General features: G+C 38.1%; 1 protein-coding gene across 1 annotated transcript; it reads right to left on the bottom strand.

Moving 5' to 3' along the window:
- Positions 1-140,482: 140,482 nt before the first annotated feature.
- On the bottom strand, positions 140,483-285,477 carry prkcq (protein kinase C, theta). The gene is given in 20 exon segments (XM_028814114.2): positions 140,483-143,866; positions 154,315-154,443; positions 154,906-155,094; positions 157,172-157,204; positions 157,206-157,311; positions 157,534-157,596; positions 162,612-162,703; positions 164,815-164,988; positions 178,502-178,650; positions 185,284-185,401; positions 188,653-188,762; positions 192,804-192,933; positions 196,278-196,363; positions 196,459-196,490; positions 199,384-199,546; positions 206,223-206,283; positions 209,219-209,418; positions 216,231-216,366; positions 216,472-216,648; positions 285,325-285,477. Coding segments are annotated over 18 exon segments (2,112 nt in total). The 5' UTR covers positions 216,349-216,366; positions 216,472-216,648; positions 285,325-285,477; the 3' UTR covers positions 140,483-143,707.
- Positions 285,478-288,358: the final 2,881 nt, after the last annotated feature.

Below are 288,358 nucleotides of genomic sequence, written 5' to 3'. Positions count from 1 at the left end.
TAAGAAAGCTAATTGGAGGCTTTTTTCTGATACAGATAGCAAAGTTTTCAGTGTCAAAGTAAGCAATGACCATTGGCTAGAGGTGCATTATTGAAAGTGTGGTGATTTTTTTTATCAACCTTTAGTTTGTGAATATTTCTGTCAAGAACAGGAAGCAGCCAGAGAAAGTGGTATTCACTGTTTCTCAAAACATGCTACTTCCCCAATATAGATTAACTCTGCTTTTTCCATGCTAAAACATGAAGCATCAAGAGCTTTATCGGCCCTCCACATCCAGCTTTCTCTCTATACACTCTCCTTCTATCTTGCAAATGTCAATCAAGACCAGGAATATCAAATTTTTTTAAAATCACTTACAAGCTTTGAGACAGCTGACCTTAAGATTATTTGTGATCTTTCCGGGGAATTACAGTTACCATTGTCTTTATGTTGATTTTGCCAATGGTTTGTTTGTTTGTGCTCTACCAAGACAAATTTCACAAAACGGACAATGAACTAGGCTTTTTTGCAGAAGGTTTAAATGGTAGGAGAAAAAGAGACCAGTGGTATGGTAAGACAGGTATGAGAGGTATGAGAAAGAAACACTTTTGTGCTGCTGTGCTGAGAGGCGGATAAGCCACTTCTCAAGATAGAAAGCAGAATATCTTGTGAAGGTAGAGGCATGGAAAGATCTTTTAAGGAGAGGTTTTTTCCATTGTTAAGTAAATATTTGACCTTGTTGAATTTTGTTAGTAGAAGACATTGGTTTCAGAAATACATTGGTGCATCCTTTTATTAAAAATGTACCATACAGCACAGACACACATCATGTGCATGTAACTGGTTTTCAGTAAAACAACATAACATTCTTCAACCTGCTTAATCCAAGAGTCAGTTTTTACAAATGTGTTAGAGAAAACTCTAAGATTAAGTAAAAATAAAAATATTATTAATACAAAAATTAGGCTAAAACATTTTTTAATTTTCTCTTAAAGAGCATACTACCTTATAAACTGTATGGCAAAACACAGCACGAGACTTTCACTGCCATTTTCAGACCTGTGCCTACTTCGAGTGCACACTTAATATCAAACCCCCACCTCAGCCAAAGTAAAATTCTTTAGGAAATTAAAGAATGACTTTTAGTTTGGAACTGCTGGAGCGGGTCTTTCCTACGGAATGCACCATCTGGATCTCACCATCTGTTAAGGTAGAATCAATCAATATGGCTCTCATGCTGGCACACCCAAGGCACTGATCTATGCCTCCATTATTACATTTTTATTTGAAAATAGCATTTTTAAACAAAAACAATCTATGTCCACACTAATGTTTTCACATTATTTACCAAAGTATCTCCATCCATACTAAAACAACTGAAAACGCATATGGTATAGATGTTTGACTACACTGGGCATGCGTGCATCAGCAGACAAATCTATATTACTAAACCACAGTTGTATAATTATATGCACGGACGCAGGACGCACCGAGGCGCATGCGCACACCGCCTCAGCGCCCCAGAGTCAAACCCAGCGGCTTCCCAGAGTCAGTAGGTGGCGCCCAAACTACACAACCTGTAAACTAAACTTGCTCTAATCCAGTGTGCCAGCAGTCAGTGTGGCGTATTTGAATCACATAACGGTAATTCAGTATTAAAAGTAAGTTGAATTATGATTCCTAACAGTAAACGACTTCTACCTAACGACACAGCCACAGAAAAACAAAAACGAGACCGCAGGGATATGAACAATAAACGAAGGCTCCTACAACGCGCTTCAGAGACACCAGAAGCAAAGAAGTCACGGCTCCAAAAAGAAAGAGCTCAACTAACGGAAATACAAAAATGAGCCCGTATGGATAAAAACAATGAACGAAGGCTCCCACAACGCGCTTCTGAGACAGCAGAGGCAAAGGAGTCACAGCTCCAAAAAGAAAGAGCTCAATGATTAGAAATACAAAAACGAGCCCGTATGGATACGACCTGTAAACTAAACCTGAGGTAAAGCGTGCACGCCAGGTGGTACAGTATACAGTATATGCACAGATGCCAGAGGCAACAGGCAAGCCGTACACACTACCACCACTGCCCGAACGCGACCGCCCACACCACCACATATACCACCTTCGTTTAGTACTGTGCCCTTCCAAGCCTGGGTCCGCCGCCATTGTCACTTCAGCACGCAAATCCGCCGCCGTCAGCAAACGACTTCTAGCTGACAACACAGCCATAGAAAAACAAGAACGAGACTGCATGGATAAAAACAATAAATGCAGGTGCCTACAACGCGCTTCTGAAACACCAGAACCAGATGAGTCACAGCTCCAGAAAGAAACCGCTTCAGTACAAATATGTTTATTTAATTGAATGAAAAATTTCCCAGGACGCACCCACCCTCCATGATTTTTCATCCCTCCAAATATCGGAGGGAATAGAAAGTGACTGCCATTCTTGGATTTGCGATTCTTTCGAGAATTGCGGGTTTACTGGTTCTTGAAGAAGTAGTAGAGCCACCAGCTAGGGAATTTATAGCAAAAGTGTAGTGACAGTAAATTATTTTCATTCTGCACGTGTATGCAGCAGTCTATAAAACCTAATATAGATGCAAATACTTACTCAGCGAGAAAGAGTCATGGAAAGCAACTCTTTTATGTCTACTATATTGGAATATGGTTTTGTTCTGTGAAGAGTGACAAATCAAGAAATGAGATGTCATAATAAGTAGGATCCAATAGGGAAGGGCTATGTAATAAGCACAAACAAATCACAGCACAATTACAGTCTGCTTTTATAAATGTCTACGTTTTCGTCTGTCCATTGTAAAGCTTTGTTTTTAGGGGGTTAAAGTGTGGACAAAAGCCCCAAAAAAAAAGACAATGCCAGTGTTTAAACAAAGTGGTGTGGACGTAGCATGAAATGTCTAGCCCTGTTTTATTTGTCAGCAAAGATACTGACCATAGCTCAATTTTTCTAACCTTGATGGGCAAATCTGTGCACCAACTATAAGGCAAACGGTTGGACTTACAGTGCCTTGCAAAAGCCCCTTTTGCTCTAAAACTTTATTTTAAAATGAAGCAATGTCACATTAAACCATTAATTTTGAGTGTCGGTGCTTTGAAATAAATATATCACCAAAAACATTTCAGTGTAGGATATTTTATTCATTAAAACTGGAGAATGGTCTCAAGGAATGGACTGAGCTTTTGCTCTCTCTAACAGGCACTCTTTTGCCTATGTAGTAGAGTACCCTTCTATCCCAAGGGGAATCCTAATGGTAGACCTTGAAAGATGAAGACAGTCTGTAACAGAGTTAGACTTGGATGACACACTGAGTCCAACCTCACTAAAGGACAATCAAGCGAACAGGCATTCAAGACTGTATGTAAAAGCAATGCATTTGTCTTGTTAAACATTAGGACAATTGTTACAAGAACAGGCTATTCAGCCCAACACCTGGTCTAGTTCTAGACCATCGAGCTTTGTTAATTTCAAATCATTATTTAGAATTTTTGTACTTTTTATCATTGTGATTGATAACATTAAATTAACACCATTTTGTTTTCTAGATGCCACCATTATGTGGTCATTTTTATGTCAGTGTTCATATTGTTTACTGTTGTTATGCCCATTGTCAGTCACCTGACACACAAGTCACATGACATATTATGTCCTCTCACTCCACCTATATAAGATGGCATATTCAGGCATCCCTGCTGTAGACAAAATTCTTGCTTTGTTGCTATCTTTGCCAATAAAGGAAGGTAAAAGGTGCTTCCAAGAAGATTTTAATTGTAAGCTTTTGATTTGTTTCTCTGACTTTGCACTTTGCATTTTGGGGTTTGGTAACAGAGTCCTTCTTGCTCCTTGGCATTTTCATCTGCCAGTCTTTTTCCAGTCTACAGGACACTCTTCCTAGCACCATGCTCTTTATATTATGATTGCAACAGCTGTAGGTGGCATGTATAGCAGTGGGTCATACAATTTCAATGAGTTTAACAGAAGACTTACAGTTTAAGCAATGATTTGAGCACAAAGTCAGTGTTTTTAACTAGGAAGAATTTGCTGAAAGATGGAAATAGATCTTTGGATGTGAGAATAATTCAGGAGAAATGACAACACAGGCAAGAAGTGGATGTGGGACAACAGGGGGTGTGCTGTTATTTTGTTGTTTTTGTGGAGAGAGACTATCAGCAAAGTGAGGGTGACAGTAACAGCAGCAGTAGTCACAGATTATAGCACAGGGCTTCATTGGATTAAGGTGTTTTTGGTATTAAGTGAGCCCGTTTGCTTGAACAAGTTTGCATTTGCCCTCTTTTCCCTTCTTTAAAAAATCAGGCTTCATTTCTGTTCTTGTGTTAACACTTGAACAGTTAAAAGTTAATATGACAAGTAAGGCACTTGTTAATAAGTAAAACAAGGAAATAAAGCAAATTAGACTGTTTTCAACCTGAAAAATACAGCTACAGGTAAAAATAAAAATCAAAACTCTGCAACCTTTGTGACTTATCTGAGGCTGCAGATTTGGCTCATACATATCTTTTAGTTGTTGCTTTTAATTTTTATTTTATTATTTTTTGTTGTAGGCTGCTAGTGAGGTTGCTTGATTTTATGTACATTATATCCATTATAGTATCTATCATTGAAAATGTCTGAATGCTTTTGCTGCTCTTACAAATGGTGTGCTTTGCAACAGCACAGTCTATGTGAGCTGTCCTCCTTAGTTCCAGTAATCTGCTGTTGTCTCTGGACTGGAACTTATATTTACACACTGCATTTTAAACACAACTTCCCTCTTCCTTTAAGCTTTGTCCATGCATCACAAACATTCATTGTTTGTTTCCATAAAAAGTGATACTGTAAGTAGGCGTGTAGCAAGGGCAATTTTCGTCAATAATAATTCTGCAATGGGTGACTAATTCTTTAGGTCTCATAATTATGGCTTTCCAGGCAAGTTGTGACCCATGCCCACCTACCTTGTAAATTTTACATTGTGCCTCTGAGGCTTGCACATATAAAAAGGCTAAGGTGATGTAATTTTCCAAAATGTTTACATGCATTCTAAATGTAATAGGATTTATCAAATGGAAGCATTTATACTAATGAATGTCTAACAAAACAGTGAGAAGGCATATGAAATAGGAGAGAATGCATAAAAATACCACAGGATTTCTCAAAGGGAAGTAACAGATCAATTAAATAAAAGCACTGTACTGATGAAATATTAAAAAGTGAGGTAAAAAGATCAAAAGACTACAAATACAGTAGGTGTTAAACACCAAATGATAGAAAGTATTGTGAACTTAAAAGAGTTGTTTGAGATCCCCAATGCTTAACAATTAGATTTGTTTCAAAGTGGTAACATCAAAAATGCAGCCCTTGGCAGTTTTATAAAACTGCCAACAGCAAACCCTGAATATAAGATATTGGAAATAACAGTTAAAGACATAAAAAAAAGACACAAAAATCTATCATACTTGATTTGTTTGAATGTAGCATCTGAATTTCTAGACAATGCAATTAATTTCTTTCATTATACAAGAGTAAGCATCAATGACCTGTCACATGTTTTTTGCAGTAGAACAATGCTGAGGACACATTCACACTATGTCACATTTTTGAGGATGATGTCATGGAGAGTATATACTGTAGATTATATTCTCATTTTTGGCTTACATCTATTTCTGTCTAAACATGAATTTAAAAGGAAGCAGTTGATGGATATTTATCTCATCTATTGATTTCTTTACTGAAGTCATCCATCCATCCATTTTCCAACCCGCTGAATCCGGACACAGGGTCACGGGGGTCTGCTGGAGCCAATCCCAGCCAACACAGGGCACAAGGCAGGAACCACTCCCGGGCAGGGTGCCAACCCACCGCAGGACACACACAAACACACCCACACACCAAGCACACACTTGGGCCAATTTAGAATCACCAATCCGCCTAACCTGCATGTCTTTGGACTGTGGGAGGAAACCAGAGCGCCCGGAGGAAACCCACGCAGACATGGGGAGAACATGCAAACTCCACGCAGGGAGGACCCGGGAAGCGAACCCAGGTGCCCAGGTCTCCCAACTGCGAGGCAGCAGCGCTACCCACTGCGCCACCGTGCCGCCCTTTACTGAAGTCACATTTAACCAAATATTATGGTGGTAGACAATGAGAGCCTAGTCCAGCACCAACCTTGCATACAGGTTGGGGAACAAATCTATCTCACTACTTATAATATAATATTCTCAACTAAAGTTTAGGGTTGTGTTGGGGCAGAGCAAATTCCAGCAGCATCAGACACGAGATAGGAAGCAACCAAGGAAACAGTGCAAGTCCAATGATAGGCCCATTCATACACTCTTACTAGATCACTTTAAGGTTGGTGATAAACATAATTTACATGTCTTTGGAAATGTGAGAGGAAAACCAGACCATGGCGGAATAAAAGAATTCACAAAAATATAATGAGGAATAGCAATGAGCCTACATTGAAAATACTAAAGGAAATCAAATGGCTTCAATTTAGTATGTTAATGTTTGAACTTAAAATGTGAAATTAAACACAACCTAGTCAGATGAAATTAATATGATCACATTGTAAGTGTTCAAATGGAATGAAAAAATAAATGGAAGGTGGCGTCTGAAGCAACATTGATAACACTGATTGGCACCAAAATCATTCCATGCAAAAAAAGGGCGTATTTTATAGATTTGGGTGTACTGAATCAATTTCTTAAATTATGTTTTTCTACTACAAACTGTTTCTGCACAACTCAGTAAAAAACTCAGCTTGAAAAAATATTTTTAAAAATAAGTTACATTTGTTTTATGGCACACATACTTTCATGTTCAGAATATTATTACAGTATTTTGAGCTGAAAAATGGCAATATTCCTCATTCTTAACATTAGTTGACAGGGAAACAACCTACAATCAAATATTTTGAAATTGAATGGAATTATTAGTTCAAAGGTTAGAAACATTCCCTTATATTGCCCAGAAGAGAGAAATTTTTTGTTTAAATTTTTTTAATGAAATATGCAAGGTCAGATTGATCAATCTATTGTCTTGACCAGGTAACAGGTAAGGAAACAGTAAAATAATCAAGTCAAGTTGGGAGGCATGCGCTGGTGCAGTGCGTTGCCGCACCCACTACACGACGAAACAACTCGGGATCCCGGTTTACAACCCCCCAGGCAGACACGTGTTCCAGTCCCACCCTCCGGAAATGACCCTCTATCTGCCGCAGCCAGGTGTTACGTGGGAAACCCCTTGGCCTGGTCCAGCCACTCGGGTCCCCAACAATGAGGATCTTACGAGCTGGATCACCTTCGGGGAAATGCGCCACATGGACGTAGTGCTGTAACTGACACTCCCTCACAATGCAGGTAATGTGCCTCATTCGGGACTCCATGAGCAACCGCTCATTCAACACAAGGTCAAACCAATGGTACCCAAGGATTTTCCAGAGAGACACAGTACTAAAGTAGTCCAGTCTTCGTCTCAGGTCACTGGATAGTGTCCATGCCTCGCAACCTTATAGTAAGACAGGATATGTAGTAAAATAATACACACATTTAATTTATTGGGATAACAAAAGTTGCTATTTTCCTGGAGATACAAAGGCGGAAACTACAATGAGCTAGCTGAGGAGCTTCTCTCTTCCTACTTAGCACTTATGTGCAACATGTTTTTAAAGATCCATTTCTTGCACTTGCATTTGGATTTTTTTTTAGAAGATGTGAGTGGTCTCTGATGAACATGGGGGGAGGTTCCATGAGTGCAATTTATGTTGACGTAAAGTCATCTGTATATGTTAAATCAACACTATTTGATTTAATGGAAATGTGTGACATAATTGATATAAGTGCATTCAATGATTTATTTTTTTGCAGGTAGAAGGAACACTAAGTGCTCGGACAAAGTGTTTTGGTGTAGGCCGTGTCGCCCCCTTTAATCTTTTGCCAAATAAATATAAACATGCGCTTGATGGTGCAATAATAAACATAAATCAACTCAATTGCTGATGTATTCAGTATTCCTCTTGAGAGTGGATGATAATCACGGAGCTCTGTCTTGAAAACTTAAATTTGCTTGAAAAAAATTACATTAAATTAGCTTAATATGTACAGTATGTGTTGAAACAATGTAGAAGTATAGGGTACAGTAAAAGCAAACAGTTCATGTGAAATCAATGTCCGTAATTCAACTGAGTAAATACAATTTCTTAGTGTATAGTAAATGGAGTAATGATAATAATAATAATACATTTTATTTATATAGCACCTTTCCCATGCTCAAGGTGCTTCACAGAGTCTCATGAACACACAGCAGGTATATGTGACATTGGAAAAAGATGTTTCCTAAATAAAAAATTAAAACCATATAGATACAGGATATACAAAGGCAGTTTAAACAATTAACAGAATAAAAGACAATAAACCAGAATAAAATACTACATACTAAAAGAAAGCCTAGCAAATAACATCATTTGTGATATAACACACACACACATAAATTATCTTGAGCATCTGGACAGTGAGGAAGACCGAAAGAGGAGGCAGAATGTTAAGTTAAGTTAAAAGCCTTCCTGAATAGATGAGTTTTAAGTTGTCTTTTAAAAAAATGAATGGAGTCAACTGATCTAATTAATTTTGGGAGGTCATTCCAAAGTTTGGGCACTATACAGCTAAAGGCCCTGCCCCATAGAGTGCAGGTTAGTGTGGGGCACAACAAGATTGCCAGAATCAGAAGACCTTAGAAGGTGAACAGGAGCACATTGATGGAGACGGTCACTGATGTAGTCTGGTGCAAGGCCATTTAAAACATTGTAGGTTAATAAAAGAATTTTATATTCAATTCTGTAAGACACAGGGAGCCAGTGAAGGTGAAGCAGGAAGGGGGTAATGTGCTTGCTATTGCTTAGATGTGTAAAGACACTTGCAGCAAAGTTATGAATCAGCTGGTGCTGTGATATAAGATTAGAAGTGCCACCTGCCAGTAGGGAGTTATCATAATCGATGTAAGATGTGATAAAAGCATGGACAAGTTTCTCAGCATTAGACAAGGAGAGGAATAAGCAAACACTGGATGTATTATGGAGGTGAAAGTAGGAAAGTTTCTTAATGTGGTTTATGTGGGCGGAATAAGAAAGGGAGGCATCAAAAATGACACCAAGATTCTTTGCATTAGAAGAAGGTCTGATGAGATCACCATCAAGAGTGACTGAGGAGGAGCTCATTTTCTTAAGTTGCGCTTTAGTGCCAATTTGCAGGAGTTCAATTTTGTGGCAATTTAATTTCACTGAGGCAAATTGTGAGCTGAGAAAGCCCTGATGAAATTTCACTTTTAACATTGAAATAGAATTGAGTATCATCTGCATAAAAATGATATCCCAGTCCATAGCTATAAATGATATGGCCAAGGGGAAGCATATATATATATATATACAGAAGAGCAAAGGGCCAAGAACAAAGCCCTGAGGATCTCCTTGTGTGACCAGCACTGAGCTGGACCTGCTGTTGCCAAGACTAACAAACTCTTGCCGATGAGTCGGATGGGACTTAAGCCACTGGATGACAGTGCCAGAGATACCCAGCATGTTCTTCATTCTGGACAGTAGAATGTCATGTCTGACAGTGTCAAATGCTGCATTAAGATCTAACAGAAGTAATTTGCTGGTTTGTCCACAGTCTGTTTTAATAAGCAAGTCATTAGTTACCTGAAGCAGAGCAGTTTCACAGCTGTGCTGTGCTGTGCCCTGAAACCAGACTGAAAGGTTTTCATCAAATTATTAGAGGTTAAGTAATTGGTGAGTTGGGAAGCAACAACACGCTCAAGAACATCTGACAAAAAAGATAACTGAGAAATGGGCCGAAAATTGTTAAGATTGTCAGCATCAAGACCAGACTTTTTTAACATTGGGGTTGCAGACGCAATTTTAAAAGTGGCTGGCACAAAGCCGGTGTCAAGGGATGTATTTATTATTGTCGTAATGAAGGCAGGATTTAAGAAGTGTGGTGGGGATGGGGTCCAACACACAAGTAGTCAGTCTCATATTACAAAGCATGTCATTAACAAATGCAGATGTGACTGGTGAAAATTTTGGAAAGGAGCTGGATGGAGTGGGAAGAGAGGAAAAGACATAAATGGATGATAGATTTATGTTAGTTGTATTATTTACATCTTTAATTTTGTTGTGGAAAAAGGGGAGGAATTTTTCACAGACTTCAGTAGGGGAGACAATTGGGACAGATGCAGGTTGAAGTAGTTTATTAACTACAGAGAACAAAACCCTTGGGTTATCATAGTAGCCACTTTCTATTATTCTGAAACCAGACTTCTTGATATGTAAAGCAGCAGTGCTCACCACTGTGCCATTATTCATATAAAAGCACTCTTGTTTAAGAGTTGTCCGTTATATCACAGGGATAAACCTTTGACAAATTATGTTTATTTCTACCAAAAAACTAATACTGTATCTCAGGACACAATACATGCAGTAGAAGAAACAAGATCAACAAGCCATTTCCGTACATATTATGATGGTGATATAGCACAGAAAAAAAAATCTGTTTTGTGGTGGATCTTTGACAACATGTAACAGGCATTGACCTGCATTGTTTGTATGAAATTGTGCTGTATAAATAAATGTTACTGTTTTTGCTGAATGAGACAACAATCAGTAAAATGAAGCTGCTGTTGTAAACTTAGTGTAGTGGTCTGTTTTCTATAATTAGTAGGTTTTCCTTTTTGCATAGGAGCCTCATGAACTTATCATGCAAAATCGAAAATGTACACAAGTCTTCTAGACAACATCTGAGAACATTTAGTGGTAGATGAATCACCATATTAAAACCATTTTAAAACCTTAGAAGTTGTGTCTAGTGTGGCTACTGAAGTGTCACAACCCTCACTAAACAAAAATGTAGCAAAGACATGTTGACTGTTAAAGTCTAAGTAGTTATATACAAGGGCCTGTTCATGGCTGTTGGCGAGGCCCTTCAGATTAACAAGGCAAGTCTCAAAAAGTTACTTTTTATCTATGCCATGAGAAAGGACATCACCTAAGAAATCAATGAGGTATGCCTGATGTGACAGTAAGAAGGTGATAATTCTAATTGGTAAACTGTGGTCCAAAACAAAGCCCCATCTGTGCTTTCATAACACCCACAACAAAACGACAAGCTCCTTTGATGCCATAGTGAATTTACTGCTAAGCTAAAGGAAAATGGGGCTGTTGATGAATCATTTTAATTCAATTTATCCATGTACAATGCTCTTTGTTGAGTACAAGATTAGAATGCTAACGTAAATTATAATGCAATAACAGTAAAGTATAAACCCTTACAACATTTACAAGCATAGAAACATATATCTAAAGAAAAAGTAAAAACAGAAGCCAATCGTAAATGTAAACAAAGTCAAGATAATGCAAATTTCTGTTATCTTAAGAATAGTAATAAGACCAGTTGACTACAAACAGAGGAAAACAGAAACTTCAGTTAAAAGCATTCCCAGAGAAAAATCATTCTTTGGGATCTCCACAGTTATTTGTCACAGTTAAAACCACAGTTTTGTTTACCTTAGATAAATTAGAACATTAGAACAATCTAGACAAGAACAATCCATTCATCCCAAAAATGCTTGCCAGTCCCACCCACTTAATTCTTCCAAAATGACTTCACATTTTTGAAAGTCTCTAAAGCTCTACTGTCTACCACACTACTGGTAGCTTATTCCATGTGTCTATGGTTCTCTGTGTAAAGAAAAACTTCATATTGTTTCTGTGAATTTTATAATTAACAAGTAAAAAATAACACAAGATATTTTTCCTGAGCTTTATACATTTTAATACATACATAAATAAATAAATCCACAAATGTATAAGATGAATTAAAATAAGAAACTCTGGTGTTACAGATGTAACTTGTCATTCTCAACCTTTCCAATCACTCTGATGTCACCTTTTAGGGACAATAATAGCTTGGCAAGTTAGGAGTGGCATCATGTGCAACAGCAGGATTCTGAGATAAGAAGCAAATAAGGGGAAGGTTAGTAAGAACATACTACATGCACTTCTGAATTTTATTTTATTTTTGATAATATTAGGAAATTGTTGATAATTGTTAAGCCATACTTTAAGCTGAATTCCTAATTATTTAATTGAATGTGTTGGACAGCCACAAGCTGAGGATGACAATGTTCTTATGCAGTTTACTTTTACATCAGCTGCTCTCCTCTTTAGTAGATATTAGATTAGATGCGCCACAGCTTGCTACAGTTACTGCTATCAAAGTATTACACTATGCTTTCTTTGAGATCAATTTTCTTTATTAGAAGAAAAGGTAAAGTAAAATAAAACCTATCAAAGAAGATATAATTAGTTTTAAACAGTACAAAAACAGTACTTTCTTCACAAGGCAGTAGATAGGAAAAACTGTCCTAATTATCATTGCCAAGCATCACTTATAAGTCTTACCTTAATTTGTAGCAACAATTAATTACTAACAAAAAATTCTAGTTAAATGTAAATGACGTAAAACCCAACCACAAGTCAAGTTTCACTTTAGCCATGTGACTTTGTGATGAAATAGCAGGCAGTACTACACAGATACTGTAAATGTTTACCTTTCAACTGATTACATTTGGAGAGAAGGTCAATGGGACATTACTTATTGAAAGTACTTGTAAATTACTAGAGAAGTCTGGTTTCAGGAAATGATGGCTCAGGAAGTGTACTGTTTATTTTTCCAATGTAAAGATAGGATTGGTTGCATTTGGCGACATAGAATGACTCATGACACTTAGATAAAGAACACACAGCAAGACAAAGGTTCTGAGAATATTATTTCCCTTGTATGTAAAAAGAGGATCATAAATGGGTTGTAATAGCAATGTGGTCATATGCTTGTTGAACTCTGATTCATTCTTGGGACAACCTGTGTCTAGAAAGATGCCAGGTTCCTTCACCCTCTAAATGCAAGCTAAATAGGTACATCTCCTTCAATTTTTCAATTTCTGATTCTGCATTATTGTCACCTATGTGTTTACATGCAGTTTGACTCTCTAGTTTGTCTGATATTACTTCTGTCTGGTTTTCACAGTGACAGTAAAATCTACTGAACAGACCTGTGAACCAGAAGTCTTGGAGGCCCATGCACAGATGTCACATTTCCCTTTCTGTGTTGATTAGTTGGGTGCTCATTCTAAAATGACAAAAGTAAAGTTTGGTAAACTTCTTTGATTTCCTTGAATTATACAGTGTCATGCATGCATACCAGAGGGTTTCCTTCCAGGCTCACCTAATGTATGTAGTGCCACCCTGTGATGAGAGGGGGTTCTGTCACTAACAGTCTTGTCTCCTTTTCCCCTCACAACACAAAGAAACTGCCCCTCGAGGGCAATAGAGTCAGAGAAGCCCGGCCTCTTCCAGTTTGGCCAATTTAAAAGGGAGAAGATCCTGGAAGGTGTAGTCTCATTTGAACCTGACGGTTCAACTCTCAGGAATGACTCTAGACCTGTAATTCTCTGGAAACACCTCTAAAGGGCAATAAGAGGCCATTGCCTGTGCTGTTTGCTTGTGCCATTGTGTGTCTATTAAGTTCTTTTGATTTGTTTTGTTTGAAATTAAAATGGGTTTGCCTTCTTAGCACCTCAACTGTTTTGAGACTCTCTGTGTCTTCTCACAACAGTAATATTGTAAACTAATTGCAAGGAACTTCTCAAAAGAGCCCTCTAGGAAATGTGAAATATACAGTAACATACTATGTTAAACCTTAACGCAATTCAGAGTGCCACAACCTATCCTGGAAGTGCTGGATGCAAGGCAGGAAACAGCCCTTGACATGGGAATCAGTTCTTAGTGGGGCCAACTCACATACACAGACACAAACACGCACTTACATAGATCCAACTTGGAAATGACAATTTAAACTTAATGAAAGTTTTGGGGAGAGGTTACCTAAGCAGACATAGGATTCAGAATTTTAAAGCAGGATCGATAAAGAGGCAGAACTACTTACGGTATATTGCCACTGTAGATTTTTTTTATATTGATATCCTTTATTAATCCCTGAGGAAAAATTGTCTTTTTGTATAACCTTTGGAGGTCAGAGCGCGGGGTCAGCTACTGTATAGCACCCCTAGAGCTGTGAAACATAAAAATAAAAACTGATTGATTAAAATAAAAGTACAATAAAACAGGAAGATTTCTTATTCTATGCGATTTAGAATGAAAATATTTGAAATAGTGTAAACTATAGTAGGGCAGCACAGTGAAACAGTAGTGGTGCTGCTGCCTTGCAGTAAGAAGACCATGGTTTGCATCCTGAATCTTCTCTGTGTGGAGTTTGCATGTTGTCCTCATGTCTGTGTGGGTTTTCTCCAAGTGCTCCATTTTCCTTCCACAGACATGCCGGTTAAGTGAATTTGTGTTTCTAAATTGGCCCTAGTGTTGGCTTGAATTGTGTGTTTAGTGTGTGTGTTCACCCTACCATGGACTGGCACCCTGTCCAGAATGTGTTCCCTTCCTTGTGCACTATGCTAGCTGGGATTGGCTCATGCAGACCCCTGTGACTCTGTTCAGGACAAAGCAGGGTAGTTACACTACTGATTAACTGACTGCTCTGACGTAGTCACAGAATACTGAAATTGAATGAAGCACTAGCACAATTTTAAATTTATCTCACTGAACCTAGCTTGCTGGCATCACTATGGGGCATGGTAACACAACAGCAAATGTCAGAAAATTATTCCCTCCTGTTTTGACATCTTTTTAAAAAGTCCTGACTTACTATCAAATCTAATGATCTGTCTCAAATATTGCTATAATAAAGTCTGCGTTAAGTCACAGAATACCTGCGTCCTCTGCCCAGTCTCTGCTCATTGTCACCAGTCACGGAGATAGTAGTGCAATATAATTTCTTATCAGAAGGTTCAAAAACACACTTTTTTACTGTCAGTGTAATAAGCAGTATGTTCTTGTTCTTTTATTTCATCTTATACAATTTCTTGTATTAGAAATTTGTTAGTTTTCACATACCCCTTGGGGTCAGAGCGCAGGGTCAGCCATTGTACAGCGCCCCTGGAGCAATTACAGGTTAAGGGTCTTGCTCAAGGGCCCAGCAGAGTAGGATCTCTTTTGGCAGTGACGGGGATTTGAACCGGCAACCTTCAGGATACCAGCGCAGATCCTTAGCCTCAGAGCCACCACTCCACCCCATGTGTCATGAACAAAGAGGGCTCACTGCTTTCCATTAGTGCCTGGGCTCTCAGTCACTAATGTACTGAATGACATACACCCATTTTAGTTGTCACGATCCTTTCACTTAAAAATCTCAAAAAGGAATGCAGCCTTAATAATCCACAAGCCAAACAAGCACTTCACTCAAGTCTGGCTCCACATAATAGGCCTCATCTCAAATGGCAGGCTTCTGGACCAAACAGGCCAAGAAAGGGGGGAAAAGCTTTTAATCAGCAAATCTCTAAATCTCAGGAACTGGAAGAAAGGAGAATATTAAAAACCTCTCATCAGGAAAAAAACAGTTTATTTAGAATTAAGAATTTATTCAAAAATATAGAACATGAAAAGCAAGTAAATAGAAAAAGAAAAAAGATGGTTTTGCTTAAGAGACAAAATACCTAAAAGAAAACAAATCCCAGAAATCACAAAGCAGAAACTATACATCATAGATAAATCAGGGCCCAAAAGATGGGAAACCTCAAAAATCTCAAGAATCACTAACCAAATACAAGAGTCAAAAAGAATCCAATACCGAAGCTGTAAGGAGAACTGCATTTTCTCCTTAAATCTTTGCTGGGGCCAGTTCTCCAGCTGCAGGGTTAGGTTGCCTCCTACTCCACATGTAGGAAATGGGGGGAAAATGAAAACAATTACAAATATTTTTAACATAATACATAATACCAACATAATTATGACAAAGTACAAGACAGACAGAACAAAGCCAAAAAACATAATAATTAGTACTTTGCAGTATGTTGTATTGTTTTTTTCCTATATGCCGAATGTTACATTGTGTGATTGTACTCTGACTTCATATTTGCTTCCTTCCATTAATTTATCGCTTTTTATCATTATTGAAAGTAAAAATTTTGGTAAAACTTTCAATGTCATGGATACTCCTAGCACAAAAAACATTGTTTTGAGCTAATTGGGGGTATTTATCATTAGCTGTAATAAAGTCTGCGATCAATCATTAGAAAACACCATGTTAATTTTAACTCATACACAGATGACACCCAGTTATACCTTTCTTTTAGACCAAATGAAGTTTCTCCGATGTTGTCTTTAATTAGTTGTGTTAGTGAATTAAAGGAGTGGATGGATGAGAACTACTTGTCTTTAAACACAGATAAAACAGAGATGTTAATTATTTGAGGGAATGATGCTAATCACAACAATATTTTGTCATTATTTAACTCAGTTGGAATCACCATTAATTTTACTAAATTAGCCCGCAACCTAGGAGTTATCTTTGACTCTAGCATGTCATTTGAAGCGCACATTACAAATCATGTTTCTTCCATCTTAAAAATGTTAGGAAATTAAGGTGTTTCTAAATAAACAGGATTCTGAGAAATTAATTCATTCATTTATTTCTAGTTGGATTGACTACTGCAATTTGGTATTTACTGGATGTTCAAACTCTTCTTTATACAGCCTCCAGTTTATCCAAAATGTTGCTGCAAGAATTATTACAAGAACATTGGCTCTCAGTTAGGTTTAGGGCAGATTTCAAAATTCTCCTTTTAACATATAAAGCCTTAAATGGCCGAGGTCTGGCTTACTTGTCTGAACTTATGTCTTACAAACGAGAACGTACATTAAGATCTCAGGATGCCTGTCTGCTAATTCTTTCAAGGATTAATAAAATAATATTGGGAGATTGAGATTTTAGTTACAGGGCCCCTAAACTGTGGAATGGTCTGCCTGCTACTATAAGAGATGCCCCTTTGGTCTCATCTTTCAAATCCCAGCTGAAGACTCACTACTTCTGTTTAGCATATCCTGACTAGAGCTGCTGATTAACACTGCATCTCGGTTGTTAGTCATTAGCACTAAAACATAAGTAACATCCATCCATCCATTTTCTAACCCGCTGAATCCGAACACAGGGTCACGGGGGTCTGCTGGAGCCAATCCCAGCCAACACAGGGCACAAGGCAGGAAACAATCCCGGGCAGGGTGCCAGTCCACAGCAGGACACACACAAACACACCCACACACCAAGCACACACTAGGGCCAATTTAGAATCGCCAATTCACCTAACCTGCATGTCTTTGGACTGTGGGAGGAAACCCACGCAGACACGGGGAGAACATGCAAACTCCACGCAGGGAGGACCCGGGAAGCGAACCCGGGTCTCCTAACTACGAGGCAGCAGCGCTACCACTGCGCCACCGTGCCGCCCACATAAGTAACATGATAGTTAGAATTTGTTACTAACCCTTAACTATTCTGATTCTCTCCTCGGTACTCAAATGTGGCACTTGGTGCCACTGCTATCCTGCCAAGTTGTTTTGCCTGCCTAAGATAAAGTCATCTCTGATGGAGAATCACAGGAATCATCAGATGGAGGGGTCCTTTCATTGAATTGGCTGGCCCAGCACGGATTCAGCTGTAGAATTGCCAATAGGGGGAGGCAGCTTGATGGCCAAGGTCTCCAGGACTCTGAACAAATCCAAATCATATTATGGGATATAATCTACTGTTGAATTCTGCCCCGTACTTGTAATATTTTTATTTTTACACTGTATTGAGGATTACTTGTGTTCTGTTCTGTGTATTGTATTGTATTTACACCCTTTTTTGACACCCACTGCATGCCCAATCTACCTGAAAAGGGGTCTTTCTTTGAACTGCCTTTCCCAAGGCTTCTTCCAATTTTTTTCCCTATAAGGGATTTTTTGGGAGTTTTTCCTTGTCTTCTTAGAGAGTCAAGGCTGGGGGGCTGTCAAAAGGCAGGGCCTGTTTAAGCCCATTGTGGCACTCCTTGTGTGATTTTGGGCTATATAAAAAAAAGGAATTGTATTGTATTGTATAATAGATCCCTGGATAATACCCAAAAAGAGTAGGATGTTTCCCAATGTCTGGGCTAAATTGTCCATCACATTCTGGTCATTGTGGACTCTCACCCCTTTATAAATACAATGTCTTCTTCTTCTAAGTACTGTCCATAGGCCACAGAGAAACGTATTAGTCACTGCACAATTGCAGACTGATATAGCTTGTGACAAAGCCCACATTTCCCGCACTTGCTTTGTAATGTGTACAAAACTAACCTGATGCTACAGTACATATACAACCAACTACAGTGGTGTTTCTAGGAGACCAAATCCTGCTTTTCTTTTTATCATTCTGTTCATTAAATTCTGTATATTGATATGATAAAAGGAATAATATGTGTGGATGGAAGACTCCCTGAGCAGAACAGATTTGTATTTATTCACAGTAAGCCTGCATACGCTGGCTAAAAAGAGGAACATGTGACCCCACAGGAAGTCCCAGATTAAGGTCAGGTATCTATGAGACACATACCTCTTCTCCAAAATATTCATACAACAAATTATAGTTGGGTGTTGCAGTGGTAAACACTGCTACTTCATGGCCCTCATGGCACTTAGGGTGGAGTGTGCACGTTTATCCATGTGTGTGAACATTTTTCTCCAGATGCTCTTGTGTGTGTTAGGTTAAACAATTCTATATTAATCCAACGTGGTTGTGTGCATGAAAATGTTAAATTTGCACATTACAGTATCAATCATGTTATGCTTTGACTTTTGGAATAATTGAGGACATTTGTGATGTCAAAATGACTTAAACTTCTATTTTTGTCACTACTACACCTGCACCATCACACCATTTAGCCTTAATTCAAAATTCAAAAACACATAATCCCTAATAAAACAGCCACTGACCCACAAAGTGTCTCCAGACTTATGCCAATCTCTCTTTATTTTCTTCTGGAGAATGTCAATATGATTTCAGTAAGGTTATTATTATCATCAACTGTCTCATTTAAACCTGCTATGTCATTTTTGTAAGCATCTATTATTTTAATTGCATATAATTTTAAAAAATAATGCTGTCATTTAGTGCTATGTAGTATGTCACTGCTGATTCATATTGAAAGTGTTCCAGGCAATGGGGAAGGTGACAAATCAGGTGTTTCGCTTCCTACTGCAGCCCTTTTATTTGACCTCCTTTGATCAGTAAAGGAATGTGCATGGGTGCGCAAAGCCCCCTATTGCAAGCAAGATTAATTTCAGATTAATAAACCTATTGTTCCAGCTCTGGGGACAGGTTGGTTGAATGTCCATTACGTGCCTGCCTCCTCTGAATGAGACAGGGGGATTTAGTAGATATCCACTGTTTACAGATCTCATTTCACAGTAGATTAACTCTGTGTGTAAAGTAGGACATTGTGGCATGAATAAGCTAGTCAAGTTCCATCATGTGCAATTAAAGAGAGGCATTACTCGACTGTTTTTTGATCTTTAGCTATTTAGAGATTTCATACACGTGAGTGAGCTAACGTTTTAATATCACTCACACATGGCTACAATAGGGCTTTGTAATGAACTGTACATTTATTTGGAATGGCCTTTTTTTAAAAAAAAAAACTTAAAACAATGTATAGAGAAAAGATGGATGTTAATGGTCACTGAGATATTAAAAATGTTGCATTTTGTGCAGGTATTTTTACCATTGAGGAAGGTAGCACATTTGCTAGCGATGTTACCTTAGTATCCTGGATTTGAACCCTAGCATGGCCACTGTGTATATGAAATTTACACATACTGCCAGTGACCGTCTGAAGTTTTAATGAGCTTTTCAGTTTTCAGAAAGTTTGAAAGACATGCATGTTAGGTTAAACAGCAAATGTATGCATCAGTACGCCTTAAGGGAACTGCATTGATTCCAGGCTATGTAATCCTGAATGATGGATATCTTCTCTTTTATGAATGAATTTAAGACATCAATACATCAGACAGGTTACAATTTCATTAACTTTAGTAAGACATATATGCCTGCTGATTCTGGGCTTTTTATTCCTGATTCTACCAGTCAATGTCAGTGAATTTATTAAGAGCATGACATCTTCACTCACTGCTCCTGTCCCTCACCCAAGTTACGTATTTAACTGATTGAGCACTTTTAAAATCCAAGTTAAGCACCCACTGCTCTTTGTGTGTGTGTGTCATTTTTTTAGTATAAGCTAGTGAAGCTGCATATTGTTTCTACTGCAGTTTTACGGAGTCTGAAAAGAGGTGTAGATTGGAATTCTGGGCTGGCCTGCAACAAACTGATAATTGGAATGGCAGACACAGGAACATAGTTGAGTACAGTTAAATTACTAATAGACATGAAAACATTTAGAAAAAATACAGAATGAACACATGGGGAAACCTGGTCAAAGCAAGAAAAGGGTCAATGACTTGAGTGTTTAATAAACAAGTTCAGAGAAACGGTAGACGGAAAAAGATCTATCTCAAAAAGATCACAAAAGCAAAACTATGTGAAGCACGTGATAGCGTAAGATTGATCCACACTATAAAATAAACTATAAAACAAGATAGAGCCGAGGATCATGCACAAAATATTATATTTAACCAAGAACTAGACACAATATTGAAGTTACAAAGAAAAGCAAAGCATGGAGTAGAGGAAAGAGGGTATCATTTATTGCGCTATTTTTTGTAAATAATAATACAAAAAAATGAAAAAGACTGAAGCAAAACACAATTTGCTGCTTGCTGTCTGTCTACCACAATGGTTTAACATTTTAGTTAAACATTGTTGAAATTTGTTGAGCTGCTCAGCCATTGCATCTTTTTCCAAGCCAAGACACAGATAAACAGCCAAACTGAGCAGACAGAAATCTCACCCAAGATCATGTTTTGTCAGAGACTCTTGATCTCAAGATGTGCTCCCATCCTATACTTTGACAGTAGTATTTCTTAAGAAGTTATGTCAGGCTTAAAAGTCAAGCCATGTGTTATTTCTCCTATAATGTTGGAGTGTTTTGTTCTTTGCAATCTACTTTGAGGTTTATGTTTGTGGGTTTGTAATCGGGTATGAAAAGTGGAACACGCAAACCCACATCAACATGGTGAATGCCTTCATCAGAGAAGACCAATGGATTATGTTGTCCGCTGTTGCTGCACATTTGGATATCAGCTGTGGATCTGCAAATGCCAAAGTGAATGATGCTTTGAGGTACTGTGATGTTTGTGCAAGATGAGTACCGAAACAGTTTACTGATTTGCAGAAACCAACATCCTTCAGTGAATTTCAGCAGGTTTCACTCCCCCTGCCTAAAGAAATCTCACTGCAGTACGTTGTTCAACAATGGTGCTGTTTCGCAGTGTAGCTTCCATGTTTATTTGACCTTGGCTTCAACTAGACTAACACCAGAGCACTGTGCTGTGCATGTTCAAACTACCCATAAGCCATTGTAAATGAGTTGTATTGTCTCGGCTTCTATCTGCTGCGGTTACAGCATAATTTAGTGTAGCTAGTGCCTATCCCACTGGATGCTGAAGCAGAAAGCAATTGGCTTAGCGTTACTCCATTATAATTCACATTCATTCCATTCTGCTGTTGCTCATTAACTGGACAAAAATGTTTTTGAGATGTGTCAGGAAAAAGGAATACCCAGTGAAATCTCCATGCCGAAACACAGAGAATATGTAGACTTCTCATAGACAGTCAATTTGCTTTCTTCTAGTGGCTTCCTTACTGTTATTTATTAATTTAATTGTTTTTCGTTAATCCCTTTTGTTTAACTGTTCTTGCCTTGATTTCTATTAACAATTATTAATGTGTCAAAATGTTTTTGATAGTGGTGGGGCCTGGCCCTTCCCTAGACAACAAGCCCCAGTTGCTGTGAATAGCGCTCTTTCAATGAGCATTTGGAGTCTAAATATCGGTTTAGGCCTCAGGTAGGTCTTTGTGAAGACATTGAATTCTTTTTCATGTTCATTAGCACCCCAAGTTCAATTTTATATTTTTATACCATTGTCTTTTTATCATTTTGTTTTTTTTTTGTTTTGTTTCATATTCCTTATGACTGTACCTTGCATTATTTTATGTGATGCTCATTCATAATTATTTGTAATGGTACTGTGTTTGTTTTATTTCTTTCCACCATTGCTGGAAAATCACAAGCTAACCTCATGTGCTTCCTTTGAAGTTTTGTTTAGCTGCCTTACTCACTTATGCAAGAAAATGAATACCACAAAGCTAAAACAAAACATACAATAAAATTTCAAATAAAATAGTTTTTGGTTTTCCATTTGCTTTTTCAATATTTAATACATTATTCAATTGTAATTTTATTCACAACCAGTACCAAAATGTGTTACATTATGGCACCTTGTCTGCCTATACTTTGCAGGTATTGTGATATTAAAACAGGTTGTTGCTTTGAGAAAGTCTCACTGGGTTCACACAAGTAATTCATAGTCTTGTCATTTGGGCTTCCTCTCTTGTCATTTGGCATAGCTTTCAAGGCAAAACCATAGGAACTGATTAAGATCGACTTCCATGTTGTTATGTGTGTAGTAGGGCTATTCGGGTGGTAAAGAAATCAGATTGATTGTATTAGAAGCTGCAATTGAATTATGGCAGAAAAGATCCATGAATTGCTCTAAGAAGGGTATGAGGATAAAGGGGGTGGGCCAATTGTGGATGGTGGGGAATCGTAAAGTGGTGCATTCTGGATTTCAGTCATTATTTCATAGTATGGAATTGAAATGTTATAAGTTTATTGGCAAATGGACAGAAACTTTAAAGCATATGTTTTAGAACTGAACATTACTTAAGTTGTAGTTTGCAAACAAGACAATATAATGTAGTCGTTTATTTTTTGACATGAGTATGAGGTGATAAGATCCTCTAGAACATTGTGGAATTAGGGGTGGATAAACTACTGTTATGAAGGTAAATGTGGTGGTTCAAAATTCAGTGGAAATTTGGTCTCTGCATTTTTCCATTTAAGGAAATTTAGCCCTCATATAACAATGCAGGATGCTGAGAAATTAAGTCATGCTTTTGTTTGTAGTCAGCTAGATTACTGTAATGCACTCCTAACTAGTGGACTTGAGAGAGACATAAATCAGTTGCAGTTAGTTCATAATGTAGCAGCAAGAATCTTAACCCGAAAAGAAAATCTGAGCACATCTCATCAATTTTAGCATTGTTGGTTACCCACATCATTTAGAACTGACTTTAAAATACTGCTAATGATATATAAAGCCTTAAATAAACTTGCTATATCCAATTTTTTAGAATGTCTGTCCACCTACATTCCAAGTCAAAACCTTAGATCTTCTAATAGAGGTCTGCTTAAAAGCATAAAAGAAGTAGTAAGGCAACCTTTTTACTTGTTATGCACCAAAAATCTGGAATACTTTACCAACAGAGATGCAGATCATTAAAAAAAAAAAAACTCACTTTTTCTAAATTGTCCTTTTCATAAATATGATTTAGTTTTACCCTTAATAAAGCTGATATGCATAGAATCATCATACTCTTCAATATTTATTAATATTCAGTTTTCCTCTATACTACCACCACCTGATCAAAGTCCTGTGTAATCATCTGTGATGTTTGAACGAAAACAGTTACCCCAACCTGCCTGATGAAGGGGCCTTAGCTGCCTCAAAAGCTTGCATTTGTAATCTATTTAGTTAGCCAATAAAAGGTGTAATTTCACCCTACTGTCTCCTGTAGCTCACTGGGACAGAGATGGATGTGAATGGAGTTTTAAGAATGTTGCAAAGAATGAAGGGCGTTAATAGTTTGAAAAGAATTTTGATTTTAATAGAAAATGGGACAGTTATGCTACATACATGCTTAGCTTGGACAGTATAGGAAATGAGTATATTAAAAAGCAGCAGCAAATGACTAGTGAGTTTAGGAACATCAGTTGTAGAAAGGCGCTCATCTGACAGTGAGATAGATGGACATTTCACTTCATATAAACTCAAAATGGCTATTAATAGTACTAAGAATGAGACTCCTGGAGAGGATATAATGTTTAGCAAATGGTGAAAGGTCTACTAGGTGCAGCTTTAGTTCTTTCTTTAGAAATTGTATAATAAAATCTGGAAGCAGGAGGTTCTTCCTGGAGACTGTAAAGTGGCAGTGATACTTCTATTAATGAAACCTGGGAAAGGACCATCTTCAGCAATATATATACAGTGCATCCGGAAAGTAATCATAGCGCATCACTTTTTCAACATTTTGTTATGTTACAGCCTTATTCCAAAATGGATTAAATTCATTTCTTTCCTCAGAATTCTACACACAACACCCCATAATGACAACGTGAAAAAAGTTTACTTGAGGTTTTTGCAAATTTATTAAAATAAAAAAATTGAGAAAGCACATGTACATAAGTATTCACAGCCTTTGCCATGAAGCTCAAAATTGAGCTCAGGTGCATCCTGTTTCCCCTGATCATCCTTGAGATGTTTCTGCAGCTTAATTGGAGTCCACCTGTGGCAAATTCAGTTGATTGGACATGATTTGGAAAGGCACACACCTGTCTATATAAGGTCCCACAGTTGACAGTTCATGTCAGAGCACAAACCAAGCGTGAAGTCAAAGGAATTGTCTGTAGACCTCCGAGACAGGATTGTCTCGAGGCACAAATCTGGGGAAGGTTACAGAAAAACTTCTGCTGCTTTGAAGGTCGCAATGAGCACAGTGGCCTCCATCATCCGTAAGTGGAAGAAGTTCGAAACCACCAGGACTCTTCCTAGAGCTGGCCAGCCATCTAAACTGAGTGATCGGGGGGAGAAGGGCCTTAGTCAAGGAGGTGACCAAGAACCCGATGGTCACTCTGTCAGAGCTCCAGAGGTCCTCTGTGGAGAGAGGAGCACCTTCCAGAAGGACAACCATCTCTGCAGCAATCCACCAATCAGGCCTGTATGGTAGAGTGGCCAGATGGAAGCCACTCCTTAGTAAAAGGCACATGGCAGCCCGCCTGGAGTTTGCCAAAAGGCACCTGAAGGACTCTCAGACCATGAGAAAGAAAATTCTCTGGTCTGATGAGACAAAGATTGAACTCTTTGGTGTGAATGCCAGGCGACACGTTTGGAGGAAACCAGGCACCACTCATCACCAGGCCAATACCATCCCTACAGTGAAGCATCATAATAATTATTTATTTGCATTTATATAGCGCTTTTCTCACTACTCAAAGCGCTCAGCAATTGCAGGTTAAGGGCCTTGCTTAAGGGTCCAACAGAGCAGAGTCCCTGTTTACGGGATTCGAACCGGCAACCTTCCGATTGCCAGTGCAGATCCCTAGCCTCAGAGCCACCACTCCGCCACTCATGGTGGCAGCATCACGCTGTGGGGATGTTTTTCAGTAGCAGGGACTGGGAGACTAGTCAGGATAAAGGGAAAGATGACTGCAGCAATGTACAGAGACATCCTGGATAAAAACCTGCTCCAGAGCGCTCTTGACCTCAGACTGGGGCAACGGTTCATCTTTCAGCAGGACAACGACCCTAAGCACACAGCCAAGATATCAAAGGACTGGCTTCAGGGCAACTCTGTGAATGTCCTTGAGTGGCCCAGCCAGAGCCCAGACTTGAATCCGATTGAACATCTCTGGAGAAATCTTAAAATGGCTGTGCACCGACGCTTCCCATCCAACCTGATGGAGCTTGAAAGGTGGTGCAAAGTGGAATGGGCGAAACTGGCCAAGGATAGGTGTGCCAAGCTTGTGGCATCATATTCAAAAAGAATTGAGGCTGTAATTGCTGCCAAAGGTGCATCAACAAAGTATTGAGCAAAGGCTGTAAATACTTATGTACATGTGATTTCTCAGTTTTTTTATTTTTAATAAATTTGCAAAAGTCTCAAGTAAACTTTTTTCACGTTGTCATTATGGGGTGTTCCACAAAATGTGGAAAAAGTGATATGCTGTGAATACTTTCCGGATGCACTGTATTGTCACAGTTGGCTGGGGGGGCGACCCGGCTGGGACGCCTCAGAGAACGTCTTACACCTCCCCCAGACCACGTGGGGGCGGCCGCCCTGGTGGCTATGGGGACCATGGGTACAGAGCTTTGAAGCTCAACCCTGTAGGGGCCCGTGGTCACCGCCAGGGGGTGCACCAATGCCTTTGGAGCCCTGGACCTCAGCACTTCCACCACACCCAGAAGTGCTGGGGGGGAAGAGAATTGGGGACACCCAAAGTGCTTCAGGGTGCACAGCCAGCACTTCTGCCACACTGGGGAGTGCCGGCGGAAGATTGTCGGGAGGCACCTGGAGTACATAGAGGTGATTATAAAGGGGGCCGCCTCCCTCCGTTCGTGGGCTGGAGTCGGGAGTGAAGGAAGGAACAGGTCTTGGAGGAGAGGCAAGGAGGCGGCCTGAAGAAAGTGGTATTTGATAGTTGGCCTGGACTTTGGGGACTTTTGGGTTTGTGTGTTGCACTTCATATATAGTAGAATATAAAGAATAAACGTGTTGTGGGTGACTTAAACGTGTCCGCCTGTCTGTGTCCGGGCCAAGCTCCACAGTATATATATATATATATATTATATATATATATATTAGTGCTGGGCGGTATACCGGTTCATACCGAAAACCGTTTTTTATTTTTTTTATGATATGGATTTTTCTTATACCGCAACACCGGTTTAAATTGCCTAAACGACGTTCGGAACGTGGCGCAGCGGGAAACTGTTCAAGTGGGGAAATTTTACACTGCTACACCGCTAAACACAGATTTGTTGCACTAGGGCTCTTTTTCACTGCTACACCACCAAATAGTGGGCGGTATGCCGCGCGGTGAAAATGGACAGAGAGCCGAAAAAAAGCAGTCACGTCTTGTCGCCTGGAGATGCTTTAGTTTTAAAAGGTCAGATGTGTAAATACTGTTTCTGTACTACTGGATAATACTGCAAGCCAAGTTGTACTTGTTTTATTTTTCAATACAGTGTAATGTACCTGGGTACTGCGTAATATTGTGATGACATGTTGACTTTATTCTCGTACTTTGTCATTAAAGTAGAACATCGTAAACTGAATATTTAATTTACTAGATTTTCTCAAACCCCGTCATAAGTTATATAGCACATTAAATGCTTTGTGTTAAGTGTTCCCCGAGCTTCTTAAACTGACTTCCTCTGCACTAAGAGGAGGCAACGGCAGCGATCGCCGCACAGAATCCATTCACATGATATTCATTCTCTCTGAACATTTAGAATGCCAAGATAAATACTTGATGTAAATTCTAAATTTTCAGAGAGCAGGAATATCATACAGTGAATGGATTCTGTATGGTGATCGCTGTCTATTAGTGCGGAGGAAGTCAGTTTAAGGAGCGTAGTGATTAATAACTGGGTCGGGGAACACAACACAAAGCATTTAATGTGCTACATTAACTTATGACGGGATTTGAGAAAATCTAGTAAATTAAACAATGATTTTAGGATGAAGTTTAGTTTACGACATTCTACTTTAATTATAAAGTAAACTATGAGAATAGATTGGAAATGTCGACTTTATTCTCGACGTATAGTTTTTTTTTTCCTTCCCTGTGTCCGTATTTTTTTTTTCTTCACAGTGGCCCTAATACGATTCCGTAGGGCTATACCACAAATACAATCATAAATGCAAGTTGCAGTTGTATTATTTATGTATATAGCTTAGCTTGAAGCAAGGTCCATATAAATGCAGTTTGCCTAAATGATGGTACAGTTGGTAAGATGTCATCACCAAGATTGCACTTGTTTTATTTTATTTTAATTTGGTGAATACTGTGTAATGCACCTGGGCTTTTGAAGCCTTGAAGTAATAGTGCAACTATCAGTAATAATACAATTATTTATTTTATTGTTATTATTTATTAGTATAAATATTATGCAGTTTAATGATGGTAAAGTTGTTTAAAAAGTCACTTTAACGTGTCAGTGGACAGAGATTGTTAACATTAACAGAAAGTGTAGTTGTTTTACAAAAAAAAAATATTTATTCCTTTTCTAAGACATGTTCAGTGCAATACAACTTTTGACAAGCACGTCTGGATATTTTCCTAAGTCTAAATACCTCTTTGGATGGTTGAAAATATGTTGTCAAAATTATAATTTAAGTTTTTGCAAAATCTGTTAAATAAAAAGGTTCTATATTTTGACTGCATCTGTCATGCAATGTGATCTCCTTCTCTTCATTAGTGCCACCCCCTTGAAAAGTATCACTTTATGGGGCAATGCAAACCTGTATTAATACTTGTGTGCACATTAAAATGTTTTTTTTGTACAATGTACAATGCTCTTGACAGTGGAATAGGTTATTCTTAGCTAGTAATTGCAGTGGAAAATGTGTTTAACATCCACTCATGCATGGGAAAAAATTACCGTCAAATACCATGAAACCGGGATAATTTAGAAAAATACCGTGATATAGAATTTTGGTCATACTGCCCACCCCTAATAAATATATATATATATATATATATATATATATATATATATAAAGGTTTGAAAGATTATTAAGGGAGGGCTTTGTTGAACATATTGGATCCATTGGGTATAGGTAGCACAAATAACATCCTATTAGATTCTTGTTTGGTTGTTCATTTAACATAAGGGTTGCCAGCTAGATTTGCAGTAGCACAAGAGCCTCCTCAGGGCAGTACCATTAGCCCTATATCTTCTTATATAATATGTTACCGTGGCTGTTCGTTTGTCCATCCAGAATTTTAAATTACCTGTAGCTCACAAACCGTTTGAACTATTGACCTGAAATTTGGTACACATATACTACGTGGCATCTACTAACCGCTTTCGGGGTGATGATTGACCTCCAAGATTATTCCTCTTTTTATTTTTACTTTATTTTATTGTAGAATCATCTCCCGGTAGAGGCCAGCAGGGTGGCCATGCGGCGCATGCCTTCGGGCGCTGTTCTCATCCCTACCACCTTCGCTGTCACATCCCCTACCTCTTCATATCTTAAGTATTCAATCTGCCTCAAGAATGATTTAAGTGCCAGCTTCAGTGAAAAATGAAAGAAAACATATTAAGTAATTGCAACACAAACACTGACTTAATCAGTTTTAACGTGAAAAGATGCCGTCGAAAGAAGATAAGAAGCGGGCCGCTAGGATGGAAAAAAGAAGAGCTGCTCAGGAAGCAGCATTCACATCAACCTCTGAGCAAACGAATGCTAAACGCACAGAGAAAGAGGATGAAAACTATGAGTCAAGTGTATTCACTGCACGTTATCGTGCAGTCCGCCGTTACTGGTTGTTTAATAATATGATTAATGATATTTTGAACCATACAGTCCTAAATTAGTTGTGGCATTATATGCTGAAGGTGTGACCATGTCGAAGTGCTTTTGTAATATTATGTATGGTACCAGGTTGTGCAGTGAGGAGTACTCCTGGTGGAAAAATTGCCATTAGATTGGGCTTTAAAGGAATACTCCACACAAAAGTGATCACTTTTATATATTATACTTACCTCATGCATTTAGTAAAGATGATTAAGAAAACATTTTATGTGTGTTATGATATAATACAAGCCAATTTTGACCAGTGCTGTACATTGACAAATATGTCATTCAAGTTAGTTATACAGTCATTTGCTAACAACATGCATTTTTGCTAAAATATTGTTAAGTAGATACTTCTGGAAAAGTCAAAGCAGTGCATAAACAGTAAACACATTCACAAGAGATTGACTTTTTGAATTGAAGTTCTGCCTCTTCCTCCATTCACTGGCCAAGAGTCCTATCTTCTTGACAATGCAAGATATGGAAACTAAATAGACTAAATTTAATATAAGCTGCTGTTCTAAGAATCTGTTTTGGAGCAATTTGCACTACTCCTATTAAATGCTTTGCAGGTCAAGAAGCTAAGGTGTGAAAAATGTACTTAACATACTGAATTAATCTGCAAGATTTTGAATTAGGAGATTTGGCTTAATCAGATATTAAATGAGCTGCTGGGAGTATTGCTGTCCTCTTGAAAATTGCTTTGGCTGGGTAATAAATAAATAAATAAGGAATACAATATTGGGGATGTGAGTTATATCCTGACACTTTCTTGGTTTCACACTTCTGCCGTGGAAGCTCAAAAAAGCTATTGAAATCAGCTTTCATTTATTGAGAAATAGTGTGGACTATAAGAGTAGTGACTAAATAAAGAAGTAAATAAAAAATTATAGTAGAGATAGAGATGTTCCAGTAAGTGGGGATGTTAGTTAGGGGTTGTTTTCCATATTTTTGCAAAAGTTTAGCCTAAGACTGAATAATGATCTATTGGTGTATACAGCAGTGAAGACAGCACAGATAGTTATTAGTGTGCAATGAGTGGGACATGTTAAACCTGAAAAAGTCATACTTTTTGTAATATTCTGGCTTAAAGTCCCCTCAAACCTATTGGAGTGATTTGCCACTGGATGTTAATTCCGTGTTGCAGGGTGGTCCTGATTTTTTGGATGCCAGCTCATGCTGGGGTTTGGTGTAATACAAAGGCGGATAATGTCACTGAAAAAGCAATTAAAAGACTTGCACAAGAGAGAAGGAGGCGAGTCCAGCTTCCCAAAAAAATCAGCTTTATTTTTGTGAAGACAGGAACAATCGAAAGCATTTTCAAACTGGAGCTGTCACTTCAGCCCAGACAAATACAGCAAGCAAGTGCTGACGCTGATGTTATTCTGCATTAGCTCCCTTCCTCAGATTAAAAGAACAGGTAGCCCTCCTCAGAGAGAAGACTGAAAGAAGAGTGCAAGGCAAGGTCAGTGGTCAGTTTTAATTGTTCCCCACGTCACCCACAGGGCGACAGACATGTAACACGGGGAGCATGCCAACTTGCAGTTGCACCAGTGGCGGAGAAACCGATCCCTGCATGCATTAACTGAATCTTGGTGCACAGCACAGTTGGGATGTTATTGGGGTCACAAAAATCTCACAGTATGAAATAGGAGGAAGTAAAGTCTGTTTTGAGGGTGGTTGGGGTCAAGAGCTGCAGAAATTATGGGATGAAAATATGATGAATATATGGCATTATAGAAATTGTGAGTTAGAGCAAGAGAAGCATGTGGCTAGCAGAAACAGATATACGGAATTGTGGTTGGCAATGTTAAGGCTTTGGGTAAACTTTGGCTCATATAGAGAGACATCATATTTTATAAACTGCCAGAATGGTGGAACATACAGCTAAATAGTAGCTCCTCCTAAATACAGTATGGAACATGTAAAAATGTTATGGATATAATGAGAAACACAGAGATATTTAGAATAAAAGAAAAAGATCTTAATGAATTAAAATGGGTTTTGAGTGGTAGAATCTGGATTTGCCTTATCTATCTTACCCTCCAATGCAGTAGGTGATGGTAATGCATCTTCCTCTGGATGTGAACTACCATAAACACAAAGAAGAAGATGAGGAACTGTTCCTTTCACTTTCTGGCCCCCTTCTCTTCTTATACTTATTTAGTGAAGTTCCTTTTTATGTTTGAATTTAAGGTTACATATTTTTGGTTTGTTCTCTGGTTTTGATTCTGATTTCAAATGTTGTTAAGAGTTTTACATTTTTGATAATTCAATTAGTCTCAGTATCCTGTACTTTGTTTATTTTGATTATCAGTTTAGATTTAGTTTTTGGGCTTGTTAATTATTCTACATTCCTTTAGGTTTAGATTTCCTTTTTCACTTTATTTTTTTTGTTTTCTTGTTATACCTTTTCCTATTGTCTTCTTCCCTATTAAGGTTTCTGCTTCCTTTTTTCCGTGTTTTGGTTTCTTTGATTTGCTTGACCTTGTTAAATGTTAATTAGTTTCTTGTTTACTCCTATCAATGTTAAATAAACCTTCTTTTGTGCTTGTGTGTATTCTGAGAATGCTTTTATGAGCTTTTGGTCCTTCATTTTATAGCAGCTCACAACAGAAACACTTGATAAATTCCAGTGCTCTGAAACTGATTTTCTAAGCCTATTGTTTAAAGCTGCTATGAATCAAGTCTTTACCCAATTGAAAGTTTACAAATCCTGATCATTCCATGTGTGTATACTTATGTTATGTTTGTACTTTCAGAAATGAAGTACTGTATTTATTTCTTCATATTTATTCTTTTGTTCTCACAGATGCAAATTAAAATGCATTTGAATTTTGGCTTTGTGACTATTTTCAGAATGGGTGTCAATCATCAGATTTTTAAGAAAGTACGAGATACAGTGACCAATGGTTTCCCATCCACAGTTTGCACCCGGTGCTGCCAGAATAAATATCAGCTCTTCTTAGTCCTGACTTTGATAAGTAGATTAGTAATTTTACTTATGAACTGGGGTCAAAGTCATTTAGGCATTAATAAAAATCTAGAAGTAATTAAAGAGTAATTTTTTGTGGTTAGCTGCTTTATAGAAGGGAATACTACACAATATTCAAAAGCTGTGAGACATGTAATTAGTTTGACACTGTTAATTGCTGTTCACCTGGTATTTTGTGCCCTCTAACTATTCAATGTTTTGAATATAGATCTCCACCGTTAAATTGTAATCATGATTGTATTTAAATAATTTGACAAGCTACTAATAAAAAATGATCTCCTTTACTTTATCATGAAAGTATCCACAAAGCATACTTTAGCTTTCTAAGGTTCTTTTTTATTGATGGACAAGTTAATCCTGTAAATGCCTAAATAATGTTCCTGAGCTTACTAACGTTGTTTTATATATACACACACCAACACTAACCTCTGGAATCCTTAACAAGAGCAGGCTACATGCTTTATTCTTCATTTTCCCCTCTGCACGGGCTGAACAGTTTCTAAAAGGCACTGGCTATCCTGAAAAACTTGCCGTAAATACTCTAACAAAGGCCAGGAGTCTGCTCCTACCAGAATCACAGACCACCGTATGGTCCCAGTTCGCTACATCTGAAAGGAGCACAGCTTGTCAAGTTACTGAACCTTTTAACACTTATGACCTGGGTTAGGATCCTACAAAACCTGGATAAGTATCTCAGTGCCTCATCCTCTAGAATCTCTGACCCTCCACTTGTTGCTAGCAACATGACAGTTTCACTGGAGATAATACCCCAAATGTTATTTCAACTTAAATTTATTTGCAGGGAAACTATATGTCATAATAGTAGAAAACACATGACCTAAAAGATTCAAACCAATGTTCAATCGTAAAACCAATAGAGGGTGCACTGTAAATGTTACTGATTAATACAATGAGGTCTATGTTGATTACTTAGATTTCAATGTCTTAGATGGGAAGCACGTCTAGAAATAAACGTATTTTGAGAGAAAATATATTTGTTACAAGAAGAAGAAGAAACTACAGCATTAGGAAGACTTCTTTAAAAACCACAACAGTCATTTCATAGTCCCTGGACTTATGGACTAATTCCTGGCTGCCGTACCTTCTGTGTAAAGTTTGCAGGTTCACTCAATGTTGAAATTCAGCATTTATGTTCAAATTTATTGACACTTGTTTTTGTGGGATCTCTAGGCAACACTAAATTGATTTCTTGTGAACAATGAAGGCCTCTATATGTGTACCCTACAATAGACGGTCATCCTGACTGGCAGGGTTGATTGCTGCCCAGATAAGCTCTGGCTCCCTATGACTCTGAAAATGGATTAATAAATTACCAAGTATGCTACATTAATAGGGTATTCAATGCATGTCTCCGTTTTTATCTTTATATGCAGCAAGTGCAAACTGGATTGCTGCTGAACTGATACATTGATTTATTAATTAAGATTTGCCTTTGGGTTTTATTAATGTGGTTTTATAGGATTCAGAGGTTATATTGAGCATTAAACATAGTTTGCGTGTTCATATATTTAGAAGGTTTGGCACTTTCTTGTTACTTCATTAAACGTAAATTTGTGAAAATGCTCTGATCCTGTAATCATTAAAGAACACTATTGAAAAAATGATTTGACTGTATGAAAACTCCCAGATGGACAGCAGAGCGTCAAGAGGCATTTTAACAGTGGGATTTTCATTTTATAGCAGGGGAGAAAAAACTGAAAACTGGCATTGGCTCAATTACCTCCTCAATATTGATAGCCTGCTGGTTAAGAAAAAACAAATAATTATGGATTCTGATCTTTAACATCCATTTACAATAAAATCAAAAGATGTCTGTTCAATTTGCAGGCCTCCAGGATCTGAGATTGGCACGACTTCTGCAGTGATACCTCTGGGCATTGACTAGGATAAGGAATCTGAAAAGAACACCAAAATCTGATTTAAGGAGTTGCTTAAATCCATATTGGGGAGGGGGGGTGTGCTGCATTGTATTTTTTTCATATTAATACATAAATGGTGAATTTTCTTCTCAAGAACATCTGCACATACAACAGATTTTTGATTTTAATTACTGTCTTCTTTTACATTCTCAATGCAACATTAGAGAAATTATTAACTAGAGGTTAAGTTTCCTCCTTGAGTGCCAGTTCTCTTCCAAATTCATAGACGTCACATCTGGTATGGACTCTATTCCAAGTAAGGAATAATTGTGTTAATTTCTGATACACCTTTCATAATAAAACACTGCAGATTATAATGGACTTTGACAGTGTATATGACAATATAGATCCCTAATCTCTCTCTCTTATCTCTCTTTCTAAAAACTGTGCGTAGTCTTGATCTCCAAATCATAGGGAGGAGTTAACACTACTGAAGAAGTCCTGGAGATAGGAGAATTATTGTAAAATAGCAGTGTAAACGCTGAATCTTTTCCATTTTAGCATGTAAAGATTAAAAGGTGACATCACAAAGTGTTTCCAAATATGAATGCAGTAAACAGGGTGGATTCCAACAGTTACTTTAAAATTAATTACTTCAGAAGAATTCATGGGTGCTGCTTATGAAGGTTAATTAGAGGCTAATTTCACACAAATATTTGGATGGATTTTCTTAACTCAGAAAAATGTGGATAGGTGGAAAAAGATATCAGGGAGTGCAACTGAAAGTTGGGTCCTAGAGATGGCAAAATTGAAATTTCAGGATATTTTAGAAACAGGGATCAACAGGTTGTTTAGGGATAGATGGCCCGTTTTGTCAAAACTGTTTCTTGCCAATTGCTGGAAATTTCAGTTCTCTGAGCTGAATGTTAGATAAAGACGTGGATGGCCTGCAGTGACAGCCCTTACTGGTGTGCTGCATGGTGTCGTGTCTGACATTGGGTCCACACTTGGTGTGATCAGTTAGCTCATAAAGACAGAACATTACAGTCGGTGAAGTTTATTAACTCACCACTGATTCTGAAGGCATCACTTCACACAATCAAACAACAGACACAAGCACTTGAGCTTAACTTTACAGTATTCACTGACCTTGGTAATGGCTATCCTGTGAGGAAGACAGAATACTGATTTGAGAAACTTTCACTTCTGTCATTGTTAAGCTAATTTTTCATGGCCTGTGTGCTTTAACCAAAGAAGAATTATAACAGCAAAATAAAACTGAGACGGAAGTAAGTTAATTACAGTTATTTGGTGTGAAGGTTTAGCACTAGTACCAGAATTTATTGAGTTATCGCCAGTAGTTTAGAAAGGAGTGAAAGGCAATCCCTTCATTCAGACTTTGTTATTTCCTGCAGGGTGCCACCAATATCCTTCTACCCTTTTTAAGTACTTTACTGCCTCAGTAAAATAACCAAATGAATAATAAAAAAAAAGATTTATATCCTGAAGTTACTCTCTGGGCATTTTTTTTTTCATATAATTTATAAAGTTTTGTTGCACAATAATGTTTAAAGGCAAAATACTTATTTGTCAATGTGAATAGTACAAATGCCAAAAAGGAAACTTAATTATTCCATGGAATAAAGATATCCAAGAGTTCTTGCACTGGCACTTAATGTCATGCTGGCACACAGGGTAGTGCTTCATTTAGTCTGTGCTCTCCTTCACGTTTCTCTCAAAAAATGCTGACAGGAAAAGTTGCTGGCAGTGCCTCTGCATAAACTGACAGCTTCTATTCAGCATGCCACTCCAAAAAGGGCTGGCGTTTATTTTGTGCCCTAAATTACAGATAGCACCACTCTCAAATGGGCTGATTTAATACATTTACTTTTACTGACCAATGAATTTTGAACAGGTTACTGTAAACCATTTGAAACGATGATGAGAGCCTCCCATTACAGCAATACATTTTTAATTGGTATTTTAATATTTATTTTTACTGTACCCTCATACCACATTATTTCTGTTTACCCTCATGCAAAGTGACTTACAAATCTGCACTCTGACCTCCTCAGACAATTTCCCTCAGGGATTAATAAAGAATATCAAAATCATAAAAAAATGAATTTAACAAAAATCACAGTTGTATAATTGTGCATCTATTTCTACAGCTATTAACAAATGCATGTCAATTAATTTGCTGCAGGGTCACACAAACAGTTAATGACAGAGACTGAAATGGCAGCTTTGTGCTGTATAGGCCAAAATCTAAGCTCAAGCTTATAAGTTCATCACTGACTGACTGATTTCACTGTCCAGGTATGGCGTGTCTATTCGAGTAAATTTTATTATTATTTTACTAATAATTACATCATGATCATGATAATTTTCAATTAATTGGAAAACAATATGCTTGCACAAAATGCTTTAAAGAATTTCCTTAACATGTCTGTCATTGGAATTGTACTGGTGGTTGTGCAGAAGAAGCAGCAAGGTAATGATGCCTAGTCCAGCAGTGACAAATCCATCTGCCTGGGCTTCCGGATATTATGGCTCCTCTGAAAATCATAGCAGATGGACATGCAACTGTGGAAGCCCTCTTTGACTTGCCACATTCCATAGTCAAATATATTTAAAAATGACAACCCTGAAATCTTAATATGTGGACACTTCAACCATGTGAGTTTGGAAGGAGAAATGACAAACTTCCATTGGTGTATGTTATGTTCCACTCATGAACACAACAAGCCGGACCTGTCTTATTTAAATGTTAAAGATGCCTTTAACTGTAAACCTGTTGCACCATTGGATCCCTGATTCTCCCACATACAAGCCTTAATTAGATGGCAACGGCTCTCTTACCATTAGCCCAGCCAGAGGTTTGTTCGCTGTAACAGTTTGTATTTTTCATGAGCCTTTGTAAAGTTTTCATTTCTCCTATGGAACAAATAAAGTACTATTTACTGACGTAGAAAAGATTAACAAGGACAGAAGGTCTAAGAGGGTGTTGCATGACTAAGTCTTCATAATATCAGGGTCTGCTTAGTCATAGAAGTAGTTTATTTAGAACTGACTTTGGAACAATTTATTAATAGGCTTCCGAATATCACTGACCCCTCACTCAGTCAGCCTTTTGTATACAGGTAGTGTTCTTTATTGTGCACAATGCTTCACCAATTAATTAGTCTTTATATTCTATATAACCCTTCACTCAACACCATATCATAAGAAACATACAATGAATCTTTATTTTGTATAGTGCCTTCACAAAGTGGTGGCTGTGAGGCTAGGGATATGTACCGGCAAAGCCCTTAACCTGCAAATGCTTTGTCCTGGGTATGATGTTAATTTGCATCCAGCCCTCCAAGCAAGTCCTCTAACATGCAGGGAAAGCTTGGAGGTTGGTGGGAGGATTGGCACTCCAGCCACCATAAAAAACTTCACAATGTTTCAGTGTGGCGCTGAGCTGTCACCTGCTGCACTCAGGTCCCAATCCAGGTGGTTCATCATGTGGTGGGTGCAGCAACGCACTATCAGCACACGCTCCCAACATCTTCACAAAAGTACACCATCACAACTATCAGTACAGGTAAAGGACTGATGGCAGCCCTCTGTAAAAGGTTAAAGCTCCCGATCGCTCCCTCACTTAGGGGCTTATTAAATTGACCTTTGAATCACAAAGATCAATGGAAATATTTCAGTCTTATTAGGTCTTAAATTACTGATGCCCTTAATGGTCGCATTCTACACAAAAGGGTGGCTTTCCTAAGTCGTTGATTATTTTAAGTGGTAATTCTTTGCAAATAAACAGGCACGCAATATTAGTCAAGCACCGGAAAAAATGCGACATTCTTCTATGCGTTTACAATTAAGTCACACCTACAGTATGTGCTCGTCAGTTAAATCAAATATCTTCTTAAATCTTGAATTCACAAGCAAGGAAAAAGTGAACCTTAAGCCCACTTCAGTCCATCAGACTTCAGAAGGCAACTTTGGATGTCGGAATCTAATTCAGTAAATGTGGGCTTAAGGCAAACTGACGCCACCCCCCCCGAGTTCACACAGTTAAACTAACCTGTGCGTGTTTGGAATGCAGGACGAAACTGGAGGAGCTGGAGTTGGTGAATGAATGAAGAACGTGCAGACACCCACCACACCCTGGCCGCCGTACCCGTTTTGAAATCTTAAGTGCACTTCAAAAGGCTAAGGACATCAGTGATCATTTACTGATGAAATGTAATTTGTTCTGCCGACCAGAGAGCCGTGCGAGTTTCTCATGTTGTTTTATCTTCCTACCGATTAAATGTGAAACGTAATAATTAATTATTTGTACTTCTGGGTTTTATGGCGGTTGACAAACCAAAATAATTTCTTTTCTTTTTTAAAATAATCATACCAGTTGTGGCGTTAGAATTCCACGGTGTGCGTTTGGAGCGCACGTGCAGCTCGTTCCGGCTTCTGTCATTCATCGGAGTGGGCGGAGATTTTCCAGGTGTACGTGACCCTCCTCACACCGCCGCGCAGCCGCACCCACTGGCGTGGCTTCATCTGCAACCGCAGCGCAAAAATTGGCGCGTCCTCAGCTGCCCTCAGGCCTGTGGTAATCCAAAAGTATCTGACAAAGGGAAGTGGGAGTCTAGACATGTCCAGGTATGGAAACGCGAGTGGTACATTAATATCGAACGATAGGCTCACATTACTCGGGCACGAATCCGGGCTGAGTACTTCCTGCCAGCAGGGCAGTAGGCAGTGAGAAACGAATGCACGTAATTAGCCTCACTCCACGCTTCAATTGTATTTACTGAAAATTCGCTGTAATAAAACCATAATTCTGTCATTTAATATCACTTTAACTTTTAGATCTAAATTAGTGACTCTCAAACCCAGCCCTGGGGGCCCATCAGTTTCACATCACTCACTCATTTTACTTCAAGCGAAAGTCACAGCAAAAATACAGATATTTGTAAATGTTGTACTGTATGTTAATATGAAACTCGCACTAACTTGTTTTTTTCTGAATACAAAAGGGATTAAGGTAATTAATAGAGCTGAATTAGAGGTCAGATGTCTTGATGATTGTTAAAACTGTTTACATTAGAACAAAAAAACTGCTCTTACAACAGCACTGGGGGAAGAAAATGTAGGAGCCAACCCTGAATGGAGCATCAGTCAGGACTCACTCGCCATGGGTCAGTTTAAGTATGACAGTCAAATTAATATATGTGTGTTTGAGATGTATGAGGGAATTCAAACTGAACTGCATTGAAGCCAGACTACCTGGAGTGGGGTGTGGTAAAGGCACACATACACCCAGGGGCTACAACGTGAACCCAAGACTCTATCGCTGGGCCGTGCCCAACCTTTTACTACACTTTCTTCATGTGCTATACTAATTACCAAATTAAATATGTACTGGCATGCTGGTGCAGTGGTAGTGCTGCTGCCTCTTAGTAAGGAGACTAGAGTTTGCATCCTGGGCCCTCTCTGTCTGGAGTTTGCATGTTTTCCCCATGTCTGTATGTATTTTTTTCTGGGTGCTCCCACAGTCCAAAGACATGCAGGTTAGGTAAATTGGTGATCCTAAATTGGCCCTAGTATGTGTGTGTTTGCCCTGTGATGAACTGGTGCCTTGTCCAGGGTTTATTCCTACCTTGTGACCAAAGCTAGCCGGGATAGGCTCCAGCAGACCCCTGTGACCATGTTCAAGGGCTAAGGGGGTTAGAAAATGACTGAATACATACTCCCAGCCACTATTTTTTTTTTTTTTTTTTTTGACCCATCAAAGAAAACAGCATAGCATATGAGGCCACCTACGAACAGGCTGAATTTCACAGGGCATAGACTCAGCAAGGTGTTAACATTTTACAACTGTGATGTGCCATTTCATTAATCCTTTCTTGAACAGTGTTATCTGATCATCATGTCAGATTTAGCAGCTTGTAAGCCTTCTCTCATAACACACACCATTCGTCTCTTTTGCAATCAAATTCTCTTCAACTGTACGAAGCTTTCCAGCCTTCACTAGGATGCTTCAGCCACATTAGCCTCCTGCACTAGCTGATTTAATAATTTTTCTCTTGCTGTTGTATTCCCTGAGGTTGTTTGTAAAAAAAAAAAAAAAAAAAAAAAATCATCAATAGGTTTGGACACACACTCTCTTTGCTTGTCTCTAGGTGTCAACCTATTTTGTTAGACTTTAATGCTTCATTTGATAACACTTGCAAACACAAAGCCCATAATGCCAGTGGTGCATTCTCTGGTTCAAAAACATGTGTGCTCACTGCTGTTATTTGACTTTTTTTAATTTGGATTTTGGGTTATCGATATGAGACGCTGAAGTACCCTCTTTCCTTGGAGGTGGACCTGCTTCTGTGTCTAATTTTGTGAGAAAACCGAATGCTAGCCATTTACAGTATACCTGCCAAATCACCCTGCATACCACGGATATTGTTGCATATCAAGCAAATGGCACAAATTGACACTGCCTGCTAATCCAATTCCTGAATTTTGAATTCCGAGTTATTTTGAATTAAACATGCAATCTTAACATATTCAATGTTTATATAATGTTGTTTTTATTGTAATTTCTATTACTAGAATTTTTACAACCATTTTACAATCACTTCATGCTGTTCCCCCACACCCCACCCCCCCTCTCCTCACTACAATTCCTCAAAAGTAAATCTTCACCCCCTGACAATATCCTAAGCAGAGGTCAGAATTTCCTTATCCTTGCTGTTGTCCAGACTTCTTCAGTCATTGAAAGGTTTGACAAAACATCTTGAAGATTGAGATTCAGTAGCCATGGCTCTGCAGCTGCCTCAAACTTCTTCAAAGAATCTAAATACTTTTGATTCATGGTGCTAAAGTTGAGATTTATTCTGCTCTTTTTCATCTTTTTTTTTTTTTGGAGAACTAACTTTATGTAAATCCAGGGCCATTTTTAGCATTGCTATTAAGTTGCTGATCACAAGCTTTGAGTGTTGTGCCCCCCTTTTTACACCTATGGTAGCTCTCGGTATAGCACCATCACAGTGTACTCAACAACTCATTATACCATGCGGTTATTATTAAGTGTATATAGTATACAGTTTCTAATTTAATACATTTAATTGGCAAATAGAAAAGGTCAAATACTATGAGATATTTAAAGAGCAAATAGAAAGTTAAAATGTTTTAGACAATTTACTAGTGACCATTAAGTCCATCCAGCCATCCATTATCCAACCCACTATATCCTAACTACAGGGTCACAGGGGTCTGCTGGAGCCAATCCCAGCCAACACAGGGCGCAAGGCAGGAAACAAACCTCGGTCAGGGCACCAGCCCACCACAGTGACCATTAAGTGTTTAGTAGAATTACAAAGGCAACCAATGATCAAGCATTAGCTTCTTCTTTTGCATTTAGGAGTGTGTCTATTAAAGTAATTGCTGTAAAAGATAGTATACAACATAATGGTTGATGCTTGACTGATTGATCTAGTGGTTGAATTAACATTTCCGCAGTCTTAATGACACATGCATTTGTGTGTTATGGACTGGTATCATTGCTGAGGGGGATTATAGGGCTCCTAGTTTGTGTGTTATGTTCGTCATGGATACTGTTGCTCATAAAATCCCCCGTTTTACACTTCTTCAGCACTTTTATAATGTAATGTAAACTGAATACAGTTTATTGTATCAGTTTATTATGGACTGTTTATTATCAGAAAGATATTGCTTCTGTACACTTTCATGAACACTTATGGTGCATTGTTTCATTCCATTGTGTAAAGTGTTTGGTTTTGTTTTATTATTCATGGTATGAATTGCAAAATGGCATGGTCCTTCGGTTCAGCTTCTTAATTCCTGGTACCAGGGATTGATTTCTATGTAATTTTTTAACATTCTTCACATGGTCAGTTGTTTTTTCTCTGAATTTTCTGGTTTCCATAAGCCTCCCAAAGACTCATTTTATTGAATTTTTTTCACCCCTAATATAATAAGTTTAATAGTGTACAATTCATCAGTAATAGGTAGGTTGAAGGCTTAAAATACAAATTAATTCCAATCAAAAATGTCACTTGCATTTGGCTTAAGTGTTTTTCAGAAGTTTGGTGACACATCATCTTGAGTTCCATTTACACAAAGATGCTATTGTTCGTCCAGGCTGAATCACGCCTTTGTAGGGCAAAGTTGATGCACCTTATTTTCTTCATAGTAGGAAAAAATACATATCCTTGGAGCCACCTGCAGAATAATGATCATTGCTGCTTTCTGGAAGGTTACCACTTCAAATCCCATTACTGCCAGAAGGAATTCTGCTCCATTAGGTCCTTGAGCAAGACCCTTAACCTTAAAAGTGCTCCAGGGGTGCTGTACAATGGCTGAACCTGCACTCTGACCCAAAATGTCATGTGAAAAGACAGTTTCTCACTCGGGTGTTAATAAAGTATATCAAAATTAAAATAGGAAATAAACACTTTTTTTTTCCCCAAAGGCCATGCATAAGTACTGTGCTGAAAGTTTAACAGGTTAGGAATCTATTTTTATAATACTACTATTTAGATGGTACAAGATAACTCTAAGTGCATCTTATAAGAGAAAGAGGACCCTTTCTAATCTAAAGGTAGATCAGCAGATATCTTGAGTGTGTGTATATACGATAACACTGGTTGTCAGGTTTCTTGTATCTTTGTAACAGGGTGTCATGTTTTGCACTTTCCTGCTGCAAACACATTTTCCTTGGAATTATAAAGTCTACCTATCCTGTCTTGCAGGGTAACTAGATGGGCAAAACAGTGACTGATAACTTGTCTTTGATAGATAGATAGATACTTTATTAATCCCCAAGGTGAAATTCACATTTTTCACAAATTTGCAAATGTTACACTCATTTGGGCTGACTCCTCATGGCCATTTTGTTATTTAATAGGTAACAGTCAACTCCCTCTCAGTAAGTACATGCAAGTCAGTAATACAAAAGAAAAACAAAAGGGCCTTCTCTAAAGCAAATCCAGAAATTACACAGTGAAGGAGAAACAAAACTTGGGTGGTACCTGCCTGTCTGTTAGTGTGGAATGGGAATGTCATCTGCACATGAAATGGAAGACAAACAGATGAGATGGGTGTTACTTCTTCAGATGCAAAAGAAACAGCTTAACTGTACTTGGAAGGATGAAGAAACATATCAAAACACCTGTCTTCCCCAAATTATTGATATGCTAATGCCTGGTCTTCAGTAGGCAAATGTTAAGCTATTAAGATATCTTGATTTATTAAGATTTAACTGGTGAGACAATGAAAGTAACCCCACAGAACTAGACAATCCATTACTGTTGAACACAGGGTCTGAGCTAACAGCTTTTATATAGCACATTTTCATACAAAGAGGAGCTCAAAGTGCTATACAAATAAAAAAAAAAATATATAACAAATATGATTATAAAAACAAAAGGTGGAATGGCATAATCTTTAATGGAGGTAAACATAAATTAATTTACAGTGGAATTTGGGTGTTTTGCAAGTCTCTAATGGTAATAATGACAAAGGTCAATGTCTGTCTTGAAAAACATATACTGTGATCAGATGGCCCGTGAGGATCACAAAATCTAGCCAGCTTATATAGTGGAGAAAATACCCCTCTACGAGTTCCAAGGTTGGACGACCATCCATTCTAACCTGGACATTAATTGTGACATATGTAGATAATAATGAAACCTATGAAAAGTCCTAGAAATTTCTGTGCTGTTGGTATCATACCATTGCTAGAATCTTTCATCCTTTTCAGGATCAAAAGCGGCTATGGGGTAATTTAGCCAACTGGTAGTGGCTCAGAGCTCCTCCATACAAGGAGAAAACCAAGACAAAAGCAATGATTAGTAAGTGTAGAAATTATGTATAAATAATTAGGACCATCTAATAATTTCACTCTCTTACAGCAGCTCTAATTGCCGTTGTAAAGAGATGTAAAACTTAAAATATGTGACTATGCAGCATTAATTTTAATCTTTTGTAATGATATACAACAAATAGCTCATGAAAAGGCCAAGTTAGTATGTTTTAACAGGTTTTTTTAATGTTAAACATTACTAACCTGAAGTATCTCTGTTGGTTCATAAATGGTGTTGAGTAAACACTGACATAAATCAGTAAATGCTGTTTCTAGTTTAAAGCATTAACCACAAAGAACAGCAGCAATACCTGTACTTTGGGTTGCCTTTTAGTTAAGGCAGTTTTATTCACAGAACACAGTTGACCAAAGTGCTGTACAGTTTTTTCATAAATACACCAATACATATATGGGTAAATATACCAAAACATATAAGTAAATTAAATTGTACTCTCATGCAAGGTTTAAAAGCTAAGGAAAAGATTTTCAGTTTGGATTTTAGTGACCAAAGTGGGTGCTGACCAAATATAAAAGGATAGACCATTCCAAAGATTAGGGGCAGCTACTGTAATTCACAGCCCCCTCTAAGCTCAAGATAGATCTCGTCATGACCAGTAACTTCTGGTCAGAGGACCCAAGTGATTGCAAGGAAGAGTAAAGGTGTGAGATAAGAGGGGGCTGAACTAATCAGAGAAATAAACAAATAATAACATTTTAATCTCAATCTAGTAGCGAGCAGGAATCCAGTGAAGAGAATATAAAATTGGTGTGATGTGTTTCTGTTTTCGTGTGCTTGTTAGATGCCTGGCTGCAGTGTTCTTGACTAGCTGAAGAAAAGCAAGGGATGACTGATTAACTCTAGTGTATAGTGAGTTGCAATAGTCAAGCCGAGGAGAGACAAAAGCATGAATAAGTTTTTGAAAATCATTTGCAGAAGAAAAAGCTTGACTTTCACTAATACCCTGAGTTGATAGAAACAGGCTTTAACAATGGAGTTAATTTGTTTGTTGAATTTGAGGGCATTATCAAAAATCACACTAAGAGTTTTAGCGAAAGGTTTATACAGTAGTTTATCAGAGGGCCAAGGTTCCTTGAAGAAGAACAGGTAAGGTCAGAAGGTCTAAAACACACAATCTCTGTTTTTGTCATTTAGACTCAGAAAATTTAGTGACATCCATATTTTAATGTTGTTGAGACATTCCAGTAAGGATTTAAGAGAATTTGTTTTGTTTTCAGTGGATGATTTATCTGTTTATCATGAAATGTAATGCCTTTTTTTTTTAATGGGCAGCGTACAGTGAAAAAAGAATAGGCTCAAGGATAGATCTTTGAAGGACCCCACAGGTTAGAGGGGCTAAGCAAAAGGAGAACTTGCCCAGGCTTAGTGAAAAGAATCTGCCTGTGAGGTATGACCTGAACCATTCCAAGGCAATACCTAGGATAGCCTCATACTGTTCAAGACAAGCAATAAAGATGTCATGATCAACTGTATCAAGTGCTGCAGTTAGATCTAAACGCAACAAGACTGTAGTATCCCCAGTGTCCCTTCTTTATAAAAGATTGTGTAGAACCCTTAAATGTGCTGAGTCTGTGCTGAGTCTGTGCTGTGGTGTGCCTTAAAACCAGACTGAAATGCTAAAATGCCAGTTTCATTCAAACATGTCAGCTTTTAGAAAAAGACAACCTTCTCCAAAATTTTAGAAAGAAAAGGCAACTTGGAGGTGATGGGTCTGAAGTCTGGAAAATCTGTAAAATCCAGATTTTTTTTATTAAAGGCTGTACCCCAGCATGTTTAAAATAGGATGGGAGTGAAACAATCTGAAGACAATTATTTATAACATCCAAAATGCCATGCCCAACCACTTCAGAAACATCTTTAAGAAGACATGTGGGAACAATATAGCTGGTGAGCAAACTGTGGGATTAAGGTGACTAAATATTTATGCCAAAAATGGGAGTGATACAGGCTCAAACTGATTAAAAAAAAACAGCTGAGCATGTAGGAGGAACAGAACAGTAAGCCTGACTACAAATAATGACTGTCAGTATAAGGAAGTCTCAGTTATATAACAGGCTTATGATCAGAAAAGTAAGCATCACCAATTTCACCACTACAGACAAATAAACCATACAATAAAACAAGATCCAATATATGTCCATGCTTGTGTTGGGCCTCTCACAAACTGAACAAGATTAAAAGAATCAATGAGGTTTAAAAAGTCTTTAACCAGAGGTTTACTTGGGCAACACAGATGGAAATTAAAATCTTCCACAATTAAAAGTCTTAATATAAGCTATTTTTTTCCAAACTCACTGAATAGTTTAAAGGACTATCACTAATAGGCCTAATACCTACTAAGGGTCACCTATTCTGCCATTAACGTTATGTAGACTCGTAGCTCGTGGTTCCCAAAGAGAGTAAGAAGAAAAAGAAAACAGAATTTCTTAAGTCTACTAAAATGCAATGTTTGAAGAAAAAAAAGCTGGTGAACACAGACTAGCATTTTAGCTCCATTTACCAGCTTAAGAAAACAGAACATGCATTAGTAAAGTTATTAGTGGCTAAGTCTTAATCTGGCATTTTCTCAGATTTCTTTTATCAGTCTTTGCAGTTTCAGGTTTTGCTTTGTTTTATGATACACTATGTACCATTTCTGTGATCCTCACTGTTGTAGATAAACTACATTTCCTTGTTTCTCATTGTCTGCAATTCCACAATCCAAAGAAGAAGTCAAGCATCCACAGATACTCCCACTTGTTAACTGGCACCAGTAAATTATCCTGGTATGGCCATAATTTGTGGTGTGGGAGGTGAAATTCACTGTGCTCTCTAACACAGTGGAGTCCATTAAAAAATGTTCCTCCTTTGCAGACATTGATATGAGAATACTATCTGGTCACTATAAAACCTCATTATAAGTTAAAGAAGAACATTTGAGAGATTCAAGTAAAAACATATCCATCTATATCCATACCTGATAACTGAATATACTTTGTTGGAAAAAAAACACTAATGTGTGTAAAGTAGAGAACAGTCCTTCATGGCACATCTGTCTATTAAAGAGCTCTCATAAATACTGTATAGTCATCTTGCCTCAGCTGGGACAGTTTGAATGCATGTTTTAGAATTATGGGAGGGAACTAACATATGAACTGTGCTGCTATTGAATTAATGTATGTGAGAATGAGTGATGACAGGCAATGGAGGGAGATTCACATTGTAACTTCACATAAAATGAGCATAAGTTTCTTACCACTATAAAAATATTAATCTGTACAATATATCAGATATACAGTATAAAGTAGATTGTAAAGAATCTGCAGTGGAGATAATGCAGAAACAATCTGCCAGCAGCCATGTTTTCTATCTAGGCTAGTCTGCCTCCATATCTTGCAGGGTCAGACTAAATGAGACCTTTTAATGATACATTGGTGGGCTGAGTCAGGTCTGGCAATTAGTCCACTTCCTTTTCTGGGATCAGGAGACTGTTTCTAAGGAAAGGGCGCACAGACACTTTACTTTGTTGGCTACCTGTACCTTCTTTAAAATAATTTTCTGTAAATGTGGCCTGTTGGCCTCATTCCTAAATACATATTATGCCTATGTACATATTACAATATGAAGTAAGATATATTAATTTGAACTGTATATTCAATAAACTGCTTTGTGTTGTGGGTGGTATGAGCAGCTTGCTGATTTTAATTTAATTCTGAGTGCTTCTTGCATTGTTTCTTTATAATCTAGACAGAATACAGATTTTGTTTCGCTTCATATTTTATGATTTTGGGGCAATTCTTATGTGCTTGTTATACAAAACTGGTCAATGAGTTCTTTGTAAACCTTTGTGCGGTAAAACCTTTTGGTACAAAGCAGGATTCTGGAACAAACTGTTACAACCACATACCTTCCATCTTGCATTTTTTGGTTAAAGCTTGTAGTAGTAGGGTGTTGTACTGTGTTAGCAATTATGAATGTAGTGAAAAGTCAAGCAAAATGACACCAATTATTACCTAACTAAAAAGATTACAATATGCAAGCTTTCGAGGTAACTCAGGCCCCTTCTTCAGGCAAGATGTAATTAATTCATTCATTCATTCATTCATTCATTACATTTATATAGCGCTTTTCTCAGTACTCAAAGCGCTATCCACACAGGGAGGAACCGGGAAGTGAACCCACAATCTTCCACAGTCTCCTTACTGCAAAGCGGTAATGTTGGTTAAAGCTTGAGGATTAGACACACCCACAGGTAGCAGAAATCAGTGCAATACTAATGAAGAAAAATATCGCCTACCAGTAAAGTTTTGATGAAAATACAGCTCAGCTTACTACACTGTGGGAGGGTGAACTCTTGTACCAGCCCTCAGAACTTGTCAGAATACACAACAAGAGCTGGCTGAGGAGGCCATGGAGCTCAACCCATGTGAGGGATCAAACTGAGGTGCTTGTATACAGCAGTCACCGCTTTACAAGTAAGGGTTTGGTGCAAAGGTCTCTGCAAACACACCCATCCATCGTCCCAGTCTGCTTATTCCAATTTCAGAATCATTGGACAGCATTGGGTACAAGGAAGAAACAAACCTAGGACAGGTGACCATTATGAAGCACACTTCTTCTTCTTTCGGCTGTTCCCGTTAGGGGTTGCCACAGTGGATCATCTTTTTCCATATCTTTTTGTCCTCTGCATCTTGTTCTGTTACACCCATCACCTGCTTGTCCTCTCTCACCACATCCATAAACCTTCGCTTAGGCCTTCCTCTTTTCCTCTTCCCTGGCAGCTCTATTTTTAGCATCCTTCTTCCAATATACTCAACATCTCTCCTCTGAACATGTCCAAACCAACACAATCTCGCCTCTCTGACTTTGTCTCCCAACCGTCCAACGTGAGCTGACCCTCTAATGTACTTATTTCTAATCCTATCCATCCTCGTCACACCCAGTGCAAATCTTAGCATCTTTAACTCTGCTACCTCCAGCTCTGTCTCCTGCTTTCTGGTCAGTGCCACTGTCTCCAACCCATATAACATAGCTGGTCTCACTACCGTCCTGTAGACCTTCCCTTTCACTCTCGCTGATACTCGTCTGTCACAAATTACTCCTGACACTCTTCTCCACCCATTCCACCCTGCCTGCACTCTCTTTTTCACCTCTTTTCCACAATCCCCATTACTCTGTACTGTTGATCCCAAGTATTTAAACTCATCCACCTTCGCCAACTCTACTCCCTGCATCCTCACCATTCCACTGACCTCCCTCTCATTTACACACGTATATTCTGTCTTGTTCCTACTGACCTTCATTCCTCTCTAGAGCATATCTCTACCTCTCCCGGGTGTCCTCAACCTGCTCCCTACTATCGCTACAGATCACAATGTCATCAGCAAACATCATAGTCAACGGGACTCCTGTCTAATCTTGTCTGTCAACCTGTCCATCACCATTGCAGATAAGAAAGGGCTCAGAGCTGATCCCTGATATAATCCCACCTCCAACCTGAATGCATCCGTCGCTCCTACCGCAGACCTCACCACTGTCACACTTCCCTCGTACATATCCTGTACAACTCTTGCGTACTTCTCTGCCACTCCCGACTACCTCATACAATACCAAAGCTCCTCTCGAGGCACCCTGTCATATGCTTTCTCCAGGTCCACAAAGACGCAATGCAACTCCTTCTGGCCTTCTCTAAACTTCTCCATCAACATCCTGAGAGCAAACATTGCATCTGTGGTGCTCTTTCTTGGCATGAAACCATACTGCTGCTCACTAATTATCACCTCACTTCTTAACCTAGCTTACACTACTCTTTCCCATAACTTCATGCTGTGGCTCATCAATTTTATCCCCCTGTAGTTACTGCAGTCCTGCACATCCCCCTTATTCTTAAATTTTGGCACCAGTACACTTCTTCTCCACTCCTCAGGCATCCTCTCACTTTCCAAGATTCCATTAAACAATCTGGTTAAAAACTCCACTGCCATCTCTCCTAAACACCTCCATGCTTCCATAGGTATGTCATCTGGATCAACGGACTTTCCATTTTTCATCCTCTTCATTGCTGTCCATATTTCCTCCTTTCTAATCCGTTGTACTTCCTGATTCACTATCTCCACATCATCCAACTTCTTCTGTCTCTTGTTCTCTTCATTCATCAGCCTCTCAAAGTACTCTTTCCATCTGTTCAACACACTCTTGCTTGTGAGTATGTTTCCATCTTTATCAGCCTAATCTGCTGTACATCTTTCACAGCTCAGTCCCTCTGTCTAGCCAATCGGTACAGGTCCTTTTCTCCCTCCTTAGTGTCCAACCTCTCATACAACTCATCATACGCCTTTTCTTTAGCCTTCGCCACCTCTCTCTTCACCTTGCGCCTTATCTCCTTGTACTCTTGTCTACATTCTGCATCTCTCTGACTATCCCACTTCTTCTTTGCCATCCTCTTCCTCTGTATACTCTTCTCTATTGCCTCATTCTACCACCAGGTTTCCTTTTCCTCTTTCCAGATGTCATTCCAAGCACCCTTCTTGCTGTCACCCTTACTACATCTGCATTAGTTTCCCAGCTGTCTGGTAACTCTTCACTGCCACCCAGTGCCTATCTTACCTCCTCCCTAAACTCAACCTTGCAGTCTTCCTTTTTCAACTTCCATCATTTGATCCTTGGCTCTGCCCTCACTCTCTTCCTCTTCTTGATCTCCAACGTCATCCTACAGATCAAAAATTTGACAGAAGTTGTGAAGATATGGTTTTGTTCCATGTTCTGCTTAATTTTCAATAGACAATTGATTACAAAAAAACTAATAAAAATAACTCTAAGTTTGATGCTACTTTCGTGCAGTTGATGTTGTGGCCACATGTCTATAAGGATCTGGACTATTTTTCTTGGCCCAATCGCAGTCTCTGTGTATCTTACGCATTCCATCCATGTCTCTGGATTTTCTTTTAGTGCCTTACTTTCCTTTCATTTAACAGCACCTGGCCTTGCTTTAACAAAAAAGAGGTAGTGTGGCAGTGGAGTGAGCTACTGGCACTAACTCACAGCTCCAGAGTCCTGGGTATAGATTGGGTGCTGTTAGTGAGGGGATTGCACATTCTCCCCAAGTCTGCTATGGCCTTTCTCTAGGTATCCTGGTTTTCAATGCATGTTAAGTGAATATACAATGTGAGAGTGATGGTGCCCTGTGATGGACTGGTGACTTTTCCAAATTTGGTTCTAGCCTTGCTCTCAGTGTTACATTGATAGGCTTTGGTTTTTTGCTGCTCTTTGACTGAAATGGCAGTTTGGAAAATGAGTGGGTGGATGAAGATAATAACAACAACATTTATTTATATAGCATGTTTTTGTAGAAATTATGTAACCCAAAGTGCCTTACGAGATGAAGAAAGAAAAATATAAATATAAAATTATGCAATACTAAGTAAAAAGAATAAAGTAAGGTCAATTGGCCAGAAGGAAAGAAAAAAAAAACTCCAGAGGGTTAAAGAAAAAAAAAAAAAAACCTGCAGGGGTTCTGAGGCCACAAGACCGCCTAGCCCCCACTGGGTATTCTACCAAACATAAATTATCTGAATCAGTCCTCATGATTTACAAGCTTCACGTGGAAGAATTAGATGATGATGGTCATGTGGACATCTGGCCTTCAATCCATCAATGTAGGGACTGCATGTGCCTTGATTAGGTAAGAAAAAATTAATAAAAGAGAGAAGTACAGAAACCTGTCAATGTCTTCTTGCTGTTGATGGACCTTCCAGTATAAGTGCCTAGTATCCTTTTTTTAAAAATGTTGACAGCTTACCTGTTTGCCCTCAGCACACAATGCTATTTTCATCTTTACTGTATATGTCTCTTAGTTGGACTCTTATCATTCCAACTCAGAATTTTTTGTTTTTGACCTCCCATGTCAGGTCAATTTTACCCTTGCCACTGGTTTACTTCCAGGTTGTTCTTAATGTGACTTCTGTTTTAGGGATTGCACAATAAAAGGCAGATTGAAGTCTTAAGATATGAAGAGATAGGGGAAGTGACGGCGAAGGTGGTAGGGATGAGAATGGCGTCCGTACGCATGCGCCACATGGCCACACTGCTGGCTACTGCCTAGAGTTGATTCTACAATAACATAAAAATAAAAAGAGGAATAACCGTGGAGGTCAATCATCACCCCAAAAGTAAATAATAGACTTCACATAGTATATGTGTACCAAATTTCAGGTCAATAGGTCAAACGGTTTGTGATCTACAAAAATATTTTAAAATCCTGGACAGACAAATGAATAGCCACAGTAGTGATTTATGTAAGAAGATAATGGTTAAGCAGCATAGAAAATGGATAAATGTAGGGATACCCTCTGTATATTGTAAAAGCTTTGTACATTCAAATCTTATAGTGCAACAGCAGCACCTTCCATGTGACAGCAATGATTGCCACCAAAGCTTGCTACAGAAATGAGTCCAGTTCACAGTGACACGGCAAAAGCAAAACATTCAAAGATAGGCCTGGTAAGGTAAAAGGCAAAATGGATCTTGATTACTACATAAAGAGTGTAGTAGCCAGCATAACTTCTTGGCATGGCTCAGCAAATCTGTCATCCTAAAGCAGTTTAGGACGCAAGTACTCTTCATATCTGGTAAATAATATTTTCATTTCAATTTTGTTTATGGAATACTAATGTGAACAGGCATTCTGTTTACAGCTGTTAGTAAGTCTGTATTTCACCAGTCATCATTACTGCTTGGAACAGTTAAATATCTTAATTGGCCCTCAGTTTGCTACCACTTTGTGCCTTACCTTTAAAAGCCTGTGGTGTGCAAAAGTATTCAGCCCTCTTGAAAGTCATCCTATTTATCTGCATGACAAGAGATTTGTACACCTACTGTATTTATCCATTCAGTAATTTTAATGTGAACTCTTGTGCTGTACGAATACATTTCCAATGTCAAAATAAATGATTTTCTGTAGATATTTAACTGAAGGAGAAAAACTCGAATGTTAATGTTTGCATACCTGTAAGTATTCAAGCCTTGCACATTAATACTTTGTTGAGAACCCTTTTGCTAACAAACAGTCTTAATTCTTTTGGGGCAAGTATGTAGCAGTTTTGTATATTGTTCAGGAGTGATTCTTCACGATTCTTCTTGGCAGAATTTGTAGAGATCCTCTAGATTGGTGGGATGGCACCTCTGGACAGACGTTTTCAAATAGTGCCATAGATTCTCGATAGGGTTAAGATCACGGCTTTGACTTGGCTATTCTAAAACATTCAGCTTTCTGTTTCTAAGCCATTCCAGTGTTGCTTTGGGTCTTTTTCATTTTGAAAGATGATTCTTCTCCCGAGCCATAGGTTCATAGCAGATAGGTACAAGTTCTCCTTCAATATTGTGCAGCATTTGTGTTTATCCATTGTCCCTTCAACTCTGACAAGATTCCAAGTCCCAGCACATGAGAAGCATCCCCATATCATGATGCTGCCACCAGCATATTTCACTGTAGGTATGGTGTTTCTTGAGGCATGGTAGGTGTTAGTTTTATGCCACACATATCTCTTTGCAGTCTGATTAAAAAGTTCTATTTTAGTCTCATCTGGCCATAAAACTTGCTCCCACATCTTAACTGTGTTTTTCTCATGCTTTGTAGCAAATGCCATTCATGCTTTTATGTGGGCCTTCTTAAGGAACGGCTTCTTTCTTGCTACCCTCCCATAGAGGCCTGTTTTATGGAGAGCTCATGAAATTGTGGACTCCTGCACCTTCACTCCAGTTTCGGGCAAAGAGCATTGCAGACTTCTGAGAGTGATGGTTGGATATTTAGTAGCCTCTCTCACCAGTTGATATCTTGCTCTGATGTTTAGTTTTGAGGGACAGCCTGCTCTAGTAAGAGTTTGGGTGCTATGATGAACCTTCCACTTTCTGATGATGGATCCAACAGTGCTTAACAGAATATTCAAACTCTTTGATATTTTTTTGTTGCCATTTTCTGCCTTGTTCATTTCAGTGACTTTGTTTCTCACATCAGCAGAATGCTCCTTTGGCTTCATTTTTGCAGTTATTGTCCAGCAAAGACTATGGTCCTTACAAACTCACAAGTAGTACATAATTATGTTCAATTATGGTCAAAAGACTGTCACCTTTCTGTCATTTTGTGGTTAATTTGTCATTTATGTAAACCGGGAACTTCCAAAGCAGAAAATTTTAAATACTTATCCAAACACTAACTTTTGTGTTTTTCTCCCTCAGTTAAATGTGTACAGAAAATGTTTTATTTTGACTTTGGAAAAGTATTGTTGCAGCTTACAAGTTCACATTAAAATACTGAATGGATAAATATGTGTAGAAATCTTTTGTCATGCAGTAAAGTATGATTAATTTCAAGGAGATTAAATGCTATTCCACACCCCTGTATATTGCTATGACAGAAATGTTCTGAGATCTTCAGATGGTTTTGAGGTAAGGTTGTTGCACTTACTGATCATGGTGCCAGGGAGTGATAACTTCTTTGGCTTGCACATGATTGGCACATGCAAGTAAGAATTTCACTGTACTGTCTACACTTGACACACTGTTAACCGATAAACCTATACATTACAAAATGGCCACATCAAAACATCAAATTCCATTAACCTGACAGTCACATCTTTGAAATGTCAGAGAAAAGGCCAATGGGACACTTTACAAACTTCACACAGACAGTGCAGCCATGTATGTGGACCTGTGAGTCAGAAGTGCTGACCATTATGCCATTGTGCTACCCAAAGCCAACAATCTGTTAATTGTGGCTCAAACCAGGTATGTCTGGCAATTTTGGGGCTTTAGAGAGATGAATATATACATTTTTTCTCTGTTATTAACAGTTGGATACACTGCATAAAGTAAAGCAGAGATTATCTAGGATATTAACTAATACCTTAACTGAATGCATTTATAGGAGAAAAGGAAAGTGAAAACATTTGCAGGTCACAGTATATTTCAATCATTTTATAATTTTACACTCCAAGATGAAGTTTACGAAAAGCAGCACTTCTTATGTTTCTCTGGTTTCACAATAACTATTCCTTATTTCACTTGCACATTATCACCCAGAAAATGAGAAGGAAATGAGACAGAGAAGAAACTACTAGAACAGAGTAACATATTTTTCCATCATACACAAGTTTCAAAACAGTTGTGTTCAGTTACTTATCAACCCCAACATCATCTCTTCCTATAGCAGTCAACAGATTTATGTGCCCATTTGATGCCAGTCACTTGCAGATAAAACAGATAAAGAAGGTATCATGTTTCACTTGAAAATATTTGCAGATGCAGTGGACAGTCCAGATTTCCCTGCTTATAAGAACTCCATTATGATCTGGCAACCAAAAACCTGCTATTTTTTTACTAGTATACTTGAGTAATTTAATAATTGCAAAGTTCAACAAAAAATGTCCAGGCGTTAAAGGAAAAAATGTACTAAAATCTGACAATATCTCAAAAAAAAATCTTAAGAGTGTCTGCATTCAGTAGCCACCAGGTTAGTCAATGTAATGCACCTTCACACATGTTCCTAAGCAAGAATACATAGAACATTTTACTTAGTCAAACAAATAACATTCTTGTCCATTCAATTGCAGATGATGCACGAGGTACAGTCTTTCAGGATCTTTTAATCTAATAGTGATATTTATAGGTTCCAGGAATAACATACCATCTACCTTTCCATCTTCGATAAGTGGGACTTTGAGAGCGAATCATCCTTAGTAAGATATTCTCAGAGTGATGATGACACTTACTGACACAGCATGCTGCCCACTGCTAATACATTGTAATCCCTAGTAGCAGGAGCAAGACACAGTTAAAATCCTTGGGAGATTTGTGTATACACTTGTCCACCTCTGACCACCATCTGTGGCCTGTAGCTGAACACACAAGCTGTTTCCTAGAATTAAAAATTGTGGCTCTCCTAAACTTGCACTGTCTTTTGGGGCAACCATTTGGCAGCCTCAAATCCCCATTCCAATAACTGATAACTAGACGAGCAAGCAGAGAATAAGCTATTGAACAGTTGAAGTAATCCAATCATTCATTATTTCATACATTATTTTCGAAAGCCACAGCTTTGTGTATACACAGCGCGGAGTAACGAGCATAATTGTAGAGATAATTAGAAAAGCAAAATAACATTACATTGTATGTCACTAAATGTACAGTTGTTAAGAATCCTCAGGCACTCTCCATCTCCTTACAAGAGAGAAATGACCAGGTGATGAAAAGTTGAAAAGAAATTATAATCAAAAGCAATAACAAAATACCAGGATCAAAATGAGATTACCAGGAACAAAGAAGCAAAACAAAGTTGTAAGTCAAACTGGAAGTGGCCAAAGCCAAAGAAACAAAGCACTAGGGTGTACTTATAATTGAAACTATCACTAATAAGACTGAGACAGTTTTGTATCCACTGAGGAATAACTAAGAACATGAGTGGCAACATACAGTATTTATAAGGAACCTCCCGTCATATCACAGGTAGGACAATTGTGGTCCCATTGTCGTTGATAACAGTGTTGCATCAGTATGGAAAATTAAGATGGTGATAAATATTAACTTTTTTTTCACCAAAAAACACAAAACAAACATCATAATTCAATTCTACTATTGTTATGACTGATAATCCCTGAGAAATCCTGGCTAGACACTGTGGAATATGGCCCGGACACAGACAGGTAGACATTGTTTAAATGCACCACACATGTTTATTTATACAATACTATTTACAGTGAAGCACGGCACACAACCCAATACTCCCCCAAAATCCAGGCCTTTCTCAATGCCTCTTATCAGGTTCTTCTATGACATTGAACTGAGGAACCACTCTGGCACCTTTATTTTTAAGAGTGTGATTGAAGGTAAATGTCCTGGAATAACGTAAACCCATGGAAATCAGACCCACCACCCTGACACATTCAGAGGTATTCTGCTGCCTTTCCCACTAATTCTCCCACATTCTACTTTTGTCATTATGGACACTCCATTTTCAACTATCCCTGGACAGGATGCAAATTCATTACAAGCACATTTAAGGACTTTCAGAGGAACTGAGAGATGCCCCTTATCCTAAAAGTGTCTTTGGAAATAGCATCCTGCAAAAGGCCCAGGCCCTCTTTTTTTTCTGGTCAGAAGATACTTCAAACCAGATTTATATTTGGGATTAATTTGTTATAAAGTAGCAAGTGCACTTTGTTGAGCAACCAAGACAGCACCTGTATGCAGCAAGCAACTTTAAAATAGTAAAGTATAATGTATCCTTGGGCTATCCTGCTTGAAATATATGTCTAGCTTCTATATAATTAAGTCTTAACAAGCTCAGAAAGTGACTAAAATGTGGTCAGAGTCAAGTCATATTTTAATTCTTTTTGGCAACCTTGTTATTGGTGTGCAAAGTGTGGTGCTTTGTAAGTACTGTGTCTGCCTCACTGTTTGAGGGCAGGCTGCCAGGGAAGCAGGCTCTGTTGTGATATTTTTAGGTGGTAGTGGTATGTGAAGTGAATATAGTATTAAAACTATTCAAAACAAGAGAAATTTAAAAGACATATGGAAGTGTTGTAAAGTAATAGAAAGAGATGAGTGGAAGCTTGTTAATTGTGACAGCAACATGACATTAGGCTGTGAGGTTCCACACATAGTCTGCCCAAGAGATACTTGTTCAGGACTATCTTCACCCAGACTCGCATTGCCTATGACACCTGTGAGTCATCTCATATGGAGCAGGATTGCTACTGTTACAACACATCATCAGAAGGGTAAAACTAACCCGCCTTAAGACAGTCTGAACCCAGCTTATGTTCTGCATTAGTGGGTGAGCCAATGCTTGGTGCTTGGTGAATTCTCCTTCACAATGATCAGAAGAGCCAATGTAAAGGATCAAAAAGTGATGTTGCTATAAACACTTGGCCACCACAAGCCAGATATAGCTTTATTAGCTTTCCTGACACCTCCTGCTTAAAACCTAAAAAGCCAGATGTATTGTGAGGCCTGTGTTTCTGTGATCTGTATTTATACTGAAAATCAAGATCAAGAGAGCTTTTACCTGTTTTCTACATGGAAGGTGTGGAAACAAAAAAAGATGTAATTGAACAAAATGTATGTGTGTATAGAAAATAGGACAGAGTGATGAAACTTGTTTGTGTTTGGCGTGCGTGACAAAAAGCATGTATACTTTCTGGAAGTTTCTTTTGATGATGTGTGTGACAAGAAAATATACCTTTAGGGTAATGACTTTACAAAAACTGGAAAAGTACAATGAGTCAGGATGCTATTTTTTGCTTACATGGTCAACGATCAGGAGATTAGAAAGGTATAAAAGAACAAGGACATCTGCGCTCGAGGCAGATGAAGCGCGGTGTCCTAGGACTGTGTTTCTCTGACATTTTACCCTTGCCTGGTATGTATTAATAAAAGGTTTTGACTAATTTTAATTTTCTTCTCTGTCTTCAGTCACAAAAAGTGTCCACAGTTTTGGCGCCCAAACGTGGGGCAAGAGACGGCCGGTCGACTCCTCCAGCGAGACCATTTCAGTGATCCGTCTTACCAGCGGACTGCCGTTAACTTGAGATATCCGGCAGCAGAGCATGCAGCTCCGGCAAAAGTTAGGACTGCCCTGTCCTGAAACAGTTCTTGCGTGAGGAGCCCCTGGTCTCCTCTTTGCTACATCCACGGTGACTGAACGGATTTCCAGACAGAGCTTGCACATTTCCAGGCTGGGGTAAGCACCGGGGGATTTCCGAATATTTTTTATTTTCTAAATAACGGGAGGGCGAGTTTCCTGTTGACCGTCTAGTCATACTCATATCTCAACGGGTTGCTTAAGGTGATGGAGACTTGACCCAAGCAGTTTGACGCATACGAAAGGTCTGACGAAAGGATACTGGCCTCACCCATATCCTAGACTCGGCTGGACGTATTGATGTAGTATTCTGCTGAACCGAATCGGACACGAAGTCACCTGAGCTGGAACCCGGGGATGTGAGCGGACAGGCTAACGGGACGAGTAACGGGGTGGTATGGAAATATAAACCGAAAAGAGCACAGATTACAGGATTGCTGTTAGGACGGAATAAATAAATCTACATACAGAATAAGCAACAAAACCGTGTTCTCCTGGGAACTGGGACAGGACCGATAGTTAGGTGTCTCCCCTTGGGACTAAGAAGGGAACAGTTTAGGTTTAGTGAGTGGCACACTTAATGCCTTGCTGATTCATACGTACAAGGGATTAGACAAATCAGTATATAGTTGGAAAATTAAATACAGAACCCGGGAGAGCAAGGGGACATAATGGGAATTTATAACAGTAAGCCTGTTAATCGCCGCACAGGGGGATCAAAATCATTAGTGCTGGAAGGATTATTTTCGGAGGATCAACAGACGCCCCGTAAAAATGGGTCTCCTAGAAAATTTATAGAAAAGAAAACAGGTTTAGATTTATCCTATTATTTTTTTCCCCTCCTCAGAACCGACCTCAGACACCTCTATTATCCCCTCCTCTATTCCCCATTCCGACTGTCCCCCCCTGCACTACAACTAGCAGAAGTTTCCCCTGATGATTCCCCAGGCACAGACTCACCCTGTACTAGACAAACCCCCGTCTCCAAATGCACTCGAAGTCAAACCTCCACTCACAAACCAGCTCCAACTTTTTTCTCTTCTGATCTTTCACCTTCACTTACTTGCCCTTTAATAGAAGTTCCCAATCCCCATTATAACCCTGCCCATCCAGCTGGACCCCAAAATCCCACAACAGTTACATCCAAGAACTAAAAGATGTCGTGAATACACTTCCAGATCCAAAGGAAGTAGGAGGACTAAAATTTGTTGAACAACTTGATCAGTTAGATAGCGTGTATAAGCCTAATGCTGCTGAATGGACCCAGGTACTTCGTCGAAAGTTTGGGACCACATGGGCCACTGTTAGCAGGGGTGTCCGCAATGACATTCCATGGGTATGGAACCCAGCTTTAACTCAAGGACAGGGGATAGGTGGAGAAGGCGAATTTAACCCACAATGGGAGGCGTTGAGACAAAATATTGCAGAAAAATATAAAAAAAGGAACGGACTGGTCCCTTATTTCTGCTGCAAAACAAAAGAGAGACGAAACAGTTGATGAATGGGCACATAGGATTCAAGACCTTATGGCTAATCACTCGGGCTTGGGAAATGCTGATGACCGCACCCGAGCTGCAGTTCCACCTTTTGTTTCCGGCTTGCGCCTTGATATACAAAACAAAGTCCGCACTTCCTGTATTGAGTGGGAAAGTGCCACGTTTGATGAAGTCAAACGACATGCTGAACAGGCCGAATCGGACTCTCATGCCAAATTATTGGTAGCACAGATGAACTATTATACCAGGAATGCTCCTGACCAAGGTCGAGGATATGGCTTTAGAGGAAGGGGACGAGGACGAGGAAGAGGACGAGGTGGTTTTAGAGCTCCTCCTGTTGACCACACTAAGAATCCTTTTATTCCCTCTCCCTTTAATCCCAATGTTAATTCCTACTCTTGTTACGCCTGTGGTGAAACTGGACATTTTCGTCGGGAGTGCCCTCACAGACAGCAACAGCCCCCACCTCCCCTTATTCCACCTGTTTCCTCTGACACCCCTGACTAACAATACTGGCCATAGGAAAACACTGGGACCTCCAGCCACTCTTTTCAACTACCTTTGCTCACCCATAATTCAGAGACTGATCCTTTACTGACATTGTTCGTTGATGGCACTAAGACTGTTTTCTTAATCGATACTGGTGCCACTCGCTTGCTGGCAAAGGTCCCTACCTCGAACAAAACTGTTACTGTGCTTACTGCTTCTGGACAACCTCATCTTCTTCAAGTATCAAAACCTCTTCAAGTCCAGTCACGTCCTGGCGGACATACCTTACTGCATCGTTTTCTTTTGAATCAGCTTTGTTTTTTCTGTTCAACCCCCAAGTTGTTGTGTCAAATTACCCCTTATCCCAAACCCTCTTTTGCAGCATGGACTTTAGATATTTCCCCACACACCATTCTCCTCAAAGCCCTACATTCTTTTTCCCCTTGTCTTTTTCCCAATTTACAGGCCCCTGACATTTTGCCCAATACTTCCCTATAGAAGTAGACACCACCTGGCTAGAATTTTTCCTTACTTCTGGTATTTGCCCCGAAACCCTTCACATCTACTGTGTTTTTATTTCATCCACAAAGGCAGCTGCTTCTGTTCATCTTACATGCTCACAGCACATATATTATCTTGGCGGCATAGTGCCTCATTTTTCCTTAGCTAAATCACACACTGTTAATGGGAGAAAATAGGGCCATGGGTGGAAAAATGCCTTGAAAGAACAGACTGGTTACAAGTTACTCCAGGTATTTTTGATACTCCTGACCATTTAATAACTAAAGTAGTGTTTCAAAGGATAGCCCACTGTGAGCCTCTGGTGATCCACCCGAAGTCCTCCTTCCGCCCGCACCGTGCCCAATATCCTTTGTCTCCCGAAGCAGAGGCTGGCATCTCCGCCGTACATCCCGATCTCGTCAAACGCGGTACCGCCGATGGACATGGACCGTCATGCCTCAGGGATACAGAGAAGCCCTTTTGTGTTTATGGTTAAGCTCTTGCCCAAAAAAAATTTAGAAGGCTTTTGGCCGGACGGGATTCAGTATGTAGATAGAAGGCTTTTGGCCGGACGGGATACAGTAGCGCTACGAAAGAAAATTGTACAATAGATACCCAGAAATTGTTGCTGTTTTTGGGGGACAATAGATACCCAGAATGTTTTTGGGGGACAATGGCCATAAAGTTTCTAAAAATTAAGCTGCAGCTAATCAAAACAACTGTAAAATCGCATTACAGCCACTGCAGACAGTGGGTTCTAAATTTTACTGAAAGAGCACAGCCGTTGCAACAATTGGCTGAGAAGGCTCTGTAACCTCAAAATTTACTCTTCTATCTGCGCCCGCGCTAGGTTTGCCTGATCATTCTCGTCCATTCACTTTGTTCGTGGACGAAAAGCAGGGATTTATGAATTCAGTACTGATGCAACAACATGGAGATAAACAAAGACCGGTGACTTATTTTTTCTAAAACAAAACTGGATCCAGTGGCCGCAGCATTTCCTCCGTGTCTTCGTGCTGTGGCTGCAACAACAGAAGCTGTATTAGCAAGCACGGATGTAGTTCTCATGAAATTTCTTCTGTCCTTTTCTTTTTTCTTGTGAGTTAATATTCTCTGTGACTGTAGCCTTTTTTCTGGGAATGCGGTTTTGCTGTGGTATCGTACCGTGTGGTTTCTCGATAGTTGGATTTGTCCTTGTTGTCGTAATTGGATCGCCACGGAAGTTTTTCTTCCTTGATTGTCGCTGACTCAGTTCGCCAACGAAGTCTCCTTGATCTGGAAACCGGCGCCGTTTAGCTGAGCAGGATTGTGTTAACACCAGCTAACATCATGAGAGGCTGTTTTATGTTTGTTTGTCCTGAAGAGTTGAACTTGCTTTTCTTCAGAGTCCATTCGTTTCTGTTTCCTTTGCTGCATTGTTTCCAAATATAGTGTAAATATAGAATAATACTGGGGTGAAGTGTGTTGAAAATGCTTTGGGTGATTTTGTATGTTATAGAGTGTATTAAAAGGGATCCCTATGAGTATCAGAATGTACTCTGTACTTTGTCAAATGCTACAATTGAAAAATGGAGCGCCCTCAACCAGTTACGCAGTGGTCCAAGGGGACCGCCTGCTGGAAGCAAATCAAATTTCATAAAGCTAAGTGCACAAAACAGCTGAACTCGTAGCACTCACTTAAGCATGTCAGCTGTCCGAAGGGAAGATCGTAACAATTTATACAGATTCCAGGTATGCTTTTGGAGTCTGCCATGATCATGGAACACTATGGAAACTAAGGGAATTTAAGACCAGTCCTGGAGAGCTCTAACTAAAAAACTGAAAAAGATAATTATCGATTTGTGTAATTGGTTTAGCGCAAATGAATTGTCTCCACTTTTGTTTAAGGCTTGTAAATATACAAAAGTATTTTTCCTTTTAAACCCTGATCAAGTTTGAAGGGAAAATGCTCTTTTAATAATATTACATGAGAAGGGAGACAAGTTTTTTGGCGATAAGCGGAATGTGTCTAATTGTGATATGAATGTGTGTGTCTAATTGTGATGTGAATGGAAGTTATGTATTTTAGGTACTGTAAAGGAAGAGCATGGTGACGCAGTGGTCAGCACACTTGATACGAATAAAGGTTCAAGCACGTATGTTTTCCTTGTTAATAATAAGCATGAAGGAAAAAAACGCGTTTAAGTATGTTGCATAGATAACCTTTAAGCACAACTTAAGACCAGTACTGGCAAACCCATCCAACATCAGAAATTGATCGAATCCCTTTTAGAAGTTATAACCAAACCATCGGAGCTAGCGATTGTTAAATGTCAAGCTCACACAGGAAAACAGGATCCTGCTAGCAAAGGGAATGATTTAGCTGACCACTTTGCTAAAGAGGCTGCATATAATAACACACCAATTTCTTTATTCCAACAGAGAAATGACCAGGACCCTGATAATCAAATTATTTCTTTACAGAATGAAGCCACGGATATCGAAAGGAGAAAATGGTCCAAAGAAGGGTCCCTCTCTGATGGAGTCTGGACTCATAAACACACTAACAAACCTTTTCTCCCAATGATTTTCTCTCTAGTCTTGCAGGTTTGCGAACCTCGTTGAAGGAAATCCACCAGCAGGTTAATCAAACCTGGAGGACCAGCCCCCTTTCCAAGGATTTACCAATTCGTTTGGGCACCTGGATCCTGGTTCGAGATACTCGGAGGAAACACTGGCATCAGCCTAGGTGGAGAGGACCATTCCAAATTCTTCTATCCACACCACACGCCGTGAAAGTTGAGGGACTGCCTGCCTGGATTCACGCCTCACATTGCAAGAGATGGCACCCTTGATTGCTGTGCTACTATGTTTTTCTTTTCCCTTGTCTACTGCCCTGGTCACCTTGACTTTCCCGTTGGGAATCACCACATCAGTGCAGTTTGATTTCTGCTCTATTATCAACTGTGGGACTGGTCGACAAGCCCAGTGGACCGGATCTGACAAATACGTGTGTATGAGGGGAAGTGACTGCGACAACTGGCAATGGGTTTTTGCTAACACTGGAACTGAGGACTGGGGTTATCAACCTTTTGAGGCCCAAAAATACGGTTTGAAAAATCGGTTTTCTATCATAAAAGGACATGCCTCTCATTGTATGTGCTGACAACCATTGTAACTCAGGTATTTATGTATTAGGGGTATATGTATCTGGAACAGACCCTTTAGGGAGATTTCTAATTAAGATTGACAATCCTGTTACTAACACCCCTCATTCTCTGGCACACACACCCATCTCCCCAACTTTTGGTTCAGATTTTTCTCCTGTTAGGATTATGAATATTTCTACCCTTTCATCCACTTTTTCATTTGTCACCTTTCCCCCTAATTGGTCTGGTACCTGTGCTCCAATCCAATTAGTTATGCCTTTTAGACTTCTATGCCTTTTAGACTTCTATCCTTACCTCCCTCTCACTCCCCATATTATTCCACACCTCCTTTTTTATTTCCGACATACCCGCTCCCTTTTCCATACGCCTACTGATATCTCCTTACATGGCCCTGGAGTATACATAGATGCTATTGGAGTCCCTAGGGGTGTCCCAGACAGATTTAAAGCTAGGGATCAAGTCGCAGCTGGTTTTGAATCTATCATACCCCAAATTACTATTAATAAGAATGTAGACTGGATTAATTATAACCAACAACGTTTCCTTAACTTCACCAAAGACGCTATTGAAGGTATACATGAACAGCTTGATCGTACTTCTCTGATGACTTGGCAAAATCGTCTAGCCTTGGACATGTTACTTGCCGAAAAGGGAGGTGTTTGTGCTATGTTTGGTGATGCTTGTTGTACATATATTCCAAATAATACCGCGCCAGATGGATCAATAACTCGTGCATTGGCAGGCCTCACTGCTCTCTCTAAAGAACTTTCCACTAATTCTGGCATTACAAATCCCTGGGATCAGTGGTTTGCATCCTCCTTCGGATCCTGGGGACAATGGATAAGATCTGTTTTCATTTCTTTGGTTGTGACATTTTGTCTCCTCCTCCTGGTTGGTTGTTGTATTATCCCTTTGTTTCGCAATATAATATCTAAGTACTTTACTGCCTCTATAGAAAGGGCATATGTGCTACATGATGAGCGCATGTCTCGTATAGCTTCTTCCATTTTCTCTCCCCTTTCCCTTTCATCAACCATTTCAAAATAGAATTTATAGGCCCACATCATTTTTGTTCAAAAAGGGAGGAGTGTGGAAACAAAAAAAGATGTAATTGAACAAAATGTATGTGTGTATAGAAAATAGGACAGAGTGATGAAACTTGTTTGTGTTTGGCGTGCGTGACAAAAAGCATGTATACTTTCTGGAAGTTTCTTTTGATGATGTGTGTGACAAGAAAATATACCTTTAGGGTAATGACTTTACAAAAACTGGAAAAGTACAATGAGTCAGGATGCTATTTTTTGCTTACATGGTCAACGATCAGGAGATTAGAAAGGTATAAAAGAACAAGGACATCTGCGCTCGAGGCAGATGAAGCGCGGTGTCCTAGGACTGTGTTTCTCTGACATTTTACCCTTGCCTGGTATGTATTAATAAAAGGTTTTGACTAATTTTAATTTTCTTCTCTGTCTTCAGTCACAAAAAGTGTCCACAAAGGTTTCTGAGCTTCATGAGCTGACCTTAGGTCACCTGCATTATAGTGTGATAGATTTTTTTTTTAAGTTTATGCAGATTTATAGGCTCATTATAGCCACTTAGAATATAATGAAATGCATACTTGGATGTGCTAATGTACCACCATAGTCCAACTCCCCACCTGCCACTGTCCCCAGAGAAGATCCTGCCTAGACAAACACTTGACCTTAGAAGTGACAGTCTCAAGGGTTTTCTTCCCTTGCATCACCAGAGGTTATATCTATAAAACTTGTGTATGCACAGAAAGAGGAAAGAGGAAATGTGCAAACTTTTGAAAATATGAAGAAAATATGATGAGTGAAGATATATTTATGGCAGCTTGATCCATGCATATGCAACATTTCTGAAGAACTGGGAATTGATTACACCCTTTATCAAGCAGGGGAATGCAGCCAAACCAATGAAATGATGACTCATTTAATCTCATATAATAATTCATATCAGTGAGATATTATTATATTGTGTGTTGACGTGACAAACTTATTCAATCTCAAAGTGATGAATATGATGTATGGACTGTATTTTAGTTACCTTTAAAGAGGGCCAATGTTGCGTATTTGCACTGAAGAACTTTTTTGGTTTTTCTTCAGTTTATATCAGATACCTGTTGTCACTTTTCTTTCATTGAGTATATGCCCGTGTTTTAAAGACAGCATTATGTAAAAATATAAAGTGCCATCAATTCGGTTCAGTGTATGATTATTCCTAGCAGCCTGTCTCTGTTTCAATACAGAATTTGCTGTGATAAAGCTCTAGCCCCCCCCCCCCCACTCTTGTATGTGAGTTCAGGAAGTTCTTCCAAAGTACATTGTGTCTGTTAGAGCCACACCTCCCCAGCCTGATTTGCGTAATTAACCCACCCACCATGTGATCTCCTTCAGACTGATGAGGCTGAATGAGCTGTAAAGAGCATTGACTGATTTTATTTCAGTCATCAAGCTCCTTAATAATGGAAAAACAACCTGGTCCAAGAAACTTGTGATTTGTGTTGATTCATATTTGTGACTATGATGTGGTTGAAATGCTTTGCCCTTTCAGTCTGACCTGATGACTATTTTCTGGTCAGTTTCTTGATAACCTGTCTGTAAAATACATTCATCCTTTAACCTGTCCAGTCGAGTTCAGGATCATGATGGGAGCAGGAACCAGTCCTGGACAGAGCATCAGTCCATCGAGGGGCCACTTGCACAGGGCCAACTAGGAATTAACTTAACCCACACATGTTTGGGGACGAGCATATATACTTGGGAGAATGTGCAGACTCCATGCAGACAGTGAACAAGTATGGAATTTAAGCTCATGAGAATGGCTCCATGAGGCAGCAGTGCTAACCAGTTGTAATGTGCAAAAAAAAATTCTGTAAAATTATCGAATAACCAATAATGTATGTCTCTGAGGCTAAGGATCTGTGCTGGTATCTGGAAGACTGCCTGTTCAAATCCTGTTACTGCCAGAAGGGATCCTACTCTGTTGGGCCCTTAAGCAAGACCATTAACCTGAAAATTGCACCAAAGTTCCTTGCTCCTTCAAAGTTCATGCAAAAAAGACAAATTCCCCTCAGGGATTAATAAAGTATATCAAATCAATGCCACATGAGAAATAATTGTTTTCCATTTTGGCCTTCATATCATAAGAAGGACATAATAACACATTATATTTTTATTGCAGGACAATGAGCTATGAAGAAACACTGAAAAAGTTAAATCCTTTCTGTTTGAGGCAATTTAGATTAAGAGGTGACATAATACAGTAATAATGTTTAAAGTTATGAAGGGATAAATTATAGTAGTTGACCTGTGTGTATGTGAGTGGGTCCATTCATGGACTGATGCCCTGTCCAAAGTTGTTTCCTGCCTTGCTCCCAGTGCTGCCATGAGAACTTCCACCCCTTTGGATTGGCGAGTTTATGAATGTTACATCAAAACGTTCTTCAACAAGAAAATAGGGCACAGATTGGCACTGGTTGATTTTTAGATTACCAGTATTCCAAGAAATTTATTAAAACCAGCAAGGACCCCAAGAACTGAACTTAATATAATTTTAGGTACAGTAACTGTGGAATTGTCAAGCTGTGTTGGGTATTTTTAAAACGAATTCTGCTAAGTTAAGAAAAGGATTACAAGTGCAGCCTAGTTCCTCTTAAGGTCCATTGGATGGACTTCCTCGACATATCCTGGCAGTTAATTTTATTAACTGTATGTGTAGAAACATTCAAAAATTTCCCTAGAATAAAAAACAAAACAGTGACTCCACATCATATGGTATTTACACCCTTCTACCTGCAATATGTGACCCTTGATTAGAATTCAAATTGTTTTTATCTACTAAAGCACAGACTCAGGTATGATTACAACACCTCAAATCATTAGCTCAGAGAGTTATTTATTGTGTTCATAATTGGGCATGTAATAGAGAATGACACGGAGGCAGAAATTTTATTGCATAACTTTTACTACGCAAAACTGCAAAGGCATTAATCAAGTCAAAGCAAGCTGTAAAATAGTGACACAGCATTGAGACATTTGTCTATCAGCAGCACCCTCTTGTGGTCACTGCACATCATTGCTGGTCTTTGAGGAGTATTTTTAAGTCTTAACAGAATAACAGTAGTGACATTGCTAAAGCTTGGCATCCATTCAGAGGCTGTGGGCAGATGTGGAGGGCAGTCATCACATTAATTAATTTTTCTTGAACATGAGGAAACAGAATAAAGATTACGACAAATTTTTCAAGAACATATTGGCTAAAATCTGCTATGGTAAAGATATTTTACTGCATTTTTTAGGTCACCTGGGAATTCATTAGAAAAAGGGGTAGATACTGGAAATAATGTTGTTTATTATTTATAAAGTATTTATAAAGTAGTGAATTAATTTTGTAATTATTCTACTTTTTAAATATGCATTACCATATTGAAGGAGTGTTGTATAAAATGTGTTAATTGACAGAGGAAATCTGTATAATGTTCCCTTTTGTGACTTATTTTCATTGCTTTCTAGTTGCTTATCATTTGGCAGTATCAGGTTTGTGTGTGAGTGTGATTTAACCCTAAAGTGTAACTCCAGTTTAAATCAGATTTAATTTGTTGCATACAAGTTATACATAAACTACAATATGTAGTGAAATACTTAATTTCACAACTCCAACTCCAGTGCCTTTAAGAAGAATATAAAGGACAAGAACGATATTGCTTGACTTTATAAATATCAGAAATCGTTAATCGAATTTAAAATATGTGAAAGTAATAAATGGTTAAATAAATAACTTGTATCACTTTATGTGAGAGAGTTAACAATAGGGCATCATGTATTTCTAAACACTTTGTTTATTCGAGATGTGGATGGACTGTGGGGAAAAAAGGTCTTCCTCGCTCTTTCTGAAGTGGACTTGAGGCAGCGATAACATTTACCTGACCACAGTACAGAAAAGAGGCCATTGTTGAGATGTCTGGTGTCATGGATTGTCACTGTGTTTCTCTGTCATTGGCACAGATCCTCACAGACAGAGGACCGCTGTGAACGTGAGGACACTGAATCAGTAAGCAGTGTGACAGGTAGTGTGACATAATAGTTAAGGCTTTGGACTTCAAACTCTGAGGTTGTGGGTTCAAATCCTGCTATTGACATTGTGTGACCATAAGCAAGTCACTTGACCTGCCTGTGCTACTTTTGGAAAACGAAAAGAAACATAAGCAATTGTATCATAAATGTTGTAAGATGTCTTGTTTAAAGGTGTCAGCCAAATAGGTAAATGTTAACAGTTGCCTATCCAGTTCTGCTAAGGTGAGCTCTCCTTTCAGGGCTTCTAGCTGAGAAGGTCTCTTATACAACAGGTACCTCTCTCTCTGTCTTAGCCTTCTTCACTTAGCCCTTCTGCTACCTTCCCTGAGATAACAGTGGCATGATGAAAGAATTAGGTGGTGTCATGAACTTAACAGCCCAAAGAAAAATCTGCTGAGAAATGGAGCTGATCAAAAAGGGGTAAACAAACGAATAGCCTTTTAAACAAGAAAAAGGTCAAAACTAAAAAGAGCAAAAATCTGGTGTCAGTTTAAAAATCAAGTTTCAAAAATCTTAGTCCAAACCGAATGCAAAAAAAATCCTGGTGACTTCAGAATCTTGTGCTAAAAAAGTCACTAACCTTCAGATGGTATTTGTTTAGAAAATATTCATGGATATCAGACTTAAATGCCATCTTAAAGGAGTGCTTCACACAAAAATGGTAATTTTTTGGTTAATTACTCTTTATTGTTTGTAGTGGTGTCTGAGAAAAATGGTTAATCTTATTATTGACCTCACAATTCTGTGAGCAGGTATTAATCAGTCTGCGAGCATTATGTGCCTAGGAGACATTCTAAGATCATCTTTGCAATTGAAGGAGAAGCAGCTGAGAATTTTCTGTTCTGTAGCGTGAGAGTTAATTAAAAATACATTTTACTCCTAAAAACTTTGTGTTTTGGTTGCTGTTAAAGGGCTATGTGGGTATTTTTTAAAGCTGTTTTTCCCTTTGGAAGGGTTTTTTTTGCTTTTTTTTCACCTGCACAGGAGCAAAAGCAGCTGGAAGTTTGGGGTGCATTCGGAAAAGTTACTTATGCTTGTTCTTATTACTTGTACTCAAACTAGTGGCAGCAAAGCAGAGCAGTAAGCAGCAGTAGCTGACACAGTCATCTCTGTAAATAAATAACTGGCATCATAGTAAGTAACAGAAGCAACGATTCCTTAGTGGGGGAAAAAAAAAAGAAAAGCAGAGACTGACTTCAAAGTGGTAAAGAGAAGGGCTCGGCAGTATGTAGGCAGGTGGCTAGTGTTAAGTCAATGATCAGGCACAAGTGGCTGTAGGAGCAGACAGGACAATAAGAAATTACCTAGTAAGAAAGTCGCTCTTAGTAAAAATAAAGTGTGAAAAAAGAAATTTACTAGATTGAACAGTTCTTAGCGGTCAGGAAAGTAAAGCAGTTAAGAGGGAGACGGCATAAGGGTTCATCAGTACAAAGGAGTACAAACTGTGTGAGAGCTTTTAAGTAAGGAATAAGAGGAGTGCAAAGTTAGATGAGCAGACAGAGAAAAGTACAGTAGAGTTAACTTCATAGGAAGAAAAAACAGCAGGCAGTCGAGGGGAGAATATTACAGGAGTGTAAAAGGCTAGAAAGTATAAAATAGATGTAGCAGTTCTTTAATTTTTTTTCATAAATGTTTTTCAGTTTTACCAGTTAAGTTAAATCATTTAATTTTAATTTAAAAAAAGTTCAGCAGTTTTAGTAATCCAAAGTAATCAAATTAGTAATCAAATTTGATTAGTATTCACATTTTAATACTGAGGCCAGTGCAATGCAAGTCCTGTTGGATGTTGGACCTTTTAGATAATGCCTTGGAGGAGCCAGTCTTCTATGAGGGCTACATCTGCAGGAGATGCCAGCTGATTCAACACCTCAAGCTCAGGGTTGCTGAACAGGAGAAGGAGTTAGCTGGTCTATGTTGCAGTAGAGAACTGGCAGACCTAGTATGAACCCTAAGGTGGCGCTGGAGTAGACTCCAGACCAGACAGGTAAAGATAGGTGGGTCATGGTCACAAGGCACAAGTTAAAAGATGCACACTGTCTGGGGGCATCGACCCTAGAATTGGAAGTGTTAAACCATTTTCAGGTCCTTGTGGAGCTGGACCGTGTCTCTGAATATTCTGAGGTGGTAAGCAGGCATGAGGAGCCCCAACGGGCCACCTCAAAACCAGTTCCCAGAAAGAGAGTAGTGATAGTTGGGAACTCAATCATTAGGGGGATTGAGGCACAAATGTGCTCCGGAGATAGAGAGTCTCACACAGTGTAATGCCTTCCAGGGGCACAGATGGGAAACGTCCCTGGAAAAGTTGATAGGTGGATCCAGTGGTCATTGACCATGTTGGAACAAATGACATACATAAGGGTAGTCTGTCAGTTCTGCAATCCAAATATAAAGAGTTTAGTGCCAGGCTGAGGAGCAAAACTGACAAGGAAGTCTTCCCTGAATTTCTGTCTGTGCTACATGCCAGTCCAGGTAAGACTGATGACATTAAAAGGCTCAATTTTTGGTGTAGGGTAGAAAGGTATAGGTTTATGGGACATTGGGAGACCTTTTGGAACAGATGGGACCTATTCTGCTGTGACAGGTTACATCTGAACCATAGGGGCACCAATGTGTTGGGATGGCATATGAGTAGGTTAGTCAAGGAAGTGTTTAAACTAAGGTATGGTGGGGGCAGTGAGTTTAGAACAGGACAGGTTTAGAACTGTATATAAAGGAACAAACAATAGTGTAAAAATAAAATGCATAGTAATGTAAATTCTAACCCAACGTTTAAATGCAAAAATAAAATGAGTAACACATTAAAAATAGCTTGCCTTCATTCTAGAAGTATCAAAAATAAAACAAGTGAGTTGGAAATATAGCAATAACAGAAACCTGGCTAAATAACAAAGTTGGGGATGAGTATAACATATAGGGATACACATTGTTTGGTAAGGATAGACAGAACAGAAAAGGAGGTGGGGTTGCTATTTATGTCAAACAGACTTTTAATGCAAATCTTCTTCAGCTGGACAATGAGCCCCATCTTAGTGAGGACATGTGGCTGGAAAGCATTAGGGAAAGAGGCTTTATTTTAGGAGTGTGTTATAGACTTTCCAATGCAGACAGTAATTTCAATGCATGTCTAACTACCCGAATATTAACTGGGATAACCTTACAAATAGCGTAGCACAAAAACATGAGTTTTAGATGTAATCAGTGACTGTTTTTAACACAATATGTTAAAGCACCAATGCAGGGTGAAGCCTGTCTACTATAGATTTACTATTTTTTAATAATCGGGTGTAAGTAAATGAACACTAGGTGGCTGTTGCCCACCTTTTTCCCAACAGACAGTATGCAGGACATGGGGTAAAATCACCAAGAAGTATTTTTAAATTTATTTTACCTCCTTGTAATGTGCGTTCAAAAAACACCACAACCACAATAAACACAATTAAATCAAAACAAAAACACAATTCTTCTCTCCACTACACCTCTCAGCAAGCTCCGTCACACTACTCCCAACTCTGGCTCGCCAACTGGGTCTCCACCAGTCCTTTATATAGTTCTTGATCCGGACGTGCTCCTACTCTTCCTCCCACGTGACTTGCCAGCACTTCCAGGTCAGATGGAGAATCCCAAGTCTTCAGTCAGCCCGGAAGTACTATGGGACTTCCATCCTCATGATTTCCAAGCACTTCCGGGCTGCAAGGGAAGCATGACTCCCCAGGTCCTTTCATAGCTCCCCCTGGCAGTACCCAACAGGGCAGAGAAACCAGACTCCAAGTCCCAGGATGCCCTGTGGGAATCTGGGGCACCGCTGCATTCCAGGGGGGCTGCCATCTAGTGTTTTGGGGGAGGCAGTGTCCTGAAAAAGCTGCCTTCCCCCATCCTTCCACTTCAGGATGTCCCGGCCGGGTTGAGTTGGCGGCCGTCCATTACATTGTCCCACCCTCAGCTGAGCACCGTAGGGCGAAGTGGCCTGCCTCGCGAGGGCTGTCCTTCTCCAGGAGGGACTATCTGCAATGGCTGAACGATGGCTTTGTCCTGAAAAACAAGAACAGGAGAACAACAAGGAGATATTGCACCATTGTTTCTTTATAACAACCTCCCCGGTTCTCCCTGGACACTCTCTCCAGAAGTGGCCCGGCCGATGGCATTCATAACAGAGCTGCCTCCCTAATGGTAGTATCCTGCGGGTTTGGAAGCAGGCTGGAAATGTCTGCCTTGCCACTTGACCAGCTGAGGGTGGACTATCTCCCCGCCCATGCAGAGCATCCTCCAGACGCACGTGAACTCTCCGCTCCATGCTCTGCCTTGTTAGGAGATCCCTGCTTTTTCCCGGGGTTCTCCTTTTCTCTCTGGGGTTTGATCACAGTTTGGGTCTCTCTATGAATAAGAGAGAGATCCTTTACTGTCTGCACCCCTTTAGATTTAGGCAAGACCAGCACCGATGTCTTAAGGGTTGGGACAACCTGGAAGTCAGCACTACCCCGCTGCTCTGACTCCCCCGCTCCTTCCACCGTACACTCGGTCATCACCCCTTTTTCACTTGTGGGACACGAGGTTACTTCACAACCGATACTGAATAATTGTGCTGCCCCTTCACTCTGCGTCCCGGTTTCATGTACAGTACCGGTAGAACCCACCTGTACCACCAAATCAGTCATCTGAGGAAGCTCCCGTCCGAACCGGCGTAAATACTCCTCCACCCGATGCAAGGGTGCCTCGGCCGTCGCTTCCAACTCCTCGATGATCTTTTTCATAGAGGATATGACCTGTAAAAAGCTTTGTACAGGCTTGATTATCCTTTCCAGTTCCTGAACATCAAAGTTATTTGATCGATTGGCTGGTGACAGGCCCAGACTTTCAGAAGTCTCGTCCTCCAGCCGTGAGCAGGCAAGCATACCCTGCGCATGCGGTGTTGGGATTCGTACTGCCTCTTGGGAGTTGGAGTTTCAGAAAATGGCTTCATGCCGACTGTGATCCGCCTGTTTCATTTTATCGGTGGACCGATCAATCACTCCCCGAACCTCCTTACCTTTTATAATGGTGTGCGATGCTTCATTATCCTCCTCCTTCCCCTTCGGGGAGTCCACGTCCGTCGGGATATCTTTAAAGCAGCAGATGGGCCAATGTTGAACTCCTCTATCCCACCATTCCTTGGGGCAGGTCACGTGTTCCTTACCGGCAAACTGCAGGCGGAAGTCTTCAGCGCTTGAACGATCCTCGGAAAGCGCACTACCATCTTCGGGAATATTTTCTGCCTCTTGCAAAATCTCCAGATGATGATCTTCTACGTGGTATAATGTAGGACAAAGTGTACTACTTTGAAAAAGTTTTCAATCCCTTCCTCTGCACATACCTCATCTTGGACGCCATCACCCGGAATTTTTTTTCTCCCGATATGCGTAGCCACTCTGTATCTCGTCCTGGATGCAGGTGACGTTGAGCACTTGTCTTCTCCCTGTATTGTTGGTCTGCTTTGCTTTTTTCTTCCCCATGATGGACCGGCGAATGGGTTTGGCAGGTTTCCACATGTCGCAACTCTGTCTTGTTGGGTTATGTCCACAAAATAATGCAGGTTTCTGCCAAACAGATGGCCAGAAAATCCTGCTGACTATGCCAGTGTAAGTAAATGGACACTAGGTGGCACTGTTGTCCACCTTTTTCCCAACAGACATGGGATAAAATCACCAAGAAGTATTTAAAATTTATTTTACCTCCTTGTAATGTGCCTTCAAAGCACCACAGCCACAATAAACACAATTAAATCAAAACAAAAACACAATCCTTCTCTCCACTACACCTCCCAGCAAGCTCCGTCACACTGCTCCCAACTTCGGCTCGCCTGCTGGGTCTCCACCATTCCTTTATATAGTTCTTGACCCGGAAGTGCTCCTACTCTTCCTCCCACGTGACTTGCCAGCACTTCCAGGTCAGATGGAGGATCCCAAGTCTTTAATCAGCCCGGAAGTACTATGGGGCTTCCGTCCTCATGACTTCCAAGCACTTCCAGGCTGCAAGGGAAGCATGACTCCCCAGGTCCTTTCATAGCTCCCCCGGCAGCACACACGGTACCCAACAGGGCTGAAAAACCGGACTCCAAGTCCCAGGATGCCCTGCGGGAATCCGGGACACCACTGCACTACAGGGGAGCTGCCATCTAGCGTTTTGGGGGAGGCAGTGTCCTGAAAAAGCTGCCTTCCCCCATCCTTCCATTTCAGGGGCGTCCCGGCCGGGTTGAGCTGCCGGTCATCCATCACACAGGATAGGATTGAGGATATAGAGGTAATTGAACCACTAGAGTCAAGTGACCATAATACAGTACAGTTCTCAATGTTTTGTAAGAGTGTGGATGCAAAGACTAAAACTCTTATCTTTAACTTTGGTAGGGTAAATTTTGAGCAGACGCGGCAAAGTCTAAGGAGGATATACTGGGATAAGCTTTAACGTGTGCAGAAAGTCAAGGAGTAATTGAACAGATTTAGACATGTTTTACGTGTAATGCAGGAGAGGTACATACTTAAATTTGGAATCAGCAGGACATTTAAAAAAACTCAACAGTGGGTTAATAAAGAGTTGAAAAAGAAGCTGCAAAGGGAAAAACAGCTTTTAAGACTAATAACTCCAGTGTGGATCTTAGGGCATATAATATCCTTTAAGAAGGATTTTTGGGAGGCTAAAAGACAGTTAGAAAACAATATAGCAGATAAGGTGAAAGATGGCCCAAAGAGATTCTTTCTGTATTTTATTGGTAAAAGAACAGTCATGGAGAAGGTGAAGTGCATCAGGAATAATGAATGAGAATTAAAAATACTGACAGAGAAATAGCAGATGCTCTAAATGTACATTTTTCTGAGGTCTTCACAAGTGAGGAAGTGGATAACATCCCAGCAGAAAAGGGGACTACTAAGGAGGTACCGAGTGATCAGGAAATTATAGAGGAAGAAGTACTGCTCAGATTAAATAGGCTAAAATCAAACAAATCACCAGGACCAGATGATATTTATCTGCGAGTTCTTAAAGAGGTTATAGTGTACACATGTAAATCCTTGACACATTTTTAGGATGTTACTGCACACTGGGGAAATTCCAAAGGACTTGAAAATGGCAATATTATCCCATTATATAAAAAGGATGACCGGGCAGATGCAAGCAACTATTGACCAGTAAGCTTAATAAGCGTTACAGGTAAATTAATGGAAGGAATTGTTAAGGATAAGACTGAGCAACATATGACAAGAATAGGGGTTTTACTGAACAGTAAGCAGGGGTCCAGAAGAGGGAGGTCATGTTTTAGCAACATGCTGGAATTCTATGAGGAAGCAGCAAAAGGCTATGATCAAAGTGAAGCTTATGATATTATTTATCTTGACTTTCAGGAAGCATTTGAGAAGGTGCTACATGAGAGGTTGGGCATCAAACTAAAAAGTTGGATTCAAGGTGATGTTTGTAGATGGGTGTAAATTGGCTGATGTTAAGATTGGTGCTCCACAGGGGTCAATGCTAGAGCTGCTACTCTTTTTAATATATACAGATATTTAGATATGAATATAAGTAACAAGCTGGTTAAGTCTGCAGATGATACCAAGCTAGGTGGATTGGCAGTTAATATCAAATACAGCATACAGGCTTGTGCAGAATTGTGTCAGAAGAAAGTTAATGTGAGTAAATGTAAAGTATTACATGAAGGAAGTAAAAATGTTAGATTTGAATACACAGTGGGAAGTTTGAAAATCGAAAGTACACCTTATGGAAAAGATTTAGGAGTTATAGTGGACTTGTCACTATCAGCTTCCAGACAGTGTTCAGAAACCATTTGGTCTCCAGGTTACAGAAAGGACATAGCAGCACTAGAAAAAGTCCAAAGAAGAGTGACTAAGCTAATTCCAGGGCTACAGGTGATGAATTATGAAGAAAGATTTAAAGAGCTGAGCCTGTTTCAGTTTAAGCAAAAAAAGATTAAGAGGAGACATGATTGAAGTTTAAAGTTATAAAGGGAATTAGTACAGTGGATCGAGACTGTTATTTTAAAATGAGTTCAACAAGAACACACGGACACAGTTGGAAACTTATTAAGGGTAAATTTCGCACAAACGTTAGGAAGTTTTTCTTTACACAGAGAACCATAGATAATATGGAACAAATCTATATTTGACATTTGCTTCAGGCAGTCATGGAAAAGTGGTGAGAAGGTGTGCTGCATAACACTTCCTCTGTTCACACTGCTTGGGTATAGGCCACTCAATTCTGGATTTAATTAGAGTATAAACCCACTCTATCCTCCAGTTTTCGTCCTTAGTGACCATCACATTTCCCATTCTGACAGGTTTATGTCAATGATGAAAAGATTCAGTCACCTACAGAAGAAGTGTGGCTGCTTATAGAAGACAACATGCTTTATTTTCACTAATCTAGAAAGTCTGTCATTTTCCTAGCAAGAGTATTCATGTGGATTATGTTAAAATATAAACCTTGTTTTGCTTTTACTGGTGTTTCTTTTAATAGGTCAGGCTCAGAACTTTTTGATCATCCCTAATATATGTAAAGGCAATCATTGAGGGTATATTTATTTATCAGAATAAATTAGTGTTATGCCAGAGTAGACCTGATAGTGAGAATGGGCACATATTTTCCTCAGACATAACTAACGTTTCGACTTTTCTAGGGCTCACACACAGACTGACCAGTCTTCTTAATTTGGAGAGCGTCTGGGGGTCTAGAGGGTCTAGATAATTTTTGTATGCTTTGGGCATGGCCATTTCTCCCCAGATTGTGAGCCATCTTGTGTGTATACTGAGAGTCTGCATGTATCCTTTGTGAGGAAAGAGGAGTATGAACCCCAAGGCATTGAACAGTCTTACATTCTTCCCCACAGATTGTCCCCTGTGCTCCTTGAAAGTCATATAGCAAAAATAAGGTAATGTGTGAAGCAACTATATTTAACATAAAATGATCTTTTCCACTCCAACCCCTGTTTGCAAAGAAGAGCCTCATACCTCCCAAACCCCATCAAAACATCTGCAAACTCACTTCAAAACTTTACAACTACAAAAAATTATTTTGTGCCACCCGAACTGCACAATTTATGCTGATAATGGTAGGACAAAAAATAGGGTAAAGAATTTCCAAAATGATAATGAAAGACTGTACAGACAAAGCTTTAACTGTCTTTCTACATCATCATTTTCTCCTGTGTTCATAAGCTCAAGGTATTGCCAGAGAGAATAAGGTTTACAAGTACAAGTACCCAAAATTAAAGTCCTGCGTGGGATTGCATATTCTCAATGACAGGGCAATATGGGCGATGCAACACTAAAGATGTGCACTACACAATGCATTACAATGGCCAGAATACCTGGAGTTACTTAACCTTTTCAAAGTATGCTAGAGCTCAAGATTGGAGAGACACAGGAAAGCTGGGGAAGTTCCAGGAGCACAGCCCTAGTTGCACCTGAGACATATCTGATCCGAGAATTGACTGGAAAATTTACCTCCAAAGTCAGTCCTCAAAGCCCCCCCTCATGTCATGAGCCTATTGACCTGAGGGTTGTGTGTTGAGTAAGACAAGAAATTGACTGGCAAGAGAAAGAGGGACTGCAGCGAGAGTATGAGAGGGTACAGAGAATTAAATAATGGGGTTTATTGAATTTAAAAGTTGGGCAAATGTGTTATATATCCTACCAGAGCTCACCTTATGTTTAGTAGTGCCTGGAAGGGTCTTGTGTAATCTGTTTCTTGTATTTCCCATCTTGTGTTTGTTCCCTTCCATGCTGTTATTTTTAATAATAAACCATCTTTTTTGTAGTCATTTTTTCTCATTCTGGGTCCAGGGACTGCTCTGGAGTGTCTGTGACTGGCCACAGTATAAACAAACACACACACAGCCTGCATTGGGAGACCTGCAGACATGGTGAACAACAAATAGCCCTATTCATTAACTTTATGCATTTAATCAATGGTGTCTCTGTGGGGTACTTAATGTATCCAACCACACACACACCACTACTGAAAAAGATCAAAGGCAGGACTATCTAACATGCCGATTCATTTAGGGTAAAAGAAAAATACCTGCTCTTCCATGCATGTTATTCTCATAAGTCAAGAATAAACAATGATTATATTAATATTATGGTCCGCTAGATCTAAATTTCATGTTCTTCTGCCTTTGACTGAAATCCATTTCTTTCTATGACTGAGATTATTAGCACCATATCCTGTAATCAGGATGTAATGCAGAACTATTACTTGAAGCTCTGGATATTTTGGATTGATGTAGTATTCTAAGGAGTGATTGTAGTTATAATACCCTGGTCAATTTATTTGATTGGAAAGGCCCATTTTTCTTAGCAAAGTAGGTATAACCAGCAATGCCAAGCTCTGAGTTGCAGTTGTTGGCTTTAAAACTGAGCAGGGACTGGGTGTAAAACACTGGACAAAACAGTTAGGCAACTGGAATTAATGCACAATGCCTCAAGCACACAAACTGTGCTGATTCTAAAGTTCATATACTAAAGGCGCATCACCTAATTCCAAAGAATTTTGAATGCCAGAGGATGTGGATTCAAAGTGGTGAAGGTGTCATTTTGGAAAAACTATTGCTTCTTCCAGAATTCATTGTTGGTGGTGTGATTACTATTAACTATTGACTGTCTGTTATGAACTTTGCTCTGTGCTAGCAGTAGCCAAGTTCACTTAATGTAAATGAATTTTTCCACGCTGGTGCTCTCTTCTGGGCACACACATGTGCTCGTACAAAGCTCACTGTACATGAATGCATATGTTGAGGCATGATACAAGATGCAGCATAAATTGTGCAGTAGTAAGCTGGCACATACCACATATGTAATATCTGATTGATATGGAGGTAACTAGACATACGTAGTTACCAACCCAGTAAAACTCTCATGTGAAGGAACAGATGTTAATAAACATCAAAATTAGTCAAGAAGTCAAACCATGACAAATCACAGGCAAAAACTTAGTGTCACCTTGTGAATGCCTCTTACATTGTCGTTCTGTAATTATTATTGTATTCTGCTGTCTGGCTTCTGAGAAATGAATTTATTTATTTTTTCTTTTGTTTATGCATGGCACCTTGATCGTTGCCTTTAATGACATCAGCCTGTCTAGCTTTGTCCTGTTTATTATTAAAGTGTATGGCTGCTGTAGTCAGTCACAGTTAATGCGTGTGTGTGGTGTTAGGCAGCGGTATCCTATTTTTTTTTGTGATCATTTTCTTATTGATAACATGAAATGGAATACAATCAAAGAAAACCAACAGAAATAACTGATTTTGAGCTATATATGAAATAACACCAAAAACACACTCCCATAGTTTACAGCCCATTTGAGACGGCTTTAAAAAAATGGAAAAAAGAGTTGACTGTAAACTGGTATGCACACCACACAGGAGTGCAAGATGAAGTAAACAAAAAGAGAGAGAAAAAAAACATAAAAATGAGGAAAGGTGAACAGGAAAAACTGTATCATGGCGCAACCCCCAATGAGCTCTTTACTAATTGAACAGTGTGAAGCCAGTTGTAGATAGTAGAGCCAGAAGACTGTTTGATCCGAGATGCAGAAAGTTCAAGGAAGACAAGATTATACAATGAAGACTTCCAGATAGCAGGGGAGACCAGGGTAGGAGATTTCCAGCAAAAAGCAATTTGGCTGCAATGGTTGCAGTCATTCAAAGGCTCTGCTGGGAGAGAGAAAGAGACGGTGTGAAGAAAGAGAGGAAAGATCTAGGAGTAGATGAATTTGAGAGGACCAAGAAATGGGGAAAGAAAGAATCGTAGAAAGGGATTCCACTATGTAGCGCCAGAGAGCCGCAGCTGGAAGGAACTCCCAGAACATGTGGAGAAAAGGTGGTAGGGCCTAGTCTATGAACAAATTTAGAATGTGTATGCTGGAATTAGTAAGATGTATAGAAGAGGGGCAAGAATAAAGGCTGTGAACCATGTTTATTAAGTCTGGGCCAAAGCCCTTTCTACATAGGACCTTCCATAAATGATAATGAAGGACTCTACAGACAAAGATTTAACTTTCTTTCTATATCATTATTTTCTCCCCTGGTCGTAAGATCAAGGTATTGCCTGAGAGAATGAGATTTACAACTACAAATGCCCAAAATAAGCTGAATCATTGCTTGAATCAATCAGTAGTGATGATGATGTGAATTGCTCTTCAGACGTTGATATGAACAGGGAACGTGACACCTGCTCAGTAGATTCCGAGCTGCCAAGTTTCAGTGATGTTTGCATTTAGTGTCGGCCTAATGCTACTGCTGACAATACTGCACCTCCTTGTTGCCCATTTACGGGTAACCCCAGTCTGAAGATGCCTGTTGATCGCGGTTATCTGGACTATTTATAATTTGTCGATGATAGTCTCATGGAGAAAATAGTTGTTGAAATGAACTACTACGCTGAGCAAATAAGGAAAAGTCATAGTAGACCATCTGCTTGCCACAGTTGCTGGCAGGCTGTTGCTGCAGATGACATGTTGTTGTTTTTCAGTCTCCTGATAATGCAGAGCATAGTGGGTAAACCAGTTCAAAAAATGGTACTGGTTCATAAACCGGTTGTTGCAGACACCCTTTTTCAGTGAATGTTTAAGTGAGTTTTATTTCTCACTCATTACGAAATACCTGCATTCACTAATAATGATGACTATGACACTGAAACTGTACAAACTGTAGGATGAGTATCAGGCAATCATCAAAAATATGCAGAATGTGTATATCCCCATCGACGAAAGTCTAATGGGTTACAAAGGAATGCTGTCATGGATACATTATATCTCATTGATAGGGACATAATTCGCTATCAAGTTCATGCTGTGCAAAGCAAACTCTGGGTACATCTGGAACTCGACACTTTATACTGGTAGAGGGGCAAAATGGTGCAAGTCAGGCTCTGACATTGGACCCTATCATGTGCAAGCAACAGAAAATAAAAATTACAAAATAAAAATCTTCTGACATCTGCTTGAACAGTGTCTGTGTGCATTGGTGCCTGATTCTAAACCTATCACACAAAGCACATCTAATAAACCTGCATCAGTGCAGCACTGGGCACCAGACATACCTTTCCTACTTTATTTACGTTAATATTTTTCTATTTACATGTTTCTGTTGTGCATAATAACATTTTTTGTTGTTGAAAAAGTATTCAACACTTTTGGCTCTTTTCTCCAGGGGTGAACATAACACTAAGGAGGGTACGTATCTTCCTGGTTTTTGATTCTTGCCTACCCCTTTCCCTGACCTTGGTTAGCGTCTTCTTGGTAAAAGAACAAAGCATTTCTTGTAATTGTTGATGGATACATGAATAAATGTTTTCACACATAACATTAAGCCTCTGATTCTTAGAATGGCTGCTCAATGTAAGCTCCCAAGCTTTAACTCTGCCAACTCCAAGATGGAGTATTCAATTAAGAAACAAAAGAATCAAGAAGTAGACTGCCAAAAAACATGAGGACAAGGAGTGTGTTTTTAAGGGATAAATGCCAGTAGTCATCTGGGAACACCTCGTTCTGTGCCCTTTTTTAAGAGGGTTGGCTAATGGTGACAAACTATTTGGAGCTAGCAGACCGGCTGATGTAGATTTTGCAAGCCAATAAGACAGATGTGAATAGTGGTATTCCTGCCAGAGTAGTCCTAAAAGGAATGAGATAAATAAGAATCACAAATTGGTAAAAAAAAAAGAAAAAAAAAAAGAATCATAGAGTCATGAGGGTAACCTGAGCTTATAGTTTGTGTTGTTGAAGAGCACTGTTGTAGTGTTAAGCTTATGTAAAATATAATAAATAGGTGGATGGCATGTTAGCACTGCTTCACAAATCCACTGAGCTCAAATACTGCATCTGATTATTGTCCCTGTGGAGTTTGCACTTCCTCTGCATGATTGTATGCCTATCCTCCTGGTACTCCCCTTTTTCTCCCACAATCTCAGATATGTGCAGGTCAGGATAACTGCAAACCTCAGATTAGTTTTTTATTTGACTCTTCAAGATATTGGCACCTTTCCTGCCTTGCTCCAAAGGTAGGCTCTGAACCCCCTACCCCTCTATATTTGAAAAGCACGTTTGAAAATGACAATAAGAAAGTGCTTAAAAATATACAACTTCTATGTCTATTACTTTACAATTTTTATTAAATCTAATATAATTTAACCAAAATGTGGAAAACTTTATACTGCAATACATGGATAAGGCCTACATGCATTTTAACTTGGTCACGCTTTTATCAGCATAACATATTTTTTGTCAAATGATAAAATATTTGAACATTTTTATTCATTCCTACAAAACTATTAGTATGTAATTTTATGTTGGGTGGCATTGATGGCTCACAGCTTTACGGGACAATGTTCCATTCCAGGCCAAATTCACTCCCTTTGTAAAATCTCACGTCCCTGTGATATTACAGCTTCCTTGTGTGTTCTGAGGACGTGTGGATTAGATTAACAGGTGACTCAAAACTGGCCTACTGTGTGATCATATGTGAGTTTACCCTGCAATGAACTAGCATCAGTCCAGGGTTGGTTTATACTTTACACATGATGCTGCACACAGGGCCGGAAGGGGAAGCTTATTCAGGCTGGGAATCCCAAGTCTAACCCAGGCCACACAAAATACATCAGTTTTCTTGTACAGGCACAGACTCAAAAAACCAGCAAACACCATTTTGTCTTGGAATTTTTTATGAATAAGGAGAGAGTAGATTCAGCTTTTACACATTCATTTCTCTCTTAAATATTAGTCTCAAGACAACCCCTGATAAAGTGTGGAACAACACTTTATAAATGTAAACACTTCATAAATAAATAAACCATGTAGTTCTATAATATTTATATCAAAACAAATGTGGAAAAAGCACTGAACCACCAAAAGTAGTTGTCAGTGGAATCCACAGTGTATAAATTATGTTTGCAGTTTCAACTGTGAGTCTGGAATCTTCACAGCCAAGCCGCTGTCAGTGTCTGGATGGTAATGCTGAATACTCTTCCACAACGTTTGAAGTGTTGGTAAAAAAAGACCACTCTGAATTTCTTCAATAGACAACAGATTCAAAAAATGTCTCGGTGCCACAGAATTCTGTCATTTTTTTAAAGAATGCACTTAGTAAACAAAAAAAACTGTGAAACATTTTGTGTAGCCTATTCAGTCACTCTCTCATCATAGCGCTAATATTTAACTGTCAGAGCACAAGAGACGCACTTTTAAAAATATCAAAATAAAGTGAAAACAAGACAGTTATCATGAACAACAGGTATACTGTATTTAAAAACACAAATCATTCCACTCACATACGTATTTTATTAATAAAGAAATAAAACATTTCATATAGCCTATTCAGTCACTCTGAGGGAAGAAAGAAAAAAAAAACATTTAAAATGAGACCATACTCTACACTTCATAAAATTTGAAACAAAAATAAAACCAAATGAATACACAATAACAAATACCAAAACCCATACAACATCCAAATATAATTCAAAATATATTATACATTTTTAAGCACCAGACGTATGCACCTCTTATCACAGTGCTCCTGTTTAACTGTCAGAGCGCGAGACGCATGCAAAGTCAAAACTTGACTTGAACAAAAACAAGAAACCATCCAACCAGAAACCAGAAGGATTTGTGCCCACTGCAGAGCAATAACACCTAATTTCATCATTAGTTTATTTCACTAGTTGCTCTGAATGCCAGGCAAGGCAGCAGGCCACCAAGAACACTCCCGCTGATTATAAACGTCAGTCCGGCTCTGGGTGCACAGATAGGATTAATAAATGAATAATGTCTAGATACTGTCTAATTATGTAATTGCAAATATTTTTTTTAGTAATGTAAAGGTCATGATGACAACAAACAGAATGGAATAGATTATGCTGATTTTTGTTTTTTTTTTTTTTTTTTTTTTTTTTATTATCGCTTCCCATGTCCAGGGGCATCCACAGGTTGTCTCCCAGAGATTACGTGTGATATAACACCTGCAAAAGATGCCTGGGGTCATCTTCACTTCATGCCCAAACCACCTTCTGCTTCTTTCTTGTGCTCACAAGCTCTGTGTGGTGACTGAAGGAATGAGATCTTGAGAACGATGAGTTGCCGTAATCCTTCTCCATGACAGGGTGAGGAGATGAGCACTATGGTGGGACCTTGAATTAAAAGTAGTTTAGATGTATGTGTTAGTGGGCTAATGGTTAAGAAGCTGCTGAGTACCAAAATTTTCAAATCAAAAATTTTTCAGGTCTTAAAAATTCAAAAATACTCACTATAAGAAAATTAATTCCCCTGAACGTTAGAATAGAGAAAAACAGAGAACTGAAGCTTTTTTGAACTTGATTGTTATCTGGTCTTTTTTAAATTGTACGAAGTTTTCTTTCTACAGCAGGGTGTTTTACAAATGTCTTCCTCTTTTGTTTAAATTGTAAGAAAAACACCAGTGAGATAAACCACTAATTAAACAATTATTACCTTCTTCAGCAAATCATGTTTAATTGTAACAGTATTAAACCACTAAATATCATTTATCTTTTCTGTGTATATTTTTAATTTGACTTCTTTATATTAAGTAGCACACTTCAGATAGATCAGAGTGTAGTATTCAATTACAAATAACTGATTCTGGCATCATCAGAGCTCAATGCTTTTGTGATGAATGGTGACATTGATAATGGAAGTTCAGAATTTCAGGAGGGGTTGGGTGGCCACTTGGCCAAGTGCACAGAGAAGTTAGACTTTTCTTTTTGATACAATAATCTGTCTCTTATGTTGTCTTCAAACCAGATTTGGAGTGGTAGCAATCATCAATCAACCTACCCTGCACCTCACTGGGGATGTGGGACCAAAAGAGAACATTTAAAGTTCCCATCGATAATGTCCATGCATGGCATTCAAACCCAAAGCCCTTGATTAATGAAACAGCAGCATGTACCACTTTGCCGCTCTTCATAAGCTGCAGTTTGCTTGTAGAATCCCCTTATTCTGCTAGATGTTTGTGTTGGTTCAAAGCCTATCCCAGCAGCATTAGGTGCAAGTTAGTAACCAAACCTCAGATAGGGTGCTAGAATTGCCGCTGAACTGAACATGCATGTGTTGGGGATGTTTGGCTGATAAGCAACAGTACCTGGGAGAAATCCCAATGCCTGCAAAACATTGTGAATGAATCTTGAGATATAAGGCACCAGTGCTAACCACGAAGCCACTCTACTACATATTTTGCCAGGTTATAAATAATAATAAACATGATCTACTTGAGATACAGCACATCAGATGAGGTTTGATGTACGCAAAAGGGAAGACCTGACTTCCTAATTAAAAAGTATGGTTATCAATCCCAGATGAATAGGGCCTGAGAATGGAGGTGAATTTGTGGCGTTTTGTATGTAGACACTGTTGGGGGTAGGGCCAGCTCTGGGCAATCGCCTAGATTGTGCCATGCTCCATGGGGTGCCAAAACCCCTTTTTGATCTCCATGCTGATCTAAAACACTAGATAGACAGAGACAGATGCAATTAGGTCAATTTCATAAACGATCGCCAGCATGACAATCTCCAAGGAGAAACCTCCTTCCTGCTTTGTTGATTTCAGTTATGCATCTAGCAGATCTTAAAGGGGAACTCTCTTTTGGATATCTTGTTTTGGGAGCTTGCAGTCAATAATGCCTAGGGTGCAATATACCCTTGAGTCTGAAAATGATAAATATGCTGTGATGCTGACTTGTATATCGATCTATTTAGGGACAATTGATTTTCAAAACAATTAAAATGGATTAGTACAATATACAGGATGGACACCAAAATGTTAAAAAAAAGCAGCTCTCCTTTTGATTAAAACTGGATTTTTGCAACATGGAAAATAAAATAAAAATCCTGTAACAAGTGTTTAAATGTTTCAAGGGTTTCAATTCACTTTTGCTCATTTGTATATAGACCAGCTCTGACCACTTCACATGGCTGTCCAATCCATAAAGATGCTCACATTAAATGATAAAAGAAGCAATCGGGTAACAAACATATGTATGCATGTACACTGTCAAACCTGCAAAATCTCATTTAGATTTACAAGGCATAAGGCACAAGGCAGGAGCAAAACCTACACAGAGGGATAACTAAACAAACACTAAAAAAACTATGGGCTGACCCTGAAAAAAAATTAAACTGAAGAAAAATAGAGTTAGAGAGGCACTTCAGTAGAACAGATTCTTTGCAGCCTTCTAAGAAAGGACTGAGGACATGACCTGTACTATGTGTGTCACGTACCCAGCTGTTTTCACTTCTGCTTTCATGATGCAAATTTGTTACTCAGCTGCATCCCCCTGATAATTGCTGCACAATCACCAAGTTAATGCTTAGCCTAGAGGATGGTCTCCAAGTCCATTGTTCCATTTTTATATCCAACTAATCATTAGCATCATGAAGTTTTGCTAACAACAAACTTAAGTCACTCTCCGGCAACGAGGACAGTCCACATTAAGGCATACAATAACACACTGGAGCATCCACACCAGAGCAGTTCATCAAGTGTGTAGAGCTGTAGAGGAGAAATTACACAATTATGTAAAACTTTATGGTTGGAACAATTTAAATGCTCTCAAGGAAATGTGAAGAAAGAAAAACTTACAATAAATTAACTGGCCTGCTCTACTGCAGGAAGAAATAATTTAATGAAGATAAATGGAAATATTTTAAAATAATCTTTTAATTTATAACATATTTTTTTAAGAACCTGGTAATTTGTACTGCAAATGTCAGTGTCAGCCCACCATCAATAGGAGGCAGCAGAGCACAAGCCATGATCAATTCTTCAAATCTAAGTAGCTAAACTGATATAAAGCAAGGGGCACAAAAGAGTTTTAAACACAGCTGGATAGGTGATTTTCCTGGTGACCGGGGGAGGGGGGTGTCTACATGCCCAATGAAGACTTGCAGATTTTATTCAATGACATAAGGCCTTGCACAAGTGGAGTAGATGACCACGTTTCCTTATTTGGAAATTTTGATTACTTAGAAATGTTCACCAAAAGACAAAAGAGTTTTCAAAAAATTCCGCTGTTAGAATATCTGTTGTGAAAAAAGATGTTTTATTGAAAATAAAGAAATCATCTTTATATGCTGCATGCATTGTTGTTATCATGTTGTATTCTATATATAATGATTTTTAAATCCCATAAAAGAAATAGAGTAGTGTTCTTACACTACATTCCATATATTACTTGCTAGATAACATAAATACATATTTATCATCATAAATGAGTGTTTGAAGATAGACAAAGAGAGTGGCACAACCTTTATTCAGCCACATAATCAAAAAATACCAAACATCTGTTTATTTAATTAACATATAATCAATAAATGTAATAAAGAAAAACATATATACAGTATATTCCTCTTTTACAACCATACCTCTTCCCCCCAGTAAATGCCTCCTATTCCATATATACATTCACACTTTCAAATATTTGCTTAAAATACCACAAACAACTGTAATAATCTTACTCCAACACTACATTACAAAGAATTTTTCTCTGACAATCACCAATTAATGACCTATTCTCCCCCCTCGACAGAACTCAGCACCCCCAAATACCCATATATGTCTCTAATTACTGTAGATATAACATACAAATTCCAGTTTTAGTCTACACTTTACTAGCCCCTCAGATAACAGCGGCATGTCAGCAGTCACTGAGTTATTTTCCCTATGCCTTCTTGTCTTAAGAACAGTCAACCAAGAAGAAAATTTCCCAGCACACATTTGTTTTCATGTTTAAGATTATATTTGATTCCAAAAAATAAAAAAAACATTTGAAAATGATCCCCTCTAGAAAGAACACTCAGAATTGTAGATATCATTCCCAATCACAAACGATAGATGGATAGTGTGGCGGGCGGCTGGGGGCTGTGCCCAGCCTGGAAGCCTAGCCGGACCATGAGAGGGCAGCCGCCTTGGTTTGTATGGGGGCCACGGGAACAGAGCATGGAAGCTCAACACTATAGGGGCTGGTGGCCACCGCCAGGGGGTGCCCGGACGCCTGTGAAGCCCTGGACGTCAGCACTTCTGCCAGAATACCAGGGACACCCAGAGTGCTTCCAGGTACTCATGCGGCACTTCCGCCACACCAGGAAGTGCCGCAGGAAGCTTGTCAGGAGGCACCTGGAGCACATCCAGGTGGACATAAAAGGGTCCGCCTCCCTCCATTCGTCAGCTGGAGTCAGGTGGAAGAGGACGAAGCTCGGAGGAGAGGAGTGGAGGCGGTGAAGGAAGGCTGGACATTGAAGAGGCCCAGACTGAGGGTGTGTGGTGCAGGGAACTGGGTTGTGTGCAGGCATGTAAATAGTGTAAATATGGTGAATAAACATGTTGTGGTGTTTAACCCATTGGTGTCTACCTGTCTGTGTCGAAGCTGGTCTCCACAATAGATAGATAGATAGATAGATCGATCAGTGAGCAGATTTGCAGGCAGAGAGAGGGACGGACACATTAATTGTTGTAAGCTTCAATGGTTAGGTTCAGAATGGAATTGCACTGAGTTTGGCTCTCTGTGATTTGCTTCATCAACTGGATGGACTGACAGATGGATGAAAGTATCTATTACTCATACTAGACATAATACTAGTAGAATGATTAAAAAATAATTAATATTGCTTGCAGTACATGGACTTTCAACACCTTCCAGTGGTGTCCTCATGTATCAGAAACTCTCCTCACCTGTGCTCACTCCTCTCGAGCGCATTCCCTTAAAGCCTGCTTCCCTGACTTTGTCATTTCGAGACTCCTTTCTCACCTCCTGTCCTTTTTTACTTCCCATCTTTGAAAGTGACTCTCAGCATGCCTCCTATGCCTTTACTCCACCTCAGGTGTCTCACAATTGCACTTCCTCTTTTGATCAAGTCACCAAAGCCAAACTGACCAATGAGATTGCTCTAAGGGTCCAGATACACACACAGTCTTTAGCGTTTTAGATCGGTGTAGTTAGGTCCATAAATATTTAGACAGTAATACAGTTTTCACAATGGATTTGACATTAAACAATTAAGATGTGATTGAAATGTAGACTTGAAGTTTTAATTTAAGGCGTTTAACAAAAGCATTGTTTGTACCATTTAGAAAAGACTGCCATTTTTATACATGGACCCCCCATGACGGGCTTACGCTGCGCACTGTTTGGAGGCCCCTTCCCTTTCCGGGGTCTCCTCATATTCTGGGGCGCAACGACGGTCTGGGTCCCCCTATTGGTAGAAGGGTGATCCCGTGCTGTCTGCGCCCTTCTAGGTGCCCGTGAGACTGACGCCGGCATGTGGGATGTGATCATTTGGCAGCCGTCACTTCTCAGCCGGCTACTGACACGCATTTTGGTCAGTCCCGCTCCAGCTGTGCGATCCGTCATCATTGTGGCATCACGTGTCGGAACCAATAAATACTACTGCCCTTTTGCTCACCCCTCCCTTATACTGTACGGTACAGGCGTCACTCTCCTGTACCGCTGCGTCAGTACGCCGGAGAATCCAGCGTTGCACCTCCTCAGCCATTGTGTTACAGCCCTAGGGGCGCGCCGACCTTCCTATCCAGCCACACGAGCATCTCATGGAGCAGTCCCAGAGCCTGAGATAAAGACTGCACCGGTTGGAGAAGCTCCTCCAGCTCCAATACAGCCAAACACAGGTTAGTTTCGTTGGCCGGTGGTGGACTTGGACTTGCCTCGTTCCACCTTGCCGACTGAGAGTCCTGCAGCTCCTACTACTTCTCAAGCAGCGCCCTCGAGGTTTCATTGGGTTTGGGGTGGAGGTTCATCACTCCCGCTTGTACTCCTTTACCTATGGGAAGACGACACCCATTCTCCATCCCCCTACCTGCCACGAGGAAGCTGCTTCGCTCCTCCACCGCCCCTTCACCTCAGGGAAAGCCACGTTGGGGAGAACATCCGGGCACTCGTTCTTACCAGGCACCAGTAAGCCACCCTACAGCAATGCCACTCCTCTTGTTTGTTAGGAGAACAGAAGGCACAAGCAGGTCATTTTGAGACTAAAGAAATGTGAATACCATTGGTATAACCATATTAGCAATCACCGTCATTCTCTGCTATCCATTGACACAGTTTGCAGCATAACCAAGACTAAAGCAAACACTAGGAGCTGCGTGGATATCCTCTTTGTAATTTGTCCTCCTAAAGTCTCGATTCAAACTTGTCAAAAGACGCACTTTCCTTTCCTGCCAGAAGAGCTACAGTACTTCTACTCATGTACCTAGGCCCTGTCCTGCCCAGTTACCTTCTCATCCTGCCCATGAAAAGCTGACTACATTTATTTTCTCACAAACCCAGTAATGGGCACTGACTGATCTTTAACACCATAACCGCCTCATAACTTTGATGTTTAGGCTTTCAGGGTTATTTTGGTAGTAATATTAAAATGATTGATTCTCTGGGAAATCTCAATTAAAGTGATAAAGTCAGTGGGAAAAAGAAATTTAGGGAGAAGGGAGCAACAATTCAGTGAGTGAATCTGAGAGGCTTTAGATGTCAAGTAGCCTTCAACACAGGATTACTTAATCCTAATTGAGAGGCCAGGAATTATCATATTTTTAAAGTGAAATGGGCTAAAATATTGCTCATGTAGTGTATCTTTATATATTTGGGTATTTAGTTTCAGTAATTTTCAACTAATTCACTGGTGGATCAGGAGCACTTAGTAAAACCAAAACAGATCAGGAGCAAAACTGACAGGGTGCGCACCAAACAGACTTTAGTTTATTTTTCCACCTGAAATGCCATAGCATAACACACATTATTATGTATATTAACATATCAAACAGGGAATACATGTATTTTATTTGCATAGTGATTGAAACATTTAAAAAAATAAAATGGAGCCAACTGTTCTTTCAACCTCATGTTTCCAAAAGCCTACACTGACAGTTAACCTTGTTAAAAGTGTTTGAATTTTTCAATGTGATTGGAAATTTAATCGATCGTGTGTTGAGGGGAAAGTACAGTTTTATTTTAACTATTTTTCTTTCACAATTTGGGTTAGAATAAATTATTTTTTTCTTTAGTTTAAGCTTCATTTTAAGAAATTAATGCAAAATCTTACAGTGTTTTAGATTGATGGAACATTGTGTGGGATGCTCAGTAAGGAGGTAAGTGATAATAATATTCGCTTTTTTATACAGCTTGGTTTAGTTCTAGGGCAGCATATTGGCACAGTGCCTGATGCTTCTCTCTCATAGCTCAATAGACCTGGGTTTATTTCAGTTTTCTACCGGCATAAGTTTCCTCCCACTTCCTATGTCATGCAATTTAGTCTTGGGATTGTACAAGTGAGGGTGAATGGCCATGAGTTTATGTCTCTGAAAAGACTTGCATGCCACCCAAAGTTAGTTCTGGCCTCATACTTATTACAGTGGACATAGGCCCTAATTCCCAGTGATGTCCTAAGTTTAAATATCTCATTCAGGTATTGGCATAGTAGAGAGATATTCTACTTCTGTTGTTATTTACTAGACTGATGGCTTAGTGGTTAGAAGAACCTCTTTGGTGTAAATCCCAGCAGCACCACTATCTGGAGCTTACAGGTCCTCTTTATGGGTTTCATCTTGAAGCTTTGATTTCTTCCAACATTGTAGTAGCATTCAGGTTTGTTAGTTGATGACTCTCAATTACCATGTAGCTTGGCCTGAAATGGACAGATGATCCATCCAAGGCAGGCCTCTACCTTGATTCTTCTGATTTGTGAACAAAAACGAATAGATGTTTATTAGTATATTGGATAGATGTTTGTCTCAGGAGTAATATTACATGAAATAAGGTCATTTCAAAATCACCAAAAAATTCTCTCTCTTTCTTTCTTTCTTTCAGCCCTCTTGTTCTGTCTACTTTCTTAGATGAGAAGTTCACTCTCTCATTTCAGTCACTTCTCTTGGCTTGGTAAACCGAGATCACTCCCTGTATGTTGGATTTTGTTTTCCATACATCCATCAAACCGTTTTGTTGAGCAGCCAATCCAGATTAGGAATTCAGCCAGATGTACCTGCTTCCTGCGATGCCAATCCATGAGCCTATACCATATGCACATGCCAGTACTTGGACGAGAGACCATCTGGGAAACTTGGGGGTTGCTGCTGGAAAAGTTGTTGGCGAGGCCAATGGGGAGAGTTTACCCTGTGGTCTTAATGTGGATACTACTGCCCCAGTACAGCGGCGGGGACACTGTGCTCTAAAAATGGTGTAAAACTGAGATTCTGGCTCTCTGAGGGCATTAAGCATCCCTGGATATCCTTCATAAAGAGTAGGGTGTATCTTAATGTCCTGGTTACATTGCCCACCATTGCCTGGTCACCTATTCATCCCCTGTCTCTAAATGACTCTCTCTCTCACCACTTCACCATCTAATAGCTTGTGTGTGGTGAGTGTACTGGCACAAAAAAAAGAAAAAATTGCAGCCATTGCATCATTCGGGTGAATGCTACACATTAGTGGTGGCTGAAGTGGCTCCCACTCACTGCTAAAACTGCTTTGAGTAGGAAGAAAAGCACTATATAAATGTAAAGAATTATTATTATTAAACTCTTTCATTTCTTTTTCTTTATATTCAATTAATTTCAAAATACTGTCATTAGGCGGCACGGTGGCGCAGTGGGTAGTGCTGCTGCCTCGCAGTTGGGAGACCTGGGGACCCGGGTTCGCTTCCCGGATCCTCCCTGCGTGGAGTTTGCATGTTCTCCCCGTGTCTGCGTGGGTTTCCTCCGGGCGCTCTGGTTTCCTCCCACAGTCCACACAGGCCCTAGTGTGTGCTTGGTGTGTGGGTGTGTTTGTGTGTGTCCTGCGGTGGGTTGGCACCCTGCCCGGGATTGGTTCCTGCCTTGTGCCCTGTGTTGGCTGGGATTGGCTCCAGCAGACCCCCGTGACCCTGTGTTCGGATTCAGCGGGTTGGAAAATGGATGGCTGGATGGATACTGTCATTATCCTTAGCACAACAATTAAAAGTCTTTGTTTCTGGTTCCACTGGTGCAGAAACATTAAGTTGTTGTGGATTTCACATATTATTAACACATGAATGATAATTAAAAACAATAAATATCAATTAATACTCATCCATTTCAAATAAGTAAATACATGGGTTGAAGTGGTCCAGTACGCATGGCTTGGAGTACCGTCAGTGTTCAGTTTTTCAGTAAGTGGTGTGCAAATTGGCATCTCGTGTTCTGATGCTGTCTGCCATCCCCCTCTTTCTGATGTAATACACACAAATCATTCTGATCATCAAAGCTCTACTGCGGGGACCCCCACTCCCGTTTGATAAAGAAATTGGGGAAAATTTAACCAAGCAGCAGGAAGAGAACCATGAAGCTGACAGAAAGCTGAGAGTATTGACACTTCAGCACTGACTAAATTAGAAATGATCAGATCTAAAAATGCAATATGTATCTGACTGAACAAGAAAACAACTGGAGAATATGAGTAACTGAGCTAATGCTGGGATAGTGGTTGTGGATGTAGATGGTCTTAAGTCTCGTCCTTTGCCCTTTTGTACAGTGTCCTGTATGAAGTTCATATTCCTCTGGAGAAGGAGCGACTATTAATAAAGAACTATCTTGTTTCATTTTGTTTTATAGGTAATAGTTACTACAGTGCCATAAACTTACTAAAAGATATCACAAGAGGAACCTGGCATCACCATTAGCAGAAGAGCTTCTTAATCTGGTTATTTTGTACTTCCTCTGATGGCTCATGTATATCTGAAAAAAATAGGATTTATGTTATTGAAACCTTTTGAACTTAGCATATATAATCATCAGAGAATTATACATATTAAAACAGAACTGAGCAGAGAAGTCTTTCCTTTTATGTAAGATAAGGGACTTACCACAGGAAAAGTGCTTCACGCTTGTGACATCACAACCGACGTACCACAAGAAGCACGTGTCAATAAGGTATCCTGAAAGAGGCAGGTTAACAAAAGTAAATAATCACACATTTAGACACCTTGGCTGTCCATTGTTTTAGTATGTGGATTAGAATACATAAGAACAATGCAGCATTTACACATTTAGATTTTCATTTACGCACACAAATTAGAATTGGACATGGCTGCATGTCAGGTTTATAGATGTTTCTCTCAATGATTGTGCTAACAGAAAAGCTGTCATTTAGTTATTCATGTTTAGGGAATACATGCTATGGGCTCTACTCAAAATAAAAAAACATTTGTTATCATAATCTATACTAATTAATAAAAGGCAAAGCCCTCACTGACTGACTGACTCATCACTAATTCTCCAACTTCCCGTGTAGGTGGAAGGCTGAAATTTGGCAGGCTCATTCCTTACAGCTTACTTACAAAAGTTAGGCAGGTTTCATTTTGAAATTCTACGCATAATTGTCATAACTGGAACCTGTTTTTTGTCCATATACTCTAATGGAGGAGGCGGAGTTACGTATCGCGTCATCACGTATTACACCTCCTACGTAATCACATGAAGTGAAAACAAGGAAGAGATTTACAGCATGAGTCAAACGCGGGAACGAAGGTAAATGACGTTAATTGTTGAGTGTCTTTTAATACTGTGTAATTGTTGAGTGTCTTTTAATACTGTGTAAGCATACATATTAACAGATGTGCAATTAAACGTGTGTATTTACGGGGTGATTTCTCAGGCTTAAAGCTCGAAGTGATCACTCGAGTGAAGGCAGCTTCACAAAAAAACAGATCCTTAACAAACTGTTATTGGTATATTTTACCTCAATTTTAAAAGGTTTTCTTTACTTCTTAATAAAAATTTAAAAGCAGAACTTCGCCGGTGCGAACCACGGGGATTTGAGCGACTGACGCATACAGACATATTCATGAGTGCAGGTACTTCGGAAACAAAGCACCGTGTAGACCTAAAGTTTAAATTAAGTTCATAGACCTACAAAAGGTTGCCATTGATTTCAGGCAAGATTGCTTTTCTCCTGTACAACTATACGTTGCATTCTCAAGAGTGTGCTTGCACAGCTTGGTCATATTACAACAGGAGTGCTGAACTGACAAACTGGTATACAAACAGAACAATCGTAAAAACAGGATTAAATAAAAAGGCTGCTTCCGTTGGCGAAGCAACGAAAAAGGAAGACCTTATATGACGTTCGTTTATAAAACAGCGGAGAGGCTGTGTGAAGTCAGCTACACAAAAAAACAGATCCTTAACAAATTGTTAGTGGTATATTTTACCTCAATTTAAAAAGGTTTTCTTTTCTTCTTAATAAAAATTTAAAAGCAGTACTTTGCCGGTGCCAAGCGCGGGGATTTCAGCGACTAACACATACAGATATATTCATGAGTGCAGGTACTGTGGAAACAGAGCACCGTGTAAACCTAAAGTTTAAATTAAGTTCATAGACCTACAAAAGGTTGCCATTGATTTGAGGCAAGATTGCTTTTCTCCTGTACAACTATACGTTGCATTCTTAACAGTAAACTTGCACGGCTTGGTCATATTCCAACCGGAGTGCTGAACTGACAATAGATATATATATATATATATATATATATATATATATAGATAGAGATATATATGTATATAGATATATGTGTATGTATGTAGATATGTACATATGTGTGTATATATGTGTGAGATATAGATAGATAGATAGATATATATATATATATATATATATATATATATATATATATATATATAGATATATGTGTATGTATGTAGATATGTATATATGTGTGTATATATGTGTGAGATATAGATAGATAGATAGATAGATAGATATATAGATATATGTGTATGTATATAGATATGTATATATGTGTGAGATATAGATAGACTGCGGTGGGTTGGCACCCTGCCCAGGATTGTTTCCTGCCTTGTGCCCTGTGTTGGCTGGGATTGGCTCCAGCAGACCCCCGTGACCCTGTGTTCGGATTCAGCGGGTTGGGAGATGGATGGATGGATATAGATAGATAGATAGATACAGATATAGATAGATAGATAGATAGATAGATATATGTGTATCTATGTAGATATGTATATATGTGTATGTATGTAGATATGTATATATGTGTATATATATGTAGATATGTAAATATGTATATGTATATATATATGTGTCTGTATGTGTATATATATATATATATATATATATATATATATATATATATATAATATGTGTGTGTGTGTGTGTATGTATGTATGTGTGTATATGTATGTGTATATATATGTTGATATATGTATATATATGTGGATGTGTATATATATATATATATATATATATATATATATATATATATATATATATATATGTATATGTGTAGATATGTGTATATGTAGATATGTATATATAAGTATATATGTTTATGTATATATATGTTTACATAACCTCTTTAACACACTACTTCTTCGCTGCGAAGCGCGGGTATTTTTCTAGTAGTACATAAAATGCAAGATATGTCTGGCTCCATTCAAATGAAACAGCCTTGTTATAAAAAGTGGCAACAAGCCTGGATCCACAAATAAATAATGAACTTTTACGGAGAAGGAACTCAGTAACATGAAATCAAATTCTCAAACCCACCTAGTTCACTTAGTGGTCATCTATCCTAGCATCAGCAAGCATGCAAGGCAGGACCAATACCTGGACCTGACATCCCACTCACATCCACATCCACACTCACATTCAGAATCACCAGTTAACACAAACTATATCATAAAAACAAGAGTCAGCAAAGCGTTGCACAAGTAGCAAATCAAGTTTCTGGCAAGGATCTTCTTAGCCTCCTTTATACTTTTGGGTGTTTAATTTAACAACAAACCACAAAGCCTTTATTGGTCTAATTTTATTGCTCAATGCTCTTTTTTTTCAACTATGAATGTTTTCTTTCTCTCAGGCATGGTTACTTGTACTGCTGCAATAGAGATGCCAGAGAAAGTGTGAAGTTGTGCCACGCTTCTAAGGCAGCGCTGACAGACTTGTCAATTTACAGCAAGAACAAAGTGCTTGCAAAACCCGCATGAAAAGCCTGTCGACTCAGCAGAGTCTGTCAAATGCTCTCAGACAGTTTCCTTCTATTATTTCTTCTCTACTGTGAGGTCTACTCACAACTGTTTTTTTTGTTTCAGAAGATTTGTTTTGTTCTGAAATAAGCCTCAGAACAGCTGGGGCTGAGGGCATAGAAAGTGCATAGTTGTATTGTTTGGTGAGAATAAACCCTCAGTGTTATGAACCATAGCCCAAAAAAACTATAATAATAACCTAATTGCTTGTGAAACCCACTTCATCTAACAGCTGTATTTTAGAGCCAGTGAGCTCCACTGCACACACCAGCTTTTGCTTTACATTCTGTTCAGCTGCTTAAACCCGATGGCACATTACACAGCTTCAAGTCAGAAGCAATGTCCAAACTTAATGACTGCTTTGCAGATCTTGTCACGTGAAGATGTCAGATTACATGACAGGCCATTACAATTTACGCAACTCCATGATGAATTTCCAGTACAGTCTCACATTTTCAAAAAGCATTGCAAACTCACCTTTTTTTTCTGACAACCAACAACATATTGCCTGATGGGTCCAGTGATGTATGAATGCTTTCAGGTACAGCAAGTTCATCTGCATTCTTGCTTATTTTTTCTGTTTCCATTCTGTCATGGAAAGTAAAACACAAGACATCAGGCAGACGAGCCTGTCTTCTGTTTGCAAAAGTAAAATGATATGTATTATAAAAACAATAATAATGTATATAATTCAAAAATCTTTGTTATTTAAAATATGATGACTATGAAAATGTGTCTTTTACTCTTTATCAATGTTTATTTACATAAAGAAAGGTGCAGTTCAAGTGACCTAGATGTTGAAAGGTCAAAGGACTGGATATTTAAAATAATGCAGGAATTGCACAATGAGGAGATACAGAGAAGCATTGAGACTGATGGCCAGGAGAAGCTACGATGTATACATTAATGTGTATGGCTTTATGTTTTGTGGAAGATATAATTATTTCTCTTGTCATATTGAATAAAATAAGACACTTGTTGTTAATCTGTGGCCAGTCTGCATCTTTAGCAAGACACAACAGTGGCAATGAGGAAAGGACGGATAAACGAGTTCAGTTGAAATGTACAGCAGTGAGACATGACTACCATATAACGAGCTTGTAGAGAATGTTGAAAAGTATGAAGAACAATTTCAACAGTTTTTGCTGGCAAATAATATTGAAGAGGATTACAAAAGGGCAGTCTTTCTGTTGGTTGTAGGTCCAAAGATGTTTGCTGTATTAGAAGATTTGGTGGTTCTAATGAAGCCTGGCAAAGTTACATTGAATGTGTTGAAAATGTACTGGCAGAGAGATACATTCTTAGAAACAGGGATTTGGTCTCGTCCGGTGCTGGAGATGGACATCTAAGGGGGAGCTCCGTTACCAGCTATGTTATTTTAACCTTTTTTTTTAATACATCATTTCAAGATATCTGATATTTTTTCATTCTGAGGGGGTGTAATACTACCACATTCAAGTACAAATAAGCATAAGTTACAAACAAAGGGCTCAGAAGGAAAAGCATAAGGCAGCATAAACCCCATCAAAGTCTAAACTGGCCTCAAGTTCACAGTGCAGCCTCCCAGAGACTGACCTGGAACAGACGGGTAAAGGTACAGACCTGCCAGGACCTGACATGGCAGCATCAGCTCTAGCCGAGAGCATGTTAGTGAGAGCGAAACTGAGAGTGAGTGGGCAAGGAGTTTTGGTCGACACCTGGAGGATCATTGGAGCTGAGCATGACCTTTTTATCCCCACTGTGAACTTCAGCTAATTCCCCCCGCGAGTCTCTGACATCATCTCCTACTGAACTCGCAGCTCCGCCTACGGAGATCTGGAAAAATCAAAACACACTCTCTGAGCTGAAGGTGATGATCGCCGCGCTCAGTGGGAACATAAATGATATAAGGTGGGATGCAAAGAAGAACAATAGAGAAATAAAGAATGAAATAAGGGTCCTAAATGAGAAAAATGAGAAACTTCATCAAGATATAATAGACCTGGAGCTACATTTAAGTACAGTAATCCCTCCTCCATCGCGGGGGTTGGTTCCAGAGCCACCCGCGAAATAAGAAAATCCGCGAAGTAGAAACCATATGTTTATATGGTTATTTTTATATTGTCATGCTTGGGTCACAGATTTGCGCAGAAACACAGGAGGTTGTAGAGAGACAGGAACGTTATTCAAACACTGCAAACAAACATTTGTCTCTTTTTCAAAAGTTTAAACTGTGCTCCATGACAAGACAGAGATGACAGTTCTGTCTCACAATTAAAAGAATGCAAACATATCTTCCTCTTCAAAGGAGTGCGCGTCAGGAGCAGAGTCTGTCAGAAAGACAGAGGAAAGCAAACAAATCAATAGGGCTGTTTGGCTTTTAAGTATGCGAAGCACCACGGCACAAAGCTGTTGAAGGCGGCAGCTCACACCCCCTCCGTCAGGAGCAGAGAGAGAGAGAGAGAGAGACAGAGAAAAACAAAACAGTGAAAAATCAATACGTGCCCTTTGAGCTTTTAAGTATGTGAAGCACCGTGCAGCATGTCGCTTCACGAAGCAGCTGCACACAGAAGGTAGCAACGTGAAGATAATCTTTCAGCATTTTTAGACGAGCGTCCGTATCGTCTAGGTGTGTGAACAGCCCCCCTGCTCGCACCCCCTACGTCAGGATCAGAGAAAGTCAGCGCAAGAGAGACAGAGAAAAGTAAGTTGGGTAGCTTCTCAGCCATCTGCCAATAGCGTCCCTTGTATGAAATCAACTGGGCAAACCAACTGAGGAAGCATGTACCAGAAATTAAAAGACCCATTGTCCTCAGAAATCCGGGAACCAGCAAAAAATCCGCGATATATATTTAAATATGCTTACATATAAAATCCGCGATAGAGTGAAGCCGTGAAAGGCGAAGCGCGATATAGCGAGGGATCACTGTACTAAGTTTACAACATCCTTTACAGAAATACTTCAAAAAATTGATGAAAAAATACTGGAAAATACAAGTAAGTTAGAGAGTACAATTAAACTACTTGCTGCTCAGCGTGAAGATGTTACTCAAACATTTACAACCTGAATTAAAATAGTTGAACAATCAGCTTCCGCCGTGGAAGAAAAAGTAACAGCTGCAACATCAGAATGCAAAGTGCTCTTGGACAAACTGGCAGCACTGGAAGACAGATACAGAAGGAACACATCAGAATTCAAGGTCTTCCTGAAAAAAGGGAAAGTCCAAACCCAGTGAAATGCATAGATGAACTCTCTAAAATTGGAGAGGAATTTAAATTGGACATCAACATCTCTGCAGACTACAGTATATGTGGATCAAATGCCGCCCAACCAAAAAATTGTCAGTTTCAAGAAACTAAACCCAAACAAATTCTCTTGTCCCTTTCTCAGATTGAAAGACAAGATTATTTTTGAAAATAGCTGCATTCATATTTTCCCAGATTTGTCACCTGCAACACCTGCTAAACACGTCACATTCTACAACGTTAAAGAGTGCCTATGTAGAGCTGAAATCAAATACAGCCTCTTGTTCCCTGCCAAACTGAAAGTGGTTATTGAAAATCAGTTTTATATTTTTAGTTCTCCGGATGAACCATATAAAGAGTTGAGAAGACTGATCCTGACTTTCTTTTCATACACAGGATTATGAGTCACACTGTGTTCTGGCAAGGCAAAGAAGATTCTTCTTGAAGCTTGCATTTTGGACCATGTGTAAAGCGAAATTTGCCGTAACTATATATATATTTTACTGTATCTTATATATTACTTTTTTGCCATCCCTTTCCCCCTTTTTAAATTAAGCTGCAATTATTATACTGATATTTCTTTAATTAATTATATGTACTTTTGGCCACATCTTGGCTAATGGTATTGTCTTTTTGATAAACTTTATTTAAGTAACCAGCCTTTTACATTGTTTTTTAACTGTTTTTTTTCTTTAACATCATACACTTTGTCTATTATATTTAGACTGTTTAAGATTATAGCATTAGTTTATTGTATGTGGACTGTATTTTCAAAAGATATCTCAGTTTTAACTTTCTTCATATTCCTGCTGCTGATGGGGGGGGGGGCGGGGGGGGGGTAATTTTGCTCTAGACCTGCACCTTCTCTTGGCATGTCAGAGAACTGGGACTTTGCGAAGTATGGCTTGCCTCACTTGCAAAGGCACAATGGGGGTGGACAGTGGGGTGGGGAGAAAGAGAGCAATGCTATTTCTATTTTATCCCTTATACCCCAATAGCAATTAGTGACAACATACGCTCCATAACTGTAATTTATGTCAAAGCTATCATGTCTACAATGTACTACCTTAACCTAAGACTATAAAATGTCAATGAAAGTTCAGAAGAAATATTTCCATGACCAGATAGTGAACTTTTTGAGCTGGAATGTCAAGGGTCTCAATCATGAATTAAAGAGAAAGAAAGTACTCTTGCACGTAACAAGTCTAAATACCAAGATAGTATTTTTAAAGGAGTCTCAATTATTAAGCAAGGATCGGTTTTGGTTGCAAGGTCTGGTCTGGCCAAATTTTTCACTCTAGCTATACAAAGAAAACCAGGTGTGTGGGAATCTTAATACGCAGAATTATCCCATTTGTAGTGTCAAATGCAATATGTGATTCAGAAGGGTAATATGTCATGGTGACAGGCAATTTTTCTAATACTAAAATGATTTTGAATAATATCCATGCACCTACTGTGGATGACAGAACTTTCTTCCAAAATGTAGTTGCATCTATCCCTAATGTGAACACTCACAAAATTATAATGGCCGGAGACTTTAATCGTGTTTTAAATCCAGACTTGGATAGATCCTCAGATACAATGGCGATAACATCTAATACTGCAAAGATACTGTAATTACACAGTTTGTAACAGATCATAATTTATGTAACCCATTGAGGTTCTTAAATCTTAACCTAAGAGCATACCCCTTATTCTCACCCATACATCATATGCCAGGTCTCCAAATGAGGCACTCTATAGAAAAAGACAGGTTTTGCAATCATAATTTAACCTCTTCTCTAATAAACAAAAACGGAACAGCTTATCTTTAAATCGTGACATCGTTATTTTGAACACAGAAAAAAGGCCAATAAGATCTTAGTCCTACAAATCCACAAGCGGGAAGTCCGTAATGCAATAACAGCAATTAACAACACAGAGGAGATAAAATTATTGACCATAAAAATATAACTTATACATTTAGAGTGTACTATAAGTCCTTATATTCTACTCAGTCTAAAGAAGACAAAATCTGACGAGTTTCTTGATTAATTAGAGATATCACTGCTAGATACTCTTGGTGCTGCGAAACTGGATAAACTGCTGAAACTTTTCAGAATTACTAGATGCTATAAACTGTGGAAAAGCAACCAGTGCTAATGGCTACCCAGTCGAATTTTATAAAAAAAAATTCTCAAATAAGTTGGCACCACTATTATTAACAACATTTACAGAAGACAAAAAAAATTCTACCTCCAACATTTTTCCAAGCATTAATTACCATCTTTCTTAAGAAGAACAAGAATCTACTATATAATGTGTATCATACAGACCAATCCCTCTTCTGAATAACAATGTTAAGATACTCTCTAAAGTTCTAGCCAGAAGGACTGAGAAAGTGCTTCCTTCTGTAATATTACAAGACCAAACAGGATTTATTAAAGGCACTTAACTTCTAACCTTCAATGTTTGTTTAATGTAATATATTCACCCATTACATCTAACACCCCAGAGATCCTATTATCTTTAAATGCAAAAAAAGTATTTGATATGGTTGAATGGGACTATCTATTCACCACATTGCACAAATGGGTTTGGCCCAAACATATGTGCATGGATCAAACTAATTTATACTAGTCCAGAAGCCTCAGTTCAATTTAAAAACACGAATTCAGATAACTTCAAACTAGAACGTAGCAATCATAAATGCATTAGCAGATTTTCACAGGATATCTGGACTTAAAATCAATATAAATTAAGGTGTGTTTTTTCCATTGTAATTCTTTAGCATGTATTATCGGACTGGACACCTTCCCATTTACTGTATCTTAGCAGATCAGTTTAAATATCAGGTGTAAATATTACAAGTAAATACAAAGCTCTTTTTTAACAACATTAAACAAGATATGACTGGATTGTCTTCCCTCCACCTTACATTAACAGTGAGAATCAACATTGTTAAAATGACCATCCTTCCCAAGCTGCTCTTCCTATTTCAAAGCATCCCCATATACATTAACAAATATTAAGAAATTATACTCAATCATAACTTCATTTATTTGGAATTCAAAATATCCATGTATCCAAAGGATGATTCTACAATGAACTAAAGCAGAAGGGGGCATGGCACTACCCAACTTTCAATTTTATTTCTGGGCTGCAAATATACAAGCTATAAAGACCTGGACATCGATGTAAATTGATGAATATCCATAATCCTGGTCTGCAATAGAAATAAATTCTTGCAGTACTTCTTTATATTCCCTGCTCTGTGCCCTGGTTAATAGAAACTACCATCATTACACTAAAAATTCAATTACCCTTCATTCTCTCAGAATGTGGAACCAATGTAGGAAGCAATTTAAGACAGAAAAGCTTTTATCTGTTTTACCTCTACATAATAACCACCTTTTTCCACCCACTCAAACATATACATTGTTCAATTTCTGGAAAATATTTGGGATTAAAACATTTAGAGTCTTGTACATAGATAATGTCTTTACATCCTAAGAATAATTATGCTTCAAATACAACTTCTCATCAACACAATTCCTCCACTTCTTTCAAGCTAGAAACTTTGCTAAATAGAACCTGCCCAATTTTCCTCACCTTCCACCTTGTTCTATTCCAGAAGAATTATTGATCAGGCTTGAAGACTCTAATAGCATATCTAAAATTTATAAACATATTTTAAAGTCTCTACCTTTCAAAGACCCCAGAGTACTTTGGGGAAAGGAGCTGTCACTTAATATTTCAGAAAAGGAGTGGAAGGCAGCCATGCACAGAATACACTCGAGCTCCATGTGTGCAAAGTGTTCAGTCATTCAACTTAGAATGTTTTATCAAGCGCATTTATCTCATTTAAAATAGTCCAAAATGTTTCCAGGGGAAGATTAATCTTGTGAACATTGCAATCTAGCTCCAGCCTCACTGGGTCACATGTTTTAGGAGTGCACCAAATTAACATTTTGGACAAAAATCTTTTCCTGCCTATCGGACAGCCTTGGTGTCACAGTCATTCCTAACCCATTAACACCTGTGTTTGGCGCACTTCCAGATGGGCTTAAAGTGGAGAAGGACAAACAAACTGTAATTTCCTTTATTACACTATTGGCATGTAGGTATCCGTCAATAAGGGCGCGCACATAAAAGCGACCTTCAAAAGGGCGACCTCAATTGGGCGCGGCAAATAAAACCGCACATAAATAAAAGCGATCTTCAAAGGGCGACCTCAATTGAGCGCCGAATAAAGGCGCGCGTAAATAAAGGCGAGCTTCAAAAGGACGACCTCAATTGAGCGCCGAATAAATGCGCGCATAAATAAAGGAGTGCTTCAAAAGGGTGACGTCAATTGGGCGCAGCGAATAAAGGCAAATGCAACAAAATTACAGAAAATTTATTAGATAAAGGCACTGATTGAACGTATAAAAAGGTGAAAGCAAGAATATTAAAACATCCAATTAATTAATGCATGAACTTCTAACGAACTATATCTAACGAACTATTTCTAAAGCTCTCTATATTTCCTTGTTTTCAAAATTACAGAAAATTAGATTAAGGCAATGACTGAATGTATAAAAAGGTGAAAGCAAGTTACACTTGAAGCTGTAGATTATGTGCAATGCCACGTAGATATTCGAGATGCGGTCTATTAGCATAATCAAGGACAATTAATTTAATTCGCTCCGAAGGTCATCCTTTTGAAGCGCTCCTTTATTTGCGCGCGCATTTATTCGGCGCTCAATTGAAGTCGTCCTTTTGAAGCTCGCCTTTATTTACGCGCGCCTTTATTCGGCGCTCAATTGAGGTCGCCCCTTTGAAGATCACTTTTATTTATGTGCGCTTTTATTCTCCGCGCCCAATTGAGTTCGCCCTTTTGAAGGTCGCCTTTTTGTGCGCGCCCTTATTGAATAGAACCAGCATGTAGACTTATCTTGCTCAACTGGAAAAATCCAACCCCACCACTCTTAAGTCAGTGGGTAACCAATATTCTATACTACTTGAAATTAGAAAAAATCTAATTCTCACTTAGAGGGTCTGTTCAAAACATTTTTAAAATATGGCGGGATCTAATCAGTAACATTTTATAATACGCTTCTATTTCTGGGGAAAATGATACCCTTCTTTTCTTTCTCCATTTATAGAGTATCTTTGGTTGCTGGCTTCTCTCTTTCTCTTGGGTGGGGTTTGAATTTTGCTTGATTTTTGTTAACATTCCACACAGTCAAGTCAAATTTATCTGTTTCTAATTAAAATCAATAAAAATATTAAAAAAAAAGAAAAGAAACAGTAAACACTACAGCAAAGAATCTGTTGCTAAGTATATGGCAGTAGTAAAAGGACTTGCTGCTAATTGAGAATTCAGTGATGTGCTAGAAGAGCAGTTCATATGTGTTAATAAAGAATTGTATATGAAAATATTGAACAACTTTGAGGATGAAATGCTGACATGGGCAAAAATGACTGTGGTCACAATTAATTTTGAAAGCACAGTGACCAGTATTTGGAGACTACAGCAGCTGTCTCTACTTCGGACAAAACTGCTCTATGGAGTAATTCCAAAAGGAAGATTATTGAGGGGAAACTACCAGCTGAAAACACAGACTTAAATGGCAAGTGTGATCTGCAAGTCTTGGAGTGTCAGTGGTGCAACAGAAGAGGAAACAGAGTTGCAGAGTGTGTCCCTCTTTAAGGACTTCTAGTGTCATTTTTGCAAGAAAAAAAAGGGATATCTAGAGAGAGCCTGTAGAAACAAGAGTACTGGTACCTCTATGTTAAAAGAATATAAGGGACCCACTCGAGGCAGAGAGAGAGAGGGAGCTCAGTGATGTGAGCAGGAGTTAAATGTGGTGGATTTTGAAGCCTCTATTCAGAGGGGTCCTGCACAAGGAAGACTGCAAGGTTGAGTTCAGGGAGGAGGTGAGACAGGCACTGGGTGACAGTGAACAGTTGCCAGACAGCTGGGCATCTACAGCAGAAGTAGTAAGAGTGACAGTAAGAAGGGTGCTTGGTGTGACATCTGGACAGAGGAAGAAGGAAAAGGAAACCTGGTGGTGGAATGGGGAAGTACAGGAGAGTATACAGAGGAAGAGGATGGCAAAGAAGAAGTGGGATAGTCAGAGAGATGCAGAAAGTAGACAAGAGTACGAGGAGATAAGGTGCAAGGTGAAGAGAGAGGTGGCGAAGGCTAAGGAAAAGGTGTATGATGAGTTGTATGAGAGGTTGGACACTAAGGAGGGAGATAAGGACCTGTACCAATTGGCTAGACAGAGGGACCGAGCTGGGAAAGATGTGCAGCAGGTTAGAGTGATAAAGATGGAAATGTACTCACAAGTGAGGAGGGTGTGTTGTGCAGATGGAAACAGTACTTTGAGAGGCTGATGAATGAACTGAATGAGAGAGAAGGTTAGATGATGTGGAGATTGTTAATCCGTTGCACTTCCTGATTCACTAAGAGGAAGTAAGGACAGCTATGAAAAGGATGAAGAATCACACCTTTGGAAGCATGGAGGTGTTTAGGAGAGATGGCAGTAGAGTTTTTAACCAGATTGTTTAATGTAATCTTGGAAAATGAGAGGATGCCTGCGGAATGGAGCAGAAGTGTACTGGTACCAATTTTTAAGAATAAGGGGGATATGCAGAGCTGTAGTAACTACAGGGGGATAAAATTGATGAGCCACGTCATGAAGTTATGGGAAAGAGTAGTGGAAGCTAGGTTAAGAAGTGAGGTGATGATTAGTGAGCAGCAGTGTGGTTTCATGCCAAGAAAGAGCACCACAGATTCAACGTTTGCTCTGAGGGTGTTGATGGAGAAGTTTAGAGAAGGCCAGAAGGAGTTGTATTGCGTCTTTGTGGACCTGAAGAAAGCATATGACAGGGTGCATCAAGAGGAGTTTTGGTATTGTATGAGGAAGTTGGGAGTGGCAGAGAAGTACGTAAGAGTTGTATAGGATATGTATGAGGGAAGTGTGACAGTGGTGGGAACTGCAGTAGGAGTGATGGATGCATTCAACGTGGAGATGGGATTGCATCAGGGATCAGCTCTGAGCCCTTTCTTATTTGCAATGGTGATGGACAGGTTGACAGACGAGATTAGCCAGGAGTCCCCGTGGACTATGATGTTTGCTGATGACACTGTAATCTAGCGAGAGTAGAGAGCAGGTGGAGAAGACATTGGAGAGGTGGAGGTTTGCACTAGAGAGGAGAGAAATGAAGGTCAGTAAGAACATGACAGAATACATGTCTGTGAATGAGAGGGACGTCAGTAGAATGGTGAGGATGCAAGGAGTAGAGCTGGTGAAGGTGGATGAGTTTAAATACTTGGGATCAACAATTCAGAGTAACAGAGATCAGCAAGAGCGAAAGGAAAGGTTTACAGGACAGTAGTGAGACCAGCTATATTATATGGGTTGGAGATGGTGGCACTGACCAGAAAGCAGGAGACAGAGCTGGAGGTAGCAGAGTTAAAGATGCTAAGATTCACACTGGGTGTGATGAGGATGGATAGGATTAGAAATGAGTACATTAGAGGGTCAGCTCAGGTTGGACGGTTGAGAGACAAAGTCAGAGAGGCGAGATTGCGTTGGTTTGGACATGTATAACACATAACACTCTCTTATTTGTTGAAGATATGAATGGCACGTAAAACCGACATGTTACCAATTCTGTGGGCTGTCTGGAAGGAAACCCATTTGATATCGAGGAACATCAAGCCTGTCCATCTTGGGGTTTACAAATGAGAAGTTATTGAACATTGTTTGATCCACACTGTTGATAAGGGTTCTGTCAGCACAAGACAGTCAGGGTTTTTCATTTAGGAATTCCTTGTCAAAATTGCTACAGTCACTTGGAGATTTCTGAAAGAAAAAAAAAACAATAAAAAAACAACAATGAAACATAATTTAATAAGACATCATTGTTCTCATTTGAATTCAGCTTGACTTATCATATATTGGCCAACAGAGCAATCAAATAAAAATGCCTGCTTATACATTATCTAGTTATCATTTAGTGCATTATGTTTGAAATAAAACTCAAAAAAATTATATGAAAGGTAAAAAAAAAAAAAAGTAAATTTGTCATGCAAGTGATCCTGACTCCATTGTGAAGTGACTAACAAAACTTCAAACCAGTCAACGTGCTTTTTTTATCAGCAAGAGTGAAAGGGAAGGTCTACAGGACGGTAGTGAGACCAGCTATGTTATATGGGTTGGAGATGGTGGCACTGACCAGAAAGCAGGAGACAGAGCTGGAGGTAGCAGAGTTAAAGATGCTAAGATTCACACTGGGTGTGATGAGGATGGATAGGATTAGAAATGAGTACATTAGAGGGTCAGCTCAAGTTGGACGGTTGGGAGACAAAGTCAGAGAGGCGAGATTACGTTGGTTTTGAATTGCAGAGGAGAGATGCTGGGTATATTGGGAGAAGGATGCTAAGGATAGAGCTGCTAGGTAAGAGGAAAAGAGGAAGGCCTAAGAGAAGGTTTATGGATGTGGTGAGAGAGGACATGCAGGTGATGGGTGTAAGATGCAGAAGACAGGACGATATGGAAGAAGATGTTCCACTGTGGCAACCCCTAACAGGAGCAGCCGAAAGAAGAAGAACACAACCTTGTGGTACTGCTTTAAAAATGTTTACAAATCAGCCATTAGAGGTGTTGGGAAAAATCGAGGTTGAAGTGAAATCAGATGAGCAGAAAATCAACTCCCACTTCCTATTGCTTGGGCTAGTGGACAAACACTTACGGGTCAAAATTGGATAACATTTAAATTTAGATGGGTCAGTGGTAGATAGCATAGTACATCTGTTGCAAAAATTGTGCCGGGAGTACAGCAAAGTGTTAATTTCTGAGCTGGAAAATGTAGCTGGAGTTGAGGTAAAGTTGTACGTACCTCCTAATGCAGCACCTAAGTGTTGTAAAGTTAGACCAGTGCCATAAGCATTTTTACAGGCTGTTGAGAAGCATGTGAGGCTTCAGTGGCAAGGAGTCCTTTCACTATGGGCATCGCCTATAGTTTACACAGCAAAGAAAGAAGGGTTAGTTTGGATCTGGGGTGTTTGTAAAGTGACTATAAATCCATGGTTAGATGTGGACTAGCACCCCCTGTCCAAAACTTAAGATTTGTTTTTAATGCTAGCTGGAGGGAGGCATCTGTAGCAAGAAGCAACATTGGTGATGAGGAACGGCTGAGATGAATGAGCTCGCTTGAAATGTCCCCATACAGCAGCGAGACAGGACTGGTGTTCGACAAGTCTGGAGAGAGCTTTGAAACATATGAAGAATGATTTCAACGGTTTTCCCTGGCAAATGATATTGAAGAGGATCTCTAAAGGGCAGTTTTCTTTTGTTTTGTGAAAGATATAGTTATTGTTCTTGTTATATAGAATAGAGCAAGACAGCTGTTGTTAATCGGTGCTCAGTCTGCATCTGTTGCAAGACAACACAAAACACTTGCCTTCCTTATTCCTTGTTGCTTCTGAATTGTACTTCCAGATGAGCATTCATTGGTTGTCAGCTGTTGTACACACAGGGTCTGTCCCCACGACTAAACACAAAATCAAACTGGTTTGATTTCAATGGGATGACTTGCTGAGAATGTCAAACCACATGACTGGAGATCATGGGCTGGAACTGCCTGTGAGTTGCTAAGATTCTGTAAATGAAGTCTTTGAGTGAAAATCTGTGGAAAAGTTGTATAATGTGACAGGGCCTTAAAGCACCCAGCGTCCAGTTGGACAGGAACAAATAACCCATTTTGGTCACTGGCCAGGCACCTCTGGTTAACAGTTGTAAGGCCCAAGTAATCCTCCCCTGAAGCTAACTCTGCAATGCATTCACACCTCTTGTTTCATTCAGTTTTTTGATGATGATGATGATTAATATTATTAGTTGTATTGCCACTTGTACAGAGTATAGGTAATGTATAACTATGTAAAATTAAACTAACCATTATACCATGTAAATATATTTTATCCACTCATCACTTTTCAAATCTATTTATTCCAAGTCAAGATGGCTAACAATTTAATTTCAAATGTTAAAAAAGTTTTCCTTCAAAAAATATATTTCTGCCAATTTTATAAAACATTGTTTATGTGACAGGTTCATTAGCTACCTTCTTGATTCATTATTTACACATTTCAAAATCCCAAGAAAACAAGCCTCCTCAGCCATCCATGAAGTTGAGGCCTGTTTCAGCAGCACTGGGTGCAAGGCAGGGCAGGAATGAGGGCAGAAGTCCATCTTGAAAATGGTTTTCTGTAATATTTCTGGTCTCTGAGCTATGGGCCTTGAACAAAATGGTTAATCATGAGCTTGCTTCTTAAGACGCCTGAGTCAAGCAGCTGAGAACATCTTTCACAAATGCAGCCTGCCTAGGAATTGACTGATACATTCCAGTACACGTATCAACAAAGCCAGGCAATTTTACACTTCAACAGATGGATTAATTCCCAGGAATTACTTGGGTTAGATTATGTATGAACAAAGACAGAAATCTGTAGTAACATTTGCCTCTGTTCTCACACTGTTTGGTATTTCACTTTCTTTTCACTTTCAGTCAATGCCGCTGTCAGCATGTTGATTATAATCCAACTACATAACATTTTTTATTTTTTTTATTTATAATTGTATTGATTTTATTGTAATCATTCCATACAAACAGATCAATTTTTACAAAAAATAGGATAGAAAACAAATCAACCACCACCCCTGAGAAAGAGAGCATGGCCAACGGAGTAAAACTTAAAGCTTGTAAAAATACATAAATTGATGAGTTTAATAGGCGGATAAAGATAAATGGAGAAGAAAAAGAAATGGGAAGAGAATCTACTTCCTCAGTGCTTTAAGAGCTTATTCTAAAATATTATTGATTAGATCCTGCCAGGTTTTGAAAAAGTTCTGCACAGATTCTCTGACTGAGAATTTGATTTTTTCCAATTTCAAATAGTATAAACATCAGTTACCCACTGACTTAAAAGAAGAGAGTTAGGATTCTTCAAGTTTAGCAAAATAAGTCTGTGTGCCAATAGTGTAGTGAAGGCAATCACAGTTTGTTTGTCCTTCTCCATTTTAAGCCCATCTAGAAGAACACCAAACACAGCTGTTAGTGGATTAGGAGGGATTGTGACACGAAGGCTGTCTGAGAGGCACTTAAAAATTTTTGTCCAGAATGATGTTAATTTGGTGCAGGCCCAAAACATGTGACCCAGTGAGGCTGGGACTTGATTGCAGCGTTCGCAGGTTGGATCTTGCCCTGGAAACATTTTGGACAGTTTTAAGCAAGACAGATGTGCTCGATATATAATTTTGAAATGAATAATTGCATGCTTTGCGCATATGGAGCTCAAGTGAATTCTCTGCATTACTACTTTCCACTCCTTTTCTGATATGTTGAGTGAGAGATCCTTTTCCCACTGTCCTCTTGGATCTTTGAAAGGGAGGGACTGTAAAATAATTTTATATATTGCAGAAATGCTGTCTGAGTCCTCGAAACTGAGCAGTATTTTTTCCAGCATAGAGGAAGGTGCGAGAAGAGGAAAATCGGGCAGGTTCTGTTTAACAAAGTTCCTAATTTGGAGATAGTAAAAGAAATGTGTTGCTGGAAAGTTAAATTTGGAATGTAATTGTTCATAGGATGCAAAGATGTTGTCTATATAAAGATCTCTAAGCAATTTAATCCCAAATGTTTTCCAGATATTAAAAACTGCATATGTTTGTGAGGGTTGAAAAAGGTGGTTCTCATGCAGGGGTGCCACAGATAAAAGACTCTACATCTTAAAATTCTTTCTACATTGGTTCCATATTCTGAGTGAGTGAAGCACTATTGGATTGTTATTATATTGGCGATAACTTGCATTAATTGGGGCACAAAGCAGGGAATATAGAGAAGTACTGCAGGATTTTATTTCTATTGCGCACCAAGCCTGTTTATGTTCATCTATTTGTGTCCAGGTTTTTATAGCTTGTATGTTTGCTGACCAGTATTAAAACTGAAAGTTAGGTAGAGCCATGCCACCTTCTGCGTTAGGTCTTTGTAGGGTTGCTCTTTGGATATGTGGATGTTTTGAGTTCCAAATAAATGAGGTTATGGTTGAATCTAATTGCTTAAAGAATGATTTACTGATTTACTGTATATTGGAATATTTTGAAATAAAAATAGAAGCTTAGGAAGGATATTCATCTTAACGTTAATTCTTCCAGCTAGAGTGAGATGAAGGGTTGGCCATCTATGCAAGTCTTGCTTAATTTTTTCCATACAGATGGCGAAATTTTGTTGATAAAGACCTTTATGTTTACTTGTGATATTTACCCCTAGGTATTTAAACTGATCTGCAATAATAAAAGGGAAGGTGTCCAATTTAATATTGTGTGCTTGAGAATTCACTGGAAAGAGCAAACTTTTATTTAAATTAATTCTGAGACCAGAGATCTTTTGCAATTCTGTAAGTGCTGTTAGGACTGCAGGCACAGTATTTTGTGGATCTGATATATACAGTACCATATCATCTGCATATAAAGAAATTTTCTGTTCAAGTCCTTCTCTGATAATCCCCTTTATCTGGTAAGCATTTTGACAGTGAACTGCCAGTGGCTTAATGGCGATTGCAAATAGCAGTGGTGACAAGGGGCATCCTTGTCTGGTACCATGTTCTAGTCTAAAGTAGTCTGAACAAATGTTGTTAATACAAACTGAAGATTCTGGATTGGTATACAGTAGTTTGATCCATGCACAAATATTCGGGCCAAACCCAAATTTCTCTAATGTAGTGAAAAGTTAGTTCCATTCAATCATGTCAAATGCTTTTCTGCATCCAACGATGATAATATCTCTGGGGTGTTTGACTTTGCTGGTGAATATACTGTATTACATTAAACAGGCGCCAAAGATTGGAAGCTAAATGTCGGCCTTTAATAAATCCAGTTTGATCTTGTGATATTACCAAAAGCAGTACTTTCTCCATCCTTCTAGCTAGGATTTTTGAGAGTATCTTAACATCATTATTCAGAAGTGAAATTGGCCTGTATGATGCACACTGTAATAAGTCCTTATTTTGTTTAGGGAAGATGGTGATTAATGCTTGGCGAAAAGTTTGAGGTAGAATTTGATTGTCTCTAGCTTCTGTAAATATTGCTAATAAGAGGGGAGCTAGCTGAGTGGAGAATTTCTTATAGAATTCTACAGGGTAGCCATCAGGGCCTGCTGCTTTCCCGCTCTGAAGTGACCTTATAGCATCTAGTAATTCTGATAATGCCAGAGGTTTATCCAGTTACTCTGCACGAAAAGTATCTATTTGTGGCATCTGTATTGTACCCAGAAATGCATTAGATTGTGTGTTGTCTTCTTTAAACTCAGTAGAATATAAGGATTTATAGTAGTCTCTAAATGTGTGCATTATATTTTTATGGTCAATGATTTTTTCTCCGTTCATGTTGGTGATTGCTGGGATTGCATTGCCCCCTTTCTTGTTACTCATGTTTATATACTGTTTATATACTGTAGTAGAAACTCCTCGGGTTGGGTAAATACAGGATACCTCGGGATAATAAGAAATAAGAGAGAAAATAAAGCCACTGCTAATGGAGCTCCGCTTCAGATGTCCATCTCCCGTAACGGATGAGACCAACTACATAACATTTTAAAATCCTGATCAAATTTTCAAATCCTGATCAGAGGAGAGAGGTTAGCAGCACGCGCTCATACAACGCATTGCCGCACCCACCACATGACAAAACAATTCAGGAACCCAGATTAGGACTCGAGTGCAGCCATGCAACTGGTGACACCTTAGCACCACACTAGTTCAGATGGAGTGGAACAGTGTGAGGTTTTTTATGGTGGCTGGAGTGCCAATTCTGCCAGCAACCCAGAGGCTTTTCCCTGCAGGTTCGAGGGCCTACATGCCAGGCTGGATGCAGATTAACGTTATACCCAGGACTTTCACTTTCAGTTAATGGCATTGTCACCATGATGTTGATTATGGTCCAAGTACATAAAATTTTCAAATCCTGATCAAATTTTCAAATCCTGATCAGGCTACAGTAAAACTGTTACTTGTGTGTCCAACCAACACGCAACAGGTTGGTGCTCTGTTATTTATAGACTACTGACATTTTTTTCACATTAAGGTGAGAATAAATATTTTTCTAAGAAGATTCAAGAATTTTAACTTTATGTTAAACCCATTTTAAAAAAAGTTAATGGTAATGAAAGGAATTTTAAATTAAAGCCCCCTCACCACCTTATTTTTCCATAGCTACCCTAACATTTATGTCATTCATTAGAGGCCAAAACACCTTGCCTGTTACAACACACTCACTCATATCAAACCTAAAGTTGTCCAACTTTTTGGGACTTCTAAAATCCATACGCACACCACACCTCGATTTTAGGTCTTAGGAGAATCCTTGTGTACCACTGGTTTGGCTTTGTGTCGGATGAGCAGGTGCTTATGGAGTCCCGAATGAGGAACATTACCTGCATTGTGAGGGAGCGTCAGTTACGACACTATGGACCATGTGGAGCAATTACCCGAGGGTGATCCAGCTTGCAAGATCCTCATTGTTGAGGACCCGAGCTGCTGGACCAGGCTAAGGGGACGCCTACGTAACACCTGGCTGCAGCAGAGAGAGGGTCATTTCCGGATGGTGGGACTGGACCGCATGTCTGCCTGGGGGGTTGCCATCCAGGATCCCAAGCTGTTTCATTTTGTGGTGGATGCGACAACATACTGTACGAGTGCATGCTCCCTGACCTAACCTGACCTGGTAGTTTTAATGATACCCACTATTATATAATGTTCCACACTAATTTAAAAAACTCTAAAAATAATCAAATTTGAAAGTTGAATGACCACCAACAAATATTCAAAAAAACAGAAAGGGAGGAAAACAAAACAGGAGACAAATACGGTTACTGCAGCTACATGTTTCCAAATGAGCTGCTGATGCAGTCTTCTTGGATGATTGCAATACCAAACATAGCACAATTTACAATTAAGGTGCCTTATTCTTAAAAATAAAATAATGTAATTCTGATTAAGGAACGAAGGAAAAATGAAAAATAAAATGAAATCAAAACATAACAAATAAATCAGCAGAAAATTACCAAATCAATTACAAATGAACACAAGGCCAAACTGTGTAGTGCAATGTAAAGAAAAACGTTAACTGCCTGAAGACAAAATAAATAGAAGTAGTTCTGTTGGACCACAGCATAGGCAAACCCAACCTGCTTTTTTAATTCCAGACTTCCCTGCTGCAAAACGATGAAATGAAACTGTAACCAAAAGAAATGGCAAGATCAAACAAGAAAAGTGTGTGTATCCTTTTAACAAAGTCCAAAATGAAAGCAGAATTAAAGTAAAAAAATTACAAGTGAGAAACCCACCAGTCTTTAAACACTAAATTGATACAACTTTAGGGTGGATCCACAAACCTGGATATGTCTCCCATTGTGGCACCAATTTAAATACTGTTGCACTGACGGTGACATACGATGCAACTTCTGGGACATGCCTCCTGACATCTGGTAATTGCATGGCGATGAGACTATAAAGATCGTAGTTGGACATGAAAAAACAAAATGGTGTTATGATATTGTAAGTCCAAATTGGCACAATCAAGTCTCTAGTTTAATTTTTTTTTCCAATGGTTACTTTGGCCTTTAAAAATTATTTAAATACAACTTCTGGGATTTTGAAGGTTTAGTAATCTATTAGTAATGTTTGTTTTTGTTCCCATATGTTTTTTCCAGTGTTAAATGTAATTCACATTCTCCCACAGCACTATTATGTTTTCCTTGTTTTGTTGACAGTTGCTATGCCATTGTAGGCTTGATGATTGGAAGTGTGCGACACATGGATTCACAAACAAAAAAACTTTAGCATCTTTCTTGTTGTTAGTTTCTGAGTTACTGGTTACGACTTTTTGTGCCCTCTGATTATGAATAACGCCTTGGAATTTTTTTGCCTTTGGTTATATTTGTCTTATTTTAGCTTACAATTTACCACTCTGCTCTTTAACCACTACACATCCTTACCTTTGTTTATTTAAATATTAGTCTTCATGATTATGACCAGCTTTAATTCTGAGCTGTCCATGCCATATTGTGAGTCCATTCTCTCTTTCTAACTGTGCACAAAAATAAAACAGTAAAATTCAAGGACAATTCTAAATGACTATAATACATGGAAAAGGATAGTAAAAATACATTCTTCATAATTTAAAACAATTATAAAAATTAATACAGACTAAAGAAAAATGTATAACATTATACATTTTTGCAAATTTAACGCATCAATTCTAAAGACTTAAGTCCTAACATTTCATCGAAAAAATAACTGCAGCAAAGTAAACTCCCTGTGATTTTTACTTGTTCCCGAAAATCAAAAGTGACCTGAAGGGAACACATTTTTCTTCAGTGGATGAAGTAAAGACAGAAAAGGCAGGCCTGTTGAACAGCCTCAAGGAAGAAGACTTCCAGCACTGTTTCAATCAATGGAAGATACATATGGAGCGGTGCAGAGATCGGGAGGGGGAGTATAAAGAAGGTGACAATGTTTAGAATGCTGTAATTCATCAATAAATATATATTTTTTTACCAATCTAGTTATTTTTGTGTCTCACCTCGTATGTAGTGACATCCCCACTCAATTGCTTTGTGATGTCACACTGGCCTCTCAAAGCATCATGGGGCGGAGGGAAAAAACAGTTTGCCTAAGCCAGCTACATGGCAAATTTTCAGACACATTTTGGCAAACATAAATAAAGTCACCCATGAACTCAGCAGATTTGCTGTAAAAAATGCTTTGGTGAATCAAAAATCAACACTAGTGCTCACACTGTGGCCTATTTAAGATTTCAGTCTGAGATCTTTTGACTACCTGACACTCAGTGCTGCCAGGATAAACATTGGTTACTTACAAAGTTAAAAGTGAATTTCATGAATTTAGCAATTGATTGAGACACATTTTTATAAAAGGGAATACTGTTTTAGTCTGAATAAAAGATAATTAAAATCCTAGAGATGCTTTTTGATGATGTTGTTTTTGGACCACCAGGGTCTGTCTAATTAGTGCAGTAAAATGAACCAGTATACTCAGTAATGTCCTGTTTAAAACTAATACTTTTTAATATATGTCTATGTTTGTAATAACTGCTACTTTTCAAAATGCAATTTTTTTCATAGACAGTTTAAATGCATGTTTGGTTTATCACTGCCGTAACATATCTGGCATGAAGAAAAGTATTCAGGGCCACAAAAGGACTGCAAAGGCACCTGACTTATTATAGCAATGGGGAAATTGTAAAAAGGACACCAACACAACAACAACAGCCTGAGAAAACTGAGCTCAAAAGAACTCACTTCACTCCCCTGGGCATCCCCAACCCCCAATGGGTGCAAACCTCCATAGTGCTGAAAGGAAACAAATGAAAGAAATCAGGCACAGAATAAACATGGCCACAGACAGCAAGACCAATGTGCAAAACCACACTCAAAAACAGCTAACCAGTAGTGAAAGTATGTCAAAAAATTGGACTCTGACATTTACAAAATATTTAGAAGAAATGACAGACTTGTCATTCCTCTAGTCTTCTTTCTAAAGGGGAGGTGACTGCCATGACATTGTATGCTGACTTAGGTGGCCATGGCCATCACATCACATAACTGTGCCCCTGCCATGTCTTGACATTGCAAATCACAGATTTCAATGGAGGATAGCCGGGAAGACAAAACAATATGCAAAATAAAGAAAACAACTGTCATCAATTCTGCTTTGCCACCCTCTGAATTATTAAAAACAAAATTATTTCATCATGTTATTGAATTTATTAAAATCAAACAACATTCCATATAAGCAAGTCAAATTTTACAAGACAAGGTTCATGTCAAGTCAACCCCCCACCCATAATAAAGAGAGCTAGGCCAACATAGTGAAACTTTAGTAATAGGAAAAATAAGTAAGTAAATAAATAGAATAAAAAGGGAAAGAGAATCCACTTCCTCAATTTAAATGCTTATTCTAAAATGTTATTAATTAGATTCTGCCAGGTTTTAAAAAAGTTTTGCACAGATCCTCTAAGTGAGTATTTAATTTTTTTCCAATTTCAAGTAGTATATAACATCAGTTACCCACTGACTTAAAATAGGTGAGTTAGGATTCTTCCAGTTGAGCAAGATAAGTCTACGTGCCAATAGTGTAGTAAAGGCAATGACAGTTTGTTTGTCTTTCTCCACTTTAAGCCCATCTGGAAGTACACCAAACACAGCTGTTAATGGGTCAGGAGGGATTGTGACACCAAGGCTGTCTGAAAGGCATTTAAAGATTTTCGTCCAAAATGTTAGTTTGGTGCAGGCCCAAAACATGTGGCTCAATGGGGCTGGCACTTGATTGCAACATTCGCAGGTTGGATCTTGGACAATTTTAAACGAGGCTTATGTGCTCCATAGATGATTTTAAGTTGAATGATTGTATGCTTTGCGCATATGGAGCTCGAGTGAATTCTATGTATTGTTGCCTTCCATTCCTGTTCCAAAATGTTGAGTGAGAGATCCTTTTCCCACTGTAATCTGGAATCTTTGAAAGGGAGGGACTTTAAAATGTTTTTAAATATTACAGAAATGCTGTCTGAGTCATCAAGTCTGATCAATATTTTTTCTGGAGTAGAAGTAGCTGGGAGGTGAGGAAAGTTAGGCAGGTTTTGTTTAACAAAGTTTCTAATTTGAAGATAGTGAAATAAATGTGTTGCTGGAAGGTTAAATTTGGAGTGTAATTGTTCGTAGGATGTGAAGACGTTGATTATGTACAGATCTCTAAGTGATTTAATCCCGAATGTTATCCAGCCATTAAAAGCTGCGTATGTTTGAGAGGGAGGAAAAGGTGGTTATCGTGCAGTGGTGCCACAGATAAAAGCTTCTCTATCTTGAAGTACTTCCTACATTGCTTCCATATTTTGAGTGAGTGAAGCACAATTGGGTTGTTAGTATATTGACGATAACTTATATTTACTGGGGTACAAAGCAAGGAATATAAAAAAGTGCAGCAGAATTTTATTTCTATTGCAGACCAAGCCTGTTTATGTTCATCTATTTGTGTCAATGTCCAGGTTTTTATAGATTGAATATTTGCTACCCAGTGACAAAACTGAAAGTTAGGTAAAGGCATGCCATCTTCTTCTTTAGGTCTTTGTAGGGTCGCCCTTTGGATGCGTGGATGTTTTGAATTCCAAATAAATGAGGTTATGATTGAATCTAACTTCTTAAAAAATTATTTGTTTATGTATATTGGAATGCTTTGAAATAGAAAAAGAAGCTTAGGAAGGATATTCATCTGGACAATGTTAATTCTTCCATCTAAAGTGAGATGAAGGGTTGACCATCTATGCAAGTCTTTCTTGAGTTTTTCCAAGCAGACAGCAAAGTTTTGTTGATAAAGAGCTTTATGTTTACTTGTGATGTTTACCCCTAGGTGATTAAACTGATCTGCAATGATAAAGTTGTTCAATCTAACATTGTGTGCTGGAGAGTTCACTGTAAAGAGCACACTTTTATTCAAATTAATTCACAGGACAGGAAATCTTTTGAAATTCTGTTAGTGCTGTTAGGACTGTAGGAACAGTATTTTGTGGGTCCGATATACTGTATACAGTACCATATCATTTGCATATTGAGAAATGTTCTGTTCAAGTCCTTCTCTGTTACTTCCGTTTATCTCATAAGCATTTTGACAGTGAATTGCCAGTGGCTCAATGGTGATTGCAAAAAAGCAGTAGTGACAAGGGGCATCCTTGTCTAGTACCACGTTCTAGTTTGAAGTAGTCTGTAATAATGTTGTTAATACAAACTGAAGCTTCTGGACTGGTATCCAGCAGTTTGATCCATGCACAAATGTTCAGGCCAAACCCAAATTTCTCCAATGTGGTGAAAAGGTAGTTCCATTCAACCATATCAAATGCTTTTTCTGCATCCAACAATAATAATATCTCTGGGATGTTAGACTTTATGGATAAATATATTACATTAAACAGGCATTGAAGTGCCTACCTTTAATAAATCCAATTTGTTCTTGTGATATTATTGAAGGAAGATCTTTCTCAATCCTACAGACGTTGGAGAGTATCTTAACATAGTTATTTGGAAGTGAGATTGGTCTGTATGATGCATATTGTAATAAATACTTATTTTGCTTAGGAAATACGGTAATTAATGCTTGGCGAAAAGTTTGAGGTTGAATTTTATTGTCTCTTGCTTCTGTAAATGTTACTAATAAAAGGGGAGCTTACTTAATTGAGAATTTTTTATAACATTCAAAAAACGTAACCATCAGGGCTTGCTGCTTTCCCCCTCTGAAGTGAATTCATAGCATATAGTAATTCTGATATTGCCAGAGGTTTGTCCAATTCTTCTACACTGAGAGTATCTAGTTGTGGTATCTATAATGCATCCAAAAATGCATTAGGTTGTGTTTAGTCTCTTGTCTTCTTTAATCTGAGTAGAATAAAAGGCCTTATAGTAAATTTTATTTTTATGGTCAATGATTTTCTCTCCGTCTGTGTGATTGCTTGGATTGTACTGCGAACTTCATGTTGGTGGATTTGTTGAGCTAAGATCTTGTTAGCTTTCTTTCCATGTTCATAGTAATTATGTCGTGATTTAAAAATTAGTTGTTCAGTTTCTTTTTTTTTGTCAAGAGGTTGAGTTCTGAATGCAAAGCCTGTCTTTTCCTATGAAGTGCTTCATTCGGACAACTGGCATGTTCTTGATCTATCCTGGTAATTTCACTGATGAGCTCTGATACCTTCTTGGTTTCCAATTTATTTTTGTGGGACAGATATTAAATAATCTGTCCTCTTAAGAAAGCCTTCAGAGTTTCCCAGAGGATTCCTGCAGTGATCTCAGAGGATGTAAATCAATTTGCTTGGATATAAACTCCATACAGTTCTTGTCTGCTAATAACAGTAGGTTAAGTCGCCATCTGCAAGATGAATATATGGGGCATAGTGATTTAAGTTCCATGATCAAAGCGGTGTGGTCAGAGATAACAATAGCGTTGTACTTACAAGATTTAATCGTGGGCAAGAAATTGTTATCTATGAAGAAATAATCAATTCTTGAGTAACTGTGATGCACAGGTAAGTAGAAGGAATATGCTCTTGAGTTTGGGTTTAGAAATTTCCAGGGGTCTGATAAGTTGTGATCAGTTACAAACTGTGGCAGGAGACCTATTTAGGTCTGGATTTAAAACACAATTAAAGTCACCAGCCATTATAATTTTATGAGTGTTCACATTGGGAATGGATGCAAATACATTTTGGATGAAGTCTCTGTCATCCACATTGGGTACGTAGATATTTATCAAAGTTACTTTACAGTTAAATAAATTACTCATGATGATCACATATCGCCCTTCAGGATCACATACTACATCTGATACTACAAATGAGATTGTTCTATGTATAAGAATTCCCACAACTCTAGTTTTCTTTGTAAAGCTGGAATGGAATATTTGGCCAGTCCAGTCTCTGTGCAGCTGGACCTGATCCTTGCTTACTAAGTGAGTCTCATGTAAAATACTACTTTAGCATTTAGACCTGTTAGGTGGGAGAATACTTTCTTTCTCTTTAATTCATGATTGAGACCTTTAACATTCCAGCTCACAAAGGTAACTGTTTGGTGATCTTTTGTTGACATTGTGTAGTCTTAATTTAAGATAGTACATTATTACATAAGACAACTTTGACCTTAATTTCCATTTTTTCCAGGAGTTATTGCCATGAAGTCTATTGTTACGTTGGCTCTTACAATTATAAGGATTAAAAGGATAGATAAGAAATAGCTTGCTCTCTTTGTCCCCCCTCCCTTTAGCTTCCCCAAGTGACAGAGCACGTCCTAAACAAAACAAGCCTCCCAACAGCGGTGCATGAGGATTAACATAAAGATATCTATTGGCAGTACAGTCCAAATACTGTAAACATAAAATGTAATCTTAAACAGTTTTGACAGAGTAACCCAGGGAATTATGTTAAGCAGTAGACCTGGATAAGCAGATAATGTTGGATAGTAAACCCTAATACAATAAACCAAGGGTATGATGTTAAACAATCCACTATGAAGAAAAAATAATTCCACATACATACATACATACACTCATATAATTGTAATTAAAATATAAACATGGGAGATAAGGAAATGTAATGTATAATTGCGGAATGAATTTTATTGCCAATGAGCCCTAGAGCAGGTAAGATCTTCGTTGCCATGCCAGGACACGATGCAACTCATGATCATCTTTCAAAAAGTGTTGAGATCAGTTTTCTTAGCTCTTTTTCTGCTTCCTCCGTAGAAGTAAAAATGTAGAACTTGCCTTGAATGTCCACTTTAAGTTTGGCAGGATACAAGAGGCTGTATCCGTAAGTGCTGTTTAATGCTGTAAAATGCGGCATGTTTAGCAGGTGTTGAGGGTGAGAAATCAGGGAAAATACAAATGTGGTTATTTTCCGATAAAATCTCTTGTTTCTGTCTGAGAAGTATGAAGTAGTATGAAGTTTAAACTGCAATTTTTCAAAGCACACGATGAAAGTCCTAGCTTTGAGGTATTCAATCTACGTATGCGGTAAGGTGCTGCTATCTCGGTGTCTGATTTGAAATCCTCTCTAATTATTTTAGAGAACAGTTCAGCTACGAATTTCACTGGGTTTGGATTTTCACAATTTTCAGGGAGACCTTCGATTCTGATACTATTCCTTCTGCATCCATCTTCTAATGCAGCTAGGCTGTCTCCAAGTACTTTGCATTTGGAATCTGCTGCTGTTGCTTTTTCGTCAGTGGAAAACGTCAGTTGTTCGGAATTGTGAACGTTTGCTTAAATTCTTCAAACTGAGTGCCAAGTGCTCTAAATTTATTCTCAAATTTAGACGCATTTTTCTGTATTTTTTTCCTTAATTTTTTCTACTGTACCTTTAAAGGCTGCCCCAAAGCGATTATTTTAAACATGTTTCCTGGTCTTTAATATCCTGAAGCAGCTTCTCGTTTGTCTTGTGCATGTCCTTTATTTCTTTCCTTGTATCATTTATGTTCTTTTTCCTTATATCATTTATACCCTTTTTTATATTATCTTTGAGCTCCTTTATGTCTTGAGCCGTTGCCGTTGCGGTGATCATTGCCTTCAGCTTGGACAGATTGTTTTGGTCTTCCCTAAACTCTGCAGGTGAAGTAGCAAGCCCAGTTGCAGCCGATGTTATTGGCTTGCGAGGGGTAGATGACAGCGCAGAAGGTAAGGCCATTTTCAGTTTCACTGAGCCTTATCCTGGCCCAAATCACTTGCACATTCACTCTGACGTTTGCTCTTGGCTGGGGATGATACAGCAGCGTCCCAGGAAATCTATGCTTTCGCCTATCCATTCCAGGTCAGTCTCTGGCAGGACCTACTTTGAGCTTGAACCTGATGTCTGTTTAGATTTGGATGACGCTTTAGCTGTCTGTTCCGTTTCTTTCTGAGTCTTTTTTCTGTGACTCATGCTTATATATGCTTGTATATACTGTAATTGAACCCCGTGGGTTGAGTAAATACAGGATATATCGGAATTATTAAATAAAAATTGAAAAAATAACACCACTGTTAACAGAGTTCTGCCACGGACGTCCACCTCCTGAACAAAAAAAAAAAAATTAGCAGGCATGTTGATAATGGTTAATTCTTAGAATGTTTATAAAAAGTAGTAGCTTAAGTTATCTGATGTCTTTGAGGGACCATTTTGTGTCTGGTTTTCCAGTGCTATTTTAGCACTTTTTTTCTAACGTAAGCAACCATGTTGTTAATGCCAATGTTACTATTGTCATGTAGCTCCGGCACATGCCATCACTTTGTCCTGATGTATGACTTCATCAGCCTGCAGTTATTTTAAGTGTAAGTGCACAGTGGTCAACATCTAAGTATTTAGATAAAATTTACTAAAAAATTGTGCACAAGCGTGAATTAGGAACAAAAAAGTATGGTTTAAGAGTTGGTCTGTGTGGGCTTACATTTTGAAATTTCACTTATTATTTTGGTCTGACATTTTTGGTCGATGAACTTCAGCCTGCCCCTGACTATTCCTTTTGGTTTAGCCCGATGTACTTTTTCATTTCCCAGTCAGCAAATTCATTACCTCTTTGATTTGAATATGAATGCCATGAGTCATGGGATAAAAGACCAAATTCCCATGGTGCATGCTTTTTGCTAATAACATTGTGTTATGTAGCACCAGAAAATAGGAAGTGGAGGGGAAGATGGAAGAATGGAGAAGGGCTTTGGAAGACAGAGGGTTGAGGATAAGTAGGAAGAATACAGAATATATGAGGTTTAATGATGATCAGGATTCAGAAGTTAGTCTGCAGGTAGAGCTAGTGAAAAGACTGGGTAAATGTATATATCTAGGATCAGTGATATCAATGAGTATTGTGTGATTAAAGAATTAAGAAGGAAGTTTAAAGTAAGGTTTTTAAGACAACTTTTAGATCAATAATGATGTATGGAGCTGAGACATGGGCAGCAAAAGGACAGCAGGAGAAGTTAGATGTGGTAGAAAGGAGAATGTTGATATGGATGTGTGGTGTTACAATAAAGGACACAATCAAAGGTACAGCAAAAGTGGGAGAGATATCTAAGAAATTAGATGTGGTATGCAGATGTGATAAGGAGACAATGATATGTGGCCAAAAGAGTGATGGGAATGGAAGTATTGGTAGGAGAAGGTAAGGGAGGCCAAAGCGGAGTTGGATGGATAAAGTAAAAGAAGATCTGAAGGAAAAAGACTGGTGAGAAAGTGCATTGAGTAGAGAATCAGTGAATAGAGAAGGTTGATCAAGCACATTGACTCCATGTAGACGTGATAAAAGATGAAGAGGACGAATTCAACAAATTCATGCAGTCCATCAAGTACATTATTTATGATCTTGTGCTTGGAATTGGCTTTGAATTGTCACATGACCGCAGAAATTGTATAAATAATACATTTTCCCAAGTTTGTATTTTCTTTGTTATTTATTTATTTATTTCGCTTTTCTCTTTTATCCCAGAGGTGTGCATGTTAGATTAATTTTCAATTCAAAGTTTACCCAGTGTGACAATTCGAGTGTCACACATTTGATTTATTTCTGATTTGATAGGCTTTAGTAGACTCTGACCATACAGTAGACTAAAAAATAGGTTCTGGGTTTATAGCTATAACTGAGATATACCCTACTTAACTTTTAGTCTTCTCATACTTTGATTGTAAATAGTTACAAAAAAAGTAATGGATAGATGCCTGATTTTCAATTTGCATTTGCTTCTTAGGCATAACTTCGAGTCTGAGGGCCTGTCACACTTAACAACTGTACTTGCCGGATCTCATTGATTTAAGGATGTCAGATTACATAACTAGGAATCACAGAAAATGAGTGTTACATGACCACAGGTTCTCAGCACAGTTTCACATTTCGAAAGTATTGGTAGCTCGCCTCATTTTGCCAGTCAGTTAATTTGCCGGGTTTATACTTCATGCAACGCGACGCGTGCGCCTCTGGACACTACTGTTATGCAAGCGTTTTACTGTTTATATTTTTGCACATATTTTACGTAAATCTGGAAGATTCTACCAGGTGGCAGTGTGAGATATCATCACGGTGAGAAAACATTCGGCCTTGCTGTGTTGTGAATTGCCTGAACTACCCTTTAATTTCCGAGGACACCTTTCCACAATATCTCTGAAAAGGATGCTTAATGATTACATCCATCAATCCAGGGATGTGCCCATTCCAGCATGCATTGGGCACGAGGTAGAAACAATCCCTGAATGGGGCATCAGCTCATTGCAAAGTGAATACAAGCACTCACATACACTAGCGTCATTTTAGCGTCACCAAATCCCCAAAACTGCATATCTTTGGAAGGACACTAGAGCACACTGTGGAAACCCACCAGGAAATCATGCAAACTCCAGGAAGGGAACACCAGTGACATGACACCGCTACCGCTCCGCCACCGTGTCACCTGCATGTGTGTAATTATTAACAGTATTCATATAACAGTGATATCAAGTATATATCTAAGGATTCTAAATGTGTTCTGTGTGGTGATTGCTGCTTGCCACTTCTGTCAGGTCAGGAGGAAGCCCCAGAAGCACATAGCGACTAACAACTGGGTCGGTTTTAAGATGACGTTTACGACGGTCTACTTCAATGGTAAAATAAACTAAGAGATTAAGTGGACATTTCGAGATTTAAGACAAAATTTCCACTTTAATCACAAAAATACCCCTATTGACTGTGTTCCTAACTTTTTTTTCTCTGTGGATCAAATATGTTGCCGTACATTATGATGGGGAATATGTGATGGTTGCATATATAAGCACCACGAATGCATTTGTATATCGGCATTTTGCTTCAGCACATCGAACCATTCATCAAACATCGAAGTGATCTCATAGGATCCGCAAAGCAGCTTTCTGTCACATGTAGACAGTAAACAGCAACTCTGACGTCACATTCCGACTTTATCACGCTGCACCCCCTGATTTTTTGCTGTTACTGCAACTCGTGCACACGTTGCATTAATTTCTGAGGACCTGCTCAGAGGACATGTCAAATGAATGCTGGGAACGCATGGCAGCCATGATGCATGAGCATACATGTTCTGAGTGTGAAATATAAACTGGCCCTAAGAGTGCTTGTGACTATATGAACGTTTTCCAGGGAAGGTGAATTCAACTGTAGTCTCTGCCTTTCTCCTTCTTTTCATTCTTTCATGTTAAGACAAATACAAGACATGGGCAGACCAGCCTCTCTGCAGTTTGTGCACTCCATATGACCTGTTTTCCTTCTTTCCTTTAAGATGCATGGTATACACTCTCCTTCTCACTGATTGCACACATAGACCCAATCAAACCAGTTTCTTTTTATAGTTGTTTGTCGCAAAACACAAGAACAGAGTCTCTACACTACACAACTGTAGGTCACCACAGCAGAGCTCAACTCACTAAGATTATATGAAAAAAATCCACAGCTGGAAATTGCTGGGAAAGTCAAGTAGTGTGCCAGCCTTAGCTATGAAAAAAATAAATTAACTATTTTACCATGTAAATGAGTTTTATTAATCTATCAATTCTCAAATCTGCTTAGTCCAATTCTTTAATTTTAAAAATTAAAGATGATTTCCTTCCAAAAACATAATTTTTGTAGTATTTTCTGCCAGCTTTAAAATCAGACCAAATTTTATTTTCTTGTTTGAATGTTTCAAAATCCTAGGAGGACAATCCTACTCCACCCTACATGAACTGAAGCCTGTGTCTTCTGAAGTCCTGCTTCAGATGGCTTTCTCCAGTCTTCCTGGACCCTTAGTTGAGCCATTGGACTTGAGCAGAATTGTCAATCATGACCCTGCTTTTTAGGATTTTGGAACCAGTCAGTTTAGAAACTTTTTCACACATTCTATGAATTTAACACTAGAATCCCTGAAGCTTACGAAACAAGTCGTAATGCCAGGCCACCTTAAATTCCTTTGCACCTCTTCATCAGTGTCTTTAGTTTGCAAATGTGTCAATCAGCACAAGCAGCAAGCAGCCTGCTATCCCATCTCCCACCCCATGCCCCTCACTCCCTGTTCACTTTTAGGTCTTGCCTGGCAGCCTACCTGAGTCTCTGTCACAATATCCGCTTTTCCAGTGATTTTCAGTTGTAGACTTCTTTTACCTAATCTTTGCAAACCATGGGGAGTTTTGACGTGCTGTAGTGACAGCCAGGAGCTAAAGACAAAATTGAACCAATGAGCACTCAGCTAGAAGACATATGTAATAGCTGCAAGAAAAGAAGGAAAGCGGGTGTTTTAAAAAATAGCCTTGTCTTTCTGATGTTGTGTATTTTTAGTACTATGACAGAATGGAAAAAAGGAAAAAAAGAAAAGGCCAAGATTGCAGTTGAGTTCACCATACCCAGAAAACATTCCTACAGCAATTAACTGGCTGCTGTGAGTGTGGCGAGTTTGCAATACGTTGGAACTTTGAAACTGTACTGAAAAATCAACCAACTCTTTTGGTTATCTATTTTGACATCTTCAAGGCATCTGCAGTTGCTAAGTTTAATATGCTCTCTGACTTGGATTAATATGCTCTCTGATGGATGAAGACTGATGAAGAAAATAAAGCCACTTTTGTGTCTCTCTCTGGTAAAGTGGTGTCTCCAAATATAATCCCCAGTATCGTTTTGATAAAATCGTTCGTAATGTTAAACATCATCAGTCTTCCGAATTAAAGAATGAACTGGTGAACATATGCATCCAGTCATTACTGGCTGTGTTGTTGCAGGAAAAAATAAAGAACTTAACTCCATTTAAGCTGATGGCACACTATGAGACCTTTAGTCGTGGGTTATGTCAGACATGCTGACTACAGTTGCTGGTCTCATCACTCAAACTTGTCCGTTTACATGACTGATAATCACTGTGCATATCAAATTTAGTGACTACCTCCCAACCTTCCAGCACAGTCATTCTTGCCTGTTTTTTTCTGACAGTCAATAGCGTGCTGCCATGCTGTATGAAGGGGTAACAGGTACAGAGAGTTCAACCACAATCTAATCTTTTTCCATTCTGTCATGATACGTAAAACATGAAACTCAGACAGATGAGCTTCTTTTCTGTTTGTGAGGTCCAAAGCCCCCATGTTCCTTATTCCTCGTCGTTTCCTTCTATGGATGAGCTTCAATAGTTCTTAGCTATCATTCCCGCCACTACAACTACAAACAGGAGTGAGTTGTAGAATATGGTGACTCAAAATCACACTTATTGGCCATGTATGCATACATACAAGGAATTTGGTTTTGGTGACTCTTCAAGTATAAGTTACACTGCACAATAGTTTTTTTTGAAAAGTCTTGCTTCCTGAAAAGTTTTTGCTGATTGTGACAGGTATCCAGGTGTGGGTATGCACAAATATTTTTTTGGTTTTACTGCATCACATAGGAACTCTAAGAAATAGACATTTATATGTTTACTGACAATAACGTATTTAATCACGTTTATTTTTTGCATAAGCTATTAAATTCAACAGAATTAAAAGTGTTTTGCTCCTGATTTTCTTTTGAATTCAATGTCTGGTGCATCACGTTTCAGTGTCCAACAGTAGTCAGCAAGCATTGACAGATTCCAGTTATCGTTTCTCCATCGTAGCAATGTCCTGGTGAAACCTTTCACCGTGTTCGTCACTGACAGCACCGAGATTTGCGGGGAAGAAGTCCAAATGTGAGTGGAGGAAATGAATCTTGAGTGACTTTTTGAACTTCATTGTCTTGTATGCTTTGAGAAGTTTGTCTACCAGCTGGATATAGTTTGGGGCTCTGTAATTGCCCAGAAAATTGTGAACAACGTCTTTGAAGGCTTTCCAGGCAATTTTTTCTGGCCCAACTAACAAATCTGCAAACCGCTTGTCACTCATAACATGTCTGATCTGGGGGCCAATAAAAATGCCCTCTTTGATCTTGGCATCAGTTATTCTTGGGAACACCTGTCTTAAATAACGAAAACCTTCGCCTTCCATGTTCATTGCTTTCATGAAATTCTTCATGAGTCCCAGTTTTATGTGAAGAGGAGGCAAAAATATCTTTGCCAGGTCGACAAGCGATTCATGTGCCACATTTTTCTGTCCTGGAACTAACTTTTTACGGAGTGGCCAGTTCTGTCGAGAATAGTGTGACTCTTTGGCACGGCTGTCCCATTCACAGATGAAACAACAGTAACAGAGCAACGACTTTAAGATCTCCACAGATATTCCAGTTGTATCTGCTATACTGGACGTGCTTCAGCAACAGTTCCATATTCTCATACGTTTCTTTCATGTGTACTGCATAGCCAACAGGTACTGAAGGATAAACGTTGCCATTGTGTAGCAGAACAGCTTTCAGGCTTAACATTGAATCAATGAAGAGACGCCACTCTTCCGGGTTGTAATCACAACCCAAGGCAGAGAACAATCCTTCAATGTCACAACAGAAACAGAGACTGTCGACTTGTGCAAAAAATTTGTTTATATCATCATGTCAGCCTTGAAAACACAGAAAGTTTCGTACCTGGTGACAGCAAACACCATTCCTGCAGTCTGTAACCCAGCAGCTCGGCTTTTGCTTTTGACAGACCCAAATCTCTGACCAAATCGTTCAATTCTGACTGTGTTATCAGATGTGGGTCGCCTGATGAGCATGGTTTAAAATCCGGGTCAATGTCACCGTCAGAACCCTGCATTGCAGTTTCTTCATCTGGTTCGTCTAAGGTTCAATCCTCTGGTGGTTTCGGAATTGGAAGACTGTCGTCATGTGGCACGGGTCTCATTGCTAAAGGCAGATTAGGATATTTAATTGACTTCTTGTTTTTGGCAGAGAAACCAGAAACATTAATCAAACAGAAGTAACAGTCTGTCACATGGTCTTTCTGTTCTCGCCATATCATCAGAACAGCAAACGGCATCTTTCGAGTGCCTCTGACCCAGGCTTTCAGACTGACAGCACAACAAATGTGAGGTGCCCATTCCTTGTCTTGATCACCAATTTTGCAGCCGAAATACAGGTGATAAGCTTTCTTCACAAGAACGGTCATCCAACGTCTCTGAGGCGCAAATGTATATTCGCCACAGATATAGCAGAAAGTATCACGACTGTTACGACATTGACGAGACATATCGCCCGACACCAAAACGTCTATAGCATCAAGCTTACTTACTGTTATATTGCTACAGATACTATACTTAACTATACTGATACTATACATACACACTGACTATCTATATTAACCAAATGCAGGATTGATGTATGCAAGCCACCTTTATAGCATGCTGAGACAGCATCAAGCTCGTTCAGATCTGCCCAGGCATGCCCAGGATGTCAGCTTCCACAGAACAGCTTCCAACATGGCCTGATTCCATGCCTGGACATGCCCAGGCTGCACAAACTGTTGTTGATAAGTCACTTACGGGAGCGAAAATGTTTGAATACAAATATAAGAAAAAATCATGACAAAACTGAAACGGTACGTGATGAGTAAATTTTGATATTTGTGATCCATCCATCCATTTTCCAATCCGCTGAATCCGAACACAGGGTCACGGGGGTCTGCTGGAGCCAATTCCAGCCAACACAGGGCACAAGGCAGGAACCAATCCCGGGCAGGGTGCCAACCCACCGCAGGACTATTTGTGATCAGTACCCAAAAATCTATAAGAAACACCCAACAGTGTTCAAGAAGCAAAAACTTTGTTGTGCAGTGTTACATAATCGATATACACACAACTGTTAATCACACACCTGAGATAAAAAACAAGACAGAGAATGTAAATATATACGAGGGGTACCCAAAAATAACCAGAATCTGTACCTGGCGCGCAATCTAGACTTAGTTGTGAATTTCCCCGCTAGGTGTAGCATACTTACAGTATTCTGTGGCAGTCTGCCAAGTGGCGTTGCTCTGCATTGTTCGTACGGCATTCCGTGTTGTTTTTTCTTAGTGCTTATTAAATGTGTTCTGCGATTTTTGTGATGGGTGATCATAAAGAACAGCGGGTCTGCGTTAAATTTATTTATGAAGAGCTGCTGAAACTGTACTGATGCTTGAAACTGCTTTTAAAGCGGAAGCTTTAAGTGAAACACAGGTCTACGAGAGGTTTTCACATTTCAAACGAGGGGAAATGTCAGTTGAAGATCAATCAAGACCTGGCCAACCTTCCACAATTAGGAATGACGAAAATCTTGAAAAAGTTCACAGTTCAATTAATGAAGATCGTTGTCTGACTATTGAAGAGATTTCTGAATTGACTTGTGTGTCTTGGAGTTCTTGCCACCCTTCCTATTTGCCTGATTTTGCTCCGTGCGACTTTTTCTTGTTCCCGCATATGAAAAAAAAAACTGAAAGGAAAGCATTTTGTACCGTGGAGGAAGTCAAAGAAAAATCTCTGCAGGTCTTGGACAACGTTCCTCTTCAGCAATTCCAAAAATGTTTCCACCAGTAGGAAAACCATTGCATTCATGCACATGGATAGTACTTTGAAAGAGACTAAAGTTTCAGTAAGTAAAAATTATTAAAACAATTTTATGTTTGGGTGCCCCCTCCTATATACTGTACATACAAAGTGTAGGCTGCAAGAAAGGATGAAATAAACATCGAAAAACAATTATTAACAATATGTAAACAGTATTGCAAGACCCTGGGCAGCATGGGGGGTGGGTTGCCCAGCCTGATTAAGTTGAATTAACCATTTGTGAGGTTGATGACCTGTGGGAAAAAAGCTGTTCTCATATCTGTTTGCTTCGGCAGATATTAATCTATAATGCCTGGCCGATGGAAGAAGTTCAAAAAGGTTGTGGCCTGGATGTGAAGAATCTGAGATGAGTTTTCCTGCACGTTTCTTGACTCTGGAATGGTACAGGTCCTGTAAGGTGGGCAGACTGGCACTAATGATATTTTCAGCAGACCTGGCTATTTGTTGTTGTCTGCTTTTGCCATGTTAGGTCACTAATCCAAACCACACTGTTACGGATGAGATGAGAACAGACTCAATGACTGCTCTGTAGAACTAAATCAGCAGCTCCTCTGGAAGGTTGAACTTCCTCAGCTGTTGCAGGAAGTACATTCACTGTTGTGCCTTTTTTATGATGGATCCTACATTGGTCTCCCATTGCAAGTCCCAGAAGATTATGGATCCCATAAACATGAAGGTTTCAACAACTTTCACTGCAGTATTAAGTAATGAGAGAGGAGATAATATTGTGGGACCTCACCTAAAACCCACTGTCATCTCCACAGTTTTGAGAGTGTTTAGCTCCAGATTGCTATGACACACTAAAGGGCCAGCTGCTCAACATCCTGTCTGTATGCAGACTCATCACCATTCCTGATGAGCCCAATGATGGCTGCGTCGTCCACATATTTGATAAGTTTGACAGAGGGGTCCTTAGAGGTGCAGTCATTAGTGTAGAAGGAAAAGAGCAGTGGGGAGAGCACACATCCCTGGGGGGCCTCCTGTGTTGATCGTGCGATAGCTAGATGTGGATTTGCCCAGTTTCACCTGTTATTCTCCATTGGTCATGAAATTGGTGATCCATTGACAGGTGGAGGCATGGACAGAAACCTGGCTGAGTTTTGAGTGGATGAGTTCAGGATTATGTTGAATGCAGAGCTGAAGTCCATAAGCAGAATCCTTGCATATATATAAATTAAATGACTTGTTGTAACAGAAGCACGCTACCAGCTGCCTCTAACTCAATAAGATTATGTAAATGATGGCTACAACTTAAAATCGCTAGAAAAATCGTCAAATATGACACAACCTTAACTAGCGAGCAGGCTGCATTCCTTGTTGCTTCTGGTGTCATGCATGTTCTTTATTATCTGCTACATGTCCTTTTCAGGTCCTCAATTCCTATGTTATTATTGCTTTATGCAGCAATGTCTTGCAGTTCCCTCTCCACTGTCCTTTTATTGTTGCCTGATCCAGTCAGTCATTACCTAGCAGTAGTGGATCTACCATTAGGTCATTCTGCACCCAGGAGCCCATGACAGTAAGTAGCCTTATCAGAAACACATGAGGAAACAACTGAATATCCAAGAGTCAAAATGACCAAAGGGGAAACACCCCCTGGGGACAATAAAGTGATTAAGTTTTGTGCCAAAATCAAGAGTGAGAAATGTCGTGTTGTATTAAACAACCTGGTGTCTCCAGGTTGCACTGTGAAACGTATGATTGACAGTCTCTGTTAAGGAGTGAACTCACCCACGGGCATGAGGGGCTCTTAATTTGGTCTTATTACCTAGAGTTCCATTGCCTTGTATAGTGGACTGAAATTAAAATATAACAAAATACTGGACCTGATGGTGATGGCCATATAAGCGTTTAGAAGAGAGCTGAGACTGATTCATCTCAGCTGACGACAGACTCCATTACATGCAGCTCAACTCTTTAGAGCTCAGGGAGGACAGTTGCCAACACAAGCCGCTGCAGCAATTCTTTCCTAACAAAGTATCTTGTATGATGTACTCAGTTTATGTAAAGTGCATCACCATGGTCCATAAATTTAAGTCAATCCTATGAAATTGTTATTAATAATTGTATTTGCAAATTGATCTTTTTATTTGGAACTCTAATTTCACGTACTCTTGTGTAAACATCTCCACATCTATTACTGAATCTGAAGCAGAAATCAATCCTGGATGGGGTGCTAATCTATCACACAACATATTCATTCAAAATTGGGGGTCTTCAATGAAACTAACAAGCACATGTTTGAGGTGTGGGACGAAAGTGGGACACCACAGTGTGTAACCCACTTAGCTACAAAGGAGATGTGTGGGCTGACAGCTGAACCCCCAGCTCTGGACCAGTGAGGTATTAGTGCTGCGCTGGCCATATCCTCTCAATCAAGGCAGAAGTGGTTTCTTCATAACAGACAAAACAGTGTAGATCAGCAGTGACCACAGCTTATTTCTATTTTGCATTTCTATTTTTGAATTTTGGTTTGATAAACCCTCATTGAGCCAATTAACCCACATGTAAAGATATTCAAAGACTTTTTGGGTGATGTGGTTAGATTTGTTATATATTAAAATATAATGAGAAGGCACATTGATTCAGACGACTCGTTTGTTATTACTGTAGCATTCGTATTTTGGATATTTGCATATCTTTGAAGACAAGAAACCCGAGATGTATAGCCAGCAATCCTTTGAACTTGCTTAATGCCATTTTAGGCTTGTATGGAGCCAGAGCAGCATTGGGTACAAGGCAGGATCTAACCGTAGACAGGTGTCTGCTCTCCACAGGGACCACTCACTCATCCATCCATCCATTATCCAACCTGCTACATCCTAACTATAGGGTCACAGGGGTCTGCTGGAGCCAATCCCAGCCAACACAGGGCGCAAGGCAGGAAACAAACCCTTGGCAGTGCTCCTGCAGAGCAACTACTCACTCAGACCTCAACAGTTTACTTGTTTTGAAGTGTGGCAAGAAAAACAACAAGACAAATTGGGGAGAACATTCAAATTGTGCAGAAATAGTGACTGGGGGAACCTCAGACGCTTCAGTGTCACCACATTGCCCCAGCATTAATTGTCAACTCACTTATTTTTAGTTTTCTCCAAGAACTGCATCAAGTGAAAAGTATTTCATTTTTCTACTATCAAACCTTAGATGTCTGCTGTAAATGTATAATTATAACTATTAAACATGTTCACGTATGGGTTTGAATTTAATTTGTGCTGAGCCGTTTGTTCATCGCTTTGTGCCATGTGCAGTAATAGTGTGAATATAAGCCTTTCCTCATTCTTCTTTGCATATCTAGGGGCTTTCACATATTGTTTCGCTCTGCTCATTTAGCCACTTGACTGATTTGTCCTTTTACTCTGTTCTCCCAGCGCTAATGTGACTCTCCATTTTTCTTTTCACTTCTCAGAATATGTATGTGTGATTACCCAGTGACTCTAAGGTGGGTGGGAGTGCATTTAGGTTTGTCACCATCCATGGCTGGTTCCTGCCTTATACACAATATGACAAAAAAACACCCAAAGACTCCCTAGCAGTTTTAATAATAATAATAATAATTCATTACATTTATATAGCGCTTTTCTCAGTACTACATCTGTGAACTTGGAGAGGCATCAGCTAACTTTTAAGAATTACCCAAGGGAGACGAGGTGGACCCACCTGTGCTTGCTTCCCCAATGGCTTTCATAAGAAAACACTGGCGATACCATATCTTAGCTGTATCTCTGGCATATGAGTCCCATTAATCTTTGTCTCAAGTAAATACCTTCAGATAGACAATGTTTTTAGTGAAGACTTCAAGCCTTGTCCTCTGTTGCTGAGGTGTTTCTCTTGAACGTTGCTGAGCTGTTCCGATTGCTTCATTTCGACGTTGTGCCTCTTCATCTGTGTCATTAGCATGACGTTGTTGTTGCATGGTGACGTTTTGCTGTGCACAGGGCTTTCGTAGTGAGATGTGAGGTGCATGCATATGCCATCTAGTGGCTTGGTTGAGTGTGAGCAGAGCGGACTGCCCCATACACACACAGGTCTTTCGTTTATATATGTCTAACTAGCTGCGTGTGGTCTTTGGATCAAAAAAACAAGCCCAAGATGCCCCAGCAGTTTAACTACAGTATATTTGCGAACTTGGAGAGGTGTCAGCTAACTCTTAAGAATTACCCAGGGCAGAGGACTTGGACCCACCAGTGCTGGCTGACCCACTGGCTTTCGTAAGAAGACACTGGCGATACCATATCTCAGTCGTATCGCTGGCATGTGAGTCCCATTAATCTCTGTCTCGAGTAAATGCCTCCAGATAGACAATGTTTTTACTGAAAACTTCAAGCCTCGCCCTCCATTGCCGAGGTGTTTCACTTGCACGTTATTGAGATGCGGCGTTTGCTTCGCTTTGACGTTGTGTCTCTTCGTCTGTGTCATTAGCACAACGTCATTATTGCATGGTGGCGTTTGCTCTGCACGTCTTTTATGGCACGTGCCGAAAACATTTAAAAGTACATGCATGCGCTATCTTGTGGCTGTGGTTGAGTGTGAGCAGAGAAGGCTGCTACACACACACAAAGGTCTTTTGCGTATATATTTGTTATGGCAGACGGCCGGGGCCCTTGCCTGGCCAGGACACCTCTATAATGGAAGGTCTGGGGGAAAGAGCATACCCAGATCATTACCTCCACTGGAGCGCTAGAGGGCAGCCCCCCTTGGCGTGCAGCAGTGCCACGGGTTTGGAGCATAGAAGTTCAACGCTGCTGGGACCCATGGCCACCTCCAGGGGGCACCTGGAGAACTGCTGAGCCTTTGTTTGCAGCACTTCCACCACACCCTGCAAGTGCTGCTGGAAGTAGGTCAACGAGCACAGCCACTACTCCAAGAGCCAGAGTCGGGCGGAAGAGGACGAAGTTTGCTGGAGGAGGAGTGGAGGCAAGAGAAAGAGAGAAGAAAAGGGTTTTGTGCTGGACTGTGCAGAGGGTGCTTTCTGTACTATGGTACTACAGGGAGCAATAGAAAAAACGCTTCCCCACGTCAATAAATGTGTGCTGTGTGGAAAACTTGTGTCTCTGCCTGTCTGTGTCAGGTTAGGGCGGCTGTACACGCCCCAGTGGTCCACAATGTCAAATATGACGCTGAGACAGACTCCAGTACTATAACAAAATAATAGCAAATGGGGGATCAAAAATGGGTAGACGGATGGATACTCTGGTTTCAGGTTGATCAAGCTTTAAAATGCAGCACACACTTTACATGTCTAAGTCTCTTTTTACTTGATAAAAATCCAGAATTAAATGTATTTACTTTGTTGTATTTCCATACAGAAGTATTGGGCTTGAACAGTAAAGCTCCATGTGGAAAAGGTGATATCCTACAATTCTTCACTTCTTATTAAATAACAGTATAAATACATACGTATTAGTACTCTGGTCATTTGCGTTTTGATCCATATATCCTGAGCTGCGTTAAAACATGCTGAAGCCCATCCCAGTGCCAAAAGATGCAAGTAGGGGTTGTCATTACTTGTGGTATAAGCCATGTACATAAACATCTTCAGGATCATGGAACGTCAACAGGAACCATTTCTGCTGGAAGCTTCAGTCCACCAAACACGTAATGAGTTAATTTAGTTATCCTAAGCTTCACAAAGATGTGCAGGTTAGGTTGTCTGGTGACCTGGAGGTGGTCTGTAGGAGTGTGTGGACCCTGCGATACACTGAGATTCACAGCAGGAATGGTTCCTGTTGACATCCCATGATCCTGTTGATGTAGATGTGCCTGGCTTGTACCACAAGTAATGACAACAGTAGTCCATTCAATAAATAGTTAATTCATCCACGTCAATCAAGTCAACATACCTTTGTTTATTTCTTTACAAGTCCCCATTATGATTTGTGCATTTTGCCTCTTTATAGAAGTCTGAAGACCCCCTGCATTGAAACACCATGTCAACGGTAGAACTGCATGCTACCCTGTTCTAATCTCTGCTGTCATTTTTCTGGTTGTCATTTGTGGTCTTTTTTACTACATGTAGAGGTGGCAGGTGGTTGACCACTAGAGGGATGACCATCACTGTCTGTGTTTCTGTATTTAAAGCATGCTACTCGTATTCTGACACTGCCAGCACCCAGACAGACATCTCCATATACACATTAAAGTTGTGGACAATTCCTCCTCCAAAAGAAATTCAATCACTGCACTGATATGTCCTTGTTGGACATTTTATGAATGTACCTGAGGCAACTGATGCAATTTTAAATTCAGATATGAGACAATGGGGGCGGCATGGTGGCGCAGTGGTAGCGCTGCTGCCTCGCAGTTAGGAGACCTGGGTTTGCTTCCTGGGTCCTCCCTGCGTGGAGTTTGCATGTTCTCCCCGTGTCTGCGTGGGTTTCCTCCCATAGTCCAAAGACATGCAGGTTAGGTGGATTGGTGATTCTAAATTGGGCCTAGTGTGTGCTTGGGGTGTGTGTGTGTGTGTGTGTCCCCTGTGGTGGGTTGGTGCCCTGCCCGGGATCGGTTCCTGCCTTGCGCCCTATGTTGGCTGGGATTGGCTCCAGCAGACCCCTGTGTTCGGATTCAGCGGGTTGGAAAATGGATGGATGGCTGGATATGAGACAATACATGGCCTAAGTAGTTAAGATACTGAGCACTGGACTTTTGTCACATATTTGTTGCTAAAGCTTCATTGCCTGAGCTGTGTCCCTTGTATATTTATATTGAAATTACAAAACGTGCAATATTTGTAAATGTGCATAGAGTTCTGTAAATGACAAGTGCATTACATAAAAGTAAAGTGAATTACAAAAAGATTTTTATTTTGAAGTCGACCATTTCCACATGTTTTACATGTACACATGTGTACTGTACCCAGACATTACATGTATCGTATGTGTATGCGTCAATGTGAGTTCTGTGAAATTTCTTTTCACTGCACTTTTTCATTGGCAATATAAGGTTCCCTATGTAGCAAGAAAGTTCATCATCTTTTTACTATAATTCACAACTTACATCAATACACACGTGACCTTTGGGTATTACACATGCATCACAAATACATTTTTCTATACTCCACCAATAATAAATACAATGAAACACAACAACAGTTGATATTTACTGTACATAACTGCAAAAAATACAAGAATGCCGTATTGTACTCAGCATGTGCGTCTCCTGTTCAGAAATATAAGTCAAAAAGATAAATGAGCAATAAAATTTCATATCTAGAAATAGTATGAAATAAATGTATTGAACACATTTAATTTCAAAACCTGAAAAGGAATGAGTTTTAGTTGCTCGGTTTTCGAGGGATGCTAGTACTCTATTACTAGGCCTCTGCTACTTTTTTAAATTGGTAATACTGTATGGCCATTTTGTAGTTTTACGACAGAAAATGTGGAATAAGAAATTGTTATTTTGATCTGCAGTAGAAACCTCAAAATCCAACAGCTGTGAAACGTATAAACTGTAATGGCAGAATGCAGTTATTAAATGGAATTTTGACTCCCTGACAGTCAATTTCTTTTCCACTCTAATGCATGTTAGTCATCACAGGTAGGCTGACCACCTTCAAAACAAAGTCTTCTGATTATCATTCAGTCATCAATGAGATTATCAAATCTGACGAGTGATCCCCTTCATCCTTTTCAGGGTTGTGAGCGCCAATGCTTTACCTGATCGTACCAGTCGCTACAGGCCTAGAGGGGATGCCAGTCCATTACAGGCGTTCAGATGAACTTGGAACCTGATGTAATCTTTACACAAGTAGCTGTGTTACACTGTGTTAGAGTTTTGACCTTAGTTTCAAGAACGGAAGAATATAATTGGAGATTACGGCACTGAACCCCTAAAGAGCTGCCTCAACGGCATCCATCCTTTAAGTGACACACTGGCTTTGTTCCTTAGCCCCTTGACTAGTAAAATGCAGGGGGCTGACCAACTTTTCTGTTCCCTCCAAAAAGTCTTATTGGTGACGATCAAAACTGCAGGCCATACAAGACAGAGTTCTTAAAGAAACCAATACTGTTCAGGCTGACCTTTGACTACCACCGCTAAATAAGCAAAAGACTAGCACAAGATGGCTGAAGTAGTGTCGGTGCTTGTAATATTACTTAATATCAGTCATACGAGGGAGCTGCTCACGTATTCATGCTGTTGGCAAGACTATCATGCTATGCAAATGTAAGACAATCAGTTGATTGATTTCATCTCAGTCCCAAATTCCGTATCAGTTTCAAACACAGGGCACAACAACAGGCCGTATAATGCTCATGTGACAGTATAACTACCATACTGAAGAGTCCTATCTGCCACATTCAAAATATTGTTTTATTCCCCTCATGTTTTAATGCTGTTAAGCGCTTTATAAACTAGTGAACATAAATGGAAGTCTGTATATTTAAAGCACAGACGGAATGAATGACTGAATGATGTTAGACTCGGAGACATCACTGGGAAGCCTGCATGATGACCACCTGAGCCAAAAGTAACGGTTTAACAATTCCAACTCATACTTTTCATCTTGAGGGGCTTTCAAGGGTCTTTTTGTGATACTATTACTAGACTGTCAACCTCAATTATAATTATTAAACTTGGATAAAGGATCCTTTGACTTCCCCTCCATGTACAATACACAGTTCTAAGTGCTATACATCAGTTAATGCCATGGTATGTCTATAAATTATTTTGACATAATTAAATCAGCACGCTGTAGCACCTTTTCAAATGTGTTTTAAGTATTCCAGCACTTATACACTTCTTATTAAAAATATGTAATATACTGTATCTTTTTATGTCCTTGGAGTGGTAACAATACATTTCTTCTAATTTCCTACTTAAAATTCAGAAACAGCATGCCTTGCTATTGAAACTGGAGGGAAATGGTAATCTTTACACAACAGGGAGGTATAGACACTGAAAATGACGTTCTGCAGAATGTTGAAATCGTTCTGGAAACATAAAGAACGGTAAAATGCGTCATTAGCATTGCAATAAAATGGCAGCAAAAAGAAATTCAGTAAGAGCAGAAACCACATAATAATACAGCAAGTATTACAACACAACAGAAAAGCATCCAGAACAATATTCCAAAGCTGAATGACAGTTACATGCTCCCATATTACCCACAAACATTTGAAAACATACCTAATAGTCTTAACTAAGTGTACTGTACAAAAACACTGTTCAAATTGAAAATCAATTCACTCCGGAAGGGCTACAGGTAAAAAAAACAATACAAATCACAAGCAATGGCGCACTTAATTCAGTGTTAACATGCACTATGTGATATTCATTCGATGCCCATAATGATCAGATGTCCTTTTCCTTGTTTAGAGTAACTCGAAGACCACTGAATCACAAAGGCAACTCAGTATTTGTTTAACTCTGTTGCGTTCAATTAAGATGAGTGTTTTAAGTTTAAAATCCTGGCTTTCCAGAGAAACCATTTTTGAAGAAGTCTTCTACTACACACTGAGGTATTAATGTTCTTCAACTGGTGAATGTATGGATCAGATGATATAAGCTGTTCAGAAACACATCTGGACCATAAAGGACTTACAATGCTTTTTCGGCCCATAGGTTTACAAAAAATCTGGGAAAACCCAGCAAGGTTTAGAAAATGTTTGTGAAGCTCCACATAAGTTACTTTTCAAGTCTAACCACAGAAGTTGAAGTGCTTTCCATCAATATCAACATTTTACATCTCACAAATTACAATAAACACGATAACACAAAAAAACTGCTCCACGGAGAACACAGAACAATGTCTTGATCAGCATCCTTCTTTGCTTAGACACACTGAGATGATCGCCGTTTCTAAATGTAACTCCAATACTGTTCATTTAGTGCTGGAACATACTTATTGCAAATTGACAGGGTTCCTTAATATTAAAAAAAACAAGACAGGAGAAGCAAAGTTGATATTTGGAATAACACTCTCTTATTTGTTGAAGATATGAATGGCATGTAAAACCGACATGTTACCAATTCTCTGGGCTATCTGAAAGGAAACCCATTTGATATCAAGGAACATTAAGCCTGTCCATCTTGGGGTTTACAAATGAGAAGTTATTGAACATTGTTTGATCCACACTGTTGATAAGGGTTCTGTCAGCACAAGACAGTCGGGGTTTTTCATTTAGGAATTCCTTGTCAAAATTGCTACAGTCACTTGGAGATTTCTGAAAGAAGAAAAACAAACAAACAAAAAAACAACAACAATGAAACATAATTTAATAAGACATCATTGTTCTCATTTGAATTCAGCTTGACTTATCATATATTGAGCAACAGAGCAATCAAATAAAAATGCCTGCTTATACATTATCTAGTTATCATTTAGTACATTACGTTTGAAATAAAACTCAAAAAAATTATATAAAAGGTAAAAAAAAAATAAATTTGTCATGCAAGTGATCCTGACTCCATTGTGAAGTGACTAACAAAACTTCAAACCAGTCAACGTACTTTTTTTTATCAGCAAGAGTGAAAGGGAAGGTCTACAGGACAGTAGTGAGACCAACTATGTTAAATGGGTTGGAGATGGTGGCACTGACCAGAAAAGCAGGAGACAGAGCTGGAGGTGGCAGAGTTAAAGATGCTAAGATTTGCATTGGGGATGACGAGGATGGATAAGATTAGAAATGAGTACATTAGAGGGTCAGCACAAGTTGGACGGTCAAAAGAGTTCAGAGTTCACTTTATTTTAAAGCTAAGTAAGCCTTGAAGTTGGAACATGTCGTTGCTGCTATAGACCTGGCAGTGGCTCTTCAGCACAGAGAGGGTTCCATTCTCCTTAGTCAGTCAGGTCATTTAGAGAAGCTTGGTGAGCTGAACGTTTTTAGAAGGTTTTAGTTACTGTCAGAGCCCAAATGTATTAACTGTTTGTGAATTATCTCTTACAAATGTTCCAATAATTCAGTCTAACCTGAATTATTCTGACTAGAGCAAGGGGAGAATGGAACTACTGTTATGTATTATTTATTGCAGGGTTTTATATTATTTTATCTTTCAACAGGTAATCACAGATATTGTTGCATTTTTTGCTTATATGTAGTAATAAGTTGTAGACAGAGCTTGTTTGACATCAATCAACTGCATAATATATCTACAGAAAATATCAAGTGTCTAAAGTTCTTAAAAATTGGTAATACATTCTTTTCTCCTCTTTCATTTCCACTACTTCTTTCATTTAATAATGTCTTCAGCTTTCTGTTTTGTTGGCACTAGTGTAGTATGAAGCTTCATGTGGTAACAGCTTCAAGGCCCTGACTGTGTGGCAAATATTCTTCCTCCCATTTTGGTCTGGGTTAGCATAACATAATATGGATTTACCAAGTCTGGATGGCTGAGCACCAAACTTTCAGACCTATTACTCAGTTATTGGGCCCTGAAGGAGATTTTTTAAGGCTTGATGCCTATAATGATGTGAAACTCTACTTGCCATTTGAAAAAAAAAACAATCAGAAAAACAGTGGCCTTGTTGTAACCTCAGATAACAGGGGTTGACAACACAAACTACACATTTTAATAACACAAACAACTAATGCATTAAAGCTGCACCCAAATTCACTTTATTAGGATTCTCTGAGTTTTTTGGTATGTAAACGAGGAAGATGTTTATGTTATCTATACTAATAAAAGGCAAAGCCCTCACTGACTCACTCACTCACTGACTGACTCACTCATCACTAATTCTCCAACTTCCCGTGTAGGTGGAAGGCTGAAATTTGGCAGGCTCATTCCTTACAGCTTACTTACAAAAGTTAGGCAGGTTTCATTTCGAAATTCAAAGCGTAATGGTCATAACTAGAACATATTTTTTGTCCATACACTGTAATGGAGGAGGCGGAGTCACGTATCGCGTCATCACGCCTCCTACGTAATCACGTGAACTAAAAACAAGGAAGAGATTTACAGCACGAGTCACACACGGGAACGAAGGTAAATGACGTTAATTTTTGACTGTCTTTTAATACTGTGTAAGCATACATATTAACACATGTGCAATTAAACGTGTGCATTTACGGGGTGATTTCTCAGGCTTAAAAGCTCGCCTTTTACTAAAAAGGTAAATGCAAAAGTATTTTCAATCAGTTTATTGAAACGCTCACGTTAAGGATTGCAATAACATATTCGCGAGATAAAAGAACGAAGTAGGGGGAAATGGAGGAAGAGCCGCAAACAGCGAAGAGCAAAAAATTAATTAAACAATTGAGAACGGAGCGAGTGAAGCATACAAGCATGTTCATAAGGGAAACAAAGCACGGTGTAAAACGTAAGTTTAAATTAAGTTTATAGAAACGCTCCCGCTGCGGATTGCAATAACATATTCGCGAGATAAAAGTTTAATGAGAAGACACGAGGTATAAACGAACCACACGCCGTGGCGTAACGTTAGGGGCAACAGTTTCAACCATTCTATGATCTGCTTCTCGCAACTGAAAGACGGCACATGGCGGATGTTAGCCGACTTGCTGACTGCAACGTTAGGGGCTTCAACTATGGCGCTGACGCCACATCTCAGTGCCAACACTTTGCAGATTCTACTTAAAAGACACGCCCTCCTCACTGGACAGTTAAAAAGACCAATCAAACTAACGATGACATCAAGTATTACCCAATCAAAAGTAGGAAAGGAGGCATCTTCATAAAATGCGTGTGGGATGATTTGCATGACACGCTGCTTTAAAAAAAAAAATGATAAAAAAAATACGGGATAAATCCCGTCCAGTATTGATTCAAAACGGGACGCGCAATTTCATTCTCAAACGCGGCACGATTCCGTATTTTAAAGGATGGGTGGCAACCCTACAGTGCCAGGTAACCACCCATACAATCACATTGTGATTCAGACTAGGAATGCAATGAATGTAATTACCCCGATCTACATACAAGGCGAAAGTCTTGCAACATTCAAAGATGATGGTTTGGGATAATTAGTACTTATTAAGTACACCATGGAACATAAAAGAGCTTATGAAGCCTTGAACCGAAAAAAGCAAGATCTCAGAGATCGTAAAAAAAAAAAAAAGGAGGTAATGTCGTTTTACTCGCTGTAGATTTTAGTCAAACATTACCAGTTATTCCACGAGGGAGACCAGCAGATGAACTCAACGCGTGTTTAAAATCCATGCTTCTCCCACGGTCGGTTATATGTCGCGTGTTCTCGGGTAGGTACACCAAAAAATGTATACATTTAAGCATGTAATGGGCAAAGAAAAAATGAGGTATACCCGAAGGCACTGCAGTAGTACTCAATGTAACTTTACTTCTTAAATGTTAATGTTTTACTGTTTAATAATTTATACGCTTCTTATATATTGTTCAAATTCTTTTATCAAAATACCAGTGACAGCGCAATGCATGATAACATGGAGTGAATACACCATACGCATCTGCCCACGGCCGCCCTGGTGTGCGCAGATAGGAGTTGATTCTAAAATAAAATAAACATAAAAAGAGTAATACAATCATCACCCATAAAGTGGATAGCAGACGTGACGTATTATATGTGTACCAGATTTCAAGTCAATAGGTGAAACGGTTTGCAAGCTACAGGTGATTTAAAATCCTGGACAGACCAACGAAAAGCCACGGTAGCAAATTATAGAAGAAGATTTTACTGTTTAATAATTTATATTTATATGAAATGTGCTTCTTATATATTACTTCATATTCTCATATGATAATGATGTTAATGTTGTTTATATTGATTTCTATGTTATTGTAAGTGCATCTATGTGTGTATATGTATGTATGTATGTATGTATGTGTATATATATATATCTATAATAATAAAAGGCAAAGCCCTCACTGACTGACTGACTCACTCACTCACTCACTCACTGACTCACTCATCACTAATTCTTCAACTTCCCGTGTAGGTGGAAGGCTGAAATTTGGCAGGCTCATTCCTTACAGCTTACTTACAAAAGTTAGGCAGGTTTCATTTCGAAATTCAAAGCGTAATGGTCATAACTGGAACATATTTTTTGTCCATACACTGTAATGGAGGAGGCGGAGTCACGTATCGCGTCATCACGCCTCCTACGTAATCACGTGAACTAAAAACAAGGAAGAGATTTACAGCACGAGTCACACGCGGGAACGAAGGTAAATGACGTTAATTTTTGACTGTCTTTTAATACTGTGTAAGCATACATATTAACACATGTGCAATTAAACGTGTGCATTTACGGGGTGATTTCTCAGGCTTAAAAGCTCACCTTTTATCAAACGCGGGGAACAAAGGTAACTGACGTTGTTCACTGTCTTTTAATACTGTGTAACCATACATATTAACACATGTGCAATTAAACGTGTGCATTTACGGGGTGATTTCTCAGGCTTAAAAGCTCGCCTTTTACTAAAAAGGTAAATGCAAAACTATTTTCAATCAGTTTATTGAAACGCTCCCGTTAAGGATTGCAATAACATATTCGCGAGATAAAAGAACGAAGTAGGGGGAAATGGAGGAACAGCCGCAATCAGCGAAGAGCAAAAAATTAATTAAACAATTGAGAACGGAGCGAGGTTAAGCATACAAGCATGTTCATAAGGGAAACAAAGCACGGTGTAAAACGTAAGTTTAAATTAAGTTTATAGAAATGCTCCCGCTGCGGATTGCAATAACATATTCGCGAGATAAAAGTTTAATGAGAAGACACGAGGTATAAACGAACCACACGCCGTGGCGCAACGTTAGGGGCAACAGTTTCAACCATTCTATGATCTGCTTCTCGCAACTGAAAGACGGCACATGGCGGATGTTAGCCGACTTGCTGACCGCAACGTTAGGGGCTTCAACTATGGCGCTGACGCCACATCTCAGTGCCAACACTTTGCAGACTCTACTTAAAAGACACGCCCTCCTCACTGGACAGTTAAAAAGACCAATCAAACTAACGATGACATCAAGTATTACCCAATCAAAAGTAGGAAAGGAGGCATCTTCATAAAATGCGTGTGGGATGATTTGCATGAGACGCTGCTTTAAAAAAAAAATGATAAAAAAAATACGGGATAAATCCCGTCCAGTATTGATTCAAAACGGGACGCGCAATTTCATTCTCAAACGCGGCACGATTCCGTATTTTAAAGGACGGGTGGCAACCCTACAGTGCCAGGTAACCACCCATACAATCAGATTGTGATTCAGACTAGGAATGCAATGAATGTAATTACCCCGATCTACATACAAGGCGAAAGTCTTGCAACATTCAAAGATGATGGTTTGGGATAAGTACACCATACAACATAAAAGAGCTTATGAAGCCTTGAACCGAAAAAAGCAAGATCTCAGAGATCGTAAAAAAAAAAATAGGAGGTAATGTCGTTTTACTCGCTGTAGATGTTAGTCAAACATTACCAGTTATTCCACGACGGAGACCAGCAGATTAACTCAACGCGTGTTTAAAATCCATGCTTCTCCCACGCTCGGTTATATGTCGCGTGTTCTCGGGTAGGTGCACCAAAAAATGTATACATTTAAGCATGTAATGGGCAAACAAAAAATGAGGTATACCCGAAGGCACTGCAGTAGTACTTAATGTAACTTTACTTCTTAAATGTTAATGTTTTACTGTTTAATAATTTATACGCTTCTTATATGTTGTTTAAATTCTTTTATCAAAATACCACTGACAGCGCAATGCACGATAACATTGAGTGAATACACCATACGCATCCGCCCACGGCTGCCCTGCTGTGCGCAGATAGGAGTTGATTCTACAATAAAATAAAATAAAGATAAAAAGAGTAAAACAATCATCACCCATAAAGCGTGTGTGTGTGTATATATGTGTATATATATATGTTGATATGTGGATGTGTATATGTATATATATATATATGTATATATATATATATATATATATATATATATATATGTAGATATGTATATATATGTGTATATGTATATGTATATATATGTTTATATGTGTGTGTGTGTATTTTATATATATAAAACACAGCAACACTCATAACAATGACAACACAATTACATTGACAATCATGTTACGTTATTTTTAAAATGTTTCCTTTTTTTTTCATAACCTCTTTAACACACTACTTCTCCACTGCGAAGCGCGGGTATTTTGCTAGTATATATATATATATATATATATATATATATATATATAAAAAAAATATATATATAAAAAATATATGTGTATATGTATATATAATATATCTGTATATGTGTGTATATGTGTGTGTATATGTGTATATGTATATATATATATATGACAGCAACACTCATAACAATGACAACACAATTACATTGACAATCATGTTACGTTATTTTTAAAATGTTTCCTTTACTTTTTCATAACCTCTTTAACACACTACTTCTCCGCTGCGAAGCGCGGGTATTTTGCTAGTACTGTATATATAGCCAACTTGTTTGATTAGCTAACCCAATGAAGTGATTTGGGGAGCAGAAGTATGTGTAGGTGTCAAAGGCCACTTCACAGGGATACAAACTGAAAGGGGTTCCAACCCATCAAATGGCAATGCCAAACCCAGACCTACACTTCCACACAGTGGTACAGTTTTACAGAAAACAAATGACTAAATCATGTACATATAACACAGGATGGCAATACAGCTCCTGGAAGATCCCCATACAAACATCGAAAAGACATGATATCACACACAACAGCTATAACTATTGACAAGCACACTGGGGCTCGGGTGCATAAAGGGGGTAAAGCAATCTGGGTCTCCTGTAGCTGTGCGGCAGCCGTAATGACCACTGTGCCACCCCAAATATAAATGTTTAATTGAGATTTCAGTCTGCAAATACATATGCAGATACTTGCATTAGCATTTTAGATTTTTCTATTTTATTTTGAAGAATGGCAGGAAGACAACATATGACAATAAATGCAGCCACAGAATCAAAGTAATGTAAAACATTCATTTCCTTCCTTTTGGAAGTGTGGTAATAGATTGTATGACTCTTCTCTTCTTGTATAACTACGCAGAAAACAAGGAAACTGTTAAAATAATTAGGTAATATTTGTATAATGAGAGCAAGAAGCACTACTGACAGAATATATGCTGGATTTCTCTTCTGTAATTTTCAGAGCTGGTCTTACCAACAAATTAAAAACAGTATACATTCTGAAAATTTTTCTTGCTCCAGGGAAGGGTATGTCACATCATTCCTTGCTTGAGTTAGCAATAAAATCATTTAAACATTCATTCATAAATAACCCTCATATAATCAAATATTCCAGACATCCATCCATCCATTTTCCAATTCGCTGAATCTGAACACAGGATCACGGGGGTCTGCTGGAGCCAATCCCAGCCAACACAGGAACAACACAAGGCAGGAACAAACCCCAGGCAGGGCACCAACCCACCGCAGGGCACACACTAGGGACAATTTAGGATCACCAATGCACCTAACCTGCATGTCTTTGGACTGTGGGTGGAAACCTCAGCACCCGGAGGAAACCCAGGCAGACACGGGGAGAACCTGGGAAGCAAGGTGAGAGTGTTATTCCAGGTCTCCTAACTGCAAGGCAGCAGCGCTACCACTGCACCATCGTGCCGCCTATTCCAGACATCTTTAACCTATATAGTGTTTAATTCATTGAAGGTCAATAGGTATTTGGGCCTATAGAAATTTGTGTAAATCAGGTGCACACATCTTTTGAAACAGTATTTTCCCATAGTCTATTAGCTTATTTCAAAGCGTGGAACCTTATATTATATTAGGTAATGTTGTGAATGGGACCTTTCAATTAAAATCTCAGGTAAGGAAAAGAATTCAAGATACATTCCTTATCAATTTGTGCAAATAATGGTATAATTCAGCTAAAAAGTATACTTAGCACACACCTCTCTCTAGTAAAATCATCCAATATTTATCCACAACAAGATCTGAATTATGCACAAAGTACTCCTGTACTTACGTTGATTAAGTCTTAAGTTTTAGGAATGGCCCACACAACAATCATACTTTGAATACTTTGAAGGCAAAGAGTTTATCGTAAGATCGTCTTGTATTACTCCTAATCCTCTGATACTATATGGAGTGGCGTCAGATGGAATAACATTCTACAATAAAACATTTATTCTGATAGCTTACACTATATTGTTTGTTTTTAATCTTATTTTTCTCAGTTGAAAGTACTTTAACCCATACTCCATAACTGAATGGATGCCTTTTGTAAAAATTTTGAAAACAGCTTTTTTCATATTATTTTAAGAATTCATTAATGCTGTTCTAAAACAAACATGCTGGGCCTCTCTTTGTCCTCTTTTATGTTTCATTGTATTTGAGGAATTACTTCATTTTGGGCTTGTAGTTCACACTATAAAGAGGAGAAGTGTTGGGTTGGATTTATTTTAAAATGAAACATAAATGTTTGGAATATAGTGCTGATTGTATATTTGAAGTGTATTTTACTTAGGCTTAGAAAAAAAAAAACCTCTTTCAATATCATCTGTGGTTTGTTTAATGCTGTTAACAGAATGCAATCATCTTTGATTTCCTTTCACCATTTTAAGCAAAAGATCAGTGGATGTGTCCTACTGGGTCTGCATTGACCTTACCTTTGTAAATGTCAGAGACGGTGCTTTTAAACTCCCAGGATATTTGACACATTCAACTTTCCTGGTAATACTAGACCTTTTCTCTTCTTTGATCTTGCTACATATAAAGGTAGCTAGGACACTTGAAAGCTTGCATTCATCATTTTTTGAAAATAAATTTATATTTTGCAACATTTTGGAATATAAACAAATATGAGAACAGACAGCCAATAAAATGGGTTTGTTTTAGGGTGCAGTTACTGTTACTATAAAATCTGGTGGCAGAAGAAATATCCTGAAAGCCTTTAATGCAGACAACATCATGCAGTCACCAGTAGATGCCATTGCTTATTTTAAGAATTTATAAAAGAAGTGCATTGTGTGCAGCCTGACCACTGTCTTATTATGCTTCTAGCATATGATGTCTTCTTTCACGCTTTGATCGTTTCGAAATAAAATGGCCTTGAAAGACTTTCATCTAACAGTCATAATTCATTCTGTTTCAGAGAAGGACAGCTCAGAATATTTCAGCAAAATACACAATGATGCTGTTTGTTGGTATAGGGGCTTTTGTTTACAGCAGCTTATGGTAACATTTAAGCTACTATGGGACAGTGTAATTTAGTAGCCATCCTGCTAATTTTACATGTACTGCAATACCAAATTAAACACTGTTCAACTCAAATAATCTCATGAGTAGAAAGCTGTTACCTATGGAAAAACTCCCATGTATCTTGCGAAAATAAGATTGTTGAAATTTTTAATCTGTTTATGTATGGACAGTAAAAGCATTTAGTTTTGAGTCTAAAAATTTCAAAATTAGAGATGCAAATCTTTTTTATAATCTAAAAAATAAAATCTATCTATCTATTGTGGCGGCCGGCCGGTCATGGACCCCGGCTGGAACGCCCCTTCATTATATGCTCGGGGGGAGCAGCCATGGACGGTGCAATACCTCCCCCTGGACGCTAGATGGCAGCTCCCCTGGGTTGGAGCGTTGCCTCAGTTTCCTGCAGGGCTCCATGGGAATTGGAGTTGGGGGCAGCCCTGTTGGGTCCTGCAGGCGCCGCCAGGGGGGGCTGCAGCTGGAACTCTTGAGCCCTTATGGGCAGTGTTTTCACCACACCCGGAAGTACAGCCGGAACTCGGCAATCAAGCGTCTGGAGCACTTCCGGGTGAACTATAAAAGGGGCCAGCAGCCACCACTCGAGAAGCCAGAGTTGGGAGGAGAAGAATGAGCATGCCAGGGAGGAGTGGCAGAGAAGAGAAAGAGTGCGTTATTGTGTGATTGTGCTTGGGACTGAAGGACATGGGGAAGACGTGAGCCCACAAGTGAAGAAAAAAATAAATCTTTGTTTATTTTACGTGTGCCTCTGTGTCCAGTCTATGTCGGGTCGGGCACCTATATAGCGCCTTTTTTTATCTATCTATCTATCTATCTATCTATCTATCTATCTATCTATCTATCTATCTATCTATCTATCTATCTATCTATCTATCTATCTATCTATCTATCTAATCGCTTACACCCCAGCCTGGCCACTTGTGTGTATATATTTATATGATGTGTGACCACATTTAGATAAAATCAAGAGATTAAGTGGTGTATCTGACAGGCAAGTGGCCACAGCTACTAATGAATGTCAAACATATGTGGGTGTTTTGGGTTTTGATTATTATTATACCTTAGTTTAGTTTCCTTTCCTCTTTGTGTGCACAGAGGACTAAACAAACACCAAAAAAGAAAAAGAAAGACTTAAATGTATCAGCTGGTGTGATTTTTATTTGCTTATTTTGGGATTCTTAGTAGCTATATGTAGTACATACTGCACATCCTACAGAAAACAAATATAGCTGAAGGTTAATTCCATGCTGACCTTAAAAAAATTAAAAATCATTCTAGATACATTTGTTTCTGGTGGTTAAGCTTTCATTAGGTGGGGGTGAAGGCTCAAATTGCATTCATAATGTTCATTTTATGTTTTTTCTGCATTAAAAATAACCTTTAGCTATGTTTTTCCCTATTGCAGATGCATTTTGAGAGAGGTATTCCCTACTTCAAACACACTGATCATCTTACCACACAAGGTTTGAAAGGTGGCTCAATTTCCCTGTTTTCCAGAGCTTGCCAGTTGATGGTTCGGAAGAATGCATGCTGGCGAATTGTCCCCCTTACTCCAAGCCTCTGCTCAGGTTCTCTCACAAACAGCTAAAATCAAAATATCACAATTAGAAAAGCAAGGCTCACTTTACTTAATTTATACCAATATAGTATTAAACTTTCAGCTGAGAGAAGAACAAGAAATAAGTCACAGCTATAGCAAATATAAAGCAAACAGCTTCCATATAATTGATTGCCTAAATTAAAATCAATTTATCCTGTTGGAAGTATTAATGAGGCCAATAGGTTAAAAGGAGTTAAGCGGGATCTGCAGTAATAACTTAGATTTAGCACACTGTATTCCTTAGATAGGAGCCTCTGTTAATCATAAATCATTCAATGCAACCATACAGAGACATCAGATCCTCTTGAGGCTTTACCTAATTATTTGAAGACAACAAAATTGAAAACATGTATTTATTTTGTTGTCTTATTTCGTTAGGAAGATACTATTAAAGTAATTTAGAGTAATGATCAATCCTGTATTCTCTCCTGCTTCCCACTTCTTACTTTGACAAGAATATCTTTGCAGTCTTTAGGGAGAGCACGGGGGTAGAAAGGGTCATCTGTGCGGATGGACTGAAACAACTCCTCTTCATCATTTCCATGGAAAGGTGATTGACCTATTAGCATTTCATACAGCAGGACTCCAAAGGACCACCAGTCAACAGAATAGCCATACTTTTGTCCAAGCAAAATCTGCACAGAAATGGGGAAAGCAGAGCTAAAGGAATGTAATATAAAACATCCAGCGTAAAGATTTACGTTCAAAAAATCCAGACAGTTTGTTTAAATTAAAACGTATCATTGTTTGCTTTAAAACATTCTTGCATAGAAATATACATCTAATTCAAGACCAACAACAAATTCACATACCTAAGTTATTTGTACAAAGATTGAGACACAATGCTTTTTCAAGCTTTTTCAGTACAGCTGTATAATATTACACTTTCATTTTCAGAATATATTACTAGGTATAAAACAACAACTGATGTGTAAAACTGAAAATTATGAACTATTTCATTAAATCTTTGAAATTAGGGTCAAAGTAAACTATGACTATAATTGCACTTTATAAACTTGCTTCTCTAATTCATGGTCATGGCCTTTACTTACTGAATGTGAGGCTTATTTTGTTGCAGGGCCTTACCAAGTGCATACCCACACTAGGCCAATCTACAGTTACAAATGACTTTAATGAGCATTCTCAGGAAGCAGTGGCACCAGGCATTTGTGACATGTGGATAAAGTTGCCCCTTCTGCTATTGAAAGGAGACTTTAGAGTGTGCATGTGATCACTAGAGGGGCATCATTGAATTGGGGTTGCACCGAGGTGTGCTTGCAATGTGAGAACTTCCGTAAGTTTGGTTTTTTTTCTGGATACTCTGGTTTCCCTCCCATGTCCCAAAGCTGTGGTTGTTTTATGATAATTGTGAAAGGGCCTATTGAGTGCATGTGTTTCTGGGACCTGTGATGGACTAGTAACCTAACCAGACCTGCTTTCTGATTTGTGCCCAGTGCTTCCAGGATAGGCACCAGCCTCCCACAACCTTGAACTGGATTTAGAAGGTCTGAGAACGTTATGTTATATTCTTCATTTCTCGCTGATATTATCTTAATATAGACTATTTGTAAATTTAAGTTAATTTGAGGTTCGTTTTATAAACATAAGTTATATTAAAGACTAACAATATTTAATGCAATGATTTGTATGTACTTTATAAGCATGTTTATTTTACATATTTGTGTTCTGAGTTTTTATATTACATTTATAAAGGTTCACAATGCTCTGAAATTGCTAATGCAAGTGCTCTGAATTCAGTCAGGGATCATACAGTCTGAATAATGTGCCTGGAAAATGCATGGCAAAAAGGATATATATTAACAGAGGAACAATAATGAGTCAAAAAATATAATACATAGATTTAAAGTAAAAAAAAAATAAAAAGCAAACAAATATGAAAATGTACATACTTGAAAAGACAAACAATAAAAAAGATATACAAACAAACAGTTAGTTGAAAATTTAATACATAAGCCAACTCAAACAAAAAGAAGCTGAATAATGCAGATAAAAACACAATCAGTAAATGGATTGATGCAGCAACATTTGTAAAGAAGGAGGAGGAACATGCACTGATACAGCGTATTGCTGCTCCCACCGCACGACAAACCACTTCAGGATCCCAAAGTAGGACCCGAACACAGCCGTGCAACAAGTGACACCTCAGCACCACGCTAGAACAGTGTGACTTTTTTTTATTTATCGTGGCTGAAGTGCCGTTCCTGCCACCGACCCCCAAGTTTCCCCTGCAAGATGGAGGACTTGCTCACAGGGCTGGATGCAGATTAATGTCATACAATTGCAGGTTAAGGGCTTTGCTCAAGAACCTCCCAGAGTGGAATCGCTTCTGGCATTTACAGGATTTGAGCTGACAACCTACCAATTGCTGGCACAGATCCCTAGCCTCAGAGCCACCACTCTGCCTACACTTTTGAAGAAAAGGTTTAAAAATATATATATTAATATTTAGGTTGGTTGGAAACAAACGTTAACCTCAGAATCAAACAATAATAAAATCAAAATAAAATTAAAAATTGATATAAAAAACAGTTCCATTAGCAAAAATATATTAAACACTTTCAAATACTTTCATAAGAATATATTTTGCCACTGTAACCATGTTTGTCTGTATATCATTGACAGTCAATTTCTGTAAAAATCACATGGTTCCAGAAAGGTGGTTAGTATTAAAAGAGTACAATCAGCACACACCTCAGGAGCGATGTAGTCTGGTGTTCCACAAAAAAGTGCAAGTCTTGGCTTCTTCAAACATGTTCTCCTTACACATTCCAAAATCTGCTATCTTTATGTGTCCATCTCTGTCTAATAGCACATTATCTAGTTTTAGATCTCTTTTGAAAAAAGAAGAAGAAACAGTAGATGTAAACTCAAATAGCTACTAGAATTGGTAAAACAATGTTTCAGTAAGACCACTGCTTGCTGCCATTGGTAAATTACATGAACAAGACAAGGCCTGCAGTTTTAAACACAGTTGATCTTAACAGCTTAGTTCAGGAATGCCTCCTGTTAGAGAAGCACGTTTTTGCTACAAGCAATGCTCATGGTAAATATACCTGTATATTATGCCTTTTGAATGAAGAAACTGGAGGCCACAAACAATTTCTGCAGCATAAAACCTGAGAGAAAATACATAAAAATAAAAAGCGTACATTACTTTGGCAGAAATGAGTTAAAATGATATCTGGATACTAGTGATTCTGTACACACTACACATAACAATGTCCAGTAAAAGCTGGGACAACAATAAGGACCTACAGTTCAAATTAGTGTCTCATAAACTCTCATAAAGATGGCAGCTCTTTGACTCATCTACTAGATGGGCAACTAGTGATGTTTTCCCTTAATTTAATTTTAATATTGAATCAAACCTTTATTTGTTACTTAGGAAAAAACACTGTCCACCAAAAACTCACATCAACTGATCAACAGCTTATCTAAAAATGCAGCAGGCGCTAAGCTTGATTTTGCTCTGGTCCAAATGTTAGTGCTTTGCAGCATAGTTTATGGAAGGACATTTTAAAGTGGTAACCTGCAGCACACCATTCAAAAACTGGATGAATAATACAAATTATTTTAAAATAAAAAATGAGAAGTTGTTCTTGAACAGAGGCACAATCAGTTAATTATTAATCCAAACCATCTGCAAATGTATTTGTGTTTTTGCCCAGCATTCCCCATCTACTATCACACAATTACTTTATTACTTTAGATAAGTGAGGTTCAATTTAAGGACAATCAGGATTTAATAATGTTTCTTCAATGCTTTTTCCCTCATTAACATGTACAACTAACAAAATTGATTCTATTGATTTTTAAGCAAAAGAATAACTCTCACGACCCTGACTAGGATATTTTGTCACAGCTGTAGGTCACTAGGGGTTTGCTTTTCTTCTCGACTTGTGTCATGCTAGAAATTTTTTTACATCTTTCCACTTTCTTGTCACCAATTACTTGACCTTTGGTATGTTATTTAGATTTATTTGTTAATATTGTAGATTGGCGAAGGTGATGAAAGGTCAGAAATATTGTCATACAGCTCAGTGTTTTTGGGTTCTTTTTCTGGGCAAGTCCCTGTTCCTGTAGAATTTATGTTCTTGCTGTGTCTGTACACATTTCTTCTGTGTACTGCAGCTTCTTCCTGCACTCAAAATATGTGAGTGTTAATCTTATTACTGAAACTAATACGACTAAGTTTGGGTGTAGATGCAAGTGTGTCCTACGATAACTGGGATCTCACTCACTTTAACTGGTTTCATGTGCAAAGTGCTGCCAAGATAGATGCTAGTTCTCTATGGCCTTAAAAAGGGAGAACTGAGTCCTCTAACTAGGCGGATGACTAATATTACACTTGACTAAGTTTCACAATTGATTATGGACTTTTTTGGATTGGTTTGTGTAACATTTCTCTGGACTTATGACTGTGAAATGTAATAAGAGGTTTTGAAAATGGAAGGGTAAATTGAGGAATGTTGTTCAGGCACTGAGTGAATGTACTGTAAAATACGTTTAGGAAAAGTACCAGATGGGATTCAGTAAGTTTATAATGAAGCTCAGCAATATAAAATACAGTTAAAACATAAAAGTTACATGGACATCTTGACAGAAAACATGCCATCTTACATGAGATAAATCTTCAGCATTTGTCATAAAGCTGCTATAAATCATGGAAGGCCCAGGGCTTGTTCATGATAGACTGAAAAAGGTGGGATTGTTCAATAAAACCAAGGTCTGGTCTTAATCCATCTGCAAACCTAGGTAAATTAATTTGGTTTATTGAACCTTGCTAATGCTGTTATTAAATCAAGTGCAGTACATAATATTGACAAGCCTGAATACACAATCAACATGGACCTTACACTACTGCCATATGACTTATCAGCATTTTGTGGAGGTATAAATAGAATGCATCATTTATTATACAAGAGATAAAATGAGCCAGGGCAGGAGTATGTCAAACCTGTGAAGCATGGAACATCACTGGTTACATGAAGTCCTTCTTAAAGAAGAAAATGCTATTTAGCAAAAGGATTGTTTATTAGTAGTTGATGAACACAATTAAGAAGTATGGAATTTAATCTCACCTTTACAATACGGGGTTTGACGCTATGCACCGAAACCTACTTTTTCTATTCATCTATTTTCTAAACTTGTTTATTCAAATGCAAGACTATAGGGACCAATCCTAGGAATGTGTTGATCAGCTTTGGACAGGATGCCAGCTTATCACTGGGCATACTTAAGAACATACCCACACTCATCCTGCTGGGACAACTGAACACAAACTAACCTGATCTGTATGTTTGTGGGATGTGGCAGAAATCTGGAGTTCCAGAAAAGAACCTACATAGACACAGTTCCATCAACCCAAACTGGAAAAGAGTTATATTCTGTGCAGCTCCACTCTCTCGTCACAACCATAGATAGTCTTGAACCGAGATGAGCTTGGCAAATGAGGACATATACAGTACATGTAGCAAAGGCTTGGTGCTAAAAGTGCTCAGTGCTTTTATTAAAACCAAAAGAACAAGCAATATTCCATAAAAGTGCAGTGCAACAAATGATCTAAACTAAATAGTCAATAAATAAATAATCCAATAAAACCAAGGTGAAAATGAAGGTTAAAAATCCAAATATATAAACCCAGTAACATGAGATTAAAATCCAGAGACTGTACTTCCATATAAAAATGAGCCCCAATGCTCCCTTCTTAAACCAACATCTCCTCTTTGAGACACTCAACTGAAAGGTGCAGTCAACCCAAAGTTCCTGACTCAGGTCCCCATTGCCAGGCCTTCAGCATCCATGGGGCACTGTGCCGTGCCGCACACGTCTCCCACCGCCCGTTCTTAAGGAGTCTGTGGGAATCACCACATAATGGGCCATTCCTACTCCCAAGCATCGCTCAATAGGAGCGCCCCTTCTTCAGTCCCAGGCTCCTATCACTAAAGCTCACCGCAGACCACCTGCCTCCATTCCTCTCTGCATAGGCTGTCCTGATCCTGCCTCTCATTCTCCCTTTCTTTCTCTGTTCTTCTTTCCTTTCACCCAACATTCCACTCTGTTCTTGTTCCTTCTCTCTTTTGTTCTCTCCCCCCTTCCCTCTGTCATGCAGGGTCCATTATGCGGCCTGATCAGGTGCAGAAGTCAGTCTCCACCCACTCTGAGGTGTGAATGAGCCACCTGACTTGTCCGCTCACATTTGCATGATCAGCCAAGCACTGCAGTCAACCCCAGAGCAGTGCCATCATGCGCACACCCGCACCTGTCCTCAGCCTACATGCTCTCAGGGCGTCATTATTTATTTTAAAACCTGCACTGCACCATGGACTACTAATCACATATTCTATTTTTTTTTTAAAGATCACACTAAATGTGTTAACACCTATGCTAAGTTGTATGATCACACAATAATATCACTGAGTTCAAGAGATTTTATAACTAAAACAACAGATCAGATCAACCCTGCTGTCATGAAGATGGACAAAGCCAAATATAGGTGGCAAATCCCAGAGGAGAACCAATTTCAGCCAGGCAGAGATTCATTTTCTATCAGGACAATGACCCAAAACACAGATCAAAAACTACAAAAGATTGGCTTAAACAAAGAAGGTAAAAAAATGTAAAATGGCCCTGCCAAGAGCCCAGACTTAAATCCAACTGAAAACCTGTGCTATGAGCAGGAAGTTACTGTGTGCCGGAGCTTTGTATCTACTTGGCAGACTTGAGGTCTGCACTGAAAAATAAGAAGAAATGTCAAAAATCTAAATCTGGAAAAGCCAAACAGACAAATTCAAGAAAATTCATGGGCAACTATGCCCAAAGTAATTCAAATATACCGTAAAGGGAGTTTTAATTTGTAGTGCAAAATACTGGAAGACAGCTACAATGCATAGCTAAAAGTATATGGACAACCATCCAAATGACTGAGTTCAGGTGTTTGCTACACCCATCACTAACAAGTGCAAAAAATCAAGAACATAGCCACGCAATCTCCACTGACAAACAATGTCATACTCAAGAGCTCAGTAACTTTATAGTGACCTTGTCACAGGATGCCACCTTTGACACAAGTCAGTATGTGAAATTTCTGTTCTTCTAGATCTGCCCCAGTCAACCATACGTGCTGTTAGTAAAAAATGGAAGCATTTAGACGCAACAACAGCTCAGCCATGAAGTGGCAGACCACAGAAACTCACAGAGCAGGCCAGCTAAGTGCTTAAGTACATAACGTGTAAAAATGGCCTATTCTCTGTTGCATCACTCACAACTGAGTTGCAAACTGCCTCTGGAAGCAACATCAGCACAAGAACTGTGTGTCAGGAGTTTCATGGAATAAGTTTCCATATCAAAGCAGTTGCACACAAGCCTAAGATCACTATGTGCAATGCCTTGAGTTAGCTGTAGAGGTGTAAAGCACTCTGCTATTGGACTCTGGAGCAGTGGAAACATGTTATCTGGAGTGATGAACTACACTCCATTATCAGGCAGTGTGAATGATGGATCTGGGTTTGGTGGATGTCAGGAGATCGCTACCTGTCTACTATAAACTTTGGTGGATAAGGGGTAATGATTTGGACTGTTTTTTACAGCCACATTTACTCCATATTAAAGCCCATGGTTTGGGAATGGGATGTCCATCAAGCTTATATTGGTGTGATGGTGGTTCACAAACGTTTGGCCATAGACTGTATGTTAAGTTCTTTGCCCTCCCAAGGAATTTCAATATGTTTTTCTTTTTTCAGATATAGCTTTTGTACCTGTTTAAAAACTAAACCTGGTGTGAATAGCCAATTATTGTTTAGATTCTCCTTGTTTCATTGTCAGCTATGGGTTGAAGAAGGGCTGCTGTATTTATCAACTGCTTTGTTAAATTTAATTTTAGTTGTTAACTGTTTTACTTTTATGCCTCATAAACTCAAAAGATTTAAGAGAAGAGAGTACATTGCAAATAAAAATATTGTGGACCAAAAGAATAAAGAATCAGTATAGACAGTGTCATGCTTCATGCTGTTTTAGCATGAACGTTTAAAATGCGTAACATTTATTTATTTCAGTTACATAAGGTCAATTCTACCATTTCCAAGAAAGATAAAGTCATACGTTAAAAACACACATAATTTGAGTGCCTTACGTAGCTCTGGGTTGATCAAATTTGCTGCAGCTCTGAATGTGGAACATGAGATCACCACCATTCAAATATTCCATCACAAAAAATAGGTTTTCCTATAAAAGAAAGTAATGCAAAAATAAATTAATACTTAACGTACTGACTTTATTTTCCGTTTTCTTTTCTTTATAACTCTGTGAAAGTATAAAGAAACAATAACACAAAGACATAACTAAACATTTCACTCCTAATATGTATGACAAGTAAATATGTAGAAAAGGAAAAACAGCATTTCAAATAAATGAAGGCTGCACTAAAGACAAACAACAACAGAAAAAGAGCAGGATGTTAAATATTTATTAAGCAGAAAACTGCAATAATTTTTTAGTAACGTTTTAGTAAATAAGGCAGACCAAATATTTGCTACTGTATTAACTTTGCAAGCTTTTTAAAAGATAAAGATGTCACTCTGTTTTAAAAGTATAACAGTTTTTTCATGTCTTTGTTTCCTTTTAATTCATTTTTCTGTTTATACTGAAATATGGCTGATACTATGTTCAGAATTTAATTTCTCTAATAATTAAAGAACAAAATTTGTTTCATAGTGTTAGCTTCATGAATAAATGATTCCCATATATTAACAGAAATGTCAGTATTGTACAGGACTGAGGTAATCTACACTATTTTAAAGTACTTTCCTAAAAAATATAATTTCCCTGATGTCATGTTTCCTTATTTTTCGGCAAGATGTGACATGTTAAAAATAACTGCTTCAACAAGAAGATTAAACTACACTGAATAATCTTGCAGTAAACCTTGTGCTTATTACACTGAAGAGTATCAACAAACAAGCAAGAAACAAAAATGAAATTGTTCTCAAACCACAGAAGGTGATGCTCACTGTACAAGTTGGGTCAAAAGTGTTGGAATGTTTTGTTGTGATTGGCTCATTTGCAGATTTTGTTTGTGTGTTTTGATCCTGTGTTTGTTTCAGTACCCCAGCAATACCCTTCTGTAATACAACGTCTATTCACAAAAGGTAAGCATTTAATGCATATTTTCACTATGACAATCCATTCTGTGGCATTTGTATTTTCTTTTGCAGAAATTTCTAAAATCTCTCCGGGGTTGATTGACTGAATTTCTGGTAGTCCTAAAAAGAACTAGTGACGCAAACCTGTCTGGATTCAATTTCCTTTGATAACAATATGTGATTTTTGATTCAACAAACTCTTTTGCAGTCAGAAGCTATTAAAGCAAAACAGCACAAATAGAGTGTAGGAAGCAATTTTGTGACAGGATGAACAACATGCCAATAGTGATGCAACAATTTACACACAACTATAAAGGTACACGCTTCATCACAACTGAACCACATTTTTCCTTGTTCGTTCACATAGACGTTTATCTTCAGTGGTGGGGTCAACAAGGCCACTTTGGCACAATTATCAAAGAAGAGCAGTGATTCGATTTTGGAGGCTAAAGGTATACAATTTATAGAAGATCATTACCAACATATCATGACTATGCCTTCTTGCACCAAAGTGTGGACAGATATATTTAGAAATAGCTGACCACATGTGACTGACAGAGAATGATCAGGATGCCAGACCCATTTATATCAGCTGTTCACATGAATGCTGCTCAAGTAGATTTTGTAACTTGGGTAGCAACTGTTAGACATTGTATAAATACTACAAGCGCTGCAAACCATTAAATCTCTGCACACATTGTTTGGACTCTTTAATTAAAAAGAGACAGTTGTTTTGAAGAAAGCAGTGCTAATGTGTTGCGTTTGTGGAAACACAAGAAAACTTTTCAAACATTATGCACCCATGAGTTTTACATAAAGTAGTTATATTAATTTTAACAAATGCCCTTTGTATACTTTTTGATTTATCCTTTATCACAAAGAGCATGCTAATGGCCGTATTAGTTATGTTGGAGTCTCACATTTGAACACACAGTTCTGGCATGCTGTTCCTTTTAACTTTACGGCTCTTCATAGCAGCCAAAGTTCATTAATGGAGGTATTATAAAATTACCTTTTAACACATACATGTGGAGTCTATGAATACAGAATGAATATGAACATATCAAATCAACGTACAGTACAGTACATGGCGCAAGTTTACTCTCTGTCAACTATAAAAAATTTTCAAACAACTTTCTATTGAAAAGGTTTTACATAAACAAGTAATAATTAGATTTTTACTGAAGCACCTACCTTAGTCTGAAATGTACAATACAAATGGGTAAGAAACGGATGCTCCCACGCAAGAGACAGCACCCTCTTTTCTACCATCGTACATTCAACATCATCATCCATCAGCACCACATCTTTCTTCAAGGCTTTCACAGCAAAAAACTGGCTCGTGGATTTCAGCTCAGCAAGAAAGACCTGCAGTGTTACAAACCAAACACTAGATAATGCTTGATTGATTACGTGTACATTTAACTATACCTCCAACATTAGTTGGCCCCTTTTGTTCCTGCGTAAAATATATTTTTATTTTATATGCAGCCACTCATGTGGAAGCTCTCAAGCACTTAGCATGAAAATTCTGATACAAGTAATATATTGAAAATGTGACAATACATTAATTACTATAATTTTTTTTAATGGTGGGAATCTAGACCACCAAATTTGGTCAGTAGGTAGATCTGAATCTTCAATTCTAACACTTTATGCTAGAAGTTATGGCACAGACAAAAATTTTGATTTTATGTTGCCTGCTGGAGGATAATTGATCCTCATGAAATTTTACAGTATTTTTGTTGCCAACCTCTGAATCAGGTATATGTTTATGGAACTCATTTAGTGCCATTGTATTAATATTTTTATAAAACTAAAAACATTACAGCTTATAACACAGTTTGAAAAAATTAAGGATTTTCACTACATAAGAAACGTGCAAAAAAGTGGCCGTATTTAACATTTGATTTACTAAATTTCTGTATTTCCAAACTGGATGAAGCTTGACTGAGAAGATGGCAACAAATAAAAAGCAAAAAAAAAGTCTAGGCCGTGCTATGGTATGTACAAAAAAGACTGCAGGAAACCTCAGAAAACCTTAAATATATTGAGTTCTGGGGGGATTTGGCCACACTATGTGAATGTGGAGCTACATGTTAAGAAATGTTGCCACAAAGCTGGGTGTTCCATGTTATGAAATAACACGCAACTGATTACTTCATCTTACTCAAACTTACAGACCATATTTATAGACATTGCCTGGTACTCTGTGAATGTGCACAATTTTTAATTAGATTTTTTTAACTTTCATGAAGACTGATTTAATAACAAACACCAGTTAGCAAAAATCCTGGATCAAAACAGTCCCGGGCAAATTTCTTTCATATATTATCAAGCAGCAAATAGTTGTTGACCAGTGAATAACATTGAATATGGAAGGACTGAATTATTATAGAAAATAAGACCCTTCATTCAATGGAAGATGGCCCGGAAGCACAAGAGTGGCCCTTACCTATCCACAACTCGTGGATTGCCTAGGCAAAAAATTAGCTTGAGGTGCATGCACAACCTGATCTTTTTCTTATAAAGTTAGGAAGCTTTCTACTGTCCTTGTAGGAAGAGACTCAATATTGGCGTTATTTTACAGTAGAATTAGTAGATTAATTACTTCTTAAAGATTATAATAAAGAAAGGCTAGAGAGTAGTGTGACTATTACATTTATAAACACAGCTGAAGATATCATCACCTAAGATTTAACTTCTGTTTAACAAGATTTTCAAAAATGGAGAAGCATGTCTTCTAGACATAAATCATCTCATTTACTGCTGACCTGTCATGACAAACATAAACATGCAGATTTATTGTACACATTTGATTAATTATGCATCAACTGTAGGAGATTAAAAAATTTAAATTACAAGTACACTGCAAATAAACCATAAACATCAACTTAATGTGAACTGTTTAAGGGCATTTGAGTGGACGTAAGTAATGTGTTTTAATATAGATAATGTGGATGGCGCATTCAGTTCAGTTTAAGTTACTCTGTATATGGCACTAAATACTACTACTAATACAGCATATCCATAAATTCCAAGATCAATCCTGTTTACCCAGTTCAGAGTGGAAGCTACAGTCAATCCCAAAAGCATGAATCAATACCCCTCAAGTAAACCTGCCAATGTTAAACTGATGTTTCCAAGTGTTTACACAGGTATTTTGGAGAGTTTTCCTGCTTTTTTGTATTTTTAATTCCACCAATGTCAATGCTACTGCAGATGTCAACAGTTATGTTCATTATATCTAAAGAGTAATGGTCCTACAACATATTTCTGAGTCCACTGAAAATCTCATTTCATGTGAAAGAGTCGCACCTTATTTGTACTTTTCCTTGCTTATTCATCAGATCTCAAGTTGATTTTCTAAGTTCATACTGATGCCACTCTACTCTAATGTCTACATTGGGGTTTCTCACTATTTTTCATAATGTACCACCTCCAAGAATTGAAATGCTTCAAAATACCAAAATATCTTTATTAAATGCTAAATTCTTACTAGGCAATGCTAAATGTGATATTTCTTCACTTCCATGTCTTTTAGTTTTCTTATGTATGCCAAATGATTTTTTTAAATAAATATGTTTTAATGTAAAAACGTTAGTGAGTTTTGATATGGTATAAAAATTAAAAAGCATAATTTTAATTTACAAAAACTATATGGATACATGTAAATTCAGATCAAAAGGAGGAGAAAAATAACTTACAAATTACATACAATTTCAGACCAAAAGAGATTGCAATAACTCACAAATGTATAAAAGTCATTGTAAAACCAGAGCCCACTTCATGGCACAGAGGGTCTCTAGTTCAAACTGCAATTTTGATAACTTTCTTCTGTCTTTAAACTTTTGTGTATTCATTGTTTAACGAAGGACACAAGTAATCAAATATTAGTGGACCTTTCTGCAACAATAACTTCCCACTCAATAATAATATTTATAAACATTAAAATGAAATGTTAGATCTGTTAAATGTGTTATTAATAATTTTTAATTGTTATCTCTGTTCCTCATTTTACAGTATATTCTTTTGCATTAGTCTAAAACTGTTCTAAAAATAGCTGTAGACCAAACAAGCTTACCAAAGCTAAACATATTGCAGCATTAGTGGACCAGACCCGAGGGAGAGGGAGGGAGAAAGAAAGCGAAAGAGAAATTGTTCTGATTGCTTGAGGAGAGCATGGAATGGGAGCCGGGGCTCAATGCTGGCATGGATTGCCTCAAGCAGTTGGGAAAGTAGAGGAATCTGTTACCTCGGGCCCTGTGTGAGCAGCTGCAGACTTTGAATTGGCACAGGTGGTGGACATAAAAGATGAGACGGGTGTGATGCCCAGGGTGCCCATAGCCTCAGCATCACCCGTTTCCCAGGGCATTGATAGCCATGACCGGGACAGACTAGTACAATGACAACATAGAACAACAAGGCTGTTACAGAAAAAGTGCTTAGTGATGTTTATTCATACAATTTCCAAATAAGTGTAGTGCAGTTTAAAGATCTTCAATAAATAATTACATAAAAACAAGGACTTTTACGTGGGATAACTAATAATAATAATAATCAAGAAAGAGTTAAAATCAAGTATAAAACCAAAATTGAGATTTGCTTCTTCACTGTTCCTTAGGCCTCAGTGTCTTTCTTTTTCCTGTCTTCATGCCACTTACCCATCTGGTCTGTGTAGCAGGGCTGAGACACCAGCAAGTTCGGTCAACCATTAAATCAGCTTTCATCCCAGCCATCTCAGCTAATTACTGCTGGGATGCCAAAAGCCCAGCTTCATCGTCCTGCAACCATCCTAGGCGTCTGCAGGATGATCCCTAAAGCCCTTCAGCTACTCCTGCTCCCTGAATGCTCAGTAGGAGAGCAACAGTCACTGGAGCACTGTCAATCTCACTCCACTCCCTTCTATCCATTATATTGACTTATACTCCCAATTCACTCTGCTTCCAAACAACCGTCCCTCTCTTGATTTCCTCCTGCTTCTTTCTCTTTCTGTTCATTTCTTCTTATCTCCCTTTCCTTTCTCTTATTCAGGTTGTGGATGCAGACACTTTGCTTAATGGTCACAGAGTGTCAATGTGGAAGAGCTCAACCCATTTCCCCTGCCCGTTAACAAACAATCACCTTGTTTTCTCACTGAACACCCCACAGCTCCACAGCTTTGCAACGGCACACACCCACCCCCACCAAGTTTAAACACACTTTTTTTTTATACTAAAAACTCTGTACCACCACGGATCCCTAACACATTTCACCACATGGAGCTGAAGTTGCATAACAGCAGCATGATGAGATGGAGTTGTGGATTTGAGAGGAGCATGTGTTTCAGATTCTGGTCACTGCACAGTCTAACTAACAGTCCTTTTAAGGGTCACTTTTTTCTCTTTTTTTTGTGTTACCCCCATGTATCACCTGGCAGAATCTCACATGCCACCAGTGGTACAGGCACATCAGGTTGAGAACAATTGGTCTAGATTAATGTTTAATAAGTAAACCAGTCTAAACCTGGCTAAACTACTGTATTTTGTATGTTTTGCTTTGTCCACTGCTACAGTAAATGTATACACATAGCATCTTTCATTTCTTTAGGACCATCATCTTCAGTTTAATGGCCATTTTCTAAATTTATCCAGATTAGCCTATTGCCCCCCCAAAATCTTTACAGCAAACTCTCTGAATTGAGACCTATAATTTGTATATCATCAGTCACCTACTCTAACCATATCTTCAGTCTCCCTCTGGACCTCATCCATTCCACCTCCATCTCGGTGCACCTCTCAACCCAATCATCCTCTGTCTTTCACTCCATGTGCCCCAAACAACTTAATCTGTTTCTCCTTGGCACAACATGTATCATCTCCACAACAAGTTTCTCTCTTAACTCAGCATTATGTTCCTCTCATTCTGTGATACTCCACACATCCATCTGACTATTCTCATCTCAGTTCTCTATAGCTTTGGTTCATGGTCATCTTTTAATTCTCGCAGATACGCCTCTTCATTGGGAAAAAACACTACTTTTCCCTGATGGCAACACAAACTTGATGATCTACAAATCTCCGACTTAAAGTCTAAATCCAAACAATATATTCGATCTCTTTTCAATGTTCCGTTATTTCACCAAGTAATAATTTCCATTTGTTTGTGCTAATGCGATCTTTACTATCATTTTTTTGAGACTTTTGAATTTTAATACTTTCATTATCTCTAACCTGCTCTGCATCTGTATCGTGCCAACGTTTTTGAATTCTTTACGACATTGTCAGCTACTCTTTGTTTTTTATTTCCGACCACGGGCGTGGTTAAATCTCTTGGCACAAAGTCTCGTCTCGCAGGATGTGAAAATATCTCTCTGGAAAAGTCACGTCTCGTCCCAGGCTAAAAAGTCTCATCTCGTCCTAGGATTTTTTTTATTATAATAGAGAGATACATTTTCTTACACAACTTTCATATAGTTTACCATTCAATGCCAGAAACACTTCTTTAGAAATCAGAATAGGGATGTCACCTCTAATGTCTTCCAAGCACCTCTCACCCTGTCTATTACTGCGGTGACTACATGAGAAGCAGAGCTTTTCTACTTGCTCTAAAGCAACTCTTTGGCTGAAGTCACAATTTACACTTTAATACATCATCATTTTGTACCACTCTCACATATTTTTAATAAACAAAGTTCACAATGATAAAAATTCATTAGGCCTGGACATTTTGTCATTAAAGTACTAGTGGACAAAACATGCTTTACTTACATTTTAAGCACATTAATACATTTCTTTTTGCCTTTTGGGACATCACATTTATTTTTTCTTTCATAAAGGGAGAACTGTGTATTCATGTCATTTCCTGTTTTCAGTTCTTTATCCATGTATTTTTTTTTCATTTATATTTCTGAGACTTATTGAAATATTCATAATACATTCATGATTTTTTTAACAAATGATTTTTTTTCTGTTTCTTTCTGTTCTCAATTTCATATCTTTTCACATTTCACAGTATTTTACAAACATGCAAAAGTTATTTTGATTTCTAGTGGCAATTTCCTGTAGCCTTCTAGCTTGGTATTTTTTACTCTTTTTTACATTTTTTGTAAAGTGCTTTCTTAAGTTGTATGCTTCCATAATGTGTTTAATCATCAACGTAGGTCATTTGTTCTGTTTTCATTTTAAATATTTAACAAAGGCAGACTAACATTATACTATTTTTCATATGAAAGATTTAAATTCAAAGTGAAGTGGTATGGTGGTGTAATGTTCAGTTAAAAATAACCTTTATTTTATACAGATACCTTTGGTGTTAGATTTTCCTGGCAAGCAAATTTATGAGAACTTTTCTAAAATTAAATGGCTATCTGCGAGGATGCATATTAAGGGTCCATGGCAGTGTGCAAGTTTTTAGGTAAAAACAGTGCAATTTGTTTTATTTGAGTTGTAGGTGCACGTGGTAGCATAGCCAAGTGGCCATGGGGGTTTGATGGGGAAATTGGCTGGTCATGCATTCATGTGCAGAAGCGTGCAGGTCAGCCAGTTTCCTCACCGGGGATCATGCACCCAATCGAGTATAGACAAAGGACAAGGAAGAAAAGAAAAAAGTGAAAAGAGTCCAGAGATTGAATGGAAAGGATAAGAAAAGGCAGGCTTAATCAAGATTGCAAAGGAGGCAAGCGGTTGGACATAATGGCCCATGGGGAGCAATGGCACTACAGGGGCAGTGTCGCTTCTTCTGAGAACCCAGGTAGCAGGAGCAATCGACTGGAGATCCACACGTGTGAAGGAATAGTAGTAGGAAAAGGGAGCAGGGGTTGTGTGCACGCAGGGACGCGAACCAGATAATGGTTGACTGCGCTTTAATACAAAGACAGAATCAAGGGGACAACTTTAAATACTGTTGAAAACAGAGGAGAAAAGATACATCAGACAAACCTAGAGCAGAATGGAAGAACATTCAAAAGCAAAAGCAATAAGCATGGCAGCATTTGCAAACAGCAAAGCGGTGTAAAGGTGATCAGTAGGTTTGATTTTTCCAAGACACATGGAAGCAGAAGTGGCACTTTCAGTTTATTTAAAGGGCTTACTATGTAGTCTACTCTACTGTGTGAAATACTCCACGGCAACTGGGGCACCTCATCAGTGCTCCAGTGTTGGCTGCTCACTAAAATCTCACTCTAGTACTATGGAATACACAATAAATTAGCTGTGGAGAATGCTATTACTTAGAATATGCATATCTTTAAGAAGATGAATTGCATCATACACAGATAAACAATCTGCAAAAAAACGCCTTCACACATTCAACTTCTGCCTAGCATCATGCAGAACAGACACTTTTCAAGAGATGTACACACTTAGACATTGAGTGTGTAACATTAAACCGCTACTTCATCATGCATATTCAGGTAATTTTATGCTGTGAGCCAATTTACTACAGCATCACCTTATCACACACCAGCACTGCAGCTCTAGTACTTTGTAAGTTCAGAACACAGAAGAAGGCTAAAATAAAAGTAAACATTCTGGCGATTACATATTTTCTGCATTAATCTTTGAGCATTTTGAACACTAAGACTGAAGGACTGTGAAACACAGTGAACAATGGTTCAGTCCAGTAATGGTCTTGTTTATTGAACAATCTTAAAAAGCAATTCTCTTAAGAACCTAACAAGAGTAATTACTTCAGTTAACGTTGTTGCAGGCCAGGGGAACTGACTTCAGAGGAACAAATGCAAAACTGTGATGAAGACATGGCTCATCTCACACTGTTTCCCTGCTATGCCAAACTGTCGGCATCAAGATATTAGCAACTGCTGTCATATTCTTCAACAGAATCAAGACCAAGGCAAGCACTAATACCTGTGTGAGGATATATTATTTTTCAGACTTTCATGTGTCCAATGTATTAATTGGGAGTCATGGACATGCCAGGACTCCCATATTTTACACCTTGATCTAACTGCTAGAAACTTCTTTCAGCCTAAAATAGTTCAAATCCCAGCATATTGACGCTTCCTGGTAAAAACTGAATATTTTTTAAATGTGACAGTAAGTGGACAGCATATATAAAAGTCATACAAAACCTTAGGTGTTGCTACCAAGACCACAGTGGATGTTCAGACTGACTGTGAGCACTGTGCTGTTCCCTCTATGCCCAACTTATCTATCAGCTCCCAAATGGTGGAGTGATGATCTGTAAGTGCAATGATGCATAGAATCCTCAACAATTTTTCTGATGTAATACATGATCATGCTGGTCACACCAGGCTTCTCATTCTACATATCTGGCCATACATATGATAACATCTACACCACTGCAGGTTGTAGCAAGATGATTTTCTTAGGGGTTCTTTGTTATTGAAGCTCTACCATCATGAACACAATTACTGTTTGGTCATATGGGTACCTAGGAAAATGTGTGTGAATAGTCCACAAGAAGTTAATACAAATGTTCGTTCTGATAAGGATGGAGGGTCATCTGTTTGGATGCAGTGGTGTGCTAGCCAAATACCAATAGTATGCTAAGGTGCATGTTATTCCAGTTGTGCATACTCAACTTCCAGTGAATGGGATGTTGTTTGTAATGGAACATACCAAAATCAGTGTTAAAGTAACCTTTAAATTCAAAAATGCAGAAAGAATGTTTCCATATATACAATCAAATGTTAACTATTGGTGATAGAAACTTATATCCTCTTTTTAGCCAAAATGAACTTAATTGGTGATGTTATTGTGAGATCTTTCTTTATCTTTGGAAATCTTTCTTCACAAACCTGTGTTTACCAGGGTCAAGAAGATTAAGATTTTCTTGCTTTCAGTTTCTTCATCTGTAATGTGAACTTGGCTTTTACCTGGTCACTCATCTTCCCCTTCTGTTGATTTCAGGACAGATGTTAATTGGTGGCAGACATCTAAATTGTGCTCTAATAATCCCTGGTAGAGGCCCATTCCCATTCCACTAAAATGACAATCTTCACCATCCACTCCTCTCAGTTCACTAGCCAGGTGAGTACTGAAGGTATTTAAGATGCTGCAATGAACCTCATTGTTTCTGATATTTGACTGTGATTCTGGACATAAAAGTCAGGTTTCTTTTTTCCTTGAAACATGCAAATTAGTATTGATACTTATATAAGTTATTTTGTACTTATAGGTCTCACTGTCAGAAATGCTTCCCCCACTTTTTGTAGGTGACGAGGTCATCTGTTCAACAAACTCTGAGAAGTCCACATTCACAGATATACATTGTATCTAAGACTTTACTGTATATACAGTATGTTTTAAACTTGGCAATTTCATTTAAGTATCAATATACATTCAGAATGATTAGTATTAAATGGTCTTGAAATCTTACTAATGTGTTCAAGTGCTGCAAGTTGTCATTATGGAGTCACAACTGACCTCTTACTGAGGCTGTTCTACATCACCAAGAAATAATGACAGAAGCAGTCCTGAAAAGCATAATTTGATGTAAAATTATTTGAGGTAAATATAGAAATTATCAAAAAAATGGTGCTAAATGGCAAATACTGGCCAATACTCTGCAAACAGCAACTACGTGACAAAGAAACTACGTGACAAAAAACACTTGTAAAATACGGTATATATGATTAAAGCAAGAGACTAGCAAAACCTTATTAGCTCCGTTTGAACTTCCTAAAATAGTAAAAATAAATTAAAAGCAGAAAAGAAAATACTTTCTACTATAATAGTTATTACAATCTGTGTAAACTGTGAAATGTTTACATGAAGGATAAAAGATATAATTGCAAATAACCAAAAAGGGAAGAAAAAACCTTTCATTAAACACTGTTATCTACAAACATTAGGTTAATTTTGATGAGAACAGGTCATTCGACTGCACAAACTCATCGATCCCGTTCAACTCATTACTGTGTACCATGATATTTATTCAATTTGTCTATAGTTCTTGTTGAATAATTTTTTTTAAAGTAACTGGAAGGATCCACTGTACTAATTCACCATCTTAATTTTAAACAATTAAATCACATCACCCTCTTTTAATTTCTGTTTGCTTAAACTGAAGATGTATTTATATCTAACATTTCTACTTCCCTACGGTGGGCTGGTGCCCTGCCCGGGGTTTGTTCCTGCCTTGCGCTCTTTGTTGGCTGGGATTGGCTCCAACAGACCCCTGTGACCCTGTGTTAGGATATAGCGGGTTGGAAAATGACTGACTATTTGTAATTATTTAGACCACTTTGCAGAGATCAGTTTTACTTTGATATTAAAGAGTCTTTCTTTTTGACAATGTCAAATAAAATCTGAACAGTTCTATGGGGTAAATATTTTTTATTGGCATTGTATTTGATGGTTATTTGTTTCAAATAGGTAGTGGTGATGTGGGAATACTTTGAATTTTTGGAAAGAAATGTGAAAAGATTGAAGGTCAAGTCTGAAAAGACCAGAGTTACAGCTGTAGGTCAAGGAGCTGAAAGAGGTCTAGCACTCTCCTACAGATAAATAAATATTTCATAATCAGATAAATCTCTTTTGCACCTACTCATGGCTGGGTGAGCAAGAAAAGTAACAATGACTCCTCTTTTTTGATGAACAAACTTTGCAAAGACTTGACCTATTTGCTCTGGAGCCCAAAGGGAACCCTCCTTAGTTTATAATGGCATGTAAGCATCAAAATCCTTATTGCATGCATCTGCTGTCTACCTGTGCCAGGACATTTCACTAGCGGACTCCTTACTGCTATGGGCATAGCGTATAAAAAAAAAAAAAAAAAAAAAAAAAAAACACCCTTCTATTCAAAGGGGAATTCTAATCTTAATCATAACAGTTTAAAACTACTTGTAACAGAGTCTGGCCATGGTTGCCTCATGGATGCTAGCCTCACTGAAGAAAGCAGAATAGTACAATCATATATAAAAGCAAAATATTTAGCTTGCTGAAACAAAGAATTTAACTGATGATCACAAACCTCAACAAATTTGATTTTATGCTAGCAAAAATGGATCACAGTCTTAGACCTTGAAAGATTGTAACTGTGGTACAGACAGACACTGCAAAGTGACAGAACTAAGGGGCCAAATGAACATAAAACATGCTGTGCTACCTCTGGTGCCATGGGCCCTGAAGACTTGAGGGCAAAGTATTACCACTAAACCTTGAACTGGACAAAGACTAATTACTACACTGTACTTATGATTTTTGAGGCTAATGTTGTCTATAATCTTGTTGGTGCAGAAGCTAGTGAATGGATTATTGTGGTGATTGATGTCGTTTAAGCTAAAAGCAGTAAGCTACAGTTTGTGTATAGTGGTAGTATTTCATATATCTGTATTATCTGAGCTTACAGCGTCTGATCGAATTATTTTACATAGTAATGTGAATAGTACTGTTTCTGTAGTAACAGCTATTAAGGAGAACGAAGAGCTTGGCAAAAGTAAGTTGTGGAGTTAAAAGGAATCAGCATCAGCAGATCCATTGTTACGGGCAGAATTAAAGGCCTCACTAAACTAAACTAGCAGCCAAACAGGGAAAAACTTCACCAAGGACGAGGGAGGTACTGCTTTCTCTGAGGCTAGGGATCTGCACTGGCAATCAGAAGGTTGCCGGTTCGATTACCCGTAAATGCCAATAGGGACTCTGTTAGGTGCTCTGTTAGGCTCTTGAGCAAGGCCCTTAACCTGCAATTGCTAAGCACCATGAGTAGTGAGAAAAGCGCTATATAAATGCAAAGAATTATTCTCAGCAGAAGGAATGCTGTGCTGAAGAGAACCCAGCATTCATCTCGGGTGTCACTGATTTGTATTGGAGGTGTACGAAGGATATTTTGGTGAGGCTAAGTTTTCTCACATCATGGGGATGAGTCTGTTTAATCATGTGCTACTTTGCGTCTGTGCCATTTTTTATAAGGTTTCACCTTTACATGTTTTAACAGTATCTTGTCTAAGACTCTTTGAACGTTTGGCGGTATAAGTATGTATTGTGTGCACTGCTCTGTATTTTGGAGTTTAGCTGTTTTTTGAATGTGCTGTAAATAACTGCTATAAATTTTTTTTTTCTTTTCTATTTTTAAGAAGTGCTTTTAATGATTATTTACCAAGTCTCCTGCCCTTAAGCATTTTCACTGGGTGTAATTACTTGATTAATTAAAATGTATTGATTATTTGCAGCTCTCAGGATCAAAGTAGGCTTAGCTGCCAATACCTCTTTGTAGAAACAATTAATTACGGTTCAGGTTCAAGGGTATTATATTATGCAATATCTCGGTTAGCAGAAATGTCATGTCCTGGGTGGTTACATGTGTTATGCAATTCTTTTTCTTTTATAAGTTGTTTTTTTCACCAGTTTTAAGCATGTAAAATTAAAGGGTACTTCTGTTCAGGTAGAACTTGCTGGATTCCAGTCCTTACAGTGGCTTCTGGTTATCTGTAATGTCACACAACACACATTCACAGAGAGAATGAATGCAGGCACTTAAGAACTTACAAACCAAGGCAAAAGGTTCATTTCTAATATTGCTCTCTGGACTAGCATTACAAAAGGGAAAATATCATCCATAAAATTGTGTACTCTTCATCCAGTCAGCTAAGATTTATGTTTTGTGTTGCTTTGGTCATTATTTTTTGTGTTTGTACTGTATATATTGAATATATATATATATATTATATATACTGTGTACCTTCTGATATCCTTCTGTCATGAATAAACTATTTACTAAAATAAAGTCTGTTGACTGCCTAACACAACAAACCCTAATAATTATGTGGAATGTTTGTTAATGAAGCCAATGTTCAATGTTCAAAAACCAAAATATATCTTTCCACAACCCTACATTAAGTTCTCTTCAAAATTTTCACACATACCGTAATTTTAGATATGCCTTGAGTGTGATTCGTTCAGTTTTCACAAGCGCACTCCATATACTTCACTCACCCCTAGCCACTCTGAGTCTCTTACACTGAAGAACACAGTGCTTCACCCACTTGGGATTTCCCAGTGCCATACACACTCAGCCTCCATGTTTAGCACTCACAAGGTGACATTTAGTTCTTTTTTACCCAAACAATAGCATTTTCCTTTGATATTTTTCTCATTATTTTTTTTATTAATCCTTAAAGTCTTCCTTAACTTGATTTCCTGCTGCACACAAAATTTTTTTCTTGTTCAACTGTCCAACAGACATACTTAATTTAAACACTGTGCAGTTTTCTTCCACTCAAATGGTGAATATTCTTTTTATGTGGCTTTCATGGTCTGAGACATAATTTTTCTTCTCAAAGTGCTGGACAGGCTTAAACTATCTTAACATACTGTACATCAGAGCATTTTTCCCTTTCAAAAACATTAAAAGACAAACCAAGTGCTTTTTGAATAGTGAAACTGTCGCTTGTCTAAGATGGAGATCACCCTGAAAGCCTCTGCTGGGCAGACAATTTACAGATATGTCACCCATGACGTAACCCTAGACATAATATTCAAAGGGGTGGAAGCCCAAGACCCAAAAAGAGAACCCCTTTAGAAAAACATCATCATACACCTAGTCTCTAATATGTAAAATATCTTGTTATTAAAAATCCATTATAACGTAAGACTATGAAAATCTATTATTTTGCAAAACTTGATACATACTCTATATGTTGCTGTGATTTTGGAAAATGCTTATTAACTCTCACTTTATGTTGAAGATTCATAATTCTAAGTGAGAAAACTTTTATAAAAATATACAATGAATACAAAATTAACTTTTTGAATATTTAGCTTCTTAAAAAAGTTTAGCTATAGAGCCTCTTCAGCAGCTCATTTTGTTGGCAAACTGTTCTCAACAATGTTAGATAGTGGTACTACTTGGCATTTTTAAAACACCTTTTCAAAATTAGAAAATCATTCATATATACTTTTTAAAAATATTTATTTACCTTTCCAAAGCTTCCTTTTCCCAGCATCTTATGCAAAACAAAGTCATCAATGGTAAACTTATGCTGCTCTTTCCTTGGTACGGCATATGTTGGAAATTCATTTTCAGGAGTTTCCACCTTAGGGCTTTCCCAAGAGATACCCTGAATCTCTGGAAAAGGTAAAGTTAATAAACATCTAGTATCAAAAAAGTTAGACCTTTTCAGTTCAAATAGTTGACGTGAGACAAGATTGCTTAGATGAATGAACTTCATATATTACTCATGTATTTCAAAATCAAGATAGAACATTTTAAGTGCTTGTTATATGACTTCATGTGATCCACGAATAAAAAATAATATTTTTAACTGCAGGTAGAAAGAAGAAACAGCAGGTAGCATTGACACTTCTTAGCACCTAGTTTGTTTTCAGGTTGAGTAGTGTCTGTATTGTGACTTTACGTTCTCCTTTCTGTGTAAGTGATCATTCTGGAATCATCCTAACGTCCAAAGGCACAATGACAGTGTGATAAGTGACACAATGAGTTTGCAGGTGGCTATTTTTGTATACTGTATGCCATACAATCAGCTGACATCTTAACTATTGCAGCAGAGATAGAATATTGATACTAACCCAAAAAGAATCATGGCTCAAAATGTTTATCTATATCCAAAATAATAATTTCTGGAGGATGTTTTTTTTTGCTCTTTATGTGGTGAGGTTTATTGGTGCAAAGGAAAATCATACTCTTATAAAGGCAGGAAGTGAAATTGCAGCAAATTGGCAAGATAGAAACAAATCAGAAATCATGGTCAGAAATAGCTAAAAGTTATTATAAAATGAAAACATGATTATTTATTTTGGTTTCTTTAGCTAATTTATTGCTTACTAGCCAGCAGTCTTCTTTTTAGCAAAATTCAGAAAGGAGGCGACGGCAGCTCCTTTTATTACAAAAAATTTCAGTGGTGATTTACTTTGGTATAAAGAATCTAGCAACAGCAACCATACCAAAAACTGACCCAAATAAGAAAATGTGTGACATATTGAAAACTGAATAGTAAAAAATAAAATAAAAACAAGAGGAAAAAGCAACAAAAAAGATCAGAAAGTAAGTCCTGTCTGAATCCTCACAATACGTTTAATAGACTCTCTCAATTGTATAGCAGTGATAGGCGCAGTGAACCGCACTCTGAATGCAGTAGTTCTATAAAATCCATCTATTAAATTGAAAGTATCAAAACCTGACTGCCAGCTCCAACTCACTTTCTGTGTTTCTAATTTCAGGATGAAGTAGAAGTTAATCAAAATACATTTAATTGGCTTGACTTAGAAAGAAAATATTTCTTTAACTGCTCTCTAAATGAATTGTTTTTTACTCCAGTAATAAACAATTATCGTCAAATTACTAGCAATCTGGTTGCGCATCACTTGCTCAAAATAAGGAATCAATGAAAGAAGCACTTTAGGCCGAGATGCTGTTCTCTGCATCGTCCATTGCGAGGATGATTTTATATTCCAGCCTTCCTTAACTTACACACTATTTTATTTATGGAAGTCATTAGGATTCTGAACCTTAAGAGATGTTTATATTACCGCCTTTGGTCAGCTATATTTTAAATTTAAATTTAAATATGTAATTTCATAAAGCTATCATTTTTCTATCAATAAACCAGAAACTTTACTAAAAAGAACCTGCACTTCCATAATTTTCCATTAATAGCCACGCTTGAATATTTTAGGTGGTAAATAGACTTTAATGTTACAGTATGCACCTTGAGATTATCTTACACAATGCTTAGAAAGGACTTTTCTGTTAATATCTCAGGAACTGAACTTTTCTATTCATATTATACAATTTTCTTCAATCTATGCAGACGTTCTTTAAATCATCTTAAAATTGTACAGATCAAAATTATTCATAGTATATCAATAACTTACCCTTGTTGTGAGCTATGTTATCTAGCACCAGGCCGACTAGGTCATATATTTGGTACTGTCTTAAAAATAGACTATTTTGGGGGAGATTTTTGATTATCTATCAGGCATCTATCTATCAGATTATCTATCATGTCAAACTTACACTTATTTGTGATCCTCTAATGGTGTGGCATAAAATCAGATGGGACTAGATTATGTAGGAATAAACACAGTGATTTCTTACACTATATCACTAGTGTGTTCACAATTTTTTCTTAACTGGAAGAATCCTAATGCATCCTCTATAATTCAATGGGAAAGCAGCATCATGTATTACCCAAAGTTAGAAAAAAAATCTTTGAATAGAACAGTGTAGTTTTTTTTCTCAGTATTGTAGGATTTTATTAAAATGTCATTCTAAAATATCTGCCAGGCTCCTGCCCATTTCATTTTTACCTCTGGAGTTCAAATTGGTGGCGCAGTGGGTAGCGCTGCTGCCTTGCAGTTGGGAGACCTGGGGACCTGGGTTCGATTCCCGGGTCCTCCCTGCGTGGAGTTTGCATGTTCTCCCTGTGTCTGCGTGGGTTTCCTCCGGGCACTCCGGTTTCCTCCCACAGTCCAAAGACATGCAGGTTAGGTGGATTGGCGATTCTAAATTGGCCCTAGTGTGTGCTTGGTATGTTTGTGTGTGTCCTGTGGTGGGTTGGCACCCTGCCTGGGATTGGTTCCTGCCTTGTGCCCTGTGTTGGCTGGGATTGGCTCCAGCAGACCCCCATGACCCTGTGTTCGGATTCAGCGGGTTGGATAATGGATGGATGGATGGAGTTCAAATTGCTATATTGACAACTATCTCAAAGTGGAACTTTTATCAAATAACTTTCCAAATGGAGTAAGTGTTTGGTGTTATGATTTAATGCACTTGAAGTCCCTCTTTTTGAAATATTAGGTTGTATTTTTACCTAGGCTGTGATGTATATGTTGTAATGTGATTTTGGTAATACTTTAGTTTAGGTACTGGAGAATGCATCTATTACTCATTTACTACTGTGTAACAAGAACTTAACAGACACTTCTTTGGGTCTTTAAAGCAGTGTTTATTTATTTCTACAATATGACCTACTAACAAAATTTCACTTTAGGGTGGTCTGAGGTGGCTTAACTGAGAGACATTTTTCTTGATATTGCAAATTTTGTATAAGACCTGTGAATCCATCATATTAATAAGTAATTTAACCATCATGTCAATATACCACAATCACAGAGATGAATAATCCATCTACTTACAGTATGTTAAATAAGGAAGTCTTTGTTAAGGTCTTTTTTTGTACCTAAACTAAAGTGTAACTGGTACTATGTTTCTGGTTGCTTGATTATAAAGCTTTAAAGCTTAAGGTGTATAAAATGGTCTGTGAAACTCTCACAGAAAGAATGCAAAATGATGGCAATTTGCTGCTAGGTGTCAGAAAAGTGCAAATGAGTGTGTGAGTCTATGTGTGTGTGTGTGAGTGAGTGTTACATCATGTTTGTTTTTTGTTTCAGTTCTACTTATTTTGTGTTTTGTTTCAATTCTATTTATTTTTCCCCAAATTTATGATTTATGATTCATCTATCACGTGAGTGAATGGGAATATATAATAAAATGGACAGTATTATGAATATTGCTAAGTTACAACAGCATATTAAAAGGCTGCAAGCTGTAGATGCAGACCTTGTTTTGTTTACACAGTAGGTTTAGTGGTTTGCTTTGTAGAAGATGTGTTTCCTGTTGTAGTGCCTTATGTAACACTTATTCAATGCTTCACAGCCCCCAGCAAATTCTATTGATGTTGAAGGCTAAACTGTTTGTCTAAAGTTAATTTTGGTTAGTGTTTTTTTTATATACATCTAAGTACTGACAGAATCTCTGTCTAGTTCAGTAGTACAGATTCTTTTAAGTTTAAAATCAAGTTCATGCTTTATTTAACATATAACGTAAGGTGCTGTTCTGCATTTAAAAAAAAGGCCTAAGGCTTGTGAGTCAAATCCAGTCCAAGTGAAGACACACCAGACCAATAGGTGGTTCGCTAATTCACAAGTGTCCTGGAGTGAAGTGGTCATTTAAAGAATATGTAGAGTTTAGCATTGCAAAACACCTGGAGCCACTTTGTGGAGCCTAAAAGGATTATCCCAGGAGTTTTTAAGGCCACTTCTGACCGTGTAAGTGATCTACATGCCTACTCTTGAAGGGTTTCATGGCCACTGTACTACTCAGCTCAGAATTGGGAGCAGATTCAGGTAAGGGAGGAAGACAGGCCAGAGAAAGAGAGAATTTGCAAGGAAAGAGCAGGAGGAGTCTAATCAAGGTACTCTTTGGGAGATAACTGGACCAGCCACCCTAAACCTTAGAATTTGTTTAGGTAGGTCAGATAGATAATATGCTTATTATGTTCCCTAATGCATTTGTTCCACAGTCTCCATTACCTTATCCTCCTCTGTTATTATTTCAGTAAAGTCACATTATCCCCCTGCTTCATTTTAGGCATAATCACCAACTCAGCCCAATAGGTCATTAAAGGCCTGGATTTTCGTTTTTATCCAAGACACTCACAAGCCCAGACACTCAGACTCCTCACTCAGTCTCTAGAGAGCACCAATCAGAGCCTCCATTGACTCTGTGAACATCACAGCATCATAAGCAAAGTCAAGATCAGTGAATCTTTCTTCACCAACAGATGCCCCAGAGCCACTGGACCCCATGATGGTAGACTTATTAGGTGTAAAACCAGACTGCTCTGGTCGCAGGTAGGTGAGCAAGTGATCAGGGATCCTATTGAGGATGACCCTAGCAAGGACCCTACCCAGCACCGAGAGCAGTGTTATCCCCCTGTAGTTGCCACAATCCAGGCGATCACCCTTCCATTTCCAGATAGGGAAGACAAGTCCCATTTTCCAGTCAGTTGGGATGATGCCAGTCTCCCAAATGGAAGCAAAGATTGCTTGCAATGCAAGGAGGACAGCCTTACCACCAGCCTGGAGAGGTCTGATACCACATATCCCTGCAACCTTCCCTGCCCTCAGCTGGTTCACCACCTGTGCAATCTTAGTGAGTCTGGGAGGTTCACAGCTAATTGGAGGATCAGCCTCAAGAACCATGGGCTCAGAGATGTCCAACACCCTAGCCGGATGATCAGTTTTAAACAGCTGCTCCAAGTAGCCAGCCCAGCGTGTCACAATTGCAGGGTCATCCATAAGGACCGTTCCATCACCCGCCCTGACTGAGACTCTCTGTGGAACACATTCAAATGTACGTAATGCTTCGATTCCTCTTTAAGCAGGACATGGGTCACTAGACCATAGATGGTGTGTCACTTGCTCACAGATTACTCTAACAAACACCACCTTATCTCCCCTCAGAGCCCTCGCAGCGGTCCTTCTTTGTTCCCAGTACAGGCGAGAGTTGCCATCAAGCCATGCTCTGTGACTCCTCTTGATGATATCCAGGGTGTCTTGTGAGATGAAACACCTCCTTCAGGGAATACCAGCAACACCAACACAACCCTCAGCAACCTTCAGGATCTTGTCACAGAAGGTCTCCGACTGCACATTAGGATCAGTTAGTCACACTCAAGCCTGCAAGTTCTTCACACAAACTGTGTGCAAACTCATTAGAAACAGCCTGATCTTGTGGCTTCGTCAGGTCCAGCCTCATTCTCCTAGTAGGTGGTAGCCTACTGGACCTAAGCTGGATCTTCAGAGTGGCAACAACAAGTCTGTGGTCAGAATTCATAAACTGGGGACTTCTGTAGACCCTGGAGTGTTGTAGGAGCCTCTAGCATCTGCCCACAAAGATGTGATCAATCTCCTTCACCGCAACACCAGTATTGGAGTACCAAGTCCAACAATACGGATTAGGGTACTGGAACCAGGATCCAACAATCCACAGATACTGTCCTTTTGCAAAGTCAAGGAACATGGAGCCACTTTCACCATGGTCTCCAGACCCTTTGGGACCAACACAATCCTCATAGCCAGCCCTGTCACCCATGACTAGAGAAGTGTCTCCTCAGGGGCACCCATCAACCACCGAGCGAAGTTGCGAATAAAATGATTCCCTAACCGATACATAATGCACTGCAGTCAAGCATACACTGAGACAACATACAAGGCACCCAGAATGTTCCTTAATCTGAGTCTCATATTATGCTTATTGAAAGGAGTGACATCAGACACCATTGGAAGGAGCCGGTCAGCCACAGCAACAGTCAGACCAATAAAAAGATCTCCACCTACAGAGATCTGGCCAGTCACAGGTCTGTGCAACTCAGAGAGTGACGCCACTGAGATGCAGAGTTTATGAAGCTCCTCTGACAGCAGAGGAAGATGACGTTCCATGTGCATACCTGGATGGGCCACCTCAAATTGGGACCTGAGTGCTGCCGTGCAATGGGCAACACCTCAGCACCACACCAGTTCTGATCCCCAACAGGTCTGACCCCATTGGCTCTCTGACGGTTTTGACTCTCCCGGGGATGAGGCTCCCGAGGGATTTCCTATGTTCCTTTAATAATGAGAGTAGCTTTCCTAAGTAGTCTTCCTGCAGTAGAGCTACTCCTGCAGAGAGCAGAAAGGAGTCCTATCTGTTATTTCAGAGCTGCGTTTTTTTTTTCCACAGTGGCTGGAGTACCAATCCTGCCACCAACCACCAAGTTTTCCCTACAAGTTGGAGGACTTTGAACGGTGGATGCAGTTTAAGCTCATAAGGTCAATAATTTGATGGTCATTCTTTTAAAAATTATTAATTTAATGAAAAACATTATTTTCTGTTTCAATAAACAGAATTCAAATTAATTTTACCAATGTCTAAATAATGTGATTTGCAGCAGAACATGAAACAATTCAATAGATTTACCTCTTTTCATGGAAGCAGGAGCCTGCATAATCCCAGATGGCTCTCTAATGATACCAGGCTGACTAATATCCACAGGACCCTCCCGGCCAATGATCTCACTGTCTCTTTGACTTCGTGCCTAGAAAAAAAAAAAACTATAAAGGTATAACATAAAAATATTTCTAATCACGACTTCCCACTTTTCAGAAAATGTAACATTGCACCTGATTTTGTATGTTGGTCAGGAAGCAAGGGATGCACAAACCAGTGTGTTTCTTCGTGCCGGTTCCAAGCCCGGATAAATGGGGAGGGTTACGTCAGGAAGAGCATCTGGTGTAAAATTTTGCCAAATCAATATGCGGACAACAATACAAATTTCCATGCCAGATTGGTTGAGCCCCGGGTTAACAACGACCGCCACCAGTACTGTTAGTCAACAGGGTGCTGGCGGAAATTGGGCTACTGTTGGCTGAAGAAGGAGAAGAACAAGGGGGAGACATGTCTGGAGGCAGGAGGAGAGGAGGAAGGTAAAGAGAGTGGAACTGAGGGTAGTAACTTTGAATGTTGTCAGTATGACTGGTAAGGGAAGAGAGTTAGCAGATATGATGGAGAGAAGGAAGGCTGATATATTGTGCGTGCAAGAGACTAAGAGGAGTAAGGCCAGGTGGATCGGAGGTGGATTCAAATTGTTCTATCATGATGTGGATGGGAGGAGAAATGGGGTAGGGGTTATTCTGAAGGAACAGTATGTCAAGAGTGTTTTGGAGGTGAAAATAGTGTCAGGCAGAGTAATGTTGTTAGTGCATATGCAGCGCAAGTTGGGTGTGCGATGGATGAGAAAGAAGGATTGTTGGAGTGAGTTGGATGAAGTGATGAGCAGTGTACCCACGGGACAGAAAGTGATGATTGGAGCGGATTTCAATGGACATGTTGGTGAAGGGAACAGAGGAGATGAGGAGGTGATGAGTAGGTATGGTGTCAAGGAGAGGAATGAAGGAGGTCAGAGGATAGTGGATTTTGCCAAAAGAATGGACATGAATGTGGTGAATACGTATTTTAAGAAAAGGGAGCATAGGGTGACATACAAGAGTGAAGGAAGATGCACACAGGTAGATTACATCCTATGCAGAAGAGTCAATCTGAAGGAGATTGAAGACTGCAAAGTGGTGGCAGAGGAAAGTATAGTTAAGCAGCATAGGATGGTCGTCTGTAGGATGACATTGGAGATCAAGAAGAGGAAGAGAGTGAGGGCAGAGCCAAGAATAAAATGGTGGAAGTTGAAAAAGGAAGATTGCAAGGTTGATTTTAGGGAGGAGGTGAGACAGGCACTGGGTGGCAGTGAAGAGTTACGAGACAGTTAGGCAACTACAGCAGATGTAGTAAGGGTAACAGCAAGAAGGGTGCTTGGCGTGACATCTGGAAAGAGGAAGGAGGAAATACAGGAGAGTATACAGAGGAAGAGGATGGCAAAGAAGAAGTGGGATAGTCAGAGAGATGCAGAAAGTAGACAAGAGTACAAGGAGATAAGGCGCAAGGTGAAGAGAGAGGTGGCAAAGGCTAAAGAAAAGGTGTATGATGAGTTGTATGAGAAGTTAGAGACTAAGGAGGGAGAAAAGGACCTGTAACAATTGGCTACACAGAGGGACCGAGCTGGGAAAGATGTGCAGCAGGTTAGGGTAATAAAGGATAAAGATGGAAACGTACTCACAAGCGAGGAAAGTGTGTTGAGCAGATGGAAAGAGTACTTTGAGAGGTTGATGAATAAAGAGAACGAGAGAGAGAGAAGGTTGGATGATGTGGAGATATTGAATCAGGAAGTGAAACAGAGTAACAAGGAGGAAGTAAGGACAGCTATGAAGAGGATGAAAAATGGAAAGGCCGTTGGTCCAGATGACATACCTGTGGAAACATGGAGGTGTTTAGGAGAGATGGCAGTGGAGTTTTTAACCAGATTGTTTAATGGACCCTGTGTTCGGATTCAGTGGGTTGGAAAATGGATGGATGGATGTTTAATGGAATCTTGGAAAGTGAGAGGATGCCTGAGGAGTGGAGAAGAAGTGTACTGGTGCTGATATTTAAGAATAAGGGGGATGTGCGGGACTGTAGTAACTACAGGGAGGATAAAATTGATGACACACAGCATGAAGTTATGGGAAAGAACAGTGGAAGCTAGGTTAAGAAGTGAGGTGATGATTAGTGAGCAGCAGTATGGTTTCATGCCAAGAAAGAGCACCACAGATGCAATGTTTTCTCTGAGGATGTTGATGGAGAAGTATAGAGAAGGCCAGAAGGAGTTGTATTGCGTCTTTGTGGACCTGAAGAAAGCATATGACAGGGTGCCTCGAGAGGAGCTGTGGTATTGTATGAGGAAGACAGGAGTGGCAGATAAGTATGTAAGAGCTGTACAGGATATATACGAGGGAAGTGTGACAGTGGTGAAGTCTACAGTAGGAGTGACGGAGGCATTCAAGCTGGAGGTGGGATTACATCAGGGATCGGCTCTGAGCCCTTTCTTATTTGCAATGGTGATGGACAGGTTGACAGACGAGATTAGACAGGAGTCCCTGTGGACTATGATGTTTTCTGATGACATTGTGATCTGTAGCGAGATTAGGGAGCAGGTGACCCTGGAGAGGTGGAGATATGCTCTATTGAGGAGAGGAATGAAGGTCAATAGGAACAAGACAGAATACGTGTGTAAATGAGAGGGAGGTCAGTGGAATGGTGAGGATGCAGGAAGTAGAGTTGGCGAAGGTGGATGAGTTTAAATACTTGGGATCAACAGTACAGAGTAATGGGGATTGTGGAAGAGAGGTGAAAAAGAGTGCAGGCAGGGTGGAATGGGTGGAGAAGAGTGTCAGGAGTAATTTGTGACCGACGGGTATCAGCAAGAGTGAAAGGGAAGGTCTACAGGACGGTAGTGAGACCAGCTATGTTATATGGGTTGGAGACGGTGGCACTGACCAGAAAGCAGGAGACAGAGCTGGAGGTAGCAGAGTTAAAGATGCTAAGATTCACACTGGGTGTGATGAGGATGGATAGGATTAGAAACGAGTACATTAGAGGGTCAGCTCAAGTTCGACAGTTGGGAGACAAAGTCAGAGAGGCGAGATTGGGTTGGTTTGGTTATGTGCAGAGGAGAGATGCGGAGTATTTTGGGAGAAAGATGTTAAGGATATAGCTGCCAGGTAAGAGGAAAAGAGGAAGGCCTAAGAGATAGTTTATGGATGTGGTGAGAGAGGACATGCAGGTAGTGGGTGTAACAGAGCAAGATGCAGAGGACAGAAAGATATGGAAGAAGATGATCCGCTGTGGCAACCTCTAAAGAGAGTAGCCGAAAGAAGAACAAGAAGAAGCTCAGGAAGCCCACTTACTAAACAGAATACCTACCTGCTGTGTACTCTCTATTACAGCTAGTGCTTCTGCCATAAGCTTTTGATTCACACCACACAAATTGGCCACTTTCTTCTGACATTTGTGATGAACGTTCATTCCACACTCTACAAAATCAAATCATAAGACATTATCAAGGTGTTTTGCTTGCTCACTTAGCACATAATTTAGAATTGCAGAGAAAATAGGAGTTTCAGTAGCTACCAATTTGTTGCACTTTCTAGTTATTTGTACACTTTCTGTTTAACTATTTTCTCTTTACAGAGTTTGTAGCAACCTCTGTTCCACATAAGGGTGAGAATTGTAGTATTATATTGACAAATTAACATCTGTGTTGGTAGATGATGTGCAAAATGAACCATAACAGTCAGCAAAAGGGGGTGAGCTGGTTTTTTCCACTTTCTATATTGGTAATATAGTACATCGACACAATTTATACGTACAGAGCATTAACCGGTGAACAATTTTGGGGTGACTGGAAAAGAGTCAAAGAGTATTAGCAATATATATCTATAATGTCAGCCTGTGTTTTTGTCCATTTTTAGTAGCAACGTAGGTCTATTTTCACCTCCTAGAATGAACTGTTCAAAAAAAGAACATTTTCAAACATTCTTCCTCCTCAGGATTTATCTCAAACTGACCTAGATCTGTAATTTAACAAGCTTTTTTGATTCCCCCCCAAGTGGTCCTGTACAAGGGTCCCCGATAAAAATGTACTAATTTTGCTAGTGAAGATGAGCTCATTCTTGGCAATAAGGATTATTTATTAGAACAGCGGTTCTCAAACTGTGGGGCGCGAATGTTGCCGTATGTGGCGTAATTTCGCTATTCATAGGGAAATTTTAAACATGAAGCGGTGTATCGGCAGCAAAAAATATAGGAATAAATTTTATTAGGGTTTCAAAAAAACGTTAGAGGGGTGTGATTAAAACTTGTGAAAACTCAGGTCGCAAATACTTAAAGGTTGAGAAACGCTGTATTAGAACAACATTAATTATATACAAACAAAAAAAAAAATCTGTTTGACTTCATGACAATACGATGAGAAGGTCTTGTCACCCATTATACAAGCACATCTAGTTCCAGTTTTCCAAAAGAGACATTTATGAGATGTAACATAGCATCTTCTTAAATTAAAAGCAACAGACAAAACTAGAAACAAACTTACTTTCAGGGAATTCCTATATAGGTCTGATACCTGTGGATTCCAGAAGTGATGACTTCCTCACTATCTAACCTACCAAATATAACAAAGAACTCCAAGTGTTTGCTTTTGCTAGTAAGCTCTTGCTTCAGCTTATTTGCTAACACTAAACCCAGATATATCTGGCTCAAAACCTGCTATAAACCTCACCTTGAGGTCACTTCTGGGTAAGAACCGGATTAATTCCTCATAAGTGGTTCTTCTTGGGATCATTAGTCTAGAACCCCTTCAAGTGGTTAAGAGTATTTTACACTACCTACAGAAGCACTTAAAAGGTAAGGATCTTCAGAGATACTATTCAGTGACTGAGAAAGCTGTTTGTGTAGAGTTTGCTTCATTAGGTTGTGTTGTAGTAGATTTCTTCAAGGAATGTGTGCTGTCAGATTAGATGGCAGCTTTAAATTTAAGAACGTGTAAATTGCACTGATGTAAGTTGAAGTGAGAGTATTTCCACCAAAGAAAGCCTATACTCAAGTGGTAAGATGGAGAGATGACTGGATGGATAGATTTTCTAACTGTGTTTATCAGTCATTTATACATTTAGCTCAGCCAACAGGACTTCTTCTTAGGAAGGCAACATTTTTAAAACTGAAAGTACAATGCATTATTTTCATTCTGTTTTTCTTTCACAATTCTTGTATATCTTTTATAATTTAGCTTAAAGCTGGAACTGTGCAAAAGCACACATCATATAGCATGTAAAGCTATCCTACTGTAGTATTGCACTAAAATAAAAACTAATGCAAAAAACAGGTCAGGTACACCTGTACACCACTTAAACTCTGACCTATGGCTAGTGGGAGCCTGGATATCTCTGACACACAGAAAAGGGGAGAGTTAATGCTATGCCAAGATCAAAATGTGTTTGTCATGACCCTCTATACTCCTTGCAGCTGCAATACTTCAACAGCATCTACTATATACTACATGAATGTACTAGCAACATCAGAAAAATAATAAAAATATGAGTGTGATGTAAAAGAAAGCCATAAAGGGGGATTCTTCTTGATTCTCTGAAGTATGAACATTTAAGTGTATACTCAGGTGTATTTTTGAAATACAGTATGCACATTAAGTTTAATCAAAAAAAGAAGAACATTTGCTGACAAATGGTAATTAGTCGAAGAAACTAACAGATAATTTAATGGTCTTATTTAATTAAAAAACCTTTAATGGAAAACATATGCAGTCATTACTAACATAAAAAGCATTACAAAGCTTTTATCACATTACCTGAATAGAAGGAATATTAGTTAGAAAAAGTGCAACATATTTGAAATGACAACAGACTCAATAATAATGCTTTTCACAGTTAATCATATTTATTAAAATGAAATGTGTTTTTTTTCTTTTTTCCAGAACACTTACATTTTTCTTTTACTCAATTAATATGTCAGTCACATCTTGTGAGGGACAGAACTAAATAAAGGGGATGTTTGGATGGTGGCATTGCAAAATGCACCATCTCAGGTTCTCCTGGGGTTCTTTTTTTTAATTCTAGTACTTCTGACCTATTTGCTTGGATTTTTGGGGGATGTGGAGAGATAGGACATGCAGGTGATGGGTGTAACTTAGCAAGATGCAGAGGACAGAAAGATATAGAAAAAGATAATCCGCTGTGGCAACCCCTAACGGGAGCAGCTGAAAGAGGAAGAAGAAGATGTTTCTGTCTAGTGCTTTGTTGTTTGTGGAAATACTGTGCATAACCATTTGCCACTTTGAGTACTCTATCTTTGTCCAATATTCTTATGAACATGTTTTGGTTGATTTCTTCAAGTCAGAGTGCCTCTAGCTGCACTCAGATGACAGAATGTGTTGTTTTATGAGTTGGACAGGATACCATCTCTCATACCATTTTCACAATGTGGCACAATCACGAAAGGATGTGCCGCGAATGTGATTGCCACTGATATCACGGTTGAACAAGCAGTATCTGCCCTCTATAGAAACTCATAAATGGTTCCTTGAAACATTTGTCTTTTGTATGATAAGAAGAACTGCTTACTTCCTTATTTTGAAAATGTTTTGCAGTCATTACCTCAAATGTTGTCTTTACCACAGAAATATCATGTAGTCACTATAATTAAGTATTTCTGAATTTTACCTCCATGACATCTATGGATAAGGCTAGGTAAAGAGGTACTGAATTTTTATAGTCATCATCTTAACATAGGCTAAATCAAAGTCTGTGGGATTTTAAGCCATAAAAAGTCTTAACAAATATACTATTCTACTGGCTTGATTCAAACTTTTAAATATCTTTTGTTTATTCTCATAAACAATAAAATTATAACAATGATTGCATTATCCTGAGTAAAGAATGTGAGTGGAGTTACCGTACTTCTCTGAAAGTCTGCCAAAGAAATAGTTCCACAAGTATGATAGGAGCTTCAACATGGAAAAAGGGGGCCAGATTAGAACTAAATTGTTGCAATAAAACTATGCATCACCTTCACATCTTTTGTAGCTCTGCTGATGATTGTTTTTTGTGGCTCTACTAATTGCTAAAAATTCCATGTACAGTTAAGGAGAATTAATTTGAGTTACTGATAAGTGCACTAAGAATTGTTGCAAATTTCAGACTTCGGTGACTTCCTAGGCAATCAAATCTGCATGTTCTCCATTTTTCACATGGATTTTCTCCGGGGATGTCAGATTTTTACACAATTCAAAGATATGTTTTATGTTGACTTGTTGTATGTCTGGTGTGTCTTCTTTTGTGTTCCCTGTGATAATCTGTTATTTTATTTACTACTGCTTCCTCCATGCAGCACAGAAAAATATATTTCTACATATCTTCTCAATGCATTTTAAGTGGTTATATGAAATATTATGTGATTACTTATACAAACACATTAAACTTACTATACATCAAAAATGAAACCCATTTTAAGGATGACATTTATTCTTAGATTTTTATTTCGATAAAAAATCAAAAACTCACCATCACACTTTAGACCTTGTCTTGCAAGACCCCACAGAAGAGTTCCACAGTGTTCACAAAAGGTAGGACTCTTGTAATTATAGACTTTAAACCGATGTGGCATATCTATTTTAAACCTTTCTTTGTGTATCTATGGAGTAAAACAAAGGTGATAAATTTAGTTAAGAATCGTGTACATATCCTGTATAATTAGAATTCTACAATTGGTTATTTTGGAAATAAAAATATACCACTATTTATAAAGTGTATTATTATAATCATTGTTATTAATGTTTTTCCTTCATTTTCAACAATAATGGATCTGTTACAATATATTTACAAGATAAGGGAGCCATTATTAAAAAACAACAACCAAGTAGAAGACAAATGTAATGAATTATTATTATTATTATCTTTTAGAAATCTAATATGCCACTGCTGAATATCTAAGGAGGGGAACCTCATTTACAGACCACTAAAGAGAAGCAAGCAAAAAATATTTTACATGACAGACAACAGAAGATTCACCTGCAGTCACTAACCAAAAACTACAGTGTCGTATACTGATATGGAACATAGCAATCTATGAAGAACACTAGTAACGTTAATTGTATTTGAGACATGAAATAAGAATGCATTTAAACACAATAACATTTATCTATAAATTTACTGAACCTATAAATAAACATTTAATGTCATCTGTCATAAAAATACTAGGTGCCAAGATAGTGTGTACTAATGGGTGCCAGTCCATCTTTGAAAAATAGACAAATAAAAAAAGACAAGGAGAGAATATGCAAACTCCACACAGATATTGATTGTGACAAGACCCACAATAACAATACATTTAGATTTGTATATTTTTTTTATTAGAAGACTGCCTCAAAGTGCAGTGCAAACAATCAAACACAACACCACATGATGTAAATGAAACCAAACATAAAAAATAAAAAGTCATACAATATGTCGCAAAGGCTTGCTGACTTAAAACAAAGTACTAAAGATTTCAGAATACATTTTTAACTTGTAAAAACATCACAATCAAAGCTCTATAAAAGCATTAATTATAGCAGGATTGTGGGACATGACTATGTCTGGGGCAGAAAAAGTGTCAGTATAAGAATATACCATGGCACACAATCAAAACGTCTCATACATTTACTATGACTGGGCATTCTATTATGCATGGTCAAGTGTGACTCAGCAGGAGCAAGTTATCATATATCGGCTCTGTCAACCTAACAAGGACTGTTTAAAAGGAACACTGGGGAGGGATATTGAAGGAAAATAACCTCCACTTTACTCCTTCATGGCTGTAAAAACTGGAAAAATTCCTGTGAGCCCATCTTCAGCATGACGGTAAGTCTGCATCTTTTGGTCTCCCGAACATATAGCACTGACAAATAGCTTAACTGTTGCCAGAATATACACTGGTATGACCAAAGCATGAGCTCTTGAACATTATTTAAAATGTTTATGTTTTTTCTGTAATATTGCCTGTAATTCAGGAAAAGTATCTATACTAATAAAAGGCAAAGCCCTCACTGACTCACTCACTCACTCACTCACTCACTCACTCACTCACTCACTCACTCACTCACTCACTCACTCACTCACTCACTCACTCACTCACTGACTGACTCACTCATCACTAATTCTCCAACTTCCCGTGTAGGTGGAAGGCTGAAATTTGGCAGGCTCATTCCTTACAGCTTACTTACAAAAGTTAGGCAGGTTTCATTTCGAAATTCAAAGCGTAATGGTCATAACTGGAACATATTTTTTGTCCATACACTGTAATGGAGGAGGCGGAGTCACGTATCGCGTCATCACGCCTCCTACGTAATCACGTGAACTAAAAACAAGGAAGACATTTACAGCACGAGTCACACGCGGGAACGAAGGTAAATGACGTTAATTTTTGACTGTCTTTTAATACTGTGTAAGCATACATATTAACACATGTGCAATTAAACGTGTGCATTTACGGGGTCATTTCTCAGGCTTAAAAGCTCACCTTTTATCAAACGCGGGAAGAAAGGTAACTGACGTTGTTCACTGTCTTTTAATACTGTGTAACCATACATATTAACACATGTCCAATTAAATGCGTGCATTTACGAGGTGATTTCTCAGGCTTAAAAGCTCGCCTTTTACTAAAAAGGTAAATGCAAAACTATTTTCAATCAGTTTATTGAAACGCTCCCGTTAAGGATTGCAATAACATATTCGCGAGATAAAAGAACGAAGTAGGGGGAAATGGAGGAACAGCCGCAAACAGCAAAGAGCAAAAAATTAATTAAACAATTGAGAACGGAGCGAGTTAAGCATACAAGCATGTTCATAAGGGAAACAAAGCACGGTGTAAAACGTAAGTTTAAATTAAGTTTATAGAAACGCTCCCGCTGCGGATTGCAATAACATATTCGCGAGATAAAAGTTTAATGAGAAGACACGAGGTATAAACGAACCACACGCCGTGGCGCAACGTTAGGGGCAACAGTTTCAACCATTCTATGATCTGCTTCTCGCAACTGAAAGACGGCACATGGCGGATGTTAGCCGACTTGCTGACCGCAACGTTAGGGGCTTCAACTATGGCGCTGACGCCACATCTCAGTGCCAACACTTTGCAGACTCTACTTAAAAGACACGCCCTCCTCACTGGACAGTTAAAAACACCAATCAAACTAACGATGACATCAAGTATTACCCAATCAAAAGTACGAAAGGAGGCATCTTCATAAAATGCGTGTGGGATGATTTGCATGAGACGCTGCTTTAAAAAAAAAATGATAAAAAAAATACGGGATAAATCCCGTCCAGTATTGATTCAAAACGGGACGCGCAATTTCATTCTCAAACGCGGCACGATTCCCTATTTTAAAGGACGGGTGGCAACCCTACAGTGCCAGGTAACCACCCATACAATCAGATTGTGATTCAGACTAGGAATGCAATGAATGTAATTACCCCGATCTACATACAAGGCGAAAGTCTTGCAACATTCAAAGATGATGGTTTGGGATAAGTACACCATACAACATAAGAATGTGCTGGGTAGGGCACTTAATATACTCCTCCAAAGCAAATATGTATCAAGAGAGATTACAAGTGTCAAAATCTCTAGGATAAATTCAGCTAATGTTAGCACAGTATTAAAGTTACCAGACCAGCAGGTATTAGGTATCTTAATTCTTTAAAAATATTACAAATATGGGGGTAAATTAATTAACAAGAAGTGCTGGGGCTTGATACTCAGTGGAAAGGCAGTGCTTATCAGCCAATACCACCTGATGAAGGAAATCAACTTCAGGTCACAACAGGAAAAACTGACCTGTTTTTAATTCAAGCCTTTTTAATTAAGAATAATTAATGACATGTTTTAATAATTTTTGATTGTTGAAATTGTTAAGTCTGACAAAATAATTTCTGAGTTCTACTGCTATTTCTGGAAAACAGAAAAAATACACTTGTTCTGTAATTAATACACACCATTGTTTCTTTGCTGTTTACAGCAGATCCGGTGCACTTGGCAATAACTTTGTCGATGCATTTCTTATGAATAGCAGCATTGCATTCTGAAAAAAAAATCAGTCAAAAACAGATTATTAAAAATAAGTACAGTGCTGTATATCATTAAGTAATTACCAATGACATTAAACCATTCACTTACGTCTGCACTGGTAGCCTTGTTTATTGAGGCCCCTAAGGAAAGAAAGAGACCTAGATCAATAATCCAACAGCTGAAATGAATGCATTATTTACTGCTGCTTTCAGTATCACTTTGTGGAACAAATAGTAAAAAGCATGCTTGGGCAGGAATCAGTGAGAGTTTTAATATCATGGGTTTGAAACATATAGATTTAGTTTGAAGTCTCAAAATCTAAAAGTAGGCTTTATTTATATATCAGTGCATCCATTATATGAATGCTTTTCAATTGAACAGTGGGTATTTATATTGATAAACTGATCAGATGAATTTTATTGTGAGACAGTTATGTGGCCATCTTCAATCTTGTAATGCTTCTTATAAGCTACTTTGCTACTGGAAGGACAATTAAAATTCATTTATTTATGTGGGTGCAGCGCACTCTTTAGCAATGCTAGGGTAACTTACCAGCATCCATCCATTGTCTGTAGAGACTTTGTCAAATTTAAAGGTCATGGGAGACACGCTTTAAGCAAGTAGGAGCCAAAACTGGACAGGGTGCTGTTCTGTTGTGGGAATCCACACACTCACTCACACCAGACCAATTGAGAGTGCCTTCAACCCAACCTGCATGTGTTTAAAATGTGGGGGGAACACCAAAGTACCCAACGAAGAAACCCATGCCAACATGGGAGGGCACTATTTTGCATCTGAACCCAGATTATGACTGGGACTAGGATTTAGACTAAGGCTTTTGGAGCAGCCATTGTGCCACCATACCTTTCTGTATACTGTATAATATAAGCAATACCAGGAATAATCATTTCAGCTGTATAAGTGCTGCTGATTTTAGCCAGAACAAAATATATATTTGGTTGTTATCTGATACTTTGATTTCCTTTACTTCATGATACATCAAAACACTTATAAGCATTAGTGCTTCTAATATGAACTGGCAAGGCTTTACACATTTCTTTACAATTTTTGCTTTTAAATAAAAAGGATTTTTTTTCCTGATAAAAGCTGCACTGTACAGATTGAAAATACACTAATAAAATATACAGAACCTGAAATAGGTTGTTTTAATTAGAGTGTATTATTTATACGACTCATTAATATCTGAAAATCATTCATTCATTTATTTATAACCCTGCTTAATGCAATTCAGGATAAATACAGCAAATGTTGTATACCTATCCACCTGAACCATTGTTTATTTGATATTCCTCAATATGAAAACAACTTCCTTTTGCCTGCCTCCAGCACTACTTCTCCTTAACGGTGCCCTTGTAGTATGGTGTTTGGAAACCACCAAGTGGCTAAGCTCCTGGTTCAGTTCCTGGCTGAGGTATCCCCTCTGTGACACATGCAAGCTCTCCAATTGTGCATGCCTATTGAGGAATGTCTGTCAGAGTCCAACATCTTTACATCAGATAATACAAAAGTTGTGTTCTCTTTATGGTGAACTTGTGCTCAGTGAACATTAAAACAGATACTATACAATTTAAGACTCACTTCTCTGCTTGTTCAAATGATATACAGGAGGTGCAAATATGTTTAAGATTTATTCATTAAATTAATTTAAAAATAACATTAACAAAAATACAAAAGCAAAAATAAATGTTTTGCTCATTTAACAGATTTCTGAAAGTAATTACATACTGTGATAAATGGATCTTTGAAACCAATTTAAAATACCTATCATATAGGAAGACCATGCCTTGCTCTTAAGGCCGTCAAAAGTGATAGACAATAAAAAGAGCATAAAGAGGAGTATGGTAGAAATACAAAGCTAATTAGATTAGGTAGTGAAGAAAATGTTATAGAATAAATGCTTTTGTTGTGTGTTTGTGCCTACCAGCATGTCTTTTCAACCCTTTATGCCAGTTCAGGAGGAAATAACAAAGGTGTTAAGACACAAAGCAAACAAATAAACAGAATCTGGCATCATCTAATGATAAGGTTACACTCTACTTGAGCTTACTGTTTAGCTGTTGTTCCAGAATAACACTAAAATGCTGATTCAGTACAAATGGTTTAGATAGCCATTCAATGCTAATCTGACTAAATCATCAACAGTAATTTTTCTGGTCATTAGGTGGAGGAAAATCACTATACCTGTTATATATAACAATAACTTTTTAAATAAATATTCAAAAGGTGTTAAAAGTGGAAAGGAGGGAGCCCTATTAGAAAAACTGATATCATTCATTGTATTAACTGTGCTTGCTTAATCCAGTTTTATGGTCACAGGCAGGCTATGTCAGCAAAAGTCTATAAAAAGCCCTACCATGTCGAGTGAAGAGCTTATTCATGAACCCACATACACTCACAAACTTTCTCTATATCAATCTAACATGCACTTCTTTGGAATGTGACATTCATCCTCTGAGCAGTACTTTGAGTGAAACAAATACCAGAATCTAGCAGTATATGTCTTTAGCAAGCAAATGTTTATAGTTTTACATATTAGGGAATTATTAACAATTATCTAGTCCTCGCATAGCCCTAAAATTATGTAACTTATTTTCTCTCATTTGGAAAATAACACTTAACAAATTTATTGAATAAAAATAGGCAAATATGACTCCCACTAATAGAATCAGCTCCCAAAATTTAGAATAGTTGGTAAAACAGTAATTTATCAATATTTAGAACAAATTATTCATTAAAAAATTGGTGATATTAAAACTGCCGATATAGTGACTGTCTTGGTCCAGCTGCATATCACTGGCTTATCATTCAGTAACACCCCACTAAAGCACAAGCTTATTTTTCTGAAAAATTTTCAGCACTTTTGTTAAAAACAGCATTTAAAAAGCATCATTCTTTTGGATTGCTAAATATTTATGTTATACAAGATACTAAGTTATTCTACATTACAGTATATAAACCAATGTCAGAATTGCCTTGTCTTGTACGTTATAGCTACAAAATTATTAATCATACCAGACAAATTCGTGGCAGACAGAACAGAATGTCGGCTGAGGGAAAAATGTGGCGGTGAACTCATGACACTTGACGTTGTGTACTTTAGCTTGTTTGATGGCTCCTCTGCGCTGGTGCAGGGCAAAGAAGCCCTCTCGTTCTGGCTCAGATTGTTCCTTGGCATCTGGGGAGAAGAGGCATGGAGAAACAATGAAAAATAGCTGTTAATATTTACTAACAGGATCATGCCTAAAACAATGACAATGAAAATGTAGTCAGCTTTTTCTGATTTGCTTCAAATTTCTGTCTTAAAAAACATAATGCAGTGAAATTCATTCTTTTGCAGCACAAATCACTGTTTACTGTATGCCTGCTGCCCAAGATTACTTATGTGCATCTCTTACACTTACACCGATACTTTGCGTTTCATAGCCCTTTCTTCTATGAAGTTTACTTACAGGTGCATCTCATTTGCCAAGCTTACTCAAAAACAGCCAATCCCAACATTTGATTTTGTATTTTGAATGCTTGTCTTCATGCAGCTGAAATGATTTGTTATACATTTTACAAATTGTATGTATTGTTTCAGCAGCACTTCAAACTAAACAACAAAAATCAACAAAATGTGTATTTTCGATTTTCTTTTCATTTTTAAAAAATAAGTAATATATTTAAAACAAAATTAATAATTCAATATAAATTAAAACAACTTTCATCTGATAAAGTAAAGTAATTATATTGCTATTCCAGATCCCCAACAGGTATTAAGAGGGCATTATTTTATTCACTTACATAGCACAGAAAGGAATATTTTTAACATATGTGTACAAAACATTCAATAATACTCCAAATCAGTGACCAAGTTTGAGAGCAACAAATACTGTCTGGTGTGTATCCCACAGTTAAGTTTTGTTTTCTTCATTCTCAAATCTAAAGTGTGTTAACACAACAGCAGATCGTGTAATAATATTGACAAAGAGCTGTTAGCTCCTCTGTTGACTGTCAGTCTACAAATATCCTGTAAACATATGGAACAGTTTTACACTCTTATCAAAGTCTTTATGTCAATGATAAACATGCTAACCAACTATATGATCCCAAAAGCATACAGTATATAGAATAATTTTACTGTACATTTTACTTATAATAAGCATTAACAGGAGGGAAAAGTATAACTACGCCATAACATTCCCAAACATGCTTAAACTAATTCAGGGTCACAGAGGACAGAAGACTATTCCACAAGGCAGGAAAAAGCCTTAGACTGGGCACCACTCCATTGTTAGGCGTACACAAACACTCAACAATACCTATTTAGAATCACCAATCACCTACTTGGTACATATTTGGGAACAAAGAAGAAAAACTGGCATACCCAGAAGATATCCATGCAAGCGCAGACACAATGTACAAACTCCAATGACAAGATGCAAGATTCAAACCCGGTACGCTGGATCTGTGAAGCAGCATGAGTAACTACTGGTTTACTATGCCACTCTGATTACTATTCATTTTTATTATCATTAATCTTTCCATTTTCAAGCAATCTTAATAAATGATATAATTATTATTATAATTCTATTTTTTATGTCTGGAGCAAGGCATGGTTTATGGATACAAATATATGATCTTAGTTGTATATCTTGAATTTTACTCCATGCCTTGTTTATTATTAATTGTGTACTTTTAGTAGTTGTATATTTTTATACCCTCACATTTGTAATTAAAATACTTTTTGAATAATTAAATCTTTAAGTATTATAAACCAATCAGTCATGTTTATTTTACATATAAATATATGGATATATAAAAGTTAAATATAAAATATCAAATATAAAAAATCCATCAATATTCATTCACAAAACCCTCTGATTCCAATGCAGGGTCATACAGGCATAAAACCACTGTCAGAATTAGACAAAATACAATAACCTAAAATGAGCAAGAGGATCATAAACCTGCCCATTTTAGCTCTTAGGTTATTTATTCATATACTGTAAACATTTTTCAAATCCTCTTATTCAGTTATGGGGTTGGCAGCACTGTGCAGACTTCAGATATTAGCCCTTTACAATGCACACAAATAAAGACAACCACAGTCACTCATACAATGTTAGTTTATAGAAATTACTCTACCAAGCAAAGAATGACTTCAGAAAACTCTACACATTTAATGGCTGCCATTTAAACTGAATCTAAGCCACTAGAGCTGTGCCTCAGTGCAATACCCTGAACCAGTATAACTACTATATGAAAATAATTAAGGGCAACTGACGGACCTTACATGACACATTCTTGAAATTACAGTCCTTTTATATAACATTAAGTTCATCACAGTTCTTACTCAAATCAACATTTCTTAATAAGATTTATAACGATAAATGACAAATTGTGCTTTAAAATATTTCCCATTTTAATTTCACAGTTAATATAATTTGCTTGAGAAAAGGCGAAAATCCACTCATGCCACCACACTTCTTAAAATTTGCTCATTACAATTCAGGGCTTAAAGCAATCTAAGGAGTTCAAGGCAAAAACCTACAGTTGCTGGGATAGCCGATCATCTCAGAGCACATTCAGACATACTCACACCCACTGTAAAAAGGAAAATTTAGAGTTGACATTCAAACTAACGTGCACATCTTTGGGATTTGGAAGAAAACTGGAAATACTGGATGATACCCTTTGCAGACAGAGGGCAGAATGTCCAAGTGACTGGGGTAAGAATCAAATAAAGCTCTCTGGAGCTGTGAGGCAGCAATGCTAAACACAATTTAATTTACTGTCCACAATTAAACCTATCCAAATGAATGTTTTAAAACGCTAACCTTTAATAGAACAAGCAGGACTCAAGTCATAATGAAACATCATACACAGAAAATAAAATCTTAACATTTGCCCTGGTCTCTTTGCTGTGCAGCAACAGTGCTGCCACTACACCACCTGGTTCTAAATATTCTTTTTCAATAATTGAGAATTAATACCATACCTTCCATCATCTGTTACCTTCATTTAAACATCAGCTGTTGTATCCATATGATTCCAGTTTATCATGTGTTTCTGTTTCTCCAAACTTTAATTTCCATAAATTCTTTTGTTATACAGTTGCTTTTTATGTATGATCCATATTATTTTACAGTCAAACACCCAAACAAACAAACTGGTAAGAACAAAAGCAAAAGACTTTTTTTTTTCAGCAAACATTTTCCTCCTTTTGGTACTTGTGATCCTTTAAAAAAGTGTCCAGACAATCAATACAGAAATACCTCCATGTATTATGTGTCTGTAAAGTACTTCAATTCATTGCAATAGGTTTCTCTTCCAGGATCATACGTTAACGTGACGGTTATATTTTTCCTTTCCTCCATCAGAACAATTTGTCATTACATAGGCAAAAGTACTTAAAGAACCTTAAAAGCTCACATAGCTTGCAACCAGTGTCCAAGTTTATATCATATATTATCTTCTTTAGGTGTAGTCTTCAAAATAAAAATACGAAGAACTGACCCTTCACTGGAGCAGAATTTTTTGCAGGTATCTCCAGATTTATGTTTCTTGTATGCAGCAGAATGTGTCATTTTTTTCAAAATGACTGACTTCTTTTTTTTCTATTAGTATATTAAATACTCTGGTGACATTTTCTAATTCTTCATAATGAATTTATACAATTGAATTATTTAATTTTAGCCTTTCCTCTGAATTCCTTTTCTAACGTTTACATGCTCTGATTTATTCACATTTCATTTCCTTGATCACACCTTGCATCAGACACAGGCTTTTGTCTCCGCTCTCAGCTTCATTTGCTGCTCACAGATTTAAGACCCCTCCTGCTTTGTTTCCTTTGGTTACTCTGCTTCTCTGTATACATTTTTCACTTTTTGCTTACTTTTGTTTATGTAAAAATTTATTGTTGAGGTTTAGGTTTCTGTCAGCACTCATTCTTCAGGGCATTTCACCCACACCAAAAATTAACACAATATTATGGTTAAATAAAATAAAATGTTAAGGGGTGCAAAAAGTACCAACGTAGAAAAAAAAAGTTTCCTGTTAGCGTTCTTTTTTCTTTTTCTCTACAGTAATCTTCTAGTAGTATACCTTCTCTTTCACTCTGTTGCTCGGAAGGCACCATTCTGAAAGACATCACGTATCACCAGCTAGAAGCTCCTGTCTACTTGTAATGGCATGAAAAAGCACTCCCTGAATGCCAGTATGAATTTATCTCCCTCTCTCTTTCTCTCTGCACTTTAGCAAATCACCATTCTGTTTATGTGACACCCTACAGGCATCTAATTCCTTGAGAAATCCCTTGTAAGCTGAGGAATCTCTTAAAGTCAGAAACTGCAGTGCTACTGGGATTTGGTCCTTATTTTGACTTGCTAAATACAGTATTTTTGAGAGGTACAGAAAGAAATCAAATAAACTAGACTCATTACTGCATATATCAGTCAGATATTCATCAGGTTCTTCTTTTCCACAGCATTATACTTTACATGCTATTTAACAAACAGTTTGAACCCAAAAGCAACAATTCAATTTACAATTGAACATTCAATTAAATTTTTACAATTACATTTGGCATGGAAAGTTAGAATAATCAGATGTGTAAATCATTTTACTTATTTATCAGATGTGCAATTCATTTTATTTATTTATGTAATGTACATTTTTTCACTCCTTTGGGTGAAGCTAGGTAGAAAAACTAGTACAGAAATATACGTAAACTAGCATAAAAGGGCAAAACTAAAATAACCTTGCTGTGCTGACACTAAAAAAACAGTTAGGAAGAAACAAGTGAGTGCAAACATGATCACAGAATACCTTTTATTGTAATCAGTATGGCATTCATCAGCTACTTTGTGATGGAACTATTTATCCACTTATAATTCTGGTTTGCTGCTTTTGCAAAAAAAAAACCTGGTATTTCCAACCACTTTTGAAAACACATCAGTGTTGTTGGGGGCCAAGCATATCCTGGCAGCATTGGGAAGAAAGGAAGAAACGGTTTACCACAGGACACACTCACGCAAGCGCTCATACTTAGCCAATAAGGCATTAATTTATTAAAGGAAATATTTCAGTTCATTCATAAATGGTAACACAAAAAATGTGTTTAAGGGATAAGAGGTTTCACGCTTATTATTTAAATACTGAAGTATTTATTTGAGATGTTTCTTTTCTCAGTTAATAATAATAATGTAGTGAATAGACATATTAATACCGATTAGGAACCCCACTACAATAGACACATTAAACATATACAGTAACTGTTTCCTTTTTACATACAAACCATGTTTATCATGCCTTTCCACAAACATAATTTGGTTTGTTTTTTGAGAAATATTACAATGTGTGTCTCAAAAATGGAGTTATACCACATACATAAAAAATGTCCATTTAGCATATAATGCAGCTTGTCCAGTATACTGCAGTGCAACTCCTGGATTGTACACACTTACAGTTTAGTTTTTGGTAATTGATTTATCATTTTAGTAATTTATTACAAAATCAAAAGCAGCTGGTACAGCTTGTAGGTAAATAAAAATTATTTAAGAATTATTTTTTCACTATCCAAAGATGATTTTTTTTTTAAATAAGTAATTTAATTACGTACTGTTTGGAATCATAATCATACCACCCACTAAAATATACTGTAACTGAATAGTGTATATTGATGAGATGTGCACAATACATACAATATATGTCCACTGGCAGCTGCAGCTTTGTTTAAATAATTCAGTAATGCAACAAGTTATCTGTTATACTAGCAAAATGATTTGTTTCAAATTATACAATGTTCAGTACTTACATTTTTGATATGATAATGAATTTTAGAAAACATATTTTGTACAACACAATCATCCTGTAGCCTGGCCCAGTAAAGAAGCTGTCATTGGTAAACTCTGTCCAGTATCTATATCCACAAGTCTGTTTTGTGCACTACATGTCCTTTAATGCAACATTTTTGGTGTCACAAACCTAATTTTTCTCATGTCACTCTGTTCGTGACCCACGAGGTCCCCATTAGTGAATTCAGCGCAATCAGCAGAGCTTCCCCCTTGGGGAATCTACTATCATTATAAACAATAGCAACTCACGATGGACTGGTGCCAGCCTGTGACCCAAAAGCGAGCTGAGACCAAGTGGTTGAGAAACACTGCTTTAATGGGTGCATGGTAGCACAATAGTAAGTTCTGCAGCCTCACAGAATGTGGAGTTCAAATCCCAGCCTGGTCTCTGTCTCTATAGACTTTTCATGCCCTCTCTGTTATTTGCATGGATTTTTTCTGCTTTCATCCCATATTCCTGAAAGAGTGCAGGTTGGGTTTATTGCTGAGACTATGTGTACATCTAATTGAGTGTCCCTTTAAAAATATTGGCACCAGATCCAGGGTTAATGCATAACTCCCTCCTAATTCTCCTTGGATAAGCTCTAGCTAACTGCAACACTGTATTGAAAGAAACAGGTTTAGAAAATAAATGACTGTTCTTCAGTACTGGGTACATCAGACAATAGTTCATTTTGTGCTTGTTCAGGAACATTCTTCACTTTTTAAAAGAACACAAGCCCATTTTTGTTCAAAAACAGACAAGGCTTACAGTATGGAGAAAATAGTGATAAAATACTTATTTTCTAAAGCTGTCCATACCTTAAGTCAAATATACTACCAAGGAAAGAACCACTTTTTTAATGTTGTACAAGTTTTGTCACAAACCACTAAACTACACTTGTCTGGTAGCTTCTCGCATAACTATAATATAAAGTTATAAAGTACAATTTATTTATTTTGTTAGTTAGAGACTGATAGTCATTCAAATTAAACATGTCAATTAATTAGAAAAATAACATTTGGGCAACTTACCGCTTTGCTCAAGAAAGTATCTGGCATTCATCAACACGCGTCCTTGTGGGGCAAGTTCCAGCTACAATTCATACATTTCAAAACAAAAACAGAGACAGTTTACTCTTCAAAGAAATGGAAATATTTGTGACTAAAACCTTTATATTTATTTAGCTGTGCTTTCAGCTAATTTTAGGCAATGTACATTATGAACTGAACAATTGTTTCTACACTTTGTGTTGTGTTAAGACATTGAGTGGACACTGTGCCATCTACCTGACAGAGAACAGAAACAAAATGTCTGCCCTTGTGTCACTCTGCTTGTTATTCTTTTGTTTCTGATTTGTAATATGTGTGTTAAAAAATGTGCACATTGTTCAGGAATAGTACATACTACACTAGGCTGTGATAATCCAGGAATTAATAGTTTCCATCAATGATTTCTTTCTGACCAGAAGGTGTGTAACTATATTGGGCATTAAAACCCCATAACGGTTTCTGCATTCAGAACCTCTAAAATCGTTGGCTTTGACCATTTTCTGTCAGAAGTGCAAATACTCATGATTCATAACTATCTGTTTAGCAGCTGTACACAGCATGGGCTCCTGACATTACTGTATCAATACTAAACAGTCAGTTATATAGAAAGGGCCAGATGTATGAAATAAAATGGCCAACCAGTACAAAAAAGTAGTATGATCCATATAACTTTATAGTATAAGTATAAACTGGCTTTATGAATACCGTTTACACTATCCTAATCATCTATCCAATCAAGTATACCTAATAAAGCAGCCTCTAAATGTAATCTCCAAATTATTGTGCACTCACATATATGCAGAAGGAGACCAAATGAGTTATACAATGCATAGATAATCATGTACAAAAATATTTTATGATTTTTCAGGTCCAAATTCAATATGCATTTGTTGGGTGTTAGCTCAATAGTTTTCCTCACCAAATTAGTTTTACTAAGTCCCCATGAGCTACAGCATAGTCAAGTGGTCATGACAAAAACTCTAAAGCCCCTTGACAGTCAATAAGCATTGTATCCATGACACAAATAACAAAGGTCTTCATACAACCACATAGATTCTCTCTATTCTGGTACTGACTAAAGGTCAAAACACCATGAATATTTTTGTTGTGCAACATAAGTATAACTGTGATGCTGCTTTCATTGGTTGTCATGGACTAAATTGCAAGTTTGAAGGGTTCAACACCAAAATGTCTTGACTTCTGCCTTGAACACAAGGTATTTTCCTTGTGTTTTCCCTGCAGCAACTCCAGCCCACTCTTTACTACGAGAAACACTTACAGAAGGCTGTCAATCTCAGATTTAGGAAGGTCACAGTATCAGCAAATTTTTCTTCCAGTCACATTGTACACATCAGTCTCATTCTCAATTTATTTGCAATCATTTATTACAGTAAATTGAATTCTTCATCACTCATCACTTCACTCATCAAATTTATATTTTTTCCAAAAATCATAAAAAATATTTCTTGATTTTATGAATACCCTAAAAGAATGTTAAATATGATGTTAAAAGTGCAGGTCAAACAGTACTGGAAAAAGCAGAAACAGGTTCACTATCAGACACCTGATGGCTTGTGGATAGGGCTGGCTCTAGGCTAAGGTCGAGTAGGCACTAGCCTATGGGTGCCATGACTTGGGCAAAGCTTATCCAATCTCACCTACTCTTCAGTTGAATGTCAGTGTATTACATCACACATAAGTTCAAGGGGACAGGGGATGGGGACACCCCACCAACTCCCCTATCTTTCTTAAATCATATACTAATATGAATGAGCTCTGTTCAAGAGGAACCCCTTCCACCCAGTCACAGAAATAATGTAATACTAATATGAATGCAATCTGATCTTCAAGGGGGACCCATATCCCTTCCCACTTGACTAATATGCCATGTCAAAGTAACTATGCATCGTGAATAGGAACAAGACGGCAACAACATAGAGTACCACCAGTGATTTGGCTCCACTGTAATATTTATTGAAAAGTTATTTTAAATAGGTAAAGTTCTTGAAGGTAGTGCCATTAGTCAATGTGACCATGGGGCACCATATACCCTTGTGCACCCTGCTTGTGACGTGTGTAGTGCTACAATATTGCTAATGTTTTGTGCTCTAGTGTTTTGTCGAGGACCTCTTGCGGTACAGTATATGAGAAAATGAGTGTTTTACAAAAACCTACAGAAGCAGAAATATATACACAAATCTAATACTTAATCCACAAGAATTACACATTCTCTACTCTAACAACAACAAATGTAAATTAGAATGCACAAATATAAAACATCTACCTGTTTTCTGAATGTGCTTTTGCTATTACAGTGTCATGAGGAGCCAAAGCTTATCTCTGCAGAATTGAGCAGAAGGTAGGAAGAAATGAGTAAGAGAAGCTAAGCCATCTCAGGGCATATTTAAACACACACACATAACACCCACACTCGCTCATATCCGGACAATTTAGTGGCATCAATTTAGCTAACACTGAAGCCTTCAGGATGAATCAGAAAACTAAGGCACCTACAGAAAACATGTACAGACATGGTAAGAATGTGCAGCCTCCACACAGATTGAGGCCTGGGTAGGAACTTAATCAGGAACTGTGAGGAAGCAAGCAGATCTAGAGATCATGCAAGTCACCTAAACTACAAAGCATTGTGGATTAATTTCAATTTCCCAGCTAAGCTTATAAAGCGAAAAAGAAGAAGCTTATTTTAACAAAGGTATTTGAGAGAGGAATTAGCTTCAGATTTTAAACCACTTCCAACTGTAACTATCTGAGAACTGAATATTACACTTTTGAACAACTGCTCACAACTTAATTCAAAATAACTTAGTATTCTAAAATAGCCATTAATATGATACTGAAAATTTAACATTTAAATAAACAATTATTTAATATGAATGTGATTTAACATGAAGCCAGAAAATTATACAGTACTCATTAGATGAGACAGTGCTTCCCTGTAGTATCTTAGTAATTCTTACCCAAATTTCCACTTTTCCATTTTGTTTCTTACACCTCTCTGCCAGTGAGTTCAGTTCCACTGTTGTTTCACACTGCAGTTCTACTGTTTTGTCTTGTACAACAATGTGCATGACTCGACCTTTATTAATATGTGCATCAAATGTAGTATTCCAGGGAGGATACATAGTAGGTTTCTTCTGCTTGTAGATCTGGCCTTTCTCTGTTGAAGATAAATTAGTAAATAAACCACACACTGATGACTGAGTATGTAAGAGTAAGTACTTGGACAGCTCTGTCTCTGTGTTGTGCCCAAGAAAATTAGCCTCTTTAGCAGAACACTCACATTTCAGTCAATCAATCAAGATTCATATCATATGTTACTTTTCATACTGAACATCATTACATGGTACATAATAAAAGGAAATAACAGAGTATATGTTACAAAACAAACACACAGAGACATTGGAAAGAGTCTGTAAATGCCATGGTACCAAAAAAAAAACAATGAAATGAATACTTATTTCTGCGGTTGACAAACTGAATTAATAAAATGACTTAAATAAGTCAGTCACTAAAAGACACTTAAATAAGAAGATAACCTATCATAACCTGGTTTTCAGATGAGACTATAAATGATGGTACAGATCTAGGCAGGGGGTTCCATGGTATAGGAGTTCAAAAACAAAAGGAACACGCTTAAAAAGATAACGTATATAGCTGGGAAGTGTGATAGTGAGAATATAACTTTATGAACATGTTGAATTTCCAGATGGTTTATAATATTTTAAAAAGTGATGAATGACATTGAAATGTTTTAATGGTTATGTTGTTACCATTTTGTAACAATACGTTGATCGGACGTTGATTCCACTTTGGTCAGGAAGCCACTGCATTCAAGCAAGTTGAATAACAGTATTACTGTATGTTTTTATGTATAATCCCCGGTACAACTGTGGTAGCATTTTAATTTTTTTTGCAGGAAGACCACTCAAAAACGAACTTATACAGAATTCAATATGCACATTATGCATGAAATCTTTTGTGTTCAGTATTGTATGATTGTGTTTTTCTCTTCTATTTTAAAAATAGTGTGTTTAGCATACTGGTTTGCTTCACATAAAGCTAAACTAGTTGTTCACATACACACTGTATCTCAATTCATTTCATAATACTTACCCTATCGCTCACCCTAATCATACTGTACTATAACAAGCTAGTGTGCGTACTAATTAGTTAAAGTAATTTTGTAACTCCTTTTCCATCCTTTTCCAACTTTATGTATTAATCCAGAGGTGTTTACCATTTTTAAACAGTTCATTATCTGTAAATAGCTTGTATTTATTTGCATCATGTGCAAAATTACATAGTTAAGTAGAATCTTGGACCAGATTACAACAAACTAGAAAAATACCCCAATGCATAAGCAACTTTCTATGTATAATCCAGCTTAATATAAGGACAAGTGTCTGTATATCTGTGTGTCCATTTGGTTGCTGTCTCTGTCTCTCGAAGACCCATAATGCACATACAATTCAGTTCTACTCTTCCGAAACATTAAATATGGCTCTATTAAATGTTAGAGCATTAACCAACAAGACGTTTTCCATCAACGATCTTATTAGTGATAGCAAAATTGATTTTATTGCACTAAGTGAAACATGACTTAGCTCTGATGGTGCGGCTGTTTTAATTGAATCTGCGCCTCCTAATTACATCATTGCTCGTGCAGATCACCAAGGTAAGAAAGGCAGCGGTTTAGCAAACATTTACTCTAGCCGGTTAAAGTGTAAAGATGTCGTCTTTGGCAAATTAAAGTCCTTTGAGTATCTTGCTGTTGTGATTCATGGAGTTTTTCAGTGTCTAGTATTATCCGTGTAAAGACCTCCTAAATACAATGTGTCTTTCTTTGAGGAATTCTCACACTTGGTGTCAATTGTAATTACAAGCTATGACACATTCCTAATAATCGGTGACTAACTTTCATATCGATAATCAGTGTGACCCGAAAGTAAAAGAATTCATGAACCTCCTGGACTCTTTTGATTTGAGCCAGCACATTAATCATGCTACACACAAAGGAGGTCATACATTATACTTAGTAATTAATAAAGGACTAAAAGTTGATGTGAAGCAGATCATTGATATTGGTCTATCAGACCATTTTCTCTTAATATTTAATATAGAAATAATGACAGAAAATATTCACAAGAAGCACATTGTTAAAAAACGCTTCTTTGATTCATCAGCAGCTTCAAAATTTACAAACATTCTAAGCAACCAGTCCATTTGTAGTGCTTACTACAATAGTGAGAATAATGTAAATAGTAAGGTGGAAAATTTTAATACTAAGGTAAGAGCTGCTGCTGACATAGTCGCACCTGAAAAGACAGTTAAACAATCTTCTAGCACTGTTATACCATGGAAGACCCAAAGAGTGTCTGCTCTAAAGAGAACATGCTGGACAGCTGAGCATAAATGGAGAAAAACTAAACTGATTATCCACTATGAGATATTGAAGGTTAAAATAACAGAATACAACAACATAGTCCATCTTGAGAGGTGCTGCTATTTCTCTAGAATTATAAATAACAATGCTAGTAATCCCAGAGTCTTATTCTCTATGATTGATCGTCTGCTAAACCCAGGTCACTCAATGGAATACCTCCAAAATACTTCCAGTGAATCTTGTGAGGCTTTTGCTGTATTTTTTAATCAAAAAATTAATGATATTAGAAATAATATAGTACATCTCCCCAATACTAATCCTCTTAAACCCCGGTACTCCATTATAAACAAATTAAATTCTTTCACCAGGATAGATTTACCTGATTTATATAAAATAATTTCTCAACTGAGACCCTCCACCTGTGTCCTTGACCCAATAACAACATGTTTTTTCAAAGAAGTATCTGGCGTGCTAATTGATAGTATTCTTGATATTGTAAAAGAGAAGCTTAAAACGTCTGGTGATATGCACAAGGAAGTGAAAACCCTGAACAAATTCTTGTAAATCTACTTAATATTTGAAAACAAAACATACAATGATACTTATGGAAAAAGCGGACAGACTGGTCTAAATACATTAATGACTAGCTTGAAGATGCAAAAAAAGAGAAAGCAATAATTACTAAAAAGTTGGATGGCTCACCGATTATACAGTCAGAAGTCAAAAGGAGCAGTGGGAAGAATGAAAAAAAATAAAGCATTAGGGTCAGATGGAAACGCTATAGAAATAATTCAGTTGTTGTAAATTTGCAATTCAAAGGTTGACAGAGCTTCTGTATGAAATACTATATATGATAGCATGGAAATACTTGCAAAAATGTGCAAGTCAATATTTAATGCACTGCTGAAAAATCCTAGAGCCACTGAATGTGTGTTGCATTGTACAATTACTCTAATGAGTCATGTTGTCAAAGTCCCGCTATGAATCATAATAATAAGAACAAGGAAAAGCATGAAACCAAAAATTATTAAGATCAATCTTGCTTAACTGAAGACAGTGGAACATGAAATTAAATCTTCATCCTTAGAATGATTTGTGAACATGCCATTTATTTACCTATGTTTCATCAATATACTAAAGCTTTTTATAAAGTGAGACATGAATAGCTTATACAAATCCTTTAATATCTGAATATTGATGGGAAACTATCAGGAATCTGTTCTGGAAACAAAGAGCAGGAGTTAGAAATGAGACAAAAGATTTCATTCCAATTAAGAGGGGAATCAGATAAGGTTGTTTTTTTCTCACCAGATCCATTCAACTCTTACAGCAAGAAGATTCTACAAGACACTAGTGTATCCCAAGCTTGAAAATTTTTGGATACAATTTGTATAATCTAAGGAGACTTGGGTTCACTTCCCGGATCCTCCCTGCGTGGAGTTTGCATGTTCTCCCCATGTCTGCATGGGTTTCCTCCAACAGTCCAAAGACATGCAGGTTAGGTGCATTGGCGATTGTAAATTATCCCTAGTGTGTGCTTGGTGTGTGTGTGTGTGTCCTGCGATGGGCTGGCGTCCTGCCCGGGATTTGTTCCCGCCTTGCGCCCTGTGATGGCTGGGATTGGCTCCAGCAGACCACCGTGACCCTGTGTTAGGATATAGTGGGTTGGATAAAGGATGATTGGATGGAATAGTTATGGAAACCTTTGATTTGATACATGACTTATGAAGAATAATGAGACATGCATATACTTGTACTTGTGTGCTCATGCTCATGACTCTATATTGAGTCGAACAGGCTACTACATAGAGGCACTTAGTGAGGACAGTGAGAATTCAGAAAAAAAAACTAACAAAAGGGCTCATTATGTTTAAATATTTTCATGAGTGGGCAGAGGCTTGTCCTATTCCCTTGAACTTTCATTTTCACTTTCCTTAAATATATAATACAAATACATATGGGAAAAGTAATGCAAATGAGTAAAAATTTTGCTTTTGACCTTTGAAACTGATTTGAAATACTTTAGAAATTTCATTAATGATACACATACTTCTGGAGTAGTATATGTGTTTGTTAATAAGTGTGTGGACATAATAACTCAAAAGTAAATCACCTAATCCAAACAAATTCATAGTTATATTGTTACTTGCATTGCAGTAACATATTCATTTTTATCCTTAATGTACAGTTTATTCTACAGAGAAACTTATGTATGCTATAGGTACAGTATATACAGTATATATATATATATATATATATATATATACACACATATACATACTGTATATACATATGAGTATATATCAAAGAAAGTCTCTCCTCCCCTGCCAGATTGAAGCCATTTTCAAGAATAAAAATGCCTAACTACGCACTGTTTGTTACTCATGAAAATGCCTATTTAACATCAAGGTCTCTAATCAGCTATGATCCCAGACTTGATAGAGCAAGTGTGGGATGTCACCTTCAGTCTTACAAACACCCTTCTTTGGGAGGAGTATTTGCACAGTGTTTGTTTTGATGGGGTACAGATCATCATTAGAGAATTATAATAGTCCATGCCATGTGTATCTATATATCTATGAGTCCAGCTGTAAGTCTGAGAATATACAGTAACAACTCAAAAACAAAGCACCTAATCCATTGCATCTATAGCTGCATAGTTATTTATATTGCAGCAGCCTACTGATTTTGATCAAAATTCCTCCAGTAGATTTTACTCCAGAGGCTCTAGATATCTTATATATAAAGGTCTACGCGTGGAAGTGTGTGTGTGTCTGTCTGTCCGGCCCGGAAGCGAGAGGTGGAGTCGGGGGTAAGGGCTCCACCTCCAAGGAAACAGAAACTCACTTAGCCGCTAATACACAAGCGAGGCTAGCATGTCGGTAAAACAAAACCTCTGAAGAAAGACAAAGTTGCTTAGCCGCTAATGCAGAAGTGATGCAAGCCTGTTGGCAAAACGAAACCTCCTAATAGAGAGATGCCCAGAGTAGTTCCTTTCAGTTACTTCACATCTCTACATTTCAATTTTTTTTCCTGACGATTTCAATAGTTTCTAGGACCCCAGGCTTTTTACAGCACAGGCTTACACAGCTAGTACTATATAAATGACTACATGTCAAAGATATTTTGTCACCCCCTGCGAGGCTGATGCCATTTTTAAAGGCAAAAATGCCTAAGTACACACAGTTGCTCTAATGGAGGGATTCACATAAAACAACTGACAAAACAGTTCACCATGTTTAAATGATTCAATGAGTGAGGAGAGACCTGTCCTATTCTCCTTGAGCTGCCATTTTTACTTTCCCTTGTAAAGGACAGCCGGGTTCCATGCCCGGCAGGGACGCCTCTTCTGCATCTGTTCCGGGGGAGCCACCACGGGCAGCTCAATACCTCCCCCGGGACGCTTGGTGGCAGCCTCCCTGGCGGATGATGATTCCCCAGCCTGGCGCAGGGCTCCATGGGACATGGAGTCCTCCACAGCCTGGTTGGGGGCTTGGATGGCCACCAGGGGGAGCTGCATGGAGTCAGCAGCCTGGCTGGTCATATCTTCAGCCCCACCCGGAAGGGCAATTAGGACCAGGTGGCCAAGCACCTGGACCGCTTCTGGGTGGGGTATAAAAAGGGCCAGCCACCATCACTCGAGAGCCAGAGTCGGGAGGAGGAGGACTAAGCCTGAGGAGGAGTGGTGGTGCTGAGGTGGAGAGAAGAAGTGTGGTTTGTTGTGCTATATTAAAGTGCTTTTGGGACTGTGTTGGGCCTGTGGGACACGGAGAAGGCGTGCCCCACGGCTGAAGAAGAATAAAAGCTGTTTTAATTAAGTACGTGCCTCTGCCTGAGTCTGTGCCGGGTCGGGCGCTATATAGCGCTCATATTACACCCTATATATTTTGTACACATATTGTACTAGTTACGTATGTGTGTCATCAACCCTGAGATTTCATAAATACCCACAGGCCCCTATATGTAATCACATTTTGAGGCAATACATTGTTCCTTTGTTATGGTTTTAGTATAATTTCTCACTCACATTTTTCCTGTTCTGTATTCCAGTTTTCATACATGGGTGCAATTATTTTTTTACATATATTTTGAAAGCATGTATTTACTAGGTTACTGGGTCATGGATCTACAGGCTTACATAGCAACAGACACTACAGCAAGATTTGGCTGTAGATGAAATACCCATCCACTACAGTACACATACACATCCACACAGGGGCAGTCTAGAGTCACAGTGACAGCATGACTTTACAGTGGAAGGAAACCGACATCCATTAAATAAAAACAAAGGTATGAACACTGGGACACAAACTACAAAAACACAAACATCCCAAATCAGTCCTTTGAAAAGCATTATCTGATTTTTAAAACACAATGTGTGATAACAAGCATTAAAATATATTTTGAAAACTGAAATTGGAGTTGGTATACAGTATTATTTTGTAAGAGAAAGAATGCAGACTTGACCATAATGCTTTTGATAGCATGCACACTCCAGTAATAACAACATACACAGCAGTATACCCACAAATATGAACATAAACTTAGACATAAAATTTAATAAAGTAGTGAAAAATCAATCTTACCTGTATCAACTGTTTCTTTCACATATACAGCACAGTAAGGGTTGAGTAACTCATTCTGCAACTGTAGATATGGCCCTCCATCAAAGTTTGAGAAGCCAATCCGCAGAAAGGGAGACATTTCTGCTGCCTATTTGCCCTGTACAAAAGTTAGCAACACCAAAATTTAAAGTCTGGAAAGAGTTTAGGCTTAAATTACTTGCTATCTGTGACTAGAAATCCCAGTGTGGAAAAAAATACTCACCACTACTGACTGTGACAGTCAGTTTCCTTTCAGTATGGTGACACAATGGCAGGCAGAGCTGGGTAAAAAGTATGAGAAAGATATGCCTAATGACTCTAGAAGCAGATCTTGTCAAATGCCCAGCTACAGAGAGAAAGGAAATGTGGTTTCAAGTCACAAGAAGTGATGATCCTGCACCTGTTTTAAGAAACAAAAATGACATTTCATATTTTAAAGTGCAAATCTAAATAATGACATGAAAACTAGCTTGGCAAAACATTCATAATATCCCCTGACTATCTCGTTAGTTTATTACAATTACACAGAACACAGGTTATTTAAAGTAAGTTAAACTTGACACCAGTCAGTCACTGATCGCTATTTTAGGAGCTAGTGCAAAACAGCTTTCAGTGCTTCAGGACTGACTCCTTTCTTTAGCTTGCAGCCTTTGGAGACGACAACCATTTGACCTAACCAGTATATAGAACAGGATTAAAACATTCATGGTATAATGTCAGCTTCTAATGACACTTCTGGCAAAAGCTAATTACAAACAAATGAAAGCACAAATATGCTTTAATTTACTTTCACCTATTTTAATTAATCCATATGGCAAGCCAAAAAGGGACATTATATTGATTAAATGAATCCATTATTTTTATTAATTATTTCATTTATTTATTTATTCATTCATTCATTGATTAGTTTATTGGCTGTATGATCTGTCCTGTGAATCTTATGAATTAATAATGCAACCATTTATAATTCTTAGCCCATTTTTCAGTTTTCTAGAAAGTATAAAAGCACATATAACATTGTTCTCAACTCAGAGGTCAAACCACACAGTAACACGATTGTACTAGTGGATATAAATGTTATTTTGGTGTAACATGATTCAAATAAATTTTGCTTTTTTCCTTCTACCTATATTTATGTTAGGTAGAATGCCCAGAGGGGACTGGGTGGTCTCGTGGCCTGGAACCCCTACAGATTTTATTTTTTTCTCCAGCTTTCTGGAGTTTTTTTTTGTTTTTTCTGTCCACCCTGGCCATCGGACCTTACTCCTTTTCTATGTTAACTAATGTTGCCTTATTTTAATTTCTTATTTTGTCTTTTATTTTTCTTTTCTTCATTATGTAGAGCACTTTGAGCTACTTTTTATATGAATATGTGCTATATAAATAAATGTTGTTGTTGTTCTAAGAATGTACACACAACTGAATAGTAATTGTTTGTGATAGTTAAGTTTTATAAAAAGGGAACACTACTTTTGTTCTGATTTTTGCAAATGTGATTGTAAGCTAACAGTAGCAATAAGCACCAAACTATTTATTTCAAAATACACCTTATATTTTTTGATTGAATGAACAGAAATATAATTTTAATTTCTCTGTAAACTGTTTTTCCAAGAAACTAAATTAAAGTCTTTAAGATATCCAAATCTGTAAGACACAACATTAAGAGAACAACATGAAATGATCTTTAGAATGTTTACCTACCAATATTAATAAAACACAGCATTTAAATCAAGATTTATAACACTTACACTGCAGAGATGGACATCCATTCATTTTTTAATTCACCAGTGAGAAAGATGAGTTAATTTTGAGCATCAGTGTGTGAATAAGAAACCAATAACTGAAAAATAGATCTATCAGGCACCAGGCTCAACTTCAGAAAGCAAAAGCATGTCTCCTAGGATCCAATTACACCTTTCTACTAGTCAATATGAATTTTTTGCTGGGTCAGGTAGTTATGTTAGAGTGGTGAACCAATAAATTAACTGAAGAAAACTAGCTTCTTAATCAACTGATGAGGCTTGGTGAATTCTGCTTTATCTCCACACCAATACACAGCATAGTTTGAGGATGAGAAGACCGTCTTTTTTCTGTACTGCCAAAAATGACAAGAAGGCAGGAGGGAAGGTATTGAGACCGAAAGAGGAAATATAGTGGAAACAGGCAAAGTTTGCAGGTTTGTTGTTTTGAATGATGATTTTTTCACCTGCTTCTGTTAAGCAACTGTGCATGAGTCATAAGCATTATCAAAAAAGTAAAAATATGCTCATACAAATAAAAATAATACAAAAAATATATAAAAAAGTACAAACATAGATATCTAACACTCAGTATATTTAAATATATGCTTGTTGTTTATATGAGTACTGAAATCTTGATTTTTAGCTAATCTGACAGTCCTAATGGGTAGCCATTTTCTTTTCCAGGATTCTGTTAATACTTCCCATTTGTCATCAGCTTGAAGGACAACACATTCAGAATGACACCGGCATCAGGCTGGCAATAATTTCACAGCAAACAATGACATGGATAATGTAAATGTAGAATGAAGCTGAGCTAGTAAAGACTGTGAATCCCCTGAGGTTTATTTTCTCCAATATTTGGTTTCTTAGAATGTTTTCTTTCCATTCTTCTGTTGCCATCAAATAAATTATTATATCACATCATCATTTATGTTACTGATAGGTAATGGTTTTAGCAACTTTCAAAATTACCGCTGTATTTATGTACTTTATTATTATTATTTCCATATATTTCCCCAATAAGAATCTATTTTTATCTTTACCAATGAAAAATTGTCTATATATATTGTATATGCATCGATCAGTCACAACATTAATTTCACTGACAGGTAAAGTGAATAACATTGATTATCTTGTTACAATGGCACCTGGTGGGATACATTAGGCAGCAAGTTATTGAAGGTGATGTGTTGGAAGCAATAAAACTGGGCAAGTGTAAGACTGAGTGACTTTGCCAAGGGCCAAACTGTTATGGCTAGACAGCTGGGTCACAGCATCTCCAAAACAGCACATTGTGTGGAGTGTTCCTTATATGCAGTGGTTAGTACTTACAAAAATTGGTCCAAGGAAGCACAACCGATGACAGGGTCATGGGCACCAAAGGCTCATTGATGCGTGTGGAGAGCGAAGGCTAGTCATTCTGGTCTGATTCCATAAAAGCTTTTGCTGCACAAATCGCTGAAAAACTTAATGCTGGCCATGAAAAAAATGTGTCTGAACACACAGTGAATCACAGCTTGCTGCGTATGGGGCTGCGTGGCCACAGACTGGTCAGAGGTTCCATGTTGACCCCTGTCCACCATCAAAAATGCCTACAATGGCAACATAAGCACCAGAATTGGAGCAACTGAAGAAGGTGGCCTAGTCTGATGACTCCCACTTTCTTTTAGATCACATGGATGGCTGGGTGTATTTACGTTGTTTTAGCTGGGAAAGAGATGGCAGCAAGATGCACTCTGGGAAGGAGGCAAGCTGGCATACATAATCAATCCCAAAATGCATTCAAATGACTTCCAAACATCTTGCAAGATCTGAGCCACAGCTAACATTATGATCTCTTCAATTTACAAAGACTAGTGGAGGAATAAAAATGTCACAGTTAATGAATCTGATAGTTCTATTCCTGAGGTTTTGAGCAGTTCTGTAATATAAGTCTTGGAGAACTAAAGGCTTACCTTTCTCTGTACTATTCATTCTGATATGGAAGTGACAATAGCATCCACCTTCCTCTGGCTAGGAGGTTGTCTCATTAGATCTATTACAGTAAATTCTTTTTGTAATGAGTAGCAGTCATTTCAGTTTAGTCCAATGGTCTCCTGTTAAGCAAATATCTGTCACATATGTAGTCTTCCTGGAAGGCTGCTTTCATGAACACATTTACAGCAATTCTTACACGGAACAACACCTAATTATTAATATTTTGGGCAGAATATATTTTTAATTTCACCTTTTATTATATTTTAAATGAAAATGCAACAATTTATATTTATAGGATTGTTTAGTTGACAGAAAAAAGATAATGTTTTGGCTTTGCCAGAGTAGTGCCTCAGTAATTAAATATTTTAATTACATTAAGCCCATTGCCATGTTTTGCAAATTAGCCCCTCTTTTTGCATTTCTGTTTATTAATGTCTCTCTATTATAATGAAAAAATCATGGGACGAGACAAGACTTTTTAGCCTGGGACGAGACATGACTTTTTCTGAGAGATACTTTCATGTCCCACAAGACGACACTTTGTGCCAAGAGATTTAACCACGCCTGGGGCTGGAAATAAAAGACAAAGTGTAGATGACAAAGTAGAACATTGTAAATAATTCAAAAAAACGTTGGTGCAATACACATGCAGAGCAGGTTAGAGATAATGAAAATACTAAAAATCGAAAGTCTCAAAAAAATGATAGTAAAGATCGCATTAGCACAAACAAAAGGAAATTATTACTCTGTGAAATTACGGAAAAGAGAAAATAGATCGAATATATTGTTCGGATTTAAACTTTAAGTCAGAGACTTGTAGATCGTCTAATTCGTGTTGCCATCAGGGAAAAGTCGTGTTTCTTCTCAATGAAGATGCGTATCCGCGAGAATTAAAAGATTTGTTGTTTGAAGTGAAATCCACATATGCGAGCGGCAGAGATATGAAGTGGCTGGCGTGTAGCTCAAGCCGGGGTTTGGCGAGCGAAGCGAGCAGAAGGCAAAGCCCCCTAGTTTGACTAAACATTAACACACCTCCACCTCTCCAAGAGTAGCATCTCTGCTTACAATGATTTAAATTTCTTTAAACCTGTTGCACCGCTTGAACAAAAATAAGTTAGCATGCAGTTGTAGCTAGTGTTTGCTGCCTGATTAGTGTATTTCTATACAAAAACATATGAGCACACACTCATACACTTACACCAATGTATCACTCTTATAAACATGATAAAAGAAGCACATTAATGATCTAATGAAAAAAAAGATTTAAAAAATTTTTAACTGATTTGTTCATAGTAACCAAAACTAAACTTTAAGAAGCAAATATGAGCAATGAATCAAAAACTGTAAAAACACAAACTCAAATAAAGCAATACAACTCAGCTTAGCAATACAACAACAAAGTAGCTTACACTCTGTACTGTATGTCAGGTGTGATTAATAAATAGAATTACAGTAGAACCTCTGGTCACGAACGTTTCCAAACACATACAAATCAGGTTGCGATCAAAAAGTTAGCCAAAATTTTGCATCTGTTCACGACCACACACTCTGGTGGCGAACAAAAACACTGACTGTCAGTTTATCTACACGCGTTCATACACGCCAATGATTTCCCATTCCCCGTTTCCCATTTTCTTTTGTTTGCATATACAAGGCCTAACAAAGCAGCTGATGTTGCAAAAGGAGTTATAATGTTAACCAAGCAGAGGCCTCAAGTGTTGGAAAAGGTGGAAAAACTGTTGGTAGTGTGGCTGAACGAGAAGCAACTTGTAGGGGATAGCGTAAGCGAGGCGATCATATGCGAAAAAGCCAGGAAGATTCATGGCGATTTGCTGAAAAAAAATCCTTCTTTGAGTGGCGAAGGTGAGGAATTTAAAGCCAGTAGAGGATGGTTTGAGTCGTTTCGCAAGAGAAGTGGCATTTAATTTTTTTCCCCCTCGCTTAAAACTCATAAAAAAAGTGTTTACAGCGAGCATTCGTAAGGGTGTAGCGCGAAGTCTTACAATGTTAGTTTCCTCTGTTGTTCAAGGTTTTCTCAGTGTTATTCAATGTTTTTATATTTAGTGTACCTTTACACGGTGCATTCTATGGTATAATTAACTATTTTTGTGTTTAAAAAAATATATATATTTACATACAATTTGTATGGTCTGGAACGGATTAATTGTATTTACATACAATCTGAGGGGGAAATTACGTTCAGGTTGTGTCCAGAGTTTAGGAACGAATTACGGTCGTGACCAGAGGTACCACTATATATGTTTTTTCAACCTAGGAGGTGGACAGAAGCACTATGAAACAAAGATTGGTTATTCAAACATCAAAAGCAATACATGCAGTAAATGGAGGTTTATATGTGTATGATTTCTTTTTTCTTTGAAATATTTTATTCTATGTAAAAAACTAAATAAAGCAGTCAGTATACCAGAAAAATACAAGTAAAATACTACCTGCGGTATACACAGCAGGCTTGAAATTCTTTCAAACCTTCAGTGAATGTCCCTAGATGGCTGCCCAATAATCCCAAAGCAAGAGTATATAATAATTTTTCCTTTCATTTAGAAGGTCAGCGAATAACACAATCATCAAGATACTGAATAAGAAGATTAATATTGATAAAGTTCTCCCACTGCAGCATGGCAGCTCTGAACTGCACATTTGCTTTTCCATAGACAGCAACAATAATCTATAAACTTTTATCTACTTTAAACAGGTGCTTAACAAAATGAGGGGTAATTAGACCATAATAACCATTGGCAAATTCACCTCAGAGTGGAATTCTTGTTTAGTCTTAATCTAGAATAAACCCCTATTTGATTACAGCATTGTTAATTTTTGAAGCATAACAACACAGCTAGTATTTTGTATTGCAGAGACACAAATGTTCAGAATAAACTAGAAGGTTTTTGATGATGTAACAGAAATGACTTATTTAAGTACCAAGAGGTTTCATGGGAAAGACACATCTCTTGGTCACAAGCGGTCATACTATTCCATGGTGGATTATATATATATATATATTATTTATATTTATAAATATATGTTGCAATCATCAAACAGTACCGTACTATAGTAATACTATATCACACATACAACACTGAGGGCTGTGCTATTTATATGAAGGCATCGTGACAAAAGGCTGAGGATTTGCATCGTCTTTGTTTCAGATTCATTATAAGGCCTAAAGTGCTAGATTGAGAGCTACTGTCTTCACAAATGGCTGGGATTTGCTTCAGTGGTTATGGTACTGACAATGTAATGTGAATTTCAGAGTGGCATATTGCCAAAAACACAGCTATTCACTGCTAAACCTTTAAAAAAAGAGGTAAAGCTTAATGATAACAAATCAAAGTGGCAGAAACAGAATGCTAGCTGTAAACCTAGCTAAGGATCACCTTTAAATATTAGATTACATGACATGCAATCTATACTGTTCAGCTTAAACTCAACCAAAATTGATCCCCAATTATTGCCAGCACCCATGCAGACTTTACCACATGCACCTTAAATCATGAGCCTTTTTCATACAGACCACATTTAATCTACCTTCTCACAGTCCATCCAATATTCTTTGTTCCCAACAAGGATTAAGATTGTAATGTGTCCTACCAAAGCTGTTTCTCCACTCTTGCCATCTTTCCATTAAGGCATCCCGCCCCGTCAAGAAATCACCCACCATTCCAGTAAGGAATCTTGTCCATCCTCCTGGGCATTTATACCACATACAATAATCAACTCAGTGTTCTGGAAGCAGTCAGGCAAGTTGCTGTAGGATGGCCAGCCCTGACACCTAGACAGCACTGGCAGCAGTGGTGTATGTGAAGTCAAGCTACCATCTCCTACATGAGACTCTCATGTCTCATCATTGACATTACACTAAAACACTAAAGTCCTGTATGACAAAATGAAATGTCACCTTCTTTTCACTTTTTCTTGTTGGGTCATTATGGGGAGTCAATTACCATTGCAAGTACAGGTTAATAACTGAGGTGCACCGTGTTATGCAGATAAATGCGAGTGGATGCATTTTAATGCCATTTCTAAATGTGATCTGGCTCAGTTATATACAGACACAATCTAGACATGAAGCACATATAAAAGGGGGTGTACTATGTTTTGAGTATTCATGAAGTGGGTTTTGAGTTTGACACCTCTGGTCTAGCTCAATCTTATATTTGCTCTGTCTACATTTCAAAGTCATAATTTTATGTTTTACCAGTGACACCAGATTTACCATGAGACCACACCATGGTATAGTCCATTAATTTTGCCTAGTGGCACAGAATTAACATTTCAAGATAGCCATACCATGGTTATGAATCATGCCCAAGGGCTACAAATCCCGATAGTGCAACAAGCACTGCAGTCAAGTAAAATTACATGATGATCATAGACAAAAAATCATTGGAGTGTATACAGAAGGTAGTTGGAGGAAAACAGAGAAAATGAGCTGAATATACAGTATGACACGACAGTATGACGCAAAGCACTTTGAACACAAGATTAAAACCATGATCAAAAAGACCAGCAAGAAATACGGCAAAAGAACTATTAATCAGATATCTGAAGAAGAAGCTGAAGAGACAGATCAATAATTAATTTCTGCAGAACATATTATTATTGTATACTGACATGCATGTGCACCTGCCTCTGCTGAGGTAAGCAATACAACTTTGATATGAGATGGGTTGCTAACATTAAATGTCTGTTCCCTTCCACCCAGAGCTCCATGAAGATGCCCAGTGAGGGCATCTAAACCCACCCATGGTGCCCTGAGCTGGCCTCACCCCTTCTAGTTGGGGTTCTATAAAACCAGACAGCCCAGAATAAGATGTCTCATTTAAGACCAGGAACTCGGAATTGAACTCGTGTGAGATTCCTCACTAACAAAACCTTCTTTTGGGATAGTGCAGCCATCCTTTAAGTTGTGCTATTGTGCACTCTTTTTTTCTGTTTATTCGGTAAACAGGGTTGCCTAGGTCGCAATATAGATTAAACACATGGATAATGAAAAGAAGAAAAATGTATAAAATATGTAAAAAAATACTTGCCCTACTCAAGACTCAACATTTGGATTAGGTAGATTTAGAAAATTGACATTTATTGTCTTTGATTCTGGAAGTTAATTTTAATATTTTGTATGCTATGTAAAATCATACATTGAAATCTTCAATTGATTTAAGTGACTTAATCAGGGATAGATCTTGCCATATATCAGATATTACTTATTCTATTAATCTCCATTCTCCATGATCCAGAACTAGATAAACAGATCAGAAAATGGATAAAGTTAGTGTAATTTAACAGTATGTTTTCTAAAATTCTAGAGAAACTAATAACGAATAACTCCCTATTTTAGCCACCAGAACAGTCTGAATTATACAAGGCATAGATTAAGAGATGTCATAAGTGTGCTAAAGACATGCTAACTCACTCAATTCTGACTGAACAGCAGCAAAACCTTTCTTAGCTCATTTCACTATTGCTGTGACTGGATTAAGATCTTGCTAATTTGCAGGGTACAACAAAAGAAAAGACTGCATTTACATCTCATTTAAACATTAATAAATTAAACTTGTATTTGACTTTACATATCATCTCTTGATTGCAGGTATAATGTGGTATTTAAATGTTGGACCACCTGTTATGAGAAGACGTAATATATTTTATGAAGATAGTCCCAGAACCATTACACCACTACCGTAAGAATACATCCACTGTGGCTATCACCATATCCTGGTCCAGCATTGCAGGGATTCACTACATAGTATTTTCACACTCTGCTATGGTCATATCAGCAGGCATTGTCCAGTTGCAGGACTGTGGGGGCTGAATTTGATCTTACAGACAGAATGTTTTGCAGACATTAATGTGTTTTAAAATTTCAGCAGGGCTTACATGTGTCAGATGCATCACAGATACAGTTGATCATCATCCTGTGATTAGCTCTATGATGAGCAGAAACACAAACAAAACTATACCCTCGTACCTCTCTACAGAACTTAAATAACATTGAAAGGCTTGTTGCATTAATTGAAGAATTGTATCTAATAAAACTTATTGAACAAACAGATTTTGCTGTATACCAGCTATTTCTCTAACAGCAAAGACAATGACTCAGGATTAACAGTACAATGAGCAGGTGAGACATGTTTGAAATCTGCAAAACTTTAGATGAATTTTGCAGATTCAAATTTCCAGTCTCCTCTACAGGTCATACATTAAAGTTATTCAAAGAAAAGGCAAAAAGTAATTAACAGAAATGTAATATGTCTGTGCTAAAGTATGTATTAAACTAGATTATATCTTTACATTATGTAACACATACAAACTGACCTAGGCTATTCTTTGCAGTTTGATACATTTACATAATGTGTATAAAGTTTGTCCAAAAGCTAAAAATAATTCTGCTTAAGTCAAGCAACTGTAGTGTCAGAATCTTCTTCTGTGTCAGATGAAACCATGTGATTTTCGTCAGAAACATCTACCACCATACTTAAAAGATTGCTATCAATGTGATTATTTATTTTCTTAAGTATAATTCTGTTCCATTTCCTTTACATAAAATATTTTACATTTTTAAAGTGAAAGCAAAATCAAATCAATAACAGTTGGTACTTACTTAATATCCTAGCTGTCTGAATTGCTATACTTGTGGGTCTAGACGTGATTCTCAAATGAGAATACACATCTGGGGACAAGTTGTTAAAAAGTTTGTAGTGAAACACAGCAAAATCCACCACTGCAAAGGCTACGCCCAAAGTGCTTCTTCAATTCCTCCAGTCTGTGCACTCTAAACCACGAGGGGATCGGGAGAGAGCAAAAAAAAAAAAACTGAACAAAAGATGTGATGTTGGGAGAAAATAAAAAGCTAAAATTGCTAGTATCAGTTCAGGAGCTCAGTAGAATAAGGTAACTGAAGCTTAATGATTAATTTGTACATTTTAATGAGCACTGCAGCAGAAGAGACAGCTTCTTGGCTCCATGCGTTTGAGAAGTGCTTTTGTCTGCTACAATATCTTTCTGTCATTTTGCATCACTACATACCAAAACAGTAAACAGAGTCTAGATGAGCATTGTAGTCTATGAATATACTATGTGTTAAAACACCATAGCTGTTCAGACATTTTTGCATTTCCGAATTATACAGCAATGTTTTCTTACTTTAGTTATTCATTTAGACGATGCAAATGGTGGAAGCTGTGCAGCCTTGTCCTTTTCATCTCCTGTGACAATATCATTTACGTTGAATTTATATTTTGCAGTTGACTTTGACACTATTATCGCAACAGGAAAAACAGAGAGCCAGCTCAGCATTTATTTTTTTATAATTTTTATTATTAGTCCATTGACGTCTTTGAATGTCAATGAGTGTACAAAAATGTTTTTCTCTTAAAAATGTTTCTTTTTTTATCAGGTGTTGAATTGGTTTAGAAATGTGACACTCATTGAGCCATGTAATTGTTCCCACCCAGTTTTAAGCAAAAATCAGTCATAGTTGTCTCCAGATTGATAAATACATCTGGCTCAGTGAGACTGTTTTCTGCTAAGCAAATTAAATGATTCCAAGGCCCATTATAAAATTTACTACCTTTTAAAGGATTTAAAGGTTAAGACTTTCTATAGCTGCCCCAAAAATGCTGCTCTCACTTTCTGGATTTTATGCTCTCTGAACAAAGTAACTGACTGAAAAGAAAAGAAAAACTTCTCAATAACTCTATTGAAATTAAAAGACCAGTACTCAAAGGTGGCAAGACATTTGTATTGTGTGTATATCCAAAGATGGATGTCTCATTTCATCATTAGGGTTGGCAACAAGCAGTACATTTTCTGCACAATATTTAATTCAATTTATTTTTGTATAGGACTCTTCACTAAATGCAGGCACATAGTGTAGTGACAAGTTCTCAGGTAAAATGCAAGTACAGATTTTACAAATTACTAAATACAGAATTAGTATACATAAAGTATACATAGTATACATATTTGTTAAAACTCACAGAAACCAAAGTAGAAACTGATTAACATAAATGGAACTAAATAAAATCTGTTTGTTAATTAATTGTTGAACTATGAACAGTTGACAACCAAGGAGTGGAATTTTTTTAGGGGGGGGGGGGCAATATGTAGCACTATTAACAACAATAACAACACCTTAGAAAATCAAACAGTATAAAATTACAATATTTCAAAATGAACTGACTACACTGTGCTATGCCTTCAAAATAAATCCAAATTTGCAATATTAAACTTCTCAACGGTTTCTGCTACCTAAGTTAATGTAAAGATTTCTTGGAAGCCAATGTAATTATGACTTGTGCATGTGTGTCTACAGAGGTCTTCCCTTGCTTATAATTTCTAAAGAAAATGTCCAAAAAGGTGTTTAGAAACATCTACACCAGAAATGAATTCAAGGCTTTCAGATCCTTTGTCCAAACGATAAGCTTTTCTTGATGAACTTGGCAGACTCTAATATATTGTTTAGTCTGTCCTGTGCCATGCTGGCTTGCAACCACGTGTTTAATCTCCTGAGAGCACTACAACTTTCTCTAAACTTCAGCGGATGATGCAGATACCACAAGAAACAATTTTACTAAAGCCTTTACCTGATTCAGCAATGCAAAGGAAGTCCACTGATTACCTCTGCTGCTCCTGTTGTGCAGATGAATGCATATTTCACACTAAAGTGTGACATCTACACTGCAAGTACATCTATGTTAAGCTCTAGCTAATGATCAACAATGGTTGTTTTAATCGTCCAATAAGTTAAGTGTTTCCTTAAGGATGTATACACCTTCCAGGTCGAAATTACTGATACATAACAATGTTAGTAAAATAGTTACAACAACCAAGCCAATAAGGATAACTAAGCAGTTAAATGTGTGGAAAAAAATGTTATATTTTTGTAATTTGTTTTGGAAATTAAAGAAATGAATTTGATTTGCTTGTAGGAGTTTACTGTAGTTTTGCTGTTTTACTTGTAATTGTTCTCATAGCTGAGAATTAATTATATATATATGCATAGGTCTGATCACAATCTGATATTTGGGTGGTTACCTACCAGGTAATGCGTATGGTTGGTTAGCCAGCCGGCAGACATCCGCCACATCTTCTCAGTTGCAAGAAGAAAATCATAGACATGTTATGTATTACTTGCCAAATAATACAAAGAGTACATGACACGTGTTTCACCATATTTGGGGCTTATCAGATGTATGCACTTTTGCTTCCCCTGGCGGGGATCGAATCTCGGACGTCAACCTCGTATATATTTTATTAGAAGCACACCATTTGCCACTTCTTCTACGTCTCCTTCTTCTTCTTCTTCTACTTCATCTTTTCCCACTTTTATCTGGGGTTGGTGTGCTTGATCAACCTTCTGCATACAGTTCAGTCCTGTACCTCCTCGACAGTCAAGCCCTTTTCCTTCAGATCTTCTTTTACTTTTTCTATCCATCTCTGTTATGGCCTCCCTCACTTTCTTTTCTCTTGTATCTTCAATCCCATCGTTCCTTTGCCCACATATTTATTATTTCTCTTCATCCCATGTCCATACTACTTCAACCTACTTTCCTGTACTTTCTTAGATATATCTCTCATTTCTGTTGTACTTATTCTGTCATTTTTTTAACTCCACACATCAATCTCAACATTCTCATTTCTGATACTGCTAACTTCTTCTACTGCGCTCTCTTTACTGTTCATGTCTCAGATCCATACATCATTGCTGGTCTTATCACGGTCTTAAATATGTTAACTTTCACCTTAATTCTTTGATCATACTATATTCCTGATAGTTTCTCACAATTGTTTTATCCATGCTGCACTCTATGGGTAATTTCTACATTTAGTCTACACATGTTACTACTGAATAGTCTTATTAGCAGTACTGACAAAGAAGACACACTTGTGTGTATGATTCAAGGTGGAAATCTCCACAATGATGAAGACCTATATTAAAAATATATAGAAAGAATAGGAGACTGTTCAAGAACAAAAATAATTTTTTTATTCAAAAATTACACGAGAAAGCATTCAACTGGATTTTGATCCTGACAGACCTTCTGTGAACGAATATCAAAAAGTAGAGGAGAAAGAAAATACCCTTTGGGAAATCCTACATTTTCCTGAAAACGGATTTAATGCCAATAATGACAGAATAACTCTTGGCCACAGAATATAGGAAGTGGACAGTACACAGCAAAATCCACCTGGAACCTCACACAAGATAACAGGGTTTGAAGTTTGGTGAGGGATTGTGGGATCCCACATAAATTTAGTAATTCCTGAAAATTTAAATTTTTACTACGTAAATTTCCCACACATTTATTTGGTAAGCAAACTCTCTTGCTTGTTACAAGAGTATTCAATGTTTTTTTAATATTACTGTTTTATAATTGTGCTATTATTTTACTTAGGAATTCATTTTATTTTTATTGTTTATGTTTCATTAAACTTGCATGCATAGGATGTCATTTTCTTGTTGCAGTTACTCTTGATATGCGGAATTCATCAGTCTGGCCGGCTGTTCAATGGAGCTGCGCAAGTCCGCAGCAAATGTCGAGGATGTGGCAGGCACACAATTTCATGTGTTTAAATTTCACTTTAAAAAAACTTGACCAAACTGTGTTAAATTACAGGCTAAAAACAGGCTGAAGTATACATTTGCAAAGAAATCAATACAAAAATTCAGGAAATTGCCTTGGATTGTTTAGTGAATTCATATTCAGCTTCAACACTTTTTATTTGATGAACTTCCTGCTGCTAAATTGTGGCTTGTGTTGTGACACTTAAAGATGCTTGTGATCATCATTTCTTTAAAATGTTTATATTTGCCTAGCTGCCTTTAAACATAAATCAGCTGTAAGGAAAGAAACAATGCTCAAGGATAACTTTCAAGAAAATCGTCTGTAGATATACTTTAAACCTAGTCGGTGGCAAGTGCTAAGCAGTACATACTACTGTGCCACCTAAGCAAAGAATATGATAAGTGTACTTTATATTTTTTTTAATTTCCTTAATTAACAGTATTTAATTGTTTTTATTTTTATATGAAAACATTTTAGTACACTTTTTTTGTATTACTTTATTGATGTATCTGGCTTTTCAGCTACATATTGCAAAGTTAAAGAATTTTTTTTTTGTTAAAACAGCAGAAATAAATTATTTGAAAGAGTGGCTGATAACTTTATCTGCTCAATGTTTTATAAACTACTGTAAACATCAGAATTAATAAGTTGTTATATTCAAAAAGAGTCTGAAATATTAATATAAAAACTGTGGGTTTTTGATTCCAAACAACACTTTCATTCCATCCACAGAGATTGAAATCCCGACTTGTGTTAAATTTAAGGATGAAATTTCAAGCCTTGAGTAATGGGTCAAAATGATACTCCATGTTCACGAAGCACATGGAAAAATGACTAGCAAACTGATCAATCCCTAAAACATCTGCGCTTGAAGAAATACTTGGTTCTCAGCTCTACCACTGGAGAAGAATATGTATTGCTCCTCCATACCTAAGTCATTGTTGGATAAAATCAACAAACTCTTTTTTTCCTGTATAGAAATCCTCACCACATTATTTTTTCTGGCTCTACAAGTTTTCTTGAACTACAGTATATTATCATTTTAACTTAATTATTATTTTCAAAGAAGGACATTCGTTTTCATTTGCTATCTAAATTAATTGTGCTAAATGCCTTTATTCCCACCTCCACACAACTTACTAGTATGTCTAATCCTTTATCATCACTTCCAATTGTTTATTTTTTTCTATTTCAATCTTGTATTTTCCAGGTTTCCACTTCTTATCATATAGTTGGACAAAGTATTTGCTCAACTTTACTCTGGTAACTTCCAAATCCTAAAATAGGAATTACTTTCATTCTTTTTCCCCATATTTGCCTTATGTGAATTCCTTTGAACTTCTATAAAGACACAGGATTATGTGGTGAGCTTTCACAATTATTGAAATTTCTGCATAATTTTTTGTTCTGTGTGTCATGTTTTACATTTTACACTAAAGTTTTACACTTTAGGTAAGTACTGCATAATGTATTATTGTATTCAAAATGTAAAATGTATAATATATGGGATGATTAGAGAAGTTTACACATAGTAACCTACCCTTAACACTAGTTACCATTTGGTTTTATTATTAGCAATAATGTCACTTCTCAATATATTTCTTCTGTATGGAATGGAATAAGGTAAATAAAAAAAGAAAATACAAATGGACCTTGAGAAAACACTGAATTTTTGCCTGAAACAAGGGCAAGGTCAAACACTGAAGAATCATTACACCAAAACAAGAAAGCCCAATACACAAACCAAAAATCAAAAATGTGAAAAACATGCAAAGTCTTATCTTCCTCAATTGTAATTAGAATACCTAAGTGCACCGCAAAATATGACAGCATTACCCAGATGTACTACCTGAGAGAACAGATATTGGGGAAATCTATACAGGACTGTAGAATGGATGTAAAGTGGAACAAAGTCAAGAAACAGGCTAGGTTCAATTCCACAAGATCAAAAAGAGAAATGGACATAAGCCAAAATGCTATCCCAAAAATTTGTGGTCAAAAGAAATGGTGTAATAGTTTGTCATCAGAAAATGCAATAAACTATCAGTAACTCATTTTCTATTCTTTTTAAATGACCCAGAATTCTGGACGACTACCAGTGGTTTTGCACCACCATCGCCTTAAATGACACCGTACCAGTGTGACTTCCTGTCCCTATTCCCCTAGCAACCTGTTATTACTTCCAGATGACAGAACTCAAAATGACAGCATGTACACCAAAATGAAAAGTGAAATAATAATCCTGCAGCTGTCAAAACACCACATCACAACACTACTGGTCTGATTGACAAACTGAAATGGATCTAAAAAACTCTCCGTTTTCTCTATCAGTGTCCACTTTTATATGTTTGTTGAATAATTTAATTACTAGGGTTATACAAGTGAAGCCATTTCAGGTTTTTAGCTACCAAAATTACTACAAAATATTTTTGCGCTAGGTAACCGAACACATTAAAAAATAGTGCTCATTAACCCTGCACAAAAGCACACAAAACTGAATTTGTACTTTCATTTGTTTTTAACTTAATGAAAATGTTTTCCACATCTTATTGATCAATAATATCAGTTATTTACAGAATATTCAAAGTCCTCACCAAATTCAAAATAAAATCAAACTCCATTAGCTAAATTTAAGATGACGTTAAAACATTAAACCCTTATTTATATTTTGGATTAATATTGCGAAATCCAATGCAGGGCTCAAATCAGGCAGAAATACTAGATGTGCCTCAATGTTATCTCTATGTTTAAAAGCAAGTTTCTTTAAAAGCCAGCAGTGGCAAATATATGACTACAAGGTTCCACACACATGTACTGGAATTGTTCAAACTGATCAAAATTAAGATACAAACTTGCATTGTCACAAAGGATACAATTATAATTTGTTCAGGGATCTGTTTTGTTTTGTAAGGTTATTACAGGGTAAAGAGTTACAGAGACTTTAATGGCGTTCTAGAAAGAGACAAAGAAAATAAGCCAAGGAACGAGCCAAACACATGTGGCCAGACATAGTGTTCTTGAAGGCATTTCTTACATATCAGGTCTAACAACACTTACACTAAAGCATGTGCATTCAGTCTTATTTGTACCCCAAAGTGTTCCTATTATTTTATAGGTTGCCTGTGCACAAGTCATGAAATAAATATAAGGTTTAAAATGACAAAATATGCCACAACATAGCCTGATTAGTTTTGCGCTTATCATTGCTAAAGCAAAAAATAAAAAAAAAAACTCAAAAAAACAAATTGTCACTAATGTCATATATGCCATTTTTTAGGGAATTATGTGTTTTATATGCCAGCAAGGTGCATATGATTCTACACCTGAGAATCGCTCACAAAGTGTAACACTGATAGAGTGTTGTAGAACACTAATGCATCTGGGGTGCATCTGGGAATGAACAACAAGAACACACCTGAAAAACAAGATTTCATCTTCGAATAGTAATATTTGCTTATCATTGTGCTACAGAGTGGTGACATGTGGCATGTTAGTTGGAGGTGCAAGTATGAATTTCCTTGTACTCTGTACAAATGACAGTAAACTTGTACTTGATCATGTGGAGGTAGGAATGACTACTACTGAACTATACAGATTGTGAATTTGATTTCTGTTTGGCACTATTTGGTTTGCTGTCTCATTAAAAATGAATATCTTATTCCTCTGGTTTAGCTTTCTTTTTCCATGGAAGAAGTAGACATTTGAACTTGGTGTTAGTAAGGATTCTTAGAGGCATTCTTGGCACGTCAATTGTACTATATGTGCTTTTCATTTTCTGGTTAATAAGATCAAAGAACAAGCTAAAACTTTCTTTTGCCCCTTTATTTTTCCAACAGTATAAAATAAACATTTGTAAAAGCTTTACATTATGCAGATGAATTTTTGACTTCAAAATGATCAATGTTTAAATGAAAGTAGGAATTGCATTTGCCATGGTCTTGTAACTTGAGCTGTCATATAAGACAAAAAGAGATAATTGAAAGGGGTTAAAAAATGAATGTGATGGTCTTATTTAAAGTTCATTGTGATATATATCTTAGTTTTAACTGGCGAAAATAGCATGAGACATGACTCAAATCGTAAGTGCCTGTACTGGAAACTTAAATTCTTACTTCTGGCAACAGCAGCTGCTTTCATGTCAGTGTGCTACCACATGATAAAGTATAGATGGTGAAGTTTCCATAGGCTCATTACTTTTGCATAGTCCCTAAACATTCATATATTTACATATTATGTACCATCATTCAAAATAAGAATTATTTCTGAAAAGATTTGAATATCAATTTAATGGCTTTCAAAATGTATTTTTTAGTTAAGCTCTGCAAATTGTTATCCATGTCTGAAGAAATAAAGTGCAGGACAACAAACAAAAAGATTTCAATCTGAAAAAATATGATGGTCTCTAATATAGAGCAAAGTAATCTTTCTTTTAAAAGGTGCAGCAATAACTTGTCAGTATTTACTTTTCTTTAATACTTAATACTATGTTAAGAAAATAGCCATTACTATAGAGTACCGGTAATAATTATGACACATTGTTCCGCAAAATTTACAAGAGTATAATCTCATCTCTAGTTTAATACTAACTGGTGACTACTCCAACTGATAACGGGACAATATATTAAGTTCATATAACATTTAACTGAAAAGACTGATATGGAACAGTTCTATTTACTTTTCAAGAATGTGCTTCACTGAAAAATTAAAAAAGGCAGTAAATATAATTTTGGAACCAAAGTAATGAAATAAATACTAAATGATTTGTAAAGTTTGATGAGATACAATGTTTGTGGGAGATTTAAGAAAAGGTTGCACTTCATGACACTATTGATGATTTTATAAAGAATAACCAGTTTGTGTCCATTGACCTGAACAGTGTATGCTGTCACCTGTCTTTAAACTAGAACAGCTGCTGGCGCATATACCTTGTACATCAGGGACCCCAATACATGTTTAATGTACTACCAAATGGATTAACCACATCCCTACATAAAATAGTCAGTTTACATGAATCTGCTCACAACTTACTTCTGCACAGATATTTCAAGTCAATACATTGTAGGTAGATGATAAGACTGTGTGATGGAAAAAACAGATCCAGAAAACTGTACCTTATAGACACTACATTAAATGGCTTTGGATAAAGAAATACTAAAAACTAATATAGGAATAAAAAGCTAAAAGCTAAAGCAATGAAAAAAATCAGCAAAAAAAAATTGCTGGTCCCAAACAGATACATTTTGTCATTAAAACATTAAAGAATTAAAAAGTAAATCGCAATAGCAAAACAATAGCTTACCAAAAGTAATAAACATTTCCTGACTTAGGAGAGAAACAAAATAAAACAAAACAAAATCACTCTACAAAATGGCCATACTGTTTTTGATTTGATATGCTTTATTAATCCCTGAGGTTCTGAGTCAGTCTTCAGATCTGACTCACTAATGTGACCCCAAGTGGATCAGTTAACCAACTAACAGGTCCAACTGTATAAAATGAGTGTAAACAATTAACACTGTGTCCTCACCTTGTAAACTGTCTTGGACTTGGTCATCGTCTAATTGCAAAATAATTATTAAACAATAGGAATGTTACAGAAAAAGGATAAAATGCTTAATATGTAGTAAATTTACATCTCTAAATATAGATTAACATGTTTTTTCAAACAGTGTAATGCTCATTAATAATATAATACCTGTATCAAAATGTTGGGTAAAACATAATATTTTGACAAACTGATTTTTCCATTTAGAAATGAGAGCACAAGTAGGACCACCCGAAGGGAATTTCTGCCTGACACATCTCTGACAGTGCCAATTTGCTTGCTGCAGGGTCATCAGCCATGAACCACCCTTCACTGGTGTTTTGATCCTTTAATCCCAGATCATCTCGAGGTGGTGGAGCAGCGGTAGGGATGTCTCGCTAAGACCCCTGCAGCCATCTCTTAGGATCCTAATTTTCCCCACACTTTATCCTTTTGTCTGAGCCAGAGCCTGAAGCTCCCTATTTTTCTACCTCCTCTGTCAGATTTTTCAGAGCCTTCCTCAGATTTGAGCCTCTAATCCCAAGGAACATTAGGAAACTCTGGGAGGATGTTCCATTGAAGCTTCTGCAACCTACCTCTACTAGGAAGATGAAGGCCCTCCACCCTGCTTGTGAGCACGCAGCTAACAGGTCTGCATACTTTTCCCTCTCTGTCAAAGGTGGCCTCCATCCCATCTTCCCATGGAACAGTCAGTACAGCTATGATGATCATCCTAGTAGTGGCTGACCACAGCACAATGTCTGGCCGTAAAGAGGTTGGGGTGATCTCTTGTGGGAACTTCAACTGATGGTCGAGGTCAGGCCTCATAGTTTTTCTGGTGACAGGAGGGACCATATCTTTGTGCTGCTGTTCTGAGACTTTCACCCTTGCGTGGCAACCGATCAGTCTCTGTGAAGTTACCAGGCTGGCCCTGCTTGCTTCTGATCTGTATGCTTCCAAGATTTCAGCTAGTTTACTGTATATAGGACCTGATCATGATGCTATCTCTACTGTAGTAATGCAGATGTAGCCAGAGAGGATATGTTGCAAACTCAGGTCGCTGAGTTGGCAGATGTCCTCCAAGCCATACCAGAGGTGCATGTTTAGAGGACTCAGAACAGTATCATAAGTGGCCCTTATCAAGAAGATCAGCCTTGCTTAGGGCTTCCTCTACATATCCGTCCACATGACTGTTCTTTTGATCACAGCCTCCTAAGTTGTCCATCTCCCTTGTTGTTGCTGACGTACAGCTCTTATTATGTAGCTCTCCTCCTTCATCTTCATGACCTTAGATATCAGTCTTTCCACTCCTTCTTTGAGGCTTTAGACCACAATTTACATGCTGTTTCCCATTCAAGACGGGCCCCGCCTGAATGCAGCGCTCCAATTATCTCCTGATGTTTCAGTTGGTTAATGGCCTGGTTTACTACCTGCATTGCATTCCACTTGAGTCCGGTGTGAACCTCAACTTTGTCACTTTGGATGGACAAGTTAGGTGATTCTTTTGGCTCAAGCAAAAGCTTCACATTCTCTTGCTTGTAGCCCAAGTAGATGAATTTCAGCAGAAGCTTCAAGGTATTTTTCCCAAAAAGTACCATGTTGGAAAGATATCGAGGAAGGCCAGGCCATTTCTGGATGTAATTGTTGGCTTTCATCAGGTGTGGGTATAAGGTGAACTGATAATACCAGACCTTGAATTTCCCTGGTAAGAGGCTCTGGTTGATCTTACTCAGGTTGTCTGAGACCTAAGATATAACAGAGGCAGCCATATACTTATCAGACAGATAGGCTGTTGTGGTGAGCGGCTGGGGGTGGTACCCAGCAAGGACGCCTGGAAGGACTGGGAGAGGGACTACGCCTCCTCCGGACCACGAGAGGACAGCCGCCCTTTGGTATGGGGACCACGGGAACAGAGCATAGAAGCTCAACCCTATAGGGGCCCGTGGTCACCGACATGGGGTGCCCGGATGCCTGTGAAGCCCTGGATGTCAGCACTTCCGCCACACCTGGAGGTGCTGGCGGAAGGAAAACTAGGGACACCCGGAGTGCTTCCGGGAGCTCAGCTGGCACTTCCGCCACACTAGGAAGTGCCGGCGGAAGTTCATCAAGGGGCACCTGGGGCATATCCGGGGCAGCATAAAAGTGGCCACCTCCCTCCATTCATCAACTGGAGTCAGGTGGAAGAGGACAGAGCTCGGAGGAAAGGAGTGGAGGCGGTGAAGAGAGAGGCATTTGTGAGAGGCCTGGACTGAGGGTGCTTGGTGCAGGGGCACTGGGTTGTGCGGTGTTGTAAATAATAGTAATGTATAATAAATGTGTGTGTGGTTTGAAACCATCGGTGTCTGCCTGTCTGTGTCCGGGCTGTTTCCCACACCAAAATAATTTTTCTTGACATTAGAGATGTCATTTTTCATTAAACACTTGCCTTATTTACAAAAAATCTCTAAAATTATATTAATTTATACTTGTCTAATCTGTTGTAACTCATTATTTTACAGAAAACAAGAAATGCACCAATACTTTTTTATGGTAGATTTCAATCACAGAAAAATGTTAAATATTCAGTGACAACAATATACTGTATCTTTAATATAGCACTGTAAAAAATGTCTACTTATCAGAATATATTTTGGATTTAACTAAATAATAACTTAATTCTCTACAAGCCCAGGTGAAGTGGTTTTGAGAATGTTAACTTATATCGATTCTCTGCAAGCTAAATCGGTTCTTGAACTAAAGCAATTAATTTATTGCAATGGGATCCTTAACTGGACACTGAGCTTTCAAAAGAAATTTCAATGTTAAAGTGAATATTTCAGTAACCTACTGCAGTGTACCTTTTATTGAAAGTCGATTAACTTAAACAAAACTTTTCAGTCACAACTGATTACATATGAAGTGTGTCTGGGAAGGTCAGTGACAACAGCTATATTTTGCCGGGCTAAAATGTTCACCTGATTAAGTCAAGTCAAGTTTATTGTCATGTGTACATACTACAATGAAATACTTACTTGCACATGACATTAGAACTGTTAACAAAAATACAATATAAAAAAATGTAAGCATAAATAAATACACTCAAATATATATATATATATATATATATATATATATATATATATATATATATATATATATATATATATATACACACACACACACACACACACACACACATACACAACTATCTACTGTACACTATATCCCAGCAAATATTACATATTTATACTGTATACACTGATTTTCATGTTACAATATTTATTCTTATAATTAACTGCATATCTGCTCTACAGCTTATGGGCAAAAACTGTCCCTGAATCTACTGGTGTGAAGGCCAATGGTCTTATACCGTTCATCAGAAGGGAGGAGTGAGAAAAGCAGCTGTGCAGAATGGCGGAGGTCTTTAATTATACTGTATGCCTTTCTAAGGCAGCAAATGCTATATACCACATGTCCTGAACAGAAGGCAGCTTGGTGCCAGTTACTTTCTATTCCACCTTCTCCACTCTTTGCAGGGCTTTACATTTATTTTCAGAAGTGCATGTGCTGTACCAGGATGTGATGCAGCCAGTAAAGATGGACTCCTCTGTTCACCTGTTAGATAAATGAAAACTATCCTCAGAACAGAAAGGGCAGTCACCCAAAATCTGATGTGCCCACTTCAAATAATCAATGATAGTCACTTTAAATTTAAAGCTGCTCACTCTTTTAATAGCATTCACCCCAATGTGGATGTAAATATGGACCGTCTTCTACTTTCTGAAGTCTATGACCAGCCTCTTGGTGTTGCTGACATTTAGAGTGAGATTATTGTCCTGGCACCACCTAATCAGCAGGTAGACCTCTTCTCACTAAGCCACCTCATAATTGTTGGTCATTAGGCATACTATGGTGGTGTCATTTGCAAATTTATTGATGGAACTGGAGTTGTATCTGGACAACTAGTCAAGGAGTTCAGATGGAGAACAGGAGACAGGGAGTACAGATAGGGGCTCATTACATTACTCTGGAATGTCTGTGTAGAAGGTCAGCATGGAGGATGTGATGCTGCCAGTGTGCACATGTTAAAGTCTATTGGTCATGAATCCAAAATTCAGCCACAGCGGGTGGTGCTTAGTCCTAAATGGAGGAGTTTGACAGTCAGCTTTGAAGTTACAACAATCTTAATTTCGGAGATGTAATCTTTAAACAGGACTCTTGTTTTCTCAAGCACAGGGGTAATTGTCTGTTTGAGGAAGGTGGGAACAACAGATTCTTTCAGTAAAATAGTAAAGATGTCACTCAATATGTTTACATGTGCTTTAATTACCCAGTTATTCACAGAAATTCTGATTCAAAAATGTCATGTATACCCTTCTTCCTGTTAGAGATATGGCTCTGAGAAACTGGGTTAACACTTATATTTCTTTGCATTTAACCTGTTTATGTGACCATATAAACTGTTAACTGGGCTGCAGTTAAGGATATTGTATCTTGCTCATGTCCATGGCCAGCTACATTTGGCCATCACATCGCTTCTTACTGCATAATTTTACGATTGCACTTCTTGACATCCTGAAATTTTCTGTCAATTCATTGTCAGCAAATTCTTTCGAAACAATTTTGTCTCACCAGTCTATGTTTCACACATGCAATGAACACCCACTGGTAGAAAACAGTGGAATTGCCCACAAATATAAATTTCCTCAGGCAAATACTCAGGCAATCAAATTATTCCTTCTCCTGGTTGAAAAAATCTGTTTCAGCATTTCATAAATCGCTAAATTTATGTTGATAAACTGCTTGTATGGTGCTAAGCTCAGAATCACAAACTTGGGAGACACATGCTCCATGCTTCTTTTAGCATCCATAGAGGCTAATGATGATGCTTAAATATTTTATGAGCAGTTTAATGAAGTTGGATTGTTTTGCAAAGGAAGAACTCTGTAAATGAACTTTGCACGTAAAAGTACTTGTAAAGAAACCAGGCCTTAACCAAGTTGTTCACTTTATCCCAGTACTGTGAGTGCATGTAAACACCCTCAATGAATATATCAGCTAATTGGTTGCTACAGGTTTTAAAACACACCCTGACTGGATGCAGTGTGAAAAGCATCTCATTTACAAGTGCTCCTTAGGCACAGAAACAGAGAGAATTAGTCTTGTGGTGCTGCAAACAACTGAATGGTCTAAAAGTGAAGATGAAAATAATATTGGATTAGGCTTTACTTTGTAGTAAATTTCCTAATTCTTGCAAAAGTACGTATTTTTATTGTTGAAAAATTCCACCTCTAGTTTATTCCCATTCTGACGTTTATTCAGTCAATTGCTTTTCTGAGTTTGTATTGGCAATTCTTGTATGTTTGCATATTGCCACTTCGAAATACACTGCTGCATGCCTTTAGCAAAGTCTTAGATGTTAGCTGTGATATAATGTTTCTTAATTGGAAATGTGTATTATTTACGTAGACACAGTCGTCTACATAATTTTTTATGATTCTTGTTAGTTTGTCTGCATACTCATCCAGATCTGATGAGAAATCTCTTACACAAAGGCCTTCAGCCAACACAAATAAATAATCGGTACAAGTCGGAGCTGCAAAGCTGATGGAATCAAATCCAAATCACAATCAAAACTATCTTAGAGTTTATTCTGTGTTTCTTTAGCCCACCATTGTGTCATGTTCAGTCTCTGCTTGTATGCTGGAAGCAGGAGTACTGACAGGTGATTGGATCACCCAGTTTCACTCCCCTGTCTATAAAGTCAATTGACTTTCTCCTAAATAATTATTCTGGCTTTCTAACTTACTTTATCTATATTATTCTAATATGCCAAAGGCTGGCCAACTAGGCTACCTACTGTAAAGTGTGTAATAAAACATGTGGGTATTTACTGCAAGTGCTAAGAGTTAGACATTTAAAGGCAAGTTCCATGTCACACTCGAACACATATTAAGGGGGGGTTCCACTATATTGTTCTACTTTGACAGCTGTGACCGAATTTTGGTTTTGTCTCAACAATAAGTGTAAAAATGCGTGAAATATTGGTGCTGGTTTGGCTGCATTTAGTATATTTGTACTTATACAACATGTTCAGGCTGGATGGTATGTTGTACAGTAATCCCTCGCTATATCGCGCTTCGCCTTTCGTGGCTTCACTCCATCGCGGATTTTATATATATTTAAATATATATCGCGGATTTTTCGCTGCTTCACGGGTTTCTGCGGACAATGGGTCTTTTAATTTCTGGTACATGCTTCCTCAGTTGGTTTGCCCAGTTGATTTCATACAAGGGACGCTATTGGCAGATGGCTGAGAAGCTACCCAGCTTACTTTTCTCTTTCTCTTGCGCTGACTTTCTCTGATCCTGACGTAGGGGGATTGAGCAGGGGGGCTGTTCGCACACCTAGACGATACGGACGCTCGTCTAAAAATGCTGAAAGATTATCTTTACGTTGCTATCTTTTGTGCAGCTGCTTCCTGAAACGACATGCTGCACGGTACTTCGCATACTTAAAAGCTCGAAGGGCACGTATTGATTTTTGCTTGAAAAACAAACTCTGTCTCTCTCTATCTCTCTCTTTGTCTGCTCCTGACGGAGGGGGTGTGAGCTGCCGCCTTCAACAGCTTTGTGCCGTGGTGCTTCGCATACTTAAAAGCCAAATAGCCCTATTGATTTGTTTGCTTTTCTCTATCTCTGTGACATGATCTGTTCCTGACACGCACTCCTTTGAAGAGGAAGATATGTTTGCATTCTTTTAATTGTGAGACGGAACTGTCATCTCTGTCTTGTCATGGAGCACAGTTTAAACTTTTGAAAAAGAGACAAATGTTTGTTTGCAGTGTTTGAATAACGTTCCTGTCTCTCTACAACCTCCTGTGTTTCTGCGCAAATCTGTGACCCAAGCATGACAATATAAAAATAACCATATAAACATATGGTTTCTTTTTTTTTTTTAATATTTTTATTTTATTAATTTTCATTGTAATCATTCCATACAAACAGATCAATTTATAACCCAACAAATTTGAAGACTAATCAAACCCCACCCCTGAGAAGGAGAGCTTAGCTAAAGGAAAATTGCTTTAGGCTTTTTAATAAGGCAACATTAAACAAAAGAAAGGGAGAAGTGAATATCTATGTAAATAAGAGATGGAGAAGGGAGTTAAATGCAATAATAGTTATTTCTCTTATTCTAAAATAATATTGATTAAATCCTGCCATGTTTTGAAAAAATGTTGTACAGATCCTCTAACTGAAAATTTGATTTGATAAACATATGGTTTCTACCTCGCGGATTTTCTTATTTCGCGGGTGGCTCTGGAACGCAACCCCCGCGATGGAGGAGGGATTACTGTATATAGAAAAAATGAGAAGGGGGGCCTAGTTTTCAAAAGAAAGTTGAAATACCTCAGCACCACCAGACAACAGACATTTTCTTAGTTTACTTTCACTTAGTATAACAAAATACTACAGAAACAAGCATGATTTTGCAATCAGTTTCTGACCAGGTGACCTTCAGTCTAAAAAGGTACCAAATGACTTTGTACTGGTATAGCACATTTTTAAAAACATGTGCCATGCCTGCCTAATATTATGTCCCAAAGCATACATTCAGCACAAATACTGTGCAGCCTTCTAAACAGCTGTCTAAGGAGATGCATAATCTAACTTCCATACCCTGCTGGAATACAATCCATTAGCCATATACCATAAGATGCATTTCCTGAATAATCTAATTTTTTAGAAAACTTTTCATTTGGAGGAACTAAACATGTTCATTAGCTTGATATTATGAGTCCAATAAATATCTAATGCCCTGAACCCCAATCACCTAAAACCATTCCAAAAACACACCTAATAAACATGTACAATGAATGAATGAATGCAATCACTTATACAAGTAGCATTCAGTGGTCTACTGAAATCGCAGATGAAATAGTAAGCCAGAGAAGTAGTGACAGACCTGGTTTGTTTCCTAACTCTTCAACTACTTGAACTGAATCATGCCTTCTTTGCTTTGGCACACATCCCACAGCAGCCATTCCCTAAAGAAACACTGGACTGGCATAGAAACTTTCTATTGTGGCGGACGGCCGGATCCCCATGCCAGGCCGGGATGCCCCTGCTGCATATGTTCCGGGGAAGCAACCATGGGCAGCTCAATACCTCCCCAGGGATGCTTGGTGGCAGCCTCCCTGGCCGACGGTGGTGCCTCAACCTCCCACAGGGCTCCATGGGAGATGGAGTCCTCCACAGCCCGGTTGGGAGCTGAGGTGGCCGCCAGGGGGTGCTGCATGGATTCTACAGCCCAGCAGGACAAATCTTCAGCACCACCCGGAAGTGCAATTGGAACCAGGTGGTCAAGCACCTGGAACACTTCCGGGTGGGCTATAAAAGGGGCCAGCCACCACCACTCAGTGGTGTGGTGGAATCGGGAGGAGAGGACGAAGCTTCAAGGGAGGAGTGTTGGTGCCAGAAGGGCATGTTTTGTGTTACTGGTGATTTATTTTGAGCTTTATTTGGGACTATGTTGTGGCTGGAGGGATTATGGGGAAGACATGCCCTCCAGCTGAAGAAAAATAAAAACTTCTGTGTTGTTTTTATACGTGCCCCCGTGTGAGTCTGTACTGGGTCGGGCGCTATACAGCGTCTATTGTTACATTGGTGTAGTCGGCAGGATTCCGGTCCGTCTGTTGGGCCGGGACCTGTATTAAGAATTTGTGTAACTGCCCAGTACAGCAGCGCGAGAGCATGTATAGCACAGTGCGGATTGCACGCACAACACTACAACGCAGCACGCGCTCCTGTGGCAGAGAGCGTGGCCCCGAGATAGCACAGCACGGAGAGCGCAAACAACACTACAGCGCAGAGCACGCTACAGAGGCAGCACAGCAGTGCAAGGCACGCGCCTACACGAGCAGCAGAGAGCCGCTGGGGAGATACCCCGCGACAGCTCCGAGGGACACTGCACTTGATGGGGAAAAAGAAGACCGGGCGGACTCATAAACTGGCGGCAAGGCGCGGCCATGCTGTTTAGGGCCACGGGATCCACAGGGAGGTTGGTAATGGGCCCAGGGATGATCCGCCCTGGGAGAGGTATGCGTTTGTTCCATCTGCTTGCCTCCTAGGTGCCGGATCCCTCTAGGTGGCCTGCTGACGCCTGTCCGTGGCGTAACGGTGCTGTGAGCTCCGATGGGAGTGATGCTGACCTGGGCCCCCTGTTCGACTCCGGACAACGGTCGGGGGGTGAGAGCCCGGATGATGTCCCCAGTGAGGTTTTCCCGGCGGAGGAGCAAGAGTCCCTCCCCGTAACAGGTAAGGGGGGGAGGGTATGTGTCGGCTGCCCATCAATAATGGTTTGCAGACAGGGGTGACGAACCTCCACCATGCTCTCAAATACATCCTGGAGGCGCCTTCGGAGAGAGCACAGGGCCTCTGTGACTCACGGTCGGTGGATGGAGACAAGGTGAGTCCAAGTCTACTTAGGTAACTAATGTCATGCCTTACCCTAAACCATACATGTGACACACCTCCTACTATATTTGCTGTTTCTTGGATCCTGGAGGAGCTGGACTACCTGTACAACCTGAATAAGCAGAAGGTACTGCCTCACGCTACCAGCAGTGACAAGGACACAGACAAAATGCAAAACTAGAGAAGAATAAGTCAGGAAGGATAAGAAGAGAGCTATTGTCTGTGGCCACCACTTGCAAAACCATTCTCTTTTTGGGGGGTGTCTTGCTGTTGGCCCTCCAGTAATTCTGTTGTAACTTTCATTTGCACCAAAGCAGGTGAAGTTGATTCACAGCTGCCTATGTTTCCTAACTGGACAGATTGAAAAAGCCTGACGCTTAAACTGATTTGACGTTAGACTGTGATGATTAAGTCTTATCTTAATTTTTTAAGCAGTGTACAATAGATTATCAAGTATCACAGTCATTACTGTAAATGTTTTTATCGCTACCCAGAGAGACTAACTAAGCCCATTGCAGCCGCAAGATCAGAACACCACTATCATGACTGCAGTAATACTTTATATTATTAACAGTAATCTTTTGGGGGTTCTGTAACCAACATTTGTCCTATTTAATCCTCTCACCACCAATCTCAGACCAGCATTCAATGAAAAGCTGTAAGAACATGATAAAGTACTGTATATCTACATATAGACAAGACAAATACTTTGGACAGAACTCCCAAACAACAAATACATTACTAGCGTGAAGTCAGAAGTTAATAAATTAGGATGCAAGATGCAATCTCCATAAATAACCCGTTCCACAAAAAAATACCAAGTCAGGTTTTACTGGCCTTTAAGTTGGAAGAAGACAATAAAAAGCTGGAAGCCCAATGAAATACATAGCCAGCCGACACCAATAATGGTAACATTCTGTCCTACCAGTCAATAAGTTGGTTGTTCCAGATTAGATACAAACATATTGTCTCACTGTAAGCTTTTTTTACTGTTAAAGTATACATTCACTATATTTACAGTATAAAGGTGTATCAGCTAGACATTCATATTTCTTGAGGTGTAATTATAAATATCGATTATCATTTTAATAACGCAGTACTTGTTTCTTACTAAAATGTATACATCTATGACACAAAGCAATAAATAATAAACAAGGTACAAATCTTTAAAAAAGATGCAAATATATAAAATGTTCATGAGTTCTTTATCAGGAAGACACAAAACTAACATAAGTTTATAAATAAACACACATTTTTTTCTGTTAAGCTAACAAGCCTATTATTAACTAAGCAGCAGTTTCACATTTGCTTTTATCTATTGTTTTTCCAATTAAAAATGTAAGCTGCAGCACTTAAAACAGACACTGTTTGAGTTTGGACAGCCAGCTTTTTTTAATTTAAAGGGCAAAATAAAAAGGTCTTAATTCATTAAAGTAGAATTTCTTGCCATTTGTATAATTGCACAGGAAGACTTCTCCGATTCCTTCTTCTCAGTTTATTACTCTACTTTCTCTAATGTAAAGGCTAATATACCAATTGTCTCCCAATCTCTTGTAAAACAAGCCTTATCTTACTTTGTTTACACTACAGAAGAAAAAAAAAAGACATGCATTGGCTACCACAATACCTCACAGCATTGCAACTAAATTATGTAAAGCCTAGAAAAGCAGGAGCTGAAAAGATCATTTTTTGTGATCGGCCAATTTACAGATCAGTGATGCAATCTTTTTTAGTGAAAATCAACTGATTTAGATTGGCAGCCAATCAATCAGAGCATCTCTAGTTTTCATATTTTTTATTGGCATACAAGTGCTTTTCATGTCTTAAAAGTCAGTGTGATTCATGTGGAATGCATTTTGTAACATCACCCACGATACTAAGTCTATGAAACCTTCTCATGAGGTGGTCTAAGTTAGTACACAACTTTATTCCCTTTCTCTGGATTCAAGAAGCCCACTGCACCGGACTAGTCTTAGCCCCCTGGTAGTCTGCATCTCTACAGTGCAATAGTGCTGAATCTGAAAGTTAGTCTTGTTACCATAAATACATGCTAATACCAGACAAGCATGGGATCATCTTTAGCTCATAGCATACTTCATCTGGTCCATAGTGTTTTGCCCACATGTTGTTTTCAATAGGCATTTATTCCAGTAGATTTTGTCAAGTTTTGTTTTTCTCCTGTTTTTGATCACGTTTCACTACTCTCTGATTTTCATTTATGACTGATAATAATAAGGGCATTTTTTCCTTCCAGGTTTTCATACCCACATAGTGTCCAACTCATGTACTTTAATTGGTCTTTGCATTTCTTTGGCCTTCTCATGCTATTCTTACTCTCTGGCTGCAGGAACAACCAATCAATCAGTGAATGGTTAGTCTCGAAAGGGATATACAGGCTTGTATTTCTGGAGTTTTCACCTTACAGCTTAAAGACATTCATGTGTAAAATCTTGGCTCATGTGGTGCTCAATTTTAGTTACACTTAATTTCACACTGAATGTCACAAACAGTTAATTATGTACAGTTCAATTAAATGTTTAGCCTTAAAGGTTGAAATATTAACTTGACAGAAAAGTCTGTATTTTACATTGTGCCTTTCTAATGCAAAGGATAATAATACTAAAAATGTTTTTTTCCAGTATCTATGTATTTTGGGGTGTTGATAGGAAAAGACATTAAAAGGATAAAGTATCTAATTATAAGACATTTAATTTAATTTGGATAGTTTTGTATTTCTGTACGCAAGAAAATTGGCTTGGCTCAGTTCATCCCCATTTATTTTATATAACAGCCAAAATAGGATGGATAAAAAACTACACAGATAGTCAAATACAAAGTAGTACAGAAATAATCATACACAAACAACAAATGAAACACCTAAATAATATATAATAGTATAAAGGCTTGAAGGGCTTATAGCCAGGTGGCACTAGGAAGATGATATGTTATTGGAGAAATTAAAGTCTAAACATACAGTATGTCAGCTCCATTTATTGCCCCTACTTGGGTAATTCACAATGAACAGTCATGGAAGTCCCAGGACAGGTCCCAAACTGATGACATTATTGAATAGCTACTGTGCTATCAAAATACCCATTTACATGTGTGACAGGCATGATTAAAGGTTGCTTTAACTATTACTCATTTTTGTATAACGATATAGCTGTTTAAAAAATTTCAGTTGTACATTTAACCTCATAACCAGAATCCAAGATATCCATCTCTAGCAAAAAAGGACCAAAAGCCACTGACAAATTAGAGCAACACAATCTTTTTTAAGACCAAATTTCCACTTAGATTATTTTTTGAATGTTTTTATTTAAAAATTTTCTTAGATAGGTAACTATGATAAACATGACAATTTATATAAAAACAATTTTCTCATACACTTTTGCTGTTCCTTTGTACAATGTAAGATGTTCGTTAACCCAGGCACTTCCTGTAAATTGTCAATGACGCCACCTCAACCACATTTCCGGTGTTTTGTTTACTTTTAAAAGTTCACAGGTGGATTCTCCTTGAGAGTTATTTAAATGCACTGCATTGTAGCCTAAATCTCAAACACACTTGTACTATTTCATTTGGTGCAGAAAAATTAATGTGTGCACACATCTGTAGAAGTAATAACTTTTGGTTATATACAGTAATGCCTTGTGGCCCAAAATAAACCATATTACACTTTTAAAGTATACAACATAAAAGCATAAGAATAAAATTCTGAGAACAGTCCATTCTTTAGTTCAAGCTAGTTCATTAATTCCTATTCAACTAACTATTCTATAGTCTAGATTTAGAACATACTACCTTCAGCTATACAACTAGGTACCTGACTTCATGGTTCTCTGTAAAATATAAATACAGTACTATAACAACTTTAACAAAAATAACTGCACCCTTTCCCCTTGAACACTTGATCTGCCTTACTAATTCCCTCCAACATTTGCACCATGGAATTAATATTTGGGTAAGCTGAAGATTCTTCTTTACTGTTCCATCACTGCTCATTCTAAATGGTCTTAGAATTGGTATAGTAGCTCTTTTCCGGACTATTAATTCTTCTTTTGAAATAAAGAGTAGGGGTGCATGACAATGATAACATTCATAATTGATAATTATTGCCATTAATATTATAATTCCTGTTATCAATTTTGATTAATAACACTACAAATAAATATACATGTTCTGCTGCCAACAGCATAAACTACAGAAGATTCTCCATTTAGCAGGAAACCACTTAAAAATTATGAATGTAAAATTGCTAAATGCTGCATTAGTTGAATAATTAAAAATTTAGTGTTTAAAATAATAACTTTTTAAATTTTTTTGGCATTATATAGCACACTTTTTATTACTTTTTTGTAATACAGTAAATGTAGTAAATAAATTTTATTTCATCATAGTGGAATAACAGTAAAGTATAACAAAAATATTCCTTATCAGAAGAAATATTACGTTTGGCAAACCTGCCATCACCACAACTCCACATTTAGAAATGTAAAATGAAGAAAAATATTAAGTATGCAAATGTTAAATTAGGGTTATGCTGTACTTGGAAAACAAAAGTTGCACATGTATGTAAAACCAAAATAGATCATAAAATCTTAAATAACAGTAAGCTAATGTAAGCCCAACCAAATAGCTCCGTTGCACAGGTAAGTAAAAGCATTAAATATTGCAAATATGGCAAGCTCAAGATCTACAGTAGTTATATGATGATACACTATTACACTACTGCTGCCCTCGTGTCATTTATACAGTGTTTAAGAATTAGTGCTCACACAGTACTTGCACATTATCAGGCAATTCTGTTACATACCGTACCTATATAAGATATGGCAATACTGCAACAAGCATTATCACCATGGTGTGTTCAGTGTTTACTTTTAGAATAATGACCACAAGATATGCATTAGTCTCAAAGCATTACATCCATTTCAATTTCTGTCTGGCAATTTAAATTAAGTAAAGAACATACTATTAATTAGGCACCTCTAGACATGAGGTACTATAAAAGAAGATAACAGATGTCCTGATACAAATGCATTAAGAATAAACCCTGTTGACTTGTACACTATACAACCCATTTTATAAACTTATTAGGTGCTTCTGTATCTGATTATAGACTTTGAAGAGTCCACTAGAACAAAAAAATATTTTTAAGCTCAAAAACCCAAATCTTACATTCTTTCTGTAAATCTTTACATTTTCATCTAGCTCTTTTTGGAAACTATTCATGTACATGCTGCATTTGTAATGTGTTGGAATGAAAAAAATGCAATATATGCATTAAAAAATACATTTCAATAGATGGTGCATGGCAAACGTTAACACTGAATATGCTGAGGTCTACATTGATTACTTATATTTCAACATATTTGAGATGGGGACCACAGCTGTTTAGTTATTTTCTTACCGGATTAGTGCTGAAAAGGGTAACAGAGGTCTGCTGGAGCCTATCCCAGCAAGCATAGGGTGCAAGGCAGGAACAACCCTGGACAGGGCACCAGTCCATCTTAGGGTGAACACGCACACACAAACACCAGGGCCAAATTAGGATTCAGTTCATCTAACCTGCATATCTTTTGACTGTGGTAGAGAACCGGAGTACCCTGAGGAAACCCACACCGACATTGAGAGAACATGTAAACTCCATGCAGGGAGGACTTGGGATGCAAACCCTGGTCTCCTTACTGGAAGGCAGCAGCACTACCACTGTACGACAGTTAGTGATTTATATAGTTTAAATAAACAGCAGCCCAGCCACTCATCTTTTTGGAAGTCTAATAAACTTGGACAGCTGCTTTTCTCTTTTGCTCAGGGACTAGGAATTGACAAGCTAACGTATGTTGGATTAAATAGCCTGTTGCTATCCAAGTATTCCTGGTGTTCGTGTTTTTTTAATTAGTTGCATCAAATGATATATGATACTGGTTAAACTAACCAGCCTGATTACAAGCAACTTCACAATTACATTTTTTATACAGTTATGCACCGATTTATGGATTACCAAGTTGAGGCAATTTGTACTTACAACAGAAGGCCATAAGAAAGCAATAGGGTAATAATGTTTTAGAAATTGCCAAGTCCAGCCTCAGTAATACATCTTTTGTTATAATTCACATTATTATTTCACAGCATTTTGTATGTTTTCTGAATCTTGGAGGACCCTTTAAGGTTGGTTTCAAATGGCACTGCTCCACGTGGGCTATTCTTATGCATTTGGCCTGCACCTACCTCCTTACACCAGTGTTTCTCAACCTTTATAATCCAGTTTTGCATTTTTAAAGTCATTGACGATTGACTGCCAGCAATTGCAAACTACCCCCTTGGAGAAATGAGAGCAATCAGGGTCCACCTTGATAAAATTAACTTACTTAGAAATAGGGAAACATTGCACAACACTGCCAATCGCTTAGGTGACCCACCGCGACCTACTCATGAACCAATGACGGCAACCCACTACCCAACGGTGCGACCCAGTAGTTGATAAACACTGGCTTAGATAACCCACCTTGGCCCACTTACAAACCAACGAGAGCAACCTGCAACTCACCAGTGGTTGAGAAACAATACACCTTACATGGACCTGGAATGTGGATGCAGAGACTTGAATGCAATGTCCCACACTAAACCCACAGAACATTGGACAGGATTGCTACTTGCAACAAATGGGGACTGCAATGGGATGTCGGTTTGCACCTCACTATGCAAATCTTTTTATGGCAAAATTGGAGGAAGATTTCATGTCAATGTGCATCGTAAAACCAATGTTGTATCTCCGTTACATAGATGACATTTTCATAACCTGGACTGCCAGTGAAAAGGACCTCCTCCATTTTCATAATGAATATAATTGTTTTCACCCCAACATAAAGCTGAAGCTGAATTACTCAAAAACAGATGTCAGCTTCCTTGACACCACCGTTCAACTGAAAGACAACACCCTTGTAACTTCTATTTTTCACAAACCGACAGCTTCCACCCCAAGCATATAAGGCGCTCCATTATTTTCAGCCAAGCAATACGGTACAATCGTATTTGCTCAGACCTGACAGACCGGGATCAACACCTGCAGGAGCTCAGACAAGATTTCATCAAACAAGGTTACACCCCCAAAACAACAGACACTCAAATAAGAAGAGCTACTGCCATACCCAGAGACAACCTTCTGGAATATAAAAACAAAGACAACAAGGATCGCATCCCCCTTGTTGTCACCTACAACCCACATCTTGAAACACTTCGAAAAATTATAAAAGAACTTCAGCCAATACTAAACAATGACCAAACACTGAAAAATGTATTTCCTGAACCTCCCCTCCTGGCATACAGACAACCACCAAACCTTCAACAACTAATTGTCCGAAGCTCCCTAAGTGAACCAACAGAAAATGGCACATCTCCATGCCTACAGAAAAGATGCAAAACATGTGCCCACATCTATGATACAGACCGTATAGTTATACCACACTGCCGACTTGAACATCACATAAAGGGATCATTTTCCTGCCGATCATCTAATGTAGTCTACCTAATTTTCTGCATGAAATGTCCTGACACTGCACTCTATGTGGGAGAAACTGGACAAACACTCCGCCAGAGAATGAATTTACACAGGTTCCACATTAAACATGGCAACACAGATGTTCCTGTAGCGGCCCACTTCAACAGCAATGGACACTGTGAGAAGGACTTTAAAGTCACAGTGCTTATGGGCAACTTCAAAACACAGCAAGAGAGAAAAGAATGGGAAGTTAAACTCATGCTAAAATTTAATACATTACAACATGGATTGAATAGAGACAAGAGTTTTATGGCCAGATATGAGGATTGTTTACATCTCTCAGAATGACAGACAACCTGTCTACAGATCCACATTGTTTTGAAAAAACTCATTACAAACTTCAAAAGACTTTGTTGGACAGTTATCTTATCCAGAGATCTTGACAATACATTGTTCTTCTCTCTCTTGTTAAATTAACCCTAGCCTGAATGAATCTATTAATTTTTTACATTTAAGATTTCTCATTTAAAGATTTACCAATGTTGTTTCTTGTCCTCTGCGGTGGGTTGGCACCCTGCCTGGGATTAGTTCCTGCCTTGTGCTCTGTGCTGGCTGGGATTGGCTCCAGCAGACCCCCGTGACCCTGTGTTCGGATTCAGCGGGTTGAAAAATGGATGGATGGATGGTTTCTTGTCCTAGAGTGTGTATATAAACACAGGGAACTCCAGTTTCTGTATTACATCTTGCCTGAAGAAGGGGCCTGAGTTGCCTGGAAACTTGCATATTGTAATCTTTTTAGTTAGCCAATAAAAGGTGTCATTTTGCTTGGCTTTTCTCTGCAATGACATGTAAACTTTCTGACCGACATACAACCAGTTTGACATGCGGCTAAATGTCTGGTCCCATTGAGCAGTAAGTGAAAGCATGACTCTAATTAGAAAGTTTTATTCTGTATACCTTGATTTCCTTAGGAAATTCTGTTTTTTAACAAAGTTTCAAAAACAGATGTTAAGGTTTTTTTACACTATATAAATATAACCACTGGTTTCTTTGAGATTTTAATGGTGAATCTCATCATGTCCTGGTAATTTGTTTATTTTTTTTAATCTTTGCATTACCTTGCTCTGTAAATGCTTCAGACTCTTTCGTATAACCTGAGTATCTCCTGGAGATACTGTTATGTTACTGACCTCTTCAATTTTGAAAATTTTACACATATTCATTAAATGCATTCCATTACGAATATATTTAAAGTTCTGAATGGTGCATTTTTGCAGTATATTTTCCTCCCTGTCATATCAAATTTTCCTATTGAAGGTTTTTCTCACTTAACAACATTACATTCTTTTATAGGTGTTACAAAAATATCTTTTTATGTTTTTTTTTTCTTATCTCCTTAAACACAAATGTTTCTGGCTAACTTGTTATTATATTACTGCAGTTCTTTGATATAAAATGATTCTGCTTTTAACATACAACTTTCAGCTCCATTTGGGATCAGCCAGTTGGTTGTATGTCAGATTGCCTGTATGTCAGTCACAAAGTGTACAGGTCATTGCAACTGAGGCTCTGTGGGACTGTTGATGGCTACCGTTACACATACCTCAATCACTGGTACGGAGTAGCGCAAATCGATCTTTTAGTCTCGCCGTCCACATGCCAGGTCTGTATTAGGCAGTGCTTTTCAATCACTGGGTTGTGCTATTGATGGGTTGCAGGTTGCCATCATTGGCTCGCATGTGAGTCACAGTAGGTCGCCTAAGCCAATGTTTCTCAATGACAGGATCGAGACCCGCGTTGCCACGGGTGGGTTGTGGGTTGTTGGCATTGGTTTGCAAGTGGGTTGTGGCCCTGCATTATATGTTTCCCCATTTCTGAGTGAGCTTGTTTCACCAAGGTGACCCCAAATCGTGCTCATTTCACCAGGGTGGCAGTTTGCAATGTTTTTACCACATCAGATGCCTCAGGGATTTCAAACTGTCCTTCCAAGTACTAAAGAACTTCTATAAATCCACCATCAAAAGAATCCTAACAGGAAGTATTACTGCCTGGTCCGGGAACAGCACACAGAAGAAACAAGGCTCTAAGAGAGTGGTACAGTCAGCTGAACTTATCACTGGGTGTGTATTCTCAGTCTTCCAGGGGCCTCATGCATAACGCTGTGCGTAGAATTTGCACTATAACATGACGTAAGCACAAAAACCGAAATTTGCTTACGCACAGAAAAATACAGATAGATAGATAGATAGATAGATAGATAGATAGATAGATAGATAGATAGATAGATAGATAGATAGATAGATAGATAGATAGATAGATAGATACTTTATTAATCCCAAGGGGAAATTCACATACTCTAGCAGCAGTATACCGATACAAAAAACAATATTAAATTAAAGAGTAATAAAAATGCAGGTAAAAACAGACAATAACTTTGAATAATGTTAACATTTACCCCCCCAGGTGGAATTGAAGAGTCGCATAGTTTGGGGGAGGAACGATCTCCTCAGTCTGTCAGTGGAACAGGACAGTGACAGCAGTCTGTCACTGAAGCTGCTCCTCTGTCTGGAAATGATACTGTTTAGTGGATGCAGTAGATTCTCCATAATTGATAGGAGCCTGCTGAGCACCCGTTACTCTGCCACGGATGTCAAACTGTCCAGCTCCATGCCTACAACAGAGCCTGCTTTCCTCACCAGTTTGTCCAGGCGTGAGGCGTCCCTCTTCTTTATGCTGCCTCCCCAGCACACCACCGCATAGAAGAGGGCGCTCGCCACAACCGTCTGATAGAACATCTGCAGCATCTTATTGCAGATGTTGCAGGACACCAGTCTTCTAAGGAAGTATAGTCGGCTCTGTCATCTCTTGCACAGAGCATCAGTATTGGCAGTCCAGCCCAATTTATCATCCAGCTGCACTCCCAGGTATTTATAGGTCTGCACCCTCTGCACACAGTCACCTCTGATGATCACGGGGTCCATGAGGGGCCTGGGCCTCCTAAAATCCACCACCAGCTCCTTGGTTTTGTTGGTGTCCAGGTGTAGGTGGTTTGAGTCGCACCATTTAACAAAGTCCTTGATGAGGTTCCTATACTCCTCCTCCTGCCCACTCCTGATGCAGCCCACGATAGCAGTGTCGTCAGCGAACTTTTGCACGTGGCAGGACTCCGAGTTGTATTGGAAGTCCGATGTATATAGGCTGAACAGGACCGGAGAAAGTACAGTCCCCTGCGGCGCTCCTGTGTTGCTGACCACAATGTCAGACCTGCAGTTCCCGAGATGCACATACTGAGGTCTGTTTGTAAGATAGTCCACGATCCATGCCACTAGGTATGAATCTACTCCCATCTCTGTCAGCTTGTCCCTAAGGAGCAGAGGTTGGATGGTGTTGAAGGCGCTAGAGAAGTCTAGAAACATAATTCTTACAGCACCACTGCCTCTGTCCAAGTGGGAGAGTGATCGGTGTAGCATATAGATGATGGCATCCTCCGCTCCCACCTTCTCCTGGTATGCGAACTGCAGGGGGTCGAGGGTGTGGCGTACCTGTGGCTTCAGGTGGTGAAGCAGCAGCCGCTCCATGGTCTTCATCACATGTGACGTCATAGCAACTGGCCGGAAGTCGTTCAGCTCACTAGGACATGATACCTTTGGGACTGGGGTGATGCAAGATGTTTTCCAAAGCCTTGGGACTCTCCCCTGTTCCAGGCTCAGGTTGAAGATGCGCTGTAGAGGACTCCCCAGCTCCAACCCACAGGCCTTCAGCAGTCGTGGCGATACTCCATCTGGACCCGCTGCTTTGCTGGCACGAAGTCTCCTCAGCTCTCTGCTCACCTGTGCTGCTGTAATTGTGGGTGGGGATGTCTCTCCTATGCTGGTATTAGCAGAAGGATGGGTGGAGGGTGCAGTACTCCGAGGTGAGAGTGGGTTAGGGTGGTCAGACCTGTTAAAGAAGTTGTTCATTTGGTTTGCTCTTTTCACGTCTCTCTCAATGGTGGCACCCCGCTTCGAGCTGCAGCCAGTGATGATCTTCATCCCATCCCACACTTCCTTCATGCTGTTATTCTGCAACTTCTGCTCCAGCTTTCTCCTGTACTGCTCCTTCGCCACCCTGAGCTGGACTTGGAGCTCCATCTGCACTCGCTTGAGCTCATGCTGATCACCGCCTTTAAAAGCCCTTTTCTTCTGGTTCAAAAGGCCTTTGATGTCACTTGTAATCCATGGCTTGTTGTTAGCATAGCAGTGTACTGTTCTTACTGGAACTACAATGTCCATACAGAAGTTGATGTAGTCAGTAGTGCAGTCAACAACCTCCTCAATGTTCTCACTATGTGATCCCTGCAGGATATGCAAGTCTGTGGTTCCAAAGCAGTCTCTCAGAGCCTGCTCTGCCTCAGGGGACCACTTACTGAATGAGCGTGTGGTTGTAGGTAGCTCCCTCACTCTTGGTTTGTAGTGATGCTGAAGCAGAAACCAGGTTATGATCCGCTTTCCCAAGCGCAGGCAGTGGAGTGGCGCTGTATGTGTCTTTAACATTTGCATACAGTAAGTCAATAGTCTAATATCCCCAGGTGTTACAGTCCACATACTGGGAGAAGGCAGGTAATGTTTTGTCCAGTGTCACATGGTTAAAATCTCCAGCGATTAGCACAAGCGCCTCAGGGTGCTGCGTTTGTAACTTAGCAACAGCAGAATGGATGATGTCACTCACTATCGCCATGTCCGCCCAAGGATGGATTTATACAATAAAAACAATGATGTGTCCAAACTCTCTGGGTAAGTAATAGAGACACAGACTTACAGCCAACAGTTCGATGTCCCTGCAGCAAGTGGAGATTTTGACGTTAACATGTCCAGAGTTACACCACCTTGTATTGACATAGAGAGCTAGACCTCCTCCTTTGTGCTTTCCGCAGGTACTTGCATCTCTGTCCGCTCTAACTGTGCTAAACCCGCCACACAATCAGCTCTGTAATAGATGTTAAGCCATATGTAAGCTTAGAACGCAGATTCTTCAAAACTTTTAAGGAACATCGAAATATCTTCATAATGTTTAATTATTCTATCCATCTATCCTTCCAGTGTCGCGCCAGCCACAGCATGAATACAGCGTGAGGCAGGAACAAACCGTGAACGAAGCTCAAGTTTCTCGCTTGCGCTGCGGCACTGTGTAGTTAAAGTTTTATCTGTATAATATAATAAACGAGCTGTATATACCCGGCGTTGCCCGGGGCAGAAGTAACCTAATCGGTCAAACACTTACATATATACCAAAGTAAACCTAATCGGTCAAACAGCTTCATATATACAGAAGCGAACCTAATTGGTCAAACAGTTATGCATGTGCAGAATGATTTTACAAACATTATGCGTGTTAACAATCATTAAAAAGAAAAGATTGAGGAACTGTTCTTCTATATGTGATGAAGCCACTAATAAGACAGATTTTTTTCAGGACCCAGCTGTTTCATAACTAAACTACTGCCACCCCAAAGTAATGCCTAATAGTGGTTTTTGGGGTAGCTGTGGAATAAAAAGGGTGTTTTTTAGTCAGTAAGAATCTGACACTACCCTTCAGTACGGGCTGAAGGGTGCCTATGTAAGGTTTTACATCCTTCCCGTATGGAAAAAAAAACATACTAAACTTTTTTTTCATCATTACAGATAATCTCAGTCAAATCGAAGTACGCATTCTCAATTTATTTTTATCTAATTTTTACTTTTTCACAAAGCCATCCCATGGCAATTTGTATGAATAAACTTTTGGTAGAGAGTTAGCAAAAGTTTATTCATGCACATATTTTAATACGGATAATCTATCTCTAATCAAGGTTCTCATTTTCATTCTAATTTAAAATAATAATAGATACTCATTTTTTTCTTCTGTTTTAGAAAAACCAATCTATGCCACCTACGTCTTCGTCAAGTCAGCTTCATCCAGCTTCATTACATATAGAAGAAGAGTTCCTCAATCTTTTCTTTTTAATGATTGTTAACACGCATAATCTTTGTAAAATTATTCTGCACATGCATAACTGTTTGACCAATTAGGTTCGCTTCTGTATATATGAAGCTGTTTCATCGATTAGGTTTGCTTTTGTATTTATGTAACTGTTTGACCAATTAGGTTTGCTTATGTATATAGATTAGCTGTTTGTCCGATTAGGTTCGCTTCTGTATATATGAAGCTGTTTATCCGATTAGGTTTGCTTTTTTTATATATGTAACTGTTTGACCGATTAGGTTTACTTTGGTATATATGTAAGTGTTTGACCGATTAGGTTACTTCTGCCCCGGGCAACGCCGGGTATATACAGCTCGTATATATATATAGCAAAATACCCGCGCTTCGCAGCGGAGAAGTAGTGTGTTAAAGAGGTTATGAAAAAAAGGAAACATTTTAAAAATAACGTAACATGATTGTCAATGTAATTGTGTTGTCATTGTTATAACTGTTGCTGTCTTTTATATATATATATATATATATATATATATATATATATTATATATATAATATACACACACACATAAACATTTATATACATATACATATATATACATATCTACATATACACATGTACATATATATACACACACATACATAAACACACACATAAGACTTACTGAGTGAAACGGGCTTTCATTGACAATCATGTTACGTTATTTTTAAAATGTTTCCTTTTTTTTTTCATAACCTCTTTAACACACTACTTCTCCGCTGCGAAGCGCGGGTATTTTGCTAGTATATATATATATATATATATATATATACATATACACACATACATGCAGTTTTAATAACACAGAAATCAATATAAACATTAACATCATTATCATATGAGAATATGAAGTAATATATAAGAAGCACATTTCATATAAATATAAATTATTAAACAGTAAAATCTTCTTCTGTAATTTGCTACCGTGGCAATTTGTGTGTCTGTCCAGGATTTTAAATGACCTGTAGCTCGCAAACCGTTGCACCTATACACTTGAAATGTGGTACACATATAGTACGTCACGTCTACTATCCGCTTTATGGGTGATGATTGTTTTAGTCTTTTTATCTTTATTTTATTTTATTGTACAATCAAGTCCTATCTGCGCACAGCAGGGCAGCCGTGGGCGGATGCGTATGGTGTATTCACTCGATGTTATCGTGCATTGCGCTGTCAGTGGTATTTTGATAAAAGAATTTGAACAACATATAAGAAGCGTATAAATTATTAAACAGTAAAACATTAACATTTAAGAAGTAAAGTTACATTAAGTACTACTGCTGTGCCTTCGGGTATACCTCATTTTTTGTTTGCCCATTACATGCTTAAATGTATACATTTTTTGGTGCACCTACCCGAGAACACGCGACATATAACCGAGCGTGGGAGAAGCATGGATTTTAAACACGCGTTGAGTTGATGTGCTGGTCTCCCTCGTGGAATAACTGGTAATGTTTGAATAAAATCTACAGCGAGTAAAACGACATTAGCTCCTATTTTTTTTTTTACGATCTCTGAGATGTTGCTTTTTTCGGTTCAAGGCTTCATAAGCTCTTTTATGTTGTATGGTGTACTTATCCCAAACCATCATCTTTGAATGTTGCAAGACTTTCGCCTTGTATGTAGATCGGGGTAATTACATTCATTGCATTCCTAGTCTGAATCACAATGTGATTGTATGGGTGGTTACCTGGCACTGTAGGGTTGCCACCCGTCCTTTAAAATACGGAATCGTGCCGCGTTTGAGAATGAAATTGCGCGTCCCGTTTTGAATCAATACTGGACGGGATTTATCCCGTATTTTTTTTATCATTTTTTTTTTAAAGCAGCGTCTCATGCAAATCATCCCACACGCATTTTATGAAGATGCCTCCTTTCCTACTTTTGATTGGGTAATACTTGATGTCATCGTTAGTTTGATTGGTGTTTTTAACTGTCCAGTGAGTAGGGCGTGTCTTTCAACCGTAAGCAGATTTTTTGCACTGGTATCACTGACCTCGACGACGGCGACGTTATACGTCAAATATAAATTACGATAAATGACGATTTTAGCGACACTTTATTACGACGGCGGCTACATAGACACGATCAAATAAAAACAAAAAAATCAAATAATCATTCTACATTTTCAAAACGTCGAAAAAACGACGGAATGAAAAAAAGGCCCACCCGACGACCCACCCATTCCATTTTTATATATATAGATATATTTTGCTGCATTTCATCTTAAAAATGATATCATCATCATATGTAAATATGCGCTTTATAAAGTGGCTCAGGTTGTGCAATATTATAACTGTATCATAAGTACAATTACCTCATGGTAACTTGCAAGCACAAACAGTTCTACAAGGAGCACTTGGTGGACTGATTGAGTGCGTTTAGAGTTCTTGGGATGAAAATGTTTGTGAACTGCGAGGTCCGAACAGGAAAGGCTCTGAAGCGTTGGTCAGATGAGAGCAGTTCAAATAGCGAATGGCTGAGGCAGCGTGTGCTTGATGCTGTATACCGATAATTCTCTTTCCGATCGCTGTAGATCTGTGATTCACACTCAGATACAGTGATATAAATACTCCGAGTGGTGCAGTGAGAGTAATATGGAAAAAGATGATCCGCTGTGGCAACCCCTAATGGGAGCAGCTGACAGAAGAAGAAGAAGGTGCAGTGAGAGTAACAACGCTAAAGCAGTTATGGTATTTAGAATAGTTTGACCATTCTGTGGACCATTATATTGTTACAGGTTAATTACAATCAGATGCATTAAACTAATAAACAATATGTGGTTAATTTCAGTGTATTTATAAAGCCGCGTCAGGGATGTGGATCTAAAAAAGAAAGGGAAACCACACAGGAACAGTAGCACTGCTTTGACGCTGGGTGCTGCCAGTCTGCAAAACCAAGCAGAGAACTTGCATACGACAGGGTATGAGCTACCGTGGAAATGTGCGTAGCTTTACGCCAAGTTTAGGTTTTATACATCGCGATTTGAACGTGGAAACGTTCTTACGCAACATTTCTGTGATGTTGGACCAGGGCAAAGAAAATTCTCAATAACATCAGCCATCACAACAAACAAATAATGAAAATAAAAATGGTAAAAATACACTTTCAAGGTTTGAAAAATTGACAGATGTTCTTCTTTTGGCTGCTCCCATTAGGGGTTGCTACAATGGATCATCTACTTCCATATCTTTCTGTCCTCTTCATCTTTCTCTGTTATACCCATCATCTGCATGTCCTCTCTCACCACATCCATAAATCTTCTCTCAGGCCTTCCTCTTTTCCTCTTCCCTCGCAGCTCTATCTTCAGCATCCTTCTCCCAATATACCCAGCATCTCCTCTCTGCATGTGTCCAAATAAACGCAATCTCGCCTCTCTGACTTTGTCTCCCAACCGTCCAACTTGAGCTGACCCTCTAATGTACTCATTTCTAATCCTATCCATCCTCGTCACACCCAGTGCAAATCTTAGCATCTTTAACTCTGCTACCTCCAGCTTTTTCTCCTGCTTTCTGGTCAGGGCCACCATCTCCAACCCATCCTACCATCCTGTAGACCTTCCCTTTCACTCTTGCTGATACCCGTCTGTCACAAATTACTCCTGACACTCTTCTCCACCCATTCCACCCTGTCTGCACTCTCTTTTTCACCTCTCTTCCACAATCCCCATTACTCTGTACTGTTGATCCCAAGTATTTAAACTCATCCACCTTCTCCAACTCTACTCCCTGCATCCTCACCATTCCACTGACCTCCCTCTCATTTACACACATGTATTCTGTCTTGTTCCTACTGACCTTCATTCCTCTCCTCTCTAGAGCATATCTCCACCTCTCCAGGGACTCCTCCACCTGCTCCCTACTGTCACTACAGATCACAATGTCATCAGCAAACATCATAGTCCACGGGGACTCCTGTCTAATCTCGTCTGTCAACCTGTCCATTACCATTGCAAATAAGATACAATAAAAATTTCTTTTAATTAGTAATTTTCAAACAGTACCCTGCATAGACCACCAAAAGACAGAACTTCTATCAAACATATTTGCAAATATAAAGCAGAAAGACCAAAAGTGTGACAGCAATGGAGGAAAACAGAAATTCAGGGTGATGCAAATCTTTGAGAAAAAGGCGTTGAGAACCACAGTCTCTACATAATGTAAATGATCAAGAAAAGCAGATCAGCTGGCTGCTTAACTGCTACACTGATATAAGAAGGCAAATTCATCAAGGTTATCGTTCTACACCATGACAGTTACATTACCTCAACCGTAGCCATCCCTTCCGAAGCAAACGCCATTCATCACACCTATTAAGTCACTTGACTAAAGCTATATTGATGGCAGGAAAAAAATTGAAGCCAAACCTTTCTGCATTTTATAAGTTTGAAGATTTTGAAATCTGTTTTAAATTTAACTGACAAAATTAAGAAATGCAAAAATGTCAAAAAGTTGATATACAGTACAGTATTTCCTTGCTGTATTCTCATAAAAGCATTTAATAAGACTTGATAAAAACATTCATTTGTTCTCCTTAAACCTGCAGTTATTATAGCACACTTTTTAAAGAGCATTGTTTTTCTAGTATTATATTCTTCCTTTCACTCAAAGGAATATACTGGCTTAAACAGCTAAAGATACTAAAGGTCAAAAGACGGGTGAACAGGGAACTGATATGTGCACTACAGTAAGTTTAATCACAATGTATGCAGTAGAGACACTTTCTTTTAAGCTAAAAGAAAATTAGGTGTAACAGCACTTGAATGTTTAGTTGGACATAAACTATTTTCACTGGCTTAAAATTAGTCTAATTAATAAATCATTTTTCAGTAAAGGGACTGGATGAGGAATTTAAGTATGTTCAAACAGATGTGAAGGTCTATCTATCTATCTATCTATCTATCTATCTATCTATCTATCTATCTATCTATCTATCTATCTATCTATCTATCTATATTTGTTGTAATATGAGCAAATTCACAGTAAAATCTGAAATTACTAATTGTTTGTAAAAATGTAAGTAAATGTTTGTTTTTTATACGTTTCAGTCTGCCCTGACTTCTTTCTTGCCTCGAAACCAATGCTGCCAAGATAGATTCCATTTCATTCTCAATCTGAATAAGAAGTTTCAATAAATGGATGAGTTGATAGATTACTAGTTTTGTTCAGTTTAGGATTCAGCCACTGAAAAATATGAAGTTGGTGACTGAGTACTAATGCTTTCTACAGGATTATTCTGAAGTATGAGGGCCGTTCAAAAAATTTCCTCACTTTTTTTTTTAACTGTATTTATTAAGAATTTCAAAGCCAAATCACGTTTCTATATAGTCACCTTCGTCTGCGATGCAATTTTCACAGTGTCGTATCAACTTTTTAATGCCCAATTAATACTCCTCCCGCCTTGACTGTTTCCAACAAAAATATAAAAGTGCGGAAACTTTTTGAACATCCCTCGTATGTTGTTCATTTTGTTAAATTATCCGATTGTCTTTAGGAAATAGTATTTCAGTATAAACAATTCATTTTGTCTTTGGCTGGTTTCCTTCCAAATGCCACAGAAAATTTGAATTTCAGATATTTAACTGTATTTTGCCATACTTAAATGTAACACATTAAAGATATATGAAATTATCAACTAGTTCTGTTACTTCATCTGGGAAATTTCCTAAGACTATGGTTATGGATACTGAGTATCAGAAGTACTATGTAATTAACTGAGCACTTTTCTGTGTAAGATATGTGTTTTAGGTTGTACTACGGGCTAATAATATTGGTTCACTAGAGCTCCTCCGTCTTGAATATGCTACATTCAGTTATCCATGAGTTAAAAATTTGTACTGTTGATCAGTTTTTGCTTTTTCTTATGACTGACCTTGGCTTTTCTTGGTGATAATTGGAAAACACAATTTTACTGTATTATTTTGAAATCAATCAGGTAATTAGCAGGAATAACATGAATAACAAAAATTTCACACGGTTGCATATCCTGTAAAAATGGCAGCTTCAATCAGATTTGAATGTAATGCTTTGATCTATAATTTTGTATCATCACAAAGGTTTGGAGTGTTTATATCAAAAGCAATGTACACAGAATTGTGGTTTACTTTTACAACATTGACTTCTATATGCTGCACATTTACTTGGAAAATGCAATGAATTAAACATTGTAAGCACTGTACCAAGTCTCAGTGGAACCAAAATACTGGCAGTACCCTGTTTAATCTTTGTCTTGCTCCTTCTTGCCTTTTGTTGTTACCTTTAAATGACATATTGGTTGAGTTTGGAGCACTGCACTACACTAACATTCTGTCTTTGGGGTGGTGGAGGTATGCTAGTAGTGACCCACTAAAAGCCACTGCAATGCCTACCTCTTGCATGTTCTGTTTGTGGGGAACTCCTTAAATGAGCTGAGCAAGTATTTAAACTTACCAAGATATGCCAAGATATCCCAAATTGCGTTGACCCTAGGCCTTGAAGTGGGGTCATATGCTGTACCGGCCCTTCACTGATTCTGCTTTATGAACTGGAGCATAGTGGCACATCACTCTCTGACCTCCAAGTGGACTCAGTTCTCTGCAATATTGCACATATTTCACCACCAATCACCCACTTTACACTACCCCATTGTTCAAATTATATGTACTGTATATAAGTGTGATCAACAATCCACGGGGACAACTCCCTTTCAAATTTGTATATATTTTATACCAAATCACAAGGAGTAAGAAGAAGATTAGGGAGTACTACTTGTACTCAAGGAGGTAATTTGCTAAGCACGTCTTTTTTGCTTGTGGTCACACCCTTCACTTGTGAAAAGTTGTAGATCTATGCGATTCCTTCCCTTCCTTCGCTAGCTCTGCAGAGAAAGGATGCATTCCCTAAGAATAACCCTCTCATAAAACACCATTACTGAAGAATACAGACAAATAAAAAACATGTGTTGGCTAATTTCCTTTTATCTACGATGTCACTAAATTTCAATCAAATCAGTTAAAACAGTTTTTGAGATTTTGGGGTAATTCATGTTTCTATTGGGGGGGGGGGGGGGGTTGTCCCCTAAATATTGATATATCCAAATGTCCTTTAATAAACGCAAAATAAATTAAAAGATATCTGAAACACAAATATTAAATAGCCAAAATAAAATTACAAATATCTTTAACTGATAGTTCCATAGACGTTCAATGGCAAAACTTTCTCGATTTTTAATAGCCAAAATGTAAGTGTATATTAATATTGATATTTTGATTAATGAAGTGTTGTACCAAAAGAACTATTACAAATTTGCCAGGACTATAGTCTTTTTTCATGCTACTAATCCTTCAGGGTGCCAAAGATTTGTATTAAATTATAAAATTATAATTTACATAAGAATTTTTTTAAATATACAGTGCCACTATATATACAGTACCAGCATTATGTTTTTTATGTTCAGTACTGAGCATATGTGAAAAAGTGAGAAAAGACTCCACTTAGAAATTATTTCATATAGAGTTTTGAGTTTCAGAAATATTTTAATGAGTGTTGGTGAAACAAAAAATATTTCAGATGTTTCTGGTAACATTAAATGTAAGTGCTTGAAAGCATTTGACCGTAATTACACATTACACAAATACATTTCAGATTAAAAAAATGAAAAACACATGTTGTCAGTGACAATAATTCACTTAAACACTGCTTCCATGGGCCTGACATTGGTTTATATTAATTATTGCAATTGCTTTAGGTATTCTACTCATTGCTGTCTGCATTTTAAGTATGCCTGACTGTTCAAAACACTGTACATTGCTCGGGAAGACAACAGGCGCCACATTAACTTAGATTTGTTAAAGCTTTACTCTGTATAAAGACTGTGGGTTGTCAGAGGGTGACGTATCCCTGTATTCATTAATTTTGTGGACCTACATATTATAATCTACAGTCATGGGAGTGAGGCTGGGTATCAGGCAGGAACCAACTGTAGTTTGGATAAAGAAGACTCATGCACACATCCACAGTGTAACAGTTTGGTTGCAAATCCAGTTAAATACATGATCAAAGAATGTATACTAATAAAACTTATGTGGTCCAAAGGCTCTGAGGCAGCAATACTATTTCTTGTGTTACCTTGCCACCATATTTGTATTCTGCCATTTAAATAATGTGAACTGCACCAAGCCTTTAACATAAATCTAAGTTGGTTGTTGTTAAATATCAGAAGTCTGAATTAAATGAAGCATGGACTCACCAAAATTCTGAAATTGTAGCACAGGGATTCTGATTCATATTCAGCTAAATATATTTCATAGCTCTTTTGAAATTACTTGGTGGCAGAAGTGTGCCCTAAACAGCCATTATTTTATCATTGGATTGTGACCTGGTTACTGGGTACATTATTTCATTAAGATGAGTTCAACCCCATGTTCCCTGAGAGAATTCAAAGACTTTTCTAAAATATTACTCTACTGAAATGGTGCAATGCTAGTATGAAGCAGTATACTCCATATGCAACAATGTTCAGACAGACCTTTTAATTCAATTGTCCTTCTGTTCATGACAAAGCAGCCAGTGTGTGTGATACAGAAAGACATTGCAAACCATTACAGCATCATCAGCAGCCTACATGGCAGATATTTGCCAGGAAAGACTCATAGAACTGACTTGTGTTTTTTTCACCATATCCTGGTACCATCAACATGCATGAGTCAGGAGGAACCAGTATTCATCAGGCTATAGTCTGTTTTGCTATCCTTCAGCAATCAGTACATGTGTTCCTTAATCCCACTGTATCGTCACCTTCTTGTTTTCACTGGCAAGAGTAGAATCTGAAAGAATAGTTGGATGCCATAACCCTTTATAACAATAGCCAACTGTACCTTCTGATATACCTCTTTTGGTTCTAGTGTTGTACTCAGCTGTCAACTCATTAATTGTAGCTCTTCAATTGCTCTGCACAAGTCTTGTCAACTTCCCCAATTTTCTGACTGCTGCACAGTATGTGTTCTTAATGGTGGCCAAATGTCAGTAACAATACAAAGCTATGTGAAATAAACAATCAAAACTGCTGTTCCTGATACTCCTACTATGTATTATTTGCTCAATGCAGGACAGACAAAACACCTTTTTGTGACTGTTTTTGCTACAAGTTGCTCATATACTGTAAGTCTCTGGAAACTATGATTGAACTGATTGAACAGTTAACCTATAAATAGTAATAAAAAAACTCTTTACATTACTATAGAGCTTTTCATTTTGAGTGCGGAGCCACTTCAGCCACTAGTAATGTGTAGCATCCACTTGGATGATGCAACGGCAGTCATGATTAGGCCATGGAAGGCAATTTAGCCTGGACATTGGGATACACCCTTCTCTTTACGAAGGATGCCCAGGGATCTTTTATGACTGCAGAGAGTCATGACCTCAGTTTTACATCTCATATGAAGGACGGCACCATTTTTACAGCACAGTGTCCTCATTACACATTCAGGCCATAGATTAAGCACCTCCTGCTGGCCTTACCAACACCTCTTCCAGCAGCAACACACACTTTTCCTAGATGGTCACCCATCTAAGTACTGGCCAGGCCCAAACATGCTTAGTTGCAGGTGGATGACCTCTTCCGAAGTGCATGTGGTATGGCTGCAGCTAAATTAAACATTTATTCCCAGATGTTTCATAATTGGAGCAATTTGCATGAGACTCTGCATTATGGTTCAATACACTATTGCTTGCATCAGTGCATAACATTGTAATTCAAGGTTAGAATGACTATTTCAATTTATAACTGAAATGCCAGGTGGGATGTGTCTATCCCTAAAGAAGTAGAACAGATCAGACAAACACTCTGGACAAGATAAGGTATGTTGCATTTTCTTTCATGATTAAAACTTTTTGGCCAAGCTGCCCATCATCAGAGTGACCAGCCAATTATTTATCTTTGCTAATATTATTTATTTACTAATAAATATTGTTTTGTATTAAACTACTTTATTTGCTCATATTGAGTTATTAGGGAAATAAAGTTAACACAGGGCACCAGGTGTGGGTAGACTGTAACTTTTCTATCACAGGGTATGGCGGCTGAGGATGGACACCTCCAATAGTGAGCAGAACAGGAAGAAGTAACACAGAGTTGGTAAATGACAGTAAGGGAAAAAGTGCTCTAGCCTCCCTATCTGAAGCACTACAGAAGTTGTAGGATGTACAGGAACCACTCATAGTGATCTGCTGTATGTGTGTATGTGTGTGCACGTACTCAGTGCTTTAGTGTGTATGTTAAGGTTACAGTGTGCAGGAGTAGAGTAACCAACAGGAAATCTAATGAGCCTCACTTCCTCCATGATAATTCAGCTTCCCACAACCATGGCTTTTTCTATGCATCTTACATTCAAAGGGGAGTTGAGGTCGATCTGTTATGAAATACAAAGGTATGGTATGTAGTACTGGCAGCACGGTGGCGCAGTGGTAGCGCTGCTGCCTAACAGTAAGGAGACCTGGGTTCGCTTCCCGGGTCCTCCCTGCGTGGTGTTTGCATGTTCTCCCCGTGTCTGCGTGGGTTTCCTCCCAAAGACATGCAGGTTATGTTCATTGTCTGTCCTAAGTTGTCCCTAGTGTTTGCTTGGTGTGTGTGTGTGTATGTCCTGCGGTGGGCTGGTGCCCTGCCCAGGATTGGTTTCTGCCTTACATCCTGTGTTGGCTGGGATTGGCTCCAGCAGACCCCCGTGACCCTGTGTTTGGATTCAGCTGGTTGGAAAATGGATGGGTGCTTGCATCTGTGCCTCATCTTTATATATAATCTTCATTTGGATCTTGATCTTTGTTTGTCCGCAAATTCACTGCCTTGTGTGGTGTTCCTGCTGTGTTCAGTAGAGGGCAGTAGTGATGGAGGAGGAGAGGAAGTGAGGGAGAGGATCGTTGGATGAGGTTGGAGTGTGGTGATTAAAGAGGATTGAACTAAAGGAGACTATGTGCTGTTTGTACTGGCTGAATACACAACACCTTGGTTGTTACTTTTGTTTACAAACACTGTCGATAGCACTCTGTGTGTTTAGATCTGGCGTCGACACTGTGCTTTGTGTTTAGATCTGGCGTCGACACCTGCTTCATTGTTGAGACTGTGGTTTTTTGTGTTTCTATCGACCGTCATTGGCAGCACTTCGTCCAAATCGAATGTTCACCCACTTCTTGGAGTCGGCAGTCAGAGTATATAAGTCGGGCACACTTCTGTGATTTTCCATCAGTCGGCGTTTGGAGTTCAAGAAAGAAGCATTGGTTCTTCCTTACTCTTTGGATTGCCACAAAGCAACCTGCGAGATTGGAGAAAGGTTGAGAAGAGATCGTGAGAGGAAATGACAGCGTCATGAAAACGAGATGGACTGTGAACAGAGAGAAGCAGAAATGCTCCTCCACCACCACATAATTACTATTCGGACAGAGGAACGGCCTACTGGGAATCAATCGAATCAATGTCTAAGGGTTTTGTTTTGTAATTTTGTTTCCCTTATAAAAAATCATAATGCTGTGCGACAAAGGGCCCAGTTCATGACTGGCAGCCACATTTAAACAGGGAGCCCTTCACAGACAACTTTAACACGCGCAACGTAGTTGGGCGCACATGGCTAGTATACTATAATGTGAAACCTAAAAAAAAAATTAGTCTTGATCATTCTCCTTCTAAACTGGACACCCACTGAATCATTTAATACCTGTCAACTGTTCAGCAAGTTGATCACTTTTTTGAAAAATCAAAGATATTTGACAAAGACAGACCAAAGACTAAATCAATTACTGCAAAGGTGATGGAATTTATCACTCTGAATGATCAAACATTTACTATTCCAGAAGATACAGGGTTTCAAAAGCTGGTTGAGTATCTCAAACTCAGTTACACAATACTTAGTCATTATTTTTCTAATGTAGCTCTTCTACAGCAACATAATATGGCAGCAAGTCATCTGCACCAACTCCATGCTGGCAAAGTCACAACTTTTTCACTGATACACTGTATGGATGAATAAAGTAAGTGCTGTGAACATGTTTAGAATGCTCAGGATTTTCACAGAAGCACTGCCCCCCAGAGTGGCATTAAAAAGAATGTGTGAAACATGCAAAATCTTCATGTTTCAAAGTTATACATGTAACATTGCAAACACTATGGAGGAATGCGGGATACCAGGTTTGGCATGTCATGTATGGCCTACACTTTATTGCTTTCCATGAATGACAACATTCTGCCTTAGCACAGTGTCTATAATTGCGATCGGTATAAAGATTGTAGGTTATTTCAAACATTTGCAGTTTGCCAACTCTTAAGCTTGTGAGACCAGACATTTATTCTTGTTTAGCTGAGGACAACTTGTTAAAAATTTGGTAGCGAATAGAGGCAGAATCTGCCACTGAAAAGGCTATGTCCACAGGGTTTCTTCCTAAAAAACCCACTCCCAGTTTCCTCCAGTCCATTCACTTTAATTGGCCAGGGTGCAACAAAAAATGCAAGCAAAGCAAATTGACAAAGAAACTGAACAAAAGACATCATACTCTAAAAAAATAAAAAGCTACCATTGCTGCCATTAATTAAAAAACTCAGTAACATAACTGAACTGAAGCCTAGAGATTAATTTATATACCTTTCTGTCATTTTCACTATTGCAACCCTACATGGTATAGTAACAGCAATTAATTCTTAGAGAGGTACTGTGGTCTACTGTATATATATATATATATATATATATATATTATATATATATATATATATATATATATATATATACTATGTATTAAAGGCCCCGTGACCCTGTGTTCGGATTCAGCGGGTTGGAAAATGGATGGATGGATGGATGGATGTATTAAAGGGCTGCGACTCTTTACTGGTATGCCATATTTGAAATTGACATTTAGATAGCAGTGTTAACTTAACTTTAGTTATTTATGTAGACTGCAGCCTCATCTGTGGCTAGGACGATGTTAATAAGAGCAATATTGCTCTTTTGCTGTTTAAATCACTGTCCCTACTTTGAGCTCTGCTTTCATGAGATGTTGGAATGGTTTGGGTGACACTCAGTGAACTGTCTAATTGTTCCTAACCACATGTAAGTAGAATTCACTCAAAGCTGATTATGACTTGACGTATTATGTGTCTAGCTCTATGAGACAACTCTTGTCTCAATATAATTAAAACAGAGCATGGTATGCTGTTGAAAATTCTTTAACAAAATTTGCTTCCAGATGGAATAATAAATTATGCATGCTGTAAAATTTTTAGAAGCAGAAGAGAGTGCTTATGGTACATGCCACTTATATTAGGTTATTTGTGGCACAATGTTCTCAATCAAACATCACTGAATCAACAGTAGGGTTTCTAATGACTAATGTTTGAGAACATAATCTTACTTCACACCTGAAGTTTTGATATTAACATGATTCTCTTAGTTAACACACTAAAACAACTATGGACTAAGAGCACTCAAAAGTGTTCTCTTGGAGACTGCAAAAAAGTATTTCAGTAAAATTTATACCAAACCCATTTACTGTGTTACCACAATTTTAGATCCAAGACAAAATTATCTGTTATTTAGATGATGACATAGAATTATCAGCACAGCAAATGTTGTAAGCTGAGAGAGAAAAGACTGAACACAATGCAAACTGGTAACCCACAGGAAGGTTGTTTATAACAGACAAAATCTTTTTGACGCATAAAACAAAATTCTTGAAGAGCACACAAAGATATCTTGGGAAAAATGCTAGACAGCAACAGTTGAGGCCTAGGGATACTTTAGAGCATTATGATACGTGACTAATGATGCATTTTCCCTACAGATTAGGCTATTTGACTTCAGTCATAACTAGGATTGTCAGGTCAAATGTCACTTTTCCAATATAATTTGATTTTCTTTTAAAAAAAATGTAAAAGAACGGCTTTGTTGACATTGTGTTACGAAATTCTATATTGTAGTATTTTAGAGATTCATTTTTGCACATGGCTTCTAGAATTAGCAAACATTTGTATTACAGTATGGTTAGCTTGTATTGTCATGAGTAAAATGGACCATCGTCTGTTTCTTAAACAGAATACATTAATGAAGATACTGTATTTCTCTAATGTTCTGCTCTGCACTTTAATCCTTACTTGTACTAACAACCAATTTTAAACACTTTTCCAGCACTCTGAAAGGATCATTCTACTCCTGATCTCATTCCAATTCAGCCTTGAACCTATGATCGCTGACTTACTGCTGTTTCATGCTAGAACTTTTAAACAAAACTGGTCTCCTTTCATGTTAAAGACAACTGAAAATAGCATTCACACTTATGATTTTCATTTGCTATTATAATAAATTTTAAAGAGGCACTTTAATGTCATCAATGCTGATTTTAGCTGCCACAAGCCAACACATAGGCTGACACACAGTCTGTGTATACTTTTGGCTGTTGACTTCACACACAGTACCTAAAACAATGAGGCAAAATGGAAAAAAAACACATGCTCATGCCTGCAGGTGCTATCCTAAGTTGTGAAGTATCAAGTTAGGTCACACACACCCTGTCTATTTGTGTATTGTTTATGACTGCTAATTTTCATCTAGTCATGGAAGTACCTGTTGCTGTTCACTTTAAAAATGTGTTCACAATTATTTGTTATCAGTTTCCTGATAAACACTGAAAACTTATTTTACATATTATTTTCTATCATTCTCTTATAAATATAAAATAAAACTAGAGGGGTATAATTAAAGACTATTATTTATTATGAATTTGCTACATTTAGTTTTTTCATTCATAAAATACAAGAGTAAATCAAAAAGTAAAGGCAATTTGAAAATTACATAGTAACTGCAATGAATAGAAGTTGACACAGTATAATACGTTCATAATGGCTTATGGATAATTCGAACATACATAGCGCAGCACTCTGCTGTTAGTCTAGTTGAAGCCAGTGTCAAATGACCATGGACACTGCGCTGTAGGATTGCAACATTGTTGAACAATTTGCTGTAGTCAGATTTCAGAGCATTCAGAAATTCACCAAAGCAATTTGTCATGTAAAGATGAGTAAGCTGTTTGTGTATCCATATTGTGAAAACTTTACAGTACACCCATATCATCATGCACCATGGCATGTGTGGATCCATAGCTGATATGCAAATGTGCAGCAACAGCAGACAATGTAATCTGTCGGTTTTCTCGGTCTTCTTTCACTAAGGCATTTGCCATGTGGATGTGGGCTTGTGTGTTGATTTCATCAGTTAAACTTGTTCTTCACGCTTTAAACTTTTTGATTACCAGCAGGAGGACAGAGCTACCATTTCTTTTCTCATCAGGAGAAAGGAGATGCCTATGATAACCGCATCACTGTTGAAAACCCACAGATATCTTAGTTTTACCTTCTCCCAACAATGTCAAAAAAGCAACAAAACTGGTCACATGATGTTTCTCAGGCCATAGTAAATACAATAAGATGTTAAAAATAATAAACTTTGTCAAAACAAGTTAAATTTAAAAACAGACTTCAAATCAATTATTCTGAACCTACAAAAAAACAATAAAACAGAACAAAATATGCTTATAAAATGCGTTATCATGGTAAATACTGTAAATTACTAATAATCAAATAATGAAACAAATTTTAAGTACACAAATATTAAAAAAAAACAAAAACAAATATTACTTTTGGAAAACCTGCCATCACCACCACCACTCACCATTTAAAAATGTAAAATGTACAGAAATGTTAATTACGGGAATATCAAATTGGGGCTGTGGTATATTAAGAAAACAAAAGTTGCATGTGTGTAAAATCAAAGCATAAAAGCATTAAGTGTAGAAATATTTTGTAAGTTCAAAAAGTAGTTAGAAAATGACACACTGTTACATACTGATTCCCTTGTGTCATCTACAGTATATAGTGTGCTACAATACAAATATAGCACCATCAAAACAAAAAACAAACATCATTGACTAAATACTCTTCACATTCACTTACACAATATTTGGACATTATCATTACTTATGTGTTACTTACAGTATACGAAATATGGAAATATTGCAACAACATAACTATTAGGGTATGCACAATGATTGCATTTAACATCTTTAACATAGCATATGCACGAACTGCTAAGTGTAACCTTTGGCCAAAGCACTGTCTGGTTCAGTTATTGACACCTACATCATTCTTACATTTGCTCTGCTCTCTGTAATCATACAAACTTGCTGCTTGTAATGTTATCGGAACTTGGTACTACTTGCTTAACTTTTATTCACATACTAGACTAGGTGGTTGAATTTTAGATTTCTGTATAAATATTCTAGTGCAGTGCTGCTACAGTTTATACAGTATACATTTTAACCAGCATCATTTTAGTCACTACTGAAATTAAAATATGCCAAATTATGGACAATTAATAATAATAATAATAATTCATTACATTCATATAGCGATCAGACTCCTAAAAATGCTTTCAGCATGATCACCTGTAATAAGTCTTATGTTATAAGTACCTCTAATTCACAAATGTGCACACGCTTAAGAAATGTATCTGTGATGAGCGACATTTACTTTCTGTTTAGAGCAGTTTGTAACTGGAAAAGCTCAATCTCTGAAAGTGCGAAGTGGAATGTAATAATCAGTGCTTCTTGCGATTAATATATCACAGCACCAGTAACTGTAATCGTGATTAATATTAATTGTGCAGCCCTAGGCTCTATGACAAAAATATTTTCATTAATTCATAAGTAACATGAACACTGATTCCTCACAAGTCCTGGAACTTCAGCCCAGTTATGATATGGTCACTATCAATTCTGACTTTGTACATTCTCCCAGTGTCACGTTGGGTTCTCTTGGTAATGTATTTTTTTCCAAAATACCAAAGACATGTGTTAAGTGAAGAATGTAACTAATCCGGCCTGATATATATGATTGTGTGTGTTAATATACCTTGCAACGGAGTTGTGCTCTATTCATCCATGGTTCTGACATGCACCCAGTACTAACAGGATATGTTCTGACTTTTCATATCTTTGCAAAGGAGAACACTGGTTGCAAAAATGGAACAATGGAATTTCTTTTTTACTTACCTGACATTTTTATCCAAGGCAACATAGAAATAAAAAATAAACATAACTTTACACTATATGATCATTGCATAAAGACAAATAAAAACATAGGCAGAGGCATACATATCCACACAAATGCAACATACCATATGCCTGCTACATGTCACACTGAGAAAGCTGAGGGTAAACAATGAGATGCCTCAACACAATAAAATGCAGCTCACACTGACAGAAATTGGTGTTGGTGCCATGATGAGAAGTGATCTTCTTATTAATTGTTCACAGAAGATTACCTTCTTATGCAGACTCCTAGTCTCAGTTTTGATACTTTGTCTGGCTGGTGGCTACACATATGCCCAAAGAGGTAATGACAGATTTTTGAAATTTGAAAAGTCAGTCTTACATTCATACTCACATAAACAAATTACTACATGCAGTATGTCTAACTGCCTGTCTGTAATCTCATAGATATATGGAATCTACAGAATAAACGTAATCCATAAAGAATAACATTCATCCCAAAAATGACCCATGGACTAAAAACTGTGTCACTGAGTAGATTTATGAATAAGTCAGTCATTTTTCTCTTGTGCCTAGAGCAATGTTATCACAGGGGATTTCATTTAACAAAATAATAAAATTACATAAAGGAAAAATATTACACTGACTACACAACACAATGCAAATAAGTCAACTGGTTTTATAGTTAGAGTTGACCTCTGCCACACAGAAAAGTTTAGTCAACACCACTCTTGTCTTGTGATAACATTCAGTATATAGAAGGTACATGACTTCCCTACAATTATTGCTGCATCATTTCCTAACTAATTACCAGTTATTTTTTCATGGAAATTATCCTAATTTCAGATATGGGGCATTGCTGCTGGCTTAATCTGAGCACCATAAACAATTAATCTAGCAAGGAGTGCTTGCTTCAAAGGGTACAGCAGTTCTGTGGGAAAACAGACAAAAATAACAAACTGGACCATGAAAATTGTTTTGCTTCAAGCCAGCTGTGTTTCTGTAAACTAAAATCTTTTTTCTGGATCTTTTTTTTAGTTAAGACCTTGTGTCATGTTGTTTTCACTGTTTTGTCTTTGGAATTGCTGATATAGAGTAAAATGCATTCTTACATTGTAGTATACTTAAAACAAAACAAAAGCACAAAGCTGGACCCCAGAAACCGTGCAATATATATTTTCTTAATGTGCCTACATTTTAATTAACTTGAAAACTATTGCTATATTATATCAAAGACCATCTGAAAACATAAAAACACCAATCCAGGATATAAAGCTGTCTACTTTAGTCTTCCAGAATATTTGCCTTACTGTTCTAAAAGCTCATTAAGCTGTGTGAATCCTCCTCGCAGGAGCTCTCCTCCTAGATCTGTGTGATTCCAAATGTCCCTGAGGTGACAATGTAAAACCAACGTTTTCACTCTTTATTTTTCAGGTATCTAAAGACCCTGCTGTTCATTTACATTTATTTTAATCAAAGTGACCTACAAAGGAAACCAACATAATCGAGTAAACGTGTTACAAAATAAGGGTACAAAATTGATGACCACAAGTGAAGATTTCAGAAACAAAAGACAAGTGAGTTACAATTCCTAGATTATAAAAAGCTACAGAGAAATTTACCAAACAAAAGAGCCTTCAAACACTTCTTAAACAAAGTGAGGGAGTCAGTTCAGATGAAGATAGGCAACTTGTTCCACCAGCCAAGAGCTACACATGAAAAAAGTTTGGACTGAGATTTGATACCAGGCTTGCTGTTCAAAATCAGACCTGAATGTTTGAGAAGGACCATAGTGTCTCCATATACAATATATACTTGTAGAACCACAGCCTGCTCTTTAGGCAAACAACAAGGATTTAGAAATTAATACATGCTGCTATAGGAAGCCAGTGTAGTGATATGAAGAGAGGAGTGACATGTGCCCACCATGGCTGGTTGAACATCAGATATACCACTGCAATTTGAATCACCATCAGTGGCTTGGTGACACATGCCGGTGCCCCTGCCAGCAGAGAGTTGCAGTTGTGTAGACGTGACAAGACTAAACCTTTACTACCACTCTCTATAGTTGGCCTGCTAGCTTTAACAAAAAGTGAAAGTAAAGTGAAACCAAATCCAGCTGACAAAAGTACTTGAAGGCTAATTTATACTTAGTTTAAATTTGCAAACTGAGGTAATTAAAGACTAATAGGATAAGTCAGAAACCGTAATTGAAACCGCTTATCACATTTAGCTGCAGTGTTTAATCGCTTCTGGGGATATTTTTGACATTTCTTGACTGGTCAAACTTGATTTTTGTAGTATTGTTTTTATGGAAATTAAAAATGAAAAAGAAAAACAGTATGTAACCAATTTGAGAACTGGATAGCATTCAACATGTTATGAAAGTTAATTATGAAAAAAGCACATTAAAGTTTTACATATACCTTATAGAAACACATGTTTATATAGCACAAAAATTTGAACAGTATGTATATACTTTATATTCAGGTGATCTTTTTAAATATGAAACATTACACTATTACTAGTTGAAAGCCCTACTAAAAGCTAACAGTTCTCTCATACTCATACACTCAGAGCTAAAATTAGGCAGGGTGACTATGTGTGTGTGTGTTATGCAACACAATGGAGTACTTCCTGTTTGTTGTGAATATTGATGTGAAAATTTACACAATTATAAAACGTTTTTAATAAGGATTGAGTAATACATGGGCTCATTTTTTCCTTATAATGATAGGATTTTAAGTTTAACTTCAATCATATTTAAAGAGAAGAATATATTTAAATATATTGCAGAACAATATTGGAATATTTAATATTTTAAAACATAAATAAAATTACAATATTATCATAGTGTGACCCAGGTAACGGGACAGCCTTATATTGTTGGGGTCCTTGGGAATTCCCACATCAAATATAAACCATGCAAAATATGACAACGTAATTTCTCATAATAAATTCTGTTTCAAAAATACGCTTTAAAGGAAAACCAGTTTACAGACAGCAATGTTCAATAGAAACAAAATTTATTTATTTAAATTGATTTAGTTTTACTATAAAGCCAAAACAGTGAGTATAATTGACATCTATATATATACTAGCCATGTGTGCCCAACTACGTTGCACGTGTTAAAGTTGTCTGTGAAGGGCTCCCTGTTTAAACGCGGCTGCCAGTCGTGAACTGGGCCCTTCGTCGCACAGCATTATGATTTTTTATAAGGGAAACAAAATTACAAAACAAAACCCTTGGACATTGATTCGATAGGAACGGCCTACTCAGAATCACTGTCCGAATAGTAATTATGTGGTGGTGGAGGAGCATTTCTGCTTCTCTCTGTTAACAGTCCGTCTCGTTTTCATGACGCTGTCGTTTCCTCTCACGATCTCTTCTCAACCTTTCTCCAATTTCGCAGGCTGCTTTGTGGCAATCCAAAGAGTAAGGAAGAACCAATGCTTCTTTCTTGAACTCCAAACACTGACTGATGGAAAATCACAGAAGTGTGCCCGACTTATATACTATGACTGCCGACTCCAAGAAGTGGGTGAATGTTCGATTTGGACGAAGTGCTGCCAACGACGGTCGATAGAAACACAAAAAACCACAGTCTCGACAACGAAGCAGGTGTCGACGCCAGATCTAAACACAAAGCACAGTGTCGACGCCAGATCTAAACACAAAGAGTGCTATCGACAGTGTTTGTAAACAAAAGTAACAACCAAGGTGTTGTGTATTCAGCCAATACAAACAGCACGTAGTCTCCTTTAGTTCAATCCTCTTTAATCACCACACTCCAACCTCATCCAACGATCCTCCCCCTCACTTCCTCTCCTCCTCCATCACTACTGCCCTCTACTGGACACAGCAGGAACACCACACAAGGCAGTGAATTCGCGGACAAACAAAGATCAAGATCCAAATGAAGATTATATATAAAGATTTAATCTATCAGTTTAACCAGATTTCAGTGTCTTCTGGACCAATGGAGCCTTTCCTGACGGCATCAGCCACATGGCAGAACTACATTCTGAACAAGACTCAAGTGCATATATTAGTGATGAAGACTCAACTTGCAGTTGTAAAGTCACAAAGATTTTAAAAGAATTTAAGACACATCTGCCAGATAGATAGATAGATAGATAGATAGATAGATAGATAGATAGATAGATAGATACTGTACACAATACACACACATCATAAACTGCTGATATACAGTACATGCAGTATCAGAGGAGGCAAACTACAGTCCATGCACCAAATTTGCCCATGTAGCACTTTAATTTGACTCCAAAAACAGATTTTAAAGTTTACTAAGTAATTTGTAAAAAAACACATTTTGGTTTTACGCATTGTTACGTAATTGATTTTTTAGTTTTGAGTGATCTCTCACTTGAGTTGTGACAATTGTGAAACAAAAAGGAATAAGGTAGACAGTGAATGGCTTATTTTTATTTTCAAAATGGACAACAAAATGCTTCTAAAAATTTGTGGAACAGAGAACAGTATGTCTGATATTGTATGTCAGGACAGCGTCACAGTTTTCAAGGAGTATACATTTTGAAGCATACAGTAAGGCAGCAACATTTGCAGGAAATTTGAAAGATTACTAGAATATCTTGAGCAAACAGTCTTTTATTCAACAAGGCAAGTTATGTACTGGCAAAAAAAAACAACTGTAAAGCTAGGTAGCCCCTTCATGGAAGGCGAGTTTTTAAACGAAGATATGATGGAATTGGAAAGATATTTGTGTCCAGCTAAAAGAATGTGTTGCCATTTAACTTGCTTTTAAATTTTTGGTGTGGCTATTAAGCCAAAGCTTTTGCCAATTCCAGTATATCTGCTTGCTAAACTATAATGATGTCAGTCATAATCTACTGTTATACACTATAACTTAATTCTTTTTTTCTTGTATAACCTATTGCGATGCTTGACACCTCTAGTCACTTTGACCAAACTATATACTTTTCCTAGGCCTTGGAATCGGACCACAGAACAGAGTGTAAATAATGGCCACTATAATACATTGCACAATTCTTGTTGTTGCAGGTCTGCTACACTTTGAGTCTACCTATTCTAAACTGCTATGTATGGGCCTGTATATGTTTATTTTCATTGACTATATTAACTGACATTAATGTGATCCTCCGCTCTACTGCCCAGTGGCTCTATTTACTTTGCTTTATTTCACCCTGCTTTCCGTCTTTCAGTGCTTAAAACCAGAATGATGAAATAACTTAAAATTTCATAATGTATTAATGCCTAGGAATAGATATATGTTTGCATAAACAGTGTGCTTACAAATGTTGCTTGATGCTTTGAATTTATTATTGTTGCCTTACAGTATATTTATGAAAATGTGTGTAGTTCTCTAGGAATATTCAATAAGCTGAGAACTAAATAAGAAAAAATAAGATGCAACTCAAATGAAATACAATAGTAATATATACAAAGTTTTTTTAGATAAATAGTACATTTTTGAAAAGTGATTCATATCTGTGGGATACAGCAGTAAAGGTCATGTATCTGTACAGAATTTAAACCAGGGAAAAATAACACTGTAACACTTAAGAAGTTATTCATTATCAGCTGTTAATCATTGGAGTTACATAAGACTTTGCGCCTTCATTCCAAACACTATGTAACAGTAACCACCCCTGTGCTACGCCAACATGTTATTTATCCCTAATGACATGACTTGCTGCTGTCTCTGAAAAATCCTGCAGGTGCTCCATAAAATTATTCAGTGATATTTTTTGCGAGTGTGCTGCACAGTGTGAGCCATCATTGAAAATGGCTCTCTGGTTGGAAAATGAAGATCCCATATAGGGGCATCTGTGGCCTTAGCCTGCCAGATCACTTTGGTTTGTCCTGCTTGTAGCACATTTCTCCTCAGAACAAACTAACATTACAACCATTTGTTGACTCCTGCACATCAACATTGCCAACCTGCTGTTCTGAAAGGGAAGTTAGCTGGAAAAAGGATTAGAAATTGACAATATTCTGTAATATCTTTCTGTAATTTAGATTACTTAAGTTAATGTCATAATAAGCTGTTTCAGTAGATTAGGCAATGGCATTGCACCATATAGCTATACTAGAGCTTATAGCATGTAGCCTGGTAATTATAGCACAAGACTGCATGTGCATATTACAAAGCGAGTCAACTGGTACACTGGTTAACATTTACAGTATTTATTGCACCACCTAACCTATTTAATCCATTTCAGTGTAAATGTCAATTTCCACAACCTAAAATGTAGGAACATGACCAGGGACAGATGTCCATCCAGGTGCTAAAATGCACTGCAAGGCATGCATTACATAATGCAGACTATTTTCATCAGCTGTTCTCCATGGTTACCTAGAATAGCCAGTGCAGAAAACAAATATGACAATTTTTTATTTATTTTTGTATTTATGTTTTTCAAACCAATTAAATGAACTAAAGGTAATTACTTAATATCACCTAGGCCCTTCCCAAAGGTTGATTATCTCTGTTGTTTCATATATTTGAATTATCTCCTCGTTCAACATGCTGTCATTTGCTGCTCTATGCTGCTTTGTAAAAGTTTTGTGATGGTGCTCACAGTCAAAAATGCTGTAAAAATTTAAGATGGATCAGGAACATATTCCATCTATACCATAATTGCATAGTTAAGTAAACGACTGATACTTATTCAGCAACAAAACATTTACACAGTGAAGTCAAAATTAAAAGCAATGTCTTATTAGTTCAACTGATAAACCTATCAGGTTATACTGTAATTAAATTGTCATAACCTTCAAAACAGTTTATAATTAAGTACATTGTATATCAGTATCATGTACTACATAAAAGTAAAGCCAGCAATTGTTTTCAGACATACACAAGTTTTAACTTTGCTTTTAAAATGTCACTTTGCTCTTAAAGTATGTCATTCTTAAAAAGAGATGTGAAGAATCCCAACGTGTTTTCCAAATCAACTTTGATAGTCGGTAGCACTATGACATTGTTGTTTAGACCATAAAGTGAATTTGTAATGTACCAAAAGACAATTTTTCTGTTTTTCAACTTGTGATGGGCAGACAAAACTTTAATTTTTATGGATCGTGAAGAACCTCTGTGCTGCTTAAACAATAAGGCACTGTATGTTATCATGCAGCACACGTAAACATTTCCTATGAAGGTAATGTGAGCCATTTTCTTATAAATGGTTGTCATCTTACTCTGAAGTAAACATTACGTTTATTTGCTGTTCAATTTCTACAATATCTTTGCTAAATCTACTGGACTGTTGTTTTAAAACCATTTTGCATGCTTGATGATCAACTACTGGATTTTTTTTTTAATTCAAAACTGTAAACAAGATGGTTACTGGTCACAAATGACAACTGTTTGCTATTTGAGTACAAATATCAAAAAAATATCTCAAAGATGAGGTTATTAACACTGGCTTCTCATTTATAAAATCATATTGCATTACTATACTACATTCTTGTGATCAGAGTTTTACTGTTTTTGTGCTGAACTTAATAAATAAAAAAAAAATTAGAAATAAAAATAGTAGCTGGCAATGTGACCTCCTGGTATATGAGCATACCTTGTAGCCTACAGGTTCAAGTAGTACAGTGACTTGACTACTGAAAGGGAACTACACTAAGACAAAAATCACTCAATGAGTAGGCGAATGTTATCATGCTATATATGCTATATGCGTTAAATGAAGGCTACTAACGTGGTCTTCTGATGGCTGCTTCAATTAAAGAATGTTAGAATGAATAGATAGATAGATAGATAGATAGATAGATAGATAGATAGATAGATAGATAGATAGATAGATAGATAGATAGATAGATAGATATGGCATAGTGTGTTCAATATAGTTGTGCTTAATCATGAACACTGCCATGTTATTTGCTAATGGACCTTATAGCATTATTACCAACATTTTTTCAACACAGAATCAAAGAAAGCTGATGTTGTTTTTGCCTAAGATTCTTATATGGCTAATTAAAAAAAATACATAAAACGTGCTCAACGTTTAGTCTATCAAAATGTAATCGGCATTGATCCCCTGTCTCTCGCGCGCTGTTTCAGCCTGGAACGTTGCAGGTGCTACTCAAGTTCCAAATTGTTAAAATGTGCATAGATTCTTTCACCCTTCCTGATGGCAAAGGATTTTCCTGTAATATGTTAATGCACGTTTCTATTAGGAGATATATAAACAGAAAAATCTCAGAGTTCCCTCTTAGTAACTGCATGGACACCATAATTAATCATTAGACCAGTAACTGTGAGGACAACGTACATCCATATTCTAGATTTCTTTGACAATCATAAATAAGCCTAACACTACAATACGGTACACAGAAGCTACAATTCCAAGGGAGCCCAGCACACTGAATGACCTCCTCTTGTTAATAAAGGGTATTACTTTCAAACATAAAAAACTGGGGTGCAAGATCTTCAAGTAAGTTTATTACAACAGTCATTAAGGGTTCAAGAAGTCACTTTCTTAATTGTAAAGAGTCATGTCATTACAAGACGGTAAATATGTTAAAATGCCACTTGGGGAAATTCATATTTTAGGGCGCATACTGCTTTGTGAATTCAATAATATTTAAAAATATTTCACATGCCATCAAGAATGTTACATATTTTGCACAGTGCAGAACTTTTCACATAAGTCTCTCATTTAGCGGACTGGTCTGCTTCATTACGGGATAGTGCTGGATGGCTAATAAGTGTGTGGGCTGAATGAATGGTATTTAATAATATACACGAATAAACAGGTAAATATGATGATCTAAGACCGTTTTAAATATTTAAAAAACTTTCCGGAAACCAGTTGATTTTCCATGAGCTCATTGTGATATCTGCACAACTATTCGCAAAAAAAATGTTCTTGCCTGTAGCGAAAAAAGAAAACTAATGGACTGTAAAGTGCAGATGCAAGATAGCATTATGACAAAATCTGGTATAATAATAGCCGTAGTAAACAAAAACATAGTAGAGACTTCACTGACTTAATTACCAGTTTTTAATAAAACATTTTAAGCACATGAAATCTCTGAAAGTTTCGGGCTTTTCGAGTCAAAGAGGCGTAAACGAAAAGAGATATCTACTACAGTACTTGAAAACAAATGTTCAGTAACTCAATGCAGATGAGCACACTTAAAATCACATCTGGTTTCTGGAAAAGAGCCTAAAGCGCAAGTCCCCAAAACCAAACATAAAAGAACGCGTCCTTACCTTTAGTACTGGGAATAACCAAGTAAGAAATAATAACGGCAAACAACTTCCACTATGTCCTTCTAAAATGTCTTTTACTACAGATGGTGTGGACGAAAGTTGCCCAGTCTATGAATAAACGGTTTCATATTTGAGGAAGAGCGCCCAGGCGATAGACGCGACTTTAAAATCCCTCCCCATACTCCTCGCCCATCTTTACCCCTCCCTTTCAAAGGACTGGCAGCTCGATTGGCCACACCCCATTCTGCTATTGGCTCGATACAAAGCGATCACTAGCAAGAGAGACACAGACAAATATTTTCTGGGTGGAGTATAGAAGGCAGGTTAATTTGATGTGATCAGTGGGAGTGACCCGCATGTCTCGTGCGGGCGGAATTTAATAGGTTAGACAACGATTTTGTCTGCTGAAAGAAGGAAACATAAATAGTCTGTTGAACCGTTCCTGGTTTAACAGCGGGGATCATGTGATGATTTAGACAAAATTAAAAAAACAGCACACAATTTTTATTGAGGAAGGACAGCAGCGACAGTTGTTAAATCCAAGGAGTACATTTTCTACTATTCACAGTAAGACTTGTTATGTTTTAACAGAGCCTCAGATAAAAAAAACACAGTTAAAGGCGCTTTATTTCTACGACCTGTACCATGTTTTTTACATGCATAAGTAAAGCTGCCCGTCGTGTGCAATTAAAAGCATCCTTCTAGACGTGCATTTAATAGTTTGGAAAGGGTCGAACTAGCAAACTAAGCAATAGCCTATGCTTAGTTTATTTATCCTTGCGAAAATGAGCACATTTTTAAATGGAGCTGAGTTTATGTTTCGTACTTCTTAACGTATGTTTGATAAGAACAAAATGTTGCTATATTAAGGTGTTGGGTATTGCTCGCCCAAAGCGGGTGGTGTGTGGTACTTTTTCATCAGTCACCGTTGCTCGAGTGTGGGCGCCTCACGCATCCAGAGTTAATTGGGTTCAGATCTTTTGGCCTATAGTTGCCAGTGTGGCGTTTGTACACATTCCCTGTGGAACTGTGATCTTTATTTTCTCATCCAAAGATGTGTAGGTTGGGGTGTTTAGCGATTCCACAATGGCAGTGCATAACAGACCGTGTAATGCACTGCGTTGCGTCTAGGGCGCCAGAATTCCAGCAGCCCCAAACGCGTAACCTAAAATTGGATCAAGCAGGCTTGAGAATGCAATTTTATCATTGCTTACCATGACACTTGTTGACATCATGCATACAAATGAATAAAATGAAAACTAATATATATTTTTAGATAATTTTTTAATAGGTAGCATTTTTACACATTGCATTTGTAAATCGACAGCAAGGTGATGCCTCATATCTACAGACTCCTTGATTAGAATTTCAGTCCGGGAACTGCCTCTTTTGACATTTCACACTGTCTGCTTGGGTTATAACCAGGGTTCTTCTGTTTTCCTCCTGCATCTTAAAGACGTTTACTGTATCTTAGGTTGATTGGCTATTCTAAGATGCCCCCCTATGAAACTGCTGGGCAGAACAGTAGTTTCCAGCTCCGTGCAGTCTTGAACTGGAAAACAAATTAGAAAGTAGAAGGATGGATCTTTGTAAATATACCGTACAATCAAGTTTGTTTTTGCTGTTGCCTGGTAACATTTCATTATGATGCCCACGTCAATGTACTTATGAATATGATTTGTTTTATGTTGTCATCAAAGTCTGGTAAATAATAATAACTTAGTGGGGGCTGATGCTATTAAACTGGACTGAGATATTACCATATTGCCAGCCCATTCATCCTTCTGCTGGAGCAGGATTTTTTTATGGGGTAAATTTATTTATTGTACCCACAAAGTGCTGAAAAAATTAGTTTTGGGAAGATTTTAAGGAGACTTTATCATACATTTCTTACTGTTGTTGCCTTTTTGGGCAATATGTGTGGTACAAATGAACAGAATTAACAAAAAAAATCCCAAAGCAGTAAGCAAAGAGATTTCTTGTATCATATTATACACTGTACTGTACTGTATAAGTAATTTTATACCCGACTAGTTTTTTTGCATATGTAAATGTGTCCTAAGTTGCTTGCTATCTTTATATTGCATGATATTCATATGTAGCTTTTAGTAGAGCCCTTTTTAACAGTGTTTAAATCTGCAGTACAGTATTTGTACTAAGTTTCCAGAATTAAAGCATGCTTCACAGAGTAGCATCCTGGGTTACAGAACTGCATCTTCTTGTTGTATGTGTTTGTTTTGCACATTTCAGCCTCCTGAAACCCTAAATTTAATTAACTGGTTTTGACTGGTATAACATACATACCCCATTAAAAAAAGCATGTATATTAACTTTCGAGAATGTATGTATAAAATATATATACCATTTGAAAATAATGTAAGTGCATCATAATTTAACCAAGTAGATGGCTTGATGGAGCAGTGTATGTGCAGTAACAAATATGCTATTTCAAAACAGTTATTGTGAAGTTTTCTCCTATTGTTCATGTGTGTTTCCTCTTACATCCCAAATATGTATGTGTTAGGTTAATTGTGCCATCATGAGTTAGAATAAATGATATACTGTACAATCCAAGGTCATTTTGTACTTGTTTGTGGCCTTGAAGTATAATGGGTTGGTCTGGAAAATAAATGGATGCATGGGTAGTGGTAGAAGACTAAGAACAGCATTTATTTCTATAGCATGTTTTCATAGTTCAAAGAGCTTTACAAGATGTGAAAGAAATAATTGCAAAAAAAGAAAAAATGTAATTAAAATTAAATAAGAATAATAATAAGTAAATAACAAAAAATAAATCAATACATACTCATGTAAAACAGATGTATAATTAGTAGAAAGGTAGAGTACTTATTAGTGCTGGGTGGTATACCGGTTCATACTGAAAACCGTTTTTTATTTTTTTATGATATGGATTTTTCTTATACCGCAACATCGGTTTAAATTGCCTAAACGACATTCGGAATGTCGCGCAGCAGGACACTGTTCAAGTGGGGACCTTTTTCACTGCTACACCGCTAAACACAGATTTGTTGCA

This window comes from Erpetoichthys calabaricus, chromosome 1 (genome assembly GCF_900747795.2).
Source record: "Erpetoichthys calabaricus chromosome 1, fErpCal1.3, whole genome shotgun sequence".
Classification (NCBI taxonomy): domain Eukaryota; kingdom Metazoa; phylum Chordata; class Cladistia; order Polypteriformes; family Polypteridae; genus Erpetoichthys; species Erpetoichthys calabaricus.
The sequence above is the reverse complement of the archived record's forward strand: the minus strand, read 5'-3'. Positions and strand labels throughout refer to the sequence as shown.